The sequence below is a fragment of the Malaclemys terrapin genome, chromosome 11, assembly GCF_027887155.1.
Source record: "Malaclemys terrapin pileata isolate rMalTer1 chromosome 11, rMalTer1.hap1, whole genome shotgun sequence".
Taxonomy (NCBI): Eukaryota; Metazoa; Chordata; order Testudines; family Emydidae; genus Malaclemys; species Malaclemys terrapin.
Window position 1 is genome coordinate 36,520,806 of NC_071515.1, and position 233,073 is coordinate 36,753,878.

A 233,073-nucleotide genomic window follows, 5' to 3' on the forward strand; every position below is an offset into this window, starting at 1 on the left:
GAGATAGAAAGCACAGTATAAATTAAAGATTATTTTTAAAGATCAAAAATATAGAGATTTTTAGTAGACTTTGAGTAAAACAGACTGTCCACATTCAGTTCAAAATATAAACCATGTGATACTTCCCCTGCTAGACTGTAGTTTTTCCAAAGAGTTTTTGGGTGACGCTTATGCTCAATTTCCATTAATCTCAGAATACCCAACCATTTTGGCTAGAAGTTTTACAGTTTCCAGACACAGGCAATTATACTGACAACTGTCTCAATCTATAAACTCACTCATACTGTAGGAATAGGTCAAAAAGATACTTGTTACTAATGGTGATACAACCCGTTTATTATGCACTAACTAAGATCAAGGAAGGGCTTGCGAAGAAGAGAGAACTTAACTTTGTATATGTTATCACAGCAAGTCTTGTTCAAGTCTGTTCTTCTAAGGGCTGGTCTACACTAGCGGGGGGGATCGATCCAAGATACGCAACTTCAGCTACGCGAATAGCATAGCTGAAGTCGAAGTATCTTGGATCGAATTACCTGGGGTCCAGATTGTGCGGGATCGACGGCCGCGGCTCCCCGTCGACTGTGCTACCGCCGCTCGCTCTGGTGGAGTTCCGGAGTCAACGGTGTGCACATTCGGGGATCGATATATCATGTCTTAACAAGACACGATATATCGATCCCGGATAAATCAATTGCTACCCGCCGATACGACGGGTAGTGAAGACATACCCTGAGTTATACTAAACAACTTTTGCAGCTGGCATTTCAGTTACCCAAAAGCAATTCTTAATGCTTTGTGTAGTGTCTTTACAATACTGATATATATGGGTACTTCTTCACTGACCAAGATTTAAAAGATTAATTTAGAATAGGTGTGCACAGAATATGGCATCCTGCACTAAGTGAAATCTTAGGAATTAAAGAAGGCACAATCTGTGGAAGAAATAAAGCTGCAACCACCTACCTGGTGCAAACTCCAAAAGTACACTCTTTCAAGCAAATTACCTTGAAATCAAAGATTAGAGCTTGGATCCAGTTGCTTAGTCTGTCTTGTACCAGTTGCACAATGGCAGCCACTGTGGATAAATACACCTGAGGAGTTATGAGGCTGAAGTTGGTTCCTTATTACCGGTTTCTTATTTGTGGGACCAGCTCCTTATTCATGGCTCCCAGTTCCTTATTCAAAGGCCAAAATATTATTTAAAAATACATCAATGTAAGATTAAATTTTTTTGAAATTTCATCCACTTAATTTGCTTGAATGTGATAAAAATTGTAATGATTATTTACTAATTAAATAAATAAGTAGCTAAGATTTAATTGACTGTATGTGACCAAATAAGTTTCGGGTCACCCCATTTGATACATCCCAGTGATCAAACTATTCTGCGAGGAGCTGGAACATGTCACTCGCCAACCTGTAACTTCATTTCTGTGCAATATGCCACCAAATATTGCACCCCCACTCTACTTCCTTTTTGTAAAGTTGGGTTTTCACTGACCGCACAAGACAAAATGTGTGACAGACTGTTCGGAAGGAGCAGGGACATATAACTGGCTGACACAAAGCTTTACTGTTGTACAATATGCTACCATATTCACACCCCCACTCCACTTCCACATTGTACATGGAGTTTGAATAAGGCGGTAGACTTTCATTGGCTGTACATGACAAAATAAGTTCTTGGTCACCCCAACTGACCTGTCCCAACAACTGATGGATTGTTCTGAAGAAGCTGACACAAGCCATTCACCAACCTGAAGCTGTGTTCCTGAGCAGCATGTTACCACCCGTTACACCACCACCATTTTCCATATTATACAGAGAGTTTGAATAAGAAACTGGGTTTTGACTGACTGCGCATGACAAAATGTGTCTCGGATTGTGACCATAAAACTGTTCTGCGGCAGCTGAGCCATGCCACTCACTGACCCGAAGCTTAGTTCCAGCACAATATACTGTGAGATATGACACCCTACCCCACTTCCATATTGTACGTAGCATTTGAATTAGGAACTGGGATTTGACTGGCTGTACAAGACAAAGTAAGTTTCGGATCACCCAAAATGGCCTGTCTCTGTGACTGTCAGACTGTTCTGAAGGAACCAGGACATGGCATTCACCAACCCAAAGCTTCGTTCCTGCACACTATGCTGCCAAATGTCATATCCCCATCTCATTTCCTTTTTTGTAAATGGTGACTGCATACGGAACTAAATTTTGACTGACTGGACATGAGAAAATGTGTCTCTGGTCACCCCAAGTGACACATCCCGGTGTCCATCAGACTGTTCTGAAAGTGCTGTAATAAGTCACTCCAAGACCCAAAGCTTTGTTCCCATGCAATATGCTTCTAAATATCACAACTCCCACCAGACCCCATCCTTCGCATTGATCCATACGCATTCAAGTTCCTGTGGGTCTGAGTTATCATTAACTCTAAAACAGATAATGGTGTCTTTAATGTAGAGAGCCACCACTCTCACAACTTTTACACACACTGTTCTTCCTAAACAATTTGTAACCAGTCATGTGAATTGTCCCATGTTGTTTCAGAATGGCAATTCTATAAAAACGATTCTTAGCAATGAGAATTTCTAATTTCTCTTATCATTACTCAGTCTCCTAGCATTGGTATAGAAGCAACTGAAAAATGTCTTCTCTCTGCGTTTTTTGCCACATTAGTTCAATTAGTTCATGACATCTTGAGCTTGATAGCAAATTTGCCTCCTTAACATCCTTCCTAATTATGGTAGTTTAATGCCCTCCTAACTGCTACAGCAAGTCTCCAACTGAGAAGGTTGTTCCCAGACCCGTGAGATGCAGGCCATCCCATTTGTACAGCCCCCTCTCCCACTGGAATGTGGCCCAGTGTTTCACAAAAACAGAATCTTCAAGAGCTGTAGAGCTAACAGTTCACCTCCAATATTTTCGGCCTTCTGCTGCTCATTGGGCCAGTAAGGTCCCAGGAAGATCGTTTGAATTTTCCTTTTCTTCCATTGTGTTCAAAGATGCCTGAGGTCTTCTATATGTAGTTTCACATGATGCTGTATCATTGGTTCCAATGTGTGTAGTTATCAGTGGAGAGTTGCCAAGCCTATCTAATCCTGCCGTTACATCTCATATCTTCACTTCAGGAAGACAGTACACTATCCTATTGTCCTTGTGCCCCTTCTCTATTCATTCTTCTTAATACGGAGTCCCCAGTGATGACTGTTTGCTTGTTTAGAATGATTAAAGAACCCTCCTTGGCTGCTGCTTATTTGAAACCACAAGGACACCCATCAGTTATGGCTCCTGTAGCTTTCTGTTCCATTCCTCTAGAGACGGGTTCACCTCTGGGAGTGGAATATCCTCAGCTCTTCATGACAAAATGACAAGAGACGTATCACTTGGGGGACCTCATATATATTTTGTCAGCCAGTCAAACTCCAGCTCCTTAATCAAACTCCATGTACAATACGGAAGTGTGGTGGGAATGTGATATTTGGCAGCATATTGCACAGGAATGAAGCTTTGGGTCAGGGAGTGACTTATTCAAGCTCTTTCAGAACAGCCTGACAGTCACAGGGATGTATCACATGGGGTGACCAGAGATATTTTGTCACTTACATTTTGTCAAATCCCAGCTCCTAATTCAAGCAATATGTACAATACAGATGTGGGGTAGGGATGTCATATCTCAGAGTACATTGAGCAGGAACAAAGCTTTGGGTCGACGACTGGCATGTTCCAGCTCCTCAGAAAAATCTGAAGATCATAGGGATGTTCATATAGGTTGACCAGACACATTTTGTCACATACAGTCTGAACCGTTCCTTATTCAAATCCAATGTACAATATGGAAATGGCGTAGATGTATGACATACGGCAGCGTATTGCTCTAGAGCAAAACTTCGGGTCAGTGAGTGGCATGTCCCAGCTCCTTCAGAACAGTCTAGCGGTCATGGAGATGTGTCACTTGGGGTGACCCAAGACTAATTTTGTCATGTACAGTCTGTCAAATTCTGGTTCCTTATTCAAATTCTATGTACAGCATGGAAAAGTGGTGGGCACATAATAGGTGGCAGTATGCTACTCAAGAACGAGGCTTTCGGTCAGTGAATGGCATGTGTCAGTTCCTTCAGAACAGTCCATCGGTTGCACGGATATATCAATTGGGGCGACCCAAAATGTATTGGGTCCACCTCCTTCTTCAAACTCTAATTACAATATGAAATTGTGATGGGGCGTGGTATCTGGCAGCACACAGCACAAGAACGAAGCTTTGGGTCAGCAAGTGGTATGTCCCAGCTCCTTCAGAACAGTCTGATGGTTGTGGGGCCATGTCACTTAGGGTGACTCGAAATTTATTTTGTCACATACAATCAATCAAACCCCAGCTCCTTATTTGATTAATTAATAATTAGTAATTTACATGTTTATCACATTCAATCCATTAATTTGATGAAATTTCAAAAAAAAATTTATATTGATGTATTTTTAAATAATTTTGGCCTTTGAATAAGAAACTGGGAACCACAAATAAAGAGCTGGTACTACAAATGAGAAACTGGGGAATAAGGAACTAATTTCAGCATTATTGAAGAGTTAGCATCACAGCATGGCATTCCAGTGACCTAGCCTTGCTAAGATTCTAGGATGTTTGACAATGTCTAGCTAATGGAGTGTGAAAAATACGGTGTACTCGCTTGAAGGAAAAGAAAGCTATAGATGAATATTTTTGCAGGAGCACATAGTACTGACAGTGGTTAAGCATATACTATGACTATGATGGCTACTTTTAAAGTTTACAAAATTAAACAAACGTTACAAAAGTAACAGGGATCTAAGGTACAAATCCTTGTCTGGGTGTGTTGGGTTACTCTCCCAAGCAATCCAAAAATTCCTGTGTACCAGAACACATTGCAAGTATGCAATCAGCGTTATAACATCTAACCGTTTCCTGCGGGCAGTTACTGCAGATGGCTTGGGATGAAACCTGCCATTCTTTCCCTGCCCTGTCTTGCTTCATCACACCACAGTGCCTATGTCTGTGGTTAAAGGAGGCGCCATCGTTACATTTTAAAAATAAAATTAACTTCCATGCTTAGGTAGTAAGTAGCCCTGATGCTGAATTAGGTATCATGTTACAAGAGTACAGAGGCAGCTTAATGGCACTGCTTCAAGGTCCTTCCTTGCCCTAATCTAGTCCCCAAGTCCAGTCAATTAAATCTACATGACAGGTGACTTTTTACATTTAGCTTATGCACACTTTTGCTGAGTAGTGGTCACTGAGTTGGGATACATTTTGCTATAATGACAGGTTTCAGAGTAGCAGCCATGTTAGTCTGTATCCGCAAAAAGAACAGGAGTACTTGTGGCACCTTAGAGACTAACAAATTTATTAGAGCATAAGCTTTCGTGGACTACAGCCCACTTCTTCGGATGCTATAAGACATTCAGGCCCAGATTCTGGGATCTCAGCTAAACCACTGCACTTCTTGAGTAACTCCACTGAAGTAATTGATTTAACAGAGAACAGACTCTCCATACACAAACAACCATGAGGCCTGTATTTCGATGAGCTTAGATATGTGCTCTGCAGCATAGCAACAGCATTGCCAAGCTTGGGAAAAGCAACTGTCATTCTCTGGTGTTTCCATCTGGGCAGCACGCCAGGAACCTGCTTGAACTCCTGTACATTGCACAATGCCAAGAAACGCTCAAATATCTTAAATCCTCCTCTGGAACAAATTCTTTGTTTTCTACAAACTATGACTCTGTTTTAATCGCATTATTAAAAATTAGATCAATTTTTAAGGATTGTGCAATTCCAAAATTAAGTGTAATGGGTCAATTCCATTCTGTACATTTGATTACTTCTGCAGAACTAAGCCAAAACCGAATACGTTTTTATGCCAACTTTCCTACATCCTCCCATAAAACTTGTGACACATGCTCTGAGAATCCCCTTATCCATAAAAAAGACGGGGGGTGGGAGGGAAGGGGGACGATACACGAACAGGTACTTATCAACCGTAACAAAAAGATATAGCCAGCAATTGCCAACTGCGAATCAGCTACTTTAGGCTGCAGTTGTTTGACTCTGCCAAATTGAAAGTGCAAGCCTCAGAAAGGCCATGCTGGGGATAGAGTTCCTATATGAAGGTTATTCTGCAGTGGGAAAAGTTAGTACAGACTCGGAAGTCATCAAGAAGAGTGCTCCTGGGGAAAGGGCTGTTATGCCTGTCACAACTCCGTAACTCTAAAAATGAATTATTTTTTAATCTGGTGTATAACCATCTGTACAATGTATCCTCCAAACTGCATGCCAGCATTCAGCAATAAATTCACACAACTGTGTAAAGATATGTGTAGGATTTTTGGTTTTATGAATCATACTCAAACGATCTTGAATTAACAAATCAACCCACAGAAGTTACAGCAGCTTAAACAGTGTACATTGAGATTTATTAGAACAAGCACTAATAGCAGCAGTGTACAGAGTGATGAAGAGACAATGAACTGTATGCACTGAACAATAATAATTATACAATTGCACTTCTTCAGAGATCTATTAGAAAATGCTTTTCAGTAAACAGTTTCCCAAATCTAGCATTGTTTGGATTTGCCTCTGAGGAAAAATAAAAACAAAAAATATGCTTTTTTTTGTGGTAAGGCATTAGCAACATTCATTGGCAGGCTAAACAAGTCATTTATACATGCATTATCCAATTACATTGCAACAGGTAAAAGAGCATCGTGTTTCCTCAAAAAATTAGAACTTACATCTGTGTGTTATAACAGAATATGCAGGTAAATCAGGCTCAGCCTGAAGGAAGTAGATGGTACCTTTGTTACGTTTTTAGAGCACAATGTAAACTACTGAATAGTCAGCGTCACTTTCATTTCCTAACAAAAGCTGTAAGACCCCCCTTCAGATGAGTCTGGTGATAAGGATACAGGGCATACTATATACCTCATCACTTTGAAATTCTTCATTTTAGACTTAAATGCCCTCAGTTATAATATCCCCCTACCCACCTCCAGAGCGAATTGAACAACAGAGGTTTCTTTTGCCAGTCAAGATAACTTATTGAACCTCTAGGACTTTGTGAGCTTCTGTTATTTATTGCAGCAGATGTGGAGAGTCTAACAGCTGGTCTGCATAAGGGATTTTTGCACCAGTGTGCTTACACCAGGTAGCTACACCAGTGCAAACTCCCAACATAGATATACTGCACCAGTGTAAGGCAGGGAACTTACACCACTCCCTTACTTTAGGGTCTGTTGTCTCTGACAGTTCTTTCCCTGGCTTCAGCCTTTGAAGTCAGCCAGAAAGAGCTGTATATACCGCAAAAGTAACGATACATGCTAGAGTCTAAAAGAAGAGAGGGCAGGCACTTTCTCTAGTTTATGAGGTGTTCCTTGACTGAGGTGTGGAATATGCCTCTCAATGAGTTGTGAAATAAGCCGCCCCATGTTAGCAACTCAACAAATATTACTGGAGAATGCTAAGCAGAGTCTCCTTGTTTCACCGACGTACAGCACTAGTAACCACTCTGTGGTAGTGGGGTCTTCGGGAAAAGTTGGTGAGGGTAGAGATAGGGATTGTACATGGTCTTATAGTCAGGCTTGGAAAGGTGAGATCTGAACTGATAAAGGCAATAATTTATTTAATTTTCCAAAAACTCCCTCCAAAAGAAAATTCTTTCTTAATTGAAATTTACTGTGAGGGAAAGTTAAATGTTTCCTAAAGCATCACAAGTTCCAGAGTGATTTTCATAAATGCAACACAGCATCAAAGGTGAGAGGACAGCACAAGGGTCTGATACTGCAAAGAGTAACCCTGGCTGCACTTCACGCATCTGAGTAAACCCTTTGACTTCACTGAGACTACTCATGTGTATAAAATAAAGCACACGCATAACTGTTTGCACAACTGGAGTGTAAATATCCGCTTTAGGCCCCAAACCTGAAAGCTGGTTCATGCAGGTAAACTGCCATGGAATCTCACTGAAGTCAACAGGGCTCTCAACAGGGGCAGAGATCCAGCTGCACAAAACAAATTGCAGGCTCAAGATTTTAGCTATATCAAAGGTGGCACAAGAGAAGACACATGCAGGGGTTTACTTTTTTCAGTGCATGAGGATTAAAAATGAAGTATTGTGAAGCTTATGGTTACCTTATTTTGAACTGTTATCAATGTCAATGTTGTGTCCTTACATTTTGAAGAACAATCAATATTTACTGAAAAAATGTAAAGCCCGATCCTGAACAGACTTTCATATATGCTTAACTAAACACTGTGAGTAGTCCCATCGATTTCAATGCATAAAGTTGAGCATGTGCGTAAATCTGGCTCAGGTGGCCCCAGGGACGACCATACCAACCACTGCTGGGGCAGCCCCCTTGGACAGCCATACCAGCCACTGCTTGGGCAGCCCCTGGAGCATCCACGGTCCATGGCCCCAGTCAGCCATCCCCGGGTGACTTGCCAGAGCAGCCGTGGTCCACTAGCCCCGGCAGTAGTCCCTGGGCAGCCAACTGGAACAGCATTGGTCCCCAGCAGCTGGTGCTGCTGGCCCCAGGCACCCCCCCTCCAAGATTTAGACACAGGTATTTTTACTATAAGTCATGGATAGGTCAAGGGCCATGAATTTTTGTTTATTGCCCGTGACCTGTCCATGACTTTTACTAAAAATACCCATGACTAAATCGTAGCCTTAATGATCAGACAGAATACCACATACTTCAGACTTAGGGTGACCAGACAGCAAGTGTGAAAAATCGGGACGGGGGTGGGGGGTTATAAGATCCTATATAAGAAAAAGACCTCAAAATCGGGACTGTCCCTATAAAATCGGGACATCTGGTCACCCTATTCAGACTTCACATTAGGACTTCCTCTGTTTCCTTATCTGGGAAAATGAAACCACTCTCGGTGCACGCATTGCAAATACACAATTGGCCAAATCCTGTTTCATGTCTTTTTTTTTAAATTGTAAAATAAAAGTACATCATCCGGAGATGATTTAACTACTCCTCTAGTTTTTCATGCTGGAAATGATCAATGGAAAATATAGGGACACTGTTAACTTAATCACATTCTGGATGAAACTTGTTTATCTACTGCTATAAGTAATACCTCAATTAATTATAATAAAAGATTAAAGTATCCTCTTTTTTCCCCACTTAATTTGAAATTGATAGCACTGTATATAGTCAGTTTCACTGTCTCCTCTTTTTAGTAGGTTTCTCCTGGTTTTTGAGTGGGTCTGTCACAGATTAAAGGGAAGCCCAAACGTTTTTAAAAACAGGAGGATGTGATTATAATACCACAAAAACTGGCAGAGAGACAGAGGCAGATGAAGCACCTACAACTTCCTTTAACTCCCTTTTTGAAACTCACTACATTTCATATCAAAATTGTCCTCTTAAGTATGGTTACATAAAGTAGTTCTGCAGCTTGATGAAATACACAGGAAGATACAAATTACATTAGGGCTAACGTCTATCTAAACCTGCTTTTCATTCTCTGTTTTAAAGAGTAAGAGATGTGTTAGTTTTGTAAGTAGATTGCTTACAATACAGTACATAATTAAAAAAAAAAATCGAACTGTATTAAATAGGTCATTTGTTTGAATTTACTGAAATGCCAATATTCTTACAAATGTAACATGCCTGTGTACAACATTCATTAAAGAGGCACAATTCCTGTTTTGAGGTGGCACAATAGACATTCTCAGGTATAATTAAAACCTTTGTTAGGACAGTTAGCTACATGCTTTTCTGTAAAAAAGCTTCACAGAATGCACTATCCATAGTGCATATTTAAGATATGGCACATATTGACATTTGTATACTAAAACGCCCACGTATACAAACACAACTGAACACAGTTGTTCTTAAGGCATTAGACACCTTTCTGAAATTACTTCACAGTGAATTTACTAGGTGCCGAAACCTCTGGCAATTTATATTACTTCTCAGTTAAATAGCCAGTCTGGTCTGAAGAATTTAGTGAAATTACTCACCTATGAATAATATTAACTACAGAAGATTCACAATCTTCCATGCCACAAATTACTATGTATTAGCAGGTCACAGACAGAGTTTCTGCACCTGTCTGGATCAATAGGAAACAAGGCGAGCCCTGGAAAAAACAGTGGTGGGTGAAGGAAAAGTTTTTGTAAAGAGCCAATTGAAAGTGGAGAAAGTTTTGTGTCAGTTAATGAATCTCTCTTCACTCCCGCTCCTCTGTGCTACCCCACACATAGTTCAGACACAGTGATTATTTTTGAAACATGAACATTTTTAAAGACTGAATTAACTTTTGCAGAGCCCCTGCATTTTCAGATGAATGCACATTCATGTCTTAAAAACACATCCCTCTACTTTATCTCCTGCCCCCAGGGGACTTGGCATCGTTGGAGCCAGGCTATATTAAACTTTGCTTTAAATTATTTTTGCCTCTCAGGCACTCTAAAACTGATTGGAATCAAAGTTGTTTTCAAACAGACTCAGAAAGCATTCTCCATTTGGGTGGACACCAATGAACTCCCAAAGAGTGTTCATTGTGGTTGCCAAATAAAGGCAGTGAGTGGTTTTAAAGTGTCTCTGCAAGGGAAGAGGAGGAGGAGTGGAAACCTAGAGACAAAGAGATTAATACCATCATACCCATTTTAAAGAGACTAAAGCCCTTCCTCACTCACACATGCACCCCTATATGGAGGCTAGTGCCAAGCCATGAAAGAGTGATGAGCCTTCACAGCTGACACCAGCAGAAATCCCACACATTCTGTTTCCCATATCAGGTGGTTGTGGTGAAGCTAATCCCATCAATAAACACATATGTCTCCTGTCTGATCCAGAGTGGGGGAAAAGCAGCACAGTAACTAGGCTCAGCAAAGCAGTAGGTGAAATTATTTTATGCTATGTAAACATACAAAATTGGAGCAGGTGAGCAAACAAATTAGCAGCAACTATTTCCCTGATCACCACTATTTAACCAGCGTTATAATATGCACAAGGGAATTAATTCAAGTATTGCACAGCTGTGACACTATTTCATGACAGACAACAGGAAAACACCTAATATTTTTTCAGCACTACTAGTTCAAGAGTAAGACAAACTGAATTTAATCTATTTTCTTTAGTGGCTATTCATAGATAAAGAAAATGGATTTGTACTGTAGCTTTATAAGATACAACAAATTTCTAAGATATCTGGTAAATTTTTTTTGCAAATAGTGGGACAACCTTTCCCTAATTACTTCTGATCTTTCCTGTCATATTAGCGTGAACGTACACACCCACACAGTCCTTGTTGATGTATCCTAGGGAGGTTTTATGTAAAGTTTCCACCCCCTTTACTACCACCAGTGCAGTTCCACCATTGGTAGCAATGGTGGGAACCCTAATGTAGACAAAGCTACTACTGCAGCTGCTGCTCTTTTAAAGAAAGTAACGTTTACATATGCTCTGAGCAGGGTTACAAAATATAGTTCTTAAAAACCAGGGGCCATGGAAACCTTGCCTACATGTGTACTTCTACCGTTACTATCAACTGGAGCTGCACTGGCAATACCAATGGTGGGAATTTCTAACCCATCCCCCAAAAAACAAAACAAAAAACAAACCCATTAGTAGACACATCTGTCTGTCTCCCAAATGCAGGGAACTTTTGAGGGTAAAATTATGTTTAAAACTTACTTGCTTTCACTCTCCATGCTTTGATATCTCCTGAAGGGAGCTTCCAGAGGCAGCAGCCTTTAGGAGAACCCCTAGCAACCTGACCTGCACTGGCCATTACAGATACCACAAGACGCTGGCTGGACTGAGAAAGAGAAAATCCTATAGTACTTCCACGGGAATATCTGGAAAGGAAGAGCCTTCCCATCACAGAATGTTTAGGATACAAATGGAATGCACACTCATGTAGTTCCCTGCCCTGATGGGGACACTATGGCTCAATGACTTCAAATGATTTTAAAAGCGTTTTTCTGAGGAAATAAATTATACAAACTTGATCTTCTTGAGATTCTCCCCAAAGTACAGACTCACAGAAGAAGGAAGAGGCTCAAGGGAGAGAAGAATTGAACTTTCCAATCTGGAAATGTAACATAGGAGAATTTACATCATAGACACTTCTGCAGAAATACATAATTGGGATCTACTGATTTTGGCAGATTGCTGTAGCAGGTAATGTGCAACTAAGCTCTGCATGATTTGAATCCATGACATACCGCATTCAGTAGGAAGTTCATTGCAGTGTCTGCTAAACCTTTATTAATCATTCATAAATACTGCATATTTTACATATGCTTAATTTGTAACACTCAAATAAAAACCATCAAAATGACCTAAAAGTACATCCCTGTCCATTCAGAGCCTAATATTGGAAGGGTTCAAAACTGAAATAAATAGATAACATTATTTTTGAGATGAAAGGGATAAGAAACTGGAAGAGGCTGCTTTTAGATTAAAGCCAAATACGAATTAACTAGTTTTTTCATATGTTTTACATATGCCTAAAACCAGAATGGGTGGGTTTGTGAGTTTTTAGCACAATGATATTGTAAGAAATTAACTCATGTTCAAATCAATTCATGTTCAAATTGCATCTCACAGCAAAATACCTATGCAGAAAAAGCTGCCGTCTTGTTAAAAATTGATGGGTCAACAGAAAGAAATGCTGCAAAAACTATGTATTTAAGAGAAATTACTGTTTGGATATAAACAGAAAGCCTATATACTCAACATCAGAGCACAGAACAAACTAAGGTACATTTGCAAAATGTTAACGTAAATACAATGTCCCACTGTGGAAATTAAAACACAAGGATTGTGGATTGTACGTGAGATGCAATTAAAAAAAAAATCATGTGAATGGGATGGATACCTCTTTGTAGTGCAGGCCACGATAATTTAAAACATCTTAATGTTTTTAAAAATCAACTATTTCTATTGAGTTGATAAAATGCCTTCATATTTTTAAAATCACTTTCCAATTATTTCAAAAATAAAACCTACAAACCAAGGAAGCATTTATAATTGTCTAATTAAGTCGTCAGAGTATGTCTAAATGGCAGCTGGGAACGTGCCCAGATACATGGGAACATAGACAGATACACGCTAGTTGTGTTTGAACGAGCTTGCTAACAATAGTGGCACAGGCTAAGTGACTGAGTACAAGTGTGCCTATCCCCTTGGGTCCAAGCTCAGATGACTAGCCTGTGCCACAACGTCCATGCTACTATTTTTAGTTCATTGGCTCTAGCGGAGTAAGCACGTATCTGTCTAACCCGGCTGGGAGGGATGCTCCCAGCTGCAGAGTAGAGATGTACCTCATAACAAAGACAAGCAGGCAGGATTTGTCTGCTATCTTTAATTCATTAATATTCAAAGTCAATAGCACTGCTCACATAGGTAAGGCTATCTCTACGCTGCAGTATGGACTACCAAGGCATGAGCTGCCACGCACACCAGAATGTTGTGCTCTAGCTGCCCAATGTGGATGCTGCTGGGGCAAACTAAATGGTATCTAGTTCGCACTAACATAGTCCTGTTTGAAGAGAAGTACATAAATACAAACTAGGTACCTTTTAGTTCACACCAGCACCATCCACATCAGGCAGCTAGAGTGCAACATTTTGGTGCGTGCTGCAGTTCATATCTCTGTAGACTGCCCTACGGCACAGTATAGACAAGCCCTAAAGTTACTCATGTGTATTCATAGGACTGGGGCCTTGACCATGTAATAGGGTGACCAGATGTCCCGATTTTATAGGGACAGTCCCGATTTTTGGAACTTTTTCCTATATAGGCACCTATTACTCCCCACCCCCTGTTCCGATTTTTCACACTTGCTGTCTGGTCACCCTACCACTTAATGAGGAAAGCCTGTTTTGTGGACTGATCTTACAGTCCTTTTTCAGACAACACGAACTAAATCAAAGGAGAGTTGTGCCCAAGGACAGATTGCAGGAAGGAAGTTCTTTACATTTGTGGTGTCCATTACTAAAAAATGGGCTACTATAAATTATTTTAAAATTTTTTAGTAGTTTTAGCAGGACTTCACAAATCTGCCCTCTGCTGGTCTATAGACTTTAGTAGTCACACAAAATACAGTGTGCTATTCTCACTCCTCAGCAAAGATTTAATAGCAGATTCTGTAGAGACGTCTTGTATTATTAAAAATTCCTTATTTTAACAAACTATTCTATAGCACATTAAGAATTCTGATCAATGACAACTGTCAAAATAAAAAAAAGAATATTTTGTGATGCATTATTCTTGGGGCCTTTTTTTTTTATTGTGTGTTCATCTCCTTGCTCATTCCTAACATTCGGTAATTTGCAATCAGTGTCCCTATTATTAATGGGAATCAGAGAGATTTTACTATGCCGTACACTGGTTTTGTGCTAATTTTTTTAAATGATTTTTTCCTTTGTGAATTATATAGTGATTATAATTAAACAAAATTAGGTCAGTGATAGCACCTGTAGGGTTCATAAAATGTAACTTTGCCTTACGAAGAATGGCATTAATGAAAAATTGAGACATTTTTCCAAACTTGGTGCCTGAAGTTATGCACTTAAATTAAAATCTGATTTTCAAAGGTACTGAACACACAAAACTTCTGTTCCTGCTAATCATGCTATCGGCTATACACACTCAACTCAGATCAATGTCAGTGGAAGCTCCATACACAGACTGGGGACATTATATGCCCAAGTGATTAATATGACAATATTTAAGTAAAGTGACAAAGAATGGTTCATTACTATTTTGGACACTATGGGCCAAATTCATCCATGGTGTAATTCTACTGAGGTGACTGGGATTATGTTAGCACAATGAGATTGAAGAGAGGTTATATAAATAGATGGAATATGCAATCTTGCAACGATGAACAGTTCACCATTACTCCACGCTTCTTTCTTTAAAAGTAAAAATAATATGTGAATGACTACAAGATAAAAAACTATTCTTCGTCAAAACCGCCTAGACAAATAGCTTATATCTCAAGCACTCATAGGAAAACAAAATGCTAAAAGAGGAACTATTACATTGACGTATAAATGAAAGAGCCCCATCCTGAGTAGTGTTGAATGCCTTCAACTCCCACTGAAGCCTCAGCACCCCGAGGATCAGAATCCAAGTTTCCCAGTTGTTTTTACTTTCTACATGGTAAAGTTATATTTTCTCTCTTTAAGGCTCTTTTAAAATCCTCATTGACATTCTAATTAGTGATGAGCAAACCTCAAGACAGAGACAGCCTGAGCATTTTTTGATCACACCTGCAAATTTTAATTTTGCTAAGCCTCTCCAACCACAACACAATGAATTCCTATCCATCACTGTCAACCCCCTGTGCACAATGCTAATTTCCAGATTATGGGTAGGGTGAGCCAAGTGGTTCTTTGAGATATGCCTCAGATATAAAGGATGCATTTTACATGACATAAAAAGTGTGTGTATGTGTGTGTTTTGTTTGGTCTCCTTAGTCTTCTGCTGCAGAAGTGGAACCTATTGTTTGATCCTTTCAACCTTAGTGATCAGTTTACCTAGTTTTATAGTTTCATTTGAAACAGACTTTTAAAATGAAAGCTGAGACTCTCCTTTACATTTCTAGTGTCTACAATAAGGAGAGATCACAGCCTTCTGAGGGACCCAAAGACCTCAACAGATTCTCAGATTCAGAAAGATTTGGATGAGCACTATAATATCTGGGTGTTTATCTGAACTTTTTGAGAGAAGCTGAATGTACTGAGATTCCTGCTCATCTCCAGCTGCTGTAAAAAGTCTCAGGCCAGACCCAAACATCCTACTTATACCTTTAATTTATTCTTTGCAAACTGGACCCCATCAAACCGCATTACATTGCTATAGGGCTTATTCTCATTGTCTCTATGACCTGTTCATTCTCAATTTCCCCTTAACTAGCTTCTCTTTCCTTTACCATTTTAGACTTCCCTGTTATCTTTGCCCTTGATGTAAATCTTGCTGTCAGCTGCTAATGTGATCCTAGACTCTACACTGCTTTTCTCTGGCATGGATTGTATTCTGAAGCACTTCAGGCAAACACTATGGACCCCAAGATCACAGTATCACAGTATTACAAAACACTGAAGGCACTACTAGTAGCATGAAAACTAGATGAGCATTTAAGGATGGAGAGGAGGTGGGGGGCTAGCAGAATAGGTGTGTGGGAAGGGAAACAATTTATTCAGGCAGACATATGGCCTGAAGTACAGACTAGGATAATAGTGAAGTAAGGGGAAAGATGGGTAGGTGAGAAAAAAAATCATGAACAGCTAAGACAGATGAGAGAGGAAGGCAGTATTTCTGGATAGTTTAATATTTTCTTTGGAACTAGTCCTCCAAGCCCTAATGTAAACTCTTATCAGCAGTGTTTCTTACTGGAAATTCTTCATCATTTAATCTTCATATTCTTTATGCATCAATATTTTACTGCTGCTAGCATGGCAGTAAGTGGAGTTCATTACTAGCTAGTTACTATGGCATACATTTCTTCGGTAAAGCAGAAGCATGAATTGAGCAAAAAACAAGGTAATATACCTTCTTCTTCGAGTGCTGGTCCCTACATGGATTCCAAATGTGGGTGTGCATGTGAGCCACGCGCTGGAGACAAAAGATTCTGTAGCAGCATCCATTGACCTGCGCATGCATTGTACGTCCACCTCATGTTTGCAGCTGAGGCTACAACAGGCTGTGCAGTTCGACACTGTTTCACTTCTCTCTTACTGCCGCATGGCGAGAGTCAGAACCCCTGTCCATTCGCACGCTCAGCTTCGTGAGAGAGTGATTTCTTCTCTGTTTGCTACTTGTAGATATTTGTATATAGTTGCTCATAGTGTTACCTGGTTGTACTCAGTGGTGGATTAACACAAAGGCCCAGGGGGCTCAAGCCCAGGGGCCCAGCCAATTTGAGGGCCCCCAGAAAAATCTTTATAATAGATTCATCAATACTGCTATAATCCAGAATCTAATTAGTGATTTTTTTTCTTGTTGCTTTCCTGGGTTTTTTCCCCTTTTTTTAAAAAAAGTAATTTTTTATGTAGTTTGTTGTTGTAAATCAAGTATCATATTACAACTCAGGCACTGTAAGTAAATATATTTAAATATATTGTGGGGTATCTATACCGTATTCAAAGAGCTTCTATTTTTCGGTGCTTAAAAATTTGTTTCTTTTTAGCTGTTTTTGAATTTTAAGTACATAAGCTAAAATATTTTTCCAGGGTTTTTGCTTTTAAATGTACTGTAATATGTATGATTCTTTTTCAGTTACTTCTCAACAAACTTTGAGACACTCCAGTTGCAATATGCAAATGACTTGCTGCATGATTGGTCAGATGCCAACAGTTTCCGTTAGAATTGACAGACAGTAAAAAAGAATCTTACCGCCACTGTATTTGTTTATGAAACCCACAGTATGGATCGGTGTCACTTAAGGAGGAGTGCTAGGAGAAAGCTGAAACAAGCAAAGGAGGTTAAAGAAGTTGCTTTGCTACAAAAGATACTGACAATAAATCAATACTTCAAGGAGAGAGAGAGAGAAAGGAGAAACAGCGGATAAAGAGGACAAGGTTGGTTTGGCGGACACTACTGCTGGCAGTGGTAGCCTTGGCCTTCAAGAGGAGAAAACTATAGATCAGGACCTGCCGGAGGCAGGCAAGCCAGGTCTGAGTTATACTGGTGAGACAAATGCAATACAAGCAGATGAATTTAGCAACGATCTTGCATTGTGGAATAACATTGATGAAAGTTTCAGGAGTTTTTTGGATTGCTATGGGTTCAGCTGCTTCTTGTCAAAACAAAAACATTAAAAAAATTCTCTGCTTCTGCGCGGGTGATTGGCCAGAAGACATGTTGGCTATCTGAAGATCTATTCTCTTGTCGGCTGCACAACAGTGAATCTGTTATGTGAGACTGGCTTATTTACTCACTGGAAATGTTTACTGCTTTGACTGCAAACTTCTTTCAATCAAAACACATGCCTTTATCGAATGATTGAGTGATTGGAAACACCCTGAACGTTTTTCTGAACATGAGAAAAGCTTGGACCACTGAAATTGTATGCTGGCATGGATACGGCATGCAAAGGCAACAGGTACAGTTGATGTGGGCCTAGGTCAGCAGTTTCAGGCAGAATGTCAGTACTGGAGAGATGTCCTTTAAGCATGTTGTAGTGGTTATTAAGTTCCTAAGTGAGCATGGACTCACGTTCCATGGTCACAATGGCATAACTTTCGGACACTGTTCTTAAAAGGGTTTAAAATGACCAGCTTGCAGTAACAGAAAAGCGACTGAATGCAGTAGTTCAGTTACTGCAATCACTAGAATTATTTGTGGCTTCTCTACAAGAAGAATTTGAGAATTTTGAAAATGCTGCTAAAAACACACGCAAGACTCTTTCACAGAAATATGCAAGTGATCTGACTCATTCTCAAAAACAAAAACAGTTAGCAGATGACTGGGGAGAACCTGAGGTTTTATTTGAGGGAAGTCAAAAGTTTCACACAGAGACTTTTTCTGTTGTAATCAATCAGTTATTAAACTTGTCTTCATCGCCAACTGGATGCCTGCCTATAGGTTGTTGAACGACCACTTTGAAGTACTATTTGAAAACAACTTGCTGGACACTTCTGACATTCACAAGTGTGCAGCTGAACTTGCTGCAGTTTACCCCAATGACTTGGAACAAAATTTTCCCAATGAACTCATACAGTTCAAATTCTTTGTACAAATGAAAGTTTTAAGGCAAAGCAACATTCAATCGACATTCCCTAATGTGAATGTTGCTCTCAGAATTTTCCTGACCCTACCAGTTACAAATTGTGAAGGAGAATGTACATTTTCAAAGATGGCAAGGATAAAAAATGAACTGAGATCAACAATGCACTAAAAGGATCTGAATGCATTATCTCTAATGGCAGTTGAGTCAGAACTGGTTTGACAAATGGACGGTGACGACATTATACATGATTTTTTCCCCCTCAAAACTCGGAAGAAAACGATCATTTAAAAGGTAAGACATATCTTATATCATGTTTTATTTATTTGTATTTTTGGTTACATAATGTGAGAGTATTATTAAAATGTAAATTTAATGGGCATATAAAAGAGAGACATTTATGGTATATTAAGTGTAGCACATTTTTTCCACTGCTATATAAAGATGTTCCTGGGAATGACACGCAAAGTCTGCCTGTAATTAGTTTGCTAAGCTTCTCTCAGTTTAATAGATGCTGATACAAGGGATCTTTGATGGGATAAAAGTCACAGAATCAAAATAATAACAAAATGCAATCTCTTTAAAAGGAATGTGAAACTTTAAGGGCATGCATACTAAATCAAAAAATAATCAATCCGAAAATGTGAAATAATAAATGGATTACAGAGGGTTTGTTTAAATAATTACTCAAATAAATATAGTATTTTGTTGTTTAATGTTTCAGGCCTGATAAACAATTGAAATGTATAGTGTGTTGTTTAATTTAATTAAGATAAGATATTGGTGAACTTGTATTAGAGACTATTGGTTTGGCCTGTATGTTTTTCTTATAGTTTAGCACTGTGAGCAATGTAAAAAAATGTTTTAATGTTCCATTGCTACTATAATAATGGGGAGGAGATTCACAGGTGTTAATAGTTCTTAAATAAGAGTCTACAAGATCACTAAAATGTTTACATTATTTCATTTTGAGTTATTTTACATATATTTTACCATATTCATTTTCTATGTAGAAAAATTGAGCAGTTAATTTAAGCATACTGAATTGGGATATGACTTACTTTATTATTAATGCAGTGTGTAAACACTGAATGGAGTCTTTGTATTAATGCATTTTGATACATTCGTGTTTTTAATGTGGTGTGGAGGACCCAAATGTTCTTTGTGCCCAGGGCCCCAATAAAGCTTAATCCGCCTCCGGTTGTAGCTTCCAGTTCATAAATACTTGGTGTCGTTTTCTTTCTTTGCCCCCAGAGGCGGAGGGAACCCCAAATGGGACAATGCCCCAGAATCCAGGCTTCAAGAACTGTGCCTCCTGCCCGCACTCATTTTCACCAGGGCTGTACTGCTCAGGGCGGCCCACATCGCCAACCAATGTGCAATCTGTAAATCCTTCCTGCCACAGATGCAGGAGGCCCAAGAACTTTGACGTCAGGAGTTCCTCATGGAGGAGACCATGCGCCCGTGGGTGTGTTCCCATATGAGACCGGCGAAACCGCCAATGCACCGCCTGTCACAGACAGACAGCGCTACACTGAGCCTCTCTCAGGCACAGATCCCAATGGTACCGAGAACGCCAGACAAGCCAGCCATGAGCAGAAGAAACAGGGTCAAGGGCATAAGGGCAGATCCCTGTCCAGGACTGCCCAAAAATGCAGCATTGCCTCCCCAAGCAGTGCCAGCTCGGACAAGAAGTCACATGTCGACCCGGCTGCTCCAGCTCCCAAGCTCCCCCAGCTCAAGGGTAAGGACAAGCACCTGTGGAAGCCGATGGTACAAGCGCCGGCTCTGATTACTGCACTGGCACCTGCACGCCTACTGCCTGTACCTCCGATGCCGCCTGGATGCTCGGGATCATCCCATGCAACTCCTCGTATTCCTAGCCGCCTTAACGTGCTGATGTCTACTGAAGAACTGCTGCTCCTGTACCCTGGTTCTCCCCTGCTTCCTGGACCACTGACCATCTCCATCCTGCCTGGCAGACGAACCATTATTGCTGCTGCTGGAGTGGTGCATCCCTTTTCCCCACCTCGACCCTCTGTTACCAATGGCACCACCCATTGCCAGAACCATCCTCCAAGTTCGAGGGCTTCATTCTCGCGGGCCCTCCAACAGAATTCAGGGTCATGGCACAGACCTCCTCACTCGCTCCGGCTTACGACCCTGGTGCGAACCACCCATGCTCGGAGACCTTTACTACTGGGCACCTTAAGATTCTTGCCAAGCATGCCCTGTCTTGTCTGTGGCTTTGTATCAGCTGTCCCCAGTGTGCCCTCTGTGTATGAGAAGGAGGAAGGAGAGATGGAACTGGTACTGCCAGTTCTAACAGTGGCCTGTTTCTTCCCAGATGAGGCGCTCAATCTGACCTCTCTGTCCCCACCAGATGACCACCGCCAACATCAGGAGCTATTACACTTGCACTCCCATTGGAGGAGGTCCAGGACACCCAGCACCAAAAGCTGGACATCCTCCAACCCCAGGGACCCTCATGGATGGCTCTCCCCATTAACAAGGCTATCCTGCAACCGGCTCAGACGGTATGACATACCTCTGCCTCCTGTGCCCCTGCCCCGAAGAGGGCAGAGAGATGGTACTTCGTCCCCACCAAAGGCATGGAGTTTCTCTTTACTCACCCACACCCAACTCCTTGGTGGCTCTCAACATGAAGGACGCCTATTTCCACATCGATATTCACCCACCCCATTGAAAGTTCCTCCGTTTCACACTGGGGCACAGCCCCTACCAATTCCAAGTCCTGCCTTTCGGCACAGCAATGGCTCCACATATATTCACCAAAGTCTTCGCTGTCATAGCAACACAGATGTGCAGTCTCGGCTACTCTGGTTTCCCTTACCTGGATGAATGGCTCCTTGTTGCACTCTCCCACCCCTGCCTACTCTCCACCATCCTCACTCTCCATCCATCTCTCAGGGTCTGCTTCAACAAAGAGAAGTCAGTTCTTATCCCTACCCAGACGATCGACTTTATTGGGGCATGGCTCGACTCCATCGCAGCATGGGCCTTCCTTCCGGCGGACCACTTCATTACCATCGTGAATCAAACTGCTGGGCTGCGCTGCAACCCCCGCATCACTATCCACTGCTGCCTCCCCCTTCTTGGACATCTGACAGTGTGCACCTCGGTCATGCCACATGCCTGTCTTCACATGCGTTGCCTTCAGCTTGGCTCCTCTCAGTCTACAGACCACAATGTGACCACCTGGACAGCAAGATCCTGATTCCCCAGCTGGCACTGCTGTCCTTTATCTGGTGGACCGACTCTACCCACCTGCTGGTCAGTACTCCCTTCAAGCCACCCACACCACAAACCATGCTCACAACAGATGCCTCCCTCACGGGTGGGGGTGCTCTCTAGGCAGCCACTCTGCGCAGGGCATCTGGATGCCTCGAGAAGCAAGGATGCACGTAAATCTCATAGAACCAGACATTTCTTCCCCACATACAGGCCAAACACATCTAAATGCTCTCTGACAACATTGCAGTGGTGGTCTACATCAACAAACAGGCGGCGCCAGAACTCCCTCCCTCTGTTCAGAGTCTGTTCAGAGTCCATCCATCTCTCAAACTAGGGCATCAAACATCAGGTCACGCCCCAGGCTATGTATCTCCCTGGCACCCATCAATGCGCTCAGTAGGATTCTCTGCCTGAACCATGAGTGGGAACTGCACGACAACATCCTGTGGGGCACACCACAATGGGTTCTCTCCACCACTCGTGAGAATCACAAACTTCCGCTTTACTGTTCCAGGGGAGCTGTGGGGGAGGACTCGCAGGGCGATGCCCTTCTCCTCCCTGGATGGACTCTCTCCACTCCGCCTTTCCTCCCATATCCCCCTCCCACAAATCCTACGCAAGATTTGCCAGGATCGAGCCCTGCTTTGGCCCCGCCAGTTTTGGTTCATGGACCTCCTGAACCTCTCCACCCGAACACCACTCCGCCTCCACACACTACCAGATCTCCTCACCAGGACCGGGGCCAACTCCGGCATCCCAAACCTGGCCCTCTTCACCTCACAGCTTGGTTTTTGGATGGAGTTTGGAGATAGACAGAGCATACTCCATCTCTGTGTGATGTATCCTCACCCAAAGAAACCGGGCATCCACCAGGACCTGCTTGTGATGTTATTGACATGAACTGTGACCGTAGAGATCATTGTTGCAACCAAGGTCCTATAGTTGTACCAAACCTTGTACAAAGGAGGTCAAGTAAGGTGTCTATGGAAAGGTTGTAATTTGCTGGTTATGATTATGCTGATATTACCTCTTACACCTCCTCCAGCTGCTTCTCTCAAGCCTCCATCACCTCTTTCTTCTCTGGGTTTGACCCTCATCCATACCCCAAACTCAGCTGAGGTGAGCTGAACAGGCTGGATTTGAATCTCGTTACATATAGCTTGACATTCCTCAAGCTAAAAACTGTTGCCACACTGTTCGGATTCAGAGTCAGACAGCTTGCCTTCCTCACTGGAGAAGGGGCTGAGGGAGGAGGAAGAGGAGTCAAAGGACTCATATCTACTGGATTTTTTGTCCTTTTTCTTTCCCTTTCATGACTTTTTAAACTTTTTAGTGCACTGTGGGAGCGCTGAAGCTCTGCTGCGGCTTTGGTGAGGCCTTTTGTGGCTTACCTTTATCAGGGTCTGAAGCTATCTCAAGAGGTCTTCCTCATAATCCTCCCCTATTGGGTACCATTTCCCGGGGGGAGGAGGGAATTCTTGTCCAACCCTTCCTGGTTAGCTTGGGAGCAAGGGCCCTGCTTCTTTCCCCAAGTGCTCAGGATCCACTTTAAGAACTGGATGGAGGGACTGGTGGCCCTGCAAGCGTCTCCTCTTTGTTCTGCAAGAGTCTTTTGTTATTTATCCCTGAGTCAAGTGGTCAGGGTCCTCCTTGCTTTTAGAGCTTCTCTCTGCTCTGCACTGGGGGTTCTGGTACATTTTTCCTCGGTTGAAGCCACAGTTGCCTTGGTGGGAAGAAGACCCCTAGCTTTTTGATTAGTAGCCCTCGGCCCTAATGAAATTAGGGTTGGTTGGCTGGGTGCAAGCTGGGCACAACTCACTGTCTGCCGAGCCTGGGAAGGCTGCCTTACAAACAGAGCACTGCTTGGCTTTAACCCTGTGTTTTCTTGTTGTTCTGCCATGCTTACAGAGTGGCAGAAGAGCCAACAGGGAAACGCTGCAGTGGATGCTCAGAGAGGGTTAAACTACTGAAGATGTAACTGACCCAGGAAGGAGGAGGAAGGGGGGGGGCAGGAGAACACTGCTCCCCACAGCCCCAAAACTGGGCAGAAACAACTCAAATTGAAAGGTAAGGATGAGAGCAAGAGAAACCAACACCATCTGCTGCCATGGAGGCAGAGAATCTGGTGGTAAGAAAGAGCAGAGGGATCCTGTCCAGAGCATGAGGCACCAAAACACTGATCTGCCTCCACGAAGCTGCAGAGAGAGGAGAGAAGCCCAGATGTCCAGAATTGTGGGAAATGCTGAGCTGCAGAAAAAGTAAATATAACATGTATATGCAAAAAGATTTGAGACATGTGTACAGATGTGAGACGTGTACACACAGAAGTGTCATCAGGGCATTCAGAAGATGTATACAGGTAAATGTAAATTACTTAAACACCAGATGCATTAATAGAAGACTAGATCCTATAGTATGGAATACAATTTTTTATCTAATAAAACTTCCTTTAATAATATTTGCCCTCTGCAGTTATGCATTTCAGTCATTTTTTCAGATAGAAAGTGCCCAGCCTCCTTCCATAGACATGTAACTGTGGCATAAAAACATTTAAAAGTCCTGTTTCTTAATCAAAATCATTTTATGAAAAGCTAAAAATTAATTTTGCATAAAAGCTATTTTGACAAAAAGCCATTAACCCAGCATGCATGAGTGCCTCTACTCCTCCCCCAAACAAATTCAGCTAAGAAATTCAAGTTGGGAGTGGGCACAGACAAACAGACCAGTAAAGTATACAATGTGCATGATAAAAAGTGCCTGTTATGTTTATAGTGCTATCCCGCTTCTGGAGAGAAAACCTCTTATGAAATCTTTCTGTGTTTCTAACACTGTTGCAAAGCTACAGGGAATTCTAATTGTATAAACAGTTATGGGGAAATGTGAGAAAGTGTGAGGCTATGTCAAATCAGTGGCACATATGATAAATACATCACAGCATTAGGCATGTTGGATATGAATTTTCTGACTAGCAACCCAGATGCATTTACCAAAACTGTCACAAAGTTAGCTAGTTTTCCTGTTTGATTACACAACCAGCTTCGCAAAGCTAAAGCATGTACAGCAGGTCACTTTACCTTCTCATCCATTTAGGTGGATTTTATTTTTAATAATACATGATCGCCAATATTTAGAATATGAATAAAATCTGCTGCTCACACAAGCCTAAGAATACATATTTTAAAATGACTTATTGGATACCTTCATGTTTTGTTTAAGGCATGAACAATGGCATATGAATGGGAACAGCTTCCAGAAAAGCATTGTGTCTTTTTGACAAGGCCAGTCCAAGCACATCACACTAAAGGACTAGCCTCAAGCCGGAAATGATAGACTGTTGTAACACAAGAGTTTTTAACAAAATAAATTAAAACAAAATGTTTTTTTTCTTTCATTTTGTTTGTTTGTTGTTACTCTCAATGTCTGTTTTAAGCACCAGTTGCAGTTTTGTGTATTACAACCTCTTCCGAGCAACTTTGGATAATGAATCTGCTTCCTTTGTTTTGCATTTTTAATACATGAAACTTTAAAGGTTATTTTTAAATGGCTGCTGCAAAATAAAAAGGATCCAAAAGTGATCAGGGACCTGGGTCTAATGCACTTTCGAAAGTCCATTATAAAGATGAATATAAAAGCGAATGGTAGGTTTTCTGTAGACCCACAAACCACACTTAGCTATAAGAAACATATTGTGCATAGTTATTTTTTTCTTCAGAGAGTGATATGTTTACTAGATCTACATTCTCAGTTTACCAGAGTATGGGGGTTTCTACTTTACTAAAGCCAGGATCCTTTCGCAGTTCCCAATAGGTGTCATTAGAAACCCAGCTCTCTCTTTGATTGGCATCGATAACTTTTCTGCAAAAGCAAAAGCAAAAAAAAAAAAGACAAAGAAACCCAGATGAAAATGGTCTCAATAAAGGTTTGATTTACTATTTTAAAAGGATACAGCATAAACATCAGAGATTTAAAAATAAAATAATTGCATAACCGGTGTTAAAAGTGAAGGCATTTTAGAACTTCTAAGGATCCAATTCTACCATCTGATTCATACAACCCTGCACCCATGTGAAGCCCTGTTGACTTCAATGGACTCTGCGTGTGTGTCTGGGTCCAACCATGTAGACCAGATTAGGCTCCCATCTTGCAATTTACTTCCACCATTTATGCTGTTTGTTTCCTTTCTGCATTTTACTCATTTTCTACAATAAAATTATGTCAATCAGTTTCACCTGTTAAGGGAATGTTTTAATTAAAACAAACAAAAAAGCCACACTACCTTTCCCCACGAAAACAAAACAAAAGCCAGAGTAATTACAATTTGAAAAACTACCTTAAAAATTCTGTTCAAGTCGTTTTAAATCTTCTTTCCACCACCACCACTTTTTTCTTTTTTCTTTTTTTTTAAATACACAGCTAAATTTAGGACAAAAATGAGCTGACACATTCCCTTTGGAATTTCCTTCTCCACTATTAAGCTTGAGGCACATTGGCAGGGTGATAGGAAGAAAATTTGTAAGGCTATTGCCCACATTTTACTTCTCTTGTGTGGACTAACAGGGAACGTTGGCTTCCTAGTTTGGTTAGTCAGTATTCAATTCATTTAAAAATATGTTAAAATTGCCTCAGACAGGGATCAGCGCTCTGAAAATATTTCTTGAAAATGGATTGTTTCCATCTTTTCACTTCTTTATTACACTACTCTGGGCCTGCCTATTTAAGAGGCAGATGCCCTCTGCGTTGTCCTCTTATGTTGATGGCTGCACAGAAAACAAATTATAGACTTATTATTGAAATCACTTTACTCACTTAAAAAATTTTGGTTTGTATTCAATGTTGTTCTCCTCCATGTTCCGCCTTCGACTTCTCTGGAGTTCCTCTATTCTTTGCTTTTCTGTGGCTGCTGCTTCTACATTTCCCTCTTCCAAAAGTCTATACAGATAACAATGGATCTTTTAGTAAATATACAATCTCATCTTCTGTAAAAGCATATTCTGTAACAACATTGCCAGAAAAACATTTGTCCCAGAAAACAAGGCCAGCAGCCTTGAAAAACTCTTTGTCCTTGAAAAGAGCTACTGAGTTCTATGCACCTGCTTTAAGGCCAGAGCCCATTAAAAAAGAAATAGTAAAATTATTTAATTTATACTCCGGAGTCTGAAATATAATTTCTTAGTCTTGTTTACATTTTCAGCTCCTCAGAGCAAGCCTCCTACTCTCTGTACAAACACCAGGATAGGATCCTTCCCTAGCTTGCAAGAGAATGCTAAGAAACAAGAATCGCTGATATGCTGGCTCACCATCTACACATGCATGAGCTATAGAAAGGCATGTGCATCTCTCCAGCTATCATATGATACTGCCAACAGCAAGTACTACCAATGGACATACGTTGCTTCTATTCATGGGAGTAGGAAAGGACATGCCAGAGCATGTATTTGCTGGAAATTTCTGGAATTCTGCCTCTGCCAGAAGAACTCCCATAGCACCAGGATCTCTATATGTTTCCCTTTCCTGAGCTGGATAAGCCAAGCTTTTGGCTTACCGTAATATTTAATATTTTCTTTTCTAGCAGAATCTAAGGCATAGCACATATTATAGTGCAGACCTGGGCAAAATTCAATGCTGGGGTTCAAACTCTGCCATAAAACAATCATAAATATTAAACATATAAATGAGCTTTCTTGCCTCTGATCTGGCCTGAATCGTGCATCTGTTGTTGGAAGAATCTCTTTCAATACAGGATCTAACTCATTGAGTTCAATAGCAAACCTTGTAAAGCCATAATAACGTTCATAGTGGGTTGGCATGGATCCTGTATAAACATATTTGAGAAAGAAAATGCTTATTTTACTATTTTTATAAACACATACATAGAGCCCAATGAATTAATAAAGCTATAACAGCCAATAAAATATTTATACATTCTAATTCCTTTATTTGATATAATTTTAAAGTGTATCAAATATTATTTTCTAGGTAAAACATCTTTCATTTAATATTAATGGTACCTTATTACACAGTAGAGAGTTATTTACATAACAGATCAAGACTTTTAAAATCTTTCTTTGCTTTTAGGAAATATCTGAAATATTTCTTCTTTCAAGTTAAAAATAAACCAGTCTCCCCAAAAGCAAATGTATCGAGTCTCCCTCCAAATGTTGGTACCTAAACAGGTTCATAGGGCGTGATTCACCATTTCCCTACATCTCCTCTCCCCCAGTGCAAAGTGGGTGTAAAATGCCATCAAATTAGAATAGGGACTGTTATATACCCTGTGATGTTCTCTGATAAAAGATGATCATGTAGATCACTGCTGCCATCACTCTTATATAATTGCAACAAATCTTGTACAAAATGTGGCATTTAAGATGCCTATGGAAAGGTTATGATTCGCTGAAATGATTATGCTATCTTTATGCATGTATCATTTTTGTATTTCAAGTTATGCGTATTGGCTCTATACCTGGATTTCTCATATTTTTGGTCCTAGGGTAACACTCACAAGGTATTTAGCTTGCACATCTTGAAGGGACTATTCAACAAGGAACACTTAACTCACAATGGACCATGGGAGATACCTGTTTATACTCAATGGACTTTCCTGCTATGACTAAGTGAAATTATGCAGGCACATTTGACTTGCCCAGGTGACTCCAAACTCCATCTTTTATCCAATTTTCCACTAGATGTGCTAAGGGCTTTGTTAAGAACATAAGAATGGCCATACTGGGTCAGACCAAAGATCCATCCAGCCCAGTATCCTGTCTGCCAACAGTGGCCAATGCCAGGTGCCTCAGAGGGAGTGAACCTAACAGGTAATGATCAAGTGATCTCTCTCCATCCATCTCTACCCTCTGACAAATAGAGGCTAGGGACACCATTCCTTTGTTTGAAACAATGGATTTCCCTCCACATGGCAGAAGCTATAAAAGGCCCTGGAAACATCTCCATTTTGCCTCTTTCCTGCTCCAGCCTCTTTCCTGCTCAAACCTCTGAACTATGAACTTATACTAATGGGAGCATTCTAACCAAGGGACAGAGGTCCTTCCAATGATTTGGAAGCAACCAGAGACTTGACTTAAGCCAGCAGTTTATTCCATCACTGCTACAAGCCTGAACCAAGAACTTTGCAATTACTATACGTATTTGATTCCTTTAACCAATTTTAACTCTCACCTTTCTTTCTTTTTCTTTTTATGAATAAACCTTTAGATTTCAGATACTAAAATCAGCGTGTTTATTGGGTAAGATCTGAGTTATATATTGACTAGGGTGTGTGGCTGGTCCTTTGGGATTGGAAGAACCTTTCATTTGATGAAACTGGTTGCAAGGAACCACTCATCATTAAGTCTAGTGTTTTTGGTGGTGATACAAGGACTAGAATGCCAAGTAAGCAGTTTTTAAGAAACATACGTCAATGGGAACCACAAGTGCTCACTATATTTGAAAACCAGACCATTAGGGCAATAAGGGATTGACACAACCAACCTGTTTCTCCTTTCACTAATACTGGTTTTACACCAATGTAATTCTGTTTAATCCAATGGAGATACCCTGATCTGCACAGGTGTGAGAGAAGGATAAGGCTAACATTTACATTTTCCTTACTCCAAAATCCAATTATTTCCTTTATTTCCTCAGATTATGTTCCCAACATGCTAAATACCTGTGACCAAATTTTAGCCTCAGATTTGGAGCGAAATCTAAAAAATGACTCATGAGATGGAGCACACACACTTTTTAGATACTTTTACATTCAATAATAAAAGATACCGATAGCTGCTGTGCCAATTCCTCGTTATTTATCTAGCTGTATATTTTGTTTCTCAATTTGTATTTAAAATGGGTAGCTAAAAGCAGCTTTTAGTGAGACTAAAGCCACCTGAAGGATTTCAGTTGACCAGAATTTTCTTACCTGGCCTCCATATACATTTTGCTGAAGGTGCAACCCCACAGTATAACCCTTCATGCCACTTTCCAAAGAGGCGATGCACCACCTTTCCTTCTTGGTCCATGACAACCCCTTGGACTTCATTTACATTTGAATTCCAATAATTCACCTGAAAATGTATCAAAGTAAACAAAGTGAACAAAGTTGATTTCCTTGTCACACTGTATATCACAATATCCCACTACATACTTCTAAATCTTGCGACACGTAAAAGTCAACTGCAGCCAGATCCCCAACAAAGAAAAATTAGAGGCTATTAATTTCTTGAAATTGAAGACATGCATAAGGATGTGACATCTTTGCAATTCTGCTACAAAAATTATCTCAGCAAATCTATACAGAACTAGTTTGCCTAGCAGATGTCTACCCTGTTTAGATTATAAAGTCTTATTGGGCTGTGACTCCATCATTAGGTATCTTTTTACAGTATCAGGCACATTGTTGGCACTTCAGGAATTAGAATTTAGTCCAACTGAATATTACTTACATTAAAACACAAAACAGAAAATGGCAGCCTGGAACATTCTGGAACAACATAATATGCTGAGCCATTGTGTCCATCTCTAAAACTAACTAGGGAAAAGTTTCCTTGCATACCTGAACATACTTTTAAACAAGTGGATTACAATGAAAAATGTTTGGTTCACAATATTTTATAGATAGGAAAACAACAGAATCATAGAAGTGTAGGACTAGAAGGGACCTCAATAGGTCATCTAGTCCAGTTTCTGGCACTCCAGGAAGGATTAAGTAATAACATAACAGAATGTTTCTGCATAAGAATCTATATATATTGCAAATGCTTCTTATCTGCCACTGATGGGTGATTCCAGATTCTGCATCAAAGTTCTCTTTTGTCCCACCTCAATCTACTGCCAATCCCCATAATGGTTGCAATTTAAAACGAAGAAAATTGGAATACTGGGTGCGTTGACATGTATATGTTTACTGAACATAGCAGTATTTTCTGATGAAAATAGCAGTCTGGTTGTTTATAAAGGGGTTCAAGCTCATTTAATTATCTGTGCACACTGGTAATATATAGCTTCTTCACGAGTCAAATTCCTGCACCATTTTGTAGTAGATACAGACCCACCTCCTTCCAGTTGAAAAATCAGATGTATATTTTTTCTCTTCCCAGATGCCTAAGCTGCTGACACTGCCACTCTAAAGATTGGAGAATTCTTTGCCCAGATACTGGATGGGAGCTACTTTCATCCCACAGCACCCCGTATTTGCTTTCTCTCATTCTCTTCTGTCTTCCTTTTCTCAGGCATCTCTATTCCCTTCCCTTTTACCTTTAAACAGTCCAGTTCGAAGCACTAAGTCTTCACCTGAGACAAGCTATAATGCATCACTGCAGCAACTGAGGTGGGCCTTTTGACACTGAAGTGTATGTAGCAACACCAGTGATGATAAACTCATTATTTTAATTGTTTTTACAAAAAAATTCAGCTCTAGCAGATCCATATTACTGTTTTTATACAGAACTATCACCAGGATATATAAATACAATGAAGCAGAACACCATTATTCTAAATAGATAAGAAACTTAGGACCAAATTCGGATCATGGTTAGAACAGTCTAAATCCAGAGTAACTGCTCTGAAGGACAGAGTTCCTCCTGGTTTTTACTGGCTTAATAGAACTGAATTTGGCCATTTGCATTTTAAAATTAAAAAAACAGTAATTTATTGTCAATGATGCTGACATCAAATGGGCACAGAAACACACTGACATCAAATGGGCTGGTCCAGCAATAACAGAGACATGTTAACACTGGCAGACATCTCAGATCACAACTTAGGTGGAGTTTTGTTATTGGGCTTCTTACCTGATAAGATAGTGGTGATGATACAGAACAGGGAAGAAGGAATGTAGGGGAACAGCAGAAGACTGAGAAAACTGTAGCCAGGTCTAGGCTAAGAAAATAGTTCTGCTTACTTTTTGTCATATATTACCATTGCATGACAAATCATAAGTTACCTTGACAAATGTGAGCTTACAAATACAAACACTGCTTTTTGTGTTTCTGATCGTTATTTCTCCATAATGCTCTATCCACCTCCTTCCACTAAGGATGTTGTGTATGCAGGTGGTGACTTTGTTCCACACGTAGTAATCTCCATACCTGGGAATAAAGTTAGTATATAACTGGTAATGTAAATTAAATTTCAATATTGCTGACAAAAAGTGAAATCCAGCCATATAATCACATATACAAAATAATGAAATCCCTCAAAAATGTTTGAACCAGTAGTCTGGCTCATTAAAAGTGTGGCTTCCATAGTAATTATTATTCCCCATCATTAAACCTAAATTATTCTATATGGGTGAAATTCACCCCATTATAGAGGCCCACGAGAGGTCCTATGAACCACTAAAGTCCTGTATTAAAGTCTCAATCCCAGTAGTGCTGAACACTTTGGCCCTGATCAGCGACTTGAGTAGGATTAGACTTAAAGTTCAGCATGCTCTACAATGCCGTGGTGGACTGAGGTCCCGGTTATCATGTATTTCTCTCAGAAGCAATGGGAACTAATAAAAGTAAAATAGGTCTGAAATAGAATGAATAGAAAGGAAGTGGGGAGCAATAACTCAGTGGCATATTGTCCCCTGGCAATTCCATGCAGTCAGAGCTTCCCCAGTCCTGGGGAGTGGGGGGGTGGGGAGAAATAGAGCCAAGGAGCCGATGCTATACAAGGCATGCTCCCCTCTGAATCTGTCAGATAGCCAGGCCAACAGATATATATGCAGAATGCAATGTTGTTCTTATGGTATTAGCTTCAACTTTGTGACAAGATGGAGGAAAATGTAAGAAAGATTCCCTGCGGAAGCTGTACTGCCAAAGGGCGGAGTGCACCCGAGATCTAAGATCTGCAGATTCCCAGGCTTTGAGGGTTTGGGAGGCCACACACCGCTCTACAGTCTGTAACCAAATCCTCTCTCCCCTCCCTGAGGGCTACATTTGAAGGAAGCCATATGGCCCTGTCTACACAACAGAAGATTTTGAAACATTTCCCCGTTGTGTTAATCCTGGTTCCGATGAGCCCAGCATTAGCACCCTTGAGAACCCTACTGCTGACAGTGTTGAACAGATTTGCTCTGGGCAGCCCAACGACTGGGTATGGAGTTAGTGCCTCTTCACATGCAACTATTCTCCTCTACCAGTGAGATGCTTTTAGAGAGTTCCCTGGTTTTCCCTCCAAGCGCCTGACTGAGCCTTCAGGCTCCAGCAATGTTTCAGTACCTCATCCTGTAATGGGAGATCAGAGCAGGGAACTCGCATTCTGCCAGCTGCTAATCATGTGGGATCTCTACTCCCCCACCACCATCCATCCAGCCCTCAGAAAGAAGAGCATCTTCCTAGATTTAAAAAACAAACAAAAAAACATAGCCAAAGGAAACAAGACAGTAACTTACTTTGGAAAAGTCACATTCAGTGTTCCAATTGGCAGGATTTCCATTGATTTCCCCCAGAACTTATTTTTCCATCTGATATCTAAATGATAAAGTGAAATATTAGAAAATTACAAAAGACCAAAATATTATACTTTCAGAGATCTATGCCACTAAATGGCATACAGATGATCTTTTGAACAGAACATTAACCTGCTTTGAAGACAGAAAAAAGGTTATTCCGGAGGGACAACCTTATATCAGAGAGACTAATGTATCCCTTGTCTCCTAACAGATAACAGTGTGTTCTGTATAAAGCTTTTAAATAAAGACAGCAGAACAAATAAACATAATGCAAGTCACTCTGGCATGGATGATAAAATACTGCATCGGCTTGTTCCTTACAGTTTAAAATTGAAACACTTTAAAGCAACAGCCAGAAATAACTTAATATAATAACTATACTAAACTAATCTATTAAATAAATTCCAGAGAACTACATCCCTAATTATAATAATTTTGAAATCATAAACTTTTTATTTGATTAAAAACTTCATCTTTAGGCTTTTGAATTAAAATATATACCTTGCCAAAACACAAAATTCTTTGATTCACAGTGACAGGCAGAAATGGGTGGATGGTGGCTAACCTGAAAAAAAAAATTACGGTGGCGAGGAGTTGTTTAACACAAAAGAAGTCTATAATTTTTAAAAATCAGTGTAACTGACAGTTACCTCAAGCTAAAAACTATTCAGTTATGTATATTACAATAAAACAAACAAAAAAAAAGCCTCAGCATGTTTAACATGAAGTAGACTTTATTTTTACAGCCTCCTACATTAAAGGATATATTTTATATAAATCATTTTAGTTTATTATACGTTTTTTTCTGGATTTAGTAACTTTCACTTCAAACTCTCTTTACTCTAGTGGGAATACAAGTTCTTAACTATAAAGAAAAATTAAAGTCACTCTGCTGTCCAAAGAAATGAAGATTTACATAGAAACAGGTTTTACCTGCTCTGAGAAAAATCGGAATCCTTTGTCTTCCCTAATACATTCATAAGTCTCACCAAGCACTGGATTGAATGGCTTGCTTCCTGCTCTGTAGTAAGTGGAGGCATACCCTGAAGCTGCAAAGGCAGCTATGAGAACCTGTTAAAACACAGAAAAACAGCTAAAGATTCCTCGGTGTGCTCCCTCATCATTGTCAATTGTGTGGGCAGCAGTGTGAATAAATTTATCATTTAAAACACTTAATTGCCCCTTTATTCATTCACTATTTGAAGGGCTACATAGTAATAGAAAACTATCAATGCCCTGCAAAATAATTAATGGAAAGGAAAGCCTGCAGCATCTGGTTATTTATGTATCTGAATAATACACAAACCTTTGGGCTGCACATCACCATAGCCTGTGGGCACACAGAAAACATAAAACAATACAATAGGATCTACACAGCCCATAATTCACAAACAAAAATTGATGATCTTTCACCATTCCTCAGCAGAGGTTTAATGGCAGAGTTTGCATTAGCTGAAGTCTCACAATATTAAGAATGTAGTACGTTTACAAAATATACTACAGAACATTTACTATTTGCTTTGAAGTGCCATTATAGAGGCATTGGTAATGATGACTTCACAGTTGAAGTTGTACTGATCCCTTTGTTTCTTCCTTTAAATTCAGATTACATTTTGTCTCCAAATGGTCGTATTTTAGCCATAACTGACTAGAAGAGAATTCCTCTCACTCTTCGCTGGCATAAAGCTGGCAGAGGTGGTGGAGCTGCCTCCTTCACCAGATGTCCCCCTCACCCCAGTGTAGAGAGAGGAAGGGGCATCTCAGGGATGCAGCAAAGTATGCCTTGTTCTCTACTGGCGTGGAATCTCTAAGGGTATGTCTACACTGAAATAAAACACCTGCTGCTGGCCCATGCAGGGGCGGCTCCAGGCACCAGCACAGCAAGCGCGTGCCTGGGGCGGCAAGCCGCAGGGGCGGCCTGCCGGTCGCTGTGAGGGCGGCAGTCAGGCAGCCTTCGGCGGCATGCCTGTGGGAGGTCTGCCGGTCCCGCGGCTTCAGCAGCAATTCAGCGGCGGGCACGCCGAAGGCGCGGGACCAGCAGATCCCCCACAGACATGCCGCCGAATCCCATGACCAGTGGACCTCCCGCAGGCGTGCCACCAGAGGCCACCTGACTGCCGTGCTTGGGGCGGCAAAAAACATAGAGCCACCCCTGGGTCCGTGTCAGCTGACTTGGGTTCGCAGGGCTCAGGTTGCAAGGCTATAAAACTGCAGCGTAGATGTTAGGGCTCGGGTTGGAGCCTGGCCTCTGGGACCCCGCAATGCAGGAGAGTCCCTGAGTTTGAACAGGTACACCGCAATTTTATAGCCCCGCAGCCCGAGCCCTGTGAGCCAGAGTCAGCTGACGTGGGCCAGCTGTAAGTGTTTTATTGCAAAGTACAGACATACCCTGAGGGACGTTATACCAGTGGCCTAAAATAGAGCTATTGCTCAGCAGCAGTAATTTAGGCTAGGGCCAGATGGTGCAGGATTGGGGAGTTGCAATTGGTCCAGGACTGCCCTTCCCATTTGTGCCTGGGTTTGGCAGGCCAATGCTCAAACTACTGAGCTATCCCTCCTCCCGAATATATATAAGTATAAGATCAGAATTCCCAACGGAGACCAATAAGAATTGGATTTTTGTTTCTGTGACACTATTTGTTTTCCTTTATGGCCATCATTATTTTCTGTTAACTTTCTTCTGAGATGACACCTTCTACCTGATGGTGTCCAAGACCAAGCCACTCTCAGACCAAGCCACTTTGTTTATCATGAACTGTGTAACTTTAATTTGGCTTTCTTGTATGCCTGGGTTATGATATAGTTTTTAATTACATGATCACATACTATTTTTTTTCCTCAGGATCCCTGCCTTATTCAGTGTACAGTGAAGGCTTTGATCCTAATCCACCTCCTGGCCACACACAAAACCCTCTCACCCAAGTTTAGTGGTGCTTTAAACCCAGGATAGGTGTCCCAATAGGGGCATAGCCTAGAACCTGGATGCTTCTTTCACTTGGGCTGATAACCCTCCCACTTTGTAGTAAGGTCTCAGGCTAAATCACCTGTGTGCTGAAAGGCCTCCAATGCCTTCCCACAATTCACCCCTGGTGTCCAAGAGGACAGACAACCTTAATTTTGTTATTTCCTAACTTGGGCATGACTTTGCAATCTTAATGTTCTTTCATCATAGGTTTTTTGTGTGTAATTTCCTAGGTTTTTAAAAAAACAAACTGCAAAAACAGAAATTCCATCATGTGGGTGTCGCTATGATGCTACATGATTCATCAGCAGGATTGGAACCTTTAGATCCATCGCAGAACACTCTGCCACTTGAGCTAATTGAGTAAATGATAGCCGCAACTGGTTGTCATTCTCTGAATGGACCAGCACACTAGAGGGTGATGAGACACTTTCCCAGTTGGTTTCATGGATATTTGCTGACAGCAGAGGACTCAGGAATCTTGGGTTCCATTCTAGACTCAGGAGGGGAATGTACTCTAATCTGCCCATTTCCCCCAAGCATGACACCTTCTGGCCCTATCCCTCCAGCACATCCCTGCCCTAGTCATGTCTCTTCCCCCTGCCTCACCGTCCCAGTCCCGTTCTCTTCTCCAATCCCACCCTCCATTCTTCAGGCTTCTCATTCCAGTCCCAGTCCTCTTACCCAGCCAGTCCCAGTCTCCTGCATCTGTACTCCCTATCCTAGCCTCTTCCAGTCTCATCCTGCCCCGCCAGGCTGCTAGCCCAGCCAATCCTACTCAACTCCTCATCCAATCTGTCTCTCCCCTTCCCCGTCCTCCCATCATTCCCACACCTATGTTACCCCTGCCCACTGGCTCCCAGTCGCAATCTCCTTTCCTCCAGTTCTGCCCCCAAACCCAAGCAGGATGCAGCACTCACTGGCACAGATCCATCATCTTTAGCACCTTGAAGAAAGAGAGGTAGCTGAGGGCAAGAATGCAAACCGATGAAGAAAGTGTGGATGGGGTGTTGAATGACATCACTGCTTATTTCCTTGCTTTTTACAGTTTGCCTTGGTGGCCTATGCAGTCAAACAACCTTCACTCACAGTTAGCATTTGTGTGTGGGTATCCTTAATAAGAAACTACAGTAACTAAATAAATGTACAAGAATGCAGATATAATATCCCCAAGCTTTTTATTGTGTTTGGGTGTTTACTCACTAATTTGCAAAATTCACAATGTGCTTCCCAGTCATTAGTGAGACTTTCAGAGAGGTATAAACTTAATAATACTTAGAGACACTCTCTATAGACTATAAATGTAAGTGATGGGCAATGGGCAAGCAAACTAAGACAAACATATAATCACCATTGCCTATTGTACAACAGCAAACTACTTAGCTGTCACTCAAGCTCAGGAAAATATCTTATACAAATGATGTACACACTAAACACTGATAAACCAAGGAAGAAAACTGTATAGCCATGGACTTTTAAATGAAATCCTATGGCCACCAATCCCCATTTATTCAATCCTAGGGGCTGAGACCAATCCCTACATGAACTGTAATGATAGGAAACGGGGTTGGAGTAGGGAGAAATGCCTAATCCAGCCAGGTACTAGATCATTCAGGGTTATCATATCATAACTAATAGCTGGAATTGCACCCTGAAAAGATGTGGGACTTTGAGCAGAGCATGGAGCCCTGGGATAGAGCATCCACGGAAAAAAATTAGTGGGTGCTTAGCACCATTGGCAACCAACACCTCCCCCCCCCAGCGCCTCCCACCCGCAGCGATGAGCTGTTCTGCAGCATGCAGGAGGCACTGGGGGAGGAGTGGGGACAAGGCGCACTCAGGGGTAGAACTGGGCGGGAAGAGGCGGGGCAGGGGGAAGAAGAGGTGGGCGGGCGCCTGGGGTGGAGCAGGGGGGGACTTGGGGGAAGGGAGTCGGTGGGGGCAACGCCTGGGGTGGAGTGGGGGTGTTGAGCACCCCGGGGCCCAGAGGAAGACGGCGCCTGTGCAGACACAAGTTTTCAAACAGAGGAAGCAGGCAACCCCCATCAACTAGTTCAGGTGTTTTCTCTCACTACCTCATTGGACTGAGCCTCAACCAGCGATTGTCATTTCAGCCTCTTTTTATCCAGAAATCAGAAAGCCAAAAGACTGCAGATGAATAGGTGCTAACGCCGTGGGTGTTCCAGGGCTGGAGCACCCACGGAAAAAAAATAGTGAGTGCTCAGCACCCACCGGCAGCCTCTCCAATCAGCTCCACCCTCTCCCCCCAACACCTCCTGCACGCCGATGTGAGCCGCCGATCAGCTCCTTCCCCTCTCTCCCAGCGCCTCCCATCCACCACTGATCAGTTGTTCAGCAGTGTGCAGGAGGCACTGGGGTGGGAGCGGGAGAAGCAAGGGTGGGCTGTGCTTGGAGGAAGGGGGCGGAACACGGTGGGGTGGGGACACAGCTGAGAAGAGGGGGGACTGGGATGAGGGCTTAGGGAAAGTGGCGGAGTGGGGGCAGGGCCTGGGGCGGAACGTGGGTCGAGCCCCCCACCACAACTCAGAAAGATGGCGCCTCTGATGAGATCAGCATCATCTGGATGCTGATGGAATTACAGTTCCAAAAGTCTCGCAGTTTCTCTTGGCAATCACACATACACAATGAACCAGGGGAATGACAAAACGGAACACTGTGCAGGATTCGCAAACAAGCCCCTGGGGAAGATGAGAAAAATCTAAGCTTTCGCATACACAAAGTTATACTGTACCAAATTTATTACCATGCGTTCGTATGGATCATCAGTTTCAGCAGCTTTGTCCAGGAGTTCACTGTATTCCAGTTCTTCACAAAGGTGTTGTAAAGTATTAAGAGGTTCATTTAGCTCAACTGGCATGGAGACTTTGGAGAGATCTTTGCCAATATTATTTCTCAAAATATTCCACAGATTGATATTACTGGTATCAGGACAGGGAGCTGGGAGACATGTCCGACGTCCATTCCTGAATGCACCTCCTGCTAGCTCACCATTAAGAACTGGGTGGGGGGAAAGAAAACATTATTGTATTGAAATCTCCCCTTTAAAAACATAACAAAATTCATTCATGGGACCAAATTCACCAGTGGAATTGCATTGCAGGTGCAATTTCATTGATTTCAGCTGAATTGTTCCTGATTACACTAGCAGTAAATTTGGCTCATGATCTGAAAACAAATGTAATTTTCTAAAGTTCTTAAAAAGTATGGTGTATACTTTGTCGGAAAACGTTGTCTGCGACACTGGTGTTGTCCTCAGATATGTTATCACTCACATCACTGATATAGGATTCATCATCAGAAGCCTAAAGAAGAAAAATTTAAAAATTAGTCAATGAAATCCAGGAAAGCAATTATACAGTAAAAACACAAATAAATTAAGCAAAACAAACATTCAAAGGAACCACATTTAGCCTGGCAGAGCTAAAATTAGATCTACCAGGTTTGCATGTGCAAAGAACCAATCATCTAATAGCACCAAGAGAAATTTTATGCTCACTGAATTTTCCTTAATTAAGTGTTATGGAGCCAAACAAAGACCTTCAAACTTATTTCACTTATGACTCTTAGACTTTGTTCACCCTTAGTGTGTCCAAGCCCACTCCTGTTGAAGTCTCACCCTAGGGGGAGACTTCAGAGAACAAACAACACTTAATAGAGGTTAGTCACGTTGCTTAATGCAGTAGTGGAAGGAGCTCAGATACTACAGTGATAAGTGTGGTATAAGCACCTACATAGAACAGGAGTCCTTAGCTTCAGTGAGAGTTGGATCAGGCCATAAAAGAGCAAAAATGCTAATACAGTCCATCTTCATCTACTGACGTGTCTTTCTCCCTATGTTCTACCTCGACACCTGAGGTCAGCTGGGACTCTTTTGCTAACAGGCCCTTATTTTTAAATACCAGGATTGGAGACACGGCTTTCGCAGTTCACAGCCTTCAAGCTCTGGAATTTGCTTTCCCTGTGCATTCATCAGAGTCTACATCTGTTGACTTTCATGTTATGGAGCAACCTCTTCACTTGTGTGTGTGTGTGTGTGTGTGTGCGCGCGCGCTGAATTTTTTGCACAGGTAGGTATTGTACAATGAAAAATAAAAATGAACACAAGTATTACTTCTCTCATTTTAAACTGACCTATTGCTAAGATCACTCCAACAGATGAAGGAATTTCAAATCAGGAGTTCAAGCCAGCTTTTACAATAGCTTGACCTATTTTATTTCCTTCCATTTTAAGTCACCAATATTCCTTCCATTTTAAGTCACCAAAGCTGCTGCTGTGAGACTGTTGTATTTCCTGCTCACACTTAAATGTCATAGCACAACCCAAAACGACTGTTTTACTGCTACTGTACTGAAGCAGGAAGTCTGCCTATGGTAGTGACAAAGGGATGCTGCCAGGTTAATATATTCTAAATGCTTTACTTCTGTTATAATTAGAGCTATGTGAATGACTGATTTTTTTGGTTTCCTGGCAGTTCCAAAAACAAAAAAATTACTTCTGGGCAGACTCAAAACAAAATTTTTTTGAAGCTTTTGGTGAATTGAAAAGTCCAAAAAATGTATTCTTGTTGAACTAAATGTTTTGTTTGGCTTGAAACATAACATTTCATTTAGATTTTGAGCATTTTTAAAAAATAAAATAGAAGCAATTTTTTCTGCTGTGCAGTGAAGTACTCAGTACAATACACAGCTGTACTTGCAATAGAGCACAGTATAGTTGTACATAGGACAATAATATCTATTATGACACTTTCAAATGCATAGCTATTCAGTCATACAGGGCAAGACTGGATGCACAAGTGTGGTAACTGCATATGCAAATAGCTAGTTAGATCTCTACACTGGGCATATATATATATATATATATATATATATATATATATATATTAATTACACACATGGTACAGACATCTCACCTGGAGTTTGCAATCACAGTAATTGGGGATGCAAAAAAAAAAAAAAACCTGCAAATGTAATTTGATACATGCAATACTAAAAAACGTGTCTCATAATCTCATTAGTTTATCATGCAGGCATCACAAAATGCTGTCTGGTCCTTCAAGATTAGAATCAATCTTCCTAACTTATATTGCAAGTAGGCATTTCAGAGCATTTCATAATAATAATCAAAATATGGTTCAGGGTAGAACTACGTCTCTGCCCTGCATGCACTTGTAAATATGAGGCTAGTAGCTCCTCCTAAACTTTCCTTTCCACCTGCTAACTCATGAAATGCCTTGCTGGCTTGATAGGAAAGTGTTTGTTATCTGCAGACAATGGAATTGCATGATGGATCACTTAGCAGTGATGCAGCACAGCTTTTCCCATACTGCTTCAGAATGGCTGAGTTTCCACCTTATACGTAACCAAGCCCCGGGGTTAATTTTCTGCTTTCAGTTTTCCTGTCTAGTACACTGTTCTGTAGAACCCAGTGCCATTGTAATCTGGGGACTGAAACATTTAGCTGAACAATGGGGAGCTCAGGACATGTGCCATTAGGGAGACATTAGAAAGCCAGTCAGCTTTCAAAGGTGAAATGGAAAAGGAGCATCAAGGTTTGCTCTCTGGACCAGGCCACTTGAGATGTATCGTATTGTGTATAACAGGCTGATCCAGTGTCACAGCAAGCAGAATTACCACATAGTGTATCGTTCCATACACACATACACACACACTTTGAAGAAGAGCTCTGTGTGGCTCAAAAGCTTGTCTCTCTCACAAACAGAAGTTGGTCCAATAAAAGATATTACCTCATCCACCTTGTCTCACACACACTCGCACTCATTCTTTATTACTGATGTTAGGTTTTTTAACAAACAGTTATTTATACTACATTTTAGGCTTAACCTGCCTGATAAGCTCTCTTTAATTAGCATATTTATATCCTGTAGAACATAAAATAAATCACAGATCAAGGAACAGCAAAGTTATATAAACAGTAATTCCTGATTTTGAAGCTGCGTTTGCCATTCAGCTGGTATCAGTGTTAGGTTATTTTGCAAATTATTATTTTTTAAAAACTTCTGTGTTGGCCTTTCCAAACAAAATTTTCTTTTTCTATAAAGTTGAAAATTCCAAAATACTACACAATGTATGAAAACTGCAAAGTAATGATTGTCAGACATATATTATTAGTGTGACTTAAGATAATCAAAGCTTAAATGTTCTAAAATATGCTGAAATATGTTCAGGTCTATGTAGCTGATCCAGAGGGAGATGGTAACAATACATTGTACACCTGGTAGATATAGAAATTGAATTAAGGATTCTATTCTCCAGATGGAGAACCCTGGTCACATTGTTCTTGTAGCATCCTGTGCCGAATAATTGAGAGTTTTCCTGGTGAAAGGTACAGTACATTGGCACACTCTGCCATGAGTAAGCCAATAATGCCGAAAAGCTGGAGGGAAAACTTGGCAATTGTACAAGATGGCTTCATTACTGTGTTCTAAATAGACTAAAAAAATTTAAAGAATTAGTCAAGGTATTTTTAATATTGCCCCCGTGGCCCTCCAAGGTAAGGGAGAAATGGTTAAAAAAATCCTACCAAACCGAACAAGCAATATTTTTAAAGCTTTAATACACACAGAGAAAATTTAATTACATTATTCTGTGGCATACAGCAAGCTAACCAAAATAAAATTATGCTCTTGGATATGAAGCATTCTTTTTGGACCCATATTTGTTAAGGGTCATTTGGGTGATGTAAAATGAGTGTTTTCTTAAAATACCTTATGATGCTTAACTTTTTAACATCTCCAAAAATCCTAACCGTAATTCAGATTTGTCAAGAATAAAACAGGAGAAGTAAATCAGCATCTGTTCTGTGTTCCTTTGTAATCCCCCACATTGCTAGCTCCACAGAGAAAGAGGGAAGGAAGGAAGGAATTAGCTTCTCAAATTTATCTGAGCACATATGGCACACTGTAACTTACTCACCAACCTCCACATGAAGACTAAAATTTTATCTCCCCTATTTTAAAAGACTGTTGTGCTAGAGAGAAACTGACACTAGATAATTATGAAATCCTGCCCTCATTGACTCATGGGCTGGGGGAATAGAAAGTGCCAGCATGTCGCTAATAAAAGAGCCATCCTGCCAGTGCAAGGCACAGCATATGTGCTATTCAGCAGGGGGCCTAACCATGCTAGATATTTTAGATAGTAGCACGTATTCCCTTGGGTGCACAGTCAGGACAGAGGCCAGGTCCTACCCATGGTGTGCTCCTGAACAGCTGTAATAGAGATTGTGTCCACTTGTTTCAGGGGGAAATTGGAAGTAATAGGCTCCATACCACCTCTTCCCAATAAATACACATGGCTCAGCCCAGGGCAGAACTTGACTTTTTTAAGTAAAAGCAGCATCACACACTTGTCTTTTGGGCAGATAGCAGCAGAGCAATATAGTTGTGGCATCTGCAGAATGCCACAACACAAGAGAGGAGTTTAACCCTTAACATGAATGTAATGTTCTAAGACAAAAGATGGGCATGTACGAAACTCATCTTCTTTCTCTCTCCCACTCCCTGTCCCCAGTCATCTTCCTAAGTCCTCCCTGGTTACCTGCTAGGAAAGGCCATCCCCCTCTTAGCACAGGTGCTGAAAGTGCCCACTGTCCAGGCAGAGACTCCATTCGACACAGAACTGACCTCTCCCACCAGCCTGACTATTGGGATGGAGCTGCTATGGGCTCTGTGCCAGGAGCTCCCCCACGCTACAGTTGCTCACACTATTCAGAGCTATCTACCCCCTGCTTCTTACGTCCATGAGTTAGGGGACAGGGCTTGTCACCCGGAAATAGAGAGGTAGGGCAAAAGAACAGGGGGGAAGAGGTTCTTTGCAAGGGAGGTAGAGGGGAGGTTTGGGACTGGCTCTTCCCACCATTCCTGGGTAGGTCTCACTTCCAATTAGCCAATGATCCAACTTCTTCCTTGGCATGATGCCCCTTATTGGGTACCGCCAAACCCAAATAAACTGGCCAGGCCTGAACTTGTAAAATACCTAACACTGCTCTATGACAAGAGCATATGCAGAATGGTATTTATTGTAGAACAGGAACAAATACTTTTTAAGCATCCTCCCAGTCACTTTCTGTTCCTCAAAATTAATCATGGGGGCGTGTGTGCATGTGCGCACACGCAAATAAGAGAAGGGGAAAAAATTGGCTATTTTGTTATTTCATTAATATTTTCCCCTTGAATAAATGAACTGATTTTGTCAGGCATTCCCTGGTTCCTCGCCTCTCTCTGTATAGATTGGTCAGCAGATATTAACTAAAAGAGCTCCTCACTGGGGTGAGCGATATAAGAATCGGTTTTCCTGCCTACCATCACAATGGATGCAGTACAACAACAAGGTGGTTTAGTATTAGGTGACAGCAGCACAGGCAAGGTGCTCAGTGAAGCAGGAAGCTCCCAAGCATTGCACATTAATTTGTTCTCCTTGGAGAGGTTTATTCTAATTATAAAATGAAAAGATTTTCAGTTTAAAACAATAAGAGTAATAATAATAAAACCTAGCTCTTTTATAGCGCTCTTCATCTGTAGATCTCAAAGTGCTGAAAACAATTACATTAGCTGGGGGATGGTTTCTGGAGGAACCTCCTGTGAGCAGCTTAGGTTATAGATTCTAGCCCTTGGGGACTGAAAACACTTACTGCAATCCAGGGCCTTGAGATTAGGCAGCGTAAGGAAGAAAATTATGTTTTTTCCTGTCTCCAAAAGGGGTTAAAATAAACTATTTATTTTGATGGCAAGTCCAATAATACAGTTAAAGAAGAGTCTTTTTTTTTTTTTTAAATTAAGGGCAGATTTTCCAAAGAGCTAAGCACCCAGCAGCTCACTTGAGATAAATAACAAAAACACTGGAGGCCTTTGCATACTTACAATCTTTAGAGATTTGTTCCCTTTGCTAAATCTGACAGCAGCCTAGACTATGTTTCACCTGGTGGAGCTGTGGGATCTCCACTGTGAAGCCTATGAAGTTATTTCAGCTGGCACTCAAACTTCAATGGAGAAACTAGCTATTTTCTTCTTTTATTAAAAGATGTTTTTACTCTCAGCTACTTCCAGCCTTACATATGGCAGTGGGTAGTAGAATACAAAAGAGTTTTAAGTGTCCTGTGTCTCTCTTCAGGGGTGCTTTAGTCTGCGTCATGTTAACATTTAAGGCTCCTCACAGCAGATGCTCTGACTGAGGTTGAAGTAGAACCTGCAGCTGCTGGTTTCAGAAAACAATTTGAAGGTCTTATTTGTCTATGCATCCGAAGGGGCAACAGTTTTTTTATATGTTTTAAATGGATTGAAATTATTGGTTTTTTATTTTAATTTCAAGGTACCAACTATGGAAACATCCAGTTGGAGAATTCACTCTCTGAGCTAGTTGGTAGTCTTGAGAAATCTGAGGAATCAGCACCCTTCAAAGACGCTACTGCTCTCCTAGGGAGCATGGGTGTTCAGGGCAAGAAATCTGCCACTTGCTCCCAATCCTTTCACATCAGGCAGTGGCTATGTAACAACAGAACGTTGCTCCCTTCCCTGAAGTGTGAAATCACTTTTCCTTGTGTGGTGTAGTGTAGGGTTAGAAAAGTGAAGCCTGAAAAGGTGTACACGTGCAATGCAACTTAACAGCAGGCAGGGAAACAACAGGGGACTGGAAAGAAGAGGATTGTTGTAGCTCTTAAAGAATGTGGATGCAAACTTTATCAACAGGGATGCTATTTGGAAAGATGAAGTGATTCCATTTAGAAATTCTACAATAGCACTTTTAAAAAGTCATAGTTAAAAGCACATGATTATCCACAAAAACCACAGTAGGGGATTTAGAGACACTGTATAGCACAAACAGAAGAAAAAATAAAGGGAAGTTCCACATGCCACTCACGCAAGCATGGGAGAATTCTGCAGTGCAAATCTTCAGCACACCATTCCAAACGCTATGTAAACATCTGGAACAACCCAGGAGAGTTAGGGATGGCAGCATTATTCTGTGGCCTGAACTATTCCTGTCTGCTTTAGTTTGCAGTTTGAACAACCCCCTTGCCCAGTTTTCCAGATACTACCAGTCACAGACAGTGACTTTGTGTAATTTTTTTTAAAATTCGAATGGTTTCATCCAGATTAGTGGCCACCCACAGACACACATTATGGATTCCTTCCATCTTACCCTTATATAGAGATTTACATTGGCTAGCAAGGATATATACCAAATACACTGCACTTCTACACAATAATTCTAATTGCTGTGGCGCTCTATGGAACACTGAAGAGTCTCAGGTTTACTTGTCATTGCTACCTACAGAACATTTCCTAATTAGGGTCAAAGTTTCATTCGGTAATTGTTGTCTTATACTATCTGATCCCATGGTTATTAAGATTATTGACAAACAGCACATGACATACTGCCATGGCCTACCTCATTTTCTGATGAGCTTGCCGACAAAAGCACTTCCTGTGCATCAAAGAATTCAGAGACAGATTCGGACATAGAGAGCCTGCTTTCATTAGAAACTTGCTGAGACAATGGGAGATTAACATGGATTTGTTCACCAGTCTGCAAACAAAACAAACATAAGGATGTAAAATGCTATTTCTAATACAGCAAAATTGTGCATACAAGGTAAGAGATGCAGCGTAGGAAAAATTATCCACGTGAAACACTTATTTGAAGTACATATCTAGGCCAACATTTCCATAGAAACTTGTGTACAATTAATAAACGAGACTTGAAATATTACAAAAAATGTAGTCCTCTGAATAATTACACATCCATAAAAAATAAGATATAGTCCTTCATTGGATCCCTATTCAGAAGCAGAAGTAAATAAGCTTCAATAGTGTATATAATCATGGATCTGGATTCTGTACCCAGAGGAACAGCTTTGTGGACTTCTGTTGTATAGTGCTAAAGCATTTCAATCATGAGCTCCAGAGATGTTTGGGGTGGAGACATTTTTCATAATATTTTTCATTAACTAGCATGGGAACTAGGCTTGCTACAATCAAAACAAAAAATGGCTTAAAAGGCTGGGGGATTATTTTTAATTATTATTTTCAAAGTAATGCCCCTCTTAATTCCAGTAGTGACAAAATAACCTCTTGAAACATGGCTACTTTCAGAAAAGTGATTACTGCAACTTCTTACTCCATACAGCAGTTCCCTGTGTGTACTCTGAGTCATATTGGGATTACTTCAGATAACAATAAATGATTATTGATATTAGCACCAAAGAGCCAATACAGCTAAGGAGAATGAGCTGGTATGGCTTGAATCAATATAATTGTACACTAAAGGATAGACTACTCTTTCCACGGGACAACCCGGAGAGAGGGAGAAAAAAATTCAGAGAGGTTTTCCCTATATCATACCATTGGGGTGGAGAGAGGAGTGGGGATTGCTCCACTGTGGAATGAATAGAGGATTCTCTCCCACACTCCCCAGATACTTGCTAAGATACATAGTGGAGACTCTGCAGAAGACCAGAGCTAGCATACAGAGGCCCTGTGACTCCACGCAAGCCCTTCCCGTTCCTTCTATCGCTCTCCCAAATCTCTAGCATTGTGGCTCCATTGGTGCCATCTAGCCCAGGCTTCCTCCACAACCAGCTGCCCCCGAAAATACTCCCTTAAAGGAGGTTTCCACAGTGTGGCGAGACTGCACAAAAATTATCATCTCGTCCTTGTGTGATGGTTCTCAGACCTACAGAGCAGCCTCTATGGCATCTGAGAAAAGGAGGTACATGAACACAAGTTAATGATGATGATACCTGAACAAGAAAAGGGCCAGCTTAACACTCAGCTTCCAGGCGGAGCTTCCAGGGCTGGCAGTTAGAAAAATATATATACCTCTACCCCGATATTACGCGAGCCGATATAACACGAATTCGAATATAACACGGTAAAGCAGTGCTCGGTGGGGCGGGGCTGCACACTCCGGCGGATCAAAGCAAATTCGATATAACGTGGTTTCACCTATAACGCGGTAAGATTTTTTGGCTCCCGAGGACAGCGTTATAGCGAGGTAGAGGTGTATTTACTTTTTAATTGTGTGCACTTGATGCAGTACAGAAGCTGCTTAGATACAATACATATGGGACCCAATGAAACAATTCCTGTTCAGAGTACAGGTGCACTCCTTACTAACCTCAGCACAGTAACCCTAAAAAATTTTTTGTTGACATGTTAGTCTACACAAGCTACTAATACTGTAACAGTATTTTATAAAGTTGTCTCAATTTGTACAATAGTTAATTATAAATATAAAAAGTATAGGTTAAACACCATTTTTTCACCACTGATGTTTGGGGAAATGAGTGTTTAAGTGATGGGGCTTTTGTGAGCTTGTTGATGCTTTATGGTGTTTGACTGATCATAATCATCAGAGGGGACTAGTTTATTGTTGTTATTTATATAAGAAGGCCATTAAAGTTTTAAAATTTTGTGCGGACTGTACTTTTTTCCCTCTAATTAGTATAATGCACCAGAGCCAAGTATACGTGCTGAAGAAATCAAATTAAACAAAGTATTACATGTTTATAAATATGACAAAATGTGAATACTTCTTTCTAAACTTGATTTAAAAAAAATACTGTGGAGTGCATTCTCAGAAGCATAGCCTGCCTTCACCAGGAACAAATGTCACCGGGGCAATGAATTGCTGCAATAATTTGAATAGCTGGAGGGGCAGCTGCTCAAATTTTTGCATATAATTCATTTTGGGGGTACAAAAATGCAAGTGCAAACAGGGAGGACACATATTAGCCTGATTGAAAAATATACCCACATTGCACATACATTGTAGAGTGATGAAGAAGAGTCAAATTCAGACTTGGTGAAACAGGTCCAACTCTATGAGCTCCAATAGTCAAGACACATTTATGCCAAAATATATGTGTATATATTGAAAAGTAATAACTAAGTAACATTAATGTTAACCAACAAAAACAAAATAAAAAGAATTAAAGAAAAGTCTGTGTTAAGGCTCTAACTCCAGACCGTTGTGCCTTTCCATTGTTGGACACGTGATCCTCCATCTACAGATTCCACAACGCTGGAGTCCAATCAAATTGTATTTTGGACTTTCCAAAATCAAACACACAAATAACTTAACATAGATTTACACTATTCTTTCTTGTTAAGAAAATAATTAGGAGACAAATGGTACCTTAATTGAAATGGCTTGACACATCTAAAAAACAAGTTTCTGAATGGAAATGCCGGATGGAAAACATACTGGTGAAATACCAACACAGACAACGATAGACACACAACATTAATTTGTAATTTTTGATATATCATCATAGATGCCCAAATTCAGATCTATTCTTCTTGTGAAGTAAACTGAACTGCCATTCACACAAATACTCAATAGAGGGTATTTTTGGTTGACTGAGGATAGAGAGGCAGTAAGGACCAGATCTGGCAAACACTTACTGCCAGCATAGTGCTTACTTTGTTCTGTGATCCCCTTGACTTCACTGTGATAAATGCAAAGTAATGCACATTGGAAAACATAATCCCAGCTATACATACAAAATGATGCGGTCTAAATTAGCTGTTGCCACTCAAAAAAGAGATCTTGGAGTCATGGACAGTTCTCTGCAAATATCCACTCAACATACAGCAACAGTCAAAAAAACTAACAATGTTAGGAACCACTAGAAAACAGATGGATGATAAGCCTGAAAATACCACCATATGAATCCATGGTATACCCACACTTTGAATACTATGTGCAGTTCTGGTCATCACACCTCAAAAAAGATATACTAGAATTGGAAAAGGTACAAAGAAGGGCAACAAAAATGTTTGAGGGTATGGAACTGCTTCTGTATGAGGAAAGATTAAAAAGAATGGAACTTTTCAGTTTGGAAAAGAGATGACTAAGAGGGAATATAATAGAGAGCTATAAAATCGTGAATGGTGTGGAGAAAGTAAAAAAGGAAGTGTTGTTTACTCCTTCACATAACACAAGAACTAGGGGTCATTCAATGAAATTAATAGGCAGCAGGTTTAACACAAACAAAAGGAAGTACTACTTCACACAATGCACAGTCAATCTGTGGAATTCAGTGCCTGAGGAGAAGGCCGAAATTATACAGGGGTTCAAAAAAGAACTAGTAAGTTCATGGAGGATAGCTCCATCAACAGCTATTAGCCAAGATGGTCAGGGATGCAACCTCATGCTCGAGTATCACTAGCTTATGACTGCCAGAAGCTGGGAATGGATGACAGGGAGTGGATCTCCCAATGATTGCCCTGTTCTGTTCATTCCCTCTGAAGCACTTGACATTGGCCCCTGTTGGAAGACAGGATATTGGGCTAAATGGACCACTGGTCTGACCCACTATGGCCGTTCTTATGACCATCTACAGTAATAAGCACCATGCCCCATAAGCATTTGCAGGACTGGGCCCTGATATACTGCAAGCAACCAAGATAAGTCATTCTCAGGTACTCATCTGGTTACATAAAAATACAATAGAATCTCACTAATTCCCACTTCACTAATCATATGCAATAATTTATACTCAAAATCAGTGAGGTCTCTCCCTTTTTCAGCAGAGGTTTAATAGCAGAGTTCTCCAGTGAGATCTCACATTGCTGAAACTTCACTGCTTTCATGAAAGATACTCCAGAATATATCCTCCTTGCTTTTTATACATAAATGTGCTTGTTCAATTGCATGCCAATTTGCAAAATTCAGTACATTTGCACAAGGTCTCTCAGTTATTAGTGAGAATTAGCTAGGTTCGATTGAACACTAATTCCATTAAAGGCCAAAGACTTACCTCATCAGGACTAGGGATAATATTTACACTGACAACCTGATCACAAATAACAGACTCAGAATGTATTCTATTCAAGCGACTCCTTAGTTCAGCATTCTGGTTGAGAGCCTTAAAATAAAAATTGCACATTTAATTTAAAATTAAAAAGCAAGCATAAAACAGAGCAAAAAAACAGCAGCTGAACTACATACTTCCCAGAAGTGTCCTAATAAATTACAGAATCTCTTTAGCTGCATTTTTACACCTTTTCTGGCCATCAGGTATGTGATTCATATTGTTATTTTTTTCCCCTTTGATTTCATCAATTTTCACGTTAAGGAGAGTGATGTTCTTCCATAACACAGCAATAGTATTCTGCCCAGCTTCGTTCTTTGTGTAGCTCAAAGTGTTTGGGAGATATACCAGTGGGTTATGCATATTCTGAAAAAGGGGTGTGAAAAGAGCAAGGAAGAATGAAGCTGCATCAGATTACTAAAGGGATACCCCCTCCTTCCCACATGCCAAAAGAGGCACCACTTGTGTTACAGCTGTGAGGGAGGTATTGAGCTTGGGCTGCCAGCATGAAGAGCAAATCAAAGGAAACAGCTAACCCTAATGCAAAAACAGAACAGTTGGCTCATAATGTGATTTTCAAAATACTCACATTAAGGGAAACATACAATGCATACACAGAAACATTAGTGTCAATTTATTCACAGCCCAGGGTGAACAAGGTCTTTACAGATAAATACACAGACAAGATTCTTACTCCAAATGGTTCACACTCTATATAGACATAGGATGGGGAGATGGGATGCAGCAGGAAGTAGCAATAAAGTTAGTTCATATATTGTAATTCCACAATTTTTTATTTCAAGATTTCTTTCTATTTTCATTTCCTATTGTCTATTTTGTTAACACATTCTGAAGAGAGGATTAAGTTGTACAGGTGTCTTGGTAGTTGTGTGCTTTAGGAGGGACTTGAGGGGGGGGGTGTCAGGAAAATGTTCCAGGAGAAGACAATGACACAGAAAAGGCATGGAGACAAGACCAAGAAGTCACAAAGGATATGTTTACACTGCAATTGTCTACACATGCCAGCTGACAGGGCTCCAGCTAAGGGGCTATTTAGTTGCTATCAAGCCCTGGGACCCTCCCACCTCAGAGGGTCCTAGAGCCCGGACACCAGCCCAAGCCCGAATGTCTACACCACAATTAAACAGCCCCTTAGGTATAAAGTGCAATTAAACACCCACAGCTGACCCATGCCAGCTGACTCAGGCTCAGGGGCTGTTTGATTTCAGTGTAGACATTTGGGCTCAGGGAACTCCCACCTCACAGGGACCTAAGTCCAGGCTTCAACCTGAGCGCGAGCCCAAATGTCTAGCGATTCTCAATATGTGGTCCATGGACCCCCACTATGCCTAAGGGGTCCACAAAAACGTAGACTGAAAACTAATTCAACTATATATACCCAGACAATAGATTTCCAAAGCGGTCCAGCACCTCCATTCAAAATTTTTTAGGTGTCTGCAAATGAAAAGTGGTTGAAAAATCACTGGGCTACATCGCTATTAAACATCCCCTTCCCTAGCCTGAGCCTGAGTCAGCTGGCATGGGCCAGGCACAGGTTTTTAATTGCAGCGTAGACGTACCCTTACCCTGAGCCACTCGAGCCAAAGTCACCTTGGAAGGGCCAGCCACGGGTTTTTAATCGCCATGTATTCATACTCAAAGGGGCCATTAGTTGTGAGACTTTAGTGGCGCAAAAGGGGCAATATTATTATTTTTGTTATCTGATCTCAGCTCATCTGATGTAGGAATCTGCACTGCTCTCTAGTGTCCAAATCCTTCCCCTATTGAAGCCAACAGAGTTTTGCAATAAGCACAGTGACAGAAGGGTCAATAGAATTTCGCTAGTGCAGTAACAGAATTCTTTTATTCCTGATTTTTAAAGTAATTAGTTGTATCTGATGTGTGGCTGTTCTTGTTTTGTTTTGTGTTCGAGGCATTCTGTTAAGCGGCTACTAATCAAGACAAAGGAAAATATTACAAGTAGGCAGAGGCAGATTAGGGGTTTGTGGGGCCCTGGGCCAGAGCAAATGGGGCCCCTCCCCACCCCTTCCACCTGCAGTCTCCCCTGCCTGCCCAGCGCCCGGAGCAGTCTGGAGGAGCCCCAAGCCACGGCCTGCCAGGGCAGAGTCCTGAGCCCAGGCTGCCCAGAGACGTGCTGAGCCCTGACATGGCCTGGCCCCAGGGCTGCAGTGGGGAGCATTAGCGAAGGTTTGGGGGAGGCTTACCTCTCCCAGCCTCCATTACCCGCCACCCATGCACTGCATTAAACACCACTTTAGAAAAAACAGCTCTCCATGTTCAAATCACAATGTTTTACAGTTAGAGCTGGGTGAAATTTTTCAGGCAAATATTTAATTCACCAAAATATACAGTTTGGGGGCAACCAAAAAACTTTTTGTGTCAAACTCAGCAAACAGCTTCAGTCAAGAGAAAAAGTAAAAAAATCGCATTTCTATCATGTCAAAATGAAATATTTTGATTTGTTTCAAAATATGCCTAAATTTAATTTTTTTAAATGATTTAAAAACCAAAAATGAAATTAAACATTTTGTGTCAAACTAAACATTTCAGTTGACCCAAACTGATCTTTTTTGTCAGTTTTTCTTTTCACTGAGAAAATCAAAAATTTGTTGTTTTGGGTCTACCTGAAACTAAACTATTTTTTGAGTTTTTGGTTCTACCACGAAACTGAAAAAATCAATTATTTGTATAGTTCTATTTATAATATATGCTGAATGGCCAAAATACAATCCTTGCACTGAATAAAAAGTGTTCATATGCATTTCCCCTTCATACAGTAGCAGTTGTTCCACAGTATCACAGTGACAGTAGATTCATTTGCTCCTGGCTGTTCCCTCTGCCTGCATCTCCTCTCACCTTTACTATAAAGTCCTTGTCCATGGCCTTCCCAACCCCCAGCTCTCTACACACCAGTATGCGCAGATTGCTGCCACCCATCTTCTGTCATACACCAAAAGTACGACCACAGCCCTGAACATCTCCACTGGCTACTCATTTATTTCAGGATCCAGTTCAAAACTGCCTTCATTGTTGTAAACAGACATTCCAAGCTTCCCCAAATTCCTTGACTCTCACTGCACTTCTCCCACTTCCCTCCCTTCTCTAGTACTAACCTCGTCATCTTTAACCCCTTTGACATACTCCAGTGTTGTTGCACAAGCCTCATCCTCCTCAGCTCCTGCATCTCATGTCTAATCTCAGATGAAAAATCATCCTGTATCTTTTCTCCACTGCCAGCACTGCTTATTTTCTCTCTCCCCGAGGCACAACATTTATTTAAAAGAGAACTCCAGTTCTCTCGCCTTCCTTCCCTCTGCCCAAACTGAACACTACTCAGATCTGCAGCAAAGTCAAATAATTATCGTTTACAAAAGAGAGAACATTTTCAACCTCTGCTATGGCTGCGGCTCTCGCTGATCTTGTTCCATGATGGCTGCAATTTTCTTACGAACGGTCAGGGAGTAAGAGAAATTAGGACAGATGGAACTCATTCTGCATTGCAGTCAATGGGACAAGCTCGGGACTGAGCACCATTTTAAGGTAAATTTCACTTTATTAAAAAAAATGCCATGTATTTTAACTGAACTTGTTTGTTTTTTCTAATGCTAGCTAGCTGTCAGGAATTTCAGGTGTAAGATAGTCTACTCCATTGTCCCTGCGAAATGGTGCATCTCTCATCTCTGTCCCTTTTCCCTAATTCTTTTGGTTCATATGGTTCTCAAAAATCTTTTCCTGGGACACCCCCTTACCCATAAACCTCTCTCATCTAGCAGGACCTAGCCAAGACCCACATTCTCATTTAGCAATATGGGAAAAGTAGGGTAGACATGACCCCCATGTTGAGAACCCATGTTTATTCCACCACGCCATCAGACCTCATCTCTAGACACCGACTACCCTCTGAGAAGTCATCTGGTGAGTGTCCTGGCAAGGGGAACAGATGTGCACCAATTTTCAGTTTGGGAGGTGCTGGTTATTTGGAAAGTTGAAACTTCAATGTTTATTTCTTAAATAATATTTGCCATTTTTACTTTTACTACAGTATTTAAAACTGCCCATACAATTTTTGAAAAAGAAAAACCCTTGGCTTTCTCTAACTCGCCAACTGTATTATTTAATCTGTTTCAAACTATAATTGTTGCAGTTTTGGAAATGTGATCAATGGGCTGAGTGAAAATTTGAATTAACAGTAGCTTGCAACACTGTTGCTGCCAGTGCTAGGGAGTATATGTGCATTGTTTGGAGCTTAGAGGACATGCATACTGAAATTAACACTGAGGGGGATACTCTTTAATTTTTAACTGCTGATTTTGATTATTTCTAGTGACAATTTCGGATCATGAGAGACTATCTGGAAAGTAAAAATAAAATAAAATAAAATAACCAAAACCAAATAAATCTGTTAGTCTTTAAGGTGCCACCAGACTCCTTGTTGTTTTTGTTGTTATCTGGAAAATGACTTTTAGAAATCTATATAAATTTCCTCCATGTTGAAATATGGCATATAAAAATGCACTGCAGAAATGTGCATTATCCAAGTTCCACAGAAGTGAACAACAGTTATCTAGCCTGGGCTGCTTCTAGGGTGACCAGATGTCCCGATTTTATAGGGACAGTCCTGATTTTTGGGTCTTTTTCTTATACAGGCTCCAATTACCCACCACCCCTTGTCTCGATTTTTCACATTTGCTGTCTGGTCACCCTAGCTGCTTCTGTCTGTCTATTTTAGTTTTGTACAGCTGCTCATCACTGTAGTATTTGAGTACATTAAATAGATCCACAACAGCAAAGTCACTAGTGAACTTCACAGTCTCAGACTGCTGTCTTTTCAGGTTACAGAACACTCAGTTTGGGTTAGTGGATTTGTGTATGGGTTTTTTTGGAGCAGGCAGATGGGGCCATAAAAAGATGGGGAACAGAGGTAGTTATTGTGAATGTCATTCTGGTTATGGTTGAGGAGCTTTCCTATGTAGGGAAGAAAGTGACTAAAGAGATAGACCAGGAAAGAGTTTCTCTGAGTATTTTACTTACATGTACATTTCTGTAATACATTACTATCTTAAACAAAAATTAATCAAAAAGCAAAAACAGTAGCAAAGTTTTCAAATATCTAGTCTCATATAGGGTTTCATACAAAGGCCAGCTCTGCATTCAAAACCTCCTGCCACACTGCTTTGAAACACTGCTCTCAAACAAAGAAACTGCCATGTCTGTCTCAGAGTTAATCCCATACTCACACACAATGATATCCTGTTCTAAAAACTCGAGTGATGGGTCATTTAACGCCAGTCTTCTTGGCAAACTGTCTAAAGAGAACCAAACTCAGGTTGGAGTGAATTTATCATCTAGGATTCTTTGGATGAACAATATTCTAGGATCCTCCCAATATATATGAAAAGAATCTTTGCCCTCATGACAACAGTTTTGCAACGTGGCAATGAATCTGTAAATCAGTATCACAATCAAGTACCTGTTAATGATATGGAAGAGTGTTCTGACAGCAGCTACTTGCATCTTCTGACCCATGTCAGAATTGTTGATTTAAACAACAGTATTATTAGCTTCACATCTTTCACTATTTTTATCCCTAAACAGTCTCACATAAAATAAACCAGATGTATCCTTGTTGTTAAATTATGTAAACTAGGTATTTGGGCATTTTTCTGAAAAATTTTAATAGACAAAGAAAATTAGACATTCTAGATTTACAGTGTCTACTTTTCAAACTGTCTCTTATTTACACTGACATAGCCCAAGCTAGAGTCTATATATGAGTATATGCTGAATGCAGACTGATAAAACTGATCCATTTGAAACAATTAATCTGTATCATAGAATCATAGGACTGGAAGGGACCTCGAGAGGTCTTCTAGTCCAGCCCCCTGCACTCAAGACAGGACTAAGTATTATCTAGACCAGTGGTTCTCAAAGCCAGTCCGCTGCTTGTTCAGGGAAAGCCCCTGGCGGGCCAGGATGGTTTGTTTACCTGCCGTGTCCACAGGTTCGTCCGACTGAGGCGCCCATTGGTCGTGGTTCATCGCTTCAGGCCAATGGGGGCTGCGGGAAGGGCGGCCAGCACATCCCTCGGCCCGCGCCCTGACAGGTGTTTGTCTAACCTGCTCTTAAAAATCTCCAATTACAGAGATTCCACAACTTCCCTAGGCAATTTAGTCCAGTGCTTAGCCACCCTGACAGTTTAGGAAGTTTTTCCTAATGTCCAACCTAAACTGCCTTTGCTGCAATTTAAACCCATTGCTTCTTGTCCTATGCTCAGCGGTTATAGAGAACAATTTTTCTCCTTCCTCCTTGTAACAATCTTTTATGTATTTGAAAACTGTTATCATATCCTCCCCCTCAGTCTTCTCATCTCTAGACTAAACAAGCCCAATTTTTCCATCTTACCTCACAGGTCATGCTTTCTAAACCTTTAATCATTTTTGTTGCTCTTCTCTAGACCTTCTCCAATTTGTCCACATCTTTCCTGAAATGTGGTGCCCAGAACTTAACACAATACTCCAGTTGAGGCCTAATCAGCATGGAAGAGAGCGGAAGAATTACTTCTTACGTTTTGCTTACAACACTTCTGCAAATACATCCCAGAAGAATGTTTGCTTTTTTTGCAACAGTGTTACACTGTTGACTCATATTTAGCTTCTAATCCACTATGACCCCCACATCCTTTTCCACGGTACTACTTCCTAGGCAGTCATCTCCCATTTTGTACATATGCAACTGATTGTTCCTTCCTAAGTGGAGTACTTTGCATTTGTCCTTATTGAATTTCATCCTATTTACTTCAGACCATTCCTCCAGTGTGTCCAGATCATTTTGAATTTTAATCCTATCCTCCAAAGCACTTGCAACTCCTCCCAACTTGGTATTGTTCGCAAACTTTATAAGTGTACTCTCTATGCCATTATCTAAATCATTGATGAAGTTATTGAACAGAACTGGACCCAGACCTGATGGCTGCAGGACCCCACTTGATATGCCCTTCCTGTGAGAACCACCACTACTCTTTGGGAACGGTTTTCCAACCAGTTACTCACCCACATTATAGTAGTTCCATCTAGGTTGCATTTCCCTAGTTTATTTAAGAGAAGGGTCATGCGAGACAGTATCAAAAGCCTTATGCTTTGTCTACACCAGCACTTTTGTTGGTAAAACACACTCCTGACCAACAAAAGTTTCACCAACAAAAGCGCCTGTGTGACAGCGCTATGTCAGCAGGACGCTCTCCTGCCAACATAGCTACTGCCACTCATTGGGGGTGGTTTAATTATGCCGGTGGGAGAGCTCTCTCCTGCTGGCATAGAGCGGCTACACAGGAGACCTTACAGTGGAACAGCTGTGACGCTGCAAGGTCCATAGTGTAGACATAGCTTTACTAAAGTCAAGATATACTACATCTACCGCTTCTCCGCTATCCACAAGGCTTGTTACCCTGTCAAAGAAAGTACTAGGTTGTTTTGACATGATTTGTTCTTGACAAATCCATGCCATTACTTATCACCTTATTATCTTCTACGTGTTTGCAAATTGCTTAATTATTTGTTCCATTATCTTGCCAGGTACTGAAGTTAAGCTGATTGGTCTGTAATTCCCTGGGTTGTCCTTTTCTGCCTTTTTATAGATTGGCACTATATTTGCCCTTTTCCAGTCCTCTGGACTCTCACCTGTCTTCCATGACTTTTCAAAGATATCTCCTCAGTCAGCTCCTTGAGTATTCTAGGATGTATTTCATCAGGCCCTGGTGACCTTAAGACATCTAACTTGTCTAACTAATGTTTAACTTGTTCTTTCCCTATTTTAGCCTCTGATCCTACCTCATTTTCACTGGCATTTTAGTTAGATGTCCAATTGCTGCTAAACTTTTTGGTGAAAACAAACAAAAAAGTCATTTAGCACTTCTGCCATTTCCACATTTTCTGTTATTGTTTTCCCCTCCTCATTAAGTAACAGGTCTACCCTGTCTTTGGTCTTCCTTTTGCTTCTAATGTATTTGTAGAATGTTTCCTTCTTATCCTTCATGTCTCTAGCTAGTTTAATCTCATTTTGTGCCTTGGCCTTTCTAATTTTGTTCCTACATACTCGTCTTATTTGTTTATATTCATCCTTTGTAATTTGAACTAGTTTCCACTTTTTGTAGGACTCTTTTTTGAGTTTTGGATCATTGACGATCTCCTGGTTAAGTCAGGGTGGTTTCTTGCCATACTTCCTGTCTTTCCTACGCAGTGGGATAGTTTGCTCTTGTGCCCTTAATAACGTCTCTTTGAAAGACTACGAACTCTCTTGATGCGTTTTTCCCCATAGACTAGCTTCCCAAGGGATCTTACCTACCAACTCGTTCAGTTTGCTTAAGTCTGCCTTCTTGAAATCCATTATCTTTATTGTGCTGTTTTCCCTCCTACCATTCCTTAGAATCATGAATACTACCATTTCATGATCACTTTCACCCAAGCTGCCTTCAACTTTCAAAATCTCAACCAGTTCCTCCCTATTTGTCAAAATCAAACAGCCTCTCTTCTAGTAGCTTTCTCCACCTTCTGAAATAAAAAATTGTCTCCAATACATTCCAATAACTTGTTGGATAATCTGTGCCCTGCTGTCTTATTTTCCCAACAGATGTCTGGGTAGTTGAAGTCCCCCATCACCATCAAGTCCTGTTGATTTTGTTAGTTGTTTATAAAAAGCCTCATCAACCTCCTCTTCCTGGTTAGGTGATCTGTAGTAGATCCCGACCATGACATCACCCTTGTATTTTACCCCTTTTATCCTTACCCAGAGACTTTCAACAAGTCTGTCTCCGATTTCCATCTCACATGTATAGATTTTTGATACACTGGGCAACACCACCTCCCTTTTTCCCTGCCTGTCCTTCTTGAGCAAGCTGTATCCTTCTATACCAATATTCCGATCAAGTCAGTAATATGGGGGGTTATAATTTATTTGGAAAATGTGCATTTAACTGCATAAAGATAGTACAGTTCCTCTTTGGAGCCATTCAGTTCTATTGGGTCTAGCAGAATATGAATTTTATTACCTTCTTAAAAAACTCTTTTTCCTTTCCTGCATACTGTATCTGATGGAAGGTTGGAGACTTCAGTAGGAGAATGCTAAATTTGACTTCAGCTGCACAAACATACAGCTAGACAAATCAACATGGCTTGTTGTAAATCATATATATGTGGGAGGGTTTTTCGGTTTTTTTTAAGCTAGACACATCAGTAACCATCCCCACCCAGACAGATGAAGTCTCTCAGAAAATTAAAACAATGGGATCCTTGAGTGAGGGGGATAGCTCTTTCTGCTCATTACCTGGCGGTATTATACCTCCTTCCCTATACCACCTCCCCCCATGCCGTCCTCCATAGGATAGGATCCCTGGGCAAGGGTATCTTGCTCACCCACTCCCTACCCAGAGATGGGATGCTCTTTAGTGGTCACTTCAAGAGTCTGTGTGAAGAATAGTCACAGGAATCTGCAGGGGGCTAGATGCCTAACTCAGAAGGGTCTAGAGAAGAACAGTAATTTGTGTTAGCAGTAACTTTCCAATCTTAACTGTTTCCTGACAATAGGATACACATAGGGAGTTCTTCACCCCTTTTCCCTATAACTATGCCTCCTTTTTCTTTCTCACCCTGGTATCTGCACAGCACATCCCCTCACTTCAACATACATTCTATACCCCTGTCCTTTTCACCCTCTCATGCTGAAGGGAAAGACAGGAGAAACATAAACAGTCGCAGGATGCGAGAGGGTATGCCTCCAGGTCGGCAGTACTGAAATGAACATGTGCATGCAAACACATCTATTCAGATCCAACTGATATATTTGAATGCATGTGTTCATTTCAAGACACCGTGTGCATTCAAAGCCTCATGAATAAACTAATAACAAAGGAATTCAATTGACTCAAACCCATGGTATTTATTAACTTTTCTTTTTTGCTTGTTTGTTTGTAAGATTCAACCAGCTCTAGGTTAGCCAAAGTGCATACTGCATATAAGTATAGAAATATACATGCACAACAGCGGTGAACTCAAGAAGACTAAAGCACATTATGTATTGCTTCCTCTCATCTCCCAACCCATCCCCAACATGACTCACCAGTTGCCTCAGAGCTGATCTGTACATATCCAGGGACTCATTACTAAGACTAGAACTGGGCATGGAAAAAATCTGCTCTCTTGAGCTTTATTTATAAATATACATGGGATGTGGATAATAAAAAAGTGTAAGTGCAAGGGAGAAACTATGAATGTCAAATTCTTTTTCTTCTGCTTCTTTTAAAATTTACCTGGATTTAGTGTTTGCGACAGCTGCTAGAGTGAGAGGTCTAACGACTGAAGTCCTTCATTTATCAGTAAAACAGGCATACACTGTTTGAGTTTCCCCATCACATAAACCTGAACTGGAAGTATCACCACTAGGGAAGGGAAATTAGCTCAATTTCCATTTCCTCTCCACTGAGACCATCAACCATGATTTCCCATTGTCACAATGACTTTTGTTAAGAGAACACCCAGATTCTAGGAACTAGAATGAGAGGCCATCAAGACATTTCACAGCAAACAGCTGTAAGTCACTACTGATCTGGGTTGGATTTGTATCAGTGACCCAGAAGAGAAATATTCCTTATTAGAGCTGAGCAAATAATTGTTTTTTTAGGTCAAGGGCCAAACAAACAAAAAAAATGTGGTTTGTTTAGAACTGAAACTGAATATTTTCCCCTCGCCAAAACAAAAATAGATACAATTTCAAAACAAAATGTTGAGTCAAAACAACATGGTTCATTTAGAAAATGTCAGCACGAACAATTTTCACTTAAAAAAAAAATTCCCTTCATTTCTTTATTCGGCCAAAACTGTTCACCAAATCCTACCTGAAATGACAAATAGTTTTGATAACCCTGAAATGTGCCCAAAAAATTGTACCCTTCTCCTGTCCTGTTATTTTTATATCTACGTAACACTGCAAATCTTATAGTAGAAAGATAACAGTTTAGGAAAGTACATGTAAACTTGGGTAAATTACAGTTTGCATTTAAACTTGCATGTTCTTTGCTATTTCTTACATGCTTAGTGTTCCCCGCTAGTCCATGTTTCTTCAGAGTGAAGGTATTAGAAGAATACCCTAGACCCTGATTACCCTTGAAAAACTAGGCACCTCTTCTTGACCCATGAATTCCAGAAGTGGGATTATTTTGCAAGCTGAGGAAGTAAGTCAGACTGAACTGATTTAACGTATACTTTCTTATTCCTGTATTACATAAACTGAACCTGGTTTTCAGATTATATTTTTAGAATTAAGATACTTATTAAAGAGCCTATTATCCTGACTGGCTTTTCCTGAAAGATTTTCAAAAGCACTCAGCATTGGCCAAACTCTGCTCCCGCTGAAGTCAATGGTAAATCTCCCTTTGACATCAGTGGGAGCACAATATGGCCAACACGAAGTGCTTTTGGAAATCCCACCTTAAAGTTACACATTCAATATACTGCAATTAAACTTCATTAACATTAGTTTGTGGGAGGCTAGGAATGGCAAGAAATCTCATCCTTGGATTACATGCTCATACATGTAAATTACTCACTTTTTTGCCCATAATCATTTTTGCAATTGGAGTAATGGATTTATGGAATGTATCTGTGAATGTTAGTTCATCAGTTTTAAATTAATGTAGGAAAACTGAATAAAAAAATAACCTTGAATGTGCTGTCAGTGGTTTTAAGAAATATATCTAAGATTTTCATATAAAATGTTTCATACCTCACATCTATCTCAGACACTAAACACAATGAACACACACAAGGATATAAGAGACACTTAATCTTTCACATCTACATTTCTTAGTTTTCTTGGGACTCATTCAGATTGCTCCTGCTCTCTAACACATTTGCAACAAAAAGCCAAGGGTAGAGAAGCAGCTTTGAATTTACCATTATCACATTGTGTTATTTAATTTGTAATGAGAAAATATTTGGCTGCAAGATTTGGCGTTTTCCATGTCATCTCTGGAAATGGCAAATACAGTATAGACAACAGGCATTTGGCAAGTCATAGAATTCCACATGTGCTTGAAATCAAAGCAAGGGCATACCTGAGAAAGTGATTGTCTGAGGCGTGTTATTTGTGAATTGTGGCCTGCAATGTCCTGTTCTGAAACCATCTGCTTAAGCTTCTCCTTCTCAATAGCTATGCTGTTAAAGGCAGACTTCAAAAGAGAATGAACTGGGGGAAAGAAAAAACAAATATTTCCTGAGACACAGTACTACACCTTGCTTGTAATCAATAATAAAGGTTGTGACACCTCCCCTCCCACCCCAAATTTACATAAATAAGAAACTAAGGCCTGGTCCCCACTAAGCCCCCACTTCGGACTAAGGTACGCAAATTCAGCTACGTTATTAACGTAGCTGAATTTGAAGTACCTTAGTCCGAACTTACCGCGGTCCAGACGCGGCAGGAAGGCTCCCCCGTCGATGCCGCATACTCCTCTCGCCGAGCTGGAGTACCGGCGTCGACGGAGAGCACTTCCGGGATCGATCCGGGATCGATTTATCGCGTCTTAACCAGACGCGATAAATCGATCCCAGAACATCGATTGCCTGCCGCCGGACCCTCCGGTAAGTGAAGACGTACCCTTAGGCCCAAATTTTCAAGAGTTGGTGCCCAAGTAGATTGCACACATGCATCAGTTGAGATTGGCACGCACACACAATGTGAGTGTGCACATATACTTGTCTTGCATGCACATATTGGTGGTTGTGCATATGCAAGTTGGGTATGTGTAAAAGTGTGCATGTTCTTTTGAATATTTGGGCCTAAAGCTATTTTTTCCCCTTTTGTAAAGCAAATCACCCTGTTCCTTAATTTTTCTCTTCAAACAGTGTAGTATGTATGTCATTTCTGCATTTATGTTCTGCAATGATTTAATACTGCATTAATAAAGAGGATTACTTTGATCTTGAAACAGAACCTTTGATGATCTAACACTGTGGAGGGAAGCAGTGGGTAGTATGTTTTTCCTATTTTATGTATTAGCCAACATTACAGTACACAGAGCCCATACAAGGTAAGTTGTGTAAGACTGTTTGCAGCTCATGTGTCACTGCTGCATAAACATCACCGCATGGTGTTACATTGTGATTATTTCAAATCCAATTATTTAAAGCCTTCCTTCAAAACAAACAAACAAAAAGAAACCCATCACTAGGAAAAATAACACTTCTGATCTTTGCTAAATGTGGTTTAGCCGTGCATTCCTTGCTATTAGAAACACCCTGGTGTTTTCCAAAAAACCCTTTAAAATAAAACAATTTCTTTTTCATTAAGTATATGCAACACTTGAAATAATCAGCCCATGTGCTCAGAAATGGAACATTAATGTATGGGAAACTTTTCTGAATAACAGTTTGACAATTTCAACAAAGAAACGCACAGGATGAAGGAAAATAAACTTTGACCTTTTCCATACATAAAACGTATGCCGTTATATTTTTTTTCTTTAAAATACTGTTACTTTTTTAGAATTATGAAACATTAAGGAATAAAAACCTTTTTTCAAGAAAATTCTGCCTCTCATCCCTTACCTCTCCCCAATTTTTATACGTTTTTTTAATTATTGTCCCCTAGATTTGCAGAATAGAATAAAAAAATACAAAAGTGACTACTGAAACCTTACTAATTAGACATGAATCACTGAAATGATCACTGCTTCCTATTCAAATTCTTGAAGACAGAATAAAATGCAATGCTAACTGTTCCTGTGTGAGCTTAAAAAGCTCCCTTTCCTTCTCTTCATGAAAGTGTTTCCCTTCATTAAACACTTGTACCTCTCCATATTTCTGTAAGTATAGACATTATTATCTCTCTTTAAAATAAATCTTATAGATTTCTAAATGTTTATTCCCATTCAGATAGAAAGCTCTTGATCTTAAATCTTAGCTTTGTTCATCCCAAATTTTTATGACAAGTCTGAAAAATGTGACCCAAAATGTGGGTGTTACATATGGAAGGCCAAATTCTCTGCCTCATAAATAGAGACAATTCCATTGAATTCAATATTCTGACTTATGTCAGCAATAAATTTAATCTGGTATTTATAAATACACTTATCATTTCATGATCAAATCAAACACAAGTCATTGTATATTCAAACAGAATTGCCTAAAAATGCATGTATTCTCAGTTCAAAATGTACATTTTATATCAGATGCATCAAGTTAATCAATTATGGTCCCTGGTGTGAAAGTACAAAGTTCAGTTGCTTGGGACACATTTTTTGTGTAAAATGAGTTCAACCTATTTCAAGTCTCAAGTCTTCCTCCCTTTCCCTGTACTTCCCTCCCACCCCCATGCATTTCAAACATACTCTTCTCTTAGGGGAATAATTCACACACACCTTTGCCTATTGCTGGGCCCATGAGCTTGCCATCACGATAAACCAGCCATCCCCAGACTTAATGATTTATCTAGTAAAATGTTTTCAGTTATGTTGGGGCCCAATCCAATTCCTATTGAAGTCAATGGGAATCTCTGCATTGATCTCAATGGATGCTGGATCAGGCCTTTAATTTAATTGCTTGTGTGACCCTAAGAACTCCCCCAATGCCAATTTGCAAGGGGGTTATAAGAATATCCTGATCCTGGTAGGTACATTCTGGTTTAACAAGGAATATCATAGAATCACAGAAATTTAGGACTGGAAGGGACCTTGATAGGTCATCTAGTCCAGTCCCCGGCACTGAGGCAGGACCAGGTATTATATAAATCATTCCTGACAGGTGTTCCGCATTGGAGATTTCTAAGAACAGGTTAGATGGAGATTCCACAACCTCCCTATGTTCTAGGGCTAAGCAACCTTTACAATTAAGAAGTTTTTCCTAAGGTCTAACATAAATCTCCCTTGCTGCAATTTAAGCCCATTACTTCTCTTCCTGCCCTCAGTAGTTAAGGAAAACAATTTATTACTGTGGCAAGGTGGACTAGGTCTGAAGGCCTCCTGCTGGAGGCCTTGATGCCATGCATCATCCTGTCCCAGAATAGAGCAGTGAGAAGTCCTCCAGGTAGCCTAAAGTGGCTGCAGAAGAATGCCCAATCAGAGGGGCAGCTGGAGCGACAAATAAGGGTCCAGAAGAGCCAGATAAAAGGCAAGCAGCAGAGCAGCACCTTCAGTTGCTGTGTAGAGCTTGAAGAGTGAAGACTGGGTGACTGACTAGCTAGCTGGCTGGCTGGCTGGAAGAGCAGCAGTACTGCAGACAGGACTGAAGCCCAGGGAAGGTTACTGAAGATGGGTGCCTGGCTGGCGGGAAGAGCAGCAGGACCTGCAGGTCAGTATGTGCAGGCTGAAGCCCAGTGGGACTGAGCACAGAACCTGTGCAGGCCAGCAAGGGTACAGAGATGGGCTTCGCTGGTCTGGTTGAAGACTGAGCCCAGGGAGGCCTGCTGAAACACCACCAGCTGCGGGTACTGAGATGGGCCCTGGCTGGGTGGTTGAAGAAGGCAGTGCCTCTGGGAGAAGCCTTAGAGTGACGGCCTCACAGCAGGGCCAAGATAAGAACTTGGACTGTATATCCCGGAAAGGGGAACAGCGTATGCGGTTCAGCTGCAGGGCTCAGTCACTGAAGACTCTCCAAGAAAACCATCAGCTGGGAGGGGGGGTTACTCACGAGAGGCGGGTGCCACCCCAATGTAAGAACTAAAACCAAAAGCAGGCTCACACCCAACCAACGGGGGGCCGCCTGTGAGAGGTGGGTGCCGCTCCATGAAAAAGACTGGAATTGCAGGCAATCGGCCAAAGAAAGGGGGTGCTCACAAGGGGCAGATGCCGACCCAGTCATAATTACCCTCCTTTTTATAACAACTTTTTACATACTTGATGACTGCTATCATGTCCCCCTCCCCTCAGTCTTCTCTTCTCCAGACGAAACAAACCCAATTTTTTTTTCAATCTTCCCTCATAGGTCGTGTTTTCTAAACTGTTAATTTTTTTTTTTTGTTCTCCTCTGGACTTTTGCCAATTTGTCCACATCTTTCCCAAAGTGTGGTGCACAGAACTGGCCACAGAACTCCATCTGAGGCCCGATCAGTGCTGAAGAATTACTTCTCATGTCTTGCTTAGAACACTCCTGCTAATATATCCCAGAATGATATTTGCTTTATTTGCAACGGTATTACATTGTTGACTTATATTTAGTTTATGATCCTCTATAACCCCCAGTACTCCTTTCTCAGCAGTCATTTCCCATTTTGTATTTGTGCAATTGTTTATTCCTTCTTAAGTGTAGTACGTTGCATTTGTCCTTATTGAATTTTTATCTTCATTTCAGACCATTTCTCCAGTTTGCCAAGTTCATTTTAAGATCATGTGAGATCTCAAGTGAAAGCCAGGGTCACGCTGGTCATTAATGTCATTGTGAAATGTATGTACACATACACATTTACTGAAAACATGCTCCTAAGGTCTGTATCAAGGCAGAGTTGGCAAACAGGTTTTCTGTCAGACAAAAGATGGTTATTCACCTGTCTCTCTGGCATGTAAATTAAGCATTTTAAGTTAACACAATGGAGAGTCATTTACAAAGGAAATCAATGCATTAGGGAAGGATGTATGTGAAATTAACAGGGAGGCAGCACACGTGAGAATAAGCTACTTGGATCATCCTGACTCTGAGGTACAGACAATGAACTTCTGGAGATATAAGGAGAAAGTAAGGGTGACATCCCTTGAGCCTGCACCTAGGAAATAATTGGGCAATACGATTACATTCATGAAAATGGGATCACAACATACCCTGGTTGGAAACACTGCAAAGGATATTAGGGTGAGAAACTTCTATAGACAGCAACAGAGGGTCCTGTGGCACCTTTAAGACTAACAGAAGTATTGGGAGCATAAGCTTTCGTGGGTAAGAACCTCACTTCTTCAGATGCAAGTAATGGAAATTTTCAGAGGCAGGTATAAATCAGTATGGAGATAATGAGGTTAGTTCAATCAGGGAGGGTGAGGTGCTCTGCTAGCAGTTGAGGTGTGAACAACAAGGGAGGAGAAACTGCTTCTGTAGTTGGATAGCCATTCACAGTCTTTGTTTAATCCTGATCTGATGGTCTCCTCCCTTGTTGTTCACACCTCAACTGCCAGCAGAGCACCTCACCCTCCCTGATTGAACTAACCTCGTTATCTCCATAGTGATTTATACCTGCCTCTGGAAATTTCCATTACTTGCATCTGAAGAAGTGAGATTCTTACCCACAAAAGCTTATGCTCCTAATACTTCTGTTAGTCTTAAAGATGCCACAGGACCCTCTGTTGCTTTTTACAGATTCAGACTAACACGGCTACCCCTCTGATACTTCTATAGACAGGTTAGTCTGTTAAATTTAGTCTCTAGAAATTGTGTTATGATTTTGATTTATATGTAATCTTTGTTTTCACAATCCTTACTAATTATCTCTTAAATCTTTGATAATAAATTTATCTTCACTATTAATATATCTGAGTTCTTTGGCATTACCCAAGGAGCTGATCCTGAGTTTAATCATACAAGCTGGTGTGTGCGCTGTTCCTTTGTGGACAGCGGATCTGGTATTACTGAGTGTACACAGTAGATAAGGGGCTGGCCAGTAGAGGGGGGTGGTCCCAGGGGACTGAGGGACAAAGATGTACCTATTGTTAACCTACAAATCAAACACAGGAGTGGCAGAGTCCAGAGGAGATTGTTTGTGTGGGTGGCTAACAGGCTAGTGGTGTCAGTGAGCTAACACCAAATTAAACTCAAGCAAGTCTTCCTCTTGCTGGAGGCAGTGGGTAACAAAGTGACTCACAAACCACCACAGAAAGGAGTCCAGGAGAGCTGGCTGTATTTTAAAGAAGCCTTACTGAGGGCGCAGGAACAAGCCATCCCGATGTGCAGAAAGAACAGCAAATATGGCAGGTGATCAGCTTGGCTTAACAGAGAAATCTTCGGTGAGCTTAAACCCAAAAAGGAAGCTTACAAGAAGTGGAAACTTGGACAGATGACAAGGTAGGAGTATAAAAATATTGCTCAAGCATACATGGGTGTAATCAGGAAGGCTAAAGCACAATTGGAGTTGCATCTCGCAAGGGATGTGAAGGGTAACAAGAAGGGTTTCTACAAGTATGTTAGCAACAAGAAGGTGGTCAGGGAACGTGTGGGACCCTTACTGAATGGGGGAGACAACCTAGTGACAGATGATGTGGAAAATGCTGAAGAGCTCAATGCTTTTTTTGTCTCAGTCTTCATAGACAAGGTGAGCTCCCAGACTGCTGCACTGGGCAGCACAGTATGGGGAGGAGGTGAGCAGCCCTCAGTGGTGAAAGAACAGGTTAAGGACTATTTAGAAAAGCTGGACATGCACAAGTCTATGGGGCCAGATCTAATGCATCCGAGGGTGCTGACGGAGTTGGCTGATGAGATTGCAGAGCCATTGGCCATTATCTTTGAAAACTCAGGGCAATCAGGGGAGTCCCGGACAACTGGAAAAAGGCAAATATAGTGCCCATCTTTTATAAAGGGAAGGAGGAGAATGCGGGGAACTATAGACTGGTCAGCCACACCTCAGTCCCTGGAAAAATCATGGAGCAGGTCCTCAACTAATCAATTTTGAAGCACTTGGAGGAGAGGAAGGTGATCAGGACCAGTCAACATGGATTCACTAAAAGCAAGTCATGCCTGACCAATCTGATTGCCTTCTATGATGAGATAACTGGCTCTGTGGATATGGGGAAAGTGGTGGACGTGATATACCTTGACTTCAGCAAAGCTTTTGATACGGTCTCCCACAGTATTCTTGCCAGCAAGTTAAAGAAGCATGGATTTGATGAATGGAATGGAGTGTGAATAGAAAGCTGGCTAGCTAGTCGGGCTCAACAGGTAATGATCAACGGCTCAATATTTAGTTGGCAGCCGTTATCAAGCAGAGTGGATGATGGGATGGATTGCACCCTCAGCAAGTTCACAGATGACACTAAGGTGGGGGGAGAGGTAGATACGCTGGAGGGAAGGGATAGGGGCCAGCGTGACCTAGACAAATTGGAGGATTGGGCCAAAAGAACTCTGAGGTTCAACAAGGACAAGTGCAGAGTCCTGCACTTAGGACAGAAGAATACCATGCACTGCTACAGGCTGGGGACTGACTGGCTAAGTGGCAGTTCTTCAGAAGTGGACCTGAGGATTACAGTTAACGAGAAGCTGGATATGAAATCAACAGTGTGCCCTTGTTGCCAAGAAGGCTAATGGCATATTGGGCTGCATTAGTAGGAGCGTTGTCAGCAGATTGAGGGAAGTGATTATTCCCATCTATTTGGCACTGGTGAGGCCACATCTGGAGTACTGAGTCCAGTTTTGGGGCCCTCATTACAGAAAGCATGTGGATAAATTGGAGAGAGTCCAGAGCAGGGCAATGAAAATGATTACGGGGCTGGGGCACATGACTTATGAGGAGAGGCTAAGGGAACTCGGCTTATTCAGTCTGCAGAAGAGAAGAGTAAGGGGGGATTTCATAGCAGCCTTCAACTAGCTGAAGGGGGGTTCCCAGGAGGATGGAGCTCGGCTGTTCTCAGTGGTGGCAGATGACAGAACAAGGAGCAATGATCTCAAGTTGCACTGAGGGAGGTCTAAATTGGATATTAGAAAAACTATTTCACTAGGAGGGTGGTGAAGCACTGGAATGGGTTACCTAGGGAGGAGGTGGAATCTTAGAGGTTTTTAAGGCCCGGCTTGACAAAGCCCTGACTGGGATGATTTAGATGTGGTTGGTCCTGCTTTGAGCAGGGGGTTGGACTAGATGACCTCTTGAGGTCTCTTACAACTCTGATATTCTATGATTCTATGAGTCTGTTTTTGCTTTTTCCAAATCTCTGGTTTCTTCCAAGTAATACCTGTGCAGCTACCATGATATATAGTGGCATCCCTACATCAATACCATTGACTATCACAGTACTGCCGATCACAAGCAGTCAGAAATCACAAGTCAGCTCTTCAAAAACCATGAGGCCATCTTAAAAATCATGAGATTTTTAAAACAGGCCTTCTGCCTCTCAACATTTAGGGATCATGTTTTCAAGTTTTTCTCCAGTCATAAGGGCCTACAAACTTACCGCCTCTCTTCTTTTTTTAAACGAAAGCTGGGATTCTCATACAATGAGGTGACTTCAGGAACTGGTGCTTTAAGAAAACTGCCAAATATTGTGAGACTTGTGATGAAATCATGAGAGTTGGCAACACTACTTCATATTTTTCAATTTGCCTCCAATTCCCACCCTACAAACTCTGAATCATCTACCTCCACTGCATCAAATCCAGCAGCAACAGCACTCTAGACTCTGCATCACTTGTCAGCACTGTCAAAGCAACTATGGCAGCCTGGCTCTCAATGAATTTCACAGAGGTGTGGGCTGGATTTCAGCATCAACCAGACCACATCTGCTCTTGGGTCACACTTTTGACAGTTGTGGTTAAAATAAATACAAGAAATGTAAAATGTGACTTTAATTGTTTAACAAGCCAACAAAGCCACAAAATGACTCCTGGAATGAGAGAGTTAATGCTCTCGGAGGGTTATTGCATAGCCACATGTTAGTAACTATCCTTAAATGTTTAATGGTTAAGAATCAGAATCTTTCCCCAGAGCTTGACCTGTAGTGATTCTTCCCTGTGAATCAGAGTTAAATCATTGTTTCAGCATGGTTTTAGAGTTACAGGGGGAGATGTGCCAGCTTTTATTTGAGACATGCAGCCAAGGTCCAGACCACTTGTGATTATGACACTTGTTGCCAGAGTACAGCTGTTAACCCATGTATTCTGATCAAATTTCAAACTAGGTAATTACATTTTGTTTACCTAAATCCCTGCTTTAGTTTCAACGTATTTTTTCATTTCGTGTCCTAACCTGTTGTTTAAGATAACTATAGTCCATCTCAGAGACAAATACATTTCAAAAGGTACTAAATTTTGTTTCCTACTGGTGTTTGTGTCACAGATCAGGAAAATCAATATAGAAGCTATTGGTTTCTTAATGTTGTGTGAGAAATCCTTTAAAGTATTAATATTTCAAGTTTGACATGACAAAATTATAAAGTAATCAGGAATATAAGAAGAATTTCTACTTGAATATTAATATGCATTTAGTTAAAGCCATACATTTAATATTATTTTGCATGTATTCATGTGAGCCCTTACTTTTAGGCGTATTTAAGGGGAACTGCTTGTTCAAAGACATTTAAATTGTAAGCAATAGGATTGTTACATTTTATGATTTACTCCTAGTTAATTCTAGAATAAATGAGACTTCTTATTTAACTATTACCTAAGAGGAAACTCGAGGAACCAAAGGCAGTATCCTCACAATGAGCCCACTGAAGAAGCAATAGTTTGGACTATTTATGGAAGCTATTTTCACTAAAAAACTAATGAAAAATGATAATGCATGACTGTTTAAAGTTCATCTTAAAATACAATACATTAAATCTTGGAACTAGCAAGGAGGCTAGTCAAATGGAAATAACTTCCACTAATATTGGGGGGGGGGAGAAGATTACTCAAACCTACTTGTGGTCTTATATTATATACACACACAAGTTATTATACATAAGCGTGCGCACACACACACATGACTGTAGACATTTTTATGACCCCACTAAAGGAAAAAATATAATTTCAATAGATACGGAAAGTCAACCAAGACACAAGGTGATTGAGATCTTTAGTCATGTTACAAATTACATTAAGCTTTTCAAGAAAGATTATTATTTAGCTATTTCCCCATTGACTCTATTGTTTCTGGGACATCAGCAAAGTGATATGTTTAGAAGATATACTATAGACTGTGTATCACTAGAGTGATGCAGCCCTGAGGGTACAGATGTCAATAAATACTTGCTACATAGTGTGTAGACAACGGAAAAAGAACATTTCAAAACAAAAATATAGAGTGTACTTATAATCAGAAAAGTGTGTGTAAAGCAGACTTCAGCCAGTTCAGTATTTCTTCCTTCTCAACAGCCTCCAGTTCTTATTTTCTCAGCTTATAACTAAAAGATTTTTTTTCCCCATAACTACTGGCTCTGCAAATTTTATGTGGGAAATTTTCAAACAAGCACCTTTGTGCTTTTCTCCCATTCTGCCCCTCCCAAAAGCTCCTTGTAAATATCCATAAAACTAACTCTTTATCCTCCTCTGCCAGGAAGCCTATGAAACTTGACAAATCAATAGGCTGCTAATGTGCTGAGACCACAGTCTATCATGCTAACCAATATTATCTCATTGTTTCCTTGTACCTTCCCCCCCTTGCCCCGGCCCCAATCTAGTTGTAGCCATCTGTTGTCTTTTGTCTTCTACTTAGATTGTAAGCTGTTTGGGGCAGGGACTTTTTTGTTCTATGTTAGTTCAACATGTAGTCCTGGTCTGTGACTGGGGCTCCTAAGTGCTACAATAATACAAATAATAAATAATAAAATCAGATTATTCTTTCTACCTTATCACCAGTAATAAAGATTCTACAATGAGAACTAGGTAGATGCCCTGGAAAAGGTGAGCAAGGCACAATGCAATCCCGCTCATTTTTTCCCATAGAGATAAATAGATCTGGTTTTCAAACAAGCTTAATTCATCCCATTCCTGATTTTCATTAAAATGTCTCCAAAAGTGGAATGCCCCCAAAACAGTGATATTTGTTGCTGTCTGAATCTCTAACAAACTGTTCTTTGATGCACTTTGACCATCATTCAATCTTAACCCATTCAGCATTGCGTGTGAACTCTGTAGACAGAGGCAAAAAGCAAAAATAAATAACACTAAAAGACATTGTAAATTATATAGTATTACACAAAAGAGAGAGAAATGGCCACAGTGCATGTATGATAATAGTCACAACAGTATGTGCATTAGTAAGCTATTAGTAAATGGCTTAGGTATGAAATATGAGGCAAGATCTTTCAGCCACCCGAGAAGTGCATCAATTCCTGCAGATGCTGGTGCGGCTTATGCATGACTCCTTCATTTTATATTACACTATTTTAAAACCCTTTTTAAAAACCTAAATTTTCAGCCTACAGGCCAGTCATTCATTGGTGATACAGTGTAAAATTTCTGAAATCCATTTTTGTACAAGCAGGACCTTTTATAACTTCCATTGGTGTGTCATGCATAAAGTTGTACAAGATCATTAGAGACAGTGGAATTTCATTTATCCTAGGGGACAAAAAAAAAAAACACAGGTTTCTATAAAAAGGAAAAAATGTGTGCAAATTCAGCCAAGTTTTGCAAGCCTCCATAATGGTTCAGGAGGTTCACAAAATCTCCACTGACATAGGATTCACCTATCCCGATATATGTACCTGATGCATAGAAAATATTTAAAAAAATAAACCTATATGATCTTCATCTGAAACAGATATGGATAAAAGATTCTCATACAATTTATATTTGATCCAGACAAAAGTTCTGACCATGAACAGTGTAAATGTAAAAATAACAGTTTTTGTAAGATGCAGATTGTACATTTTTAGTTACCTTTCTGTGCCATGAGGCAAAACTCTTCTTGAAGTTTGATGTACTCCATGGAGCATTCCAAGGGGTCAGCTACCTGGCTTGGGGGAGTCTGAAATTCGATGTCTACACAAAGATTGGGGTTGGATGAGTGCAGGCGAACCGGTGACATTGTAGCACTGAAAGGGACCTACAGGGAGATTCAACAACGAAAATTGCTGCTGTATAGGATTGTATCCACCTTCCACGGAATACATTGAATAAAAACATCACACACAGAACAAAACACAATAGTTTCACTGTGAGAGACTTAAAAATTATGAGAATATATATCTTTTGGTGTCTCAAATTTCAGTAGTTGTACAAAATTCTCCAGGTCTCTTAAAATCCTTCAGTGAAACATAGACAAGTGATGGGGGGGGGGGGGGGGGTGCACTTTAGCTCTGACTATAGCATTTACACTAACATAGCATTTCATAAGATTTGGCAGAGCGCTGGAAAATTAAACTATTAATGTTGCTTTACATTCTGACCTTTGGTACTCTATAAAGAATGATTTGGTGGTCACAATACCAACATTTTAAATGTATTAGTTTCTCCATCAACCTGGAAATATGACTAAATATTCCCGCAGAGAATATTATTTGCAGACTTTGAAGAGTGTTGGTAAATCCTGAGATTATTATTCAGTTCACTGAAATTCACTTTATAATTCATCTGCAGATCATTCAATATAGACAATCACGTAGGCTCTTTTTGTATATGAAAGCTCTTTTTAACAAAAAAAAAAAAAAAAACCCCTCATTTTCATTTAAAGCACACCTACTATAAAATTAGTAAAAGAGATATTGTACCAAGGTATCAAACAGAACAAATAAGCTTCTTTTAATTTATTATATATTTCCACTTTTCTTTCTTCCTCTGTATTTTTGCACATATAGTAAGTGTGTGTGTATATATATATATATATATATATATATATACACACACACACACACACACACATGTGTTTGTGTATTTTATCTACAATGTAGAGATATGTAACATTTATGTATTATAATAGTTGCATATATAACGCATATGAAATTCTATATATACACATATATAGAGAATATTTTATTTACATTGTATTACATTATATACACACACATTTTTATATATACATATATATAAACATCTGACTCCTGGAGCCCAATTTTCAAACTTGAGTGTCAAAATTAAGGCATTCAGAATCATATTTTGGCACTAGATAAGAGTTAAACACTTAAATATTTATTTTAGGCATTCAAGCACCGATTAGATTCCTTAAAATGCAGAAGCTGAAAACCGACATTCTAGAGTGTAATTTATGTATCCAAATACGAAAAATGGGCCCAAAATATAGATTGTTTTCTGAAACTTCCTACAGAGCAGCAGGCAATATAAAAAGTCATATTACTATAGACTTTATCAACAGATTAGTTAAACTACCATGAACACTAGCGATGGAGCCTTAGTTTGTTAACTTGATTAGCTGACTAGGTTGGAGAATAGCTTTTTTGATCTTTTCAGGGAACTGTGCCCAATCACTACACATTATATGTTTCTGACTCCCTGGTGGAATCCTCCAACTCCTCTTAGATAACTTTATCACATTTCATTCCACCCCTCAGTACGCTATATCAGCGTATCTTCCTTCACTCACCCGTCCCAGATTTCCAGGTATCTACTGTGTGCAAAATAATGGTGTTGTAACAGCTGTCCATTGCAAATTTAATTTCTCCTCTAAGCTCCTTTCACATGTTCTTATTTTTAACTATGCAAACAAAGACAATTTTTCATCTGATTTTAGTTTTAGGCTCACATAATGAATTATTTCTTTATTAACGGGGAACAGAGAACAATCCCCTTTCTCCAACAAACTGCAGCACTATCACAATCCATTCAGCAACCTTCCATTTTGTACTATGCTAACACCATTTCACTCAACAGTCAACCAGAACTTCCCTATTTTACAAATAGATTCAGACAGTTGCGATTCTTTTACAAAGCTTTTCATTTCTTAGGTCAGAGAACATATTTGCAGAATCTCCTTGCTAAGAATTCTGTCAACCTATAATCACTCAAGCCCACCAGATGCTAGTATCGTCACAACAGAGAAAATAATGTAAATTAATCTCAAAGGCTTTGCCACCTAGAGGTTAGAAAAATGTACAAGGCACACATTGGATACTAGGTTCCAGCATAGATTGAGCAAATACACCCTAGAGCAGTGGTTCTCAACTTTTTCCATTCTGTGGCCCCGTTACAGAAGATAAAAGGTTCAGGGCACCCACTCCATCTACTAGAAAGAAAGGGAAAGTAGCTGCAATCTCACTGGATCTCTTCATGGCCCCCAAGTTCAGAACCCCGACTCTAGAGTCTTGTACCTCGGCTGGCCAGGCTGAAAAACTAGATATAAAAACAGGACCCTGTTGAAAACCAGATAATGCATCTGAAATGAGGCTTCCTGGGTAAATAACTTTTTAAAATGTCTCCTAGAATCAACATTTGCATTTTTACAGGCATTTATAATTCACAGGCTTTGCAGGAAATACCCATTTACATGAGAAAAATAAGTAGACACTTTGCTGACTGCTTGAGAGAACATTACACAGCAGTCAGAAATAAGGAAATAGCTGATTGACATGAATTCTGTTTCCTTCAGCAGAGTTTCCAAGTTACTCTCAACAGCTGAAAAAAACCCACGTTAAACCACATCTTTCATCCATCTGACCTCCCAACAGATTGAGATATACTGATTAAACTTTTCCTTATGTTTCTCACACTAGCATCCTACATCTTCCTCTCCAATTCCCCTCATAACTGGGCACATATTTGTTCTTGGTCATTGCTGTTGTATTTATCATGTATTCTACTTTTTCTCTTTGCCTTCTCCCACCTATCCCTCTGCAGTTTTCCTCACCTCTGTTAAACATAACTTCAAATCTATCCATATTTTCTTTATTTACTTTAACCCAGGGCTTGAAATAATCACTCAGCAGCACAAATAGTCATCCTGCCCAGGCAAGTACTGTCAGCTTTCACAGAATCCAAGCTTTTATTATAAAAGGTAAGACGTTCCTAGCCCATAGGGTTGGGAAGAGAACTCTCCACATGTGACCTGACGGTAACTGATACAGTGCTGTATTCCTCAGTCTGCACAAACAGCAGCTTCCGTGTCAAGACCACTGTTGGGGTGAGCAGCTGCCACGCTTAAGGTATGTCTACTCGTGCCAGCTGACTTAGACTCGTGGAGCTTGGTTGTTTAATTGTAGTGTAAATGTCTGGCCTCAGGCTGGAGCCCGGGCTCTAGGATCCTGCGAGGTGGGAGGGTCCCAGAGCTTTGTCCAGTTAGTACCTCTCATTTCCATTTTCCAACCCCAGATTTTGTGAAGCAGTCATATGACTAACAAAATGAAACAGAGATACTAGTGGTAGTAATATGACTTTTTGGGATTATGGAATGTAAACAAAAAGTGTTTCAAATGAAAAAAGCTTGCCTTATATTATTAAAATATGCAACAGCATAACACAAGGAAACTTCATGCTGGGCTTACTAACAAGCCACCTCACTTCTGCTTTCTTGGTGTGTGCTGTTTTCAGAATCCTTTGATGGGATTACATCCTTGAAATTTATAGTTGCTTTTTGTTATTATATTGTATATGTATACAGAATATGCCATAAATACTGAGGGAACAGGGCCCAATTCTAATATCACTTACACTGCTATAAAGTAGTAGTAATTCCTTTCAAGACAATGGAGTTACATTGATATACACCTAGTGTAAGTGATACGAGACTCAAGCTCATGAAATTTATTTTCACATGTCAGGGTTGACTTCATCATTCACAAATGGCCTACCCAAAAGTGGGTAATGAGGACATCTGTAGGAAGTGCAGGTGATGTTCTCAGTATTATTATTACATATTCAAGTTGTACAGCTTCCCGTCTTTAAAACTATCCCTTGATCTTAAATCCACTCACTGTTGTAGCCACAGCTGCTGCTAGTCTCTGCCGGCGTCGTGTTGTGCTGAACTGGCCCTTCAGCGCTGGCCCTTCCTGACAGTGAAGGGGAGAAGAGAAGGGAATAGAAAAAGAGAGGGGCAGGGAAGATGGGACATAGGAAGATGAAAAATGATCAGAGAAGGGACAGGGAAAGTCTTTAACTGGATTTTAATTTCACTAACTTCACATGTTCTCACGCATGTATGCCAGGGGCTTAAATAGCTAGTTATTTTGCTAAAATAATCTCCAGAGTAGTTAGACTAACATGTACCCACTAATGCTGAAAAATAAATTCCATCAACATTTTTTCCATAGTCATAATGCAGTTATGGGATAGCAAAACAAAATGATGCTATGGAATGGCAGAAAACACAAAATAAGAACTTAATATTTTGGGTCATCTGACCATCAACTGAATGAATTTTATACAGAGCATTTAATTCTGTTTGTGTACGTGCACTATGGTTTGTAAACTAGAAGCTTATGCAGCAGAATCATGGAATGTGCAAGTGTATACTGGAGAGGTTGTTTGTCAATCTAAACATTTCTCTATGGACAGTTCTTGCTCTCTTTGATTTCCTTCTCCACGTTCATTTGTCCAGTTTCCCTCTATTCAGCCACTAAGTTCTTCAATCTCTAATTCCTCCTTCATGTTCATGAATGATGCAGTACAAAACTTCAGTTCATTTCAGTTCTATTGTGGCTCTTCAGAACAACTTAAATTACCTCAGGTGAAGCAAGAGCAATAAAAATGATTTTTTTCTAACAAATACACTGTCACAGGTTCATTTGAGCCACTGGGGCATCTCACAAGGCAAGCTCCTGAAGTCAATTGATGTCCAATTCAAGATGGTCACCTAGGCTTTAAATTCCACAAAAGTAAAACATCACAGTCTTCTGCTGAGTCAACCATAAAAGGATCGGTCATAGGTAGGCCTCTGACTAGACTAGGCTTTTTTTGGTTAAGGGAGGGGAGATTCTTTCTCCTTGTCCCAGCCTACCCAAACTGCCTCCCAGAGGAGGATACAGTCAGCCCTTTTTATCTTGCCTGCTGGGCCCTTTTAGCTGCTGGAGGACCAATTCTCATTGGTTCCACAAGCAGCTGATCCTGGGTGGTGTCTCTCAACAGCTCCTGGAGATCTAAACGTGCTTCTCTTTTTCCCCCAAAAGGACACCGGCTTTGGGCAGGATGCGCCAAAGCAAGGGGCATCAAATGCCTCGTATACCCTGTCACATATTTTTTTATTTGCACTACTGAATCCCTGATCCTGAAAAGATTTATACCCAGGTTCAACTTTTAACGGACTCTAAATGACTTTTTAAAATTCATACTGTTGACATAGAGTCAAGGAAATAATTTTTCAATATACTCAGTATATTTCAATATATTTCAGTATAGCTCCATGCCTGTCACAAAACATTCTCCTTTCACATTTACCTTCAAGTAATGACATTCTGAGAAATCTCAACATTTTATAAAACTAAAAAATCTGATTTCCTGCCTATAGGTGTATTTTCTCCTCATGTACAATTCCTATTGTCCATGTGAAAGAAAAGAATACATATACATACGTTCCTCCATACATCTCCTCCCATTTCAGGCACTGGGATATTTTTAGAACTATATACCTTTATTTGTTTAAAATATAGCCTGGGCACCAAATCATTGTTTGAAATAATAAAACAAAAAGAATAATATCAGTCCAGATTGGTGGCCTGTGAACACTGCTATACATATGTACAGGACATCCTGGTTTGAGAATTAATTCAAATCCTTCACTCCTTGAGGCCAGTAAAGTTCAGCTGGTATGTTATAAAATGATGTGCACAGGAAGACAGCTGCTTCTTATACAGTCTGGTTGATTTTAGTTGCAGCATTGACGACACTGGGAAGGGGAAAAACTCTATTAATCAAATTTTTACTTCCGCAGAGTAGTAATTGCCTCAGCCATCATTTTATGTGACACCAGCACTAGAAAAAAAATCTCCTTCAATGTAAGAAAGATTGTACTGGTTGTAACAGAGATTTTGCTCTATAGCAGAACCCCATCCTGTAGAAGTCCTGCCAAATATATCCTCTTATAATTTAGCTACGTGAGAATACATACTGTGGTTCATAAAGAAAATGTGCTGTTTTTTGCATCCAGGCTAAAATGTAAATGGCAGATGTCATATGGCCTCAAGAATACATTACAAAGTGAGATAACATATGAAATCCCAGTAGTGAACAAGAACATGTAATGTTAATCAGAAGGGGAGTCAAAGTAGCCTTTGGGGATGGAAGGGTTGCTTTGCTTTGGTTCTACTGTTATGCTAAGAGCTTCATAACAACAAGCTAACTCTCCAAGATGGCCTAGCACAGAGAATGTAGATAAATATTTTTGTCTATTTTTAAAACAATTTTTATTAGTAAAACAAGCCTGCAATTTTATTATTTTGAACTAAAAAAAAGTCAACTTAAGAGCACTAAAATTGGAACTCCAGTTAGTAAACACAATCTTTTTTTCTTCTGAAAACCCTTGGCGTCTCATGAGAATTACAAATTGACATTTTACTCATAACACAGAAAAAAGAATACAAAAACCAAGCTTCCCTGTACAAAAGTGTCATTAAGAGAACGGCAAAAGGTAGCTCAACCACTCCTTTGTGTTAGATAATTTCGTTTAGACAAATCTTGGAACATTTAGTTCTTTACGGCCTGTTTCTGAAAATCAGTTCTCAGGCATATAGCCCTTTATCCAAGAAGCATACCCATTGATTAAGTGCTATTCTCTGAAGTAAACGTATTCAGCTTTGGGCTGTTAATTTAACAAAAAAGGTCGTCAATCCTGCAAACATGCATATGCATAACTTTTCTCATGAGATTAGGCTCATAGTAGTCAGTGGGACTACTTGTGTGAGTGAAGTTAAGCATGCGTAGAAGTCTTTGAGAGATTGGGACATAAATTGGTGAAAACATATTCACAGAAACTAAAGCAAGCAGCAAGACTTGCATTCCAGGAAAAAACCATGTGTTTCAATGTATAACTAGAGTGAATATTCCAGAAACATAAATTAGTAGGAATACAACAAAAGCAATGTTATTTACAAAAACAGATGTAGAGCACAGTACATAGAAATCTAGAAGAGATTTTGTTAGTGTCCATATTGTCTACAGGGATGAGCACAGGAGTAGGAATCTGGGACCCCAATTCTAATTCCAACTCTGCCACTGACACTATAGAAGCAGTACCAATTTAAATGCAAATATCCTAGATCCACATTTTCAACCAACTATTACAAGATACAAAGCCAAAGGTACAAAGCCACTCAAATTCATGGATCTGGTATATGACTATGATGAAAAGCATTACTGTTTCTTTAAAAAAAAAAATGTTGTTAGAACTTTACGACAAAGAAAATAAGACCTTTTCCACATGGTTCTACCATTAGGCAATGGAACAAGCTGACAAAGGAGACTGTGGAATTCCACTTAATGGAAATAGTCAAGATCAAACACCCATCTATTAGAGAAGGCTTATGAATAATAAAGTCTATCCTGTCTACGGCTGTGGGATGGACTCAATATCCCATTAACAGACCCACACAAGTGTTCTATTCCGCTCCCTAAGGCAAAACCTAACAGGAACAAACTATCCTAAAAACTCTGGGTTTCTGAGGCAATCACCTCTTAAGATGAAGAGCTTGTCCATACTCATAGTGTTGCACCGATGTAGCTGCGCCACTGTAGCGCTGAGTGAAGATGCTATCCATCTGACGGAAGAGCATCTCAGTGTAGGTTCTCTGTCTCTCTGAGAGGCAGTAGCTACATCAACAGGAGAAACCCACCCGTCGACATAGTGCTGTCTACACGGGGGGTTAGATCGGTAGAATTACGTCGCTCACCCCTGAGCCATGTAGTTATACTGACATAAGTTTGTAGCGTAGGCCAGGGTGAAACAATGTGGCTATGCTAAGAACAAAGAGTGTGGCCTTCAGGACAGGATGGGTCAGATTCTGAGCTGGCCGCCAAGAGATGCAGCACAGAAAGCACATTTAAGGGAGACAAAGGCAACAGTGCTTTAAATCACTTGTGTGCCCTCTTGATTCTGGGACAGAAATAGCCCTCAGCATAACTAAAGCAGACTGGGAGGTGGCTGCAAGTTATGACAGCCTCTCTGATACTGCCTATGGCTTGCAACACAAGCCAGAATGACCACAGCATTGTGCACTATGGACTCTTCCAGCCATGGCTCTTCCCCCAGCATACCCCTGTGCTTGTGAGGGGGCTAGTGCAGGGTTGACTATGGTAGCCTGCATTGGAGGAATTCTCCTCTGCTCTCTTGTGGGCTTCTCTATACAGTGATGCCAGAGCGGGGGACAAAATCCCTCACAGCATCTTATATTGGAGCTGTTTTAAGTGTGGATGTATACCTGTAGGTCTCAGGGCTTCCATACAGAAGGACATCCGTCTACACTGCTCCCTCATGTCCCACTCCCTGGAAGCATGGCCCACTGAAATGTCTTGCTGATGGCTGTATGCTACACCTTCAGTAGCTGCTTTATAGCTCCTCAACACACTCCAGAACTCACAGATCCCAAGTGATTTTTGTGCACAGGGGCTTCTCCAAGAGTGAGGTGATGGATGAGAAGAGCATGCCAAGTTGGCTCCACTTCCCCCTTTAGGGACCTTAAAGTCCTTTCTCCTGCACTTTTGCTGCCTCTGTACTGTGCAGCAGCAGGGGAACATATGGCCTCAAATAGCAATTATCCTCTGAGAGCGAGGCAGTTAGAAATGTCAATCAACCAGAATCCTACTTTCATGAAGACTTTTAACACTAATATATGCTTAGCTCTGTCACCCATTTTGAATATGTAGTATAGTGAAGACCTGGTGAACAGACATCACTAACGCCGGGAAACTGTAACCGTTTACACTTTATTATTTAACTTTATGCTTCTGGCTATCAATTTCAAATGAATCACAGTGAGCTCCTTAATTGACTCTAGGGGACACAGCAAAGATTTGCAAAGCTCTTATTACTTTCAGTGTATTTAAATGGACCGAAAGCTGTTATAAGGAATTAATATCTTACACAGTCATTTATGTAGCCATTCACAACAAGTACCTTTGATTGATATATAATGCTGAACACAGTATTTGTTACCTGTTGCTGGAGAATTACAACAAAATAGGCCCCAAAATTCACAGTTGTTTCACACAAAACATAGGAAGGCATTGTGGAGCTGACTAAAATACCAGTGTAAAGTGTTTATTTCAGTACACAATCCATCTCTTATGATTGCCTTATGCTTCAACTACAAGGAAAGGGACATTGCTCTCCCCTTGTATAATGAATTCTTTGTAAATTTGTGTCATGGAAACTAAGAATTCACAGAATGGTCTTTTCTACAACTAGGGAACTTTGAGGGGGAAAGTCCCACTGGTAAAGCTCCCTGCAGACATGGCCTAAGAGGGCTGCATTTGTTGTGTATTCTATTCTTGTTTTCTGTTTTTATCTCAGTGCCTCCAGATCAACTGCCCTCCATAGCAGCTACATACTTAATATGCTGAGCATTATATACATATTGCCTTCTTTGGATCCTAACTGACACTGGCACTCAATCCCTCCACCTTTCTCTACTTGGCAATGTCTTCATACCAATGAGAGTAAAACCAATATATTTCTCACTATCTTGTCTAGGGTTTAAATAACCAACTCAGGCTTGAAATCAAACCATCAGGATTCAATGTACTGATTATTTCATACAATTGCTTTCATATACATGTTAATCTGAAAGTACAATGGAAAGGCAAACAATACGAATTCAGTACCTGAAGTTGTATTTTTGCATCTTTGCTGACACTTTTTGTTCTCCATCGTCTTGTAACCCGCTTGTCTTTCTTTGAAATATCTACACAGTTAGCCTACATTACACAAATAGTTAAAAGCAACAAAGCACTATTAAGTTGACACAGATAGGACAGCAGTTAGTAAAGAATCATAATGTTAAACATCAATATATAGGAGAGTAAGGACAGAATGGAAACTCTGGTGCTCACTTTGTTGATCTACCTACAAAGTTAGCCACAGGATAATTAAAACAAGACTACTAAGCACTAGAGACAAACATTATACCATAACTAATTGTATATTTAACAAAATTACTAAGTATATTTTATTTGTCAGCACAAAATATTTGGGCAAAATCCTGCATTCTTATTCATTTTTATTGTCATTACTCAGAGAAAACTCCCAGAGCAAAATCCAGGCCCCAGAAAATTCAATGGCAAAACACTTTTAGAAAACACCCCCACTGAGTTCAGATGGGCCTGGGTTTCATCCCCACTGAAGTCAACAGGAGTTTTACATGAGCAAGGACTGAGTAAAAAATTAATGAAGTCTTCACGATTTGGGGCCTGCTGTTGCTCTGACTGAAATCAGCGGCAAACTCACTCTGATTGGTGGGAACAGAATCAGTCTTCTCAGCTCTTTGTGACTGTCCACATTATTGAGTCAATCATGTAAGATGCTGAGCATCCCTAACTCCCACTTGTCTGGAGTGCTCAGGCACTGATAGCATTCAACACTACTCAGGAGATGCTTGATACCTTCCTGGTTTCGGACTCCCACCCCCTTAAATTTCACTGCTACTTAAACATACCATATACAGCACGATAACAGCACTCAGCATACTTTTTTATTGAGTTATATTTTTCGTTCTATTTTTGGCAAAGGACATAGGAGTAATCCCATCTACCTCAAATTAGTAAAAGACCTTAAATCAATAAGATATTTTTCGTGGTGGGTTTTTTTGGGCATGTGCGTGGGAGGGAGGAAGGGGGGTTGACACATGTGGTGCAATCATTATTAAATTATCCTGTTAACCAGAGGAGTACTAAAATTCCAGAACATAAAGTAGTCTGATTTAACATGCAACATCCTTTGCCATACGTAGGAAATGTTTCAAACCCAAAGGTATTTAATGACTAGAGCATCGACGAACCAGGTTTTCAAATACATTTACCTGCATGTCTGTGAAGTTCGGTGCCGATTGAGTCCTCTGTAGAATTTCTAAATTTTGAAGAAGCTTACTAAGTTCCACGAGGTTTGATTGGCAGTGTGCAAGATCTAATGCATATAAAAAGGAAAATACATTAAGTACTTTGACTGAGAGACAGCTTTTACTCTGGTATCATAAACCAGCAGAGAGCACAATTGTCTATACTATAGTACTATAAAGAAATCAAGACTGGAATTTGCTCCTTCATGCAGTCCAGACTCTATATTAAGGATTATGTACCAATTGATAACCTCATCTTTCTGCAAAAGGGACAGAGACAGGCACCAGAGGAGGAGGCAATTAGCCCTCAGACCCACTTGTTGGATCTCTACCCTCTTCTTCTGCCACCAGCATAAAGCCACCATCTTCTCTGCCCCAGCAGTTAGTAGGATCACTAGGCACTCTGCAACTATTACCCCAACCCTGCAAACACTAGCGCTTGTGCATAAAAGGAAGTATATGTGTAAGCGTTTGCAGGGTTTGAGGCTTATGTTTTCTCACATCTCTCCAAATTCTGCTTTCTTTCAGTATCTTCATTTGGTATCTGACATACATTACTCATAGTCTGATAACCTGTTTCACCATTTGGAAAATGGTCCCTAGTGCCTATTATTTTGCCAATCAACTTTATTTGCCACTGATTTCACTCACTGCATACTTAATTCTGCCAGCCATTAGATTCTCCGCTCAGTTAACTTTGCTAGCCATTTGATTCTGTTTAAATACATAATTTTGGTGGCAAAAAAATAAGACAGAACAACAAACCATAAGAAAACAAGAGTGAATTCCCTGTCTTCTTACCAAATTTAATTATATTTCATATTTTTGGAGATGGAGGTGAATGAAACAAATAAAAAATGGAAGTATGCCATTTACATGTATTTAAAGATGAAGAATCTTAATAAATGTACTCCAGTAGTTTTGATCATTGTAATTTTCAAACAATGAGATCAAATTTCAAAGCATGAATACATATAAGTTAAGTACCTAAATTCCCATTTAGGCACCTAAGTGGGGGAGGGTTAGCTCAGTGGTTTGAGCATTGGCCGGCTAAACCCAGGGTTGTGAGCGCAATCCTTGAGGGGGTCATTTAGGGATCTGGGGCAAAAATCTGCCTGGGGATTGGTCCTGCTTTGAGCAGGGGGTTGGACTAGATGATCTCCTGTGGTCCCTTCCAACCCTGATATTCTAAGTAAGTGGCCCAATTTTCAGTAGTGCCGAGCACCTGCTGCTCCCACTGTGGACAATGGAAGCCGGACTGGGCCCTAAAAGGGGAATGGTATTGTTTTACCAAAAATAGTTATTCAGATTTTTTTTTTAACAATCAAAAACAAAATTTAAAATGTGACATCCAGAAATGTGAGGACAAAGAATATACTCCACCACAATGAACAGTTTTAAATGTTACCAGCTTATTATTTTAATTGTGCCATTTTATATTAACATAAAGAAGTATCAACCTTTTTTGTTTACTATTTTTTATAATATATCAACAGTCTCTCTTATAAAGAAAGACATGAAAGAGAATGACTGACCTTCTGCACATCTGTCCATCTCCTCAGAATCCTGCAACCATGCTACTACTTTACTTTGGCCAGTAGTATATGTTGCAGGAAGGCTATTACTACATGGTATGGCGGGTTGCCATGGGAAGCTATTTTGTGGAACCTAAAATAAAACAAGAACATTTAAAGTATGTTATGATCCATGCTTTGCTGATCAACCTAATCGTCACGCTAACTTTTAAATCAGAAATTAAATTCTATATCTGAATTTAAATGATGTATTTGAAACAGACTTTTCAGTCCTTAAGAAGTATCTTTTCAGCACAGCACACTGGAATACCAAACAGGTCCCCTTGAAAAAAACAGAACTTCCTGAGCATCAGCTTGAAAAATTATTGTTTGCTAAGAAGAACATTATGAAACAATAAAGAGCCAAATTAACCCCTGCTGGTTCAGGGTAGTGTAAATTGTTTTAGGGAAGCTTAGGGCTCTAATGGGGTCTCTATAGGAAAACCACTAATGAAGGCTGCAGCAGGGAAGTGCTGAATCAATGAACCTTTCAGCTACATACCCACAGATACTTGCTGACCAGTGTTGCCTACTTTGGTGATTTTTCCATGGCTGATTACACCAGCTTTACAACCAGAATCCACCAGTGTCCACTAGGGAACCCAGCCCGTTGTAAGTATTACACTAACTTCAAGAGGAGTTTCCATATAAGGGATGCTGTATACCTTTCCATCTAACACAGCAACATTAGCAGCTGGTGAAGACTCTGTAGTAGAGGCTGACGGGAATATGTGAAAGCTGGCATCCCTTGGTGATCTTACAATCTCATTCTGACGGTACAATCTGTGGTGGCGCAGTTTTGATACCCATGCATCAAATGAATCCTGGGACTTCACCTAAAAGAAGGGCCACTGTCAGTTATCTGTTCATAAAGATATCCTGCTTCCTTCATCCTTCATAGCTATTATTTAAAGCATTTCCCTTGTGAATGAAAAGAGAAGAAAAACTTGTTGCAATATTACTCACTTTCAGGTGGTAGATATGCTCTTCTGTATCAAGGTCTATTCTACGAGCTTTCTTTTTAATTGACATAACTGATAAGCCAACATCAATGCTTCCATGTACCTTGCCTTTCTGAATCTGAAATCAGAAGACATGTTAAGAGACTGGTAATATCAAATGCTTTATTGTCTCTGACTGAAATAATATTGATGTAGTTGTTTCCTGTTTTAGAGAAGATTTTAATGTAAAACAAGAGAAAACAGTACTAATCAGATGGCACACTAGGTTTGTTTTGAGAAAAAGAGGGCCCCATTCCCCAAGAAGAATTCACCCCAGAGTCAGGTCCAATAAACAGCCTTGATGACTCACACCACAGTGTAACTAAGTTTAGAATGATTCATTTTGATTTTGTACAGAATAGACACCAAATTAAAGAGTTAAAATTATGTCCAGCTGATCAGTCAAGGCCCTTCATTAAATAAATGACTCTTTAATTAATCTATTCTGTACATTCATAAAAGTCAGAACAGGCAGAGTTCTGCTCTGGGCTAGAGCTCAACTAATAACCTACTTTATGTCCATGTGTGCAACTCCCAATGGGAAAACAGACGGTCAGTCAAAAATGCACAATGAATCTGAGGGCAGAATTTTGTCTGAAAAATGTGATTAAGTCACAAGAAATGGGGAGTCCACAGTGTATTACATTTTTAAAAAGCTATAGAACACAGTCTTGACTAAATGCAGAAAGATTATCAATACAATACATTTGCAGAATCTTAATAAAACATGGCTACAAAAGTAAGGGGATAGTTACAATGGTCACAGATGTAACCCTAATTTTTTCACCCATCATACTGTAACTGTACATCAGCTACAACAGTAAACCCAAAAATATGGTAAACATATTAGATACCTCTGCTATGGCAAATAACTGATAGAGGGCCAAATTCTGATAGCCTTAATTACATATTTTTTTCATGCCCCTGACTGATTTAAATGGAGACACTTGTATGAATTAGGTGAGCTGGATTTGATCATCAGTAGTTTAATAAATCCAGAGGTACCCTATAGCATAGATATAAATGAGCAATGCATTTAACTATGGACCACATCTTCCTTTCCCATGTAGGGTACTAGAAACTTCTAGTTTGCACTTGCAGAGTTTCCCTGCCACTCTCCCTTTAGGAGAGAGGTTTTAGGCCTGGAAACTCATATATTGTGATGAATTCATTGGAGGTTAGGTTCATCCAAGCAAAAGCCTCTGCAGCCACCACCCTGGCTTCTCCATGAGCCATTCTCCAAAGGTGTTCCTGGCCACCAGCTCAACCTGATCTTTTGGGGTAGGTCACTGAGCAAAGTGGGAGGCTATGCAAATTAATGCTGACCCAGTCAACATCAGTTCACCAGGATAGCCCCAGTGAGTCAGTGAAGAGACTATGTCATGAAGAGCAGTGGTCCCTAAGCCCTGCGTCTTCCCCAGCCATCCTAAATCTATGCAGAACACACACAGAGGTCTTCCATGGAAGCAGCACTACCCATTTTGAGCCCATCAGCCATGATCTGTTAGTTTAGGTTCCTTTAAGAATCCATAGTGCGACAAGGTTTAATCAAATAGCAGGCCAAGCTTTCAATCAAAATTTAAGAATGGCCTTCAGTTTTACTTACATCAACTGGTGACTTTGAATACTTCAACATTCCATTATCCAGGACAAAAAAGCGCTGCGGTAAAAAAAATACAGTTTCTTCTTAGTGATCAAATACAATTTTAACTATGTAAAATCACATCTATGAAAGCAAGTTTGTTATCCCATTGCACCTTACAGTTAGAATCTGGAGTCAGAAAGAAGCCTGTAAATGCAGTACTGAATTGACTATTTGCTTTCATTTGTTTTGGCAGCAATTATCTTCTAGGCATAACAGATAGGTCTTTCAGGAATTTCCCTGGGAATGCTCAGTAGCCCAAGATAGCTTCCTGCTCTCTGACTAGTCCAGAGAGATCTATAGGGCTGACACTCCGACTTACCATTTTAAAAAAGGTCACTGGTTTCTTCAAGCTCTCCATCGCTTTCTTCCCACCCACATTAGTCACATTCCACATTAATGGCTTTTCTAGCTTCCTCATCCAGGAAAAAGGAAACCCAAAGCTATTCCTAGACCAAAAGGTAGAACCACCTAACTCTTGTGGTCCTTTGATCTTCAGCTGGGAAGGGATCCATGCTAAGACTCACTACTCCACTACCATATGTCTCTCCCCCATGACGGAGGATGGGCAGAGAACAATATTTTCTACTCTGAGGTTTTGTCTTTACTATCATAAAAGATGGGTTGTTAGAATGGATTAGCTAACACATTCTGAAACTGAGGCGTAGACGAGGCAGTGTGCTTTCTATTCACTAGACTTTTAAAAGATGTTAACTAATGTGTGCTAACATCACACCTTTGGATCCTAATCTAGCAAAGCCCTAACAAATTTTAAAAAATCCTAGTGTAGAGAGGGCAAGTTGTATTTTTAACATGTTAAAACAAATTTTAAAAATACACCTTTTATCTTAGTCTAGACAAGCCCTCTGAGGAAACTGGAGTAGAGAGGAATGACAAACCTCTTGTGTTGTGATCTTGTTAAATCTAACAACCTGGGCAGGGCCAGTACTTGAATTAGAGACCTCTGTAAGTACCTCATAACAGTGCTGCATGAAGTGATGCTAGTGACTCAGGAGGTGACACCAATATCTCAACCTGGTATGTGGGGGAACTGTGTTGCTGGAGACATTCATTGGAGGAGATATACAGTCAAATTATGGCCATTAAAGACCCCTTGGAATTTTTTTGTAATGGTAGAGATGTTAGTGGCAGGTAATTCTGCCTTTCTACATTTCTCCCACACTTTCCACTGGATAAAAGTATTTTCCTCCCATTTCCTATTCTAAACTGTAGTGCAGTTTTGAATATTGCAGAGAAACAGCCACATAATTTCACGCCAAAGCATGCTGGATAAACTAATATACAAATTATACAAAGGAATCTCTTATGTTACCAAAGCATTTTGAGACCCTTCAGGATGAAATATGCTACATACAGCAAATGTAAACTGTTAGTGTATTATTGCTGATGTACCATGTGCTGCAATTACTGTCTTTAGAATTTTTCACTATCTCTCAGCACACTGTAGTTTTTACAGAGACGACACATCATGTAGGCACTCTGAAAAACAGTTTAATGAATCCAGTCCTTGAATGCAAGTTGAGAATATCGTATTTGTATGTGATTTGTAACAATGGGATAAAGACCCAGGGCCAGACTGCGATCCACTTATTCACATCCATAAACAGATATTCACATGAGTAGACCCACTTGAGTTAATATAACTGTTCACCGATATGTGCAAGGGGCTGATAATTTGGCCCTTGGAGGTGATACAAGGTTAGACTCCCTTAGATTCACTCTCTTAGAGCCCCAGTGAGAAGGCTGCCCCACCAGGGATGTCCTCCAGTGGCAGGCCGCAGCACGACTGGTGTTTCTACTTCAGTTTCCCCTTTCTTCTGGAGTCCCCACTAACTCTATGCAAGCTTTCCAAGTATAAATAGAACTTTGAAAGGTTAATTGATTACAGAAGTACCACACTCATAATCCAGAATTCCCCAGCTTAGTCCAAGCAGTATATTCAAGGTTGTAAGTGTCTCTCTCTCTCGCTCTCTCAAACACACACTCACACCCCTGCTCCCCCACCCCGGCTACCTTTCTACCTTCTGCTTTCACCAGCCTGATGCAGGGCCGGCCAGAGGGGAGGGCAAGTGGGGCAATTTGCCCCAGGCCCTACAGGGGCCACCAGGAGAATATAGTATTCTGTAGTATTGCAACTTTTTTTTAATGGAAGGAGCCCCCAAAATTGCTTTGCCCCAGGCCCCCTGAATCCCCTGGGCAGCCCTGGCCTGATGTGGCGCCAAACCTCAACTAGGAACTCTCACCTTCTCACCTTTCTTCAGGGGCACCCGCCCTGAAGCTCTCAACCCAGTTCTGCTCTTCGTCTGAGCTCCCTCTCTGGGTTCCAAACTCCCAATGCTCCCTCTCTGAATTCTGGGATCTGGACTTTCTCACCTTTGTGCTATCTCCCATTTATAACGCCAAGGGGCAGCCCGGCTCACCTCATTACACCAAACTAGGTCACAACTAGATTGGAACAGGAATGCTGAGCCTGATTCCATTTAAGGAGCCAGTTACCCTGTTATATATATAACGTGGTGTGAAGGAGCCTAAGTTAGTGCATATTGAAGTAGGAGGTGCCTTGCTTTATGCTATACATTCTTACATGTCCCATTAGTTGTTTTTCTTGATAAACTCTTCTCTTCTGGTCCCTCAGTGTGTGAGTTACACCAACATAAACTCCCTTACTTTCAGTAGGTCAAATTCAGGATGATGTGTCAGCACTTAAATACTATGTTTATAGGCATTATTGGGGGGGGGGGGGGGAAACTAAGGTGAACAGGTGTTCAGGATTCAAAGGGACAGATGTGTGGAAGTTACATTTTGGTAACCACAAATGAGACTAAGTCAGTGCAATCTATAGTGGGTGGGGAGGAGGAGAAAAATATTACTTACACCCACCATTTTAGACTCACCTATGAATACGGCCCACACTGCTTAGCAAAAACATGGTTAATGCTCTTCCAGAAAAAGCTGTGCATAAAAGCAGGCCTTTCTGTTTCTTTCAGCAACATGTATTTTGTACTGGAAAATTACTCTGAGTCAAAGAGAGGCGGGTCAGTCCTTACAGCACACGGCTTGTTGCTCAAACAGAAAGATGGTAATTGTTTTGACATAAATATCATGACCTAAATCCAGTAACAGCAATTTTGGAGCTAATAAAATTAAATACGGGCAGCAATGTCTCCAAACTAATTAAAGGAAAGAATGGATTTTGGGCGGGTGGCCTTGCTGTTGTGCATTCATAGTTCTATCTCACAGCTGAACCCAGTCACCAGCTCAGCAAGCAAAAACACCAGAGGGTGGAGTGGACAGGCAATCGGTGCAACAAAGCGAAGGAACTAGCAGGAGATTTTTTTTATTTGTTTTTTACCTCTCAGTGATAAGAGAACAGCCAAATGAAGCATAAGTTACAGTGCAAACAAACTACTCATGGTGAACTCAGAGTAAAAGTTCATTTTAAGTGAAGTAGGATGAAAAACTCGAATTGTTACAATGCACGATAATGTGCCAACTGCAATGTTAGCAATAGTGAGCCCTCTGCTCAAATCCTACCCTCTCTGTTACAACTGAGTAATTATGCTGGCTCCTGTGGTGGGAGGCCATGGAGTGGAAGCAGCCATGCCTCAGAGCTGCTTACTCCAGCCTAAGGGCTTGTCTTCACTACGGGGGCAAATCGACCTAAGTTATGCTACTTCAGCTACTTCACTGCGCTATGTCTCCCGTCGACTTCCCTTATTCTTCTCAGATTGCTGGAGTACAGGGGTCAACCGGAGAGTGCTCTGCTGTCGGTTTAGAGGGTCTTCACTAGACCCGCTAAATCGATCCCTGCTGCATCAATTGCAGCAGCGTCAGTCTCCCCGTAGTGAAGACCAGCCCTAAGAGACAGAGTCGGCTCCACAGTCCTAGCACTCCTATGCCCCTTTGGGTCTTGGTTCCTCCCTGCCCAGCATATGCACACTCCTCATGTGGCCTCCCCAAACCATACCCCACCTGCACACCAATTGTTTCATGTGGGGCCAACTACACCTGCAGAGGAGGGGGTAGGATTTGCCTCATAATCAAGTTCAATGAAAAGATTTCACTGCAATACAGAAATGCAAATGTCCTTACTCTGACTGTAAAGGTGAGACTAGCCATACCGGGCAGACATCTATACCAAACTAGTGCCCAAACGCTGCACGGTGTGTGGAATAAGTTTGTCTCTCTTTCCCATGATTGTGCTGCAAATTCAGGGTTAAGCTGTGTTAAGCCTTCTTTGGTGCAGGTCAGATGATCACATGATCCTTTCTCAGCCAAGAGGTAGCTTTGCAAGAGTGATTTTTATCATCAAAGTCTCATGCCCAGTAACTGAACAGTAGAGTGTCACATGCTCCTGTCTCAACCAATTTGATTATTTAACAATGAATGGGCTTAACAAACCAAAGATTTAAACACACATAATTAACTGATCTTAACTAGCTCCTCCCAAAAGACATTTACCTTGTGCCAGCCTTTTAAAGGCCATTTTCTTTTCTTCAGCATGAAACCTTCATGTTTGTCTGGTTTCTGGACATTAGTCTGGCCTATTTTCAGCCCCTCTATGATTTCCCAGCTGTCAGGTTCCTGGTGGAAAAGTATAAAAATAATATTTTAAATTTATAATATATATATGATGCAAAACTGTTCATATTACGTGACCCAGAGTTTCAAGTGCTCAGAACACAAAACTGCTCAGCACCCATTTAGACACCAAAATAAATGGGCAGATTTTCAGAAGTAGGAACTACTGGGTTCTGAGCACTTTTGGAAATCTGGCGCTAGCTAACTACACTGAAGCTGTGCTCTTTTAAAAATCTGGCACTATAAGCAGCCAAGAACTTTGGGTTGCAAATTCATACCTGTGTATGGCAGGACTGTGTGTTAAGAGAAGAAATGGCATTTCATACTTATTAATTGTATATTAATCAGGTAAACTCTGGCAGGGATAAGCGTACAGTGGGCACACACCAACAAATTTGCAAGCAGAAGGGGAAATGCAAGATGGCAGCTGGCTGTCCCAACTCTGACCATCTATTAAAACTGTAGACATTGTTCCACACACCCTCCCTAACAGGAAACGTAGAAGGGCTTAGCAGATATGGTGAAGGAGTCAGGGGCATAGTCTTCATGTTAGAATATTTATACTTCCTGACTCACCAGGGGTCTCTACTTACAACCTGGTATTATTCCTTCTCTTAGAAACAATGGATTGTGTGAAGAACTGTACAAGGCACTCTCATAGCCAAGTTATGGGTACATATTAACACTATGTTTGCATGGAACAGATCAAACCAGTGGTCCATCCAGTCCAGTATCCTCCCTCTGACAATGGCCAAGGCCAAAAGTCTCCAGAAAAAGGTACAAGAAACTCCAAAAGTGGGCAAATTATAGAATAACTTGACCATAGAGGACATTCTTCCTATCCCATCAGTTATTGGCCTGAAGCATGAGAGTTTACATCCCTTCCAAATTTTATGATTTTTAAAAGTCCTCTCTACTGTAACTGTGGATGGTCTCTGTTTTTTATAGAAATGTTTAATCATTTTTTGAATCATACTAAGTGCTTGACCACAGTGGTATCTTGTGGTACAGAGTTCCGGAGGCTAATTGTGCTTTAGGAAAATGTATTTCCTTTTACAATTTCTACCATTCAGCTTCATTGCATTATGAGAAATTTAAATACACCTCTACCCCGATATAACACTGTCCTTGGGAGCCAAAAAATCTTACCACGTTGTAGGTGAAACCGATTTATATCGAACTTGCTTTGATCCACCGGAGTGTGCAGCCCCGCCTCCCTGGAGTGCTGCCTTACCATGTTATATCCGAATTCGTGTTATATCGGGTCACATTATATCGGGGTAGGAGGTGTAGTAGTGTCCAATTTACTTTCTCCATATGATTGACTATTCTGTATAACTCCATTACGTCCCCTATAATTCGTGTGCCCATGTGAGGGCTCTTTAGTCCACTTTCTCCACACTTAGCAGCCATCAGGAATTACAACTTATATGACTCAAGCCAAAATTATGGCTTAATATGTTGAAGGGGAAGACAGCAACGAAAGTATAAGGTGCCTATACAAAACAGTTTTGCCCTTATTTATACCCCTTTGCTGCCACTCTGGTCAACAAAAGTCTGCTCCAGTTTAAAAAGCTACTTGTTCCTGCATAATAATGTGCTCACCAATACTATTTCTCATGGCTCCACACCAGTGTTTCTCAACTGGTATGCTGCAACCTCTGGAGGGACAAAAAAGGCAATTGGGGGGTTGGGAGACACTGAAAAATGTATTACAACTTGAAGCAAAGAAAACCCCACTCTCATCCTCCCCCTCTCACCCCACCCCTGGACACCCTCAACCTTCAAGGTTGAGTATTCAGTCTACCTCTTGAAACACACACAACAAATTATATTAGATAAGCTTATTTTTACTACAGATGCTTACTTTCATAGTAACCATAAGGGGATCACAAAAATGTTTGATTTGAGAAAGGGGTCGCTAGAAACACGACTAAACAAAGTAATAACTACATCAATTGCCCATGCAAGTGCATAGACAATTTAGTGTTGTCTCCAGAAGCCATAACTCACATTTTCCCAGTGTTCTCTCTTCTTGCCTGTAAGAAGTTTTGAAGAGCGCCAGGTTTATTTTGACTTCACCTTATTTTAATATGATTATTCCTTTCTCCCTGGTGTAGAAGAGCTTATTACATGTGCAAAAGGTCTTCCCTAATAAGAAATACTAACACTTGAGGGGGGAAATTTAAACTAATTAGCCCCATGAGGTAAGTACAGAATCTCTCTATATATCTTTATGTCTACTGATCCCCACCTCATTGATTTCTCCTTTACAAGCTTAGCTGCAGGGAAAAGTCTTTGATCTGCAAGGTGGCACTGGCATTAAATACTTCTCAACAAAAACTCATGCATACATTCATTTAAACAAATGGTCAGAGACTAGCAAATAAAAAGGGTCAGTGCAGTGCAGCTCTCTCTTTGTGCTTCACCAACACCATAATCTGATCCTAAAGCCATCTTGACTCAGTGAGAGTCACGCCAGTGTACGTGTGATTCTACAATGATGTGTAGTCAGCATAGGGATTCTTCCATCACTCCCCCTTTCTGCTGCCAGAAGAACAAGACAAAGGGGCATGGGCTGATCAAAAGGTGATATGGGGAAAATGGGAAATGACTGCCTACGAAAGAGTACTGTGGAAAGGGATCTGAGGGTCATATTGGACCACATGCTAAATATGAGTCAACAGTGTAACACTGTTGCCAAAAAAAAAAAAAAAAAAAAAGCGACCATCATTCTGGGATGTATTAGCAGGAGTGTTGTAAGCAAGACACGAAAGTCATTCTTCTGCTGTACTCTGTGCTGATTAGGCCTCAGCTGGAGCATTGTGTCCAGTTCTGGGCGTCACATTTCAAGAAAGATGTGGACAAATTGGAGAAAGTCTAGAGAAGAGCAACAAAAATGATTAAAGGTCTAGAAAACATGACCTCTGAGGGAAGATTGAAAAAATGGGTTTGTTTAGTCTGGAAAAGAGAAGACTGAGAGGGGACATGATAACAGTTTTCAAGTACATAAAAGGTTGTTACAAGGAGGAGGGAGAAAAATTGTTCTTGTTAACCTCTGAGGATAAGACAAGAACCAATGGGCTTAAATTGCAGCAAGGGTGGTTTAGGTTGGACATTAGGAAAAACTTCCTAACTGTCAGGATGGTTAAGCACTGGAATAAATTGCCTATGGAGGTTGTGGAATCTCCATCATTGGAGATTTTTAAGAGCAGGTTAGACAAACACCTGTCAGGGATGGTCTAGATAATACTCAGTCCTGTCATGAGTGCAGGGGCCTGGACTAGATGAGGTGCCTTCAAGTCCTATGATTCTATGATATGGCTGAGACACTTTATCTAACATTGATTCCCAGCTGCATTTTTGGTCCCATGAGAGTGTCACCATAAGTTACATAATGGACCAGCCCTGCACAGAGAAGCAGCAGGATACAAGGAATGCACAGGTGAGCTTTATGCAAATAGTTGCATATGATAAAAAAATTATTAAAAAAAAAAACCTAGGAAATTCCATTTTAAAATTAAAAAAACATTAAGATTGGAAAGTGAAGCATTCCAAAGTCAGGAAATGGCAAAGATAAGATTGCCTGTGCAACCTTAACTCTTTTCCTGTGTGCAGATGATCTTTAATAACATGGTCACATCACTACTCTCCACGACACCCCTGCCTTTTCAGTGCAGTTTAAAAAAATAGCTGTTTTGTATGGAATTAATATTGTTTGTTAAGAGGAGAATTTGTGCCAGGTACTTTACATAATAACATAACAAAATATATGGTCCCAGCCATAAGAATCTTATAATCACTGAACTTTGTGCAGGCAGATCTTTGCATCTGCATGGACCCTGTTGACTTCCAGGAAGCTCAAGTTTCAGGCCTAAATGGATGAAACACAAGATGCACTACGAGACCCCACCTCTCAGTTTTTCCCTTTTATCCGCATACACACTCTCAGTACCCCTGTGCTTTGCCAACTACCCATCCAGATGAGAAGTTCTGCATATGGCTCTTTCCAGAACCCAACAATACTGCTCCAAAGTCAACCAGAGAGGTCTGTGGCAAATCAACCCAAATAAGGTTCTCTCTTCCCTGGGACTCAGTGTGCTGTCTCCACAGCTATCTTAGTCCCTGCTGCCCTGGAAAACGTGGATTCAGAATGAGTCTCTTATCCCCCCATTGTTATGACATTAATCTACCACCAGACTACAAGCTTCCTTATACTTAAACGCTTCCCCAAATTGCCCATGTCTCTCTCTTTCACCCCATTGAAAGAGAGATCTAAGCATCCTGCGTTTTCATTAATAACATGCTTCTTCTAGGTGCTTCAGGACATTATACGGATTCAAATCTTTCATTTTGCTAGTGTAAACCCTATTAAAAACTTTCTTCTCTGACAGCTAAAGGTATGCTTTACTCTAGTCTCATTTGGGGAACCAGAAGCTGTAGGACTGGAACTGCATCATAATTGGCAGCCCACCCACAAAAGGTGCCACAACAGAGTTACTAGTTAAAGCATTTATTTAAAAAACATGCAAAGCAGGCACATAGAGATCATCCCATTCCCACACTGACCTTAGACAGAGAGACAGACTCAGTTTCGAGCAACTGTTTGCTTACAGATGGGTCTGCACTTCCAAAAGAAACATTTCGCTCTAATACATGAGCACTCTAAAATAAGAATAAAGAAAACACCTTGCTCAGTCACAAAACATGTCTGTTGAAAAAACACATTAAATTATGAACAATGGAGGATTACACAGTTTACAGTAAACATATGGCACAGTGCCCTGACTGGCTAAAATAAGTACCAAATGCTTGCATGCATAACAGCAAAACTTGATTTTTCTGTCTTTCTGAGTAATCCATTTCTGTATTACAATTCCTGTGCATGTTTTTTTCTTTCAGTGTAACCATGCAGTTTTCTCTGAAATACTCTCAAGAAGGAATTAAATATTACTGATTTCTAAACGAGATGCAGTTTTACCCAGCAATGACTAGAAAATGGTTAAGTGCCAGGAAAGGAAAAATGATGCCTCAGCTGGCTCTTATTTATAGAGACTTCAAAGTGTTCTTGACTACACGTATTGCATTTTCCGACCAATGGATGAGAAAACTGAGCTGGAAACTTTTACTACTACGTTTAGCACTTCAGTAACACTCCACACCTCTAAGGCTCTGTATACATGTGAACTATCTGGTCCTCACAACAACCTTGTGGGGTAAGTATTATCATCCCCTACAAAACAAAACAAATGTCACAAATATCACATTTTGCCCAAAGTTTTTGAAAAGCAAAACGTTTAGCAATTCTGTCAAACTTTTTTCTATTTTCCAGCAAAGATTAAAGCCTATATTTGCAGGTAAAAAGCACTTTTTTTCCTTGGAGGCTGGGAGAGAAAAGCCAATTTTTGCCTGCAGCAAATGTGTTTAGACTTGTGATTTGTTCCAGGGTGGGATTTTACCATTTCTGTCTATATAAATTGGTAGGAGTAATACCAGAACATGACAGTACTGACTTTTTTGCATAAAATGTTCTATTCTTGTTTCTACCATGTATAAGTAGTCACCTCTCATTTACATGTGAAAAAACTACTACTACAAGGGAATGCTGCAAGAGGGGAAAGCATCTAGGAAAGATTGCCTCCAAACTAAAACAAGAGTTACATTTTGTTCTGTTAAATTTGTTTACACCCATTGAAGGTTCAGATTCCATGGACATAAATGAGGGCAAAAGCTGTCAGGGAATAGAAAAATACATACAGCAAGATCAAACATAAACATAACTAGAAGCTTTAGTACAATGAAATTTTTATTCACAATGATCACAACCAAAAAAAAGTACACACAGATGTTCATATAAACCCACACAAAGCTCTTCCTCCAAAACATCTATGAATATGTAACGTATTAAATAAATAACTTTAAAAAATATATATATCCAAAACTAGGAGAAAGAGTATGTATTGGGATAGGACCATCTTTGGTCATAAGAGTACAGAAAGGGGGTAGGAGTCTCTGTAGTTTCTTTCGAATCCTGAAAGAGAAGACATCATATTTTCAGGTATATCCTGTTTATCTTAGTCTTCAGTCCTATTGTGAACACCATAAGAAAAGTCTCCCAGTTCCTCTTCCAGCTGAACAATACTGGTACCTTTAGCGATTCCATTTGCACTCACATTTATTGCCATATTTTTATTGACAGGCTGGCCTGACATCTTTTAGATCCCTGGCCCTTTTCCCTCACCAACAGATGTGGGAGCAGTCTTGCCTTTTATGGCAGGGTTGCAGACTCTATCCACAATTGCAACACAGCTGAAGAGAGTACTTTCTTAACTGCCAGTTTTGTTTGGCAGGCAAGAATCCTTCCGTTCTGAGATGGAACGTTGCCCACCACAGATGTTCAGAAGGGCTCATTTGGAACAGCCAATGTAGTAGGATGTTGCATAACTGCAATTTCATTTTTGTACAATATTTAGAATGGAGAAACCCAGCAGAACTTTGGCTGCCAGATTTCCAGCAACACTTTCCATGATGTGTTTTTAATTCAAATGATTCTTTTGCAGCCCTCATCTTTATAGATCCACTTGGGTTGAGTGGCACGTGTATTAGCCAGTAACACTCTAATGAAGACCATTTATTTGATTATTTGTTTGGAAACAAGAAAATTGACTCTTTTCAAACAAAATTACCATCTTTAGGTTATTTCAGAAACTGTCCTATACATCTCTTCTTTACGGTTATTTTCTGTCATGACTATTCTATCCTGACACAAAACAACTACCTCTACTTTGCAATGTGTTGCTGGGATAAAGTCCATGGAGCCATTATTTAATATGGAATGCTTTTCATTAAGGGAAAACATGTTTGTGTGTTATGCTTCCTCAAAATTACAGCTAGAAATTATGCAGATTGTCTGACATCCTGAAAGAACGTTACAGCCTATTTAAACCACATCCAGACAATATAATTTTATTTATTTATTTATTTGCTATCACTCTGGCCCTAAATGTTATTAAATTTTGGATTTAAATATTAAAAATACAGACAGTTAGAGGAATAGATAGCAACAATAAACTAAAAAGTAAGATGAAGAATGAGGAAGGAAGAGGCCAAACAAGACAAGGGGTCAACACAGTCATCGGAATTTGAACCAACAGCATTCGTACAACCAAAAAAAAAAAATAAGTAATCTGTGTTTCTAGGAGCATCAATTTGCTTGGGACCCTCATCCTCACCTTATGCTGAGGGTGTGAGAAGAATTAATCTCTCCATCATTCAGGCTTGGACTTCCTCTCACACCACAGAACTTCTCTCAGTTAACTTGAAGTCCTGGCCCTGTAGAAGTCAGTGGCAAGATGTGGGCCAAGATTTTACCCTTGAAGTTTAATTGAGCTCTTTCTGCAATGCCCATTCCAAACCCGTCACCCTAACTGCAATCCCTCCCTCCACTTTATCCCGGGAATAATTTTCAAATGAAGCTGGGAAAGAGCGAGACTATCACAACTTACCTCATCTGTGATCACGAAGGGGGCTCAAAATACTCCATTCCATTGCACACACAACCTCCAGCTGAACGAGACCCAGCCCACTCTATTCCCATGACTGCACCTCCCTCCCTCCTTCAAAATTCCAAAGTGCAGCAACAGGAAGGTGAGCCCGTGACAAGCACAGTCCCTAAGGATGAGGGCTAGTGAAGAGTCTATCCTTGTATTTAGGGCCCTACCAAATTCACGGCCATGAAAAATGCATCACTGACCATGAAATCTGCTCTCCCCTCATGAAATCTGGTCTTTTGTATGCTTTTATACTATACAGATTTCATGGGGAGAGCAGCATTACTCAAATTGTGGGTCCTGACCCAAAAGGGAGTTGCAGGGGGGTCACAAGGTTGTTGTAGGTGGGGTCACAGTATTGCCACCCTTACTTCTGCGCTGACTTCAGAGCTGGGCAGCTGGAGAGCGGCAGCTGTTGGCCGGCCGCCCAGCTCTCAAGGCAGCGCCACCACCAGCAGCAGCGCAGAAGTAAGGGTGGCAATACCATACCATGCCACCCTTACTTCTGCGTTCCTGCCTTCAGAGCTGGGCGGCCAAAGAGTGGCAGCTGCTAACCGAAGGCCCAGCTCTGCAGGCAGCAGCGCAGCAGTAAGGGTGACAATACCATACCATGCCATCCTTACTTCTGTGCTGCTGCTGGTGGTGGCTCTGCCTTCAGAGCTGGGCTCCCAGCCAGCAGCTGCTGCTGCTCTCCAGCTGCTCAGCTCTGAAGGCAGCGCCACCATCAGCAGCAGCGCAGAAGTAAGGGTAGCAGTACCACAACCCCACCCCATCCACAATAACCTTGTAACCCCCCACCAACTCCTTTTTGGGTCAGAACTCCTACAATTACACCACCATGAAATTTCAGATTTAAATAGCTGAAATCATGAATTTTACTATTTTAAAAATCCTATGACCATGACATTGACCAAAATGGACTGTGAATTTGGTAGGGCCCTACTTATGTTGCTTCTTCACTACTTTATGCAGCGAAAAGCTGCTTATCTGCTCTTGAGAATAAGGCTGGAAAAACGTATTTTACGTGGTCCCTTTAATCTTGTAAAACTTTGTTTCTGTGTTGGTGTTCAATGATCTGAGAATCTCCTCACCATCAAAGTGAATGCCCGCATGTTCTTATGCTGACCTGCTTCAAATCAGAGGGATGAGGAAAATTTCCAACACAATAAAAGTATCGTAACTGGAGATGGCTTAATTAATCTTATTCACGGAAGGCACAGATTTGATTTTCAAAGTGATGTTTCGTGGGTAGAGAGGCAGGAAATGCAGAGTAGAACAAGTCTGGCATTGTGTTTTTTTTCCCAGTTTTGCTGCTTAATTATTTTACACAATTAATTATTTTAATTCAATTTACTTAATTTGGGGTGGGAGAGAAAGAGCTCTGCAAAGCAACTACCACTCACACTGCCCTACAGGCTCAGGGATTCTCCATTTAGCTCAGAAACATACACAAGATTCAGCAGCTGGATAATTAATGGAGCAGAGTCAGTAGCTGTCTCTTCACAGCACTGCTGCCTTCAGTGGCAATGGTGTGAATAAAATAGAACCTGTAATCCTTGGGAGCGGCACACAGGAAGTGGGGAAGATATTGTCTGAAATGAAAGATATGGAGTAGAAAGGTATTTTCTCCCTTATCTGCAGAAGGCTAATTGGTGCCTGTTTTACTAGCTTTGATGCATTGTCCAGCTATGCTGGAAGAAGGGCAGGAGACTCTGGATGTGGTTTAAATAGGCTGTAACGTTCTTCTTAAATGTCTGGGAGAACCTGGCCAATAAAGGTGTACAGTGCAGGTAATTCCCATAAACATTTCAATAATATCCATGCGGTTCTGTCAGCCCTCCCCCTTATCCATCTTGGACCCCAGCCAACCCACTGCTGGGATCTCACCTCCCCCCCTTTTTAATGAGGGTTGAGAGGAGGCTATAAAGGGGTGGGGGGGCTGGCTCCCTGCCATACCAGTCATAGGAGTCCTGAAATCCCTGTTTCTATTCCTCAAAAGAATATCTCTTTTAAAACCTTTACCAATCCATTTTATCTGACCACTGTATCCCTTCCTTATGGAGTACCTGCACTGGACATCCTCCCCACATTTACATTAATAAGTTGTGACACCATTGCCGAACTCCCATTTCATGTTCACCCCAACTAAGCCCCCACCCAAATCCATTGTGGGGAAGGTGGAAAAAAACCCACTTAACCTTGGCCAATCTGGCAGTGTGGGGAAAATTCCTTCCCACGCCCTCCTGCCCCCATGCAACGCCCACAGTAGATCCTGACAAAACTCGTATTTCACCGCTTCCATGGGTGGGAGGGTGCATGCTGCTCTGCCTGGTCCAGGTAAAAGAGTACTTTTCCTGCACTGCCATGGACCTATATAGTCCCCCCTTTCTTCTGGTTACCTGGGAGGGATGGTTCAGCATCCCTACATTGACCTGGCATGCAGCTGCAGCAGAAAATCACTCTGCAGCTCTCTGGCCCCTAAAGGGTGCACACATCTTTTCCAACAAGCCAGATAACGGCTCACACGGCTTAATGTGTGGTGAGATCATTGGTACTGTTGGTGTAATCCAGTGACCCAGGGATGTTATCCATGGAGATTTTTCTTAGCACCAGGGGTTTCATCCTCTGGGAGAGTTTAAACAGTTTCAAGATATCTAAAAAACACATATTATTCCAGTCATATGAGGGAGAGCAGTAAGAATACAGGAAGAAATAAATACAATTGCAGGTATAGTGGCTCTAACCTTTCTTTTAATTAGAGATATTATATAAACTGAGTTTATCTGCATTGTTTCATCTGCAGTAATAATATCTGTAAATGGAACAACCTTGAGATATGCTTCCCAATTCTTATGCTGATTCCCATCTTCATCTGCTTTCTTTTTGCTGATGTTGGAATAAAGAGAGAGAGAGAGAGAATCTTGAAAGTTATTGCAGGGGAAGGTTGAGTAGGAAGAAATGTAAGTGCATCTCCATCAATTTATTCCTACTCCTACTCCTTTCTATTCTCTGGCAATCTCTCTTTTTTGCTATGATTAAACTATTGTCCCCATTCATATCCTCATTCACCTCTATTGACCCTGTATTCTTTGTCTCCATACCCACTGCGTACAATCTGGGTCGTCAACCACCACACAAAGGAATAACAATCCCAAATATCTTTATGGCTAACACATGCAAAGTTCTTTAAACCTTTTTTTCTTCTGTTAGCACATGCTGGTCTTGTATAGCAACGTGCTGAGCAGCAAAACTGCCACCCCTAAATATTTTCTCCTTGTCACCTTTTAACTACAAGATAAATGTGTCTCCAGCCACATTTCTGTAGCATAACAGTAATATCCAGGTATGTGTTTCTACGTCTGTTCCTCAGGAGAGGTTCTATAATACTTCTTGTATTATAGAAATGTCAAGCATGTGTTAGTTTGTGCCACTTTACTAGTGGGCTCAAGGGAGAAAGGGTATTTGGCTTTTAAAAGTACTTTTCTCAGGTGGACTTTTAATAGGAGTAAGAGCTTGCACCTCTGGATAACGTTTTAGAGAAAAATAACAGCAGAACTATTTAAAGCAAAAGCTATAGCAAAGAACTAGCCTCAGCAAAAGGAACATTCCCTTAGCGTTAATGATAGTTTGTTTGGGATGATTTCCAGGTAAGAGAGAGTTTGATCCTTTGATGACAATTTTTTTTTCTGTGGTCCAGATTTGACATGTTTAACTCAAAACAAAGCAAACAAATAAGCTGGCAAACACTGAATGAGAATTCAAATGATGGCATATGACAGGAAGTTTTATGATGATTACAGGCTCATTACAATAAAAAGGATGGATGTTGTTTTTCTTAATAGTCTTGAGCTGGTAATTCACTCCATTAATGTTGATGAATCAAAGGGGGGAGGGGAAGAAAAATAAAATCCCATACATGAAAGAAAAATGTTGCTTGATGTGCTAATTCAGTCATTAATGAATTAATTTTAAAAATGTGGGCGGGCCAAATTCAGATATTTTGTTTTGAGATTCAGTTTTGCTAGCAATTCAGCCACTTCATTCTTTGGTTCTCTCAGAACCCCTCAATGAACACACTATTTTTTCAGTGACATATTGCTATTTAAGTTATTTGTTTTAACACCTGAGTCCCTGACAGTGCCTCAACTTTATTATCAGTATAGAGCAGACAAAATGGAAGAGAACTATATGTCACTGTAATAATAATACGTAGCACTTAGAAGCACCTTCCATTTGAGACTCTCAAAACTATCAGCAATTAGTGAATGTGCTTGTTTCTGCTCATCTTTTTTAAAAAAGGAAGGGATACATTTTTTAAAGGATTTCAGTCAGTAATCACCTTAGACCTCCCCTTCACATAGAAAATATTACCTTGTACTGCTTTATAATCTCCTGTAATAAACACTGTTCTTAAGGCACACTTTATAAATAGGTAAATAACATGTAGACCAAACAGTTTATATTGCCACTACTTATGAGGCAGAAATCTATAATGAATTCACAAAAAAAGTTTTCTATACCTGCATCTCTTTTTATGACTGAATAGTAAGTTAAGAATTTTACAAATCCCAATATAATAAAAAATATCACACTAGACATATACAGTCTGGTACAAACTTTTATTCCAAAGTCTCCTGGAAGGGACATAAAATGCAGTACATTTTTAAAACAAAACAAGGAACATACTATTTCAAATTAGAAGCCAAAGACTCACTAAACAGGTAGCAGAAATCACAACAGAAACTCAACCATCAAATTAATGGCAAAGATGATGTGGGATAGTGTTCCCTTAGAAAATGTGGAAGGTAGAGAGAGTGAATCCAGTAACTATTTCTTAGAATAGCCACGCAGAAAAGTTTATTGAGCATCAAGGCAACTAGAAAAATGAGTAACAAATAAGCTAACATTCCATACCTGTTATAATCAGCTCTCCTGCCCACTCCAATGGTCACAAACTCCAACTCCTCTTTCCTTCTCCCTCACTGCCAGCAGCAATCACTCTCTTAGCAGTTTTTACTTTTTTCTCTGCAAGCCAGCCCCCACTTGTTTCCTTGTTGTACTATCATCCCACAAAACATTTGGGCCACTCAGTTCTCTGTTACCTAACCACTTCCCTCTACCATTCATTTGTTGCCCTATGTCCCCAACCCATATGTCAATACCTACCACTTTCTACCTAGCTCTACCAATTTGCTCCACTTCTAATCACATCTTGTTTCTCCTCATGCACCTCCCATCACCCTGGTACGTGGATCAGCAATGTAAATTCATTTATACAGTACTTGGTGGCACCTCGCAAGACATTTGTGAAAAACTGGAGCTCATTATCCACTGGGACATATGGAAAACAGAGTTTACTACACAACCCTCTGGATGGCTTGTGAAAAAACATTGTCACATGTTGATCCACATGCAGGGTACTGATGACTCACAATGTCTATTTTGAATGTGTAATTTCTTACTCCAGCCCGAGCCCAACTGCCATGGGGAGCGTGAAATTAAAACAACAGGTGAATCCAGTCCTGCCTTCAGACCGACACCTCATTCTCCACTAATCCTCTTATAATTGGGCACTCTCTCCTCTCTCACTCGTGCCTCTATGAGCTCTCTCATCTTCATTACACAGAGATGTGCCGCCCTGTTCTAATATCAATTGCAATCTGCTTTCCTATTCTTCCCCCATTTGAGCAAATCACTTAAGCATGTGCTTAAAGTAAAGCATGTCAGTAGTCCTTTTGATGTTCAATGGGATTACTCACATGCTTATGGTTAAGCATATGTTTAAGTCCTTTGCTGGATCGGGGACTAAATCATCACTCTCACCAGTCACTCCATCTGCAATACATCTCTCCCTATCTCACAAACTAGCTATTACTCTCTTCTGGAAAAAAAAATTCACTTGGTCCTTCCTCACTTGCTAAATGACCATCCTGTCTCCAACCTCTTTATTCAACAAGATTCCATAGAAATTTGTTTCCTCTCACTTCAAAACCAACTCTCCCAGTAAAATTGCCTTGAAAGTTTTTTGTCTGCCTTTGCCTTTCTACAGGTTGTTAGTAACTAATTCCTTGCCAACCACAGATCTTTTCTCATCTCAGTATAGCTTTCAATTATAACAGTCAGTATATCATTCTCCACCAAGAAGCCACTGTCGTTATGACTCTCTTTTATTGGTTTGAATACTCTAATCACCACTTTTATTTCTGGTGAAGACTTGTATACTTCCCCCCCTCATCCTTTCCACTATGACATGTCTTCTCTTTCCATGTTCTCACTCCATGACATTTGATTGCTAACTTCAAACCTGAACAACACTTCTGCTTGGACAATATCCAGTTTATCTTCCTCATCTCACTTGCTGACCCGCTATTGCTCATCTCTCAGCTTTAGGCTACACTGTAATTCCCTACTATAGAATACTTCAGGGAGTTATAGACCAGTCAGCTTAACTTCAGTACCCAGAAAGATAATGGAGCAAATACTTAAGCAATCAATTTGCAAACACCTAGAAGATAATAAGGTGATAAGTAGCAGTCAGCATGGCTTTGTCAAGAACAAATCATATCAAACCAACCTAATAGCTTTCTTTGACAGGGTAACAAGCCTTATGGGTCAGGAGAAGCGGTAGATGTGGTATATTTTGATTTTAGTAAGACTTTTGATATTGTCTTGCATGACCATCTCATAAACAAACTACGGAAATACAACCTACATGGAGCTACTATAAGGAGGGTGCATAACTGGTTGGAAATCCAGTGGTTCACAGTCAAGCTGAGCCTGCCTCTCCCATTCTGAGGCATGATGGCTGGAGGTGGGCGAATGCTGGCAGGACGTCCCTCTCGATGGGGAACAGTACCGCTGAGGCGAGGACACACGCATAGATTGCAATGCGGGTTTTCACTGAGACCAGGGTACCACAGGAGCCAGTGAGGGCGGCACCGGAAGCTTCAGGATCTCCTGAGCTGCTTTAAGAGCTTCAGGCGTCGACGGCACCTGAAGCTGGCTGGGGCCTGCACTGCTATCTGGAGTTGCAGGCGAAGTACAGGATGGGCTGTACCACTCGACTTGAGCTGGGGCCCAACTTCCCAAGGAGAATGTTGAGTTGCCAGACACGGGTCTTGGCTCACCCCCTGCCCTCTCCTTTTCCTTGTGGGAGGTAGGAGATCTTCCCCTCGAAGTCTTTTTTGGCTTCTTGACCGGAGCCGGGGAGGGAGACCGGTGCTGACTCGTGGACAGTGCCGAGGGAGCACTGCGTATGGAGCCCACAGTGCTCGGTGTGGAGTCGGACCACTGCTCCAGTGCTGGAGTGAGTGCCGACTCCATTAGGAGTGCTCTTAGACAGATAGCACGCTCCTTCTTCAGCCTAGGTTTGAAGGATTTGCAGATAATGCACTTGTCACTTATGTGCCCCTCGCCTAAGCACCTTAGGCAGCTGGTATGGGGACTGCTGATGGGCACAGGCCGTTTGCAGCGATCACAGGGCTTAAAGCCTGGGGACCGGGGCACGCCCCAACCCCCAGCTGGGTCCCATTTGGGACTAATGGAGAGTTTGAGAACTACTACTAAGGGTAAGTAAGAAAACTACTGACTACTTATAACTATTTTACGGGATTTCAAAGTTCACAAGAACAGAGAAGGAATCAATGCTAGCCAAAGCAGCAGACGTTCCAACACCGTCACTGGTGGCAAAAAGGAACTGAGGGTGGGGGGAGCTGGCGGTGCCCCTTATACCGCGCCATATGGGCGCCACTCCAGAGTGAACCAGAGCCAGTCCCCTATGGATACTGCTGAGCGAAAACCTTCTGGCACCGGTGCATGTGGCGAGCACACACGCCTAATATGGAATGGACATGAGCAAGCATTCGAAGAAGAACAGTAAGAGCTGACAATCACTAAGAGACTGACGTGCAGCGGTCACAGCAGAGAGGCAGGTAGCAGCAGAAGGTAACTAACAGTCGGCTGGCGGGTGCAGTGAGCAGTGATGGCGGAGCAAGCAAGGTGCCTTCTTCCCCAGGTGGGAGGTGAACTCACACAGATGCACATCTGAACCCTGGGTCCTCAATGACCAAGGACAACCACGGTGAGTGGGGTATGGTGAGGGAGCAGAGAAGGGCACAGAAAAGGAACTTTTGGTTGCAAAACTCAAGAACATGAGGCAAAAGACACTGCCCCTGCACACTGGGATGGGTGTCCTGCTCACGGTTTTATGATAATGAATCCTGCTTGTGGCATTTTCCCTAATTAGTGTCAGGTGACTTCCCTCCTTTCATTAAAAGTTTCTTTTCTACACTCAGACTCTGTGCTTGTGAATGGGGAAATATTGCCTCTCAGAGGCACCCAGGAGTGGTATGTAATTTTCCCAGGTTACTGGGTGGGGGCTCAAGCCGGTTCTATGTTGGATGGATGGAAAGGAACCCCTAGATATTGAACCCGGCCCTGGTTGCTGCCGGCTCCACCTGGCAGAAGGGTTACATAAGCAAAACACAAGAAGTAATTCTTCTGCTCTACTCCGTGCTGATTAGGCCTCTACTGGAGTATTGTGTCCAGTTCTGGGTGCCACATTTCAGGAAAGATGTGGACAAACTGGAGAAAGTCCAGAGAAGAACAACAAAAATGATTAAAGGTCTAGAAAACATGACCTATGAGGGAAGGTTGAAAAAAAATGGATTTGTTCAGTCTGGAGAAGAGAAGACTGAGGGATGACATGATAGCATCTGCCAATCTGCCCTGGAGTAAAATTCCTTCTGGACCCCAAATATGGCAATCAGCTAAACCCTGAGCATGCGAGCAAGACTCACCAGCCAGACACCCAGGAAAGAATTATCTGCAGTAACTCAGATCCCACCCCATCTAACATCCCATCACAGGCCATTGGGCATATTTACCGCTAAAAGTCAAAGATCAATTAATTGCCAAAATTAGGCTATCCCATTATACCATCCCCTCCATAAACTTATCAAGCTTAGTCTTGAAGCCAGATATGTCTTTTGCCCGCACTGCTCCCCTTGGAAGGCTGTTCCAGAACTTCACTCCTCTGATGGTTAGAAATCTTCGTCTAATTTCAAGTCTAAACTTCCTGCTGGCCAGTTTATATCCATTTGTTCTTTTGTCCACATTGGTACTGAGCTTAAGTAATTCCTCTCCCTCCCTGGTATTTATCCCTCTGATATATTCATAGAGAGCAATCATATCTCCCCTCAGCCTTCTTTTAGTTAGGCTAAACAAGCCGAGCTCTTTGAGTCTCCTTTCATAAGACAGGTTTTCCATTCCTCAGATCATCCTAGTAGAATCACAGAATATTAGGGTTGGAAGGGACCTCAGGAGGTCATCTAGTCCAACCCACTGCTCAAAGCAGGACCAATCCCCAACTAAATCATCCCAGTCAGGGCTTCGTCAAGCCTGACCTTAAAAACCTCTAAGGAAGGAGATTCCACCACCTCCCTAGATAACCCATTCCAGTGCTTCACCACCCTCCCCCAAGAAAAAAAAAGTTTTTCTTAATATCCAACCTAAACCTCCCCCACTGCAACTTGAGACTGTTACCCCTTGTTCTGTCATCTGGTACCACTGAGAACAGTCTAGATCCATCCTCTTTGGAACTCCCTTTCAGGTAGTTGAAAGCAGCTATCAAATCCCCCCTCATTCTTCTCTTCTGCAGACTAAACAATCCCAGTTCCCTCAGCCTCTCCTCATAAGTCATGTGCTCCAGACCCCTAATCATTTTTGTTGCCCTCTGCTGGACTCTTTCCAATTTTTCCACATCCTTCTTGTAGTGTGGGGCCAAAACTGGACACAGTACTCCAGATGAGGCCTCACCAATGTCGAATAAAGGGGAATGATCACATCCCTCGATCTGCTGGCAATGCCCCTACTTATACAGCCCAAAATGCCGTTAGCCTTCCTGGCAACAAGGGCACATTGTTGACTCATATCCAGCTTCTCATCCACTGTAACCCCTAGGTCCTTTTCTGCAGAACTGCTGCCTAGCCACTCAGTCCCTAGTCTGTAGCAGTGCATGGGATTCTTTCATCCTAAGTGCAGGACTCTGCACTTGTCCATGTTGAATCTCATCAGATTTCTTTTGGCCCAATCCTCTAATCTGTCTAGGTCCCTCTGTATCCTATCCCTACGCTCCAGAGTATCTCCCACTCCTTCCAGTTTAGTGTTATCTGCCAACTTGCTGAGGGTGCAGTCCACGCCATCCTCCAGATCATTAATGAAGATATTGAACAAAACCAGCCCCAGGACCGACCCTTGGGGCACTCCGCTTGATACTGGCTGCCAACTAGACATGGAGCCATTGATCACTACCCATTGAGCCCGATGATCTAGCCAGCTTTCTATCCACCTTATAGTCCATTCATCCAGCCCAAACTTCTTTAAGTTGCCAGCAAGAATACTGTGGGAGACCGTATCAAAAGCTCTGCTAAAGTCAAAGAATAACACGTCCACTACTTTCCCTTCATCCACAGAGCCAGTTATCTCATCGTAGAAGGCAATTAGGTTAGTCAGGCATGACTTGCCCTTGGTGAATCCATGCTGACTGTTCCTGATCACTTTCCTCTCCTCTAAGTGCTTCAGAATTGATTCCTTGAGGACCTGCTCCATGATTTTTCATGGGACTGAGGTGAGGCTGACCGGCTTGTAGTTCCCCAGATCCTCCTTCTTCCTTTTTTTAAAGATGGGCACTACATTAGCCTTTTTCCAGTCATCTGGGATCTCCCCCGATCACCATGAGTTTTCAAAGATAATGGCCAATGGCTCTGCCATCACATCCGTTAACTTCTTTAGCACCCTCGGATGCAGCGCATCCGGCCCCATGGAGTTGTGCTCATCCAGCTTTTCTACATAGTCCTGAACCACTTCTTTCTCCACAGAGGGCTGGTTACCTCCTCCCCATGCTGTGCTGCCCAATGCAGTAGTCTGGGAGCTGACCTTGTTCATGAAGAGAGAGGCAAAAAAGCATTGAGTACATTAGCTTTTTCCACATCCTCTGTCACTAGGTTGCCTCCCTCATTCAGTAAGGGGCCCACACTTTCCTTGACTTTCTTCTTGTTGCTAACATACCTGAAGAAACCCTTCTTGTTACTCTTAACAGCTCTTGCTAGCTGCAACTCCAAGTGTGATTTGGCCTTCCTGATTTCACTCCTGCGTGCCTGAGCAATATTTTTATACTCCTCCCTGGTCATTTGTCAGATCTTCCACTTCTTGTAAGCTTCTTTTTTGTGTTTAAGATCAGCAAGGATCTCGCTGTTAAACCAAGCTGGTCGCCTGCCGTATTTACTATTCTTTCTGCACATTGGGATGGTTTGTTCCTACCTCAATAAGGATTCTTTAAAATACAGACAGCTCTCCTGGACTCCTTTCCCCCTCATGTTATTCTCCCAGGGGATTCTGCTCATCAGTTCCCGGAGGGAGTCAACGTCTGCTTTTCTGAAGTCCAGGGTCCATATTTTGTTACTCTCCTTTCTTCCTTGTGTCAGGATCCTAAACTTGACCATCTCGTGGTCACTGCCTCCCAGGTTCCCATCTACTTTTGCTTCCCCTACTAATTCTTCCCTGTTTGTGAGCAGCAGGTAAAGAAGAGCTCTGCCCTTAGTTGGTTCCTCCAGCACTTGCACCAGGAAATTGTCCCCTACACTTTCCAAAAACTTCCTGGATTGTCTGTGCATCGCTGTATTGCTCTCCCAGCAGATATCGAGGTGATTGAAAGTCCCCCATGCAAACCAGGGCCTGTGATCTAGTAACTTCTGTTAGTTGCCAGAAGAAAGCCTCGTCCACCTCATCTCCCTGGTCTGGTGGTCTATAGCAGACTCCCACCATGACATCACCCTTGTTACTCACACTTCTAAACTTGATCCAGAGACTCTCAGGTTTTTCTGCAGTTTCATACTGGAGTTCTGAGCAGTCATACTGCTCTCTTACATACAGTCCAACTCCTCCACCTTTTCTGTCCTGCCTGTCCTTCCTGAACAGTTTATATCCATCCATGACAATACTCCAGTCATGTAATTTATCCCACCAGGTCTCTGTTATTCCAATCACATCATAATTCCTTGACTGTGCCAGGACTCCAGTTCTCCCTGCTTGTTTCCCAGGCTTCTTCCATTTGTGTATAGGCACTTAAGATAACTCACTGATCATCCTGATTTCTCAGTATGAGGCAGGAGTCTGCCCCTCTTGCACTCTTCTGTTCGTGCTTCCTCCCGGCATCCCACTTCCCCACTTACCTCAGGTCTTTGATCTCCTTCCCCTGGTGAACCTAGTTTAAAGCCCTCCTCACTAGGTTAGCCAGCCTGCTTGTGAAGATGCTCTTCCCTTTCATCGTTAAGTGGAGCCTGTCTCTGCCTAGCACTCCTTCTTGGAACACCATCCCATGGTCAAAGAATCCAAAGCCTTTTCTCCGACACCACCTGCGTAGCCATTCATTGACTTCCAGGATTTGATGGTCTCTACCCAGGCCTTTTCCTTCCACAGGGAGGATGGACCAGAACACCACTTGCGCCTCAAACTCCTTTATCCTTCTTCCCAGAGCCACGTAGTCTTCAGTGATCCGCTCAAGGTCATTCTTGGCAGTATCATTGGTGCCCACGTGGAGAAGCAGGAAGGGGTAAGTGATCCGAGGGCGTGATGAGTCTCGGCAGTCTCTCTGTCACATTGTGAATCCTAGCTCCTGGCAAGCAGCACCCTTCTCAGTTTTCCCATTCAGGACGGCAGATAGATGACTGAGTAGCCCTTCTCTGTACCTGTTCCAGTTTGAATTAATTCTTCTTAAACATGGAGACCAGAACTGCACACAGTATTCCAGATGAGGTCTCACTAGTGCCTTGTTTAACAGTACTAACACCTCCTTATCTCTACTGGAAATACCTCGCCTAATGCATCCCAAGACCGCATTAGCTTTTTTCACACCCATATCACATTGGCGGCTCATATTCATCCTGTGATCAACCAATACCCAAGGTCCTTCACCTCCTCTGTTACTTCTAACTGATGAGACCCCAGCTTATAACAAAAATTCTTGTTATTAATCCCTAAATGCATGACCTTGCACTTTTCACTATTAAATTTCATCCTATTACTATTACTCCAGTTTACAAGGTCATCCAGATCTTCCTGTATGATATCCCAGTCCTTCTCTATATTGGCAATACCTCCCAGCTTTGTGTCATCAGCAAACTTTATTAGCGCACACTCACTTTTTGTGCCAAGGTCAGTAATAAAAAGATTAAATAAGATTGGTCCCAAAACCAATCCCTGAGGAATTCCACTAGTAACCTCCCTCCAGCCTGACAGTTCATTTGTCAGATATACCTGTCCTCCCACCAGGTCACCGAATTGCTTCTTCTGTAGATCTCACCTTAAAACTTCCATTTCTCTTTATTTTTCAAACATTCTTTGTTTTGTAAATGTTTATTAACTAGATAAAGTGTTAGTTTTCTGGAAGTACAGGGAAAAGGAGGGGGAAAGGAAAGGAAAACATACAGAACACTATCAGAGACTCAAGTGTGAGAATCAATAAACACGAGCCAGCATGTGGGCAGTCGGGGCTCATTCAGAGCACATTCCAAACCTACACTTCTCCCACCAGCAAAACCTAAGCCTGAACACGTTGGACACTGAATTCTGTATTGCTGGCCTGTGGTGGATAAGCATCCACACCACAAATTCAGCATCTCAATTACCATGCCCAGTGGCATTTCCAGCAGCATAATCACATTACAGACAGTTTCAGCAGAGCCTTCAGCAGTAACACAGCCTGGAATACCCTTTGACACCTAGAACAGGGTTGAGGCACATAAGCAGGACAGTGTGGAGAAGCCTGCCAGTGCTTGTGCTGTACCTGTGTGCAGAAGTCACCTATCTTAGCCATGAGACCATCTGTGGTAAAGTGGTCCTCATAGGGTTAACTGAGTTACTCAGAGTAGTATGGGTTGGAGCCATGCTCCACCCCACCTTACTTCCTGTTTAGTTCGTGTGTGTTTTCCATCTCCATTATGTAGCTGAACAAAGCAGCCTGTTCCCAGTCTGCAATACTAGAGGTGAAATCTCTGCAATCCCCTGCTTCATTCACTAGCCTCTTTTACTACACAACCTTGATTTCTTCCCAGAACAGGTGCACCTGTGCACTGAATGAAGCAGAGGTCCTTGGGGGGAAAATAGTATGGATTCATGTAATTAAAGACGACCATAATTAGAGCAGGTCAAAACTCTGAATTTCTGTTTTCAAAACATGAAAATTTCCTGAAAATTTGTTTTAATTTCTGAATCAGAATATAAACAAACATTTTCAAAATTTCCTGTGAAATGAAAGTTTCAAAAAAATAAATCATTTTGGAAATTTTTGGTTTGGAATCATTTTAAACTTTTTGTTTCAAAACAAAATTTTTATTTCAAAATGTGTTTTATATTAATATTTTAATGTTAGCTTGGACTACTTTTTCTAGGGCATTAAAACTGCTGCTCATTTATTACAATAGTGAGTGCTTATTTTCTGTTCTTGTTCAAAGTGTCAAACTATTTAATTACAATATAAACAGGAGACACTGAACTAGATAATAAGATGTTTCAAACAGTACTAAATAGCAGCTGCCCTTAATTGTAAAAATAAAATATAAAAATAAAACAAATTAATAGAATATTTTGACTACTATGTAAAAGAAAAGTAAGATGAATAAAAGTAATATATAAATAAAACATTTTGAAAAATATTTCTGCAGTGAAAAATGTTTTGTTTCAAAAATAATTTTCTTGGGAAATTTCAACAAAATCTGTATGATTAGATGAAAAAACAGGTTTAATCAAAATAGCATATTTTGATGGAAAACTGTTTCGATATAAATTGTCTGACCAGTTCTATTCATAAGGTATACGCAGGAGAGGGACGAACTAAGGATGCACAGGCAATCTTAATTCTGTTATCTCCTAACTTTTCAGTGCTTCAATTTATAACCTTAATAATGTTCTTTTAACATAGTTTTTGTGTGTGTGATGTATGTGTATATATATATATATATATATATACATACACACACACACACATACACGCCACGATTCTCAAAAAGTGACCAGTGATTTTTCATGCCTCAGCTTTTGGATGCCCACCTGAGATACTTCAAGGGGGCCTGTTTATCAAAAAATGTTGAGACCCACCTTCTGAAAATCAGGTCCTTCAAGGTGTCTCAGTTAGGCATCCAAAATCACAAGTTACTTCTGAAAATCTTGGCCCATATTATCTCTAAATGATACGATAGAACCCTGCTAACATCCATATATTGGGCTTGATCATGCAAACTATTACACAGAAGATTAACTTTATTCATGTGAGTACTCTTATTGACTTAAATGGAACTACTCACATGTGAAAGGTTATTTGCATATGTAAGTGTTTGCAGGATCAGATCCTTTATAACATGCCAAAAAAAAAAAAAAAAAATCTGACCTCTTCCTGTCTTCTCAGCCAGGATTTAATACTGAATTGTTAGAGTGAGAGATTATAGTACAAAGACATCTTTATTTTTGCAGCATGTGATCATACATTTAACAACACATTATGATTACCATACATTTAAAACTAACCCAAAGCTGTCACAAATGGACAGCACATATTTTGTGATATTTGCTCTTACTTTTAAAAACTCTGATTTCTTACTTGCTGAGCATCAGATTATGACTAGCCTTTTCAGAGTTAATTGTGTGGTGGGGACAAGAGTCTCCCCTACTTGTGGGGCCGAGAAAAGTCCTTATGTTTACCACACTGCAGAGACTGCTCTCCTGGTGCGTCCCTGGGAAGCTCTGGTGCCTCAAAGGGAGCAGAGTTGACAAGGGCTCATGGCTGTGGCCCACCCCGAGCCCAACACTAGCTCTCAGAATAGAGAGCTGCACCAAGGGAAGCACACTGAATCATCCTGAAGAGCTCTCCAAGGACTGCTAGGTAGGACTTCACAACAACCCTACCCTGGTGAGTGGCTAAATGTTACATTTTGACCCTAATTTGTAATGGGTTCCCTGGTCATTACTGTGAATTAGCAATGTTCAGCTACAACTGAACGATGGTAAGTCTCCTTGTTGATTAAAATTTGAACCCAGCTTCTCTTTTACTGCTGGCTGCAGTAGACTCTGTTCATCAATTATTTAGTTATGGAGTCTGCAAAGTGGCAATGTCAGAGCCTTCTTCTAACGACTACTTTGCTGAGATGATGTATGTTGCACAAATAAACCACCTACATTAAAATGCCTGCATACTTATGCAGCAGGAAATTTTCCACCCTCTCTGAAAGGATTTGTCATAGTTGTCTTCACACTCGTTCAGTTTCCTGCACCATAATTTACTGCAAAACTGTTCCATAATTGCTAGTTTGACTTTGATAGGAATTATATGACAAGAGGATTTCAATCATTCACAGTCCAGAAATATCAAATGTTATCCTCACAGTGACAATGAAATCCATACTGACACTATATCCAATCATATCACACTCCATTTCCACACAGATTACCCCATTGAGGAAACTGCTATTTACCCAACTGCCACCTCCAAAAATGACTTATGAAAAGTCTAAGAAGGCAGCAGCACAAAATTTTCAAGGCCTCTCATGGCAAGAAATATACTTTTTCTAATTTTTTTCTTTATTAATTCTCAAGAAAGATTAAAAAAACCCACACAAGCAATGTACTAAGCTGGAAATATAAATGAAAACTGCAATCATAATGGGGACAGTAGGACAAAAATGGGGTGATTTATTCTCTCTTCTGAGTTTTTGTAGAATAGGAACAACATTCCTGGTGCTTATTGTCTTGTGTACACTAACACCTTCAGTGGCTATCATATGGGCTAGCTCAGCATCACGTCAAAATTCATCACTCACAAGCCATTGGCGTTCCTATGGATTCCTCTCCCATAACATTATCATGCGTTTTAAATATGATGGCCAATATTTTCAAAAAGTAGTGCTTAAAACCAGGATGCTACGTCCATATTTAGGCACCTAAATGTGTGCCCGGCTTTTGAAGTGTTCAGTACAGTGGAGCCTCTGCGTGCTCAGCATTTTTAAACTTCATGCTAAATATTTATGTGCTGTGACAGGGTCACACCAGATGGCTACAGGAGAGTGATGGAAGGCAGATATATTAGCCCCAGATTAAGTAGGTCTCTTTTCCCTGCGTAAGGTAACAGGGAAGGTTCCAGAACAATCAGGAACTTTCTGGAAATAATTAAGGCAGACAGGCTGATTAGAACACCTGCAGCCAATCAAGAAGCTGCTAGAATCAATTAAGGCAGGCTAATCAGGGCACCTGGGTTTAAAAAGGAGCTCACTTCAGCTTGTGGTGTGGGTGTAAGGAGCTGGGAGTGAAAGGAGGTGCTGCTGGAGGACTGAGGAGTATAAGCATTAACAGACACTAAGAAGAAGGTCCTGTGGTGAGGATAAAGAAGGTGTTGGGAGGAGGCCATGGGGAAGTAGCCCAGGGAACTGTAGCTGTTGTGCAGCTGTTCCAGGAGGCACTCTAGACAGCTGCAGTCCACAGGACCCTGGGCTGGAACCCGGAGCAGAGGGCGGGACCGGGTTCCCCCCCAAACCTCCCTTCTACCAGAGGGGAAGGTCTCTGGGCTGTTCCCCAACCCACATGGTGAATCTCTGAGGCAAGAAAATCCGCCAATAAGCGCAGGACCCACCAAGATAGAGAAGGAACTTTGTCACAGTGCTTAAATATGGAATTAGCAGCCTAACCTTAAGCACCCAATTGGCTTATGTACTTTACCAGTTATCATGATGAAGGCAGCGCCACGCTAGCAGCGGTGCAGAAGTAAGCGTAGCATTACCGCAACCTCCCCTACAATAACCTTGTGACTCCTCCCCACCCCCAACTCCTTTTTGGGTCAGGACCCCTACAATTACAATTAAATAGCTGAAATCGTGAAATTTATTATTTTTTAAATCCTCTGATCATGAAATTGACCAAAATGGACCATGAATTTGGTAGGGCCCTAAACATGAGTGGAGTGCTATGGAGTTGACCCAGGGTGAGGCTTTCCAACTGCACAGATCCTGGGGAGCATATTAGCAATGGAAGCCCAGTATAACTGGGATTGTACAATATAATGTGGAGCATTCTACCTGAATCCCTACTAAATCAGATACAATTTCTGTAATTTTGTGTTTCTAAAAAGGTTTATGATACAATACACCTTTTCAAATAGAACCTTGTTGCCTGCCCGGCAAGCCACGCCATACTGAACAGATGACACATATCTGTAGTTAGATCTGAAGTTAAATATTCACACACAGTACGCAAAACATTTAAGCATTCATAGGTTAACACCTCTACGGAAAATGCCCCCCAGAACTAAAGGAGAAAGACTTAGGAAGAATTCTTTCTTAACCATGCCCACATAATTCTATGCCCCTTCCTACTACCCTGCATCTATGTCATAGGTCTAGAGTTTATTTCCCCCAAATAGCTTCCACATCCATCTCTTTTCCAAGTCACAGCAGAAAAGGCATAAGGAACTTACTGAAACATTGACATATCTTACCTCCATTGGAAATGCCCAATTCTATTATCGAAAGAGTTTTAACTGCTGAGCATCAGATTTTGCTACCATGAGGAAGAATGAATTAATAAATCCACCAAACGTTACAAGTCAGAGATGAAAGTAAGTTGTCTAGGATCTTTTCCTTACCTGCTTACTGTCCCTCTGAGATGACAATGAAGAGGAGGCACTTTTATGTGATGGGGTGGATGTTTTGTGAGCAGGAGATACACCCTTCTCCTCTGAACTCATAGTTGCAGCTAATTTCTAGAGATGATCTTGTGCTGTTAAGACCATACCAATCTTTTCTCAAAGTCACATACAAAAAGAGAGGGGAAGGATTTTCCACATTATTCAATTTCACAGTTTATCTTCTGGAAAGGAGGAGATGAACTCAAAAGGCATCCAAACTTGTCCTTAATTAAAACAAAAATGGGAGAGAAAAAGAGAGAATGAATCACTTTCACTCTGAAAAAAAGTTTCATTACATATCTGTAAGCAAACAAAAAGATTCACTCGTAGTCATTGTTCTATAATATGGTTTCATCAATACATTTAACGGATCTCACAAATATTTACCTATGCTTGCTTGACATTACCCAATCAGTACAAATGTTGCTTTTCACTCTGACAATAGCAAACAAGATTTTAACTTATCCCCAAATTTCCTTTCTTCTAGCAGGAAAGCCCACAGATGCATTACAATGCATTTTACCATAGCTTGAAGCACCTTGGATGCAGAACTAGACCTGTCAATCTAGACAGGCTGGAATGGCCACACCTGTGAAGACCCAGCCAGTTCAAAGTACTTCCAAAGTTGCTTCACAGAACTAATTCCTTCAAACTTTATTTCATAGGTTATTAGCAAGAACAGGATAGTCATACAAACACTCCTTACTGAAAAACAACTTCAAATTTAACCCCAACTACTAGCAAACATATATACATTGTGCCCATAAAGAAAATTAAGGAGAAAGCAACAATTTAAACCTCATTCAGAACTATAAGCCTTGTGCCAGGTGGGTTGAATCTGCAGACTTTCCTACTAGAAGAAAGGAAAATGTTCAGGGACAATCAGATAAATGTTCTTATTCTTCTTCACAGGGAAAGTCAGCAGATCCATTAAAATGGGATATACAATGTGTGTCACCCCCGGGGAAAAGAAAAGATGAACGAGGAAACAGATGTGTCCTCTCCTCCCACCCCAATTTAATTTATTGGGGGAGCATAGTACGGATCCCTCCTTCCAATGGCAGGGATTGATGAGACCTGCACATTTAATTTGTCAAACTTAGAGGAGGTATAGAAACATGACCAGGAGACCATCCAACATGTCTCTTTATATGTTTCAAATAATCCTCCAAGCCAGGAAGCTGCCATGACTCTGAATAAATGAGCATAAACATTTGAGGGGGAAAAGGGTGGTGACTATTTTTGAAGGCTTCTGAAAAGCACCAATTTAGCCACCTAATAATTGAAGCCTTGGCAGCCTGTTTGTTTGTTTTTTTTTTATTTTTTATGATAAAGTGTTAAATCATCAAAGCTAGAGTTTTGTTTTTTTTAATGGTGTGCCACGTTCAGTGTTGATTATTAGAGCCCTGACAACATCAACAGTATGGCAGAGGTATGTGTGTTCAGAGGGTTTGTAGGTTGCTTGATTGGCTTTGTTTTGTTTTTAAAAATTAATTTATTTATTTAAAGGGTATTTTGCCTGTGGGCAAAAAAGGATAGAAGAAAAAAAATTATTGTAACTGGGTTTCTTTTGGAAATAAAGCCTGTGTTAACTCTTAACATAACTTTGCCCTCATCAGAGATGCAGTACTGCTGTTTTCCAATAAGACCTTAACTCCTTTGGCAAAGAGATTGCAACCAGAATGACCACCTGTGAAAGACGGAAAATCTAAGGGTGCTTCTCACCACAGCATCTAAAAGGATGCTTAGTCAGGGAGATTAGTACAAGATTTAGATCCTAAGATGGAGGAATAGTGCTGAAAAGTTGAGGCATCTCCTAGAAATCTTACGTCTAGACGAGAGGAAAATCCTGCACCTGCTTGCTCTCTAGTGAGCTGGAAACATCTACCACTTGGATTTTAGAGTCTGAGATTTTAGCCCTATGTTACTAAGACGTTGCCCTTGCCTCAGTGAGCTCTTTCCATGCTTGTGATTTCACACTATAGAGCGGGGCCCTTCAAGGTACCCTGTTTGTGAAATACTTTCTCAAGCTGATATAATTCTAACCCATGGCTTGCCACTAAAAGTCCTATTCATATTTGTTTAAAGTTAAAGCACACACATGGTGGGTGCCATTAAAAACAGTATTTAATGCTCCAGATACCTGTAGTGACCATAGTACTGTCTTATTTTAAGTATATGGGTACCATACATACTTGGAGAGGTAAATACGGAGCTTTAAAAGACATCCAATATAAGGCCAAATTCACATTGGTATAAGTGGACACAATTCTTCAGAATGCAACAGTGATGCACTTGTCCCTCTTACAATACAGATGAATAGGGGAAAGTAGATATTCCACACTGACAAACAAATGGAGTACCTCCTTCATTAAAAAAACCAAACATATACTACTTTTGTGTATCAGCCTGTAGTACAGCTTCTTCTACAAGAAACAAATATATCTCTATGATAGTCCTAGCTTTTTTCAGTCCAGATGCTGAAAAACCAACAAAGTTACACTCAAGGGTTCTCCCCACTTTCACATTAGTATGCCAAGGACTGCTGGTCCATTTTAACTATGCTTTCATACTGTACAAATATGATATATAAGTATGTGCTGCAGAGATTTATATCAATATTGGTTTTTCAAGATCCATACAATTTAATACAAATCAAAAATCAATTTTAATGTTTAAAACTGCTGCACTTCAGAAAGCTCTGACATGGCAGAAAGCAAAGATGATAATCCCAGTTCACTGAACTGTACAATTGGTTCAGTCATGTAATAGCTAAAAGAACAAGTTTTTAGCCATTTATGCTGAACGATAAAGATCTTTTAAATATTTTTTTTAAGCAGTGTAGCTTTTGGGTAAATGAAAATCAAATGGGTTTTAACATGACTGGTCTCCATTGAGTTCACTTATGCAGAAAAAATTATATTTAGCATTGGCAGAGGAAGACAGTGATCTGACACTTAAGCGTGTCCAATCCTTTTTAAAGGTGTTCAGGAAGAGTACGCACTGTTGTTAGAGCCAAACACAGTGCTAGTAAGTAGCATGCAAGAACAACAGCTTTACCAATGGTCTCTTGTCCTGAGCTATTGTGAAGTGCCTTCTAGTCAAGTCTAAAGCGTTAAATAAATGTTGACACTTGAGCCAGACTCAGTGGCGCTTTTTTGATGTGCACAAATTCCCTCAAGAAACAGAGCTGAGACAACCAAACTCATTAAACTTGTTAAATAACTGACTGCAAACTCAAGCCAGGCAGTTTTATTGCTTACATATTGCTTACCTAGCTGTATATATTCACAAAATTACACCAAGCTTCTTACCATGAATGTAAACATTGGTTCACACACAATATAGCTTATAAACAGAACTTTACAATGTAGTAAATTTTATAACATACATGTGCATCAGCATCTGCTCAATGGTGACACTTCAGTAAATATTACAAGTGTTAACAAAATTAAATATTTATAGCACCAATACTACTAACATTTTAAAAAAGAATTAATGAAACAATTAGAGTAACATGACTGAAAAATAGGCAGATATAAGCACAATAGGAGAAATTATGAACACAAGTATGATCCACAGGCCTTTTTATTTTTCCCCAGGAATATTCCACTACCACTCTTTCCGAGGCCCTGCCCCCACACCACCCCTTCCCCAAGGCCCCACCCTCCGCCTCTTTCTGCCCCCACCCTGTCCCCCAAAGACCCTGCCCATCCACCGCTCACTGCTTTCCACCCTCCCCCAAGCACTTTCTCCAGTCACCAAACAGCTGATTGGCAGTACCACCATAGGTGCCGACTCCGTGGGTGCTCTGGGGCTGGAGCACCCAAGGGGAAAAATTAGTGGGTGCTCTGAAGCCAACCTCCCCTCACCCCCCGCCCCACCTCCTCCTCACCCCCTGAGCACGCCGCATCCTCGCTCCTCCGCCTACCTCCCAGCACTTCCCAATGCCAAACAGCTGTTTGGAGGTGCTTAGGACTTTCCAGGAAGGAGGGAATAATGGAGGGGGAGGAGCGGGGACACGGTGTGCTCAGGGGAGGGGAGGCAGGGGCGGGGACTTGGGGGAGGGGGCGAGGTTGGTGCAGGGGCGGGGCCAGGAAGGGGGCGAGCACCCACCAGGAACAGTGGAAGTCGGCGCCTATGAGCACCACCAAATAGCTGATCAGCGGTGCCGCCAAACAGCTGTGGCTGGTGGGTGCTAAACACCCATTATTTTTTTCCTTAGGTGCTTGAGCCCCAGAGCACCCAAGTGCCTACACTATGATCAACAGCTGTATTTTAGAAAGTAAAGAAAAATCTCAGAAACGGCGTACCAGCTTTGAGCTTTCCTGTGTTACAATAAGCTCAGATCCATTAGGACTTATTTCCCAAATTCTGCCTGAACTTTGAAGCAACGTCGTATCCCCCCAATAGCGTATTAAAAGAGTTAAAATAAAAAAAACAATTCTCCAAATGTAATGAGATCTTAGTCTCTCCAGAGCTAAAATTGAAGCTCACTTTCTATTAATAAATTAACCTAATTTTTGATTGTCCCATTAAATTCACCAAAATTAAACCAGTCCTCTTGAAATGTCACAGATGGGCCTGCTCCCTTTCCATGACTTTGAATCAATGCCACACGCCTGGGTAGAATATTTCTAGCCAACACAAGGCAAAAGAAAAATTAGGCAACCCATTCAGGAAACATGAAAGTTCAAAAAGTGAAGTTCACTTTATGAACATTTTTTCCAGCTTTATTTGACTCGTGATAACTGCAAGTTGGTTTTAATCCTTTTTCTTGGCAACAACTAGTGTGCATGACTAGCTATGGGAGGCTTTACGTCCAATTCTGCCCTATACATAGGACTAGCAATCAGCTCCTCTGATTCCTAGTCCTGTGCCTAATCCAAAAAAACATATTGCCCCCAACCCAAGCACATCACTTAGGTCAATTTTTTCAAATGTGGGTGCACAAAGTTAGACATCCAAGTCCATACAAAGACACCTTAATAAATGGTCTGGTTGTTAGTTGCCAGGGATACTCAGCAACCACAGCTCCTTTTGATGTATATAATTTCCTCTTATTTTGTATGTAAATATATTACAGTCTACTACACACTTTTTAGTGGAGAGAAGCATTTCCTCATATACGCTCTCCTTATTTTGTTTTATTGTTTAATCTTGCCCACTGAGTTCATTCAAGTAAATTTTACTTATAGGTAGAGACATGCAAATACAATACTTACTGTACACACATTATAATGGGAATTGAGTTATAATTTTTTTTTATGGATTGGACTAATGAACTGAGTGCCCATTTTTAAATATTTATTGAGGACTTCCTAATCTCTTCCGCAGATATAAACAAAAAAATATTTCATGATCAAGACAAGTTCATTAGACCTTAAAGTTCATTCTTCTTCCGTTCACTTTCCTTATAGCTGTCATCTACATTTTGACTATGCCCAATTTTCCTGTCTCACTGATTTTATGCAGTAAATCTCACCCATTTACAATTCTTTCTGGGTAAACACCTCTTCACATTTAGTTTCAATTTGGTATTCCTTGCCATTCCTATTTAATTCAAATTATATTTTATATAAAATGTATGAAATACACTATGTTAAACTGAATTCAGTAACTTTGAGTTGGCCTTTTCCTCTAATATTTGGAATTTTCCCATATGTATTCATATCCCCTTCCTAATTTAGCTTTAATATTGAGAATATATCAGAGTTAGCCACTAGTTACAGCAGAGGGAGAAGCTCTCATTGCACCAGTCCAGGCGAGTGAGAGCTGTGTGGAAGTGATGTTTACCTTGGATTTAGCTACAATCTGCTCACTAAGCTATAGTTTTCCACTTTTTAGTGTATACTTTTCTCAGTGCTTAAAATCAAATATTAACTGGGATTTAGACACTGATAAAACTAAATCACTTCCTACTTCCATCATTCCATTTCTCAAAGGATTTCAATTGTGTTTTGGGAAATGAAGGAAATATAATCACAAATACTCCTTCCTCGATTTCTCATGTGAGAATTTTAAAGTCTCTGCCCCTTTTTGGTTCTGCAGTACCAGTTCTGCTTTGTTAACCTATTAGTCCTCCCTTCTGCTGTCTACTAACTGAAAGAACATTAATTAAAGCAGATGAGTCATAGTGAACGGTCAATCTCAGGCTGAGCTCTGAGGCAGTTGGCTTATCTTCTGTGTCAATATTGCATTAAATAGTCTGAAAGATCTGTAAGCACTTACTAATTTATCTCCAACTGTTATCTGGATTGGAAGAATGCACAGAAATCAACATTCTTGAAATAATTTCTTAGGAAACTTGTAGACAGAACAATTATGAAGAAGTATAAAATAAAGATATTGATTTGCCATAAATAAATTCTCTATCCCATAAACTGACCGGCCAGGGATTATTTCAATTTATTTTGATCAATTTTTATTAAAAAAATACATGAAATTCATATGCAACTATAGATACATTCTAAAACTTGATGTGAGGTATTTGTATGTTAAAAACTACAAGGTGCAAGGAAACAAGTGAAAGGAAATAAACGATTGCTCTGAAGAGATTCAACAAAACAGAGATTCAAGACAGGTCAACTATTTTTATAGGGGGAAAAAGGCTTGAACGGTGTATTCGGATAATGTTTAGATTAACAGGAGGATGTTTATACTAATGGCAGCAGATAAATGAGGGAGCCAATAGTAGACAATACACAAAGGAGCAAAATTTGGAAAAGATAAGAGACAGGTTGGATATATAAACTGCAAGAAACAAATGGAGGACAAGATAGATATGAGGGACAAGAGGAGGAGCAGTGTGGAGAAGCAGGGAAAGATTTTAGGAAGAAGCCACATGCTCATCCCAGGAGAAATAAAAGAAAGCAGCCTGTATCACCTCAAGGGAAAGTAGAGAACTCCTATGCTGACTTTCCCACTGATTAGAAAGAGGGAAAGATGACACTCTAGGGCAGGGGAACAGACCAACTCTCCTCTCTCTCAGCACACTGGACGGGTCTCCCACCTTAAAGCCACAATCGTAAGTAGAAACAGCCATGGGAAATGAGGGTTCCAAGAGAAGAATCTGACGATCACAGACCTCAAGGGATGGGATGGACTCCACAGAGCCAGAGAAGCAGTCAAAATGCAACCATTTGATGCCCTGAACTAGGATATTCTTTTAAAAGAATCTGTTATTCCCTATGATCCAAATAAGAACATTTGGCAGTCCCCAGACCTCTGCTTATTTGGCGCATTGTCCCTGAATTCTTTTTATTAACTGTTTGAAGCTATGCACTTCTCAGCAATTTCTCTGCTATAAACAGAAATGGGGGGGGGGGGGCGGCTCCTGAAGACAGAGTCTCACACTCTAGAGTGGACAGCCATGAGTAACCTCATAGATATTGCTTAGGAAAAGCCATATCCACCCTCAGAAATGGAGAGTATTCCAAGGGCCTGGAGCCTGGCCAAGCTGGTGAAGCTCTGACCAACATGTGCTCCCCTAGGAGCAGCAGGATCAAGATTTCTCATGTGCCAAAACAATTATTAGTAATAGTGATGAGAAGGTACCAACACATGTCTGACCTGCCCAGAACCCAGTGTTATATGAGGTACAGGGTTACCATCTGCAACAGAAAAAGGGCAAGGTTTGAAAGTTTTATTTGGATAGCTCCAAATAAAATCCAATCTCAAATGGTATGTTCCTCTGATAAAATTTGTGCTCCTCCGCACTGGCTATTTGCTTCTTATGACTGATTCTTTTCCCACACAGTTGCCCAGAAGAATCTATATGCAGCTCAGGAATAATCTGGCTATACAATTTACAGTGTGGGATTGGGTCACTAAACAAAAATTAACTAAAAAAATGGAGGTCTGTCTCTAAAACTTGAATTATTTCAACCTCAGCATTTCTACAGATTGGTCTACCAATAGGGGCAGTTTTGTATTTGGAGAGGGACAATGGATAGGAAAGGTTGTACGTTTTGTGGATGTACACAACAAAAGCCAATCTGTACACCACAATTCAGGGGGGCCAATCCTTCTTCTGTAAAGCATACTGCATATTTTATTGAAAGTTTCTCCCCACATTGGTGATCTTTTCCGATGCAGTAAAATCATAATCCTGATTTTGTTGCAGCCCATAACAATGGATTACAGATGTTGCAAATACAAAAATACAATAAAAAATACATCTCTATAATGTGGCAAAATACCAGTGATTTAATAACTTGCTTACAGGAAATGAGCAATTTGTCTTTGTTATAAAACAGGGAATCAATCACTTCATAGCCACTAACTCAGGATCAACAACATCAGCATTTAAGGTTCACCTCTGAGTGATGATCTCTGGAATATATCCTGTTTCTACAACAACATGAGAATCCAAGATGGTGCCTTAGCTGTCAAAGGCCTGGTCTACACTAACCCCCCAATTCAAACTAAGGTACGCAACTTCAGCTACGTGAATAACGTAGCTGAAGTTCGAAGTACCTTAGTTCGAACTTACCTCGGTCCAGACACGGCAGGCAGGCTCCCCCGTCGACTTCGCGGTACTCCTCTCGCCGAGCTGGAGTACCGCAGTCGACAGCGAGCACTTCCGGGTTCGACTTATCTTGTCCAGACAAGACGCGATAAGTCGAACTCAGAAATTCGATTTGCTTGCCGCCGAACTACCGGATAGTGTAGACCTACCCTAAGAACCCCTATAGAACTTAAAGAAGCTTTTAAATTATGCAAACCAGAAAAGAAGAAAAAGCAATACGTTAACATATTTTAAAGATGTAAATTAGCACTAGTATTGGTCATTCATCTGAATCTGAAAGAAGAAACAGGCAGAATTACAACTACGATGGAGTTCTTCATTACTATTGATCTTCTGATTGTAAATGTTTATTAAAAGATCTCAGAAGTGCAAATGAGTTCCTCCTAAAATAACAGAGATCAAAGCTGGCTGGCATCTCTGAAGAAGAGAAGCCCATGGATTAGCTTTCAGCACTAATGGACAAATAGGTGATCAGTGTGTAACATAACAACAAATCCCATATCCTAACCCCATTCTTGTTTGAATTTAAAATTAGCTAAGTTTCTTCTCCAGCTTTCATTAAACACTAAACGTGGGACATGGGATACATATTGCTAATAGTACTTAATTTACAGAACTATTTGAAAAAGAAATAAAGGCTATGCTCTCCCTTAAGTACATTCTATGCTTTCTTGCTCAATATGTATTTAAGGGGGCCATGTTTGCTTTTTACATTCATAAACTACATTTAATTATTTTCATAAATAACAGAAACAGAGAAAACAACTCCCCTGTTTTTTTTCAGGTCTAGCTATGGAGTATCTTATATCTGAAACAAATACAACGTATACTTTAAAAGGTGAACAGAGCTATACACAGGTGGTCTGACATTCCCATGCACCAAATTCAAATAGCTGGAATCTGCAACTAGCAGTTTCGTTTTATATTTGAGGACACTGGAACACATTAAATGGACACCCCTATTAGCTTAATTGTCTTTATTGGTTTGTTTAAGGTACCAGAAGCTGATTTTTTTCTCTGGATGGATTTCCTTAATACATCATTGTCCAATTTTGGACCATTTAACCTCGTGCCTCTGAGACTAGATGCTAAAGCACAGCCACTCCTCCTCACCGACACTTTCTCAAGCCATTCTGAACCCAGCATCTAAGTACCTGCTTGATCCTGCAGCCCAATCCAGACAGGTCTTCTTATACATGCAAAGTCATGGCTCTGACACCTATTAATGACTGGTCTTTCATTAAACTGCAAGAAGTGAAGATCTGGGTCACCAAATAGTTGGTATGCCCAAGAGTCTTTGCTTGTCAAAGCCAACAAAACAGAGTACTTGGTTTACACTTCTGACTGATCTTTCATCCTTCTACCATCTCCTTCCTTGTTTCATCATCACATCGATTGAAGATGTGGTCAAAGACGACCAATATTGGGGACTAAATATCTTGATACTCTTCTTTTAGGAATTTGGTTTACTCTAAAATGTATTACTTAAATTCTATGGAGCAAATTATACAGTCCTTATTCAGGTGAAATGCCCAGGGAACTAAGTCATGTGTAAGGACTATAGGATTTGGCTTTGTAGGGCTTTGTTGTCCCCCACAACAGAGTGCTTTTCCCTAGAATGGGCCATCCCCCAATGCCAGGAGATTATTGTTACCAAAGTGTCACATCTAGAAGAGTTCCTGCTTCTGATGAAATGAGAAGTAGATATCCCACATTACCTATACATCCACTGAGCTGGATATTTAACGTACTCTTACATCTTGTTACAACCAATGCATTAACATTATAAAACTACAGTTGGAATAAAGAAAAAAAAATCCCCAGGACCTTCCACATAACTTGAATTATTACAGGATTACAGTCAACATTTTTACTCCAGGTTTAAATGATATAGTCCTTCCATTACAAAAATGTAATTTAATAGCAGGCTCTGTATCAGCAACAATGAAGGTCCTATGCAGGATCCTGAAGAAGTACTAATTATTTGTAGCATATTTACAATATAGAATAACCTAACTTATTCTCTCTTTAATAATCCATAAATTCAATAATTTGCATCAAAAACCCCTCATTTTCCCATACCACATAGTAAAGATTTAACTGTACAGTGCTATTATATTGTAATATATGCTGTATTATATTGCAAAAATTTATTGTAGGGCTCTATAATCTGAGGTCCAGGTCTTGCTATTTTAAGTCCTGGACTGGTGCCAAAATGGTTCAAGGGACCAGCAACCCATTTAACATCATATCCCTCATGAACTCTGCAGGCAAGAAATAATGTGCCATTGGAAAACTTGGAAATCGTTTTTTGCACTGAGGGCTTGTGAGATGCAAGATATTAAAAATCTCATCTGATTACCATAGTCTCTTTCAGCTACTTTAAAAACTGGATTTCCAAGATTTGAACAGTATAAAACATTTACCTCTAACTACAGGTGTTAATAATTATGCTGGAATTGAAGAGTGTATGCTGTGGGGACGGAAGAAAATAGCTGGAATACACTGACTTTCGGGTGAACACACTTTCACAAGACTTCAAATTCAGTTACTGTGTGCACTATGCAGCTATTTTCATAAAACACTGCTGATCCCACATTCAGGAAGTGCTACAACCATCCAGTTAGGTGGAGAAAAACTGGTCATAGGGAAAAATGGATGAAATCGGTTATTTTCTCCACTTACTTGGGCCACTGTAGTTCTTGCTGAACATGGAAAAAGGAACTGCTTATAACGTCAGCAATAGCTGAGAGGTCACTTAAACAGCCTCTCAATTTTTGCTGGGAAAGGGAACTTTCAGCAAAGTTAGAAATAGTAACATTAGGTTTTGTAAAACTACTGAAGTTTTGCATGGTTGATATTTAATAACACAGCAAAAGAACTTTAAAAACTGCTAAATTAGATAGCAGTCATGCTTTAAGGTCCTATATTTCACAACCAGACGGAGCTAGGAAATGCTTTCAGAATCAGCTAACTTGTCTTATTACTGGTCTTAGATCAGTAAGAAAAATATTTTTGATCCTTGCCTAATGTACCATAGTACATTGTCTGGTCATTCTATTAAAGATTATCAAAATAATTACAGTTAGTTTATGTTTCTCCAAATAAATTGACAGAGTATTGTTTGTTAAGGCAGTTGATTTTTTAAGTGTACTTGTTTCCTTACACTCGAACACATAAAATTCAATTCTCCACAAAGGATATCATAATCGTCAGTGGGAAGTAGTGAGGTTTACTCTGCTTAGATTATCAGCTTCAACCAGATTTCATTAAGTTGGTGCTCACTCACAGTTCCCATATACTCCCAAAACACTTTACACTCAGTATGATTTCTATAACAGTGCATGCCACTTCGGTTTTCAGTCCTGGTTCAGATGTATTCCAAAATGGTATAAAGGAAATTAATTCTGCTTTAAAATACATAGCTAAGACTGACGTCATCAATCATGACCTCAAATGGATGGAGGAGGTCAAACAACAGATAATCAGATTCTGACGAGAGGTCAGTACAACAACATCTGTCTTTCCTATTTTCTGCTTGCCTACATGATTAAGGATAATTTTCTGCCGTTCCAGAATCCCTGAAGCATATATGGTAATTAGTGGAGTTCCAGTGCATTCAAACCTCCAGTTTAACTGATCTTTTGGAAATGAGCCTTCAGCTCATTTTCATTCTCTAAGGATTGACTCAATAGCTGAAAGGACCCTAGGATTTATTTGTTGTTTCTCCTCACTCAGGCTGCTGCAATTACAGGATATTATTGAGTCACAGGTTTCAGCTGTGTGGAAATATGTGCCATATTGTAGTAGCATCTCATGTACTCGCTCTGCTTGGAGGTAGCATAGCACACAATTACCAAAGAGAGGTAACCACACAGGTGAGAGCATGTTTTTAAAGCTTTTAACTAAAGCCCATCAGTTCTTCATGAAAATTTAACAGGAAAAATTTCCACTGCTTCCAGTTAAGTCTAAAATCTAGAGATGGTTGAAAAATGTCTTCACATTTTTTGTGACAAAAACTGGCTTTTTGACAAAATGGAAATTTTCTCATTAAAATTTCCGGTTCCATTATAATTTCTCAAGTTTTAATCAAAAAATGAAGTATTTTGGTTTACAACAACAAACAACAAACAAAAACTAAAACCGCCAAACCAAAGCCCAAAACATAAAACATTCTGTACAATAATGAATTTGAAGTTTTCATTTACTTTGAAAATTTTCATGGAAAATGAAACACATTTTTCAACCAGCTCTGGTAAAGCCTCTTCCCATGTGAATACTCTCATGAGTTGACATGGGTTAAGACAACTCAAGATGAGGATGAGTTAGACCCCTACAGACTGTGAAAAATGCACCTCTCAAGTGAAATAGACCCGTGCTTCTTAAAGCCGGTCCGCCACTTGTTTAGGGTAAGCACCCTGGCGGGCCGGGCCAGTTTGTTTACCTGCCACATCCGCAGGTTCAGCTGATCGCGGCTCCCACTGGCCGTGGTTCACCGCTCCGGCCAATGGGGGCTGTGGGAAGGACAGCCAGCACCACTTCCTCAGCCCGCGCCACTTCCCGCAGCCCCCATTGGCCTGGAGCGGCGAACCGCAGCCAGTGGGAGCCGCGATCAGCCGAACCTGCAGACGCAGCAGGTAAACAAACCAGCCCGGACCACCAGGGGCTTTCTCTGAACAAGCGGCGGACTGGCTTTGAGAAGCACTGAAGTAGACTACTTGTCCACAATGGAGACCATACCTTCTCTTTAAGCAAGGGCTCCAGAAAAGGTTCAGAAAAATTATAATAATTTATTTGGAGAGAGTGAAGGAAACGTAAGCGTAGGTCTCTCCGTGAGCCAAGTCATACTGGATTTTACTACTAATCCTTTTATTCACCTCTTCCCCCAATTTTGTGGTTTTGGCAAATTTCATCACTAGACTGAACATTTTCTTGTTCCTAATTAATAAAATTGTCGGTAGTAGATATTGAAGTATGAAACTAGAATGATACCAAATCAATGTGGCGCACATTAAATGGTCTAAAAACTGGCTGATAGGTCTCAATATGTAATTGTAAATGGGAAATCATTGTTAAGTGGATATTTTTCTCATGGGGTCCTTCAGGGATCAACTGATGGCTCAAAGCTATTCAATATTCTTTATCAAAGACCTGAAAGAAAACATAAAATCATTACCAATAAAGTCTACAGATCACCCACAGTTTGGGGGAGCGGTAAATAACGAAGAGTATAGGTCATTCACAGAGAATGATCTGGATCACTTGGTAAGCTAGACACAAGCAAACAACAATCGCTGGCAGTTGATGCGAGACAAATTCAGACTAGAAATATCGTGCATATTTTTAACAGTGAGAAATAATTTACCAAGGGGTCTGATGGGTTCTCCATCACTGGAAATTTTTAAATCCAGATGGGATGTTTTTTAAAAGATATACTCTAGTTCAGTGGTTCTCAAACTTTTTTTTTTTTCATGGACCACTTGAAAATTGTTGAGGGTCTCAGCAGACTACTTAATGATCTTTCCAAATATTGTTTGTACCATTAGCTAACTTTTTTATAAATAGGTCTATTAGGAATTAAGATGGATACAGAACTGGGTAAATTCCTTAAATCAAGAATTGTTTCCTGATGGAACAAATCAAAAACAAAGACTGGACTTGTTTTCTGGACAAATGGCTACCTCTACTGACTTTCTTCAAAAAGGAAAATGTGGACTATTTCTTAACATGTTGTTTGTCAGATTACATAACACTAAGTCTAACATAAATTGTGAAATAGGTATTGGTTTTCCTTGTATCTTCAGATATTAATTTATTAATGTTTATTTGTATTGACAATAAAACACTGTAAAAAAATAAAACCCCAAACCAAATTTCCCATTGGAACCAGCTGGTTATCTACAAGACCTATTCATAAATTCAGCAGAAGTTACAGCTCCTAATGTAGTGTGTTCCCATCTGCTAATCACGTTGTTATACTAAAATGAAAATGCCCGCAGGTATATTCTCTATGATAATGGTCTTATCATCTCTAGGATATTCTTGTTGTGGAAAACTTATATTGTTCAAAGGACTATTTTACAGATTATGATGCTGTGTGGCATCTCTTCTTTGAGCGTACGAAGGAAAAAAAACACTTAAATGTGTTTTAAGTATAGTCTAATGTCCAGTACCTATAATATATATATAGAAAGTTATTTAATAAAAATTTATTTCCATTGTTGTAGTTGTTTATTTTATCTGTTCATATATAGTCAAACAGGTTGTGGAACAAGGGACTATAAGGGGGTTGGCGCCTGCCTTTCGCTAGCGCCCCCTTTCTCTAGTTGGGTGCAAACACCGTTCTTTTTCACAGGGCGGCACCCACCTCTCATGAATGCCCTCCCCGCACGGTTGGGTGAGAGCCTGCTTTTGTTTTTTGGCCTTACAATGGGCGACACACACCTTTCGGGAGCGCCTGCCGGCTGATGGTTTTCTCAGCAGATCTTCAGCGACAGCCCTCTGGCTGAGCCACATACACTGTCCCCCCCTTCCAAGGTATACAGTCCCAAGTTCTTTCTTGGCCCTGGTATGGAGCTGTAGCTCTTAGGCTTCTTCCCAGAGTCACTGCCTTCAACGCCCAGCCAGGGCCCATCTAGGTATCATCAACTAGTGTCCTTTCAGCAGCTCTCCATGGGCTGTCTGCAACAAGACCAGCAAGGCACATCTCAGTATCATCATCTGGTCTGGCCAGGTTCTGCGCTCAGTCCCCCAGTCTCAGCCTGCTCACACTGACCTTTTTATGGTCCTGCTGATATTCTATCCAGCCAGCCAGGCACCTCTTCTTTGGCAGCCTTCCCTGGGCTTGGTTCTGTCTGGTGAGCGCTCTGCAGTGAGCTGTCTGTGGTCCTGATGTTCATCTAGCCAGCCAGGCACAAGTCCTTCCTTGTCAGGCTCCACGCAGCAACTGGCTTATATAGAGCCCTTCTGGCTCCGGATTGGCTGTTCCATCAGCCCCCCTGATTGGTTGTTCCTCTGCAGCCACTCTAGGCTGCCTGGAGGACTTCTCTGTGCTTTATTCTGGGGCAGAGTGACGCAGGCTGCGAGGACACCAGCAGGGGGCCTCCAGAGTCAGTCCACCCTGCCACAGGGCCCTATATACAGTTCTGGCTCTGAAAACAACTTGTCTGGCTTAGATTTGGAGGAGAAAGAAGCTAGAGAGGTCTAGGCTTCAATCAACCTACAGTCAGCATACGAGTCCTATTGAGCTTCTCCCACCTCCAGAGCTAACCCATACAGAGTGTTCTAAAGACCAGAGCTGTATTATAGCACATTAGGCTCCACCACCAATACTTCTTACCACCTTAACCCCACCGAGAGAGGGTCTCGTTTTATAAATGCCTGTTCCTACACTTTGAATTCTGCCTGCAAATGGAAATATTCTTGGTCCAAAGAGCACAGAGAAGTATGGGTTCATGGAAAGAAGGGAGTGGTGGGAAGACAAGGAAGGCAAGAACAAATTTGAATAGAAAAATCACAAACATTTGAAAAGGTGTGTGTGCCTTCTGTCCAGCCTGCCCTACCTCAAATTAAAAAGGGAAAGAATGAGAAACAAAGCTTTTACTTTGAGTTTTCTAGGACAGGTGGCATTTCAGGTTTCCCCATCACACTAGTCTGTCAAAAGTTTGACTAGAACAGCAGAAAAATTCACAGCTCCGTTACACCACCTAGGTGTTACACAGTGGTAAAGAGAAGGTGAAGTCAGTATTAATCATCTACAGTTCTATTCAACAGCTATTAAGTTTTCACAGGTGCCAGGCAAAAGGAGATTCCATTGTTCTTACACCCACATGCACCTAATCCTAGCTTGAGGGGTGGTAGGATTTGTTTCTCTACTCACGGGACGGTCTCAAGATTTTCATTCTGTTCTCCATTAGGTGAAGTCTTTCTACCCACCTTTTCCAATGGCCGCATATGGAAATTTGCCACCTGTTATACGGTCTTATACAATATGCTATCTCATAGACTCATAGACTCATAGACTTTAAGGTCAGAAGGGACCATTATGATCATCTAGTCTGACCCCCTGCATGCTGCAGGCCATAAAACCGTCCCTACCCCTTCCCTGGACTCTGCTGTTGAAGTCCCCAATCCTGTTTTAGGTGACTTCAATCGGCAGAGACCCTCCTGCTAGAGATCCCTGCCCCATGCTGCGGAGGAAGGCGAAAAACCTCCAGAGGCTCGGCCAATCTGCCCTGGAGGAAAATTCCTTCCCGACCCCAAAAATGGCGATCAGTCAGACCCCGAGCATATAGGCAAGAGTCACCAGCCTGACCCCTGTCAGCCATTATACGATTTACCTACCATTGTTTGGTTTTCCTTGACTACTATGTTTTACCATTAAACCATTCCCTCCATAAATTTATCTAACTTAATCTTAAAACCAGACAGGTCCGTCGCCCCCACCGTTTCCCTCGGAAGGCCGTTCCAATATTTCACCCCTCTGACGGTCAAAAACCTTCGTCTAATTTCAAGCCTGAACTTCCCCACGGCCAGTTTATATCCATTCGTTCTCGTATCCACATTAGTACTAAGCTGGAATAATTCTTCTCCCTCCCTTGTATTAATCCCTCTAATATATTTAAAGATAGCAATCATATCCCCCCTCAGCCTTCGCTTTGTCAGACTAAACAACCCAAGCTCCTCTAGTCTCTTTTCATACGACAGGTTTTCCATTCCTCTGATCATCCTAGTGGCCCTTCTCTGCACCCGTTCCAGTTTGAGTTCATCTTTTTTAAACATGGGAGACCAGAACTGCACACAGTACTCCAAGTGAGGTCTCACCAGCGCCTTGTACAACGGGAGCAGGACCTCCTTATCCCTACTAGATATACCTCGCCTAATGCATCCCAAGACAGCATTGGCTTTTTTCACCGCCACGTCGCATTGTCGACTCATAGTCATCCTGCGGTCTACGAGGACCCCTAGGTCCTTCTCCTCTTCCGTTACTTCTAACCAATGCGTCCCCATCTTGTAACTAAAATTGTTATTAGTCATCCCCAAATGCATTACCTTACACTTTTTACTATTAAATTTCATCCTATTTCTGATACTCCAATTCACAAGCTCATTCAAGTCTCCCTGCAGGATATCCCTATCCTCCTCCGAATTTACAACGCCTCCCACCTTCGTATCATCCGCAAACTTTATCAGCCCACTCCTGCAATCGGTCCCGAGGTCAGTTATGAATAGATTAAATAAAATGGGTCCCAAAACCGAACCTTGAGGCACTCCACTAGTAACCTCCCTCCAACCCGACAGTTCACCCTTTAATACGACCCGCTGCATTCTCCCCATTAACCAATTCCTTATCCACCTCTGGATTTTCATATCGATCCCCATGTTTTTCAGTTTAACCAATAATTCCTCATGGGGTACAGTATCAAACGCTTTACTGAAATCCAGGTATATTAGGTCCACCGCATTTCCCTTATCTAATAAATCCGTTACTTTCTCAAAGAAGGAGATCAGATTCGTTTGGCACGATCTGCCCTTCGTAAAACCATGTTGTAATTTATCGCAATTGCCACTAACCTCCAGGTCCTCAACTAGTTTCTCTTTCAGAATTTTCTCTAACACCTTGCACACTACAGATGTTAAACTAACAGGCCTGTAGTTACCCGGATCACTTTTTTTCCCTTTCTTGAAAATAGGAACCACATTAGCTATTCTCCAGTCTAACGGGACCACCCCCGAGTTTACAGATTCATTAAATATTATCGCTAACGGGCCTGCTATTTCCCGTGCCAATTCCTTCAATATTCTCGGATGAAGATCGTCCGGTCCTCCCGACTTAGCCCCATTAAGGCAATCAAGTTTTGTTTCTACCTCGAATACGGTAATCCCCCATCCCGAATGCCCCTCTGTAGTGGTGCTAGTATCCCTAATACCTTCATTGGCCTCATTAAACACCGATGCAAAATATTCATTGAGATATTGCGCCATGCCTAGATTGTCTTTAATCTCCTCTCCGGCAATAGTCTTCAGCGGTCCCACTTCTTCTTTCTTTGCTTTCTTCCTATTTATGTGGCTGTAAAACCTCTTACTATTGCTTTTAATTCCCCTCGCTAGGTCCAACTCTACACGGCCTTTGGCCTTTCTCACTCTATCTCTACATTCTCGGACTTCACTAAGGTAAGTTTCTTTACTAATCCCTCCCCTCTTCCACTCTTTGTACGCTTTCTGTTTTTTCCTAATCACCCCTTTGAGTCGGTCGCTCATCCAGCTCGGTCTAAATCTCCTGCTTTGTAATCTTTTTCCCTTTTTTGGAATGCAGGCCTCCGACAGCTCATGCATCTTTAACTTGAAGTAATCCCAGGCTTCTTCTGCCTTTAGATCCCTTAATACGTTTGCCCAATCCACTTCCCTTACCAGTCCCCTTAATTTGTTAAAATTGGCCTTTTTAAAATTATAAACCCTAGTCTTTGACTTAATTCTGTTACTCCTCCCATGTATTTTAAACCGAATTAGCTCATGATCACTGGAGCCCAAATTGTCCCCCACTAGCACTTCCTCAACGAGGTCCTCACTGCTTACCAGAATCAAATCTAAAGTGGCCTCCCCCCTCGTCGGTTCAGCTACCACTTGATGAAGGAATTGATCAGCAAGCACATCTAGGAACATCTGAGCCCTATTATTACTACTAGCGTTTGTGCCCCAATCTATATCCGGGAAGTTAAAGTCCCCCATAATTACACAGTTTCTATTAGTAATTACTTCTCTAAACACATTAAATAGTTCCTTATCCATATCCTGGGTCGATCCCGGCGGTCTATAGCACACTCCAAGCACTATCCCCGGAGAGGCTCTAGTAGTCCTATTACCCAGTGTGAGTATTGCCCAGACGGACTCTGTGTTATCTAATCCATCCACTATTATTTCTTTACAGCTTATTTCACTGTTGACATACAATGCCACCCCCCCACCTTTACCTTTGTTCCGGTCTTTCCTAAACAGCGTATACCCCTCCATACCTGTGTTCCAGTCGTGACCGTCATTCCACCACGTTTCTGTTATTCCTACGATATCCGGTTTCAGCTCTTGGACCAAGAGCTCCAATTCCTCCATTTTATTACCTAGGCTTCTCGCATTGGTGTATAAACACCCTAATGTATGTCGTTTAGCCTGTCTCCCATTAGTAGCACTATATGTTGCGGGCCTCCTTGCGCCCGTCCCCCCGTCCTTCCTATGTCCAATCTCGTCTCCCCGGCTATGTCTCCTCTCATTTTACTCACCTTTTCCATACTGGAATCTGGCGTGGAGATTAACTGTGCATCTCCCAACCTTCTCCCCAAACTTCCTAGTTTAAAGCTCTTTTGATAAGATGAGCCAGCCTCCCTCCCAGAAGTCTATTTCCTTCCCTACTCAGGTGAAGCCCATCCCGCGAGAACAGGTGTCTGTCCCCAAAAGCCTCCCAGTGGCCATACATCCCAAAGCCCTCCTTATAGCACCACTCCCTTAGCCAAGTATTTATTCTCACAATCCTATCAGCCCTTTGCTGCCCTTCCCTCGGAACGGGCAGAATCCCACTAAAGATAATCTGAGCCTCTATCTCCTTGAGCGTCTTCCCCAGCCTGGCATAATCTCCCTTGATTCTCTCTAACGAGAACCTATCCGTGTCATTCGTTCCTACATGAAGGATTATCAAGGGGTTCTTACCTGCTCCTTTTAGGATCCTTTTCAACCGCAGGTCCACATCGCGTATCTTTGCGCCCGGGAGACAGCACACCCTTCTGTTCTCCGGGTCCGCCCTGGTCACAGGCCTGTCCAATCTCCTCAGTAATGAGTCTCCAATTACATACACCTGCCTTCGCCTGGCAACAGTGCCATCTAGTAATCTAGTCTCTAATCCCTCTAGTCCTGACCTGAGCCTGTTCCTATCTTCCCTAATGCTCCCCCTTATGCCTTCCTGAATCCTCCCGGGGCCCAGAATTGGTGCTGTCTCCATCAACTCCTCCCCTCTCTCTCTTGGACTAGCCGCTCTTCTCTTCTTCCTCACTCTCCCACCTTCAGCCGCCACCTGCTGCCCCTCCACCTCGCTATCCAAACACTCGAACCTATTCCTGAGTTCTATTCCCCCCTCACTGGCCCTTCTTTTCCTTGGCCTGCTTCTGACAGTCACATGGTTCCACCTCCCATGCTCTCCCCCTTCCATTCCCCTATCACCCTCCTCTGCCTCTACCTGCGCCGCAGGGCGTTCTCCTTCAGCCCCTCCTTGCCTGTCCTCCATCAGCTGCTCAAACCCCCGCCTAAACTCCACCAGGGTATCTACCTGCATCTCTAGCCCCTTAATCTTTTCCTCCAGTAACACTATCAGGCGACACTTCATACACACATACCTGTGTTCTGGCTCCCCTGCTAGGACCATATACATACCACAGCTTCCACATGCAGCCATCTGCATTCTGTCTGCTGCTGCTGCTTGGCTCATGCCTGCTGGGCTCCCTGCCCACCGCGCCTGTGGACTCAGAGCACACACCACACCGTGCCCTCCCCCCTTACCTCCCCCTGCAAACTCCCTCTCAAACTCCCCTGTTAGCCGCCCTGTTTGCTGCCTTTGAGAGCATGCCCATGTTCACCCTGTGAGCTGAGTCCCAGAGGCTAAGTGTTACCTCTGTTCCCCTAAAAACCAACCCAGGGTCACACTTGTATTAGTTTTATTACAATGCCGCTGTTAGGTCAGATAGAAAAGAGATGGAGCTTATTCATACACGCACACATTCACTGCATTCATACCCTCATGCACCCACACACTTACACCGGCGGAGAGTTACCGGAGACAGCATGGAGACAGCATGGAGGCTGAGAAGCCGAAGCGTGGGAGATCTGGTGTGTCCGCCTGCGGTCACAAATCAATGCTGCTGAGCAGGTCAAGGAGCAGCCGCTTGTGTGCATGGCTGCTTTCTTTTATTTTGGAACTGGGCAGCTCCTGTCATGTACACTGAGTTTTTCTTCTGTGTCCCTCACCGAGAAGCATTCCCAGTCCCTGTTCCTTTCATGCATCTTTTCTTTATAGCACTCCATGATTGCCTTCTCAGGGCAGATTACATCAGGCACACCTGTCTCCTGTCTCCAGGCTTTCTTCTCCTTGCAGTTCGTCTCCACCCAGTCCCACATACACGCCCTTATCTTCCCCACACACTCCCTCATTCACACTCTCTCCGATTGAGTGATGGGATATTACAAAGCTTGGAAGTTCATACAAGTGGTAACTTGAAAAGGTTACAGATCTTGCAAAGGTTACAAAACTGAAGTTACAAAGTCTGCAAAAAGGTTGCAGAACTTAATGATACAAGTTACAGATCTTACAAATCACATTTGAGCGGAGGCTTTTCATAACACTAAGTAGCCATAGAGATTTCCAAAGCAGTAAGGAATGGCAAGTCTCATGAATGACTGGTGACTACATAAAGAGGCATTTTAAAAACTTCTTATACTTTTTGCCAACTTGGAATAGGCTCCAGAGTTGTGTTGGGAAAATTCAAAGCAAAAACTTCTTTCTTAAATCAAAAATCTCTCTATGGCTCAATGAGCCAATTTCTGGCATTGATGAATCAATATGAGAGTCTGCAGCAGTTTGAGAGAATCGTTTAAATGGTCTCCACTCTCGATCGGCTATTTACAAGAAACCCTCACAAATCTCATCCAAAATGGTTTGGTTTCCTGCTGAATAGCTCATACTGGAATGCTCTAGCTGTGACCTATGTGGTACAATTTCTGCTGAACAGAGTCCTATAGAACAACTAGTCATTTTGCAGCATGATTTGCTTTAATGGTGCCATAGATAGGTATATAGGTGAGCTATTATTCTGATCATAGCTGCATCTCACACAGGTCCAGTATTCACACACTACAGAAACAGAAAGGTAAAAAATTTTTTTTCAAATTTATGCAAAATTGTTATTCTACTATACAGATTATTAGCAGCAAATAGAGATGGTCTCCCAGTATGCAGTGCAGGGATTTTGTATATCTTTAAAAAAGTGACAATCTAAGTCTAGGAGGAGAAGGAGGACCTACAGTGAGTGATCAAGCTGCATGAACTTGCAGAATAATTAAAAAAAAGTCTATCAAAATTAAAGGTTTCATTGCTGTAACTTAGCACTGCAGTAACCTTGTCATCTTTGTGGGATGAATCACTCAAATATTCCCTAGTGTGTTAGGAAACATGCTACTCCCAGATCCCCTCAGACCTCACTTTTTACCTTTGTACATAATACAAAGAAAATCCGCAGGTCCGGCTGATAGCGGCTCCCACTGGCCGCTGTTCGCTGCTCCAGGCCAATGGGAGCTGCTGGAAGCGGCGCGGGCCGAGGGATATGCTGGCCGGACCTGCGGACGCAGCAGGTAAACAAACCTGCCCGACCCACAAGGGGCTTTCCCTACACAAGCGGCGTCCCAAGTTTGGGAAACACTGCCTTAGAGTAATGATCATTATTGAAAGATCTTCTGCCTTAGTAGCACTTGGTGGGCATTAAATTAGTTTTCCTCCTTTTGGCATGTGACAGCCCAGAGCGTGCTCCTTGTCCCATTGCCATTGCCAGAGTGTGTACAATGTCATTAGCAATGGAAGATATAAGGTTTCAAAGATGGCAACTTCAGCACAAACACATTGTGTTCAATCAAACCAAGCACACACTGAGAAATTACTGCTATGTCAGTAAATGGAGAGTACAGTATTCAATTTGTCAGTTGAAAAAATTGTTTATTTTATATGGTTAAAGAGGAGGGTAATTCTGTGGCCCTATTTGACATTCAGATTTAGGATGTGCCAAAAACACCTATATGCCAGTGCAGTGTCTGACACTCTCTGTAATGTCCCTATCCCCAAATACCACAAACAACCCATGAATTCCCCAGCAGAGAAGAGCCAGAGGCCTAACAGATAAGCATGGGGAACAGGCCCAGAGAAGTCAAAACACAGCCCTAACATCTTGCCCCAAGCTTTCTATTTATAACCCTTTTCCCTGCACTACATTCCAAGCTTCATGGCCCCATCCCCTTCAATGCCCCTTCTCTATGTCCCCTATTTGGTGCATTCCATCCTGCCTCTCCCCTGAGACCAGGGAGTACAGCTCCATGCAATCTCTCCATATGCTCCCAGGCCCTTAATGCCCACTTCACATTCCTCCCAGTCCCCTCTCCTCCTATGCATGCCTGCTCCTTTCATGCCTCCTCATGGACTCTTGCCCCCTTTATTCCCCCCCCCCCAGTCTCTTACCCCTCACTCCATTCATGCCCTGCAACTCTTGCTCAGCCCAGCCACGACAGCAGCACAGTCTGGAGTCAGCAGCAGCTGCACTTACATCAATAAACATTTTAAAGCAATTTAAAATGTTGTTTTGTATACCCATTACAATAGCTCTGTATGATTGTGACCTTGACCACAGCTTAGAGGAGAAAGGGAAAAAAACAAGACAAAGAAACAAGCTACTGTGTCCTGCCACTTTAAAGCACATAAACCTCTCCACATGGGGTTTCTCTGCCCTAGCCCAAAGTCTGGGGAGTCAAGAGTGGGGCTTTCTTCAGGTTGGTCCAAACAAAACATGGCTTCCTTCAGCTGAAAAAAAAATAAAACAGTACTTAACTTACTATCTATTGTTAGCAGTGTAGTCCTATGTCAGCAAGACACTCAGTTTTCCAGTTCTTCCTTGTTTCCTTGTTTGGCTCTCACAATTTCCTGACCCTGTTTACTTCGTTTCCTCACTTCTCATTACATCACTTATCTAAGAACTCTTAGATAACCCTCCCTATGTTAGTGTGGTGTATTGTTACCCCATCACAAACTATTTTGTGAATCTTTGTAATATAATTTTAATGAGGGACTTAAAATAATAATGAATGTCAATAGCAGCATTAGCACTTACATTACACTTTTCATCTATACATCACAAAGCACTTCAGAAAAAGAGAGGAAGTTTTATTATAGCACAGGCTCCAGTCAGTTATAGTACATACATATAATCTGCAAGTTCCTATCACTATTGCCAAAACATCTCCATCTCACCATCTTAACTTCAAGCAAATGTTCCATTCAAGTACTGGTCTTTTCCCAGAGAGAGGCTACCAACTCTATTAAATTGTCAACTATCAGGGGGTAGCCATGTTAGTCTGTATCTACAAAAACAACAAGGAGTCTGGTGGCACCTTAAAGACTAACAGATTTATTTGGGCATAAGCTTTCGTGGGTAAAAACCAGTGAGGTTTTTACCCATGAAAGCTTATGCCCAAATAAATCTGTTAGTCTTTAAGGTGCCACCAGACTCCTTGTTGTTTATGAAATTGTGTTCAGCTTTATAGTTTGGGAGAAAATGTATTAAGAACTCAGGCAAAACTAAACTCATTTTCACATGTGCCCAAATGCAAGATTCACAGACTGATCTCCAGAAGTGAAATGAAAATGCCACTAAATTCCAAATCGACTATTTTAAAAAGAATGTTTTAAATAGACCTCAATATCTCTCTAACCTCACCAGCCAGAAACAAACCCCTTTCTCTATCTTTCATGATCTCAGTCAATGTTTAGAGCTTCTTTTGAATAAGGCATCTTATTGGGTTAGGAAGGTATCATCAAATATTAAAAACTTGATATAGGTTGTTAGAAATTCAGTACTTGTTATTCATTAAAAAGGTATCAGATAAATACAGCACCTCATATCATGTTCTGGATTTTTGAAAGCCTGATTCACAAGCTGAACTAAATACGTGAAATTCAATCTTTTTTTTTTTTTAAAGAAAATTGATTTCATGAATACATTAGACACTAACCTACCCTCAAACATTACTCTAATTTAATTTTATGAGCCTTCCAAGTCAGATTTACATGGTGCCTTTATTTTGTATTCTGTATATTTGAAAAATATGAGTATAAATTGTTAAGAGAACAACTCAAAAGTAAACTGTCTGAATAATTAGGGTGAGCTTAAGTCTTACTCTCAACTGGATAGGATTCCAAACAGCAAATCATGCACTGCTCTTTGCAGATTTTATTAAAAAGATATTCAGGAGATAACTGCCCAAAATAATAATGAGGCATGTTGACCATGTAGGACCACCTGTGACAAGATGTGTGTACCTCATCCCAGCAAAGTGAGGAAAGGACAACAAGCTTCCTTGCAGGGGAGGAAAAATACCTGTTCTGCCCAAAGAGAGCATAGGAACTGCCTGTCCTGAAGAGAGGGCCTGACAGATAGGCTTCATTAGAGAAGCAGGACTTTAAAAGTAAGTGTGTAGACTACAGACTGGGATCTACAGGGATGAACCCAATGCCTGGACTCTGGTCTGATGGGACTCTGTGTATAGAGCTATGGTTTAAATGGCACTGAAGGCAAGAGACACTGTACTTAGTTTACATCAACAGACTCAAGAACTGAAATGTCTCCCAGAGAACCAGGGGCATTTGTTGTGAGCTGTTCCAGGTTCACTATAAGGCCTTGTTTAATACCCACACTGAGCTGTACTTTGTTGCGAGAACCCAAACTCATCCGGGCCCTAACCATACACCATTCTAAACAAAATGTTAAGATGTTTGACCTATTGTTCCCTAAATCCGGCAGTGGCTGTGTGCTCTGGTCCTGGAGAAGAAGATTAATCACTAATCAGAGTGTTTAATCTACCAATTCCCAGGACTCAGTAGCTTTGATACAAGGCCTACTGGTAGGACATGGTAAAAGTAGGAGAGAAACAAAGAATCTGAAGACCTACATCTGGATATAGGAGAAAAAAAGATTCAAGACTGTATCATAATGCATACACACAAAGAGGCCAAACTGAAGTCACCTAGACAACCTTAATTCTGGCATTTTCTTCCATCTGGTTCCAAGGTTACTTTACAACCTTGATGTTCTTTTAATTCAGTTTTTGTGTGTGGGTGTAATATAGATATAACACATTTATATATGGCTATATAGATATGTAGAAGAGTACACATGTAAGGGAATGAACTATTCTCCGAGTACAATGAATCCCCAAACTTCACTGCAGAAAATACATTGCATGCACACTAGAACCACAACAGACTAAATATAATCAAAGCTAAATGCATGCTAAAGCAAGTATTTTATTTTACTAACCAGAGAATACTAGAAAAAATAAGTAGGCTTATACTTTCTCAATATATTTTTTATCATAACTGGCTCAAAATTACATTTGAGGCAAAAGAAGAGATTTGCACAGACAGCAGCTGTTCTGCAAATTACAATTAATCAAAAGCTGGAAGTAAAAATTACTATGTATTATTTATTCTTCTTCCTAGGAACTCAGGAGAGAGAACTCACTTGCGAACACGATTACTGCATGTTGAATAAGTTTGGTATTGGTGGGAGTGATCATACTAAGGGCACACTAAAACTATGTTAAACAGAATGTCTAAGCCTGGGCCTGAGTTTCCAGGTTATGTGCTGTCTATTTTTCATATATCAATTGACTTTTTTTGCATGTGAATTTTAGATGAAATCCTGTCTCCAATGAAGACAACAGCAAAACTCTCTTGACTTCACCCCTTGTCTTTAATCCATCTTTGAGCTAGATTCTGCCACCGTTACTCATTTGAAGATTCATCTTAATCCACAAGTAGCTGTACTGATTTTAATAGGACTAGTCATAGAAAAAGCTACTATTCAGCATGAGTGTGTGGTTGAAACTGGCCCTTTATTTGGAAAGAGAATTTGTGGTATTGATAACTTTCCAACTCTCCCGTTACTGAAGATAGTTCAATAGCAATTGTTTACATTTTAAACAGGTTTTATGAGCTAGCACCGCTGCCTAAAGGTAGCACATATACTGCCATACAGAAAATCTAAATTTGAACCCAGTTTCTAGGTGTCTTCCCCTTGGGTCAGCAGACGGTCAGATTGGAGCGTAGTGTTCATCACTGCCATGATGGCCCCTATTGGCCTTATGAGGTGGGGAAGCAATACTCCAAGGGGATGCATATTTTATGAAAAGACTAAACTATATTAATCTTTTTAAGGGATATAAATTGGCTTCAGCAATAAAAAAAAAAAAAAAAATTACTTAAACTGATATAAAATCACCGGTGCTGTCTTGCTAGCCATCCCCCTATACAGAATTCCAGATTGACTCAATTGATGTGAATGAACAGAGACACATTTGAATATAAAGACTTTTTAATGAGGTGTTTAATAAGACAGATTAAAAATAATAAATCCTTAAGATTACTTCTAGATTACTTCTAGCTTTGATTTTCATGTGATGACATATCAAATTTAAAACATCTATTGCATGTGGATTAAAAGAATTAGTTTTATTCAGTGCTGGATTAAAATTCCACAACATTTTTTAACCTAACATAGCAAAAAAAACCTCTTAGCACACACACAGACAAAAGAATTGGAATGACAAAAGAGAACAGTGAAGCAAATCACTACCCCGAACAGATTATTTTTTGGGGTATTAGGAAGGGAAATGATAGGTGAGAGACTTCTTAGATATGCAGATCTGAACTTGATTTTGTTCACACTTTTTATTTTAGAGCTGACACTTTGCAAACAAGAGGATTTGCACTGATTTTGATAACTAGCTTCCGAAACTAGCAAGTTTACAAAGCCCTTCCCAACAGTGCGAGGATTCATGCAGATGACAGGAGAAGGAGAAATTGCTGGTTAGGAGAAAAGGGAAAAGGTGTGCACTACAGTCACACAAAAGAAACCAAGAGAGTCTTCCTTCCGAGACTCACCACACAATATTACAGGTCAGCAGCAAACGAATAGAACAAAAAAAGGAGTCAACCAGGAAGGCTTTTCTTTGCCAAAACCACCTTAACAACCAGAGTCCACAGGACATAGCAACAAAACCTAACTGCTACCCACAAAAAAATTTTTGCTCAGGTAAGAGTCACAAGTACTCCTGTTCTTTTTGCTCAGGTAAGAGTCTCCAGGAGAACCTACATATCATCGTGGAGAGAGTAGATGATGATGTTCTCACCTTCCATCCCTTGCAGCTTCTCTCTTGGGCTGGAATTATTCACACAAAACCAGTACTAAGTATAGGTTCTGAAAAACACCTTCAAAACTGACTGTCTCTGTGATGGAGCTGCTAAGCAGAGAACTACAACTCCCATCAGCCCTAGCCCCACTGAACATCCCCTTCATCCTGGCTAGGTAAGGGGAAAGATCCTGAAGCCGGGACTGGCCAGGTATGACAAGGTGACCAGGCAAGCTGCAGAGAAGCTGGAGGCAGAAAAAAATCCTCAGGAACAGTATACAGAATCACATGAGGAACTGACTGCGACTACCTGATATTACAGCTGGGTGCAGGTCTGCATGGGACTTACGAGGGAGCAGCAGTGGCTGGGCAAGGAGCCAGTGCAGAGGGGCCCCAGTGAGAGACATGGAGCCTGGACTGGAAGCCCGCAGGAACCTATTTGCTTGAACAGTGACTGGAATGGAGAAAGCATGCCAGGAACTACGTCTGAAGAGCCCTGACTCTCGACTGGACCTCCCTCAGGGGTCCGAATATTTACTGCTATTGCTCACTTTGAACTGTAACTGTGTAAGCCCCTGTATTGAAGGTTGCTGCTCGCTTTCTCTGTCCTGCCAGCCCTAGAAAAATACCCTTTCATTTAGATACATGTCTGAATGGTTACTGGGATCCACCAGGGCTAATGCTGACCCAGCCTAGCTGCTGAAGCATCTACAGTGCTTGCCTCTAAGTAGAGGGGCACCTGGCACACAGAGGGTTTGGTGTACTCTGGCACTGAGCAGTCCCAATACCTACACCTCCATCACCCACTAACCACCGCTTAATTTTTCAAATATAAAATGGTAATTCACAACTCAATAACATGCAACCTTTTTGTTATCTACACTGCTTGCTAAACGGTGGATTTTCATACTTACAGTTAGCACATTGAAGAGAAATATCAGCTCTGTCCATCAGTGCTGTAGATTCTAAGAGCTCAGCTCACTTAACTATCACTCACACTTTATAATCTCCTTGTAGTAGCTGTGTGCAGTAGCTAGCCCACAAAAGCAATGCTGCCTTGGATTAAATTCAAATGGTGCTTTTACTCTTGTGCATACTGTTACACCTGTGTGACTCCACTGACTTCACTGTAGTTATTCCTGAGGTGTGAGATACTGAAAGAGTACACAGTACAGCAACCACATTAGAGGTTGGTGGTGTGAGCAGAGGAGTGGAAACCTCATAGGTTCTAATGCCAGCTCTAACAGAAACTCCTTCTATCCTTCACTTAACCCTCTCTGCCTTAGTTTCCCCATCGGTAAAGAATGGTTGATAACAAATGAATCCTCACAAACGTCTGAGTGAAGTAGGTAATTTTAACTATTATTTGTGAAGTTCTTTGAAGGTTAAAAACATTCCTAAGTATTTTCAATATTTGATTGCTGAAACTTGTAGAGAACTTAAATATATGTATAAATCCAAATAAATCCATAAATGAAACAAATGAAGTTAAATAACAGAATATTCAATTACTGAATAAAAAGTAATATTGTTGCCAGTATTATCTCACTAAGAATTATAACTACCTCAGCAAAACAGGTCTCTCTTTGTACTTGAGAATTGTTAATACAGATTAAAGTCAACAAAAGAATGGTGCCATTCAGCTATCGTGACTGTATCATACAGTGTTTCTTAGATTTATATTTCATTCTCTTCATTTTTAATAACTTTTGAGCAAATCAGGATTAGTGGATAAAGGAAATACAGTGTATGTTTACATTTAGCTAAACAAAAGTCTAGAGAATAGCTACGGTACGTAGACAATTTTTGACCACATTAAGAAAAAACAAAAAATTATTATTGCATATAGACCCACTGTATATATGAAAAGTGCAAGGACAACAAAAACTTTGTTTAAGAATTATTAGCAGCTTACTATAAACTTTTCAAATCTTTTTTTATATCCAACAAAGAAAATCTCCCTCAAATTTGGGTGAGAGGACACCACCAAATACTGCAAAATATAATATTAACAGAAATATGCATAGGATCTCATTAACCGGAGAAAAATGTCTTTAGCAAAAATATAAACGGTGACTACATCACAGGATACAGATGAGTCTAGAGAAGTGGCAAAAGGACAGAATAGGCCAATGAAGGAAACAGACAAAATGATCTGATTGGTCTCCTTTCTCTTTTCCTTGAGTCGACATGACTACCCCGGATTGGGCAATATTACCAACTGGTTAAGAGCAGCCAAACATAGGGGTAAATTTGCAGAGCAGCATTCAAGGACTTATCCATATGATCCAAAATTAGCAACTGGTCTATATTGGCCAAAGCTAGTGACCCACCCAGGGTGAGCAAAGAAAAAAAGAAGCAAAATCCAACAGCTAGTCTAACTATTAAACCAAGTTTTACAGAAGATTTGTAAAGATATATGCTATTGACCAAGGATTGTTCTGCAATCTCTGCCCTCTTTACAACTTGCAGATCCCTCAGTCATGGGCTGGATGCATCATCAGTCACAAGCCAAGTGATCTGCTTTCGTGAATAATGACCTAGCATAATACATGAAAGAAGAGAGACACTTACTAACTATTCTACCTTAAATAAGTTATGCAAAAATAGCATCAATCAAGAACAAGTTAAAGTACAAACTCTCTTACTCAAATCCCAATTATTCAAAACTTCATGTTATCCAACACAGGGTCATGTCTATTATTTACACTGAAATTTCCCTCAGTTATATTAAACCATGGTTACCCAAATTTATTCAGTGTCCCCTGTGCTATGCAGAGAATTGCAGTTGTATTATATAAATGAAGAGAGCTCTTTAAAAAACCCACACAATATATTGTTTAGTTATTTGGCTTTCTGCTTAATAATAAAATATAGCACTTTACTATTTGGAAATAATATACAAACGGACTACACCTTTGAGATAATGCATAGTGACCAAGAATTACCATGGTATGGTATAAGAAACCAATTCAAGTTAAAGGAAAAACTCTTATAATTTTAATAATGCAGGTTCATGTGCTGTTTCACTAAACTGACAACAAGAAATAGCTCAGGTATTTCTTATACTATGGTATATTAACTGTTGCAAATTGTTGAGTTTACCACGATGATTGCTGTGAAGGTAAGCACTGTTAGTCCCAGTTTACAGATAGAGAAATAGAGGTAGACAGTTAAGTGACTCCCCACAGAAAGCGGCAGAGGCCAAGCCAGGATTGCAACTCAGGGGAGTTGCAAGTACGCATTCCTGTTCTCCGCTCATGCCTTTATTGTGAACATAAGCAACATCACAGTAGAGTTGAGTTTTAGATAAAGCACCCTATGGTTTACATAATCTAAGGGTACTGAATGTACAAAGATATCAGGTGCAGGATAGATCACAAGCTTGGGGTCTCTAATCCTTCTTGCCACCCCCAGCCTATAAAAAGTTCAGAATGAGACATCTGCCCTTCAGTGTCTTTATCTGGACTGTTCAATTACCTAAGCCCTCCTCCACTCACCTATATTTGAATCAACTACTCAGGACACATGAAGCAAGGGTGATTTGTTCTTAGGCATTCTTATTTCAGTTCAATCCCATGAAAATATTCTATGTAGCATGGCAATGACAAATCTTTCAGTGCACGGTTCTTGCTGAATGGCACTCTGTCCCGTGTGGAATGAACACCTCTCATACTGCCACTCACAGCTTTAATTAGTCTTTCTTTTCTCATATCTTACTGTGTAAACTCCTACGCACCTCTTCACTACACACAAGTAGGTTAAGGCACATTTGCTACTAATCTCTTCACTGCTTTTCCTTTCATAAAATTTAAAATAGAATAAAATTTATGAACATAACCTTCTCTACCAGGAAAAAAAATTGCACCACACAACAGAGGAATTCTTCCTTTTTATTTTTAATTAAATGCCATCTTTTTGCCAAATATAGGGTGCTTCTTATACTTATATGTAAGTGGGAGGAGATATAACTAAACAGAATGCATCTATTGCTCCCCGCATTGGGGTTCCCCTACCCGCACAGAATTCACACCCCACAAGTCCTCCCCTACCACAGCCATGGAGAAGTGGTCTGTGGTAGAGCCTGGGGTTGGGAAGTATGGTCATCAGATTTTACCACGGGCACTCCCTGTCACTTCATATTTTGCACGGATTTACTCCAGCCTCTGATAGGATTATTCCACATGCTGTTCTGTGCAAGGCTGCAGAGAAGTTACAACAAGTGGTTACATCAACCATACACCTGTCTGACAAGGGTCTGGATTTGGGCCTTCAACTACAATAAAGGGTTCTTCATCATTTCCATCCTGGTTAAGTAATTACATTGAATCATCCAACAAATCTACTGTAAGACAGCTAGACAAATAAGTGACTTTCCTGGCACTTATCTGTTCTTGACCTTAAAATGTAAATGATAAGGCAGCTCTATTTTAAAAATTCAATTTGGAAAATGTGATTTTAAAAATTAACATAACCCAACAATCAATTTACAAAAATGTGTTATAAATACTCAATTGATTGCAACATACCTTCTCATCCAGATTTCCCTGCTGAAAAAATACACAAACAAAACTCTCAGATTGAGCAAGCAAAAAATAACATAAAATTACCCCTCTGCATTAAACATGGTGAGCAAATACAAGCTAAGCTGGTTGCAGATACAATGAAGTCAGTATGACTTTGCAGTATTTTAACCTTCCTCACTAATCCCCTGGATTCAGGGCAGTCTACCAGAGAGGAAAATGCCTGTTTCTGCTTGTGGGAGGGGGAAGTCTACTGCAAATAAATGTTTAGACACATTTCACAGAGGTGCAATTTTAAACTACTAGAAAAACCAAAGTCATCTCATTGCTAAATACACCGCTACCTCGATATAACGCGACCCGATATAACACGAATTCGGATATAACATGGTAAAGCAGTTCTCCGGGGGGGCTGCGCACTCCAGTGGATCAAAGCAAGTTCAATATAACGCGGTAAGATTTTTTGGCTTCCGAGGACAGCGTTCTATCGAGGTAGAGGAGTACATGGCATCCTAAAAATATTTCACCAGAATGTTTGCTGCAGATATATACACACTGTATGAAGTTTATACTCCATGCACACTTAGGGTATGTCTACACAGCAACTAGACACTCAAGGCTGGCCAGTGCTAGCCAACTCGGGCTCTCAGGGCTTTGGCTGTTTCACTGCTGTGTGGACTTCCGGGCTCAGGATGGAGCCCAACCCCTGGGACCCTCTCATCCCACAGGGTCCTAGAGCCCAGGCTCCAGCCCGAGACCAGAAATGTACACAGCAATGAAACAGCCCCACAGCCCAAGCCCCAGTCGGCTGCTACTGATCAGCAGTGGGTTTTTCTTTGCTGCGTAGACATACCCTCCAGGCCTGATCGCACAAGTGCGGAGTTCCCTCAACTCCCAACAGGAATTGAGGATGCTGAGAAGCTTCCAGGATCCTAAACAATTAAGCTTATTACAATAAATGTAATAGGATGTAGCAAAAATAATTTGTTTGTAATTTGCAAAAACCCTATTCTGGGATTTTTAAATCTGACTCTATTAAATGGATACAAAAAATATCAGTTTTGCATTGAAGTGCAGAACCATCAATATGAGGCATTTGCAATCTGAGTTTTCTAGGAAGAGAACCATGGCCCCGCCCCATACTTCTGAAATGTTGAAATCAAAAAATCTGTCCTTCTACCTTTATCCAGGGCTAACAAATGTAGGATTTCAAAATTAAAGGCCAAGTCCAGTACCAATGAAGTCAATCTCAGTTGTGCCACTCTAGTTTCAAACAGGAGCAGGATGCCGCTGTTTGCTTTCTCAAGTGTAAAATGAAGTATCATATCACACCCTTCCATATGCAGGCTCCCTAATCATTTCAAAATTTCCTCTAGTTGTTTCCATAAAATCCAAGATATCTCTCCAATCTACTTTACCTCAAAGACTGTCTCAATTCTCCTTCCCCATCCCTCTGCTTATCTAGCGCTGTTTTTGTTTTGGTCCTGCCACAAAACTGTAACAACTATTAGTGCAGGAGCCTTCCTTCCACTCTGCATCGCCTGTGTTCTGGAGCAGTGTTCCTTGAACTAGTTGCTTCAGTTATTCTCCATCTCATACTCAATCTCAAGTGAAAATACCTATTATGATGATTTTTATTGCATCATAACAGCGCCTACAGACCTCAACAGTATTAGTTTCCCCTTTTTGCTAGAGTTGGTATAAGGACAACTCCCTTTACACCATCCTCCTGATTGCAGAATAGTACCCTGTATCCTCCCATTGCAGCTACCAGTGGCCCCTTGCAGTGTGTCTGCCCATCTCTCCGCATTCCACTCTCCCCCTGCTCAAGTTGCCCAATGTCCAGACTTCCAATCACACCTAGCCCCCAGGCTGCAGCTGCCAGACCGCTGCACCTGCTCTCCTGCAACCTCCGACTCCCTCATGATTCTGGTCCCATCTACGTCTTTGTCCTGAACTCTGGTGACAATGGAGCCCTCTACTGGCTGTATTTTGAACTGCACATCACAGTGCCTTGAGAGCTGGCTAGATTCTTTCCCTGAGCTCAGCAGGGGTGGAGGGAAGGTGCCCAGTAACAAGCCATCAGGTTTATTACAGTGTGAAGGAGAGCAGTAAACTGAAGCTGTATTGAAACAAGGGCTATTGAACCATGGTTGATTAGTTATTAAGAATTATTTTATCAGACATGTTCCAAAAAATAAGGTTGCATGACTACTCTAGACATTTCAGAGATATTTCATTGTGAATGGCAAAATCATCTGTGATGGAGTGTACAAAGATAACAAGGGGTTACGGCTCGGCCAGCCCTGCCACACCTGCAGCAAATGCTCCATCTGCTGGAGGATTTAAAAGACAGGGAATTAGCTCATTTGGGTGGCAGAGCTGGAGGTGAACAGACCTGCACAGAGCAGGTCTGATACAGCTGCCCAAAGGGGCCTTCCCTAAGGGAAGGGAGGACCCACCCCAGAGACACCAGAGAGAGAAGTATACTGTGGACCTTGGACACTGGTAATCCCCCCTTACTTATTCCTACCAGGGGAAAGCCTTGGACTAAGCTGACCCCGGGGGGAGACGAGATGAGAGGAAGAGGCCCAGGGATGACAGCCTTAAGCAGCCTTGGTTGCCAGACTACTGGTAGCCCAAAGGGCCCTGGGTCGGAGCCTGGTGGAGTGAGGGGGCCCAGGCTCCCCTCCCCATAACCCCCTCAGCAGTCAGGGGTTGCGGTCGTGACCACTAGGCCACGCTCCCCAACCAGATCCCAAGTGAGGACCATTACATCATCCTAAGAACCTTTGCCACCCACACAGTTTTTCATAACTCCAGTTACAAAACTTTTTTGAGGGGGGGGCTTTGGGGGATTTATTTTATTTTGTTTTTTAATTGTGCAACTTCCTACACACTTCTCATCTAAGTGACTGTATCATATGAAAATGACTAACAAACTTTTTCAATTTATTATCTGTCATCATAACTTAAGATACCAGATGATGGCTCATAGACTAATTCTAACTTGCATCTGCCTGCAACAGCTCTCCACTGCCGCCACCCAGGATTATCAGAGCATACTGGACACCAGCCATGCCCTTTCCTCAACACTGTCCCAGCCTGCCCAGTCCACCAGGGATGGGTATGGGGCAGAGCCCTAGACTGCCAAGAGAATTCCAGTTGGCCACTTAGCCTTATCACTGGCGAAGAATGTGGCCCTATAACTATTTCTGATTGACCTTAAAGTGCTGTATCTTGCATCGCTAGTCCACTAAAAGCAATGAAACAAAAAGGTTAAAAACAAAGTGTCATGGTTTCACCCCAAGAATTTAATGGATGCTGTCAACACAATCTGTATAAAATGCATTTCCTCACAGTATACCACTAACAGAAGAATACTAGAAGAATGCTGCACTGTATGAAGTGCTGTTAACCTAAGGTCCCTTCCACCCACCATTGCTGGGTTTTCAGTAGCAGTTAGATCCCATGACACTTTTTGAAAAAGCGGACATCCTGGTATCTTAGCCAATATTTTGTCTCACACAATGAAAAAATAGATTGTAATGTTCCAAGCAGACCATAAAATGGATGCTGCATTTGCCTGCCTTATTGCTGATCTGCCAGTTTCTAACTCATTGCTCAAGTCTAAGAAGGAAGCTATAGAAAAGCAAATATATTTTATACTAATTAAAGTTACCATATATGTTTGTGGTGTCCTTTGCTTAAACAGCATTTTCCAATTGATAGTGATCATCACTGGCAACTTGATCTTTACTATGCTATTTGTGGTGCCACTACTGAAATATTTACAGTAATCTATTATTCCACAGTCTAAATTCATTCAAAGTACAGGAATGCCAGAGATACTAAAATAATTATCTGCAAATGGTAATCTTCACATTTTCAGTGGCGTCAGCTGCACTTGGAGATGAGCATCATCATAAAGACACCTGCACAGTGAAAAATTCAATAAGTTTGACAGCTCTTAAAACGAGTGGGTGGGGGGAAGGACCTGTCTTTGTTGCTTTTGTTTTTCTGCACAGTACAAGGTCTCAAGGAAACCTCCAGTGGTTTTCAACATCTGGATCAGTTTATATAAGAGAACCTTCTATTGCACAAACAGGAATTTGAATCCAGCACTGTCCTGGGTTTTCACTGCTTCAAGCAAAGCAGTCTGTGATTAGAAACAGCCTTCAGGTCCAAAATGGCTTTGAGGTCTTTACAGACTCCATGTAATTGTATTGGAAGATGGATTAAATTGCCAACATGACAGATTATGGTTACTGAGATGCTGTTACTAACACAGCTGGCTTCTTTTTCAGTAATACAGTATGAGGACAAAAGCATTGGAAACAAATGGATATGGCACCCACAAGCAATGAGCAACGTTTTACTCCAGAGAAAGTAAACATGTATTTCTTTGTCTCTTTAAGATGATGTAATGCTGGCTTCAGTTAGAAGGGAAGAGAAAAATCCAAACAACAAAAAGGATTACTGAGCAACTATTACAGGGGATTAAGCCTGCAATATTCACAATTGCAGGAGAGAATAAGACTGAGAGGAGGATAAGCTGTTGACTACTTTTACATTATCTCCTAAATTTGATTCCCCGAAAATACAATGATCAATACAGGGCCATCCTCTAAATGATGAAGTGTTGCATAATAAAGCACCAGCTAAAGAAATATGAAGCAAAATGTTATGATTTAATATTTTACTCTATTCAAAATTGGCAGCAAAATTTTTGCTTATTTCAGCTTTAAAATGTGAAACCAAGGCTACTGACCAGCAAATGCTACAGAAGAAGATGAAAATTATTAAATATGTGGAGTTTGTTGAAAATGTTTGCCTGCCTGGAATATCACCCAAAATCAAAAAGCAAGGATACTTCCATGGGTGTGAAACTGTGTTTGTGATGGCTAACAGCACCAAACATACTACATATATATGTATATACATACTATACACGACCATACTAATCACATAATGGGGTTCCAAGGATCTAGAGAACTATAACTTGGCTCAGCAGAGCTCCGGGCAACCGTTGCTTCCACACCACTGTCCAGCAGTGCTGCCATCAATGACTGTAAACCTTGGGAGATTAAGTACCACAGGAAGCACCGCTCACAAAAGACCCAATTGGCAGTACTCCCCGCGATCTCTGATTGGTCTAGGCAAATTACTTAAGCATGGAGGAAGTTCAAGGAACCTGTTTGTGCGTCTCAGCAATACCCAACCTGCTGCTACAACAGACCCTGCTCTCATTCCCTGCATCAGACCCCAGCTCCATTCTTTGGCTCTGACCGTTGGCTTGACTCCTAGTCCCTCACTCCAGCTATGATCTCCAACCAAACTCCTGATTCCTGACTCTGGTTCCGACCTTCAACTTGTTTCCTGGTTTCTGATTTTGGCTCTAACCCCTTTCTGCCAACTCCTGCTTCAATAAGTAGGCCCTACTCCTGCTGCAATCACTAGGTCTGATTCCTGGTCCTACCCGCTAGCCAGACCACTCACATCTCGGTCATGACAGAGCTCAACAGTAGCACTTATACAATGTGCCATGCTGGGGCTTGTGTAAAGGCCTATTGTCCCAGGGTAGCATGAATGGAATTGTACAGCTGGTCTCTTCTCTGGCACATACACAATTCCTTGTGGTGACTTCTACCCCCGGGCTCTCTGAGATGGAACATTCCTTGCACAAAGGACACATCTACCCAGCAAATAAAGGTGTGATTGTACAGCAGGTTGGCATACCCATGCTAACTTTAATCTAGCTAGTGCAGGTAACAATAGAAGTGAAGACATAGCAGCATGGTCTTCAGAGCAGGCTAGCAACCTGTGTACGTACTCTGGGTCCCCAATAGGCTTCTACTTGGGTAGCTAGCCTGCACTGATGCCCATGTCACCACATCTTCATTGCTGTTATCCATGCTAGCTAGATTAAAGCTAGATGTATGCCTACCCGCGCTACAATCATCCCTTCACTTGCTGTGTAGACATACCCTAAGAGGAGCGCAAGGCCTGAGTTTGTGTTTGGCTGCAGATATATGAGGGGATGCTTCTTACATCTCCACTTCCTTTGTGTGCCTACACAGTAGCCAAGAACCATCTGGGACTACTATGTGCAAAATACATACAATATGTTAACTGCTCAACATGAAGTCGTAGGGAGGGAGAAAGATATCTGCAGTACACTAAATTTCATTAAGCCAAGAACAATTTGGCTTGTAATATAACAAGAATTATTTCAAAATCATTTAACTAAATGGTGTCTGTTACCATATATTTTTCACTATCTAGATTTAAGGTTTTTAGCTGCAATAAGTACCATTAGTTGAAGTTGGGGGGTAAGGGAAGGAGGTTGTTGGTGGGTTTTTTTGTTTGTTTGTTTTGGTTTTGGAAGGCCTTTATCCAAACAGTCTTTGAAGGATGGTCAGAGGAGTTGATGAACCATAGCCAGCAAGGATTTGCCAAAAAGCCAAGTTGAGATCTTCCTTCTAGGCCCCGGTTCTCTTTATCATTTTCATAGCTGAACTTGTTTTGCAGATTGATTTTCATTTTATATTTTTTGCCAGAGACAGAAGTGCCTTGTCACCTAGGGTTACCATTCGTCCGGATTTACCCGGACATGTCCTCCTTTTTGTGCTAAAAATAGCGTCCGGGGGGAATTTGTAAAGCACTCACAATGTCCGGGATTTCCCCCGCAGGCAGAGCAGACCGAGCGGCTGGGAGGGCTGCAGGGAAGTCCCGGACTGGACTCCGGAGCAGCTGTAGAGGAGCCAGATCTGCCCTGCATTCTGAGCAAGTGTCTCAGCACAAAGTGCAGCCCTCCCCTTTTGCAACTGGGAGCGGTTTCTGCCATGCAGGGTAGCAAAACGGGAGCGAGAGCACTTTGTGCTGATACAAGGGCAGCTCTCCCCTGCAGTCCGGTCCGGGCCAGGGACCGGGTTTTGTTGTGCAGGGCCAGGGACCGGGTTTTGTGTTGTGCTGGGGAGCTCAGCCACGTGTCCGGCTCCCACAGAGCCCAACACCCTGTTCTGAGCAGCAGGGTAAGGGGGGCAGGAGAAGGGGCAGGGAGGTTCTGGAGGGGGCAGTCAAGAAATGGGGGGGGCTTTTTGGGGGGAGTGGAGAAAGTTTTGGGCAGTCAGGGTACAGGTAGGGGGTAGGGTCCTGGGGGGCAGTTGGGGGGGTCTTAGGAGGGGGCAGTTAGGGGACAAGGAACAGGGAATCTTAGGTAGGGGGTGGGGTTCTGGAGGGCAGTTAGGAGCAGGGGTCCCAGGAGGGGGCAGTCAGGGGACAAGGAGCGGGGTGGGGGGCTGAGAGTTCTGGGGGGGAGCTGTCAGGGAGCAGGAGTGGGGAGAGGGATCGGAGCAGTCAGGGGACAGGGAGCAGAGGGGTTTAGATGGGTTGGGAGTTCTGGGGGGGCCTGTCAGGGGGCAGGAGTGCGGAGAGGGATCGGAGCAGTCAGGGGACAGGGAGCAGAGGGGTTTAGATGGGTTGGGAGTTCTGGGGGGGGCTGTCAGGGGGCAGGAGTGGGGAGAGGGATCGGAGCAGTCAGGGGACAGGGAGCAGAGGGGTTTAGATGGGTTGGGAGTTCTGGGGGGGGCTGTCAGGGGGCAGGAGTGCGGAGAGGGATAGGAGCAGTCAGGGGACAGGGAGCAGAGGGGTTTAGATGGGTTGGGAGTTCTGGGGGGGGCTGTCAGGGGGTGGGGAGTGGTTGGATGAGGCATGGGAGTCCCAGGGGTCTGTCTGAGGGTGGGGGTGGGGGTGTGGATAAGGGTTGGGGCAGTCAGGGGACAAGAGGCAGGGAGGCTTAGATAGGGAGTGGAGTCCTGGGGGGCAGTTAGGGGCAGGGGTCCCAGGAGGGGGCAGTCAGGGAACAAGGAACGGGGGGAGGGTTGGGGGTTCTGGAGGGGCGGGAAGTGGGAGGGGCAGGGGCGGGGCTAGGGCGGGGCTCCTCCCGTCCTCTTTTTTGCTTGCTGAAATATGGTAACCCTATTGTCACCTCAATTTGGATGAAATGTTCATAAGATTAAGGCTTTAACAGTCAATGAAATGGAATAAAGCAACAAATCCTTATGTGCCTTATTTAAGGCCATCTTCCAACTACAAACCTTATGTCTATTCAAAATGGGTATAAATTGTAAGTTTCTTTAGGAATTTTTATTCCTTTGTTTGCAATTTCTGGTCCTGGCACGGTTAGTTTAAAAAAAAACAAACAAACAAACAGAGACCTACAACTTCTTCTACTTTATAAAAGGTACATTAAGCAAGCCAGCAGCTATACGTTCTGCTCCTTTCACCACTGTGCTTCCCGGGAAAGCCCTGCGGTTCCACGGATACTGATTTATATCCATGGATATCCGCATCCACGGATATAAATTTGTATCTGCGCAGGGCTCTAAGGATTTGAAGGAAGATAATGAGGTAGCTTTGAGGAGGTTTATGGGGAGCTTCTCCCAAGCATGAGTGACAACATGGAGAAAGCACAAAAGTGCTTGTTTGAAAATTTAACAAATGGGTGATGGAGGCTGGCATCATGGACTGATGAGAGGCAAGAGCTGAACTCTTGACAGTGACTGAGATGGTAGGCGGGAAGGATAGGTCACGAAGGATCTTGAAAATGAAGACAAGTAGTTTATGTTTGATGCAATAGATTAGGGGAGAAAATGGAGGCATGCAGAGAGAGAGGTGAGATGGTGACAGAAATGGGATAGGAAAACAAACTTTGCAGCAGTGTTCTGAAAGGATACAAGGGAGGCAAGACTGCTTTTTTCAAGGCCAAACAAAAAGAATGTTGTAGTAATTGAGCCTGGATGAGAACATCAGACCCCTTCCCACCTGACTCAATGTAGCTGAATTATTCACTCAGTAGTTCTCTTAACACTCCTGAGGTGAATTTTAACTATTACTCCATACAAAACAATACATCAAATTAAATTTATCTCTATTGCAGTAATAGCTAACATATGAGAGATTATTAAAATTTAAACCCACTAAATTCACAACATTTTCAAAGCAGAAAAACTGCAGCTGAAAACAAAAGTGATACTTAAGTGGTACAGCATTTTCCCTACAAAACTGTATTTATTTTATTACATTTTAATGAAAGTAGAATATTGAGCCATTAAACCCTCTTCCAACTGTGTTTTGGCCAGAACAAAGGCAGCTGTTTGTATATCTATAAATATGTAAATATCCAAAATATGTTTAACTGTCAATCACTTGGAGAAAATGCAGTAACTTAAAAGGAAGAAGAGATTGCAAAATACATCTCTCTACCAAGAAAAGCACTTTTCAACCTACGGATTTTGTCTAAAAAAATACAGTATGAATTTTAGGTTTCATAGATTTGGACAGGAAACGGGGGACAGGATGACAGAAATTATTGGAAGGGTTCCTAAATTTGAAGCTTCTTTTCATGCACTCCCATATAAAAAAAAATCCCCACTACTACTGTGCTATTTATTAAATTAGTTTTAATAATTTTTTACTACAGTTGAGTTGGCACATCTCTTAAATATTTCAGCTTTGGTTCAGAGGATTGATATTGATAACTCTAAAGGAATCAGAGACATTCACCTCTAGGTTGCAGGTTCAAACACAAACCAGGTCATTACTGACCAAAAGCTGTTAATATCAGACACTACTTGGTGCTCTGCAATATGCAAAATGAGTTTGGAGGTCTCAGTGCAGTTCCCAGTACACAGGCATGCATATCACAAAAGCCACCACAACAGTCTGTAATCTGCCTTGCATGACAGTCCAGGCAGAGAAGGCAAGGCTGGAGAGTGCATGGAGCTTAGGTTATCCTCATTCCCAATGTTAGGACAAAAGCATGTTTATAGGACACATTACACTGATGCTACCCATGCTCTACCGCATGTGTTCTGTACCTACACAGAGTTTAGTCTCCAGTGCTATTAATTGGCACCTGCCTGAGCCCTAAATTCACACACAAATTTAAGAATATTTTAACTGTAGTAAGAGACATTGAATATCTCATTTTGAAATGTATCATCTTTGTCCAGGAACTTCCAACCATTAACAGTTTTTCCCAGATAACACCACATGGAGTGGGAAGAAAAATAATTAGTTTTTACTTCTACCAATACTATGGAAATATTTTTGCTCAATTTACTACGGAAAACAGCCAAGCGCTCTAACTTTAAAATATTTAAGGCTTCAATCCTTAGTTGGGAGATGTGACTCAATAAATGAGGGCTATGGCTTTCTCAACCATGGGACGCTGTTCCACAAAGGTGACCTGCTGGGAAGAGATGAGGTCCATCTGATCAAAAAGGGAAAGAGCAACCTTGTACACCAACTGACCATCCTAGTGAAGAGGGCATTAAATTAGGTTCAAAGGGGAAGGTGACAAAAGCCCACAGGTAATTATAAAAAGGCAACCTTAACCAAGAACTAGATGTTGTGGAGGACATGGAAAATTACAGTAGGGTCATAGGAGCAACAAGAGGGAAATCAGTGGGGGAATCTGCTCAACATCTTAGATAAAAGAAGAACAGGAGTACTTGTGGCACCTTAGAGACTAACAAATTTATTAGAGCATAAGCTTTCGTGGACTACAGCCCACTTCTTCGGATGCATATAGATACTATATATACATATAGATGTTACTCTGAAACATCTTAGATGTCTATACACAAATGCAAGGAGTTTAGAAACAAACAGTTTAGGTGTCTTCCTAACATCCTTTGTAGATAAAAGGCCAAACCCTTCAGCCATCCAGAGAAAACACCCTTCTCTCTTCCTCTGAGGCATGAGGTATAGGAAAAACAGGGTGGTTTAGTGAGAGATGACAGAATGAAATGGTGGTCCCACTGAGGTGCACATTCAACGCTGGTGGAAAGGATCTGAGAATTTAATCCTCTTCAGAAATCTAGTTGTGACAGGATGAGTGAATATTTTACAATTATCCACTGGAGGATGAAAGTTGCTGATCACTGCTGAACACACTTGCAGTAAGTAGATACTCTAAGATAGGAGTGATCCTGTGAGCCTCTAGCCACATGTTCTGTGGCCCATCTATCTATAAAGTTGGTCTTTCTAATAGCTGTAACATCAGCCAGAAGAGTCAGGGAGATAGGGTCACTGATGATAGACCCGCCATGTACTACCTTCTGTAAAGAATAGGTCTTATTATGCCCCTATCCGAGATTCATCCCTAAAGTAGTTTAAGTTTCATGAGAGTCAGGTCATCCACTTATCAGTATTTTTTCCTTATCCTCATGCCTCAAAGGGTCAAGCTATATTGGTGCCGAGACTTGTTCTAAGGTCCCCAAAGAGGTGAGAGGCCAAGCAGTTTAAACTCTCTGGGTAAAGAAAAAAGGGGAGGAAACATAGGGATAATATCATGGTAAAGATCTACTACAAAGCACCAATTCAGGAAGTGGAGATGGATGAGGCATTTCTAGAACAAATAACAGCAATATCCAAAAAACAAGACCTAGTAGCAATAGCAGACTTCAACTACCCAGACATCTGTTGGAAAAGTAATGCAGCAAAAACACAAAATTTCCAATAAGTTCTTGGAATTATATCGGGGACAACTTTTTGTTTCAGAAAGTGGAGGAAGTAATCAGGGGAACAGCCATTTTAGATTTGATTCTGAACAACGGAGAGGAATTAGTAGCGAATCTAAAGGTGGAAGACAATTTGGATGAAAGTGATCATGAAATGATAGGTTTTATGATTCGAAGGAAAAGAAGGAGTGAGAGCTGCAGAATAAGGGCAATGAACCTCACAAAAGCAGACTTTAACAAACTCACAGAACTGATAGATAAGGTCCCATGGGAAGAAAATCTAAGGGATAAAGGAGTTCAGCAGAGCTGGCGGCTTCTCAAGGAAACAATATTAAAAGCACAACTGCAAAGTATCCTGAAACAAAGGAAAGACAGGAAGAATAGTAAAAAGTCAATATGGCTCTTTTGGGAGCTCTTTAATGACCTGAAAATCAAAAAGAAAATCCACAAAAAGTCAAAACATAGATGAATTGATAAGGAGGAGTACAAAGAATAGCAATAAGCATGTAAGAACAAAATCAGAAAGGTTAAGGCACAAAATGAGTTACACCTAGCAAGGGACATAAAAGAGAAAAAGAAGAGGTTCTTTAAATACATTAGGAGTGAGAAAAAGACAAAGGAAAGTGTAGGTTCTCTACTTGGTGGGAAACGAGAACTAATAACCTCAAGATGGTGAAGGCCTACTTTGGATCAGTTTTCACTAAAAAGGGTAATGGCAACCAGATACTCAACAGAATATTAACAATAAAGAGGAAGCAACACAAGCCAAAATAGGGAAAGAACTGGTTAAAGAATATTTAACGAAGTTAGATATACTCAAATTGGCAGGGCCTGATGAAATTCATCCTAGGGTATGTAAGAAACTAGCTAAAGCAATCTCAGAACTATTAGCAATTATCTTCGAGAACTCATGGAGGATGGGTGAGGACCCAGAGCAATGGAGAAGGGCAAACCTAGTATTATCTTTAAAAAGAAGACCTGGGAAACTATAGACCACTCAGTGTAACTTCAATACATGGAAAGATACTGGAACAAATTATTAAACAATCAATTTGTAAGCAGCTAGAGGATAAAAGTATGGAACAAATCATGCCATATGAAACTACATTTCCTACAGTCTCATAACCAACTACAGAAATGTGGTCTAGATTGATTTCCTATTAGGTAGGTCCATAACTGGGTAGGTGGTAATACTGCTGAAAAGGATGTAGGGGTTATACTGGGTTACAATTCTGGGTGTCACACTTTAGGAAAGATGTGGACCAATTGGAAAGAGTCCAGAGGAGAGCAACAAAATGATAAAACATGACCTATGAGGAAAAGTTTAAAAACTGGGCATGTTTAATCTTGAGAAAAGAGGACTGAGATGGGACCTGATAACAACCCTGAACATATTTGAAGACTATTATAAAAATGAGGGTGACCAATTGTTCCCACGACTACTGAAAGTAGGACAAGAAGTACTAGGCTAAATCTGTAGCAAAGGAGATTCAGCTTAGATACTAGAAAAAACTTTCTAACTATACAGGTAAGTAAGCTATGGAATAGGCTTCTAAGGGAGGTTGTGGAATCATCATCATTGGTGGTTTTTAAGAACAGGCTGCACAAACACTGGTCAGGGATGGTCTAGGTCTACTTAGTCCTGCTTCAGCACAGAAGACTGGACTAGATGAATTCTTGAGGTACCTTCCAGCCCCACATTTCTATGATTCTATGCTAAAGTCTCAAGGGGACAAAAGAAACAGGAAATCATCATTACATGGCCGCTGATACATACAATGCAATTGTTCAGTATGACAACTGTAACAGTACTGGTTTAATCACAACTAATCGTGTATAATAGTTCTAATTCACATATAAAAAGAAAAAAGGCAAGAGAACCACAAGTCTGCATACACCTAGCATTCTTCACAGAAGTCTACAAAAACAATAATCCATTCAGAAAATCTTTTGGGAAATAAGGTCATCTTGCAATACTGCAAAACTGTTATAAACAATAAACTAAGCTGTCCATGACTTTGTATAATTGGCCTAATGATGTTATTTGCATAAATATTTGTACTTTATCAAAACAGGAGACCATGTGGATTTCAGTATGTACTATAATGAGACTACTTCACTTCCCATTCCAAAAGATAAATGAAAGTGACACAAATTCTTTTCTCAGAGCACTAATATTAATACACTGTGAAAGGAGAACACTGATTCATTCCTAAAAATATTACCACACACAAAAGAAGAAAACCATTCCCCCCAAAAAATCAAATTTAATGGTTCCTCGTTGGAAGAAGCTTTGAATATATATTATATACAGGGATATTGAGATATTTGAGTAGTTTTGTGGTTGTACATAGCTCGTACAAATGGCATACATGACCAGTGCTGCATACAGAGAACTCCCATGAGGCAGTTTAGATTAATAGGACAATAGGCCTAAATAAAGTGCAAAGTGGCCAACTACATCAGCTTTAAAGGCACTGGACGACCATTAAACACCAAAAGGAAGCGTTAGTGCTTTAAGAGCCTGCATAGTAGCTTCTATGTCACTACCCCCATTGCTAGCATAGGTAGAGTGGCCAGGCTAAAAAGAACTAGCCAGCACTTCTTTACACACTGGCAGAGGTCACTAACTGCCATACTGACCCCTTGGGTACACTGGCATAGCTTAAAATAGCCTTCAGTGTTCAGTTAGCTTTATGTTATACCAAGGAACAGACCAACACACACCAGCCCAGGCTCATGGGAGCACAAAGGCCACCTTTACATGCCTGCTCCCAAGCTGCATTATGCACTGCTCAGCTGCAGATGACAGTCGGGCCATGCTGTCTTATGATTTGTGAATGAAAGCATATATGCTACTTTTCTGTGATAAACACAAACATTCAGGCACTAATGCCCATTTGCACACAAGGATGATAGCCTTTACATGCACAAAACTCATCACCTGCACTTGCAGAAATGTGAATCTACCAACAGGGTCCACAAGGTTGGTATTCAAAAAGTATGCGCAAAATGGTGCATGCACAAATAGAGGCCGGATTGAGGGGGGTATTTTTTGAAATTTACAGTTTACTGGAAAAGTCAAAGGATTTCCTTATCATCCAACTGTTGAGTATGAAAATAAAAGTTGCTTATTAGGTTTATTTCTCCCACACACACAAACCCTCACAGTTAGGGCTTGTCTACACAGTCAGGCAAGTTATACCAATATAAACTAAAGTTGAATTTAAACTGCTGTAGTTACACTAGTATAATTCCTGATGTGGACACTGTATTCTGGTATAAGACTGCCTTTTTTGGTTTAGTTTATGTTATGTGGGAAGAGATTTAAGTTAAACTGAAAAAGCACCACTCTTATAATGGGAATAAGAGTGTCCCAGTGGAGGTTAATACTGGTATAACCATATCTGTTTAAATATGCTAGTAAAACTTTCCTGCCTAGACAATCCCTTAACTGTACAATTTTCCTGGTTAGGGGGCTAGCCGCACCACTGTCCCCGTTTCATCTTTCTCAGTGCACCCTTCTCAAGTCTTGGATCTCCTGATCTGGGGGGAATTCCACAATTCTACCACTCTTAGACCAGGCCCCGTATACACTCCCCTGTGTGTACCAATGACTCATCAGTATGCAGGCCCATCTCAATTTGGGTAGTTACTTGATCCCCCCTTTGGGAACCTGTGGCCAGTGAGAAGAACCAACAACCTTTTTAAAAGAATGTTTTTATTTAGCAGTTGCAACAAGACAGAGAGAAATTATTTCAAAACAAGCACTAATCTGTACGCATGGCTCTCTTATCTAAGGTACGTCCATCTCGTAATAGCGACCCATAGGCTACTGGCTATAGCAATGTATTTTAACAATCATTAAGTGAAAGCTGGTACTTGACTGTTAGAAAGGGCCTCCTTGTTCTTGCCCTAGGTTCTACCACCCAGATAGATCCCTACATCATCCCAATACATAACTCAGAAATCCTATGCTAGTGATAGATCCAGATGCAGTCTCAATGAAGAGTATCCCCATATTTGTCAAATATGTTGATGCTTCATTTCAGCTGCAAAGATGCAATTAGAAATTTAGGGGCTGTTCCATATGGTTATTTCTGCAGGGTTATATTTCACTTCTAAGAAGACTAAGTCCCTACTGTATGCACCAGCTGGAACATTAGCTAAAATATAAACCAGAATATTTTCTGACTCACTGTCCAAGTTTGATTTTATTTTTGAACGGAAATGTATTATATTCACTGTAATAATTTTTAAAAGTATGATCATATTTTGTGATATACTTTGCCAATCAAACATTCTCATCTGGAGTTTACAAAGAAATTAAGAACCTGAAAATCTCCTGTAAACATAATCTAATGTTCCATCAGAAAAATTAGGGTGCATACACATAGATTTTAATCGGAAGATTTTAATTGAAAGGTCCTAATATTGCATAAACATTTAGATAATTTTAAAATCACATTAAGAGCACTAATATACCCCCCAAAAAATCTCAGAACAAAACAACAGATTAAGGCAGGTTGCATCACTGCAAGGTTCTGAGATTGCACTAGTGAAAACAAAACAATGACTAGATTTTGTAATGCATATGATTGCACATGCTGCCCTTGCTTCTCCTCCTATTAAAATTAAACCTAATTTTTGTTATTAATTACTATTATCCTTGAAGATAATAATTAGAAGAGATTATGACAATATTATTGGCAAACCGGATAGATCATAGGCAAGTGGTGCATTTGGAAAAACATTTGCAGACTAAGCAAAAATGTTTTAAAAATTATTATAAGAGATTTGCCATACGATATACACCCGATCAGGCTTCAGTTTCAGCACTCTGGCTACCATAACTTAATAATCACATCAATACAAATTCTGCAGGTATCCCAGCTACCCCTGAGATCCATCTCCCACACTCTCCACATTAATCTCACAAAATCAATCATCTTAATGTGTTTTGCAACCCTGCTTTTCCCTCGGTTCTAACAATGTTTTTCTGCACATTGCCGTATGCTTATCAGATGCTGGAAAAGATCCTAACCAAAATGTAATCAAGGTAATTTGCTGCATTTGATAACAGTGTTAACATACTGTAAAATATTTCAGACCTTTTATCACTTTGGAATTAAAATAGTAGCTTACAATTATTGTGGCAGTGCCATTATTGGACAAGGTATCTAATCATTTCCTTATAAATGAGTAACAATTTGCATGAAGCTAAAGTTTAACATGCAGCACAGGTCCCCAGTTGCCAATATGTTTAGTCACTTTCATTTACATAGATTTGGATTTGACCTTGGTCTAAATTTAGAGGGGGGGTGGATGATAAACTCCTGATATTTTAACACATTTTTTTCAGGTCTAGAATGAAAAAAGGGAAGCTGTTAATTGATTTAATCATTCTGATTTGAAGGATTCTTGACATCTAGCGAGTCCTCTACTCTGATCACCGAGTCTCCACTGTTAGGTCAGATTCACCAAGAGTCAAATTTTAGGTAAGAAATCACCCATTTTGAGCCTATTATGCACCAAAACAAAACAATGGATTCTAAATATTATTCTTGAATTGTACTGAACAGTCCACAAATAAGCCTCAATCTCTATCAGCCCTATACCTTCCAAGGGGCTTCGTCCAGGAGCATCTTTTACTGCCATATTAGAATTTAGAGACTGATATCCAGCCTACAGGGTTAAGAGTGCTAAAGAGTCCTTAGCTTCACTACAAAAAAGGTAATTTTTCACAAGCAAATTTCAACTTTAATTTTTACAGAATGTAGATACAAATTATTTACAACAACTCCAAGAATTAAAAAATCATGTGTCATGCACCAAAAAATTCTGGTATGATAGATTTCAATGGTGGTTTTCATTCTGACAAATATCATTTTTTTCCTGCCAAAAATCAATATTTTTTTTAACATAAAATATTTTGTTATTTCTTTGACTTGGTCTCAAAAACCCATTTCTATTGATGTCTGACAGTATTTGAGTTTAACCATGAGGTAAACTCATCAAGGTCAGCCTTATATTTCTGCCTGGGGTTGACCTCACCCAGTTTATCTTGCAGCAAAACTAAAGCACCTTATCTTTACTGTGTTTTTACCTCAGGATAGCTTATATACACCAGTTACCCTGAGGTGAAAAATGCTTTTTTCCCCCTTGGTTAGCAGTGAAGGCACATTCACCCTTTGGGAGGAAATACCCATAGCTAGTGCTCAGCACCATGTTTATCGCCAGGCTCTAGATGAAACCAGAGAGCAACATGGTCATTGTGACTCAGAACTACTGAATTTGGGTCAAGAATTAAATACGGATTCCAGAGACCCTTACCCTCCCCAAAAATAAAAGCTGTCTGCTGACTACCGAGCACAGGCCTCAACAAGCCGGTTTAATAAAACAAACACAAACAATTGAAAGGAATAGGGGATGATAAATAAGGGAAGTAATAATAAGAACATGTGTTTATACAGGCCTAATAAGATAAATATCAGAAGTCCCTTGTGAACATCTACTGACAGTTTCCTGCAGGTATCATGGTAGAAGCGGATCTTGAGGAAGGATTTGAAGCACAAGGTAGTGATTTTACACTGACACTGTCAGGGCCGGCTCCAGGCACCAGCTTCTCAAGCAGGTGCTTGGGGCGGCGGTTCCGGACAGGGGCGACAGTTCCAGGTATTCGGCGGCAATTCGGCGGAGGGTCCGTCACTCCGCCTGGGAGTGACGGACCTCCCGCCGAATTGCCGCCGCAGATCGCGATCACGGCTTTTTTTAGATCGCGATCGCGGCACTTTTTTTTTGGTTTTGGTTTTGGCTGCTTGGGGCAGCCAAGACCCTGGAGCCAGCCCTGGACACTGTGGAAAGGCATTCCAGATGAAATTTTCAAAAGCATTAAGGGAGCTTGGCACCCAGCTCCTATTGACTTTCAATGGCAGGTGAATGCCTAACTCCCCTAGGTACTTTTCAAAATCCCCCCCTCCAAACATAAGGGGCAGCATGCAAGAAAGCGCAAAGATCTGGGTGGAAGAAACTGACAAACAGGTGATGGCACCTGGCACAGCTGCTGGAAATGAAGGGACAGGGAACAATAGATATGACAAAGAGTGGATAAGTAGGGAGGGGCCAAAATGTGAAGGGCCTTATAGGTAATTAAGAAAGTAAGGACCATGAGCTTGTATATGAGGAGGTAGGCAAGGAAAAGCCAGTAGAGGAAATGTGCTGATAATCAAAGTCCATGGAACCTTTCTATTATTTGAGTAATTATGGTCCTGCCTGGAGTTCCTCCCCCTGTGCTCCACTATTCAAGAATGGACTAGCAACAATCAATAATTAATTTCTTCAGGAAAACGAGAGCCTCTCTAGCATACACCCTGTCTGAAGTCAGGGGAACCTCATACTAAATTCCTGGGACCCCTTCTTGCCACAAAAACATTTTTTTAATTCTCAAGTTAAATATGATCACAATTGCCACTGCTCCTAAATTTAATGTATTTGACTGTCACTTGCAACTAACTCACCTTTAATCCTGACATATGCCTGAATGACATGTATCTGCATGTTCCTATAAGAATATTCAAGAAGGATGTTGAAAAACTGGAAGGGATTCAGATTCGGAGCTGGTCTGGAAAACATGCCTTATAGACTTATGAAACTAAGTCTATTTAGTTCTTCCAAGAGAAGGTTAAAAGGTGACTTGTTCAGTCTATACGTAGCTACATGGGGAAGAGATTTCTGATAATAGACAGCTCCTTAATCCAGCAGAAACAAGCATAGCAAGATCTAGTGGCTGGAAGCTGAAGCTAGACAAATTCAGACTGGAAATAAGGCATAAATTACATGAGGGTAACAATCTATTGGAACAACTCACCTACACTTATGGTGGATTCTCCATCTCTTGTCCTCAAAGTCAAGACTGGATTTATTTCTACAAGATATGGTTAAGCTAAACCATGAATTATGGGACTGATGCAGGAATTACTGTATCTCAAAGCAGAGTCCTATTCTGAAGAGTGTCTGTAAAAACGGCATTGTGGGGGTCCCATGTTAATTTTTCTCTCGCTAGTTTTCCATATTAAATTTACTCCGTTTGCAAGTAAAAATGTGTCTTTTGAAAGTACCAGTGCTGCAAACATGCCCAGACTGTACCACGCATCATCCACGACCACAATAAAGATTCTACAGCTGGAATTTAATTAGCACTTTTTTTGTTGATGTACACTCCCGAAAATAATCCAGCTCACTCTCCCCCTGCAGGGCTAACACGCAGTAAAAAGTTATTTTGGTCAGTAAAGTAACCACAGATAACGCAATATATACAAAAGAACAGTTGAGTAAGACACTCTATTTTACAGTCACTTTTCTGACTATAACAGCATTTTAGGTAACAGACTGATTCAACCACCCACTTGGCTTGCATAATTACTCATGACTACACACTGCAACATATGGGTACAGATAAAAAACAATGGCTCACAGAGCCCTACTCCCATTACATTAATAGAGGATGTGTGGAAAGTATGCTTCAGGAATTCTACTGTAGTTTGATATTAATAACATCATAAATAACAATCTCTTAGGAAATAATAGATCTGATAAGGGATCAAAAAAATGGAACTAAGAAGATTGAATAGTTTGGAACTTAGATGGGATGAGTGGAAGAGGGAAGGGAAAAATATCTTCCATTAGAGAATGATCATTTTCTCTTTTTAAAAGAAGATTACAATGATTGTAACTCCTTCACTATTATCATAAAAGGACTGGCTAAAATACAAGTCTTTCAAAGTACTAGGCAGAATTCATTATGTCACTGTTAAAACACAAATCATTGTAAAATACAAGAATCACCCAGACAGTGTCTGAAAATGAAGAACTCGGCAGAGAAAATACAAACTGATAAACAAACTATGAATCCTCTTAAGTATCATCATGGGAAACTTTAATGATAAAGTGGACAGAAACAAGTTTAATAAAAAGGCTAGAATTAGAGTTTAGAAAAGAGTGGCTGGTAGAATTTGACCATAAATCAGAGCAATGTGTAGTTTAGTGCCTAATCCCCCCTCAGCAAACTCCCTATCATCCCTTTAAATTTTACAATAAAGTAAAAAAAAATATGAAGAAGTGGAACTATAAGATGTGCACCATGCTCCCCTGCCCTTCCCACCACATCCAAAACACCAAGCAATAAGCTCTGTACTCTTGAGTTTTAATTCAAGTTCTGATACCCACTCTCCTATGGTCTTGGGCAAGTCTCTAAACCTCTCTGTTTGCTACCCCTCCTGTAGAGTGGGGAGAACAACATTTCCTACCTACCTTACTAGGGTCTTGTAAAGATTAAAGGCAAGATTTTCAGAAACGGGCCTAAAGTTATTGTCCTGAATCCATTTTCAGGCATGTACATTAGTGGCTTGATTGACAAGAATGCTGCGCACCCAGCAGTTCGCATTTAGGTCAATGTCTACAGTACTTCTGGGGCACTCACTATATTGTTCCTGATTACCTATGATATGAACGTGGTGAGTAAAAGAAATTGTAAAAGCAGAAAGACTGCCTGGTGAGTTGGCCCTTCAAAGCTCTAGGAGAAGAACCTATTCAAAGTCAAATGGCATCAAGATGTTTTACTGATTAAATACCAACTTCAGGGGCTCGGTTTGAACTTTGCCAAGTTCTGTCCAGTGAAGATACGTGTGGCATAGGAAGGGCATAATTGTAACTTTCAGAGGGTCTTTGAGAGGATCCTTGATCCTCTCACACCAGGTTTACTTCTGTGTATTTCCATTTAAATAAATGGAGATACTAATGTGGTTAAATTCAGAGTGAGGGGGAAATCAAATCCAGAATCTCCTAAAGAAATAGACAAGAGGGGGTTGTAGAAAGTCTGCATAACTGTAGATCAACTCTTAAAGACAAGAAGGAGAAGTCTTGGTGTACATCCTTTAAATATATTTAGGCAATAGTCTCATGATACTCAGATACCATGGTAATGAAAACCAACATAAGAACCTGGATAGATAAACAGAACTTTTTGACATCACTCCTCCGTGTGACAACTCAAGCTTGGGATACTCCAAAGCCTAATGTAAATTAAAGCATGCATGAATGGTAAGAGGTGGACCGCACTCAGCTCTCAACCATACGCAAGAGCGAATGAGTGATACTGCCATCTAGTGAATGACCCATAGAGAATAACAGATTACTATTGCTAATGGTAAAAGTGGTAGAAGCCTGTGATTTTTCAAGATAAAGGACCAGGGTTCTAGAACCAATTGTATGTGTGTGATTTCTCTTATAATAATGACTACAGCAGATAGTCACTTATAATGTATCTGACAGATCACAGTCCTTTATCTGACACACTGGGGATCAATAATTTTAGATTTTAATGGATTAGGAGAGGAGATGTCAATGTAACAGATTTTGCTGATAATGCTGAACTACAGTAAAACCTCACAGTTACAAACACCTCAGGAATGGAGGTTGTTCGCAACTCTGAAATGTTCATAACTCTGAACAAAACGTTATGGTGGTTCTCTCAAAAGTTTACAGCTACACATTGACTTAATACAGCTTTGAAACTTTAGTATGCAGAAGAAAAATGCAACTTTTAAACATCGTAATTTTAATGAAACAAGCACTCAAACAGTTTCTTTACCATGTCAAATCTTTTTTAAAACTTTATTTTTTTTAGTAGTTGACGTTTAACACAGTACTGTATTGTATTTGCGCCTTTTTTTTTTTTTTTTTTTTTTGGTCTCTGCTGCTGCCTGATTGTGTACGTCTGATTCCAAATGAGGCGTGTGGTTGACCAGTTAGTTTGTAACGCTGGTATCTGTAACTCTGAGGTTCTACTGTGTCTGACTGGAGGAAACAGCCATACAGAAGAGATCAGAAATGACACAAACATGACTGAAGGTATTCTAGAGCAGTAGTTCTCAAAGCCGGTCCACCGCTTGTTCAGGGAAAGCCCCTGGCCGAGGGATGTGCTGGCCGCCCTTCCCGAAGCCCCCATTGGCCTGGAGTGGTGAACCACAGCCAGTGGGAGCCGAGATCGGCCGAACCTGCGGACACGGCAGGTAAACTAACCGGCCTGGACCGCCAGGGGCTTTCCCTGAACAAGCGGCGGACCGGCTTTGAGAACCACTGCTCTAACGGGACAAGCAGACAAGGAAAATTAGAAAGAGCTGTGGGTAACAACAGATGTTCTCTGTCAAGAATTTACACAAAGAGACTGAGACAGCAACATGTAAGTGCCAGAATAAACAGACTGATTAACAAGTACATAGGTAGACACAAAAAAACACATTCTCTATCAAAAAAACAATAGGAAGAATTATTTTATTTCCCACTCATTCTCTTCTTGAAGTTGCTTTGCTTTCTTTTTTTAAACCACAAACATGCCCTCCTTTCTCAAGATCCTTTGACATCAAGGTTTAAAGGCTTGAATTTAACCTCCCTTTAAAAATAACCTATTTGTTTGAATCCAGATAATTATGTTCTTACTTTAATTCATAAAAAAAAAATTCACTAATCTTAAAAATTAAAAACAGTTTAACTCAGCCCAGCAGCTATGCCTGTGAGCAATCTTGCGGTTAGAAGACATTGTGTACATGCAACAAATTAAAAAACCCTCATAACAAGGAAACAAAATGTCAAGTGTCAGGGTTTACTTATTTTTTATATTAAAAAGTGAGGGGGGAAATATGTAGTCCTGAAGCATGCTGACAGTCTAAAAAATATCCAAATTAAACAAAGATCAAGATTGTGGTGGATGTAGCAGTGCACATTGTTACAGCATAGCCGGTAAATACTTCTGCCTTCAGACACATATGTTAAAATGAATTTTATGACACAAAGCAAGGCATGCTTTTATTCCAAAAACTAAATTTTCCACAACTAGTTAAATGAGGATGACAAAGAAGAAACAAGTCCTCACTTTCTTTAAAATTCTCCTTCCATTTTTTTTTTCCACTCTTCTTCCCCTTTCGGTTTCTTCTCTTGCTTCCTTTGCCATCCTTTGCCTTATTAAAATTGTGTCTCTTTTGTTTTCCATGCTTCTTAAACTACTTCCCTCTGTTCTTGGTTTCTTTTAAACTTTGCTTTCTCTTATATTTATTCCCATCTCCATGTTGCTTAGTCTTTCTCTAGTGCTTTTAGCTTTGATTTCCTTTTTTATATTCCCTTCCTTATCTATTTTTCTGCATCTTTGTCCCCTTGCTTATTCTCATTTTCTTGCCAGTTCTAGAGCTCTTCATCAGATTCCAGCAGAAAACAGAGCTCCAGCACAGTGAAAATGGATCACAAGTGACAAAATTATTTGAATCCTCTGCTGCTTTGAGAATGGAGCTTGTCATTTCAGAAGTAATGCTCCAATTGGTTTCTTGGTCGTCCCTCAGGTATTTGATAGGAATGTTATGTTGCTACGGCAACACTAATTGTCCTGGGATGCTGGGTAAACAAGATATTTTCCTGGTCTATGTGAAGGTCACACTAACACTGTGACAATTAAATACGGGTTAACAAAGCAGCAAGCAAGCTGACCAAAAAAGCATCAGGCAGGCCAGAGCTCAATAATATTTTCATCACCATTAAGAACCAATCTACACTACAAATACAACAAAGTTCAGGGATCTGGTTACAGCACTCTGAGCGGATAACTCTGAGGAGGGAACCATAACATTGCTTCTAAAACCTGCTGAATCCACTCCCAAAGCTTTAGAATGATTTGGGAATTTGGTTAACATCCTGTTTACATTTCCATGAACCAGGGAAACAAACCACAAGGAGTGCAGGGAAGCAGCCGAGAAGAAAGATGTGACGTATGCTGCTGGCCTCTCTCCCCAGCCCATGGGGGACTAATGCCACAACCAGACACTTTTCAGGCCTTTCCTTCATGACACAGTTTTATTCTTTAAATGTAAAAAAATTAGGAAAAATATCAGATCAAAGCAGCTCCTCCATCCACCATGGGCTACAGCTCCCAAAGGCTTTTCCTCTTGCCTTTCTCAGTGCTTAAAGGAAAACACATCCTTCCCTTCAGTCTCCCTCTTCCAGGACCTACTGCACGAGCCCCATCTTCCTCCTGCAGCTCCCACTACTGAGCTCCCTCAGACCTTTATAGGGATCTGATAAGCAAACAGGGCTGGCTTGTATCAACCAGACAAACCTCCCTTAGATTTCAGAACCGGACAAAATCTTTAAAGTAAGTATGGAGAGTCTTTTAAACTCATTAGGTTGTTGCTCCCACCCGTTTTATCGTTTTCACTTAAAAAAAAACAATTTCTTGTGTGTGCACTGCATGTCCCCTTCTGGGCCTGATCCACAGAGGATGTGGATGTGCCACAGCTCTCACTTCAAGAGTCTGGCTCTTTAGCTCAAGCTATACCACCTCATGAGTTTAGTTCTGGAGTTCCCTGACTCAGACCGAAGATGTCAGGCATCGTACAGACATAAAACTTAGAGGTTCAACCCACCACTCTGACTGCAGTTCCATTTTTACTCTGAAAGACACAAGTAACGAGCATGTGCACATCTATGCAAAAACTGGGTGTACATTTGTGAGCATGTATTTTCTGTTCGCTGACCAGGACCACTGCACGCAGAATTCCCTAATCATGAGTGGCCACCGAATCCACGTACCCACAGATCCACCAGCCCTACCAAAAATAAATAAATAAAAAGGCTCAAAAGCACACCTTCATATGACAGTTTCATTATTCTCATTTCAAAGCATTTAAAGACATTGGGTGGGTGGGTGCTTCTAGAGAATTAGTAAACATGTAGATCTAACTGATCTGTGGTTTTGATACTTTGAAGAGATTAAACATCCCATCATCCTGACATGTGGCAACTACTAAAAAAGGGGGAAAAGGTCTTTTCCTCACATGCTTCACAGTTTTGAAGAGTGTAGACTCTTCCTTTTATTTTTTCTTTATTGATGTCAACATGTAAGGACAGAAAGGAAAATGTCATATTATCTATGCACTCTACTACAAATCTTGTAAGCAATTTTTCCCTTAAAATTAATAAGTGTGGGCACACGTGTCGATTTACACATTTTAAGTCGTAAGAAAACCATCAACCTGATAAATAAAGCAACACGTACCCACATAAAAAAAGCCCACAATGTTGTGGAATTACGTTTTTATCTTAGCTTAGCTTCTCCCCAAACTTACACATACCATAGCAGCCTTCTGTACAGCACTCTCCATCTGCTATTATTTTACTGGGAAAGAGAGTTATATTACCTCTCTAGATCTTAAGAATGAGCAAAAATACTTTTTCATAGCCATCCAATCTGTCCCAATCGGACTCTCTCATATGATGCTTTCTTTACTAGGTCTTAAATTCCTTCACAGAGGGATTGTTCTTGTTTTACCAAAATCTGAGAACAATTCTTACAAACAGTAGTGTTTTTAAAGAGATCTAGGTCAGTGGTTCCCTGGGGATTCAGTTTAATTTAGACACATTCCGTGAGGTCCAGTTTAAGTTTTTGTTTGAGTAGATTTTCAAGCAGGCCAAAATAACCTCTAGTACTTCCAGAACAAGTGATTCTTTCCTAGTTTTGTGTTTTGGATTTGCAACCAGGTCTAGCTCTCCTAAAAAAAATTACTTCAGACCTTTAACAAAAAGAGGACAAATCCTCCAACAAAGATGCTTGAGCAATAAGATAATCCGAAGAGGTTTAGCATGGAGATAATTGACTATAAGGATGCTCATCATCCTGAGGCAGTGCCAGTGGCACTTAACGTACCGGCAATATCAGGGTTATTATCTTGGCAATGATCACTCTGTGGCTTTCATTGCTCACACAATGAGAGACATCCGTCTATTCATATTTTCTGTTCCAGTCAGAACAATACTTTTTAAAATAGATTATTTAAAGAGATATGCAAGTACCTTCTTCTTACCTTAGCCTCCAGGAGAAACAGCATACAGTAGTCATCATGTTTCTCCATTATAAATTACAATATGTTTCCTAATTTTCATAAAATAATTAACAGTACTGAACCACAGCCCATTAAGTAAAAATTGTAATGGCAGGGGGGAGGGAGGGAAGGGAGAGAGAAAGAATAGGTAAAATAAAAAAAGGTGATTACATTGAGGGATAGCTCAATGGTTTGAGCATTGGACTGCTAAACCCAGGGTTGTGAGCTCAATCCTTGAGGGGGCCATTTAGGGATCTAGGGCAAAAATCTGTCTGGAGATTGGCCCTGCTTTGAGCAGGGGGCTGGACTAGATGACCTCTTGAGGTCCCTTCCAACCCTGATATTCTAGGATTCATTGATATTCAATACAACAAATAATGTATTAATTTTCAGAGAAAACGATTAGCTGAAGAGTTGAAACATGCCCCAGAAACACCACAGTGCAGGGGGAACTACTTTTTATGTCTTTATATGCTTTTGTTTTATTTTTTTAATTATTTTTTAAAAGCATTACAGACTTTGACTCCTAACCTGCAAATAGGCGAGGACTCTTATACATCAACTCTGCAATTTACAACACACAGACAAATTGTCAGTTACCTCAGTGGAGATAACTGAGGTATCTCAGTTCTCTGAGGAGAAAGCAGCCTGCTCAAATTCTGTGAATTGCAGGATTGGGGCCTTATGTCCTGACAGAGCCTCACTGCATTCAGTGGGACATATTACTGGCCTCAGGGTTCACACGAGTATGAGAAAAAGCCTTTAAGGAGATAATGAAAAAAAAACCTATAAAATAAAAAAAGAAGACAGACCTCTATTCAGATAATTATAGATCACAGCTATTTTGTGCTAAAAACAAGGAAGGAGGAAGACAGACAAAAAGACCATTAAGTTCTGCTCATGAGCCTACAATACTCTTAATGCTCCAGTCACAATTTCCCTACTCATATCTGAGCCGATGGGCATTGGATCATGGACACAGATGATATTGAACTAGCCTTGTAATAAAGGGTCATCCATTTTGGACAAACTATACATATACACCTCACAGCTATCCCTCCTTATGTACCCAGATTTACCTCTATTCTATGCTAGCTTCATTTTTTACCATAATCTGTTTACATCAGAAATGGTGACCACAGAAGCTTTATATTTTAGAAAATCCTATTAATACTAATTAAATTGATTCTGCAATATTTTAAGATTCCTACACTGCTGTTTTTCTTGTTCTCTAATTTTGGGTTTTCGCCATTGATCTGGATTTTGCAGTTTGAGTGGGATGCATCAAGACATTCAGAAATAGTGGGCTGGTCTACACTAATGCTATAAATTGATCTAAGTTACACTAGTTCAGTTACATAAGTTACATAACTGAAGTTGATGTCACTTAGGTTGACTTACAGCAGTTTCTACACTGCACTATGTCGACAGGAGATGCTCTCCTATCGATCTAGCATGTCTTCACCAGACCCGATAAATTGACTTTGCTGCATCAATCACAGCGGTGCCGATTTAGACTTTGTTGTAGAAGCTCAGCTTGAGTGTCAAATACATAGTCCATGTCTACACTAAAGTGAAGATTTTTCAGCCCAAGTAGAATTGTCCTGACTATGTAATATGGACCGGGTATAATCAGAGCAATATATCCCCACTGAGAGGCACAGTTTGGTGATCTGAGTATAGAGTTGGAAGCCATTAGAATCTATGAATCCCTGAATGCCTAAAGTCTAACCTTAATTTCACCAACACCCTCAGTTGCTATGGACAAAATATTTAACACATCTCAGTTTTCCTATCTGTAAAATGAAAAAAAATCTCTACTTTGCAGGACTGCTGTAATGAATGTTTGTAAGACATTCTGAAGATGGAAATGTTACATTAAAGTGCCAGGTAGTATTAATGAGAAGGTATCTGATCAGGTAAAACCTCAGTTTCCAAAGGTATTCAGGACAATATTTGCAAAATAATGTTTTCAAGCCTTTTGCACCTTTATTTAAAAAGAGTTTCTCATTACTAGAGGCCAAGACCAAAAATGCTCAAACATGGCTGCCTAATGTTAGGCAACTAAATCAAAGTGGCCTGATTTTCTGCTCTGAGCAGCCACAACTTATACGGACTGTAGGTGTTCAGCATTTTTGAAAAATCAGGTCATTTTGATTTAGGTCCCTAACTTTAGATAGCTATGTTTGCAAACAGTGGCCCAATTAATTATCCATTTCTGTGACTGACATAATTGTTACTTTGATCCTTAAAAAAGGTAAAGATCAGATCCGGACACTAATTACACTGATTGGTTATCAGATCTACTCTGCTCAGGTTATACAGTTTATACTAGAGCTAGCAGTGTCTCAACACCTTATTTCAACATTGTTTGGATAAGAAAACACTTAAGAATAGACGTTACAGCTCTTGCAATCATCTCTGCAATGCAGGAACAATTTCATTCATCTGAATGAGGCAAGGAGTGCAGCATTTGATTGGCAACATTCTCTATATTATTTAATTCTATTCATTGTGCGTGTAATAGAATGAATGTTCAATTTTAAGTTCAACAATAAAATGGGCATTTTTCCATATCAAATTGTTAATGTCAGCTTCGGCGAAGTAACATCACCTGTTATTAGTATTAATTAATGTGCAACTATTCTAGAAACAATCATAGGGTTTTTTCTCTCTCTAAAAAAACAACGAGGAGTCCTTGTGGCACCTTAGAGACTAACAAATATATTTGGGCATAAGCTTTCATGGGCCATAACCCACTTCATCAGATGCATGGAGTGAAAAACAAAGTGGGTTATGGCCCACGAAAGCTTATGCCCAAATATATTTGTTAGTCTCTAAGGTGCCACAAGGACTCCTTGTTGTTTTTGCTGATACAGACTAACACGGCTACCACTCTGAAACCTTTCTTTCTTTAGTTTGTCTTAATCTATTCCACCCCTGCCAATGCAAAAATGTTACTTACAGCACATTTTCTAGTGCTTTGCCCAATCTAGTTTGAAATGTTGCAAGCACTAAAGATCTTCCACCATTCCTTTTCGAAGATTAATTCACAGTTTAACACATCTCACTATTAGAAAGATTTCCCTGATATTTAGCCTGACATTTAATTTTCTTATAAATTTAAAAAATAAACACTGTTCTTTGATGGGGAAAGAAAGAGGACAACTTCCTGGATCAAAATACAGTGTAAATTATCAAACAATTCTAAATGCTAGAATAAAAAAAAAAATCAAAGATTATCATATGAACAATTTAATTAAAATGTACCAACAGTAAATTGTGTTACAGAACCTCTTAGTATTCTGTCATAAACGCACTAGAACAAAATCTATGCAATATTTACCATTTAGATAAATAAGTAATTTAATTTACATCATGTTCTTTAAGAGAACAAAACACTTCTGGCAGACAATAGGTAAACATAAATCCAGTCAATTCAATTAGTAGTACCCCCAATTTCTCAAGATGAAAAAATAGAGTATGTACCGGCACTTCTATTAGGACTCATTTCCATCTCATAGTTAACTTGAAAAAAGGGCATTTATTACTGTAAGTATATAATCACTCCCTGGAGATAGTATGCCAGACACATTCTTCTAGGATGATATCATATCTAGTCACATATATAGCATAAGGAGCCCCAATTACCTGCCTCCTACATATAACTTCACCTCACATATTAACCACGATTATAACATTTCAAAGATCTTGGTCCAGAAGCTGGAGAAACACATGTTGAGTTTCATACACTCTGATCAAACGTGGTTCACTAAGAACTGCAGCTTCCTTAGATTACTGAATTTGATGTACTGTACAGAGTTGCCCTCATTCTATAAGCCTTTCGTGATGCTGAAACACTTCTATTCCATGCATCGAGATTTTATATTCAATATATTGTGATAAGATTTACAGGCAGTTACTTACTGTTAGTAAGCTAGACAAGACTCCAAGAGCCTGCTTTGTAGTATAAGTGCTGGACCTTGGTTATTCTGAATGTCTCTTAAGAATGTGGCTTGGCTTTTTCTGTTGCTCTTCAGTTCCTCTGAATTGCTTCAGCAGTTCCAGGAATCAGGGGAACAATGAGGGGTGTGGAAAAAGTGCCAGGGTGAGGAAAGAGAAACTGAAAGAGGATAACTTGTGCCATGGTAGCTTTGTATATGACAAATTCAGTGGAGACAGCGGGTTCCTGTATTTTCCTTCACAAACTAGTCAGGAACGAATAACTGAAAGAAAAATATTAAAAGGTGCAGGGATAGGGAAGTGACCGATTCCACACACAACCCCACTAACGTACCTCATCCCCACCCTGAAGGGACCACTTCTAATTTGGAGAGGTTCGTTTAATCTCTATTCAATCCTACCCTTTGCTTCAAGTCCCAACAAGAATGACAGTTAAGGCCAACTGTGATTGTTGTTCTTTGATTTGGACAACTGTCAGCTAGCAAAATGAGACCAAACTCATTTCACAAAGGGAAATGAAAAGCTGCCAGTCACTATACACCTGTACCTAGGCCAGATTTGAAATAGTGACCCAAAGGGAAATGTCATGAGTCTTTCTGAACCTCTAGTCACCAACAGTTTTGTAGTTTCCTGCTTAAGCCTTTTTTGTTGCCGTCTGCAGATTTTATAGCTGATGCGGGATTTCCTGGCATTATCGGTCAGCATCCTCTGTACAACAGACTGGTTCTGAGAAATGTATTACATACAAAAGAACACTAAAATGTACATAATAAAATGCCATCACATTAAAAATAACTATAAATGGATAAAAAATGAAAACATGGCTAGAATTCATTTCTCTCTTCCCTTTGCTACCCATTCATTGGTTATGAGCTCAACTTCTGCAGAATGCAATTTGACATCAGCAACTTCCCTCGAGTAAACTACAAGGCTGTATTCACTTTGAGCCATCTATTGTCTAATCTGTGAATCTATAATATGCTGTATAGGTTACCCTCAAACAGTGTCCAGTGTGACGCTGGCAGATCAGGTGCCAGTTTATGCCAAGGCCACTGGGCCTCACTGAACACTGACAAATGCACAGCTGGAAACCAGTCTGGCTCACCTGTGTGTTAGCATTGTAAAAATAGATATTAGAGTTATACAAATGTGTTTAGACTTTATAGAATGCTGCATGCATTAATTTTACTTATAGTATGTATCTCATATTATAAGGTAATGTTTAAGTGTTTGCTCTGTAACTATAAAAATGTTTGCTAAGACTGTCAAACCCCCAGTCAGGGGAGAAACATTACATAGGGCTGTTCTGCACTACCAGCTTAAGGCAATTTAACTTACATGGCTCAGAGTGTGAAAAAGACACCCCCTCCCCCTCGAGCAATGCAACTTACATCGACTTGAGCGCTGTCCATACCAGTGCTATGTCGGCAAGAGAGGCTCTCTCACCGACACAGTTTCCACCTTTCGCAGAGGTAGAGTAATTATACTGACAGGAGAGTGCTCTCCCGTCAGCACAGTGCATCTTTACCAGACGTGCTACAGCGGTGCAGCTGTGCCGATGTAGCACCGTAGTGCAGACTTGCCCCAATGTGAAATACTAGTTTACCACAAGAGGCATTCTCTCTTTTCCAACAAAAGAAGGACCATGGACACCAGACAAGCCATTGTAGAACATCGATGGACAAAACACTTTATTGATTTCAGGGGCGGGGGGGAAGCAGAGGGCATGTGCACAAGCGCTCATCCCATACCAGCTTGAATGCTGGGGAAGGGAATAAAAATCCCTGTTAAGGAGCAATTGTTATCCCTCTGCTGCTGGAACTCTGCTTGAGGGACTAAGCTTTCAAGGGTCCCCAGCTGTTTAGCTTTGGTTAGTTCTAAACAACATATAAAGCTTGCATATTATAGCAGCTACTATTACCTTTGGAACCTAAAACTGTATCTCATTTTCCACCTGAGGCACGCTGCACATACACTAAGAAGAGTTAGTTTATTATAGGACTGGCTACAAGCGTTGTCTTTGGAGAGAGCTCGAAGGTGCCCTTGACCTGGGGTAAGTGAGTGGGAGTTACCCATGTACTGATGTGATTCTTGGTGTAAGGGACCATCTATCACAAAGGTCAAGCTTGCCTGGTTGGCAAGATAGACCAGACTGCCCAAGGGGACTGTTTGTAACTCCATGTTAAGGCTGTTATATTGCTTGAGGAGTTCACACTGGATACTTGGTTGGTGAAATCTAAGTATAGAACACACAACCAGTTTGTGGTTTATGCACAGTTTCTTGACAGTCTGCTCTGAGGTTGGCACTCACAGTCGAGAGTCACTCCAGACAGCTTGACAGCAAGCATTTAGACTTTGACATAAAATCAGCATATTGTACCATGTATGCCCATTCATAACAGTGTCACTTTTATAATTTTATGTAATCCTAATATAAATGTGTATTCTTAAAAATAAAGAATTGCAGAACACAATACTTTGAAATCCCTTCATAAGAAGAATATGCACTAATCAGTAGCTTTCTGTTTACATTTTCCATCACATATTTTCTTATTGAACAAACATTTAAAGTATTATATTTACCTACCATTTTTGAAGATACACTTCATGACTTGCCAATCTCCCCTCTTGGAGAAACCAATCTCCCCCTGACATCAAATATTTTGTTAGTACTGTGACCACTCTGCCATGTAGTAGCAGATTTCAATGCAGATTTTCCACTAGAGGAGAAATCAATAATGCTAGTCTGCATATTTTCCTGGTGTAGTTTGTTTTATTTACTCTATATACAGGAGTCTTTGAACAGAGGTGGTCAAACAGCATGCAAACAAACTCCTCTTTCAGAAATCTCAGCCAAAAGACCAATAACCAGTTTCAAGGCAGCTCCTCTGCCCCAAGAACTGACTCTACTTAGAGATATCAAGACTGAGAGGAAACTCCCTTGCTATTTGCAACACCTTCCCCAAAAGCATCATAAAACAACAGTACGTCATTTCTTCAAAGACTGTATACTGCTTACACACTAAGAATTTGTACAACTTTGTAATAGCACCATCTGACGACTCCCGGCGTAACAATATTTTTAAACTGCTTCCCAAATAATAGCTATTTAGAAGAAAAGATAAAGGAATAGGATGATCTTACTTGTCAGAACACAAGTTCTACAACATATGGTTTGTGTGTACTGGTTCCCAAAAAATGTGTAATATTCCACATTTTATGTATTCAATACAAGTCTGAAAGATTTTGTGGGAGGAAACATGTGACAAGTCCCTACTGTAACAACATTCTGAGAAAGAGGAAACCTGCACCTGTTTTACAGTACAGAAGATCACACACATCCACAAAGATGGGGGGGGTCTCAAACTGGGGGTCATGACCCCTCAGGAGGAGGCGAGGTTATTATGTGGGGGATGGTGAGCCATCAGTCTCCACACCCAAGCCATGCTTCGCCTACAACAGTTATAATAGCGTTAAATATTTTTTTTAAGTGTTTTTCATTTATAGGTGGGTGGTCACACTCAGACAATGGGGTATAACTCTAACTGTGACAAATGACTGTTGCCAGAGTTTGAAGGCTATGGTTCATTCCTTTTTGTTCTTGTATAAGAAGCTTTCAGATATCTATGCTTCAGCTTTTAGAATTGTTTACCTTTGTAAACAGTCTTTTATTATATTCCTTTATCTACTACAACTAGAAAAGGGTCCCCTGAATTCTAGCTTTCTTTCAGCCTCTTCCTCGCCATGGAAAGTTGTGGCTTTTCTTTAACATCTTCTTAGCTCTTTTACTATTATGCCCATTTTAATTAGCTGCTTAGCAATAAAAAGGTAATAAGATTTGCTTTGTGGATGGAATTGCAGCATGAGGCTAAACATGTGAAATGGGTGAAAAGAAAATAATTACTAAGAAAAATACTATAATAAGTTGCACACCTAAGTAAGTTATCCTCAAGTCCTCAGTCAAACCATTTTGTAAAAATTACAATGGCAATCGCTATCAAATCCCATTCTGTTTCAGACACTGCTCAGCTCTGTGCTCTAGCATACATGTATGCTGTAGCTTAAAATACTAAGTGTGCACATGTACATGTCAAACTATTCTGAGTCCCTTGCAGTCTGCAATCTAGCAAACACAAGAGCTGAAGGGGTGGGGCTGGGGATGAAGGGTTCAGGGTATGGGTTTGGGGTGCAGGAGGGTGCTCCGGATTTGGGGGGGGGGCCTCAGGGTTGAGGCGTGGGCTTGTCTCGGGCAGCTCCCGGTCAGCGGCGCAGCGGGGGGGTCCCAAGGCAGGCTGCCTGCCTGTCCAGGCACCACGCTGTGTGCACCCCAGAAACAGCCAGCAGGTCCGGGTCCTAAGCAGGTGGGCCAGGAGGCTCCACGCGCCACTTTCACCTGCAGGCACCGCCCCCCCCAGCTCTCATTGGCCGGTTCCAGGCCAATGGAAGTGCGGAGCTGGTGCTCGGGATGGGGACAGCGTGCGGAGCCCCGTGGAACCTAACCACCCCCCCCCATTTACATTAATTCTTATGGGGAAATTGGATTTGCTTAACATCGTTTCGCTTAAAGTTGCATTTTTCAGGAACATAACTACAACATTAAGCGAGGAGTTACTGCAGTCACTATCTTAATGCAGAGCTTCAAGTTGTAAAAGTGTGATACAGCCACATACCATAGGCCCTTTTCCCTCCAGCATTTAGACTCTTCAGGTACTTTTTGCAATAATGTGCAAATATGAACATCCTGTGCTATCTGCTAAAGCTATCCCAATTTAAACACCACTATATTTAGGATAGAATACCTTTGCCTGAAGATGCTGTACCTCTTTAATTTTCATTTGGTGAAGCAAATGCTATTGCCTTCTGCATTCTACTCAGATGCCTGCAATCCCCCTGCTAGCACAAACAAAATTAATAAGAGAAAAGCCACTTGACTTTTGCTGTATGTCTGACATTTGAATCTGCATTTTACCAACTGATTATTTGGTCCTCTGTCACTCTTGTTAAGTATGTGAAATGGGAATCTAAAGTGTACAGTGCTTAAAAGACTACAGAAAAATTAAAAGCCACTCCTAATATAGAACTTACTCAGAGGCTATTTCAGAAGGAAGTGTGTGGGAAATTTGGAAAATGATTTAAACAGCACTGAACGAAAAATGAAAATGCATTTGATTTGCTGTCAACATATTAAGAAGGGAACCTCCTTGTTGGTGATAAATAAATAGTAATATTTTAATCTGGAAAAAATAAATCGAAGAACTATGCCACAGTAGAACTGGTATTTATTGAGAGCACACACAGACTATATTACCGAGACTATAAACGTAGCACCAGATACTGCATTACAGAATCACTGCATTAAAAAAACTAGCACGTGTTAAGACAGTCATTTTCAGGTGTCATATTTTCCTCAAATAAAATATTTCCCCCCCCTCCAAACATAACATGCAAGAGAAGGTTTGCAGGATCCATCTCAATTCTATCATCCTTTTAGGGTTCATCTTTTAAATCCAAAAAAAGATTTGCAAATAGAACAAGTTGATAAATATCCAAGCATAGAGTCTGCAAAATGCAAAGACAAAATGCAGATTGGCTGCACTGAGAATGGCTATTTCTAGCTGGTAAATATAAGGACCACTCACACCTCCATGTTCTTTCTTTTTTTTCTAATGAAAATATACAGCTGAACAAGAATTGATTTTCTATGTTGCAATTTGTGGGAACCTGACACGATGCATGTAATTTTCTGAAGAATTTTTAAAAATAGAAAAATACATCATAGCTGTTAGCCTGAACACTTTTCAGAACTCACAATATGACCACCACATTTTTAGGTAATAGTGAAATGTGCTTAAAATTTCAAATACCTCTAACAGGGTGTACTGGCCCTTTAAAACTAGCACAGAAGGCCACTGGGGCCAGCACTACCCTGTTCAAGGATTTTCTGTAAGGAACATAACTGTGGGACAGTGAATATGGCTGCTCAGCGTGAAGAAGTGGCCTCAGAAAGGTGAGGAAGAAACCCTGTTGCTGTTCTGGGCTCAAGGACACAATCCCAAAGTGCAGGGAGGCCTGGAACACCTCTCTGCCTGAGCAAACAGCTGAGAACTGTTGCTCAGCACTTGACAAGGCATCCCAAAAGAGGGAGGAGTATTTAAGGATTTTCCATTACTCAGAGTCATGTGAATAAGTGAGAATCTCAGCTTCCCTTTTTTTTTTTTTTTTTTTTTTAAGTTCTAGCCCTCATGGGTTGCAGAGAAAGGCCTGAAAACATGGCCTGAGTATATTTCCAAGGTTTAAAATCAAGAAGGCAAATAAAAAGAACCCCAATTTTATTGTTTTTATAAAATTTCATTATTTTTAAGCCAATCTCATAATTTATTGAGGACTGAGTCATGGTTTTGAACACTTGGACTGGCAATACTGAGCAGGCCCTTCCGGGCTGTCAGCTGAAGAACTTGGGCAGAGAAGAGCCCATATAAGGGAGTTTTGCTTTCTTATGTTGAAAAAATGTCCCCCTTGTGTATTTGGCCTGCCAACCTGACCACAACAGGAAAACTATCTGTTGGTTTTGAACAGACTCCAAAGTCGTGGCTATTTTTATTCTTTTGCCTATTACATCATCCATCTCAGATTTTATACTCTGCCCAATTTGTGTCTGAGGCCCAGATCCACAAAGATACTTAGGTGCCTAAATCCCAGTTGGAGGTTCCACTGCGACCCACAAAACTTCCGCTTGTCTGCTGCCTAACCCTGTAACCACCTTATCTCACTTGGTGCCCACATTTTTTCAATAAAGGTTTCTAGCTGCCTGTGTTTCTACCTTCAAGCATATGGACTGCTGCCACACTCTAGGTACTCAGGTACCTAAGTCCCAGAGCAACCCCAGAAGTGCGGGACAATACGTGTTTGTCTGCCTATCTTGCCTACTGGGCCTGATCCCGTAGGTGTGCTCAAGAGGTCGCCTACCAGATCGGGCCCCATTCAAAATCTAGCCAGAGGAGGAAGCGGCAGAAGAAGAGGTGGTGTTGGTGCTCACCTTCTAACTGCTGTCCCAGTAGAGCACTCACCTGGGATATGGGAGAACCGTGTTCAATTCCCATCTCCACCTGAGGAGGAGAAATGATTTGAACAGGGCTCTCTCACCCCTCAAGAGAGTGCACTAACCACTGAGCTATGGATACTCTGATGTGGGGCTTGTTCAGTCTCACCTGTTGAAGCCATTCCACTGTGTATAACTACTGAAAGAGTCATTGGGTCAGAGGGAGAATGAGAATGACAGTAACTCTGTAGTCTGGTGGGTAGGGCATTCACCTGTGAGGTAGAAGACCTAGGCTCCGTTCCACCTGTTCCAATGACTATTTTATTATTTAGCCAAAGTGGAACAACTTCAACAGGAGAGATTGAAGGAGATGCACACCAGAATATCCCATAACTTAGTAGTCAATGCACTCTCCTGAGAAGTATGGGAAACCCCCATTCGAATCCTTTCTCCCCACCAGGCAATGGGAGGAATAGAACCGGGTCTCCCACATCCCAGGTGAATGCTCTAACCGCTGAGCTAAAAATTATGAAGTGGGCACCACCTCATCCTCCAGCCATTTTGTGTGGATTGAAGCAGACTCCTAACAAGATACCTTTCAGGCACCTATATCACCTGACTCCAGGAGAGGGGTTCCTAGTTGTGGATCACTAGTAGTGATAGATGCCTCCCTGCAACCCAATCATGGCTAACTCCATGAGAGGAGTGGGGGTTAGCAAACACCCCTCCTTTTGGCGTCTCTATTGGCGGGCTTAGGCAGCTTACCGCCAAGGTGTCAGCTTTGTGGATCACAGTCTAAGACACCTATCACAGTGTTGTTCCTATGATTTACTAAACATTTAGAAGTTAAACATCGCAACTCTCAGGATTGCAACACCTAAGTCCCTTTGTGGATCGGGGCCTGAGTGCCTAAATATTAAGACATCACCATAACTTACAAGCAAGGTATTTTGAAGATCAAATGACATGAGTGGTAATAATGAACTTCAACATGCCTAATGTGAAGGTATAAACAACACAAAGAGAAATAGTTATAACAACTAATCTTACAGTTAGGATGCAGGATGGCTGAATAATTTGTAATAAATAATTTAATCACTGAGGTCTCTACAAAGACCAGGATTTTCTTGAATTTGTCATTCAAATCCCTTCTCAGGACACACTTTTTCCAGGAGGCCCATAAAACGCTCACCTAGGGCAGTAAAACTGAGAACACTCCATTTCATTTTTTCTTAAATTCTAAGCTTGCACCATCTTCTGCATCTCCAACTACATTTTTGTATTGCTGGTCTAATTAGGCCCTAATCCAGGCACGTGCAGAGCCCCCCAAAAAGTCAATGGTTGCTTGCTAAGGGGTGCAAGAGTTCTCCCACATAAAGACAATTGCAAGAGGGGACCTTAAACTGTACACTCTTCAGGCAATGGCCACCTCATTCTTTATGTTTTTACAACATCAAACTCAGTGTTTGATAAAATAATAACTACCTGACCAGGTTTGTCCTTAGTTTCTTCACTAAAAGTTAGGTCCTGGATTCACTAGCACAGACCCCCTATATTTGGGTAAAGGATCAGGGTCTAAATCTAGTATACCTAGCATAACATAGCACACAGAGTAGAAGGAAGCTGTACTTTTGAAAATCCCACCCTAAGTTATTTAGAAGCACAAGTCCCATTTATCTTCAATAGGACTTGTGCTTCTAAGAGACAGGCATTTCTGAAAGTCCAGTCCATAATTAGCAGAGACACTAGTCATGATATAAATAAAATTTGATAAGTTCAAATTTTTATGCTGCTAACAGAACTTTAAACTGTATAACCAGTCTTAAAAGAACTCCATCCATCCAAAAAAAAAAAAAAAAAAAAAATTCCACCTATTATCATTATAAACAGCATGTAACATTACTGTTAGGTGCAATGAGAATTAGCAAATTAATTGTTTTTCCCCATGTGTTTACTTTGTGAATTTCATAGCACTTTATTTAGACACTTGCACTGTTTTCCCTGCATAGTCAGTCAGTTTCCTTGGTTGTCTGTTACAACGCAACCAGGAAGACAAAAAAAATTATTAAATGGACAATATGATGGTAAAGTCCCCAAAATTGGTAGATCTAGTACATTTTAACTCAATTTTAAAATTGAGGATTTCAAGGTTGACAGTGTCACTTTAAACAATTTTGCATATCTCTCTTTTCTGCAGTTCTCAAGACAATGTTCCGTATCACAAACAGCAGCAATTTCTTAGGTTGCATCTATCTGACGTTACTATGACAGGTTGGGCCCCCCTTCTGGGATGCCACCTGATGTACTGGGATTTCACTGAGCCTCTCCTGCTCCACCAGCCTGGGTTCCCACTCCCTGTTTTGCTGAATTAGGCTCTCGCAGTGCGCACACACACACACACACACACACACACACACACGTAGGGCCACACCCAGCTGCAGCCAAAGAATGAAATCAGCTCTGTGTGAGAGGACACCCCCAGCACTCACGTGCACACCCCTTTTGGGAGATAAACCCAAAATAATACCGTCTTGCACTGTACAGAAAAATCTGTACAGCACAAGCTCAGAAAAATCCGCCTTCTTCCTCAGTGTGAAGAGAGACGTGCATCACTTCTTCCCCCACCCCCCAGTTAGAAATTACATAACCTGGGTTTAATAATAAACAAAATACGTTTATTAACTACAAAAGGTAGATTTTAAGTGATTAAAGGGATAGCAAATAGAACAAAGCAGATTACCTTAGGGTAAATAAAGAAAAGATGCAAATTGAGCTAACCACACTAGATAGGTAGGATACAAATTAGCAAATTCTCACACTGAGTGATAAACAGGCTGGCAGATTCTTAAAGCACAAGAATCTGCCTTGGCTTTCCCAGGTTTACTCACACAGACTAAAAATCTTAGCCTGGTACCACCACTTCTCCCAGTTCAGTCTTCCTCAGGTGTTTTCAGGTGTGTTGTTGTAGGAAGAGTGAGGTCACCTCATGTTGTCATTGTGCCTCTTTTATATCTTCCCCCACACTTGCTGGAAACCGTTTTTGCTGTGACCTGGGTCAAACAGTTCCCATTATGTAGAGCTATCTCAGAGGTTTCTATTGCACACAGTTCCTGGGGTAATCCTTATGCTTGTGTGCATTTCTTCAATAAGCCACTAATATTGTTTGGCCTCATCCAACGTAGCTCATTTGAAATACAGAGACATGGTCAATATTCCCAGCTTCAGATACAAAAATCATACATGCATACAAATTGGATAAACATATTCAGTAAATTATAACCTTTCCAATGATATCTTACAAGACCCATTTTGCATAAAGTATATCTTAGTTATACCATATTCATATCATAACCATATTTCTATGAAGAATATGGGGTGTAAAGTGACACCTCTTCCCTGAGATTACTGCCAGAGGATTGGTCACTGACCAATGCAAAGGCAGTATACCTAAAATCCCTTTTTGGTTCTGGATATACAACCTCCAAGTGTTCCCAAACACTGTAGTGTCATCCATAGGTGCTTTTCCAAAGTTCTGCATTTCTGTTCCCAGGTTGCCTGAAAACATTTTGGTGTGTAGCAATGTGAACATAATGCAGATATGAATATCTTTTAAAGTGTAGGTGTCTTGGCATTTAGCCACCAATGCCATGCAGCAATGTGCCTCAGTTTCCCCTTCCACACAGCAGTCTAGATTGGTTATGCTTTCTCTGCTGTGCCAAGCTCTAAGCCTGTTTACAGGTACTAGCTGAGAAGCAGTATTCTTATAGGTCTTTTTTATTACCACTCTTAGTCTGTACCAAAGATTTTTCCAAAAATCATGTATGTTACATATCTTTAAAGTATTTACCACCAGTATCAAATTCTTTGTCTTAACCCACAGAGAGTATAGTAAGAGACATAAAATTACCAGTAAATTCATGACAGAGAGGCCCTTCCAAGTACGATTATCACACCACGCGCTCGGTCTTCACAGATCAGTTTGTTCAGCATTTATTGTATTTCTCATCCCCTCAGAAAAGGTTCTTAGTTTAGGTATGTCTTCAGGGTTTTGGCAAGGAAAGGGTGTATGGGGACCTTATATATTACTGGCCCACCCCCTGTGGATTTGCCTGGATCAGGGTACCCTTGGTCACAACCTCTCTCTGTTCCCCAGAGGTCAGCTGTATGGCTGCTCCCCTCAGGGAGGTCAGTTACACAGTTCCCTCTTAAAACCTGAGCCGCAAGTGAGATGCATGGGAGTGCAGATGCAGATCCAGCAAATTTATCCTGGGCAAACCCTTCCCTGTAACAAGTGGGGAGACACTCCTGTATTCCCCCACTTTCTTTCTTACCTTCTTTCTCCAGACCCCGCTCTAAGGCACACACCCTTGTGTTCTCTAGAGCAGAATCTGCCACTCTCTGTTCAGCCATGGACTCACACCTAACAGCCAGAACAAACCCTTCACTGGTAAACTTTGTACCCTCTTCCCTTTTTGAATTGGGTTTGCCTCCAGTCACAGAGTCCACGGAATCCTTAACCACCACAGCAGTCCCCAGGATTTCACCCCCTTTCCCTGGGCTTTCTGCTAGGACACATTTTCCTATGCATTCTAGAGTGAGTTCTATTCCTTGCTTAACTGCCACTTCTTGGCAGCCAGCAACCTGGACAGACTCCCTACCATCAGGTAAAACACTCCCACCCCCAGGGGATAGCCACCAGACTGGAGCTGGTTTTACCTACCCCCACCTTCGGTAGCAAATTGTTTTGCAGGGCTGTAGAGGAATTAAAGAGACACTCTCCCATTTCCTCAGCAGTTTCTGTAGCTTTCCTCCTTTCCACTGGGGCTTCAGCACAAGATTCCTCCTTGCAGCTGACAGACCCCTGGACAGCCCTAGCCACATTAAAAAAGTCGTTTCCCAAAATAATTTGTGTAGGATTCTGACGGACCGCAGCAATGGTGAATTCAGCTTACAAATCCCCAGTTTCCATGTGCGCTTTAGCCAAAGGCACATGAATTTTGTGACCTCCTACTAACAAAAGCTCTGCTATCTGTCCTAGCAGTATGTCTTTCTCCTGAACCAGGTCTCTCCTGACCACAGAGATTTCTGCACCAGTATCTCTCCATGCAGGGAGTTCCTTGCTATTTATTCTGACAGCCTTCATGTGCTTACTGCCTGGCTGAGCAGTGGCAACCTTGACAAATCCTATGTGATAAGTGGCAACTGCCTGAGGTGCCTCTGTACTCTGGGTAGCAGCATTTCCATTAATTGCTTGCTGCCTGTTCCCACTCAGCACAGAGCATTTATTCCTCAGGTGCTCAGTGGAATCACAATGATAGCAACTTCTGGGCTCTTCTGCTTTTAAAGGAGATTTGGGATGAGGACTGGGGGAATGAACTTGGGGAGGTGAGTGTCCAGCCTCCCATCCACCCACCTTCATTCCAGGGCCAAAAGGGGGACCTTGCTTCCCACCAAACTTTAACCCCTCTGCCTGTGATTTATTCCTACTAGGTGCTTGGAATTGCTCAAATTTATCAGCATAAGCTGCAAATTCATTGACCATTTCCACCTTTTTATCCCATAAACACTGTTTTACAGCATCACTAGATATATTCAGGAACTGTTCCTGAGCAACCAAATCACACATTCCTTCAAAGCTTGTAATACCTTTTCCCCTCTCTCACTTACCCAGTAGATGTCTCATTTGGTTCACATAAACCACATTATTTAATCCAGACCCTCTCTTAAGGTTTCTAAATTTTACTCTATAAATGTCAGGTGTAATCTGAAACTGTTTCAAAACCAATTCCTTAAAATTTACCATAACTGGAAGCATCATCCTTTGGCATCTTACTGAGTATGTCCAAAGCTCTCCCAGTCAATTTTGCACCCAAAGTGATCATCTTTTGATTGTCAGGAATTGCATGGAGCATACACTGCCTCTCAAAGGTGATGAAGTATTCAGCAATATCACCAGATTCGCTATATGGTGAACACAATCATTTTTATTTCTAAAGTGTCAGGGAGTATATTTATAACCACTGTGCCAAGTCTCCAGAAGACAAGGGCCATGCTATACTTTAACACCAACACTGGGCCACAAGTTATGGCAAACATCCAACAGGACCACTCTTTGTTGCTGGATCTACCAGAAAGCTTGTAGTTGTTTAAAATTAGTTAACTATATAAAAAAGCCGAGATTTTCTAAATGCATCTTCCCAACAATCTAACAGGTCTTATAGGAGATTAGAAATAAGGTGCCTCGCTTCCTGGTTTGCCAGTGGCTAGAAAAGCCACACCACACTACCCATTCACCATTGGTCATCCCAAGGAGTAATGGTGAACAGGTTGAGAATACAGTGGCATCCAGTCCCTCCCAAACTGGGAGAGGATCAGTTTAACTCTGAGAATCGGGATTGCGACAGATTTTGAAGAGACTCCAGCCTCCAGACCATTAAAAATTATCCCTTTTACACAGCTAAGTTAAATGCTAACTGTCCATTTCAGCACTGAATTTAGGGCCAAATGTCTGTACAAGTACTTTTTTTAATACAGGAGGTACATTTAGCAGCTGACAGATTACCTAAATGTGCAGGATAACAAAAAAGACAATCATCTTTAAACAAAGGCTGCTATTGTCAGAGACAGAAGTTAAATGGAAGGAAATCAGAAATGAAAGGAATTGTATGCGACAGTGATAGAACTAAAGTAAAAATGTATGTGCTGATAAATTTAGTAGTGTTTGTGAAAATATATATATATATATACACACACACACACACACACACACACACACACACACTTCACATATTTATACAGGTCATCTATATTTACAAATCAGTGCACTGCATCAGGAGATGTAGAAGAACTGCCACAATTTTCTGTGAACATGTGGTTTTTACCCACGAAAGCTTATGCCCAAATAAATCTGTTAGGCTTGGTCTACACTAAACCCCCAAATCGAACTAAGGTACGCAACTTCAGCTACGTGAATAACGTAGCTGAAGTCGACATACCTTAGTTCGAACTTACCGCCATCCAGACCCGGCAGGCAGGCTCCCCCGTCGACTCCGCGTACTCCTCGCGGCGAGCAGGATTACCGGAGTCGACGGGGAGCACTTCTGAGTTCGATTTATCGCGTCCAGACTAGACGCGATAAATCGAACCCAGAAGTTCGATTGCCTGCCGCCGAACCAGCGCGGTAAGTATAGACAAGCCCTTAGTCTTTAAGGTGCCACCAGACTCCTTGTTGTTTTTGTAGATACAGACTAACACGGCTACCCCCTGATACTTGACATAATTTGTTAACATCCAAGTTGCTTCTGCTCTAGGGCTATATGAATATATGGGTCAGGACCCCAAAGTGGGTAACAAGTCTAATGGCTTAGACTTTCATAATTACATAAAATTGTTTCATTATCCATGTACTTGTACACTGAACAGTCAGGGTCATGAGCTGCACATTATTCCACGGTGCCAATAAAACTTTTGCTGTATAACAAAGCTAAACAGAGTTCAAGATGCACTTTCAAGAAATACATTCTTTAGTTCATTTCACATCAAGAAACTAACATTATTTTGAAGTAGCCCAAAGTAATGTTACAAACATGTGCATTCACATAAAAGAAACTCTGTAAAACTCCAGTTATTTTTACACTGCATCTATTTCTCAAAAATAGAAAATTTCTTTTCTTTTGTGGAGAAATTCTTTTGTGGAATTATATCATAATCCATGACTATACACAATGTCTTTAAATTCAGACTGTAATGTTTAGATACTAAAGATCTAAAATGTATGAATATACTAGCTAAAAGAAGGCAAGGTGACAACTACATTTATCAGGACTCCTCCTAGAAAGTTTGATTTTTTACAATAAAACCATTAAGATACAGTTATGCATCATTTATAAAGCAATGAAAACTAAATCTAACGTCACTTTAAAACTATCCTATAAATCAGTGGTTCTCAAATTATGGGTCAGGACCCCAAAGTGGGTAACAAGTCTAATGGCTTAGACTTTCTGGGGCTCTGGGCTGAGGCCTGAGCCCCGCCGCCCGGGGCCACAGCCGAGGGATTCACCCCTTGGCGGCGGGGCTGAGGTTACAGACCCCCTGGCTGGGGCTGAAGCCCTTGGGCTTCAGCTTTGACCCCCTTCCCCACCCAGGGCAATGGGGCTTGGGCTTTGGCTCTCCCACCCGGGACAGTGGAAATCAGGCGGACTCAGGCTTTGGTGTCCCCTGCTGGGGTTGTGTAGTAATTTTTGTTGTCAGCAGAGGGTTACAGTGAAATGAAGTTTGAGAACCCCTGCTATAAATAAATACGTTTATCTGTGTAACATACAATGAGAGTTTATTTTCACTATGTATGGCAAATGGGAATTCACTCTTGTAAGTTTTAAGATAGCATGTGAGACAGGCCTTGCTCTCCCATGTTTAATCAAAGACCCACCTGTGTAATTCCCATTACTATTAATAAAAATTACATGTAAAAATCCCACTACAATTACTGCATAAAGCAAGTATTTTGGAATACAATACTGGAAATATTATCTCCAAATTTTATAAAAGACTAAAAAATGTTCAGGGTCATTATTAAAAATGCATTCCGTACCATACCATAAAGCGTTGCTGTGTGAATAAGTAGCAATTGGTAAGCCCATTGCTTCTTGTTCTATCCTTAGAGGCCAAGGTGAACAAGTTTTCTCCCTCCTCCTTATGACACCCTTTTAGATACCTGAAAACTACTATCATGTCCCCTCTCAGTCTTCTCTTTTCAAACTAAGAAAACTCAATTCTTTCAGCCTTCCTTCATAGGTCATGTTCTCAAGACCTTTAATCATTCTTGTTGCTCTTCTCTGGACCCTCTCCAATTTGTCCACATCTTTCTTGAAATGCGGTGCCCAGAACTGAACCCAATACTCCAGTTGAGGCAGAGTAGAGCGGAAGAATGACTTCTCGTGTTTTGCTAACAACACGCCTGTTAATACATCCCAGAATCATGTTTGCTTTTTTTGCAACAGCATCACACTGTTGACTCATATTTAGCTTGTGGTCCACTATAACCCCTAGATCCATTTCTGCCGTACTCCTTCCTAGACAGTCTCTTCCCATTCTGTATGTGTGAAACTGATTGTTCCTTCCTAAGTGGAGCACTTTGCATTTGTCTTTGTTAAACTTCATCCTGTTTACCTCAGACCATTTCTCCAATTTGTCCAGATCATTTTGAATTATGACCCTGTCCTCCAAAGCAGTTGCAATCCCTCCCAGCTTGGTATCATCTGCAAACTTAATAAGCGTACTTTCTACGCCAATATCTAAGTCGTTGATGAAGATATTGAACAGAGTCAGTCCCAAAACAGACCCCTGCGGAACCCCACTTGTTATACCTTTCCAGCAGGATTGGGAACCATTAATAACTACTCCCTGAGTACGGTTATCCACCAGTTATGCACCCACCTTATAGTAGCCCCATCTAAATTGTATTTGCCTAGTTTATAGATAAGAATATAATGCGAGACCATATCAAATGCCTTACTAAAGTCTAGGTATACCACATCCACTGCTTCTCCCTTATCCACAAGACTCATTATCCTATCAAAGAAAGCTATCAGATTGGTTTGACATGATTTGTTCTTTACAAATCCATGCTGGCTATTCCCTATCACCTTACCACCTTCCAAATGTTTGCAAATGATTTCCTTAATTACTTGCTCCATTATCTTCCTTGGCACAGAAGTTAAACTAACTGGTCTGTAGTTTCCTGGGTTGTTTTTTATAGATGGGCACTATATTTGCCCTTTTCCAGTCTTCTGGAATCTCTCCCATCTCCCATGATTTTCCAAAGATAATAGCTAGAGGCTCAGATACCTCCTCTATTAGTTCCTTGAGTATTCTAGGATGCATTTCATCAGGCCCTGGTGACTTACAGGCATCTAACTTTTCTGAGTGATTTTTAACTTGTTCTTTTTTTATTTTATCTTCTAAACCTACCCCCTTCCCATTAGCATTCACTATGTTAGGCATTCCTTCAGACTTCTCGGTGAAGACCGAAACAAAGAAGTCATTAAGCATCTCTGCCATTTCCAAGTTTCCTGTTACTGTTTCTCCCTCCTCACTGAGCAGTGGGCCTACCCTGTCCTTGGTCTTCCTCTTGCTTCTAATGTATTGATAAAAAGTCTTCTTGTTTCCCTTTATTCCTGTAGCTAGTTTGAGCTCATTTTGTGCCTTTGCCTTTCTAATCTTTCCCCTGCATTCCTGTGTTGTTTGCCTATATCCATCCTTTGTAATCTGTCCTAGTTTCCATTTTTTATATGACTCCTTTTTATTTTTTAGATCATGCAAGATCGCATGGTTAAGCCAAGGTGGTCTTTTGCCACATTTTCTATCTTTCCTACCCAGCGGAATAGCTTGCTTTTGGGCCCTTAATAGCGTCCCTTTGAAAAACTGCCAACTCTCCTCAGTTATTTTTCCCCTCAGCCTTGATTCCCATGGGACCTTACCTATCAGCTCTCTGAGCTTACCAAAATACACCTTCCTGAAATCCATTGACTATATTTTGCTGTACTCCCTTCTACCCTTCCTTAGAATTGCAAACTCTATGATTTCATGATCACTTTCACCCAAGCTGCCTTCTACTTTCAAATTCTCAACGAGTTCCTCCCTATTTGTTAAAATCAAGTCTAGAACAGCTTCCCCCCCAATAGCTTTTTCAACCTTCTGAAATAAAAAGTTGTCTGCAATGCAGTCCAAGAACTTATTGGATAGTCTGTGCCCTGCTGTGTTATTTTCCCAACTTAAGCTGGATACTTGAAGTCCCACATCACCACCAAATCTTGGGCTTTGGATGATTTTGTTAGTTGTTTAAAAAAGCCTCATCCACCTCTTCCACCTGGTTAGGTGGCCTGTAGTAGACTCCTAGCATGACATCACCCTTGTTTTTTACCCCTTTTAGCCTAACCCAGAGACTCTCAACACTTCTGTCTCCTATGTCCATCTCCACCTCAGTCCAGTCATGTCATTATATTTTTAGTAATTCCTTATAAATGGTGTTCAGGGTTTTTCTGCTCCCCTGTTGATGTTTATACGGGTCTTTTTAGCAAGTGAGAAAATGATTATACAGAGGAACAGTGAAACCAAATTACAAAAACAAAATGCTGCCAAATGTACAAAGTACATAAACTAAAAGAAGAGTGGAAAAATATTATTTCCCCACTAACATTTTTCATAATCTTAAGTATTACTTGTAAATGCAGTAGGTACAAAATAAATTATTAGAATACTAGTGGATTATTAGAATGCAGTAGTTAATATATTTTAGTAAAGAATTGTATATCTCAGCAGTTCTCAAACTTTGGTACCGGTGACCCCTTTCACACAGCAAGTCTCTGAGTGTGACCTCCCTTCCCCCTTATGAATTAAAAACACTTTTTTTATATTTAACACTATTATAAGTGTTGGAGGCGAAGCCTGGTTTGGGGTGGAGGCTGACAGCTCACAACCCCCATTGAATAACCTCACAACCCCCTGAGGGGTCCTGACGCCCCAGTTTGAGAACCCCTGGTATATCTTATCAATTTTTTAAAAATTAATGCAAGCTGGTTGTAGTAGGAACATTGGCTTAAGGACAATAAAGAGTAATGTAAAGTGATAATATATTAATTGGGGGAATACGGTAAAGATTGGTATTTGATCTGATTTAACATCTTTATTTATGATGATATGAAGGAAGGAGTTAATAACATGGTGATGAACTTCAGAGGATATTAATTTGAGAAGAGCGGCAAGCCCCAAACCACACCTCCCAGAGGAAGACTAAACAGTTTTAAATAAGGGGGAGAAACCTGGAAAACAATTATGCCAGAAGAGATGTGTGGTGACAGTCGACAGCGAGTTATGAGTGAATATGCAATATGAGATGGCAGCTATAAAGGCAGGGGCAATTTTGAACTGCATAGTCACAGGCATTACATCACATAGCAGGAATATAACCGTCCCTTTGTAAACTGAATTCATACACTGAATAACACTCTTGAAGGATGTAAACACTAAGTAGGGAGAGTAATTATTTAGAATTGTAAAGGAGCTCCAACTAGGAACAACAGGAGGAAATTAGAAAGGGCTGAATATCAGGAAGGTTCCTTTCAGTGAGTTCTATTATAAGCCGTGGAAAAGCCTTTAGAGAAGCAGAGGAGGCATTCATATTTGGGACCTTTAAAACTGGAGTGGACAAAATTAGAAAAAGGTACTGTAGGCTTTTGAAAAGGATCAAGTGATTAACAAAATCCCATCCACCAACTCCTTCACCTAAATGACATATATATTACTGTTCCATGAATCTGACAAACTCAGGAAAATACTCCAAAATAAATAAAATCATGACGTGGAATTTGTGAACTTTAAATTGTGATTCTGCTCCTATTGCAAGTACATTATTAGTAATAGAAATAAACACTTAAAACTGGTAGTGAATATTCTTTCTTTCCATGGGTGGATGGACAGCAGCCATTATGCATATACAAGCTGTCGCCTTTGCATTCATTCTGGCAACTGACAAGAGTGACCAACCATTTTACAAATTTCAAAAGCAGTTTTTGAATCACTGGAGGGAGGAAATAGAAGTCAATTGGTAATAACTAACCTTGTATCATAGCTGCAGCTTAAAACTATTTCTATATCCCTAAACTCAATTATAATACGTATATAGGCAGATTTATCAAAGTCTTGTGAATGTCTCAGGGTTAGCCAGTTCGGTTGATTCTAGCCCTAATCTTTTGATTAGATTTCAGTCTATCCTAGTAGTCTTGAAGTTACATTTAATGAGAAAATGTAACAAGAGCAGTATTAATTAGAGGAATACAAGAAGTCAGTCTCTTTTTCTTTACAAGAATCTTATACACAACTGTTTGTGGTGGTCACGAGTTTGGGCTCCACTCCCACAGTATAATGTGCAATCCCGCCACCAAACTATGTCTCCAAAAACTCATGGTAAAAAATGATAAATTATTTTGCATTATGTATCACTTCTGCAAATGACATGCTGTATATAGACAATGTGGTAACAGAGCAATGATTTTACATGCGGATTACATCAGCAACAGTAGCAGAGATGGAGAAAAGCCTGCTACAGTAAACTGTCATTTGTGTCTGTACATACAGGGTAAGTGTCTGTGCAATTTGCATAGTCAGACAGATGCAGTGTAGAGCCTTAGACTGTTACAGAAATGCTACAATTTTCAACCAGAGAACAGCCTGGTTTTGCCCATGTCCTTTGCCCCAAAGAAAACTAAAAGAGGTTGGCGGCTAATACCAAGCAGGAGTTATGTGTGAAAGAAGCAGAGGTCTCAGATATAAATGAATTTGGAAAGTTAGACTTCATTTAGCTGAAAGAAACAGAGAAATGAAAAGAAGTGGGATCTCATGCAGGAACAACCATTACATTAAACAAACAGAATTTTTAGTATGGAACTAGTCTTCCAAAAGTGATGGTATTGTGGATCAGAATCATTGTGTGATTTCACCTGTTTCTGTATTTCATATTGAACCCTTATTTCTGTTTTTATTGACTATGATATTGTAATTTCTTTTGGAATATTTGTAAAAAAGCAAAAACAAGGATGTAAGCATCTTTTGAAAAAAAATGTTTATATAGTAAAACATAGATTAGGAAACAAAAAACACAGACCTGCTATAAGCAAAACACAGTTACTCTCCTTAAGGATAGATATGCGATGCTGGTACATCACACCTTGACCCTAACTATTGGGTCCTCACCAACGTCAGCTAGAGCTGTGTTCTCAATGACAGTCAGATTCCAACTAACTGCTTTACATCTAAGCTCCCACCTTTTATCTAGTGCCTTTACACCACCGGACCCCACCTTCTCTGGCAGCTGGCCCATCAGCTGCTATTGTACATAGACCGTTTTGGAATCTGCAGGTTGTGCCTTCTTTTCTTGTATCTAGTATATTTTTGTTAATTTCTATGCCCCCCATCTCCACAGTTTTAGCTTCCTTGTTTCCCCAGTGCTGCTAGCCACCCTAACTAGTAGTAATCTGCTAGTTAGTACCAATAGGAAAGGGAAAGCAGCTTCCACCTGCCATTTTGCTAGGGTTCCCCTCCTCAGGACTCAAAACTGGAGAAGCTTTTATTGTGCAGGTGAAAACCCAAACCTCAGCACTGCCTGATTAGTGCCATTCTCCTGAGAAAGAAGATCAAGCCATTCTCTATCTGAATCCTTTTCTCTCACACCTGCGGCAGTACTACATCCTCAAAGTAGCACCATTACCTTCACGTGAGATTAAATTTTACTCACTACAGTATTTTGGGGAAGGAGTAGGAGGGGAAGCAGGGACTGTGAATTGTTTGTGTGAATGAGATCATAGGGATTCATAAACTAACTATTCAGTAAGCCCTGAATAAGTCGGGGGAAAGAGTTCTCATGCATCTGCTAGGTCATCTTTTCCTCCTCACATTCCCCAAGCCCCACTCTCTAAAGGCCAAATTCATCAGACATCAACTACCAGAGGCTATGAGAGATGGAGTCCCTAAGCAGTGCCCAGGGACAGCACTCTGGTAGGAATACCAACACTCTCCAGCTGAGGATGACAAGAGGGTTGAGTTTCTCACCAGGGCAATATCTACCTCTGGTTATTAAATTTATTCCTCTAGCTAGCAGGGCCTGATTCAAGCTCCAATAATAATAATTCTGTACAACATCAGTCACTTTAAGAAGGCTTAAGTCTTCCAACTCTGGCTAGAGGTCTTGTTTAATTCACATTTTATTTTTATCTTACTATAAGTTAAAAGATATATTATTTCTTCAGGAAACAAAATTAATTTTGTGTTTAAAAAAATAGTAATCTCTTAAGATTTAAAATAGACCTAGCTCTAGAGAATTCAAAACAAGAGGCAAATAATTGAATTTGGTTTCTAAAACTACAGCTATTCTATTTGCTATATTGGGGCACTTCTAAAAGGCTGTTATACAAATCCTCCTGATCTTTAATAAAATATAAATGTAATTTCCTCACAGGACTTGAGCTTCACATTAAAGATAAGAGGTTAACTATCTGGTGGTTTTTAAAGCTGAACCTTCCAATTCCCTCCCTGCTCCCATTTTCTCTTTTAGTAGCAGTAACGCTTTAAGCATTAGATCTCAAGCAAGAAAGTTTTTACAAAATTGAAAGGGAGGGGTCCTAAAACTCACCAGCTCCATCTTCTGGACAGTCACTTTGCCCAGACTTTCCTCCAAAGCCTTGTCCTTAACTGTGTTTGACCTGTTGCAGTCCTTTTCCTGAAAGCTTCCTCTGCCTTTAATTTTATCTAATAGTGCACACACAAAAAAGTCCCAAATACCTTACTTCTTAATTGGCCATTGTGGAACTCACATTGAGATCATTTGATCTCTTCCCTTAATCCTTCCCTCAGAGAGAAATTTCAAAACCCATTCCCTTCAGCCCCTTGCTGCTGCCATCACGGTAACAAACCTCCCTAGCGGACGGACATAACAGAATTTCCATTCACCAGAATTTATGAACTACTATATAGTAATGAAGCACAATTGCCTCAAAGTCTATATGGAAGGTAGCTGGACATTGCAAGTTCATATTTACAAACTGGAAAATTATCCCAATCTGAAGATAGTACAATTAAATGCAAATCTTAAAGAAACTGTTAATAAAAATCAGATTTCTGTAACTTCTATTTGTGTTTTTCATTTTTGTCTAACCATAGTCACCATCAAACCCACATTCTGAATTGTCAATAATTCAACACCATTACAGCCCCTGTGCACATGTATTTAGGTTTGCACATTGATGTAGGACCTTTGCTACGAACTTGGTGGACTAGAACCTTGCTGTAGCCAAACATGCTCAATCAAAGAAAGAGGTTGGGTACACTCATTCTATTATTGCAGAGGGTAGGAATCTTTTTAAGTAAGTGAGGCAAATCAAATTCAGATAAAGAACCACAATCCCTTAGGAACTTTAGGGGGAAAATACCCAAGAGAACCATTAGGGAACAAGAGTGGAATCCCCCATATCAGAATAGCATCCCTCTAAACTTCATCTCCAGGAACAACCATCTCTCCCCACTCCAGTAGGGGAGCAGACTTCAAATTTAGCAGATAACTAGTATACAGGACACGTTTGGGCTCTGCAGGAATTCCACCCACAATCTTTCATAATGATCTCTCAGAAAATGCTGTCTAGAAAACATTAAAATTCAGGCGAGATAGGAATGCTAAAACAGTTTATCCCCTTCTCTGTATATAAGGCACAGTCCCCTGATTAGGACAGACTTAGTCTGCACAACAGTAGTAAAGTTTTAAGAAGTGAGCTGCACGCAGTTTCCCTACCCATGTCCCACTGCAAATCTGATACAGATGATAGAAGAGCACAGGAACGCTGAACCAGACGCTAGCCTTCCACAGAGAAACAATCTCTGTGGAACATTTATATATAAAATGTATGTAACAGAATTATTTGAGAAAACCTCCTACACACCCAAGAATTGAATCTGAAGGCACCCCGAGAAACCAAAGGAAAGCAAAGATATAAGCCTCCCCCCAAACCTAGAAACCAATCTGAAGTAAATCAGAAGCCCTCACTCCCCAAGAAATCTGAAGGTACTGAAGCAAATCACCAGTCTTCCAAGAGTGGATGTAGAACTTTCTCTATAGAAATACGCCAAGATTAAGAAACTAAAGGAAAGTGAATTAGGTACAATTAGCATTATGAATGTATTCTGCCTTCATCGGACATCAAGCCCTGGGGCTTGAGTAAGGAAGTGACAATGGAGATTAGCAATGCTGTCTCTAGGGGAAAACTCGTGAAAAGAGCCGGACTATAACATTAGAATTCTATTCCCTTTAATAAACACTACAGTTCAGTGTGGCATCCTATCAGGGAGAAACTAAAGAATTGTATTTCCTTTTTAGTTGAGGTTAGTTGGTGGGGAATATTCATTATAATTAGGTCTGACGGGTTATTAAGTTTACTTTTACATTAGTTCTAGTATTTGTCTGTGGACAACGTTGTATTTTTAAAAGTTTCTGAAATATTTGATTATATACTCTGGTAAGCAGAGCCCTTCAGGTATCATCATCTAAAATTAAAATTTATTTCTACAAGAACAGATGAGCAATGGTCTGCCATGGTACAACAATTCCTAAGCTTAAAGAAGATAAAAGGAATGGAGCCAAGATAAAATCAGAAGTCTAGAAAAGTTGTACCAGAACCTTTGAGCATCAGAGGACTTGAGAATAAAAGTCAGTTCCATGAGGCAACTGACCACAAAAGGCCAAATGGTAAATGAGGCAGCCAATACCATAAAGAGCCAGGAGTGTGTTAAGAAAACTGGTGAAAGCTAGGAAAGATACTGAGAGGAGAGAAAGAGAGAGAGTTTTTCCAACTACAGTAGAACCTTCAGAGTTACGAATACCAGAGTTGACCAGTCAACCAAATAGCTTATCTGGAACTGGAATTACGCAATCAGGCAGCAGCAGAGAACAAAAATAGAGAGAGAGTACAGTTCAGTGTTAAATGTAAACTATTAAAAAAATAAAGGAAAGTTTAAAAAAAGATTTGACAAGGTAGGAAACTGTATCTGCTTGTTTCATTTAAATTAAGATGGTTAAAAGCAGCATTTTCCTTCTGCATAGTAAAGTTTCAAAGCTGTATTAAATCAACATTCAGCTGTAAACTTTTGAAAGAACTACCATACCATTCTGTTCTGAGTTACAAACATTTCAGAGTTATGAACAACCTCCATTCCTGAGATGTTTGTAACTGAGGTTCTACTATACTTTTCAACAACAAGTACTATAGTATGTCCCAATTATGTATTCACATGGGGAAAATTATTTTTTTTCAGATATATATTTACCATTTATTTATATTGGGAAGATGTTGATTAAAAATATATTCTAAAGAAATATGCAAATACAAAACCTCATACTTGATACTTTAAATAAATCAATACAAATATATGTAATTTAAGGGGGTATGAGAGAAGTAGTAAGTCTTCTGCCTGTGTCAACTTTTAATAAATGAAAAGAAAAATCCCTGGACATTAACTCTTCAAGTAACACTAAACTGAACTTCACCATTTCATCTTATTGAATTTCTGAAATATTACAGTTGTTTCTGATTATACTAGACACCTTTGGGTAACCTCTATAAGTCAAGGTCATGTTATTTATATAAAGATTAAAAGTTTAATTGTGGTAGGTATGGATATAAGAACAAAGGCTAGTTATTATATATGATAAATATTACAATCCAACCAGGACTACATTATAAAGAAAATATTATATATTTGATGAGACTTTAATCTTTGAGCCAGTGTCATCTTGCAAGTTACTCATCTAGTGAATAGAAAATCTGTTAGTCATGCAGTGAAAAAAAACTAGTTCCACTGAAACTCTGCTATAGATATTCGGGGAATAAATTTAATCAGTTTATTGCACCTTAACTAAGTAATACATAATTTAGAGTATACACTAGTAGCAGAAGAAGAATATTCTATTTTTTTAAAAGCCTACCTAAGCAGGACTTTTCTCTTTAGTCCTCCAATGAGGTTCATGAATATTTCTGTACCAATATGTTAACATATACAAGTTACACTGCAGTTTGTTTTTCGACCTTGGAAATGTAATTCACTTTGAGAGCACAGCAAGGTCTTCTGTTTCATTTGCTATTAGTCCATAATATCTGCATTGCTGTTTTATTTGATAGGAATAATATCAGACATCCAGAATATTAAGGTGGGGGTTATAAAATACAACTAAAGGGGAGGAACAGTGACAAAACCCAAGCCAGATGATCATGTTAAGCATTAGGACTTCAGAGGGTGTGCGGGGGGAGAGGGGGGGTGATTTCCAAAACACTGTTTTAAATAATCTACACAAACTCAAGAAGCTTGTTATGATTTTGCAGCACTCCTCACAGATTAAAAATACAGGGCATTCTTTTACTTTTGTAAACCAGTAGGGAAAAAATGAAAAGGTACTGTAATAGTGTATCAACTTCCTGAGTAAAATTTGATTTACAATTCATGTTAACAAAAACACACACAATTTATGAAGAAACATTTTAAATGGCTCTGCTTGGGGGAAAAATCATGACTTTTCTTCAAGGAAAAAATAAATTTAGCTATCAAAAGGGTTTCACTCCATTTCATTTCCACTAAGTCAGTTATATAATATCATGCCCCACTGGCAGTTCCAGATGTTTAAGCTTCATGTAGAGGTTTATCCCAGCCAGTATCAGATCACAACTTTTAAAGCATCCACATCCAGCTCCTTTTATTATATACAAGGATAGTACCTTTCTTCATTCCAAGCTTTGCTGGTGGTATACTGCATGCAGTGAGACAACTTGCTCTATGCAGGAAACATATCTTGACTGCAATGCAAACCCTATTCCTATCATCATCCTTTCCAGCGTCAGCTGGGAAATGCAATATATAATCCTGCGTGTGTACGCACCCCACCAACAGAAACTGGGAAAGTCAGGCTTTATCCATTGTGATGTATCTATCTCCCACCAATTTGAAATAGACTTGTCCCTATGTACATGAATGATTGTGTGCGCGTCCCAACCAGTGCGATAGGAAAACATAGACATGCCCTTGGCTGTGTGTGGCCCTCTCAGTCATCAGTGTGAGCTGAGAAATTCAAGTGTGTCAGTCCCAGCCTATCCATGCAGCCATGGCCTGTATGTGTGCACGCGCATGTCTGCCTGTCTGTCCCAGTCTGAGCCGGCAAATGCAGCCAGGCCCCCATCTCTGCGTCTCTCTGTCCCAGTATGTGCTGATTAAAAAAAAAAAAATGCATCCATGGCCCCCTCTGTTGTGCGCATCATGCCAGAAGGCGACAATGCAGAACTTCAGAGGCTCAGTCACCTGGATCCCTGGTAGATTTTGTGTTGAAGTCCAGGCAATGAAGCTAACCGGCTCCTTTCCGCTTTTCCGGTAACATGCATCAGTTATTCCCATCCAGCTGCAATTCCCGGCCAGCCTGACATCGACGGGGGGGGGGGGGGAGGGAGAGAGAGGGCTGCTCCTGCTGCTGCAGCATCCCCTTATCTCAGGCGCACGATCCTGCTCCCCCCAGGCTATGCAGTCACCCGCAATGTGCCCCCGCGGCCCCTCCACGCGCACCCCCCCAGCCCCTGGCCGAGGAGCCCCAGCCGGCGCGCTGTGCAGGCTGCAGCCTTCGCTGTCCATTGCAGGCACCCACCTGGTAGCGCGGCGAGCTGGAGTCGCTGCAGCCGGGGGATGCCGGCGGCGGGCTGGATGGGGATGGGCCCCCTCACGCACGGAGAAGCTGGGGTTGGGGGTCCCCCTCCCTCGAGCTGTGTGCAGGGGGGCGCCGCTGCAGCGGGCTCCTCCGCCGGGCCGTGCTCGCCGACTGTCGGGCGTCTCTGCCTCCCTGCACAGGGCGGCGGAGAGACGGGCTGGGCTCTGCCAAGACGCGGACGCCTGGAGTGCAGCGGCCACGGAGCGGGATTCAGAGCCAAGCCCTTCTCCCTGCCCAGCTGGCGGGAGGCGCGGCCAATCCGGTGACCCTGCCCCCCGCCTGCAGCCCAGCCGCGGGCCACACGAGGAGGAGTCAGCCGCAGCGACCTGCCCGGCCGGCCGGAGACAGGCCTGAGCGCGTGCAAGCGGCTTGGCAGGCTGAGACACAGCAAGGCTCCGCTCCTGCCCGGAGGCACAGGTTGTGCAGCGCCACAGCTGTTCCTGCAGGGGTGCGGGGTAATGGCTGGTATTGTAACCACAATAGTCAGAGCTCTTGCACGCCCCTGTGGGACGCCCTTGCAGCCCTATAGCATATTCCCCTTCAGCCACAGCTGGACCATTCCCAGGGGCGGCTCTATGTATTTTGCCACCCCAAGCACGGCGGCTTTCGGGGCATGCCTGCGGGAGGTCCAGCTGGTAATGCGGATTGGGCGGCCTGCCTGTAGGAGGTCCGCTGGTCCCGTGGCTTCAGCGTACCTGCCGCCAAATTGCCACCAAAAGCTCCCTAACTGCCACCCCCAGAGCGACTGGCAGGCCACCCCCCGTGGCTTGCCGCCCCAAGCACACACTTGGTGCGCTGGTGCCTGGAGCCGCCCCTGACCATTCCAAAGCACCTTTACACTTCACTGCTCCCCATTAGGGGGGTTTTGCCCCTTCAACCCTACTGTGCAGACTAGGCCTGATCCTAGTTAGCTCCATCACAGACCAGACCACTGCAGCCACAAAGTTCCTTCAAGTGAATGATGCTCAACACAGATACCGGGGTCAATCACAGGGATTCAGTTATAGGACGTGGCCTTCCACCTTTTTGCTGTCTCCCTTTGTGTTCCATGAACAGGTGTAAAACTCCCCTTTTCACTCCTGATCTCCCTCAGCTTTCATTCATTTATAGTTGGGTATATCTTAGGCCCTCTCTGGTGGCTGGTCCATGTAAGAGGATATGCATCTACTACTGCTAACAGCAACAGGAGTCACTCTTTTACATCGTCACAAAAGTTCATTCTCTCAGCGCTCTAGGTCCTTGGTTCAAACTCCACTGTCTCTTCTTGGTTAGTTATAGATCCATCTTTGAGAACATGAGATCAGAGTGACTCAGCTGGGAAATTATCAGAGGGGTAGCCCTGTTAGTCTGTATCTACAAAAACAATGAGGAGTCCGGTGGCACCTTAAAGCCTAACATTTATTTGGGCATAAGCTATCGTGGGTAAAAAACCCACTTCTTCAGATGCATGGAGTGAAAATTACAGATGCAGGCGTAAATATACTGCCACATGAAGAGAAGGGAGTTACCTTACAAGTGGAGAACTACTGTAATCAGGGTGGATGTAATCCACCGCCAATAATTGATGAGGAGGTGTCGATACCAAGAGAGGGAAAATTGCTTTTGTAGTGAGCAAGCCAGTCCCAGTCCCTATTCAAACCCAAATTAATAGTGTTAACTTTGCAAATGAATTGTAACTCTGCAGTTTCTCTTTGAAGTCTGTTTTTGAAGGTTTTTTTTGTTGAAGGATGGCTACTTTTAAATCCGTTGTAGAATGTCCAGGGAGATTGAAGTGTTCTCCTACTGGGTTTTGTATGTTACCATTCCGGATGTCTGATTTGTGTCCATTTATTCTTTTACGTAGAGACGGTCCGGTTTGGCCAATGTACATGGCAGAGGGGCATTGCTGGCACATATCACATTAGTAGATGTGCAGGTAAATGAGCCCCTGATGGTGTGGCTCATGTGGTTGGGTCCTCTAATGGTGTCACTTCTTAACTCCTCATCATTTATTCAGAGTGGACCACATCCACTGACTGAATTGGCCCTGTCAACACTGGTTCTCCATTTGTAAGGTAACTCCCTTCTCTTCATGTGTCAGTATATTAATGCCTGGATCTGTAATTTTCACTCCATGCATCTGAAGTGGGTTTTTTTACCCATGAAAGCTTATGCCCAAATAAATCTGTTAGTCTTTAAGGTGCTACCAGACTCCTTGTTGTTTCAGCTGGGAAAGACACCTACTAGACTAAGAAGTAACCCTAACCCTCTTAGCCCCCACTGTGGTCCTTATGGTGATTTGTGTTGTCATGTGGAGGATAATGGATTATAACCTCAAATATTTGGTTGTTTCCTTACCTCAGGTTCCCTAATCCTTCTCTTGTAGCCTGCTTCAGGGGGTCATCACCCTACCTTCTTGACTACTGTGCTGATCTCCAGGTAGCCCAAGGTCACCAACCTACCATCTGGGTTTGCCCCCTCCTTATCTGTAAACTAGATTCTGGCTGTCCAATGCCCTGCTGTCTGCCTCAATGGAACAGTGCAGGCAGTAGGTACTTTAACTTGACTATGCCCGTGAGGAAACCTGGAGGGCAAGATGCAGCTATAGATAAGTTCGAGCAGGGCAGGGAGCCAAAAAACAAAATGCTAGGATATAGCAAAATGGCAAATTCTATCTCAGAAAAAGGTTGAATTATGCATCTCAGAAAATTGCCACATTCCATAGCTGTGAACCATGGGATACCACAGAGCTGTGTTGAATGGGGCAATTCACACCTCTTAAAACTGTTATTTCAGGCTGTCTGCGGACTCAGGTCATTGATTTACAGTCCATTCACATTTCTTATCTCCACAGTCATAAGAGCCAGAGAAATAGTTTTTTGTTCTGTTTTTTAATTAAAGCTCAGATTCTGGCGCATAATAGTGCTGGCAGGGGTGAATTTCACTGAAAATTCCATGGCTGGAAATGTACCGGGTCCTGCCTATTCTCCTATTTCAGCAGGCCCTAGAGCAGCACCCTTCACCCAGTCCCTCCCAGCCTCGTGCTGGGATAAGGCATCTCAGAACCAGCTCTTTAGTTCCTCAGCTGAACCTGCAAGTCTCATTGTGAATTCAAGTGAAGAAGGTCAGTGAAATAATTACATATTTTTGTTCTATTTTCTCCTTTCAACATTTGAGGTTAGAAGAATGTTAAGCAGGATTGTTGGGTGGGGGGGTGGTGAGAACTTAAAGAGAGAAGACTACTCAGCACTCATGATTAGTCATAATTAGGAAAGTAACTTTGTCATGTAAAATCTAAGAAAAACAACAGATAAGCCATGGTAAGGTAATGGAATTATTCATAGTTTTTACCTCCAGTGGGAATGAGTGTGGAGGCAGGGAGATATGGGACCAGCAGCACCATTTCTAACTCTTAAACTCCACCCCACTACCATTTCTAGTCCCAAAAAGGGAACTCGTGGGACAAAGAAACTAAAGCAAACTGTATGTAAATTGGCTGAATTTACAACCTTCCCTCTGAACACTGACTTCTCTAATGATCTTGAAATCAGTCTCAAGGGAGCTTCTCTGCTCACTGTTTTTGTACTGATTTAACTATGCCAAAAAACAAAAAATATGCAGAAGGGTATAACAACTCATTTTTATAAAAATGATAGTTATCAACATCTTGTGATCTAGAAAGTACTGTAACTCCTCACTTAACGTTGTAGTTATGTTCCTGAAAATGCGACTTTAAGCGAAACGATGTTAAGCAAATCCAATTTCCCCATAAGAATTAATGTAAATGAGGGGGTTAGGTTCCAGGGATGATGATTCCCCTCCCCACCACACACACACACACACACACACTAAGTTTTAAACAAAATTTAATACTGGTACACAGTGATTATGATTCTGAAGCTTGGTTGAGGTGGAGGAGTCAGAGGGTGGGATATTTCCCAGGGAATGCCTTACTGCTAAATGATGAACTAGCATTTGGCTGAGCCTTCAAGGGTTAACTCACACTCTACAAGTTAGCAGGAAGGGAGACAGCATCACAGACAGAAACACACACACAGTGTGTGTATGTGAGTGAGAGAGACGCGCATTTCCCCTTTAAGTACACTGCCTTGTTAATTAGATCACCTTACTGAGACCGCAGCTGCTGCCAGCAAGCTCCTTCCATCCTAAGCGCTGTGGTGTGTGTCCCCTGCTTTATGGAAGATGGGGTAAGTGGGGTGCAGGAGCAGGGGGGAGGTGGACACCCTGACATTAGCCCCCCTCTTCCTCCCCTCCCCCCACACAGCAAGCAGGAGTCTCCAGGAGCAGCTCCAAGGCAGAGGGCAGGAGCAGCACATGGCAGTGGGGGGGGGGGGCCCGCGGGGGAAGGACAGCTACAATTGCTAGCCTGCTGGGCAGCTGCTGCACAGGGAATTTAGGGGATCAAGGAGCTGTCGGTCCACCCTGGTTCCAAGCCCCCACCAGCTAGCTGCAACGGGCTGCTCTTCCTGCAAGCAGTGGACAAAGCAGGCGGCTGCCAAATGACGTTAGAAGGGAGCATTACACAACTTTAAACGAGCATGTTCCCTAATTGATCAGCAATGAAACAACGTTAATCGGGACGACTTTAAGTGAGGAGTTACTGTATATAAAATAAGGCACACACGCACACACGCACTTTTCTCAGACTTCGGGTACGTCTACACTGCAATGTAAGCCCAAGGGTTCAGGCCCCAATTGCTTTGCAATGTAGATGTAGCCCAACTGGACTCATGCTCTGGAAGTCCATTAAAATTATCCCACCATCCCATTTTTTGTCTTCTGGACAATCAATTTTGGTGGACAGTCGAGTTTTCACACACTGCATCACAAAGAACTAGAGTGGCAACATTTTAGAAGGGTGCTAGGGATATGAGTGGTTGGACTCAGGCCCACATAATGCAGAGTAGACGCTGGAGCCCCATATTGGGACCCAGGGTTCAACAATTCCTAACCTCAGGTTACGAACAAGTGCAGACACTCAAGCCATAGGTTAACAAATGCAGTGTCTTCTAACTCAAGTTCTACTAAACCTGGGCTTACATTACAGGGTAGACGTACTCTTAGAGGACTTGTCTACACCACATTTTTGTACTGATGCAACCATTAGGGTGGATGCAGTTATACAAACATTATCAGTTTATGTATGGCCTATTTCAGGGAGTGATAAATATCTATCAGTATAACTGCATCCTCAGTAGGAGGTTACATCAATTTAACTGTATCGGTTTAGAAATCAATGTAGTTTAGAAACTAATGTAGTTAAATTAGCACAAAATCTAGGTAGACCAGCCTAAAACAACCCTATAAACTACTTAAAAATCTGTCTGGTGGTTACCTGATGCCAGAAGGATGTATTTTTACTGAGGTTTTCTGCTTATAATTCAAGACACCAATTGCAAAGGTTTAAATATATTATCTATATTCTTATCTCAAGATTGTAACATCTGAAACAAGGAAAACTATACTCTATGTATTGTCCATACAGCAATATGACTTGAGTCTCTAGACATCCTGAAAAAACGGTTACCTACCTTTCGTAACTGTTGCTCTTTGAGATGTGTTGCTCATGTCCATTCCATTGTAGTTGTGCGCACGCCCACGTGTGCAGTTGTTGGAGACTTTTGCCTTAGTGGTATCCGTAGGGATGGCCGTGGCGCCCCCTGGAGTGCCGCACTCATGACGCCGCCATCACTGCGCCCTCTCAGTTCCTTCTTGCCAACAACTCCGACAGAGGGGTAGGAGGGCAGGTAATGGAATGAGCAACACATCTCGAAGGACAACTGTTACAAAAGGTAGGTAACAGTTTTTTTTTTTGGTTGGTTGGTTTTTTTTTTTTTTTTTTTTTTTTTTTTTTGGGAGTGCTTGTTCATGTCAATTCCATTGTAGGTGACTCACAAGCAAAATCCTTGGAGATGGGTTTGGAGTTTACAGCTTTGCAGATTGGAGCACTGCTCTGCCAAAGCCAGTGTCATTTCAAGCTTCCTGGATCAGCGCATAATATGAAGCAAACGTGTGGACAGACGACCAGGTTGCAGCCCGACAAATTTCCTGGATTGCCACCTGCGCAAGGAAGGCTGCAGAGGAAGCTATAAGCCTAGTTGAGTGAGCCATCATGATTGCTGGTAGGGACATATTCACCAGCTCGTAGCAGTAGTGGATGCAGGCTGTGATAAAGAATGAGAGTCTCTGGGCTGACACCGCGCAACCTTTCATCCTGTCAGCTACAGCCACGAACAACTGTGTTGAATTAAGGAACAGCTTTGTTCTATCAATGTAGAAGGCCAGTGCCCGCCTGATGTCCAGGGTATGCAGCCTGTGTCCCTCATCCGTCGCATTAGGTTTCAGACATAGGACCAGTAAGTAGATATCTTGGCCCATGTGGAATTGGGAAACAATCTTGGGCAGAAAGGTCGGGTGCAGATGCAGTTGGACCTTGTCCTTACAGAAGGCCATATAAGGGGGCTCTGACACGTGATGGGCCGAAGTTATAGCAACCAAGAAGGCGACCTTCCAAGAGAGAAGCAAATGGGAACAGGATGCCGAGGGCTTGAAGGGGGAGCCCCATGAGCTTTAACAACACGAGACTGAGGTCCCAAAGAGGGACTGGGTCCCTGATATGCGGGTAAAGGCACACCAGCACCTTTAGGAACCATGCCGTCATGGGATGAGCAAAGACCGACCTGCCTTGAAATGGAGGATGGAACGCAGAAATGACTGCCAGGTGAACCTTGACCAAAGACCATGACAAGCCCTGGAGCTTGAGGTGGGGCAGAGAGTCCAGGACGGTCTGCAGTGAGGCCTCCTCTGCACGAATGAGCCGATCCAAGGCTGAACATGTGAAGCGTTTCCACTTCACCACGTAGGTAGCCCTACTGGAGGGTTTTCTCCAGCCGAACAGAACCCACTGGAAAGCAGCAGAGCACTGCTGCTCCTCTCCACTCAGCCACACAACAGCCAGGCTGTCAAGTGCAGCGCTGTGAGGTTCGGGTGCAGCAGGCTGCCATGGTTCTGAGACAACAGATCTGGTTGAAGAGGCAGCTGCAGCGGGGCGGCTGCTGACAGGCTCAGCAGCACGCCGAACCAGTGTTGCTGAGGCCACACTGGGACAACGAGGATGATCATTGTGCTGTCTTGCTTCACCTTGAGCAGGACCCTATGGATCAAAGGCACTGGCAACTAACTTCAACTGTCTAACTACAAAGAAACAAATAAAACTATTTACAAAACCCTAAGGCTGAAGAGCTCTTAACAAGGTGAGAGCAACCATTAACCACTTGCGAAGCAAGGGGGAGAGGCGCTCTGACCAACCACCACAGGCAGTAAGAAGGAACAGAGGGTGCAAGCACCATGGTGCCTGATATACCATGCGCCAGGAGCGCGGCACTCCAGGGGGCACCACGGCTGTCCCTATGGATATTGCTAAGGCAAAAGTCTCCAACGACCGCGCACATGGGCGTGCGCACACCTACAATGGAATCAACATGACGAGCACTCGAAGAAGAAATAACAGTTGTAAGGGAAGTATCAGTTTCTCCCATTCCTCTCAAGCTTATAATAAAATAAAATTATATATAAAATATTTTAAAATCAACTCTTCACTTGCTGGTCATTTTAGTAGAAATGTTGAGTTACACTGGGATTGTGGACTGAATTTAAGTACAGTTGAACCTCAGAGTTAAGAATACCTCAGAAATGGAGGTCATTCGTAACTCTGAACATAACATTCTGATTGTTCTTTCAAAAGTTTACAACTGAACATTGACTTAATACAGCTTTGAAACTTTACTATGCAGAAGAAAAATGTTGCTTTTAATCATCTTAATTTAAATGAAACAAGCACAGAAACAGCTTCCTACTTTGTCAAATCTTTTTTTAAACTTCCCTTAATTTTTTTTTAGTAGTTTACATTTAACACAGTGCTGTACTGTATTTGCTTTTCTTTCTTTTTTTTTTGTCTCTGCTGCTTCCTGATTGCATATGTCCAGTTCCAAATGAGGTGTGTGGTCGACTATCAGTTCGTAACTCTGGTGTTCATAACTCTGAGGTTCTAGTGTAGGTTACTGTAATTCCATAGTCCAACCGAACCTGACCCCAGTCTTATCCATGTGTTCCTAAGTAACCTAAACTTAGCAAGAAAATTGATTTTCCTTTATATGTTCAGTCCTTGTTCCAGACCTTTACAGGTTGGATTAACTAGTTTCAAAAGACAGCTAAAAGGACAAAAAATAGTTTCCATTAATATTTAAGATTAGATTTCATATTTAGAGGCATGTTTTCCAAAGCATAGCTGTAAAATATAATGTAATTATCCATTCAAAGACAATATCAGCCTGGGTAGACTATACAATAATGTTAACCGTTTCCATCAACAGATGTCTGCTGACCAAAATTAAAAGTGCGCCTTGTCTCTATCAGGCCTGGGATACCTCCTATTGCCCATCCTTTGTCTTCCCTCATTGTAGTCACCCTGTCTTAGCTGCAGCTCCTTTAAAGCACATCAGCACCACTCCACACCTCACTGAGAAGGAAAGTTTGTGTCATTCTTGAGTAAAGCGCTTGCTTCCCATCCACATGGTAGGGACCTGTAATGGTCTCCACTCAGGGCCTGGTTAGGAAGTGTGGCCTAGTGATCACAGCCACAACTCCGGACTGCCAAGGGGGTTGTGGGGAGGGGAGCCCGGGCCCTCCCATTCCACTGGGCTCCGACCCAGGGCCCTTTGGGCTACCAGTAACTTGGCAACCAAAATTATTTGAAGCTATCCTCCCTGGGCCTCTCTCTCTCGTCTCCACTCCTGGGGTCACCTCAGTCCAAGACCTTTGCCTGGTGGGAAAATCCAAATCACAAGGAAGGAAAAGGGAGTGGCCACTGTCCAGGGCCACAGGATACTTCCCTCTCTGCTTGCCTCTGCGGAGGATCCTCCCTTTGCTCATAGAGGGCCCCTTTGGGCAGCTGCGTCAGAGCCTTTAGGTTTCTGCTCTGCTCTGCTCTGCTGGAGCTGTGGGCTGCAGGTCTGCTCACCTTTAGCACTGCTTCTCAACTGAGCTAATTTGCTTCCTTTTAAATTCCGCCAGCAGATGGAGCATTTGCTGCAGGTGTGGCGGGGCGGGGCTGGCTGAGTACAAAATGAGCCCTTAAGCCCTTGTTGCTTAGTGTGGGGTTTGTTCAACCCATCACAGGACCACACATATATAGGGATGTTAGAAAGTACTACAGAGTAAAATACTTCAGATATTCTACAAAAAATATATATATATATCTTAAAACTGAGATTCTGTGCTGTTTGCCTCTGGTGTTATCCATTATATTTTCTTTTGGTTTATATCTTTGTTTGGCATCCATTGCCCCTTACATGAAACAGAGTCAAGTCCCAGGTTCTTAGAGACAAGCTTTTACTGGAGGTTTTGCAGAGTACTCCTTTTCAAGGTATGCAACACTGTAAGGTCACAGCAGCAGTAACAATTCTGAGATGTTGAAAGGATGAAAAAAAAGCAGACAACAGAGCATAAAGTAGCAATGATTTCAGCAGAGTAAGAATTCAGGAGGCTGAGTCACAGCAAACTAACTGGTAGAACCTGATCACCCAGAATGTCTACTTTACCATGTATCTGCTGGATACAAGATGCGGAAAGAGGGCCACAAAAGAATCTGTTGTAGTTCTGTGCCAGCCTCTTGTTCTTTCAGGGAGCCTGGCATCTGCTCAAAGTACATATGCTGGCTCCAGCCCCAAAGAGGCCATCTGCCATCAGACTCCCCAATTCTAGCTGGGGAGAGCCAACTGGTTTCTAGTCCCTTTGGGCCAGATCCTAATAAACAGAAGATGGTATTTCTGAAATTCCAGAATCCACTTCATTCTGTACTGCACTATAGGTGGAAATCCATTGAACAGATTGCCCTAAAGCCTTTCTGAAACACACACATTGTCTGTCTGTCAATAATATCTTACCACAAGCACTATCTGAAAACACTGGAGATCTTCACATTCTCTATAAACTCATTGCTTTGATGTCCAACACTGAATTTCCCCAAATTCTTCTTGATAAATTAAAGGGGATCTATCCCCTGAGCCATTTCCTTAGGTGGTCTAAAGCTCTTCTTGGCCCCCCAAAAAGGGATTAATGGGCCTTAATATCAGATCTTTGGGACTAGTGCTGGGACTCACCTTGTCCCTTCTGATACCTGTACCCTCTTAACATTAACATTTAATTTATCTTATCCCAGAGCTGATTTACCTGAAAATACAAGCAAAACATCTGTAAAAAATTACCATTAGATCACTCACAGTTTCAAAAATACCTTCCTTTTAATCTGTTTGTTTGTTTTTTTTCATTCTTGACTGTGTCCAGTAAGTCCTGATGAGAATTTTCTGCTGGTTAAGTTTAACTCTGAGATCATAAATGTGTACATTTATTAATTTTTTCACATAGCTGTTTCCACCCACTGCCATGAATCGTGTCTGTGCTCCAAGCATTTCTTATATCCTCTATTGAGCATTTCAAGGGCATTAAAAGGAAGCTGTATGGATACTGTTTCTGATATTAGCAAGAATGAACAAACAAGGGTTTCTAAATTCTCTCATAGTCTGGTCCACATCTTAGTAGAACAATTGCTTCATGGACCATTTCATTTCTCATTCACTATCACACAGATCACCTTCCAATCCAACCACAACTGGATAACATCCCTGTAGCAATTATGGCAATTGATTCTGCATAAAATTAAGGAATAAAGTATTTATTGTATTTTTTTCTGAATTTGAATGTGATTTAGTAGTGGAAAGGTAGCATCATGTGATCAGCCAACTCTTTATAGTTCATGGATCAAAGCTTGAGAAATTCGGGTGTAGGTGGTCTCAGAAAGGTGATAGTGTATTTCTAAATCAATGCCCAATATCTAATTACTAATTATTCACACATCTGAGCTGCAGATATTGAGTTATAAGTATTATTTTACTTTTTTCTCCCTAGACTAACAGATTCTTTGAGCTGTGAGAATGACGCACATACTAGTCTTAAAAGACTAGATAAACATCTGACTCTTGCAGATCCATTGTGACCAGATATTATTTTTGAGATTCTATTTTTGAAAGGTAGGCTTAGATCACCACCATTTAAAAGAAAGATGACCCAATATTTATTTTTTCTTGTATTCTGGCAAGATTTATAGTCACAAATAGTAGAATTTCTCATACACTACCCTCATTTTATTAAATTTATTCCGTTAAACTTCCATTTGGTTTAATCAAATAGGTTCCAAATTATCTATGATTTTGTTATTTAGAGCTATGATTTAATATTCAGATTTATCATTTTTTTTCAGAATCCAGTTTAATTTCCATAGAAAAAAGAGCTATGTAACACACCTTTAACAATGGCAGCATATTTATACTTGTAACCAACTTTACTAGTTACCTGAAACGTTTCTAAACTCTTCCTTTTTGTTGAATGTTGACAGTATTGTTTTGTTTATCAGCAATGTTATTTACATTTATATTTTAGGCATCTTACTGACTTGTATGTTTGTTTCTATTGTTTATGGAAATCACCAAAGGTTACATTAGTAGATCCAACAAATATTGGGACACGGTAACCCTACTGAGATGAAAACATGCATGGTATATTTAAAATGTTCTTCTGTATATTTAATGTAATCAGTTTCACATCTTCCACTCTTTTGGATAAATGTATTACTACAACTTCTGCATTTGTTGAGACATGAGTATGCAAAAATTCTCTGGTTCATTCATACCATAGTTTATAAATTGGAAAACTGTTTTCCAGTTTAGCTGTTTTAATATAAAATCCATGTTTTAATAAAATATATAGTTCAAGTCAGCAGTTTCACTATCTACAAAATAAATTATTTATACATATTGAAATGTAATTGTCCAGCTCTCATTAATGACATTTATAATGCACCAAGGCCAGAATGACTGTCTCCCCTCCACACGCAGCTGCTTTGCAACTTCCCTTTAAAGCATTTATAACTGCAGTGTATGAAGGAGCAGTTAAATACCAGGCTTGACTGACTTTTATGTACATATAATTCTCTACAATTAAGTCAATTGATCCCTGATTTCCTTTTATTTTGTCTTCCACTACGCTAGTGATCAGAATTCAGACATGTGGAATTGTTTTATTTTATTTTTTTTAAGTATTTGAAGATCAAGCTGATTTCCACAAGATTTCATTCTAGTTTGTAACTTGAGCTACTCCTGCTGCATTTGTCCCTGCCAAAATTTGAGGTTGTGGGCATGACATCTGATCCACCTGTAATGTACTTGTGCCAATGTACTAAATACAACCCAGGCTGGGGGATGGGACTAGTGCTCACTGTGAAAGGAAGAAAATCTTCACAAAGTAAGGACCCGAGGAACAAGATTTTACTATGCCTAACATAAACAGCTCTCTACTTCGGATATACTACAGCGTCCACAAAAGGTGATGCTGCCATAATTTTTAATTATGCACATATGAAAAGCACTCTACAAGATTTCATGATTTGTAAGACAGCTCCTCTGACAGCTGCAGACTCAAAAATGAAACAGGGGAAAAGAGAGAATGGAAAAGATGTCCAAGAATAGAGCTTGGATTTCCTGAAAGCTCTGAGTCATAAACCTGGGTGGTTTGCCAATGGCAGGGTCCACCCCAAATAATTTTTCAATAAATAAATACAGCCCAGCAGAATTTGATTCCAAAAGAACACAGCATCATCTCTGTCATTTCCTTTAAGTTTTGCTACCCTGGGACCAGTGACTTGTTTGTTCCCTACCACCCCTGCATTTCCCAAGATCTGAACTGACTCTTTTTGAGGAAGTAGCTCATGTCTCTGACTGATAAAAGGCACTGATTAGATTGCCTCAGGCAAGCAGGCAAATGACTGACAAACACCTGGGATGGGTTTAAATGAAAGGCCACAACTTTATTAATTATAGGTTGGGAAGGGGCAGTACATCGCCTGCCCCAGCTCTCACAAAGCAGGCAAAGCCTTTACCATGATCCACACAGTAACTTGGGGTGGACCCACCCCTGACCCCACATAAGGGAGGTGGGCAAACAAAGGCCACAAGGCTGAGGGGGGAAATCTCAGTCCATGAAGATTTCAAGCTCCTCACTCCCCAAGAGCACAAGGTCCAACTGCACAATCCCAGCCTTTCCCGCTCTGGACAACAGCTGCAAATAGCAAGTTAGCTATCATACCAGCATTATATGCACCTCAGTTTCTATTGCTTCCAACCCACCTGTGCTACCAGGAAGCTGTGAGGAAGGCAACTTTCTACCCCACCAGGTTACATGTCAGTTCGGCTGAATGGAAAAAATTCCTTCTTGACCCTCTAAACAGGAGACTGGATAAACCCGCAGCACCATGAATGGCACAGCTCATGATCTATAAGGGAGGGAAGGTGAGGCAGCTAACTGGAGAGCAAAAGGGTACATCGACACTGGAAAAAACACAACAAAACACAGTAGTGAGTTTCAGAGCCTGGGTGAACTGACTCTGCATCATGGGACTAAAAATAGCAATGTAGACATTCAGACTTGGGCTGGAGCCTGGGCTCTGAAAAACCTCCCCCTCACAGGGTCATAGAGCCTGGGCCTGAATGTCTACATCCCCAATTTTTAACCCCACAGCCTGCATCCCACAAGTTCAAGTCAATTGACCTGGGCTCTGAACCTTAGTGCTGTGGGCATCCTTAGGATACATCTACACTGCAATAAAAAAAACTCACGACATGGCTGCAGCTGGTCTGGGTCAGCTGACTCAAGCTTGCAGGGCTATAAAATTGCAGTGTAGATGTTCGGGATTTGGGTGCAGCCTGGGCTCTGAGACCCCATGAATGGTGGTTTTAAAGCCTGGGCTCCAGCAGATGCCCACACCTTTACACCATAATTTTATAGCCCAGCAGACCAAGCCCAAGTCCGCTGAGCCAGGCTCTGAGACTCGGTGCTGTGGGTTTTTATTGCAGTGTACACATACCCAAAAAGAGGCGTATGCAAAGCCCTGCCTTAGCTCAACTAGGCATTGGCGATGGTGAGTGAGGGGATACCCACAGCAGCCAATCAGATAACCCCATCTCCCTTTACCCAACCAATGCCTAAGCAGAGAACCATGGGGGGAGGGGGTGGGGAGACATAGGGTGGTGGCTCTCTCTCATTCCTTGCTGTCCAGTCAAAGGTCTTCCCCACTAAAGGCGGTGAGAGAGCATCATATCAAATTTTTTTTCTACCTCTTCTGTACCTCTCTTTACTTTCCACTTTTCCTTCCCTCCCCCTCTTGTTTCTCTCCCTCTCTTGCTCACTCTGGTCCTCTATCTTATTTAAACTCTTGTCCCCATCATCCCATTCCTGCTCATTCTAGTCCCTTTTAATTGATATTTAGTCTATTGAGATTGCTGTCATGAAACATAATAGCATACTTTTTTAGTCATGCATCACATAACAAGATCTCATTCCAGGTGGAAGCAAAATTATCTTCTACAAGTAATTTACTCAAATTATTCTTTTATGAGAAGCCATTCCAGACATTCAAAGTAGTTCAGAAACTGAAGAAACCCTACTCAATTGTTACTATTTGTGGATATTTTTGCAAATCAAGCAACTAATTTGCTCCCAGTATACCAGAGATATTCCCCAGAAATGAGTCAATTAAGTTAATTCATTTATATAGTTGACCTTAACTTTTGAAAACAAAGATAGATGAACTCATAGCTACAAGTAAATCGTTGTGGATTTAAAATAATGAAGCAACATTTGTTTTTCAAAACCACATAAGTTATTGTTAAAACAATAGTGGACCATGAGAGTCTACCAAAAGGGCTCTTGGTTTAAAGAGACTAAATGTATGTAGTCAGTTGCCTGTAGAAACTGTTCTGGATTTTCAAATAGAATGTCCCTTGTGAAGTGACTAGTATTGTGAACAGCCTGGATATCAGTGACCTCTGCTGGAGTTATGAGGGAGCTCCTTACAGTAATGTAGCCACACGCTAGTAAAAACTGAAGTGAACATTTCATTATAAAACCCTCTTTCAACCCTTCATAACTTTCCAAAAAGCTTACCTTTCAAATGAAAAATGTCTCATACTCAACTATGAACATTTCTGAAAAGTCTGAACAGAATCTTTGATAAGATTTTTTAAAAGGTTTACATATGAAGTTAGCAAGTTTAGAAAATAACTGAAAATATCCTGTATATTATTTTCTGTAACAACTTAAATGCATTTAATTAAATGTGAGCTGGTCAAATATGCATCACATTATGCACATACACAGCTATCCACCTCAGGACCTTCCATCAACATTTATATAAAACTTTTCTTATTTGAGAATTTATTTAATAGGGGCTCAATTCTGCACCATTGACATGGAGGGAGGTATTGCAATTTACATCAATGGAGCAGAAACAGGCCTCATATGTTATTTCAACAGAACTCCACTTTTCTCGGAAAGTGTGTTTCTGGTGTATAAAAGGGCACAACTGCCCTTTAGCACCCTCTGCTAGCCAGAAGTTGCCCTGCAGCATCCTGCCTCATCTTCCCCTTCTGTTTGGGAATCTCTTGTAAAGTCCAGATATTCAAAACATTCCCCTTCTGGAGTCCAATTTATTAAGCCTAGCATAGAGTCTTTCAAAACATAAATCAAACATGGAGTCTTCACCCAGTCTCAAGCTGGGCAAAGTCTCTCCTCCCTCAAGGTCTGTCTTCCTACTCACCCAGCACTTCTTAGCTGGGATTTGGTCTTCTTTACAGGTCTCCTACCCCACTGAGGTGTTCCCTTCTCTCCCCTCAACTCAGTACTCCGCAGGAGCCTTCTTACTCTCTACAATGTCTACAGGTGCTCACCAACACCCAGCTGCTGCTGTCTCCCACTTTATAAGGCTGAAGTGCCTTCCCTTAATCAGCCACAGGTGTACTGGACCCTGCTCCCTCTTAAAAGGGGCCAGTCACCCTATGACAGTGTAGTTATAGCTTAGACTCTTTTTAAAAATTTATCTACTTCTGAAATGCTGAGGTTTCTTCCCCCCACATTCCTCATTTCCCCCCCATCTTTCTTCAGCTGAAAGAGAATTAATACAATCCATACACACTGCAATGAACTGTTGACCTTATTAAATTTTCCCTGTGTGCATGTAGATTATTCTCTAATGCTTTATGACAACAAACAAAAGCACTGTTTTGATTAATAACCTCTCCTGAGAATGGAGCCATGTAAGGTTCCAGGATGTAAGATCACTTTGCACCTGCTGGATAGAAGCTGTTTCAAGATATAATGTAAGTATGAATAGTTTATGCCTAGCATGGAAAATCATCCAGTACAATTTTTTTTAAACAAAACCTATCTTTATGTAAATATTTTAGTAATCATCCATATGAAAAGTGTGCAGTTTCATAGAAGTGGTGAGCAAATGAAACATTAAAATAGATTAAAAATCTTATTACTTCATAAAATAACTTTTCAACATTTATTGGACAGATTTGACCTTTAAGATCTTTTTAATATGCCCTGTTCATTGTTTTATGACAATACTAATAAAAAATAAACAGGTTTCCCCATAAATCCCTAATGAAAGAAATAAACCCAGTAAGAGTAATTTTACAAGCAAACACACTCCTTGGGGTGAGATCATGGTGATTGCTAAAAGGACCGGCTATTAACTGGTGCTTAAAATGTATCCAAGACATCCATCTCTTATATAATTTACAATGCCTTTGTTCCTCATATTCATAATTGCATTTTAATGCATGCATTGTATTAAGGCAGAAACTCGTGTGGCATTACTGTATATCTTTTTATGGGATTTAGGTAAACAATATTGCATGAGTGAACTTAATGAAAGGAAAAGTTTATTACACAGATATGAAAATGAATTTGTTGGTAACCTTCCAAACATGCTTATTTAGGACACCTTGCAGAACTAGGCCTAAAAGCATTCCTTGTACAGTGTAGTGGATTTCTCTTTAATCAGAGTGAGAGTTGTAAAGTTCTGTATTAACATCTCATCCCCAAGGTACAAAATATTTTCAGTCCTATGTATATAGGGAGAAATTTTCCCTTGAATTTATATTTTAAATTATACATTTTGCAAAAATACTTCACAACATTTGAACAAGAGTAAATTGTTAATTGTTCTTTTATTTCTGGGGCTATTAAAAAGCAACACTATCAATTACATATTCAGCATTCATCAGAATTCACTGCTTTTCTAAGTGAAAAAACATTCTGTAAAAAAATGTTATCTTCAATTGTCATGGACTTTCTCAGCCTCCCCAGAGAGGCCAATCTCAATGTCAGAGAAACGTTCAACTAGCATTTTAATATTTAGAAATGTCTCTTTTCTTATATAATAGGTTCCCATCCCCCAGCCCTCCCTCAGGATTTTGTTTGCCTAAGACTAAAATATGGAAGCAGTAAAATGTACATAAAATTCAGCCAGTGACACTATACAGAGAATTCTTTGCATTCCCGATTGGATGTAGCAGAACGGAGAATTGTGGAATATGTGGTTTCCATCAGGTTAAATCCTTCCTGTTTTATAAACAGAAGACTGTTCTGCCTGTCAAGCAAATATGGCTCAATAAATTGATAAAATTATGCTTTCTATTTAACATTTTAATTTATAGTATCGGTATTGCCTGATTTTCAAACAAAGCTGAACACCCACTACTCCATTTAGTCAAAGGGAGTTGTGGCTGCTCTGCACCTCTGAAAACCAGGCCCCTTACATACAAATATAGTAAATTTTAGTCGCTAGCATTAATACAATGTTATGGTTGAGAACTACAACATGCAAAACACAGGAAATTCAAGAAATGTAAACGGTCTCTCAACATTAACTCCACCTCATTGCACGTCCTATCTATTTTAGGATATACATCAACAAAGTTCCTGTATTTAATGTTTGTTTTGATATAATAGAAAGATAAAAAGGAAAAAAATCTGAAGCTATTTGACCTGAAGAATCTGCCAACTTTGATAATTAAAAGTGGACAATGCAATATCAAATCACAGCAACTTCCGATCCAGGATCCCAACATTCTTACATTCTCTCTGTAGACCCACTTGTATGTGCAAACATACTCACTTGAACCACCAGTGAAGACAAACCACATATGGAGAGGAATAGGACAGTAATGCTACACAATAGTTCAGGGGGGTAAGTGAAGAGTATCATATCCATTTGAATATAGGCAGGCAGAATGTAGTTACTCAAATGAGGGATCTGGAAGGAGAAGATGACTTTTACCCATAAATATTGCAATAGGTGCCAGGGGAAGCTTAATGAGTTCATCATTACCTCGGTTTTATTTCTTATCTGAAGGACAGTTAAGCAATTCAATATCTGCTGGAGGTGTTTGAAATATTGGTTCAGTGCTGACTAAAAGAATGCCACCTGCTTAAACATCACTTCCTGTAACACAAGGCCTGAAGACAAGGAGTTAATGTTTCTTGCTTAACTTTTTCCTGGATATTTGCTGGGTTGGTGGGAGAATATGCCAGGGTTGGTGCTCTCTCTACCCTCTAAGATCTGATACGTCTTATGTACCCCCACAAAAAATCCCCATCATTCTAGCAGGGAGGGCTCTTGCTGGAGGGAGGGTTGCATATCATGGTACTGCTCCTCCCCGTTCTGGAAATCAGGCCTGCTTTCTAACTCGATTCCTGTTCTTTAGCTCTTCTGTATTATGCACAGTTGAAAGGAAGGGCTTCAATAATTTAGGGTACCATAGCTCAGTTAATGCTACTGGACTATTTTCTTCAAGTAGTACTGCTCACCTGTGGTTCTGGCAGTCCGTCTGATCTCTAAAGCTTGTGTGCTCTGCGAACTACTGAATATTATTTGAAGCAGACCAGACAGTGGCCTGTGCTCCTGCTGAGACACTCATCAGTAAAGTTAACATTAATCACAATCCTCATTTTGCTTAGTCTTATTTTACCCAAATGTAATGTCACTACACAGATTTCATCGCAAGTTGATGCTCTGATTTGTGCTGTTCAGGTCATAGAATATGGGTTTGTAGCATCACACTAACACAAGTAGTCTGACCAGCATAAATGAGCAAAGGATTTAAGAATTGCAGGATTGGACCACAGTTTGTGCACTAACATTATCAACATCAAAAAACCCTACAGCAGCTGATGGGTTTTTCTCTCTCATCTTTCACTTCTGCAATAGTAACATTTAGACAAAATTATTGGATAGACATCCATTCCCAATTCCTTACAATAAATAATTGTGTCTGTATACTATATTATAGGCAGGTCTATTCAAATTGCCCAACGCACTTCCCATTATAAGACCCTGTTTTCAGCTGTCTATAACTCTGCAAAGCTTTAACCATTTGGGTTGAAATTTTGTGTCTCAGGTAATCTGCATGAGACGAATCAACCTCCCCCCCAGGAAAACTTTAGCCAACATGGTTCAGCTGTTTTTGAGAAAAAGGTTAGGGAAAAATACATTGTTTTGCCCATGTTAAAAAATTCTGGGGACTGTTTCTTTGAAATGCTCTAGACTAGAGCCACTATGCCTTGGAATAGGGACTTGAAATTTAGCCAAAGCCTTTTATCTTCCCCATGAAAATTCACCAAAATCTGACCAGGTTATAAACCTTTGAAAAATCATTTTCCACATGCTTAGTAGACTTCTTTGATTTTAGCAGTTAAAAATCACACAGTATGCTCCATCCCCTCACAGTTCCTATCTGTGACCAGACTGCACATACACCATCCCCACAGAGTGACTGAGCATGCCCCAGCCCTGGGCTTAGGATTTCCCTAGAATAGCTGCTCCAGGACAGGAACTGGAACAGAGCAGGAAACATCTCTGTGCTATCAATTCCCACCTGCTCTACCCGCCCCCCTCTCCCCACTGGCACCCAACCTGTGTAGAGGAGGAAGCGGTCTGATTTGAATGCAGAGGGGGACAAAAACTGGAATGGGGAGGAGGGGAAGAGTAGATTGGGACAAGAAGTCAGATGAGACTGGGACTGAATGTTGCAGGGAGAACTTCTTTGGGACTAGAGGGAGAGATGGGGACTAGGAGGTGTGGGAGACAGTTACTGCATTAGCTCAAGTGGCAGAGATCTGCAATAGTTTTATCAAAAGGGTCAGTGCGTTTATTAAAAAAAAAAAAAAGCAGCTTTGTGGTGTTACTATGATGCCATATGATGGAATTTCTTTTCTCAGTCTGCTTTCTTAAAAACCTAGGAAGTTACACACTAAAAGCTACACTAAAAGAATATTAAGGTTGCAGAGTCAAACACTCAAAAATTAGGAAATGTTGCCAGCGCAATCTTAATTCAGCCACCTTTTATGTTTGCATTATGATACAGTAATTTCATGATTGCATATTATTTTTCCCACAGGGTCCTTTAAGATAGTTTTCTGAGTTTAATATATTTACACACATCTGCCAATAAAAATTAAATAAAAAACAAAACAAAAAAAGAGGAAGAACTTGCATCTCTGAACCAACCCTAAACCTTATGATCTCTTATTGCCTTTTTATACAATTAACATAATATTGCTTTTTGCTGATTTTCTTTTTAGAGACTAAGTTGTTCTGGTGTGCTTATATCTAGCATGCTGTAGAGACAAATTCACACTGTCTGCATTCATCATATAATATTACACTCACATTTCATTGTAGAAGTGGACTCAGATTCAATGTGTTAAAATACTTGCTACATAAGAAAATATTGAAAAGTATTAAAATAGACTGCATTGAAATATTAACTCTAAAAAGAATTCTGATTGATGTAATTAAACTATCAATTAATGGATGACTACCCAGGCTTCTAATGCTGCATTTTAAAAAAGTTGATTGGCATTTTTTAAGCAACACCTACTGGGAAATTAAGTACTGCTGCTTAAAGGCAGTAGTAAATGGTGAGCAAGCATGCTTCCAAATTAAAATTTTGGGGGAAAAAAACCACCACAGGTCTATCTTTGCCTTGATGTGTATAGGCCAGCAGCTATTCTTAACCCAACAGGATGCATTACAGATGGAGTTTCACCTTCAGCTGTTTCTGATCAGTAATGTTACTCCATCTCTCTCTAATCATTTATTTTGAAACAAAAATGTTCAAGTAAACTAAGTGATCTGGAAAAAAAGAAGCTAACAACAGTGCATGAGCCTGATTTAGTGCATCTAGGTGCTGCCAAAACTTCTTCACACAAAGGTCAGCTAATGCACCCTTATCCAAATCTGGAACTCTCCCACTGAATCCACTCTAGAGCGTTATTCTATATCCACACACGGGGAAACAAAGCAGCATTTTCCTTTATGTGACCCAAAATCTGAACTGCTCTAGAGGTGACAGACGAGTGCACTAACCCAGTGAGCCATGCCTTTACAT

The 233,073-nt window shown here is 41.0% G+C and overlaps 1 protein-coding gene across 2 annotated transcripts; it reads right to left on the reverse strand.

Annotated features, from left to right (window-relative positions):
• Positions 1-6,436: 6,436 nt before the first annotated feature.
• Positions 6,437-211,763, reverse strand: OSBPL6 (oxysterol binding protein like 6). Of its 2 annotated transcripts, XM_054043926.1 has the most exons (25): positions 211,664-211,763; positions 120,914-121,179; positions 99,251-99,346; positions 94,562-94,684; positions 90,044-90,097; positions 88,403-88,516; positions 88,102-88,272; positions 87,398-87,530; positions 85,827-85,930; positions 84,634-84,726; positions 78,798-78,872; positions 74,815-74,980; positions 63,381-63,511; positions 51,203-51,310; positions 46,828-46,965; positions 39,632-39,719; positions 39,161-39,414; positions 34,368-34,505; positions 33,936-33,999; positions 33,375-33,453; positions 31,938-32,082; positions 29,916-30,060; positions 27,686-27,812; positions 26,807-26,929; positions 6,437-25,855 (listed from the first exon to the last, which is right to left on the reverse strand). In XM_054043926.1, exons 2-25 carry the CDS (start codon positions 121,013-121,015, stop codon positions 25,747-25,749), a joined length of 2,880 nt encoding a protein of 959 aa, XP_053899901.1. In that variant the 5' UTR covers positions 121,016-121,179; positions 211,664-211,763; the 3' UTR covers positions 6,437-25,746. The 2 variants fall into 2 exon arrangements, with proteins under 2 accessions (XP_053899901.1, XP_053899902.1); XM_054043927.1 differs by lacking the exons at positions 78,798-78,872; positions 84,634-84,726.
• Between the last annotated feature and the right edge of the window lie 21,310 nt (positions 211,764-233,073).

What these genes read in the sequence shown, in the direction of transcription:
- OSBPL6 (XM_054043926.1), bottom strand. Translation starts at nt 121,015, where the DNA reads ATGAGTTCAGAGGAGAAGGGTGTATCTCCTGCTCACAAAACATCCACC. An exon ending in GATGGACAGATGTGCAGAAG is followed by an intron (nt 85,931 to 87,397) that starts GTCAGTCATTCT and finishes TATATGCATTAG; the next exon opens with ATCTTGCACACTGCCAATCA. An exon ending in CTGAATGTGACTTTTCCAAA is followed by an intron (nt 32,083 to 33,374) that starts GTAAGTTACTGT and finishes CTTTATTCCCAG; the next exon opens with GTATGGAGATTACTACGTGT.